This window comes from Vanellus vanellus (assembly GCF_965231255.1).
Source record: "Vanellus vanellus genome assembly, chromosome: 2".
NCBI classification, from domain to species: Eukaryota; Metazoa; Chordata; class Aves; order Charadriiformes; family Charadriidae; genus Vanellus; species Vanellus vanellus.
This window is the reverse complement of record NC_138906.1, coordinates 31,007,192-31,295,549: the sequence shown is the minus strand read 5'-3', so window position 1 is coordinate 31,295,549 and position 288,358 is coordinate 31,007,192. Positions and strand designations below refer to the sequence as shown.

Genomic DNA, 288,358 nt, shown 5'->3' with positions numbered 1-288,358 from the left:
ATGGGCATTTTTCTGTAAGAGGCAGTTGGTTTCCTGCATTGTATACTATATCCACTGAACTGGGCTTGCTTTGCTGGGTACTTCTGCTTGTTTTAGACTTCTAACAATGAACACGTTACTTGAAGATATAATGTGGCATATCCTTAAAGGTCCCATGTGGTCCTTTGTGGATAAGATTAACATTTGCCTTCACTTTAAGGCAACCAGAAGTTGTACAGAAAGTGCTGAGCACTTGTTGAACTCCAGGTGAGACCTGAACTATTTTCCATTAGTAGATTGTTCTTGCTACAGGATTCCCTCTGGCTTTAATACAAAATAGGATTAAAAACTGCTGAACTTTAATCCTGTTCTAGCATTTTGTTATCTCATGTGATTAGCTGACTTCAAGGTAAGTATTTTGTGGCAAGTTTGCCAAATTGGTCCATGCCTGGCATCTCACAGAGGCCAGCGTTGCACCGCTGGTCCCTCTTCAGCCCTTTGCTGTGAAAAACGCTTCACTTTCTTGGTTGCTCTTAATTGTAACCTCTTGATTTTAGTTTGTGGTTTTGGTTTTGTTTTGTTTTGTTCTGTTTTCTCCCCACCCCCGTTACTTGTGGCATTACTGGAAGTTTCTGGGGGCAGCATGTTACCCATGAGCTGTGTGTCGGAAAGCCCTGATCTGCTCCAGCATCGTTCCCCTGTTGCTGCAGGGCAGAGCCTGGAGCTGGGAGCTGGGCCAGAGACCCTCGCTGTGGCTTCAAGAGGTCGAGTGGTGACCAGAGCTGCAGCTCTATTAAAGCTGGGGGTCACCTGAGCAGTGCAGACACATCTCTGACAGCTTTCGCGCCAGCTGTCATTCACAGGCACTTGAGGAAACCCACGAGAAAAATCCACTCGTCGTGCACCCAAAGGTGCAAAGCAGTGGCCTGTGGTCTGGCCATGCTGTCCCCCCTGCAGCTGCCTGAGGTGGGGGCTGCCAGGACCCCTGGGGGCTGCCTGCACCCCTTGGGCTGGCAGAGATCTCGCTGCCATTTAATTGGCATCCCGTATCCGCCGGGGGCCGCGGCTGGCTCCCTCCTCGCTTCATCCCTCGGTGCCTGCAGTCCTCAGCACGTCCCTCTGCAGTACCGCACCGCCTGTGACTTGTCATTTTGGTCTAGTAGCATGGGCCCTGTCCCTCTGGGGGTCCTATCAGCAATGCTGTCCTCAGGATTGTTTTTCAAGATACGGTTATCAGTTTAATTTGCTTAAAATTTGCCATAAGGAGAAATAGGCCATGAGGTCTCTCTTCCTGGGAGGAATTTCCACCAGGCGAAAGCTGTCACAGAGCATTAGCTCCACACTGTCACGCTGTGCTCCTAAGAAAAAGAGCAAGTGAAACTAAAATAGTTTGGAAACGGTTTATCTCTCTGTTAAAATTTCACTCGGTTATTCTGGGTACTACGTGTGCTGTTGGGAAGACAAGATGTTTTAGGAACTAAGCTGCTCCGGTCAATGCTTTAAATCCTGAAATCTCAGGTCTCTGACACTTTTGCTGCCGCTGTAGATAGTTATGACGTTGCATGAAATTATGACTTTCAATGGGGAGTAAGGAGCAAATGAACTCTTTTAGCATTGGAGAGCCTCTCCCACAAAATGAGAAAGTACAGAGTAGAGGGATTTAATATATCAGGATGATCTCACTGACCCTGATAGAGATACAGACTGCTGCTGAGCCCTTGAAGTTGTCTTTAATGATACAATCAGTCTTAATACTTGGGGGTGGTTATGCAAATGTAGGAATAAAAAAAGCACGTTTGTGAGCTCTAGGTCCACTGTATCGAATGCTTTTGACTAGTTTTGGCATGAGATAAAGTTCGCATACTTGGACTCTCTAGAGGCGCTCTTTTTCTTCATGCTTTCAAAATATGCTAAGCATTGCCAACAGCCAAGCAGTCCTTAGTTTTCTCCTGGAATCTCTTAAGTTAGCTGGTTTTGAATCAGTTCTTTGTGCATCTGGGGGAAGAACACTACGTCATATTCACAACAAAGAGATTGTGTATTTGTTCTAAAGGCTAGATAACTGAACTTGTCTCTTTTTGAGGAGTTTTCCTCTAATATTTAATACCCAATGGAAATTTAATAACTTAAATCTCTTTTGTTTGAACAGGTGTTGACACCAAAAGATTAACATAAATAACCAGTTATTGGTGTTTGATAGGAGGAAGACAAGGAGAGAGTGGATCTATAATGCTTGGGATTTTTTTTACTCCTTAAATCCATGATAAAATTGATGCCATGCAGCTTAGGCAGAGCTGGTTAAGCTGCCACCTGATTTCCCTGTCACTGTTTACAATTAGGCTACTTCTTTGTCATTGGCAATTATTATAAATTATGAGGAACAATTACTTTATGTTTACTTCTGGATTGTGGAAGGTTGAGAATAGCAAAAAGCCAAAACGAAGAGTCTGTTGCTCCATCTTAAAACTAAAGCAAACCGTCACCACCAAAAAAAACAGTCCAGCAGTATTGTTTAGCCATTCCATGTTTGAGCTTCTGTTTATCATTTAATCGGTTCTTAATCTATTTTTAGTATGTTGTGCTTCACTGGCTTCAAAGAAAAACAAATACATTTGTTAATACATTTTTTTTTTCATTAAACAATCTCATAGCTTCTGAAAACAAGCATCAGTCTTAACAACATAATTATTGGCATTAAGGATATTGTCTTTCTTTTGTACAATTGTGTGTACTGTTGACCTTTCTACAGCATTTGAAGAATCGGTGTCACAATTAAGTATAAATCTGTGGGTCATCCTGTTTCTTTGTTTCTTTTAAATAACCTTTACCTTTCTATTTTTGCATTGTGTCACTTTGCAATCTTTTGGAACTTTCCTTTGTTAAGGCAAGATTCAAGTCTCAGGGAGCTCTGTGGGCATTTTATAATACTTTGGGATGCATGCTTTCTGCTCCTGAAAACTTAAAATATTACTTCAAATAGCTGCTATTTAATAACCTAGTTTTTGAATATATAGAATGTCATTATCATTTTAAAACACTGATACATCATTCTGCTTCCTTAATGTACAGCAGAAAAAGCTTTTGAACACTTCTGCCTTTTCTCTAGATTAGAACATCAAAAGGTACAAAGTTTTTAACTCTGCGCTTATTGCTCGGTAACTTAGGCATTTCTTTCCGTATAACTATAGGAGCATCAATGGAGCATGTGAATTTCTGAAAGGTGCTTTCATGACCAGACTAGCCGGGATGGTTTCAACCATAGCCTTAATAATTCTTGTTGGGTTTTGTGTTGGTGTTTTTTTTTTTTTTTTTTTTTTTTCCCATGTAATGAAGCTTGATCCTGTTAGGTTTTTTTTGTTTGTTCTATTAAATGTAAATTGATCTATGATTTAATTTATCTGTTTCTCTAGTCTGACTGCGTTAGTAAATTGGGTTCTGGTAGAAAGTGGAATATGGAGAGAGCGTAACATTGAAGTGTTATAGGATCTGCTCTGCCGATTCCCTTTGAGTTGATTAGAGAAGACAGCTCCTGGCCCTGAAATGAACACGATTACAGAAGTGATTTTGGTTGCTAAGAAATGTCACAGCAATACAAATGTTTCATTTAGAAAACGGATTAGCTCATCTTAGTTAAGAGGTGAATTTCTTTGAAACACATCTTTTATTTAAAAAGGGATAATCCGTTGTAGCTTTGATATGTTCTGGTCAAAATCGTGTGGATATTTTCATTATATTATTGAGACATATGGAATATTTTAGTTTATTGAGAACATTTAGGATTATTTTACTTTCTTTTTATTTCTCACTTTAATGCTTATAAGTAAGATTTACATTTTTTTTTGTTAATTAAATTGTATTCTATGATTCAAAGTATTCTATTGTGAACTTATAAGGAAATTGTTTTACTGCTGATGTTTCATTACTGTATTAGATATTCCTAATATATGTCTGTCTTTCCTCCTCTGGTAAGACGGTAGCATCTTTTTATTGGGAGAACTGAACTTGGATACTGCAATTGAACATTGATACCATTAGTGCAAGCCTAGTCTAAATTTGGAGAAAACATATTTTTTAGGGTTTTCTTTCCTCAGCCAAATCATAGTAAGAAAAACCAGCTATGAAATAAATCCAATCGGTCAGTAAAAACGACATAATCACATCAAGAGTAAATCTTATGAAATCTCTTATGTGAAGCAAGTAATATCAGCATCTTTCAAAACTTTAATGTGAGAAGTTGCTAAATATTTAAATATTTAGGCATCGCATCAATTGGAGAGGAGATGTGGTGGTGTGAAGACATTTATCACTGTAAGTAAAGCAGATTTGATTTGGTCATATTGGTCCATAATGTAGGTTTTAATTTACAAGCAAGCCAATGTGTAGTATTTTCTTTTGTCTCTGGACTCATCAGCAGAACCTGTCCCCTTCTGGATGACAGTCGCTTGCCCTCTGGTTTTTAGCATGCTTTTGTCACTCATCTGTTGTAAATAGTAGTCTACTCATAGTTCTCGTAGTACTTAATATTTCTATTAGTAAAGGAGCTGTTTGCACCTGGGTAGCTTTAACTATCTAGCCTAAATTGTTCAGCTCCTCATTAGTCTATGCTGCCGGGATCTCATTGAACCTATTTTCTCATCTGCATGTTGATGTCCCAGTGTCAAGATGCCAGTTGTCACATATGGAGCACCCCCCTGGTGGCTGGTGCAACTCCAGGAGCATCCAGCAGACAGCTAGCTGGCAGGGGTTCATTCATATCCCCCCACCGTGGGGATAATATATAACTGGATTGATATGAAACTGCCACATAACCTTTGCTATGAATCAGTAATAATCATCACTTTGTCCAACAGAGCTAGAGGAGCAGAGATTAAAATGTATCTGTGGACCATTTTTCACTGATGTGTGGACAGCATCTTAGTTGCATACTGGAAAATGTTTTGTATTTGCAATAGCTAATGTGTAGTTAACCTCAGCTCAGCAATAAATATATTGTTGCCTTACATCCCTGCTGTGACTAATTTCTGTGGCTTTATTTCTTCAAGGGTGCTATTAGGTGATTAGCAGAGAGAAAATGAGTTTACTCACAAAATCATGAGAACAGAGCGAGATGTTTGTGCAGCAGTACCTATCAACATTTTTCACCCCAAACTTGCCAAGACTGAGATGTGGCACTGCGGGTCTTGTAGTAAATTCTTGCAGAGCAGACGCTGGGAGGGCACAGCACGATGAGGTGTTGGGGTCAGCGTGGGCTGGGGTATGTGATCCTTGCTGACCGTGTGGTACCTCTGGTGGGAGCGGTGGGGAGGCAGTTGCTCCAGAAGCAAGGTCTGCTGCACAAGTTGGCTTGCAGGTTTCCCCATCCTGTTCAGATGACTCTGGATCCCTGGTGGAACCACTTTGGTCTTTGGGCTTTGTACTTTGGAAACAAAAGCCCCTTCTCTTCCAGGTATAAGAGACAAGCTTAGGCAGAGCCTTCAAAAGCATGTTTTGTTGATCAACTGTCAGAATGTGTGAGGCTTCTTCCCTTAACAAACGGCAACAAAACAGATAAAAGCTGATATGTGGTGTTTGATAAACACCTTTGAAAGTCTCAGGGAGCCCTGCTGACACTTGGCTGTATGTTGAATTGTCTTCAATATAGTCCTGCAAGTTACAAAAATAAATTCCATCAGTTTATCAGGAAAGAACCTGAAAATGAAGGTGCATCAGAACTTGTGAGCAGTCTATTATAGCAAATGAGTGCCAGGAACTGTGAGCTTGATTTGGAGTCTTTGCTAGCACAGAGAGTTTTAAGACAAGCATTATAATTTGCTCATAAAAGGAGTAAGTTGAAAGATGTATCAGAAGTCACAAACAGTTGTGGATATTATTTGTGCTTGACTGACAGTATGTGAAAGAGTATGTTATGATACATCCTTGTCATTCGAAGGTTTTATTTTTAGTCTTGATTTCACAGTTGTTTTCATGATCTCCACCACTAAGTTTCATGGATTATAAATCATTCATACGCCATAAACCATTTAGGCTGTGCATGTTTCTTCCTGAAATATAAACTGGAGTATAAAATTAATTTTACCATCTGACTGATATCACTTTTAAGACTATAGTACTCTGTCCTTAGACCCAAATTCTGCTTGCCTTGACTCTCAAGTTGTCTCCTAATTAACTAACAATATAAAATGATACCTTTTTAGTGACTGAAAGCATTTCAGTTTTAGTTAAGTTTAGATTTTAGTATTAAATCCTTTAATGTGTTAAATTTCTCCCCTTTTGTTCCTTTAATAAAAGGTGTAAAAATCTGGGTTGATATGAAATCTTTCAGGAATTTTCATAGTTAATATTGTTGAGTCTTATGGTTTCCCATGATTGCCAAAAAGCTGAATCATAGAATCATTTAGGTTGGAAAAGACCTTTAAGATCATTGAGCCCAACTGTTAAGCTAAAACTGCCAGGTCCACCACTACACCATGTCCCCAAGCGCCACATCTACACCTCTTTTAAATACCTCCGGGGATGGGGACTCAACCATTTCCCTGGGCAGCCTCTTCCAATGCTTCACAACCTTTTCAGTGCAGAAGTCTTTCCCAATATCCAATCTAGACCTCCCCTGGCGCAACTTGAGGCCATTTCCTCTTGTCCTGTCACTTGTTACCTGGGAGAAGAGACCGACCCCCACCTCACTACACCCTCCTTTCAGGTCATTGTAGAGAGCAATGAGGCCTCCCCTCAGCCTCCATTTCTCCAGACTAAAGAACCCCAGTTCCCTCAGCTGCTCCTCATAAGACTTGTGCTCCAGACCCCTCACCAGCTTTGCTGCCCTTCTCTGGACACGCTCCAGCACCTCAATGTCCTTCTTGTAGTGAGGGGCCCAAATCTGAACACAGTATTTGAGGTGGGGCTTCACCAGTGCCGAGTACAGGGCACTGCCGATCACTTCCCTAGTCCTGCTGGCCACGCTCTTCCGGATACAAAGAATGTTGTAACTGAAATCTTTTTGATAAAACCTAAATAAAAGCAAATGAGCTGATTTTGTAGTACTTAAATACTCAGCAGAATGGCTCCTAATCAATTTTGAATTCCCAGGTTGCGACCATAATATTGAGCCCATTTGTTGCAGACTCGCAGTGGTTAAATGCACATCATCAACAAGAACACTGCTGTTACTTCAGAAATGACACCATAGCTGGTTTTTAATATCTTAACTCTTTCCAGGTGGGACTTAGATTTTTTTTAAAAACTTTTTTCTTTTTTTATACCTAACCTCATCCAGGCTAAATTCTTTCAAAGGCTTTCAGGTAGTCATTTTGCTAAACCATCCTCCGTTACTGTCAACCAGTAAACCATATTATGGTGTCCTTGAAGGTCACAAAGAGGGTAAAAAAGAGTAAAAAAGGATAAAAAGAGGGTCTTTTAAGTTTTTCCAGGTTATGATATTCTACAACAGAATACTGTGTCTACTACAGTATATGCTCACTCCAGACTGTGGGTGGAATTCAGCTAGGAAAACTTTTCAAGGAAGGATCTTGTCCTGTGAAAATCTTTGAAATTGGGACGGTTTTCTCTCTTGTCACTCAGGAGAAACAGGATTTTGCAGACCTCATATATAGCTGAAATTGGGAAGTATAAGTTATAGTTTAGTGTTTGTCAATACAGTTTTGCAGGAACTCCGGTTACTGTCTATGGAGAATTATTCTTGCATAATAAATGAATTTAGAAACTGTCATTCAACTACCAAAAAAAATGTTTAATTTGAATCTTTCAAAATGGGCCACCACAAATGAATTTAATTAGGGCATGCTGTCCCAGAAAAGCTCCTGCTTGACTTTGAAGATCTGGAACAAAAGTTGTCTTTAGACAACAGTTGACTACAGGAGAGAAGAGGCAGCAGGTTTTTTGGTTGTGGGGTTTCTTTTATTTATATACAGTGCCATGCTGACATTTTTTTTACTTTATGTACATATCAGTTCAAAATATAGCGCAGTTTGGCATGAGTAAAACTTTGCCCAATTTTCAATATTTAACAAGTTTTGAATGTAGTGCTAGCAGCACTGAACTAATAAGTATTAGTAATACTCCATGTTAATTTTTTAATACTTTGTCCCCCTCCCCTTCCTGATCCCATTTTATTTTTTAATAATGTGTAATTGAGGGAAAGTTATCAGCACAAAAGCTCTCCTGAATTGTATTTAATCAGGAAAAGTACTGTGTCTTCTCGAGTGCCTTACATGTTAGCTTAGGCATAAACTTTTCAATACATATGTACTATTTAACTATAAATACTGCTTTTTATCAATTCTTGTTTCAGAAGATAATTAGATCGCACTGAGACTTCCATTGGGTGTAACTCATGAGAGTTTATTAAAATCCACTACTCTCCATGCTGTAGCTGTGGATTTTTTTTTTTTTACAAGACAAGAATAACAAATCAGGCATATCTAATTGAAGCGAAGTGCTCTTAGACCTTGTTAGAGATAATCTAATACACACTTTGTTTTGGTTTACCCTCTAAACCTAATTGTTTTTGAAAAATGCACATTTCACTGTGCAAATAACTAGATAGTTAGCTGACCAATTGCCCAGGCAAATATAAGACTTCAAGCCATATTATACAGATGATAGTAATGAAAGCATCTGGTTAGTTTGTAGTTTAAGACATTGGTTGATCAAATGTTTACTTGGTTTCTTGTGCTAATCTACATTAATCAAAGAGTGAGACAAAATCACATTTTTTTATTTTCATTATGTTTAAAATAGAAGCAGAAGCATGTTGTGGAACATTTCTACCAGAACATCGAAAATAGTGTAAATTTTATTCAGTTTTTATAAATTCTCAAAAAATATATGATGTAAAGTACGGCAAAAGAGTAGATGAGCCTATTTTTTTTACCCCTGCTAAGAAAGCATTCTTTCCTAATCTGTGTTTCTTATTTAAGAACATGTGTGAGCTGAAAATATTAGCCAAGTGTGCTTTAAGCTTGCGAATTGCATTTCTGTGTCTATCTCAGCAGTATTTTGGGTATGCCCTTTGCACCATGGGTCTCCGCCATGCCCCATGTGGACAGGACTGATTGCACGTGTGGTGCTCTGGTAGCTTTTGCATGTGAAACAGGTCTGAAGTAACACTGAGGAGTATTGAAATTTATGCAAATACACAGAACATCTGTTTGGTGGCTTTTATTTTTTTCATGGACCTTTCATGTTCTTGGATCTTCTCTGAGATGTTAAGTGGAGATAAGCTAGTAGCTGAATAATCTTGTTCTAACTCATCCCAGAGACCAAAGAGATAGCTTGTCTTTGTGCTCACATGCTCGGAAGAAGTAATTGGTTGGTATGAGACCTACGATGAAAGAAGATCAGGAGATGGGTCAATGAGGAAGTGAAGGGTGGACAGAAATAGCAGCAGACTGAGTGCATAGTTGCAGCCCATTCAGACTTCTCCTGAATGCTTACCAGGGAAAGCAGGACATCAGTTCTGACCTGAAAGTCCAGAGGAACAGGACCCATGCATGAGATCCATGGAGTGATCCCACTTCCAGCATCTGCAGAGGGAGTGAGAGGCAGCCTCTGGCGGTGGGGCACTCAAGGAGAAATGACACTGTGAAGTTGAAAGGTGTGGGAGACATGCTAGTAACCTCTGGGGTTGTGGAGGATGACTGTGCTATTTTTCCTATGGGTTTCTGACAGGGTAGCACAGCAAAGGGACGTAGGGATGTGTCACGTGTTGCGTGACACTCACACTGCTTTAGTCTGGGCCTGAGTTTACGTATTTGTTCTGTATGTCTTACAGCTTACCTGGCACGGTGAGTCTATAATAGATCGCGAGTAGGAAAACTGCGTCTTGCTTTTTTGCCCTGAATCTGATCACTGAGGTGTTTTCTAATGCCAGAGATCTTAGTGGGGAAGAGAGGGATTAGTTAGTAAGTGCTGAAATAGCCAAGTCAAGGTTTCACATTCTGCAATTCACATCCCAAACTCAAAAAGCAAAGCCTTCCTGTGGTGGGGTAAATCTCTGTTGGGCCCCTCAAGGAGTGAGACAGGGTCCTGCCTCTCATCCTGAGAGCTGAAGTGGGAGGAAGGATGGAGACGCTGAGTGGGGCAGAGAGACTGGTGGTATATCTGGAGAGCTGCTGCTTCTCCTGCCAGCACGGGGGCATTGTGAGCCTCTAGGCTCCCTCTCTTGCTCCTCTTCGTAATGTCTCTTTATTAGGTAAGGCAGCAAAGCTTTGGTGGTTGTGTCACTGGGGGTGGAAAAACCCCCCGCAACTTTTCCATGCCTTGATGATCTCCTTCCTCCTAAATAGTTTTCTGGCCTTCATGGGCTGTGCTCAGAGCAGTAGTCTAAAACTGAGCTAGTTTTCATCTCCTTCAGCACCCTGTCAAACGGGCTTCGAGAGATTGGGTATCATGGGCAGACGGCTTTCCTCAAAATTCATGATTCTTTTAAATGCTAATGATAAATTACACATTTCACGAACTGAGCTTCTGAAATGAATCACAAAAGATCAGAGTAAGCCTCAAAGGGTTCTTTTAAAGGAGCCACTCCAGACGTCCCTGTGGATAGAGTATTTTATCCTTTTAGTACCATAAAATGCTTATGTTCAGTTAAACCGTCTAATTAGATACCTGCTTAAAGACTATTTTTTTTTCCATAAAAAGTTAATAATATGTCTTGACTTTTATTTTATTGCAGTCTGGCCTATTTCGTAGGATTTATCTAAACTTCAGTGGAAATAGAGAGGGTTTAAATTGGGTAAAAGCAAAGCTGGGTTTCATACTTGTATTAATAAGGGAGTAATATTTCACTGAACAGGCCTAAGTCTGTGTGAGTGAGATCAAAGTACAAAATAAATTATCCTGCTGTAACCTGAGATTAAAGAGCTATAGCTTTTACACACAGACTGATGCAGTGGATATTTGCAATAGGAAGACTGTAAGAACAGAAATGTGAGGGGTAGACTTTTCGGAGATCTCTCCGCAGTGGTATACAGGGAGAAGGACAGCTCGTACGGATCAACCCATGCTGCCCTTGGTTTGAATTTTGACAGGTGTGTGTTTGTTGTAGCCTGAAAGTCAGTGTGAAGCGCAGAAGCTGCGTAAGACCCTGCCTGACCTGCGGCAGCCAGCGGTGCTCGGAGGGACCACAGCTCCGGAGCCGCTGGTACTGGGAGGCAGCTGCTTGCTCGGGTTTGCGTCGCGGAGCTGCGGTCACTGCTTCCCTGAAAACTGCTGGGGATGGCGCTCTGTACCGGACAGAAGATTTTCTCACGCTGAAGCTATGCTTTTTATTGTGGTATTATTTTATGCCCCCCGCCAATAACGTAGCTTTTATTTTGCTACTGTTTTAATGGACTGAGTAGGCATGGGTTAGTTACCCAGCAGTTTGCTTTCAGCCCGTTATGAACAAATTTTCTCTGGCTTGGAAAAAAAATGCAAATTTTAAAACTTCCTGTTATATGGAATTTGTTCTTTAATATTTGTATTTATTTTTTTGTTTAAATAGCACCTTTTGTATAATTCACATTGCTCGTGACTTCAAAATCACTAAGAGTGTATTCCAACAATTCACATGTAGTGGGTCGTTTGGTAGGATTTGGTCCTATTAGGGCTTCACATGTGATATAGCTCTCAGTGAAACCTTAGATACCAAAGCTTGGTTTTCCTTCATGTGGGATCCTAACTGTGACCTAAATCAGACTGTTGCATAAGATTTGTTCTGTCTTAATTGTTATAGATGCATAAAACATTTTTTTTTTTTTTTTTTCATCAGTCTGTCCAACTTCTTCATGGCAGGCAGGATTTCTGAGCTTTTGAAAATCCCAATATAATATCCTTTTTAAAAGGGTTGGAATGTCACATTGAAACTTTTGTATTGTTTCTTTCTTTAACAGGCTATGAAACACAAGACTGATGTGAAAACATTAATAGTAGTACAGTAGTTTGATTTAGAAAAATAATCTTCCAAACTGTATCATGCATGAAAGCAGAAGACATAATTATTTCTCTCACTGGACAGAGAAGTATTGGATAACGTGGCATGGATACTAAAAGTATTGAGATTTTTTTGGCTGTTGTGATCGAACTAAGACATAACAATATTTCTCCAAAGTTAGACTTTACAAATGCTATACTTTAGAGGCGATTTGTATTCTCAAGCCTTTTTGTTCAAGGGTTTTAAAAAAAACCACCACCACAACAATTTGATTGTAAAGTTCATGTATCTGTCTTTTATGTTAGTACCTAGTGGCATGATGGATCAATGTACTGCACAAAAGCCCCGCGCAAAGCTTGGTTATGTTTTCCACTCATAGGATGTGTCCAGCTCCTGCGTTCAAATTGCCATAGATCAAATTATCCTTTGAAGTTCACCTTGCTGCTGTCCTGAGTTTTGGCTATGGCGTCTTTTGTTCGTGTTTTGATCTTTCATCTTGCTGAATGCTGTTGTGGAGGGCTGTTTGCATTGATCTAGATTCTGATTACAGTAGTACTTCGCAGTGGCACGGATGCCCTGAAGTTAATCTGTGTTGTGATTATAGATCAGAGACGAGAACAATTTTTTTTTTTTTTTTTCCATTTTTTTTCATGTGTTCTTACATGCTTCAGAATAACAAGTATAGTTTAACATTTCTGTGGGTACCAGTTCTGGGTCGGGATTGAGCTATTTCTGGAAGACTCTGCCTGTTAAATACGGAGATAGAATGGTTACGGTTTCCAGAGCCCGAGGCAGAAATTTTTAACTAATTTTGGGATGCTGACTGATAGCTTGAACACTCTGTGCAGACACCTGGGTTGTATCTTAGCACAGCCTGTCCCATTTTACTGGCACCTGCATCTGTAATATCACCGAATAATAGTAATTATGTACATAATCAAGGCAATTTGAAATTAAACCTTCCAAAGGAAACATTAAACATGCGGTATTCTGAACGAGACAGTGAGACTGTTAGCTTGATTTTTGGTTAATTTAGAGTAATGTTATCCTTTTAAGTTTTTATTAAAGTTATTGGCCCTAGAACATCACACTCTGAGTTCATTCAGCACTGTTTTGTGTTCACTGGAACAACAACTGACTTGTTCAGTACATGGAATTGGGGGGTATTGAGCAAGTTATCTAACACCAGCTGACAAATACGGGATTTTCAACCTGACAAAGCTTCTTACCTTAATAAGGAGAATCGTGTGCTTATTAACCAAAGCCATTTTTTTAATTAAAATCTTTATTAAATCTTTTCTGAAGAACAGTAAAAGAAAAATGTTGTGATATGTTACAGAGCATTTCTTAATATATCAGTGCGATAGAATGTGTACAAAACAACATTTTTGTTTATTCCTTGAGATAAAGGTTTTTTCTCCTGGTAGCTATTATAGAGTGACTAAAACCAAAATACATAAGAAGAAACTGTTTTATGATTCTAATGCTTTTATAAAATCATTCTTATGAGGAGAAGGGGGGTGTGTATTTCCTAACAAACTACAGTACTAACCAGTTTATTCTCAAGTTTTAATTCCTTGTTCTATGTCTGGACTCACCTTTTATAAAACTCAAGTGGAGATTGAAAGCAAGGCTGTGTATGGCATCATGTTAATACTAATTTGTGAGTTATTACTTTAGTAGTGTGGAGTCTGTTAGTCCAATTCAGAGTTTGGTCATATGGTAAATACGCATCAGGGATGGTCTGTTTTGCTGCATGTCACTCGGGGATAACTTTATAAAGATTGCTTCTACTGGGTGCGTTTGTTCAGCAAGTTTCCAGTACTTTTAAATACAGCCCAGCCTTTTTAGCTCGAAAACTGTTTATTTGGTGGCCCTGCAGTTGTATATGTGCCCGTGACATGTGACTTTGGGCGTTGTAGCCGTGAGGCACTTGACCCCCAGGCTGGGGATTGGGACGACGTTGCAACGAGAGGCTCCAGCTTGCAGTGCTGAACCAGGGCCGAGGCACCGGTGGCTGTCAAAAGCCACGTCGTCACCTCTCAGCTGTTGCCAGCTGCGACTGCCCTGGCAACCTTCCAAAAATGTACAACAGTAGGGCCGTGGGTCCGAGCAGCTGTGGGCTTCCTGTGGTTTCACCGCGCCTGGCCCCAGCCATCTCTTCCGGGATCTGCTCCGTGCCCTGCTCCCTGGTGGCTTGTCGCTCCAGGGGTGTTCCCTGACCCCTCCATTAGACAGCCAGAGATCTAAACTGATAAAAACATTTCTAAATGGAAAATATTAGTTATCTGTATTGCATTGTGTTCCTTTCCTGAAGAGCGTCAGATAACATGGTTATGTGTATGATGTATTAAGCCCTAAATAATATGAAGGAACTGAATTATGTAGCTAACCTTGGTATTTATCCTTCCTTGATCGGGATAGTGGGAGGATGGTGAAATGGAGTTAAATACAATGTATGTACAGAACCGTGTGCCACTGGTACAGTAACTCAAAACATTTTGTTACTCAGTTGTCATTATTTGCCCATTGGATGGTAAGAAGGCTGACCCAGAATCCTATGTTTAGCAATCAACAAACCTGTCAACAGCTCCACTGAATAAGTTAAAATCACAGCATTTTGTGTAAATGGACTGTGTACATTTGTTATGGTAGGCAATCTGTAAAAAAAAAAATAAAAAAAACCAAGGCATTTGGAATTTTTAAATGAAAATGATGGCATTGTATACTTTTTTCTCATGATTTAAAAATTAGTTTTAAATGCATATGAAGACTTTGTCTTCGCTAATGATTCCACTTAATAGAGAAGTAATATAAAGATACAGTCATGCTGTAGGGTATTTGAAAACTGCCTTGAGTTTTCTGGGTAGCTCAAGGCATTTTGACAAGATAGGTGTAGGGCTGTTGCAGATCCCGTGACAAATTCATGTCACATTTTGCATTACATTTTGTAAGACAGAATTTACTGTTTCCTCTTTTTACATAATCTGTATGAATAGGAGATGCCTATCATTATAGAGATTAATTAATGGTTATCTGTGAGTAAAATTTGTTTTCTGTTACCTCTCAGTTGTTTGTGGTAACATGATGTATGTCATGTTATTTGGCTATAGATTACTAGGACGACAAAAAACAATAGAAATGCTGGTCGTTCGTGTGAAATAAAAGAAAAAGTAGGTAAAATCCAAGTGCTCTGTCCTGCCATTGAAACTGATGATTTCATTTGAGGTTTCATTTCACCACAAAACTGTTGAAGTCAACTTACAGGCATATCTAAGTGCAAGTTGGCTAATAACTTTTTGTTGTAGTCTTTGACTATAACCAACCTCAACTAATAGGTTTGGTTTTTTTCCCCAGTGTTTTTGGGAGCTATTAACGTCACCTGCATCTCGTATTTACTGTAGCTACTATGTTTGAAGTCAAGAACCTAATTTTTAATGGAGATACTCTTGGCTTGAACCCTAGAGGAGATTTATTTATGTTCTATATCTTAGGCAGACAGTGTGAATACCCTCCATGAGCCAAACTGTATGTCTGTGGTTGTTCAGTCAGCTTCAGTGCACTCAGCAGGATCGCATGGATACAGTAGAGATCAGAATTTGTTTAGTATGCTCTATTAGCATATATTCTTTCGTTGAGAATAATAGTCTAATATATTATTCACTCCTTTCATGAAATCACAAGGATGTGTGTAATGGAAATGAACATTATAGTTTATTTTTTTTCATGCGCGGTGAATTGTTTATAAAGTCTTTTGTATACCCAACAAAAAACCCTCTCACTGGGAGAATTGATTTGGGTGAGTATGTTAATTCTGTAGCCAGAGTAAGACTGTATGCTCATACTAATCAGTTAATTCTTGAAAGGAATTCCAGCAAAGTAAGTAATCTAGGCCGAATATGTGAGCAATACTAGGTATCCACCATAATAGAAGCAAATTGCTATGGGCTAAATTTCATAGAGTAAAATGGGACAATGAGTGTTTTTAAGCCTTCCCTAGGAAGAGGAAAAAAAAGACCTTTGGCCTAAATTTGCATTCTGACAAGGAGAAAATGCATTTTAATTCCTTGCATTTTAAGCTAATGTTACTCTTCGAACACTTGGTTGGAACCTCTGTTCTTGGAATTAGCAGTTTGTTAAGAAACTGTAAAAACTGCAGATGCACCGGATGTGGTAGCATTCTCTCACCCAAATTTCACAGTACTAATATGAGTCTTTCAGGCTTCTTTACTAATACTTGAACCACTCGATGTGGTTTTAGATGTAAACATCTGGTTTCATATGCTTTTCTTGTGCCTTAGTGTTCCATACACCCATTCCTTTATATAGTATTTGTTGTAGAAGATCTTAATCTATGAATGTTAAAAAAAATGACTGTTGTGTAAATAAGAGTATCGTGAAAGTGGAAGGTGGTTACTGAACATACACATACAGAAGCCTAATTTGAAGACATGTTGTGTGAGATATTTGTGCAGTGGTTTCCCTGCTTTCTGAGAGGTAATTTCCATGACAATTTGTTGTTAGGCCACTTACAATGCGTATATGAAGTCATCATTGGAAGACTTAAAAAAACCCCTATTAAAGCAAGTGAGCTTGTGTTGAAGGAGAGAATCTGCATATTTGGTATCAGGTTTATCTGTGTGCACACTGGCTGTGGAATGAAAGCCTCCATGGGTTTTGGGGGTCCTGGCCAACAATTCAATACAAGAGAACTGAACTGTGGTGCAATTAGTATGATAATAGCATCTTTATTGTAGGTAATAGTAAAACAAGACCATGTTTTGACTGAAATGAGTGGTAGAATTTCAAAACTTCTTGATACTCAGGTCTTAATTCAGAAGTGGTTTTGACAAAATGCAATTTGCGGTTCCTGTTTAAAGCTCATTAACTTCTTTTTATGACTAACAGTGTGTTTTATTCAAGGTGTTGGTATTTTGGGACAGCCAAAACCATTTTTAATTTCACATTTGCTTTGTCGCATTATCCAAAGTATAAATGACATCGTGTTTCAGCTTGGTGTGCTTGTTGTAGATGTCGGGAAACTGAAGAGCTAAGGCTAAAGGAGTGTCCACTCTTGCTTTCGTATTTACCAAGAATACCAGTGGCTCAGACATTTTCTTTAATGATAAGCCTAGTATTTGTCTTCTCCTTTTGTCCAGAAGACTTGGATCCATAGTTCTCTGCATAGGCTAGGGGGGATAATATATATTTTCTGTTAATAGCTTGTTGAAGTATTCTGCAGCACAAGATACAACAGTTTTAGAGGTTAGCTAATTGCAACTGGGGTAGTCATTCTTGCCTTTTTGTCTAGTGACTATTCAGTATTGTCTTACAAAACTGGCCAAATCTCCTTGAGCAAACTCTCACATGAATCACTCTGGACTTACATCTCCATTGTTCCAGGGGAATACAACTCTTATGGTAGCTCGTAAAATGCAGTCTGGCCTTTTGTACAGTTGATTCTGAATGTTAGTGCCAAGATCTTAATGGATTAGAAACTTCCAGGGAGACATCAATGTCTTGTGCAGGAATTTCTTTTGCAGAAGATGACCCCACTTTAGGAGATGTTAGGTAGCTACTTCAGCTCGTTTAGAGCCTCTGCTTGTTATTTGTTTTACTGTGCATCATCTACATGCATTTCTGTGAGATGGCTTTCCTGAGAAGGAAACAGCGGAGACTGAAAAAATATGTTGCCCTTAGGTGGCCCTAAGTGGTCTTTGCCTTTCAGGCTTACTGCTAGTCTTGGGTTTGAAGATGAATTGGAAATATTTGCCATGTTCTACATGGTACAGAAGGAAATGCCTGTGTAAATGCCATGAAGCGGTATCAAATATAAAAACTTGACAGTAACTAAGGTATATGATGAACTGGCCACGCGTAAGAACTACTTCAGTCTTTATTTATGTGAAGTAGCTAAATGTTTTCATTATTTCCGAGGGTATTGTATGTACCCAATTTATCACCACAAGCTTTCTACTTTGTTTTTTTCGACTCTCAATTAAATCAAACATTTCTTTACCAAGACGGTGGTCAAACACTGGAATAGGCTTCCTAGAGAGGTAGTCGATGCCCCGAGCCTGTCCGTGTTTAAGAGGCATTTGGAAAATGCCCTTAAGAACATACTTTAACTTGGTCAGCCCTGAACTGGCTAGGCAGTTGGACTAGATGACCATTGTAGGTCCCCTCCAACTGAAATAGTCTATTGTATTCTGTTCAAACATGAGCTGTGAGCTGGTTCTGCATTGAAAGTGTACAGGTGGATATCTGCTCCACCATTAAGCTCCATGGGCTTCAGGGGGACAGCCTGCCTCACCATGGTCTTCACCACAGGCTGCAGGGGAGTCTCTGCTCCAGTGCCTGGAGCACCTCCTCCCCCTCCTTCTTCACTGACCTCGGTGTCAGCAGAGTTGTTGCTCTAACATATTCTCATTCACCTTTTCTGGCTGTTGCTGCACAGTTCCCCCCTCCCTCCCGCCCTTCTTAAATATGTTATCACAGAAGCACTGTCACTGTCACTGATGGGCTCAGCCTTGGCCTTGGCCAACGGTGGGTCCACCTTAGAGCCGGCTGGCATTGGCTGTATTGGACACGGGGGAAGCTTCTAGCAGATTCTCACAGAAGCCACCCCCGTAGCCCCCTGCTACCAAAACCCTGCCATGCAAACCGGCTATGGTCTCTCATGCGTCTTAATCATGCTTTTCCTATGAAGCTCAGATAACACACAATACATTTCTGCTGAAGGGTTATTTTTTTTTTTTATTTTATTTTTCTCTGTAGTAGTCAATCACAGTGACACAAGGTAGGAATTTACACTTATTTACACCCTGTTGAGGCTCATTCAGCTCCAGGAATCAAAAGAGGCCATTTTAGACGTTAAAGAAATGTCCTTGCAATGTCTTTCTACGTCATTTTGCTTTTGCGAGTGAAAACATGCACCACTGTGTCACAGCTAGTATTTGGCCCGAGCGTTTGCATTGATTATAGGGTGCTGTCACAATTTCTAGTAACTTCAACAGTCATTTCTTTTAATAGAACAATAGAACCAAATGACCCTTGATCAACAATTTTTCAGAATTGTTTTATTTTGCATATCCCACACTAACCAGCGACCAGATGTACATCAAACTGTTGTAGTCTGTTGTTGAGCCACACACTCAAAAAGGGTTTCATATTTTATTTACTTCTTATATAAAATAGAATGTAACACTTTATGAAGTTTAATGACTTTTAAAAATAGAATTTCTACAAGCTCAGCTAGCATCTGGTCTAAATGTTCGCTTAGAGCAGTCAATTTATTCAGCAAGTTCATATTTGGGAGCTTCATTGAAGTGACCATATATCCTGAGAAGTGCTAGCTGATATTCCCGAAGAGGTGTGAAATAATTATTTTAAATACAGTGTTGGGGGCATTTTAGAAAATAAATGGCCGTTTGAGATTATACTATATGATTACGTTAAAAAAAATTACCTTTTTTTTCTTGATTAAAAAGTGAGGCTAAATATTGTCTTCATGAATGGAAAGGACTACAAAAACAAAAAGGTTACTCCCTCTTCAAACTGTGAAAACAGTGTGTTTATTCTTAACTTTCTCTGAGTTACTTACCAGGATTTTTGAATTAACCAAACCCGTTTATTTATAGATAAATTGAACTACGGCACTGTTGGTTTTGTTGTTTAGCCACTGTCTTTGGCACAACAGGGCTCTACACAGTAAATCTTAAGCTTCCCTGCCTTGAAGATAAAAATTCCTCACGGGTGAGTCTGAAATGGTTACACAGACAAGAACTAATGGCAATCACAGACCCACGCTTTTATTAAATAGGCAGAAATACTTTTTTTTTTTTCCTTTGTTTTCTATTACCCAAGGGCACAGACAAGTATATGATTATAAAAATCACATCATAAACAGAAATGCTTTCCTAGAACAACATACTGGTCATAATTAGCTCTGAAGTTTGCTAGATCTCTGTCTGATAAAAGACTGATTTTTATTATTTATTTTCTCCTCCCCAGCCAGTTTTGGGGAAAAAGGTACTACCTACTACCTGTACTACCAACCTTGTCTCACTTAGGTCTTCGGGCCATCATAAATCTAGAAGGATACGTTTAGCACTACTTAGAACAAGCCTCCACTTCCTACATTTCTTCTCCAATGGAAGAGGACAAGAGAACAAAGATGATAGGTAATTTTCATATGCTATGCGGAGATGCACAGAGACTACTCGTGAAAGGAATAAGGAAACCCGTGAATTCTGAAAGGAACAATGGTCAAAACGAATATAAAGATCTTGTTTTCAACCTATTTGTTCAGCAGCTGATACTTTAAAAGTATGGGTATATATATTCAGTGATCTGAGAAACTCCGTTTCATGCACTGCAGGAGACTTGCAGAATTGCATCTCAAGTCCTGCATCCTTGAGAGAAGTCACGCTAGCTCTGTGTTTGCCATTTAGCACTTTCTCCGTAAGGGACGAGTTGTGACACAAGAGTCGATGCTGTATTCCTGGATGTTTCTTGGACTGCACACATCAGGTTTGGAAGCAAGTGGTCACTGTTCTCCCTGAATTGTAGCCCATGCTGAAGGGTAGTAATTTTTTATTTCTTTTTATTTTCTTGTACAGGTATAGGTATCTCATATCCCTGAGTCCTTGTATTCAGAAACTGGTGTTACAATCTGATAAACTGTTTGTTTTTTTTTTTAACTGTGTTGGTTTTTTTTTTTGTTTTTTTTTTTTTTGTGAAGTGATGCAAGCAATATGGACTGAAATATAAAATTTAATTTTCTTTTAAAATCTATTTAAAAGCTTGCCCTTTTCAAGATGAATATTCTTTTCATTTTGTATCTGCAGATACTGGCCTGAGTGAATAGTTAGCGGTGGTTCCTGTTAAGCATTAAGTCAACATACTGGAAATAAGAATAGGTATTCTTAAATTTTATTTTTAGTGAATGTCATCAAAGGTAAAAATGTGAGGAAATTAGATACAAAGCTATACACCAAAAACTTGAATTCTATCAAATGATCACATTATTCTGCAATGTTGGAGAATTAAAAATCGTGAGATTAAAATTCTTGTCAATCAGTGGGTTTTTGTTTGTTTGTTTGTTTTTTTTACTGAGGAAGTAGTTCACATGTTTTGTATGCTGTTTCCCTGGAGTTTGGCTGAATGAGAGTGTGGAAACCAACTGTTTAAAATGTTTTCATTATAATGATCTCTGCTACTATCTCCTGTATATGTTGCGTGGGATTAAGTGCAGTTGTGCTTGAAAAAAAGGTAATAAGTTTCCAGCACAATGAAGCACAAAGAATGCTTAAGTGAAGATTAAATTCATATTCTTCAATACCAATGGATTCTATTTTTTTAGAGCAATGTCAATCCATAAACAAGGCCTTGCAATATGCAAACCTTCAAATGAAAAAATTCACAGCATGTGGAAGGACGGATGAAAGAATATGGGAAAAACGGTGCCAGTTTGTGGTAAAAGAAATGCATATGTTTTTTGACCACTTAGAAGTTTTTTTCTAGAACTGATCTATGCAGTAGCTAAGGCTTTGAGTTTTCTTTTTTTTGGGACGTGGGAAGGAGAAAAGTTGGGGTAAAGGAAGAGGGAATTGTTTTGGTTTTTAAAGTACGCATCCATTCAATTACGAAAAATGAAAAAGTCTACAGTGTCTGGAATTTCAAAGTAGTGTTTCTGCTTTTCCGTATTTAACTTTTTTTTTTCTTCAAGAAAACATAGGAGTTAGATGTATATGAAGATAATTTCTCTGTCCAGCACTGTTCTAGACCGGATTTCAGTACTTCATATTTCAAAGGCAAATGCATTTAATTGGAACTGCACATGAAATTATTTATAGATCATAAATTTGTCTGTCTTAGCATGGTTTGATCCTTTTTTGTCTTTTCAGGAGTACATCCCTTTTCTGCTTCTTCAGTCTTAAATGTTCCTCCAGCTTCTGCCAGATTCCTGGGCCCTCGGAGCTCTTGGCCATTCTTATGTTGCTCAAATGGCTTTATGTAACGTGTGTATTTCTACCATTTCCAGTCATAGCCCTTGGTCTTTCACAGATTATTTCTTTTTCTTCTAAGTGCTGGATTTACATGGGAAGCCTGCTATAGGATGTTTAAATGAACTTAGTTGACCTTGACATTTCCCTGCCTACTGAGATCTGCCCAGTTTTCTTTCTATCTGCATCTCTATTTATATCTCTTATCACATATTCTTTTCAGCCCTCTGTTATTCCCTTTACTGGCAAATTTACTTTGTTATTTCAATTTTATGTTTTAAAATGCATTTTTTTCTCTGGAGATAAGTGATTGTCTCCCATTTTTGTAGAAAAGAGTAAGCCATATAATGGTCTTGTACATCTGAAATCAGTTTTTCTCAGTAACTGCTGACAGCTTAAAAAACGTGATTTAGCCTTTTTTTTGCCATCACGGTTTTCAGGCTTAATGTTCCTTCGCATCTAAATGTTCAGATTCATTGGTATTCATTGTGATCAAATTTAGCTGGCTGGTTTGAGACTATTTTTGCCAGCTTATAAGGATGTATTTACCTTATCTTTACTAATCTCAAATCCCCATTTCTCTTCAAGTCTCTAGACATCATGATTTTTATCATATGTCCTCGCTTTCTTAAGTTAGCGGAGTTATCAGCATATCAAAAAAGGTGCTGCAGTCCCATCCTCAAAACATCGCAGCAACAACGCTGTTTCCCCAGAACCACTGTACAAAGCTGTAGGGATCTGGCCGTAGGGAACCGTGTATCTCCCTGCCTTCATCCTTTATTAAGATCAAACGGGGCAAGGACTTCACTCAGTATCAGTACTCTTACTTTTTGAACCAGACGCACTCCATTGTATCACCGTAATAATTTTATAAGGGGTTCCTGACTGATTGCAGCCCAGAGGCCATCTCATGCTATGCAATGATTATATGCTTTCTTGAAATCTGCTGCATACTCTGATCTTATTTCTTTTATCTCTCTTTCATTATCAGCTATGCGATTTGAAATATTTGAATGACTATGGACCCATCTTCACTTATTTCCTCACTTATTAAAAAATAATTAGATGGGAAAGTTATTAAAGTTGTTAATAGCCTAGGATTTTTAAAAGAATGGTGCGCTGCAATGGAAATTCTTCTTTCCCTTAGCTTTTTACTTCACAAATAGTATTTAGGTAAGCCAGAGGTTTCTAACATGGTTATGGTTAAACATCACAAAAAATTTTAAGTTTTCAACGACTTATTAGACTAAGTGTTGAGTTTGGAAAACAGCGAGAAATGTAACAGTTAAGGTTCCAGCAAAACGTACCAGCTTGCAGACAACAGAAAATAAACCTTAAGCAAGTGAGAAAGGGACTGATGTGGGCTTTCTTCCCTGTATGTTGCTTATTGCCAAAATGCTATAGGCTTACTCTTCTCGTTCACCTTTGCTGCAGTCAAGTGGATTGCCAGGCAGGCAACTCTAGGTGGGAACTCTACACCACCTCTCTGGTGGTGGGCACTGATGGCCCTTCCTTGAGTCTTGCTTTGTCTGATGGAATAATATATCGGGATCATCACTAGACAAGATGTTTGGGTAAAAGAACGTTTATTTAAAAATCTAGATTTGTAACAATAGAGCCAAGTTACAAAAATATAGAACTACAAGTTGTTTTAACTTAACATTGTCCTGAATAGTCATGAATCTCCTTATCAGCTCCGGTGTCTTATCTAGCTTTTGAGTTTTGTCAACGTGACCCCGAATCTTCTGAGACCTGTTTGCTCTGTTCCTATATTTAAAGGAAATCTCTAGAGCAGGCTGTTTGAGAACCTTCATTTTCTCTAACCAGGGAAAACGTGGCTTGATTGTAGCTTTCTTTTTGGGTGATCCTTATTCCCAGAGATTATGCCACTGGACATCATATGGTAATACTCTTCCTCATTGTCCCCAGGTTTCTTAAAAATATTTGTGATGCCTTTCTTAATTAGATTATATTATTGGCTTTAGGCTTTAAGGTGCTGTCCCCTAACCTGCAGCCTTCTTAAGGAAGAATGTCTTTGCAAAATGTGTATGTAAATATTGCAAATTCTTTCAAAATTTACAATGTTTGTTACTATCTTTCATAAAGAGAGATCTGTTTTCATTTTCTACAGCGTGGGTGTGTATAGCTGAGTTAGACAGCATAAGTCCACTTACAGGAGGAGGAGACAACGAAGCACTTTAGGATGTGTTTCATTTATTCTAGATGTCTGCTTGGAGACTGGCTTCAGCCTTAAGCTGCATTGCCTAGGAGGCTACCTTAGGGATCTACCTTATGTCTATTTTTAGATTGATTCTGTGTATGATAAAAGGTTAATCTGAAGATAGTAGTGTTCAGAGAGCGCAGCCTTCACTTGACGGTTTTAAAATTTACGGCAGCCGTGGCACGAGTGCTCGGTTTAGATTAGGTTCAGCATTATCCCAGGAAATAGGGAGATATGCAAGAAAAGAATACAAAGTACTTTCTAAGATGCTGGAATTTTCCTGAGAAGAATGTATGGGTGAGGGAGATTAATGTTGGGGGAGAATCTTTTCACAGAAGCTTGACATTTAAACCCGATCTGCCAAAGAAGCAGTCATGAATATGAAATCCAAGTGTCTTGTGTAGCTGTTTCTTTATATTGTGGATATCCACAGCTGTAAACTATGTATTCATATTCACTGTAGCAGTAAAGTTTGGTTTTTATTATTTTTTTTTTATTGTAAAGAATGCTGAACAAAGTAAGGAAATCATTGAAGTGAATACTGAATTGTAACTGTCAAAATCAGAAATCAAATAAACTCACCCAGGTGGGAAGCACTTTCTGAATTAATGCTGAACCTTTTCACTCATCTTAGTTGGATTTGCATGGTCAAGGCACAATAGATACTGGTCAGTCTGGTTCATAAACTTGTACAAGCCTAGGTATCTGATATATTTTTTTTTTTTAAGATGTTATAATCCAATATTTTCTTTACTATCAGTATCATTGTGGAAAACAGTGATTACTACTTGTTTCTCCTGGGTGATTTACAGAATTTATTTTGGCAAGAACGGCATAAATTGAAATTTTCCTTTAGGCATCTCAGTGAGCCGTTTCTTTAATTCTTCATCTCCCTGGAATTGCAGTGCAACTTCCTGAAGTCCAGGCGTCCCCAGCCACCACTGACACCAACTGTAATGCAAAAGCTAAAGCTGAGCCCAGCAAGTTGACCAAATTATAATGCTTTCCACAGTGTCTTGTTTGCTCGCTAGTAATTCCCGAATCTGAATATCTGTGAACAGTTTGTTTTAGGCAATAAGAAATATTAATCTGTAAATGAACCTCTGAGATGCAAATAGAATGTGCTGAATAAATATCAATTATTATTCATTAAAATGCAAATGCAGATAGGCACTTTAGAGACAGTTTAGGCAGTCAAAATAAATGAAATAAAAGAACATCAGTAATTAGACACTTATAAGATGCATATAATGTATTACCATGATTGCTGGACACAGGCATCATAAAGCGCTGTGTTTTTCCTTCAGCTTTATGCTGCAGCCTCACAACAGTTTTTGTCTCCAATGACTGTTTAAAATATTCAGGTACCACAGCTCATACTTAAATTTTATTAGATGTGTTCTAAAGATAGCTTTTTCTATGGCCGTAAGTTTTAGCTACATGACTTGCCCTCACTTTAATGAATTCTGTGGTTAAATCCCAGTCTGTTGTTTAAAAAAATCTACTCTCAATTTACAGAGCGCAGCGGGTTGGAATATTTTAGTTTAGCACTTAGTGAGCGTATGTTTTCCAGGTTTACGTAGGTTTTGTACTTTCAGTTCAGCGCACAGGAAAACCTTTCGGCCCTCTACGCACAGATGTCAGCCAAAAAACTAAGAAAAGTGGCAATGAAAATTTTGCGCATTTTTTCTTCTGAAGGATATGGGGGGCTCGCTGAAGTAAGTGCTCAGAAGGGTGATGCGCAACTTCAGGGTGATTTGTAGTGACTGGTTTGGTTTTAAAGTGCCGTCACGAAATGTGAATGGAACAACTAAGTGTACCGGAAGTTCTGTGACATGGACACAAATCTAATATGTAGTTATTAACTTTTCAACGTCCTTTGAGATTATAAATTTGCAGCAATCTGCTAATGGCTTGATGATAACAGAGGTTGCGCTTGGTTTACTGATAACAGTATTGTTAGGAGACCGCTTCATTAAGCCATATCTGTGTGTATACATACACATACCCAATTAATGGTAAGTATAGCCACATGTCAACATTTAACCCTTCGTTATCTCTTTAGTTAGATCTTAAAAAGAACAAATATAAATTGAGTAACGATACCCTGTCTTCTGATAACCATATCTTAAAGCAGGTTTGTTTTAGATATTATTGAGAACATGACTTTTTATATTTGAAAACTAACATATTTATCATTTTAGTGAGTTCAAGTGACTGATTTTCATGGTCTATAGAAGAGCTTGTTTGATTTTTTTTTTTTTCTTGTGGAATATTATTGTGGAATTTAATCATGTAAGATCATTTTATAAGCGCTATGTAATAAAATCTAGTAAGAATGAACTGCTTTTTATTCATTTCTGTTTGCCATATGATAGCACCAAAATGGGAGTTTAGTTTAATGTCATAAGAATTAATTAACATGTATTTGGCAAATATCAATTATGGTCCAAGTCCTTGGTGAGTTCGAAATTGCATTCAAATTGCAATGCAATGAGTGGTATTTTACGGAGGACAATCTTCAAGACTTTTTCCATTTGTGTCAGTCCCTGAAGTATAGTGTGGAAGAATCATTAGGTAAAGTCCCACAGGAATTCTTTTGCTCTTTCCTGAAGCCAGGCATTCAGTGGCATCAAAACTAGATACAAAGCAGACTAAGATAGCGATCTGGAATTGTAATAATGTGGGGAAATGAAAAGGTATGAGAATTAAATATTCCATATCTTCATTCTGGTTATGCAAAGCAAAGGCAGAGGAAAAGGAGAGTTGCAATAAAATGCTCTGTGTAAATGCTGAAACAGAAGTTGGATGATTGCCCTTTTTCTTTATGTATGTTGACCCTTAAAGTAATTGGGATGGTGATGTTTGTAAATTTTCACAGTGGTGTCACTCAGTGTTTGCCCCTCTGCCAGCTAGAAATGCCTCCAAATAATGAAAAAGATGGCAGATCTCATTTTTCATACAGGGCAGTATTTTAATTCGTTTTCTTTAAACAAGTAGGTAAAGGGCACAGTGTGTTGTCACTGATAGAAATGGAAATTCTCTGCAGAGTGGCAGGAATGAAACTATAGCACTATGAAGGCTAGAAATAAAAGTCGCCTCCCCCCCCTCCCCCCCTCCCCCTTGTGAAGAAGGCAGATCATGGACAAAACCTCATTTCTTCTCTTGAGTTTACTTCCAGTAGTTGCATCAGGACCTTGCAATACATGTAACATCGCATTCCCTTTATGCTACCTTTTTACTCATTCACCTAATGTCTTCATCCGTCTGCCTTCCTGTCTGTCATTATTTCTCTCTGTTAAGATGAACTGGTATCTCTACAAAGAGGAATATTTGATAATGGATTTTAAAAAGTGTATATAATTTTTCATTTCAATGTCATTTAAAGATGCTTAGGTATGGCAGGAGTTATGTCCATATAAAAGCCTGCTTGGGCTCAAGAAGCTGCAGACTGTGTAAATAAATCTAAAGAAAACTTTCTGGTGCCAATGTGTTTATAGCTCTGGTGGGAATTCTGTGAGTGAAATTTATTTAGTTAATGTAAGCCTCTTTGTAGAATTGGTACCTCTGAGATTATTATCCTGTTCTGATATATCTGTGGCTTACAAAATGTAAAAATACTCCTTCATTCTGTGTTACAATAAAAAGTGTATTTGCAGATGGGACTATTAGAGACATGTAAATGCCAGATAAGATACAACAAGAAGAAAAACAATCCAAAGTGGATTTGGACTTCTAACGTATCTGAGAGACATAATTTCAAGACAGGATTACATATGCATAATTAGGAGTTTAAGATCTGACTTTAAACTTCAGTTTGGGTTTAATTGCATACCAGAGTCTTCTTATGAGCTTTTAAGGTCTACTGTATATAGTTTTTTATGGTGTATTGATTATTATTTTTTTTTTCATTATGTGATGTGTGTTACAGATCGGGTTTCCAAAGGCTTGAAAACTTCTCATATAGTACTTCCAAGTGTGATGAAAAAATTTCTAGCTCTCTTACACCCAAAAGAGAAAAAAAAAGTGAGCTATCAAAAGTGCTCTGTGTGCGTGTCCGCGTGCTCTGGTGATATTTTACATTAAAAAATAATAATTTCTGTCAAGAGGGGGTAGTTATCTGAAAATAAGTTGCATGAACTGTATATATTCATACAGTTCAAATCCACAGAAGGTGAAAACACTAGATATTATAATGAAGGACTATTTAATGGATCTACATAGAAATTACAGAATGCAAAATATACTGTTCATAGTATTATTGGTATAATGGTTGTGATTGAATGAGGTATTCTGAAAATAAATCTTTTCAAAACTGAAATGTATATGAGGGGAAAAGTCTGTATGGAAAAGAACTACCTAGCAGGGACCATTTGTTTGGGCAATGAGCAGATATGAGTCAAACAAACATTGGAAGACTATATTCTTATTGAAAATTATGTTTATCAAATGATTATAAAAAAAAAAAAAAGCAAATCCAAACCAGTGAAAATAGTGGTAGTTTTACGGTCTGTCAACTGTCAGCAAAATAGCGTAATGAATTATTTTTATAGCTTACAGGGAATTTCATATAAAATGATCACAAAGCGAGCGAAACTAAAACAGAAAAGACGCTTCTAGTTTTGCTAAGCTGTACCTTTGCCAAGGAGTGAAAAAAAAAACATATTCTCTGGTGAACAGGAGGTCATCACATCAAGGCCACTTTCAAAATGTTTGAGGAAGATCCATTTCCTGGGTTTATGTTCTTTAGTAACTGACATTACTGCACTGGTCAGAAAATCATCTGTTGTTTGGGTCTGTCTTTAAAACGTGAATTTTAACTTATGATCTTCTGTGTATTAGAATAGTAAACTGAGATGCCTCCAGCATTCTAATTTTAATAGTAAGGTTTCTGTTTGCAAGTCTGACGTGGTTTAGCCCCAGCCGGCAACAAAGAACCATGCGGCCGCTCGCTTACTCCTCCTCCGCAGCGGGATGGGGAGGAGAATCAGAAGAAAAAGGCAAAATTTGTGGGTTGGGATAAAGCCAGTTTAACAGAACAGCAAAGGAAGAGAAAAACAACCACAGTATTACTGATAAAAGAATATACAAATCTGATTATTGCGCAACCGCTCACCAACTGGAACCCAAAATGCCCAGCCCACAGCGATTCCTGCCCCCTGGCCAGCTCCCCCAGCAATATACTGAGCATGACCTCGCATGGCACTGAAGACCCCTTTGGCTAGTTTGGGTCAGCCATCCCAGCTATGTCCTGTCCCAGCTTCTTGTGAAAATTAACCCTATTCCTGCTGGAACGGGGACAAAATCAAATAACAGGGTTCATATTCTTGGTTTTAAGTTTTGGGCACTGTTATATTTGTGTGTGCAATCTGTTGAGGATTCTTGTGGTAAAGGGCAGCAAATGACAGCCCTCAACTGCACATGTGTTTCTGCCGAACGCCATTTGGGGAACCACCATTTATGAATGGAAGGCTCAAAACTAACTTTTTCTTTTAAAAAACTTAAGGAAACCCAATTATGAGGCAGGAGGAGGAATGGAACATCTGCATCAACTGTCTGTTGTATTAAAACATTGGAGTTTCGTTTAAATCATAGGGGTTGGAATTGAGAATCACAGGAACGTGTATTTCTGCTTTTGCAAAGGATACTTCTCATTTTTAAATACTGCTGTCATGTGAGGCTTGATAGTCCTAATTGGCCTTAGGGCTGAAGTCTGAAACATTTCAGCTTTGAACTCAGGCAGGGACAAGAATCTGAACTTTGTCGTGTTGATATTTATTTCACATCTATCAAATAGAAAGAGCCATAAAGAGTTACAGTTACTGAATGTGAATTGTATCTCATTTGTTAAATGTAAATTCATTTATTTTGAAACGTCAAGAACAGCCAATCCAGCCTCTAGCAGAAACTATTTTATATGTCAGCATTTTATTATAATTCCATTCTTCAGGCTATAAAAATTTGCTTCAAGCTGAATGTGAAATATCAGCCTCGTGATAAACTTGTGTTATCTAATTTGGCTGAAATTGGCTTCATTTTAAACAGTTCAGAGGTTCAATCAAACAGAAATTTGTTGCTTTTGACCAGTCTGCTGTGTACATTACCCAAATTAACTTGTTTGTATATAATCAGCTATTTAGTGGCGCTCGTGTGAAACTCTTGGGGTGTTTACTTTAAATGGCTGTGATTTATGTGGCCAAAAAATAAACATTAACAACATAACATAAACTGTTGCCTCATCTGAATATCTGCATATTGGAGTTCCTGATTGCACGCATAGAACTTGGTCTAAAATTCTCTGAATTAGAGTAAATGTGTGTTGTGGTTTAACCCTGGCGGGGCAGCTCAGCCCCACGCAGCTGCTCGCTTACTCCCCCCACGGGGCAGAGAATCGGAAGGGCAAAAGTTAGAAAACTCTTGCATTGAGATAAAGGCAGTTTTAATGGGTAAAGCAAAAGCTGCGTGTTCGAGCAAAGAAAAAATAAGGAGTCCGCTACTCCCCATCAGCAGGCAAGTGTCCAGGAAAGCAGTCCTCCATCATGCCTAAGGGTTGTTTGGGAAGACGAACACCAGAACTCCAAACATCTCCCCTTCCTCCTTCTTACCCCAGCTTTTATTGCTGAGCGCGTTGATGTATGGTATGGGATGTCCCTTCGGTCAGCTGGGGTCAGCTGTCTTAGCTGTGTCCCCTCCCAGTCTCTTGTGCACTCCCAGTCTACTCATCGGCGGGGCAGTGTGAGAGGCAGAAAGGGCCTTGATGCTGTGTGAGCACTGATCAGTAATAGCTAAAACATCCCTGTCTCATCAACACTGTTTTCATCTCAGATGCAAAACATAGCACCGTATGAGCTACTGTGAAGAAAATGAACTCTGTCCCAGTCAAAACCAGTACGACGTATTAGTTCAAAGAAGTCGGTTGGACTTGATGATCTCAAAGGTCCCTTCCAACCTTAGTGGCATACTAATATACAGACCAGACAGCTCCTTATTTTAAACTTTCCTCATGAAGAAAAAAGTAAAACAGTTTTTGGATTGTGGGATTTCAAATAAAATAGTGTTATCCACTATCATGAAGGTGCAAAGGACATTTGTCTCTTGTTACTACAGTTCTTTTGCAGTAGTTAATATAAGACCCTAATGTTGCAGCTTAAATGTGGAAAGAAACACTTTGTATAATAAGATCTAGATAACGTTAAAACTTTTGGACCGAGTTTTGAGTACAAATACGTTTTTTTGACCCTGATTTATCTCTCTCTTGTTTTTTTAATGATGCAAACTAGGACAGGAAGGAAGATCTCAAATGAGATTAGGAATAAGCCTAGAATTTTCTCAGTGTAGGCAAACACGGATGCAATTAAGGAAAAAGTGGTCTTTATTGCAGTCCATTTTCTTATATTCAACTTGTTCTGCTCTTCTGTGTCCTTCATAATACAAAAGAGGCAGGTTATATTAGCAATAAAGCTGAGGGTTTTCCTGAACTCCAAAAAAAAAGGAATTGGGACATAGAGCAAATGGAGCAGAAGAGAATGGTTAACAGTTATGATTTTTTCTGTTTAGCTGTCATATTTCTCCTAGTTTAGGAAACTTGGAGGTGTGACTGTATAAATGCAGAATCTTGCTGCCTGACCTGTTCCTTACTTGGTGTTGTACTTCATATATTGGATTACATTTATATCAATTGCTTACCTGGGCTGATTAATTTGTCAAAAAGTTGGACTTTTTTGATTTTAATAAGCCTCTGTAAAGATTTAATCCTAATCATTTGGGGTAGTAGGGGCTGAAAGGTAACATTGTGGTTTCATTTTGTTTTTTTAAATGGCTTCCGACTGAAAATAAAAATCTTTCAATATATTTGGAAAAGTACAGGCAAGACTAAGCCGTGATTCAGAGGAAAGTCCTCTTAAATTAGAACTTTGAGATGGATGTAACTGATGTGATCAGATGGCATAAATGGAAAAAAGAATGGGAGGAGAAAAGGTTCAAAACAGATGCCTGGCAGCAATTTTTCACAGAAACAAAAAATGTGTGGAATGACCTTCCAGACGTGATTATACTACGGAGAGTTAAATATTGGGCTATTCATGGAAATTAGCAAGCATTTCGGGAGCATGTGGGGGACAGTAAGCTTTGAAATGGGGGGAGCTGTTAAAATACGCTTATTGTCATATGTTCTTGGATATACAGAGATATTAATGTTGAATTTCCTGATAGTTCTACATAGTTTAGATCATCAGGACGCACTGCCAATCAGTACCCTCCCCTCAGTGAATCATTAGGGGAAGTCATATGGGTATTTTGTTTAATTTTTGCCTTCTGACTTTTTATCTGCTTATTTATAGGTTTCTCCTGAATTCAGCGTACAGAAGTTGCCCTGTCCCCGTGGTATCACTTCAGCATGCTGTGGAATCGTGACGGTTGTGAAGTCCCTCACTAGCAGCAGAGAATGAAGGTTTACTGTGGCAGAAAGGTGTGTTTAGTTTCTACTACTGACGACTTTTCAGACATGGAGGAATTCTATGTGACATATTAGTTTTTCTCTTTCCTATCAACTCTTTGATACTTTTTACAGAAAATTTGAAACTTCTTTTAAATCAGTTACAATTATCTTTGCTTAACTGAGACACGATTTACAGATAGAGCTACAATCTGCATAAAGTAGTCCTACAAGTAGACCGAGAAAGCAGACGTGATTCTTATGTGGCTAACAGTAAACTCCAGTTTGTCTAAATTAAATGTAGAGAGTTTCAGGTTTATGGTTTTGTTCCAGTTATAAATATATCTGAGTAAGGAAAACTGTCTCTAGGCAATAATAGCTAACTTATTGTTGTGCACTTAGATTGTCTCAAGTCAAAAATTGATTCTGAAACTGTACAGTTCATCATAAGTGAATCTATCTTTGAGTAACTTAGCTTTGACTAAAAAAGTAATCATGGTAGCAGGAAAATGCTCTTTTCTTCTGCAACTTACGTGTATATATTGTTTGAACATAAATGCCACGGTGACCAAAGTTGGAAGGATTCATTTCTGAACAGGAGATGAAAGATTCTTTTCCTTAAAATAGCATAATTTTTAGTCAGTCTGTGATCTCTGGGGACAAAGCCACGAGTCTTTTGTGGATCCAGTATTTTAACAGTCAGTGATTTGACGAAGGTAACAGTTTTGTATTAATGATATTTCAGTGAGCAAAAATCTGTTCAAGTCACTTTTACATATTTGGTTCTAATTAGTTTTCCAAATTATTTGGTTTAGTGTAACAATTATTGGACAAAATGATATGAAAAATACAAGAATTATGGGACAAAAAGTCCCTTGGAAGGCAGTATAGCTGGATTGTCTACAAACTACTAAAAAAAAAATTAAATCCTCTCAAACATCGTTAACACTGGTTTTTATATAAACTATATAAAATTATACAGTTCATATGGTGATATAGCTGCTGCATTATTGACAGCTGGTTGTCCTAACAGGCAGATGTGCTGTCATTCAAAATTTGGACCGGTAATTCCTGTAAAATATTCCAAACATTAAAATATTTGTTTATTGTCCTACATAACTCATACATCTTGCATGTTGTTATGAATATTCTGAAATGTCACTGTTTTCCTTTTTTTTTTTTTTTAATTTTGGAAGTAAGAAATAAAAGAAAACGTAAAACGTTAATGATAACGATTGCATGCGAGCAATTGAAGATGGAATAAAACCAGAATGTTCAGGTATTATCATGAGAAAAGGGAGGGAGTGGTAGTCTTTTTGATTGCTATATTGTATAAAAATAATTGGTTCATTATCATAATTACGTTCTTGTTCATGATATCAAGGTCGAATGAAATAACAGCAGCAATGGAGGGATGTCATTTCACTGATTCTGGCTGATATTAATTGAGGAAGGAAGAGTTTGGTGGTACTGAAAAGAGACAGGTGAATAGCAGACCCAGAGGACCTTCCCTGTTCTTCATATTCCTTACCATCTGTGTTGGGAATTCCAAATCCAGCCATGCACTGGGAAAGGATGGAAGGTTGCATCTCCTTCTTTTCCATTTCACTTCTTAAAAACCACTGTTTTCAAGATAATGCTACAGTGGAATGTCGATATTTTTAACTGTAATGTAAAAGTTTAGCTTTTTTAACACAGAAACATTATGTTCTGAGTTCAAATTCACATAAATGTTCACAGTTTGAAATGCTGAGCTCTGCTTTATTTGTTCTAACAATTTTTCCTTGGTCATTAATGAAAGTCATTAATGGTTTCAGCAAATGAGTATTGGCTGTTTCTCTCCCGTGCCCCAGAAATCTTTAATAGTAAGAGGAACCATTTATTTTGACCTGCTCGGTGGTAAAAAAGAAATAGTCTAAAAGAATTATGCCAGTAGAATATGGAGAGTATAAAATGAGGTTAACATTGGTTCTAAACCAATAGATGATTAACTGGACAGTATTAATGGATGTTCAAAGGCATTTTGGTTAGTGCATCCTACCAGCTCAACTTCCTAATAGAGAAGACATGGTGATAAATGTGTTAAAAGAACTATGTTGAATAAACGGTGGTGTTCGTTTACACAGTCCCTGGCAATGCAACAGCCTATGAAGTATAAAGCTGTACTTTACCAGCTGGTAAACATGAGAAAGTTTTGTTTGGTTTTTATGCAAAACTGTTGTTGTGGTAGGTGGAAAATATTGCTTCCTAAATTCTCTGACAACTCATTGTGCTTTATCTAATTACATTTTCTGCATGTTAAGTAAACATTCTTCGATATAGGTTTGGAATGACAGTAAGGTTACAGAATTGAGCAGTCAATGTGTGTCTTACATTACAAAAGCAATGAATTTTTCCTGAGCCTATTTGGCTGATCGGATTTAACTAGAACTTTCTAAAAATGTGATCTTGATGGATGTACGGAACTTGAAAACATCATCTGAACATTTGGCAAATGTAAATGTGAGTTTTTAAAAAAAATCTCAGAACGGACACAGTTTTTAGTTAACGAGCGAACGTTCTGGATCGTTCACTGCTACATCTGCCCTCAGCTGATCTCTTACAATGAAGGGAGCGCAGCGAGAGAGGGCTGGGGGGCACCCAGCTGCCTCCGGTCTCTTCTACCGCTCCCAGCTCTGACCGCCACAGCGGCTGCGTGGTGGCTGGCTCTTAGACGTTTTTTGGCTGTTTGAACTAAGGCCATAACAATGTGACTAAACTCTGTAGTCTCAGCCCTTAAAAGGTGAAGCAGGGTTTGGTGAAGGTGACCTGCTTGCCAAAAAGGAATTGGACACGCTTTACAGTGGTTGTAGCACATATGGTTTTCCTATGTTATAAAAGATTTCAGTTTTCCGTTGTGGTGCGGAGTACCATGTCTTAAATAGAGTATCATCAGTACCAGATTTATGAAACTGAATGTGGTTATGCTAAATATTTGGTCCTTGGCACTGTGGGGATTTTTTTTGTTTGTTTCTATCCTGTGAGTGGGTGGTGGTGCGTAAATGAAAGGAAAAGAAATATTGTCTCAGACCACCTAAGGAAAAGTTTAAAAATGACTGAAATAGTGGGACATTTCTGTTACTACATGTGTGTCGGTGCCTGGTGAAAATTATGTCACTTGGACAGATTTACATTTTGAACTGTCAAAAAGAAAGCATTTGGGTTCCAGCTGGTAATTAACCCCTACCCCCTCCTCCTCCTCCTCCTCCTCCTCGACTCCTCTGACAGGGTATGTAGGGGGAGGATCTAATCCGTCTTTTATCCTCTCTAATTGCCCCTATAATTGAATGCATATATCTATACCCACCGCAGTGGTTGTGGCTCCATCTTCCGCTTCAGGAAGACAGCACTGCTGAATCCCATCTGCCACAGCTAGCATTAGAACTTCAAATTTAGGGTGAAAATGGGATTTTACTTGAAGTTTGTAGGATTTCTGGGAAAGGAGAAGAAAAGGCATCTTGGGAGTTTATTGTTGTATTGCTTTATTTTGCTTTTGCCTTTTTAATTTAATTTTTTTTCCCAGTTTCCCTTATTTATCCCCTGTGAACCTGTGGCAGTTGGTGTTGCCCTTGCGCAGATTTGAGTGGCATGACTTTTGACAACGGGCTGCATCAGTTCTCACTGCAGACATCTGTTTGCTACTTGCCCAGCAGCTAACCCTGCTCTCTAGCTGCTCGGTAGAGAAGAGTATCTGATATCCATCCATTAATCAGTGTAATCTGTTACTGGCCTTCTCCCGTCAGTCCTGTGCCTTCACCCTGCTGACTTTTATTCCTGGCTTTCTCCCTGCCTGTCAGGCACCACGGGACCTGGGAGCCCTCCCAGCTTTCGGCGCATCACATTATTTTTCAGTAGCTGGGAGGAAGAATTATATAGTGATCCATGGATATCTCTAGGAGATGCATTTAATGGATGGCCAGGCTGTCAAAGATTTGAAAGTGATGTAGGAGGAGTGTTTCTTGCCAGTTTGAGTAAGTATCAGAAAGCTGGGATTTGCAATAAGCATTGAGGTTCTCAACGTGCCTGAGAGCAAGAGCTCTGGAACCAGAAACGAAGCTGTGGTATGGCTGTGCTTGTAAAAATGTCAATATTTGCCTGCTGTGTTGATGACAATTTTTAGTTCTTCATGTAAAATGTTCCCTAATTAACCGCTGGCATGTGGCTCTTCGTGGGACTTAAATGTTTAATTTTTCAGAAAGAAAGGGAGAAATATTTCTCAGCCAACTGGGAGGAACTAGCAGTTGTGCCCAAACTCTTTGAAATTGCTAAATTGGTTATTGAACTGAAATGGAAAGTCAGATTAAGGCTTATAAAAGTTGCATGATAATTTCATTTCCTCCTTATTGGTGTGACGTGTATGTGATATGCAGCTTTGCTGAATCTTGACTCTGTATTTGATATGGGTGTCCGTAAATACGCTGCTCGAGCTGAGTCACGTTCCCTTTGTCCTCACAACCTTCACGAGCAATGCAATTAAACAGCTCAGGAAAAGCAGTATACTGGTAAAAGTTGTTTTAGGATAGTGTTTTAAACAGTTAAAAGTGTGTACCTTAGGCCTATACTGTGGCAACATAATAACGTATTATTAAAGGTATACAGCTACTGTATTATGTGTGCTAATTGTATGCTGTTCTTACACCCCTTAAGAACTTTATCCCTCTATACACACCTACTCTGGGTAAGAGGGGAACTTTTAGGATGTTAAGTACTGTCAAATACCTGAATTTTGGCACCAAAGCAGGTGTAGACCATTATTCTATGCTGCAATGTGCTTCTGATGCTTCTAAAATAGTGATTTTTCTGGTTTTTGATAGGTGCCTTATCTTTGCTCCAAAGTGAAAAATAGAGATGGTTGGAAAAGATCTCAGTTGGAATCATTTTCGCTAAAAGGAGGAAAGTCTTAATGGGGATGGCAGAAAGCCTGGTATAGAGTGTTTCCTGCCAGATACGAGGAAGTGTTATAGTGAGATTTTCATGGATAATGCATTCACGTAAACAGGACATTATTATAACAGCTGCAAAAATAGGACATTGGGAATCTAGGGAATGGGCAAAATCGAAACTGGTACTTTGCTTCCTTCATCTGTATACGTAAGACCTCAGTCTTCTAATGCACGATAGCCTGTCCCACAGGGGAAGGAGCTTCCATACCTGGCGCTGCTGACACAGCAACCAGCAATCTGGAATTGCCTTTTCAGTAATAATGGCTCTTAATGAATAAATTGGTACTTCTCATTGCTCTGTTTCTTGCTCTTTATTGCATGCATCCTATTTGGCCAACATGCTTATGTAATAAGTAACGGTTATTTTTGCAGTCGTTGATGGATGTATTGTAAACTATCTAGGCTGGCTGAAAAATAGTGTCTTGAAACTCGGAAGCTGTTTCTAAGAATGTGTGATGACTTGTAGGCTTTTTAATTAATGAATTGCAATCTTCATCTTTGTTTTCCCAGAAATGTGTCTGAATTACTTAATGGTGTGCAACACAGTAAAATAAATAGTAACTTATTTCCTATGTAAAAAGTTGAGACCAAGAATGATTTCTGATTGATTACATTTGCACCACTTTCTATGTTTTGAATAACATTTTTGGATACAAAGTGACTCCTCAGAAATACCAGAAAATGAGAAAAGCCTAAGGGGAAGTTGTGCCCTTAGTGAGTGATGATACTTCTATCTGGCAGTTCAGTCAGCTTGAATAATACAAGGTTTATGTGATTTATTACCTTACAATGCTGGAATAGTATCTGCTAATACAAATGTTTCAATTAAAAAAGAAAGGGAACTTATTAAATGAAAAAGATAATGTTTTATTAATTTTTCTTCTTGGTTTTATATTCTTGTGCCCTGCAGCTCTGGTGCAGCTGCTCTAAGTGCAAATGCAAATACCAGCTTGCTTAATGGGGTAATTAAACACAGTGGAGGAAAGTTATGTAACGGATACTTACTAAGTGTGAAATATTTGAGCCATACCAAATGATATATTAAACTGTGGAATTGTCTCCTGAGGATGGAAAGACATTGCATACCACTTCCTGAATTGTTCTTTTTCTAAAATCGTATGTGGAAAAAAAAAAAAAAAGGCCCTTCCTTAGTTCTGCAGATTCTGAATTCTTTTTGTTCGTTTTACTTGAGTAGGAAAACTTAACATTTTCCCCCATTATTAACCCAGCTTCCCTACATAGTTAAAAAACAATGTATTGAAACCCTGCCTAGCAGCTGCATTATCAAGAAGACCATTATGGAAAAACAGTTTTCAGGAAAATTGCTTTGTCTTCAGATTATGTCCAGCTCTGCACAGCTTTGTATAGAGCATCCTGAATGTAATTAAGGACAGATTCCAAGGACATGGTGCACTGTATAGTTTAGAGGGAGAAACAAAAACTACGTGTTTAACGTGTTTGGAAATCTATGATTAGGTAATTCAAGTTTTTCGTTTTCAAAACTAAAAGCTTTTGAAACTGGACTTTATTTGTGTTTTTAAAAATAATATGCAATATTCTAGGGCCTCTTCCAGTAGGCTAGGCTTCTCAAATCTTCCCAGTGGTGTAATATTTGGGCTACTCGCTAGAATTGTTTTCATTTAGCAACAAAGCGTAAAAGTCAAGTGTAATTAGCCGTATAACCATAGCGATAAGGTTATAAATGTATAGAATTCAATACATTTGGAAGTGTTTAAGGCCAGGCTGGATGTGGCCTTGGGCAACCTGGTCTAGTGGGAGGTGTCCCTGCCTATGGCAGGGGGGTTGGAACTAGATGATCTTCAAGGTCCCTTCCAACCTCAACCATTCTATGATTCTATGAATACGCATTTGAAAGGAGATTCCTTTACATTTAAGCTGGCATTGGTCTTTAGAGAAGCATATATGGGACAACCTCGTACATGTTTTAAATGAATTAAAAGTTTGGAGAAAGCGTACAGTAGTTTAAATGTTGTGTAAAATTTTCTTTTAGTGATGAAGTGGTAGACTGTGGGACTGGAAGTTTTGGAAGGTGTGCTCTGATGGCTTATGACACTGTCTTTTTGTAGCTTGTACCAGATCGTTATGGAGGATCCAGCTTGTTTCAGTCCTGAACTGCCAATGCTAGTGTCACTCACAGGCTTCTTCCTCCTTCCGATCCTCAAATCTACCTCTTTTCTAAGTTTTTATTTTCTGATTCCTTACATAACATTCTCAGCTATGAATTTATTTCCCTTGCCTGCCATGATGTGCCTTTAAGGAGACAGCACTGGGAACACAGGGCAGCCGCTGCAGGTCTGCCTCGCGGTGAGAAAAGTAATTGCCAGCAAAGTCCGTGCTTGGCTGTTGTAGCGATGCTTCTCGTGCTGGCAGGATCACACCTGTGTAATTAGTCTCACACACATGGCAGAGTGTAATTGGTGTAATGAAATCTTTGATCAGTGCTCTCCAATTACTGTCTCTGCTGGGAATTGCATGACTTGGGATTCTTAAACCTTTATTATAATTCTAAGTGTTCTTTTCTTGTTTTGAGTAGGTCAAGAGGTATACCGCTGGTGCCAGACAGTCTCTACTTGCTAAACTTCAAGCTCTTCTAGCTTGAAAGAATATCATGATAGTCCTTCTTAGGCAATTCATTGTCAGTTGTTTATTTTTGAAATTGTGGGTGTTCTGGGTTGTTTGTGGTTTTTTTTTTTTTTTTTTTTCTTTTGGCTTTTTTCTTTGTTTGTTTGTTTGTTTGAACTAACTTCTCGTTATTAACCACTCCATAAAATGAATCCAGGCAAAACAAACCTGAAATCATTACCTCAAGCATCACCCTGACCAATATGTTTGCTTATAGAATAGCTAGATTAAATTAGTAATAATCAACTAAAATATGGTCTTTCAATGGAAATTGTTAATATTAAGCACAGGCATTACTCCCATAAACTGTATGTTTAAAGCTAAAATTTTAATTGCAAAGCCTATATACATTATGGAGACATTCCAAAAGCCATCCTTTTTTTTATTATTATTTATATGGAATCTCTAATAATTTTATTTTGTTACTATAGAAAAAAAATAGAGTAGTGGTTTTCTCTTTCTTTTGGAGAGTGGGGTTGGTGGGAGGGTGCAAACAGGTTTCTTTTCAGTACTGACGCACTCCTCGCTCTGTAATGTTTCACATGGGAAATTTTGTGTTGGTTTTATCTGTTTGCCTTCAAGAACACAGAAGGCAAGTCTTCATTGTGTAAAAAAAAAAAAAAAAAAAAAAAAAAAAAAAAGTCTGTCACAGATCTTTTATTTTGGAAGTATTTATTGCTTACCTGAGCTTATTTATTGAACTGATTGCTCCGTTACAACATAATTACTAGTTGAGATGTGAAATGAATCTTAAATGATGTGGTTCGTTTCCCCCACTTGACAATTTTGCTAGGTTTACTAGTATACTTATTTCTTCTGCATTTCTCTTCTAGAGTTTGGCTCAGGGGTTCTTCATGAGTGGAACTAAACTTGTTTTGAAAATCTGTTGTAAAAATATTGTTTCTGATGTATAAAATCTCGTCTCGTAGAAGACTGCAAGATCCTTCCAGTCTAACAGTAGTGATTTATAAAGACACAAGTGCTGTTGTTAATCCAGAGTAATGACCTGCATGTACATCTCCTTTGGTATTATTTCAGCTGGGCACACTTCTTAAAACTATGTCACAGTGAGATTATATTGAAGTTACATCGTATTGCATGCATGTCCAAAATCTGGTTGGTGCATATACTCTTGTTTAATGTATAGATATTTAATGAGTACTTAATTGTGACCATTTTAATCACGTATAGTATTAGGTACTGTAGTTGAAATGTTCCAAGAGTTTTTTTTTTTTTTTTTTTTTTTTTTCTCCTGTCCTTTCTTATCACTAATTTTTTACCCTTAGGCCTTTGCAGAGCTGTGTTGCTCTTTGACAGCGTGGAGGCAGGGGTTACCGTGTACCTGGCGCTAGTGCTCGTCCCGCGCTGCAGCGAGGCGCGCGCTTCCCCTGCGGCCCCCGGGCACTGCTCACGCCACCGCCGTGTACTGAGCACTGGCGGGTCCTTGCAACGGCCACCTCTATGCTGGCTGGTTCTTTGTAATACACTCTTCCGAAGACCCTTATGAATCCTACCGTAAAAAAAAAATTACATGAGAATATTGTCAGTTTGAGTCTGCCATATTGCAGACTTAAAGGTTTGAGATTTTTATTTCTTTTTGTGTTTCTACCTCATCTCTGAAATCTACACGCTCCTCTGCAGGATTGACTACTAACACTCCAAAACTTAAAGCGATTTCAAGTCTTTCCCAGTCTTCAAATTAACCCAGAATATTATACATATATTTTTTTTTTCCCAACAAAGCTGAAGTATCTTCAATGTTTTTAATGTGTCCCCTCACCATCACAGCTGAACACGTATGAAAAAGCCAAAAGTAGTACAGGATAACAGTTAAATGCTTATAGTAATAATAATAATAATAATAATAATAATAATAATAATTAATAAGTTTTTTCTTGATAGGGCATATTTTTCAATTAAAGTGTCTTGACTGACACTTCCTGTGTACTTCATATTTAGTTCTTTATTTTAAATCTGTTGTGTGTACCCTCTAAAGTATTTTAAGGTTCGCTGATAAAGATGAGTATGGTAAACAGCTGGGCTTTGATAAGACACTCGATGAAGTGCCTGGTGAATTTCTAAACAGAAGTTTAGCATTCCACACAAGCAATAAAAATATGAAGACAAATCCATCAACTGGATTAAAAAACTGTTAATGGTCACACAGCCCAAAGAAATAACTGGGATCGTTACTGAATTGTGTTGTTTCTGTTAAAACACCCCTGCTTCAGGAAACTCCGATATTTTATATTTGACATAGAAGCCTGACTTTAAGTTTCAAAATCAGTGCCCATGAAACTTGCAGTTCATAACTTGTTTTTTAGAGTCGCAGAACAGAGTAGTCCTGGGAATAATCTGGATTGGTTGGTAATATGGATTTATGCAGGCGAGGTATGACTCGGTCGAACCACAGTGAAAATGATGCGTCTAGAAAAAAGAAGTGCAGTCCATGTTTTCAGAAAGATCCTGGATCCTTGACTGGGGAAAGCACCAACTCTAGAGAAGACTTAGGGAGTCAGAACAGACAAAAAGAAACTCCTCATTGTCTCCCAGTTTGACAGAGATTAGTTTGATGTTTGGCTGTGAAATAGTGCAGGCAAGACTAAAAGTCACCATTTAGTCGAAAGGCTAAAAGACTTGTTCTTTAATCTGTGAAATCGATACTGGGAAGAGTTCTTAGTGATTGATGCCGATAGTTTAAAAGGGTGCAGAAGAGCAGGAGAAGGTGTAGAAAAATGTCACATAAATATTGCTTGAGGAAACTTTGCAAAAACCCCTGTTTATTTCATCGACAACAATCTTAAGTATTACTAGGTGCAAGAGGCATAAATCCCTTCAGAGGGGGAATAAATATTGGGTGCTAAAAACATGCTGTTAAAGTAGCTTCTGAAAAATACGCATTCAAGAATGGATCACATTTAGCCATTTGGAAATATTTTGCAAAGTTTAAGGTTTGGTAATAACTCAGCAAAATCTTCTGGTCCTGTGAACCCTTGGAATCTTCTGGCCCCGTGAACCCTCGGAACCTGTGAAACTCCAAGGAAACTGGTATTTTGCGTATAGTCAGAGATGCTGTGTGAGGAGTACAAGTAGCCCATTGTAGTGCACCTCTGTTGTGGTAGACACAGATAAGCAGCGTCGAGATTCCATAATGCTGGCATCTCTTCAAGTTGAAGTGTTTGATTTTTTAGGTATTTAAATAATGATTATTTCAATATTATTATTGTCTTTTGAAATAGTTGTTGGTGGTTTGTGGTTTGTTTGGTTGTTTTTTTTTCCCTTTTTTTGGGAGGGGTAGTGTTGTATAAAAGTTACAGGCCAGGTTTTGGTGATTCAGACAGGTCCATTGCTGACAAATATCTTGTGGTATCCACTTAGGCTATGATCACCACAGAGAACCTAAGGTATGGTGATAGACACTTCAGTTAACATAGTAAAAATCACTGCCTTGCCAGATGCTAATATACACATACGTAGCCAAACCCCCAGTTTGCTACCCCATATGTAGCAAAACCCCGAGTTCCAGCCTGGCTTCAGAGCGGATTTGCTTGGTTGTTGCACCTATGTTTGTTGAGCTGCAGGGCTGCTGCATCAGAGCATCCTGGAATGGGGATAGTGGAGCCTGGACCTATTTTCAGTTTATTTGTTTCAGCCCATAGTCGATGATGGCTGTGCTCCCACCGGTAGAGGGCTAGATAGCAAACCAGCTGTTTCGGCAGCATTTTATTGCTATTAGCAGGTTGTAGAGGCTGTTCTGTTCTTTGCCTAGCCAAATGTCTACATTTGTGCGTCATACGGGAAGCATAGAAAAAGTTCAAGATGACCGTGTTGGAAACTATTACATGTTTATGGTCCAAGTTTTCTAAGTATTTCCCAGTCCAAAGAAATGATTGGCTGGAAGGGAAGCGTGTGAGAAGCATAAGAACAGGGAATAGGCTGGTTTATGAATGGAAGGGTTAAAGAACTTAATTGCCATATAAATAAATTTCAGTTTTATGTATTTATTTTTATTATTGTTGCAGAAGGAAGGAGCATACTCCAAATCTGGAAGCCAGAGAACATGGGCTTAATCTAATTTAGGTATCTGTAGTAGAGTAGGTAACACAACACCTCTTCTACATTCAAAAAGCCTTCTGATATTTTAGGGCAGAATTCATCTGACTGGTTTTAGATGTACACTTCCAGGCAAGAAAAATTATATCTTATTGACTAGATCTTTATTGACTATAATGAAGTATAGCTGAAATGTAGATAACAACAATGGACACTGATGAATCCTATTCAAGATATGTACTGGAGAACTCTCACAAGCAGTGTGGTATTGCACATTTCCATCAAAATACATGTACTTTCTGCAATAGTTGTGAGAAAATTATATCCATTCTTTCCAGCACAGCAATAGGAAAGTTCAAGCTCTTGATTAATGGAGAAAAAAAACAATCAAATGCATTGTATAGTTGACTGATTTATGCTGAAAAGTGCTGTTTATCTTTGAACTCTCGGATTGCAGGTCAGACTGGATTGTGTAACTTTTCCTTTGTTTCAGAACATTCTGTGCAGATGTGATTTAACAGATATATGCAAGAAAGATTTCTTTCAGACAAAAGCTGAACAGACTTCTCCAGCTGTTGCCTATCCTGGATACAATGAATACAAGCTTGGAAAGTGACCCCAGCCCTAATAAATCGTGCTAAGCTTTTAACTGATATTTTGGAGCAAGGGGAGAAAAGTTCCAATGAGCGGTTCTGACCCACTTTCCTCAACTTTCTCCCCTTAAGAATGCTAAAAACTTTATTCAAGTTTGCATTTTGGATTTGTTCATATACCTTTCCATCCAGATGTTGAGGCTTATTTATGTACTTCAGAGAAACAATTTTACAGGACATATGAAAATTTTTAAGTGATTGCCAACATACCCAGAGTAAAGGAGACGTTGTTCTTCTCACTTTTGTTGTTAAAGTTGCGCAATGAACTAGTTAACTTCTGAAATCACTTTCTTGTTTCCTTTTTCACTTTTAACATAACTCGGGTATTGACATTTGGTGAATTTTTATTTTTTTATGAAAATATTGAGGTTTTATCTATGGCTTAAGTGTTAATGCCATGTATATGCAATATGTTCAAACAGTAGAGCTTTGGTGATGTAGTGAAAATAAGCAATAGGATGCTGGTAACTGCCAGAAGCACTGTGTTTTTACATCAACTGGGAAGTAGGCTTCTGAATATTTTAAAAGTTGTAGTAGACAAACTTATTTTGAATTGAAGAGAAATTGTGAAAAATGCCTAGAGGAAAGTCTTACAGTGGCTTTCTCATTTAGTCTTGGAACAAGGAAAGGGATTTTTTCCTTCCTTATAGTCATACTGAAGCATTGAAATGTCTGTGTCCTTTCTAATTTTGTGGAGTGTGTACTTGTTGATAAAGTTCAAAATGTGGGACTGAAGCACTTGGGAGAATATTTATTCATTAAAAGGGCAAGACATAACATTGATGGACTGATTAGGGTTGCGAATGTTTGTCTTAATGCTTGATGATTCCACCCGTGGAGAGTCCTTTTTAATATTTTCTAGGCACCGGTAACTCTAAAATGTCCATGCTAGGCAGCGAAACAGAGAACTTTAAAATTCAAGGATGACAATTTCTGTTGTTTTCTACTCTTTTGCTGAACAGAATATAAGAATGTAAACCCCGAGTGATCAGGCATGAATTGAATCAGTTGGGTTACCTCTATGTCTTTGAAGTACTCAATTTAACACCCTGAGCTACTTTGTTGCTGTGTGAGGTATAATAATTGATTTAACATTTTAGACATGTTTTTAGTGTTATGTCAGAGAGTAAAGGAAACTTCTTCAGTGCTGTGTCATGGTATGTATTTTAAATAGTGCTGATCCATGGAAAAAACATTGAAATTCTGTTTTGAAAACTAACTAGCATTGACAGCACTTCTTGTTACTGAATCAGCTCACATTTGTAGTCAGAACAGTAATTGGGAAAAAAAACACACCCCTTTTTTTGGTAATTAAAGTGCTCAAAAGTTGTAGTGTAATGTGGTTTCCTAGTTATTCTGGTCCCAATTTTATACAGTTTCTATTGGAATTAGCAAAGCTGAACGCTTATTCCAGACTTTGCAGGAGTGCTGAGTTCCTGAAACTTTTCTTGCTGTACATACTGGAGAAGCATTTATATGCACAGAACATGATTTGGGACTAGATTTGCGTGCTGAAACGTTGCGCCATTGGATCTATTCGTTCTCCCGTTACAAATGAATTAAAAGGAACGTGTCCTGTCATGTACTTCGGCACAAATTTCCACCCTATCTGCAGCAGGATGTTTGAAGGGGGCGAAACATTTCATAGTGCAAGCAGAGCTGCCAAGTGCTTTGTGCTTCCTGGGACACAACTTCGCCTGGCGGCTCCGAGACACCCAGCTGAGACGGCCTATGTTCGGCCAGGCTGAGGGAATGGCCACCAGATGTCTTCTCTCACTGCTGGGAACGTCCTGTCTTGCTGTAGAGATCTGCTCCTGGTGCAGTACTGGCCTCAGGTGTTCGCCAAAGCGTGCTGTCTGGTGGTATCATATGCTCCGTCACCCTCAGACACTGACACGTGTCCCTAAAAGCTGTCACAAGTATCCCGCACTCTCCCCGATGCCTCCCTCAGTGGCCAGGCCACCGCAGCGCCCACTGTGCCACTGCCCTTCCCCTGCAAGTTGTGCTTTTAAGCACCCTATGTATAAACACGCATGTAAAGTCATTCAATATGCATAAGATAACTCTAAGTTTTTGGTAAATATCTGGATTTGGTAATGAATTGAGAAAAGTGGGAGTGAAGGGCCAATAGAGGTGGAGAATACGTTTTTGCAAGGATTTAACTGGGAACATTCAACTGAAAAACTCAAGGGAGCATAAACAGAGAAACGAAACGATTTCTGTAGAAATTTTATTGTATAATCTGGATCAGCATCTTCATGTTGTGTCTATAGCGTGCTCTAAATTATTTTTGCAAGCTTCATTTTTTTTTGTTTTGCTGGTTTTTGGAATACAGCAGCTGCATAATGGAGGGTAAGCGAGCAGTCGTCTGCAGCCTTTATCTATCTTCATACATCAGCAGTGGTTGAGAATGCCACTTCCCAGCCCACTTTTCAGAAGGATCCTTTCTCAGATAGTGTTTCTTTTTATTGGTTCTTCAGTGATTAGCCTTGGCTTGTATACCTCCCAACTAGCCTCTCTGAGAAGCGTACATATAGCAAACATGCATTTATATCTAATTTTCAGGGGAATAATCAGGACACTTAAATAAATAAATAAATCCCCTCGCAATGCAAGGTGGATTAAAAAAACCCCTCTAACTATAGGGAAAACTATTGTACAAAATCATTCTGTAATTAATCTCAGATGTCTCTTGTACAGCTAAATATTTTTTTTTTGTCTTGAAGTCCACTATATGCATATAAACATATATATATATTTAATTTAAACATTGAGTTCTCTTATTTTTGCTTCCTTTGATAATACTTAGTGGGTTCTTCTTATTGTAGTTCACATTAGCTTCGTCCTTTTTTTATTGTTTTCCTGCACGAAGCATGTTCACGCGCGCAGTATGATAACTGAAACTTGATGAGAAGTGTGTCCATGGGCGCTAATAATAAAATGAAATCTCTCTCATTTTCAGTATATAGTTTACTTGGATTATGAATTAATTAAAGTACTATGTACTTCTGTGGGACTTCTGCTTTTTAGATGACAAATCCATCTCAGGATCTTACTTATTTGTATTCTGTGTACAGTTATTGCACGACGTGGTGCTCATCTCTATTTTTTTTTCTGTGATAGAATCATAGAAGCCAGAACGATAAATACACGTTCCATCACTAGCAAGAAATATCTTTATGGAGTTTGATTTCTTTTTAGTGTTTTTTCCCCCAGTAACTCTTGTAATAAATTGTCTGATAATATGCTCTTTTTTTACTTTTTATCAGTAATTTGAAGTGTCAGTCTGTCTTTCAGGATTAGGACATGCATTGCATTAACTTTCATACCTCCCTAGCAGTCTTGATAATGGAATTATAGATATTGAAATAACAATGAGAGATAAGTGTGAGAACTCTCCAGTAATATTTTGTACTAACATAATGCCATACTTGAATAGTCTTATATTTTTCTGACACTGTAAACTAAAAAAAAAAAAAACATAATTCTTGGTTGAATGGTGGATTTACGTGATTCCATTCTAATTTACATGTGCTCTCGTGTATTAGTGGAACTGTTTATAGGTTGTAGAGGTAAGTCATAACTTAAATTTATAATATTACTACTTCTAATTCTAAAGAGTTAACAAGAGTTGTAAGCAGTCAATAGAGCCGTGTTTTTGCAGTCATTTATAGCTTAAAACTCTCATGTTTTGCATAACAAACACTTGACTAAAATACCTCTAGCTATCTTGATTGGGAGATTTCACAACAGTGAATTTGGATTTATTCCAAACACCTTATTATTACTCTGAAAACAGTAGAAGCTATTCGCATATGAATTTCTTAAACTGTAACCTATAGTTGCAAATTACTGAAGACTGAAAGATTGCTAATATTATTTCTCTTACGTGTGGTGAGCGTTCCTGAGATGTTTTGTTAGAATAATTACAAATCTTGGGTTTACAAACAAGGTGTCCGTAAATTATGTGGTGCAAGGCATCTGTACTTTCTGTAAAGTCCTATCTTTTAACAACTTCTTAGGCTCTATAACAAGATGTAGAAAAATAATAATTAAAAAAAAAAAAAAAAACGAAAAGAAAAGAAAAAGTTTAAGTCCTATTTGAGAATTCAGTTACTCCTGTAGAAACCTGAAGTGAAATTTGCTGTTGGTGCACAAGTCTGTGCAAGCTTGTCCCACAACTGTAACACTAGTAGTCTGCCCAGTGCAGCAATGGAGGCTTTCTGGTCTTCAGAATATTCACTGAAAATATATGAAAGTACTTTTCAAGCCTAAGAGTTGTCATTTACTCCGTAGTGAGAGAGCAGTTGGTGAATGAGTGCAGCCTTGTGAAAGAGATCGCAAAGGAAGGTTTCTGGTGTTGGAAATAGGAAATACTTATGAGAGTCATATATGAATTTTGTAAAGATGTACATCTCTCTTCAGCAAGAGTTCACTGAATAAGAACCTGAGCTAAATAATGGAACAATATCTGTGTTACGGGAGGAAAAGTCTGCAGACAGAAAACACAGCATGTGAACAAGCGGGACAGTGCTTTGTTCTATAATTAAATAAATGTGTAAAAAAAGTCAATCATTGCAGAGCCTGTATTTTTTTTTGCTACAAAAATGTTAAAAACCTGAACTTCCACAGGACAGTTTGGAAAAGCTGGCTGTTGATTTTTGCAAACATATTTTATAGCTGATGATCATCAATGAACTATAGGTTTAAAAGCTGGTCCAATGTAAATTTTCTGAGAACTGGATTTCAGAAAGAAAATATCTGATACGTATTCAGACTAATCTTGCTAATAATTGGACATTCTTTTGATCCTCAGAGCACATTGTAATAACTGAGTAAATTTTAAAGTCCTGTGATGACCAGTATCAAGTACTCAACTAAAAGTATCACCCTCTTTAGTCAAAATAACTAAGAATAATGAAAATTGTGAGGTACTTATGAGGTGTTCCACAAAAATGAGTTTGTTTCAACCATTGTTTTGGTTAGTATTTCCTCTTCATCTTTTTATTTTTAGAAGATCTATTATTCATGGTAAAAAACAGTTCTGGAGTGTTGACAAACTGATCAACATTGAGATATGATGGTAGATCAGTTCAGTTTAACACAACAGACCTTTTCTGTTGCGGATTGCATGAGTTCAGAGTTACTTGAGCTTGCTGGGTGCTAGAGCCAATATGTAAGCAGTCGACTTAAGCACACCGTGTTCACCTCAATTTGGAGAAAATAGGTCAAATTCTGATGTTTACTGTGACTTCTTTTGAATACGTGTTCTGTCTTCCTGCTGCAGACAAACTAATGCATCAGCCAAATTTGTCGTGAAAATATTTCAGGTTCATAATCTTTGCTAATAGCAGGAGAAGAGCTTCAGCTTCACGCTTATTATAAAAGGTGAAAAATGTGTTTTGTGCATCGCTCTAGTTGTGTTGCATTAAAGGAAAAAAAGTGTTTTGCTTTGCTTTACATTACAAAAAGGTAATGTGCATATTAAGTTCTGTTGTTTATTACTCTAGGAGTTCAGGTTTGCCCATTACGTGCAGGAATCACCGAACTTATTTGGATATGATAGGTGAATACCTATCAACTTAACTACAAGCATTTTTTTGTGCACTATTCTGTTTTTGTAGAGTTTTGAAAATTAGGGCCAGATGGGTCAGATTACTGCCAGGGTAACATAAGCCTTCAATGCCCCAATGGTATAGGTAAGGTAAAAAGTTGTCCTTAGCTGGAGAGTACTGTAACGGTATATATGTAAGTGTTGTGAAGTCCTGCTTCATACGTCTGGGTGCAATTACTCTATATTTTCAACCCTGTGTTAGTGTGATAGCAAATGGAGAGCAGAAGGTAGAAGCTAGAGCGGTCCTAGAGTAACCCAGCCTGCACATCGGTCTGAATGATCTCAGAGGTCTTATCTCGGTGTGTCCAGAACTGCTCTGTTTATTTGTAAAGGGGCATACTTTTTAGCAGGGCCTGTTGTGATAGGACAAGGCGTAATGGTTTTAAACTAAAAGGGGGTAGATTTGGACTAGATATAAGGAAGAAACTTTTTACACCGAAGGTGGTGGAACATTGGAACAGGTTGCCCAGAGAGGTGGTAGGTGCCCCTGGAAACATTCAAGGTCAGGTTGGATGGGTCTCTGAGCAACCTGGTCTAGTTGAAGGTGTCCCTGCTCGTTGCAGTGGGGTTGGACTAGGTGACCTTTAAAGGTCCCTTCCAACCAAAACTGCCCTATGATTCTCTGATTCTGTACCTTTGTGGGTCCACTATTGAAGTAATGTACAGTCAGCTCTAATGAAAACTATTGGTCTCAGAAGTTCCACGGAGTGACTGAATGCTATTCATAAAAACACTTCATGTCAGAATATGAAAATATTGTTTGTTTCTGCTGAAAATAATTGTATTCCAGATGTTTTACATACATTCCAAACGTTATACTTACTTCTGTGTACTGAAAATAGCTGTTTGACAACACATTTTGTAGACAAATGCATAGTAAAACTTGCTTCTCTTTCCCCCATAGTGTATCACAGATGGAGTAAATGGGGCTGTAACTCCCCTGGGTTTTTAAAAATGCACTGCCTTCGTTCAGATGCTGTGGCTGCATCATTGCCTCCCTGCTAAGACTGTCTGACTCCCCCTGACATACTGGATGCAAAGCCCTGCTAGATTAAACTGATAGCTTTGCTTAAAATCTCTTTATGGATTGTTAATCACCAAAACAGAGACTATAACGTACTGCAAATATTTACTGGGCTGCAAGTGCTTTCATGCCTGGATAATCTGCTAGACTTGAAAGGCAATGGTGAGCAGCTATGCTGAATTGGTGAGCAGCTATGCTGAATTAAGAACCAGGTAAAATGTAGAAGTGGTAACTTTAACAAGAGTTTTGACTTATCTAATTAAATTGTTTGTCTTTCGACCTGGCAGAAGTCTCTCTCCCTGGAGATCGAGGAAAGATTTTAGGGTTTACTCTTAAAATGATCATTTTTAAATGACAGGAAGGATGATGGAAGTGAATAAAAGCTTTGTCTAGAAATACTTTGTATGTGTTGAATTTTCTTTTTTATGTATGATGTAGGTTGGAACACAGAATACAGTTGGAATTCATAAAAATCTGTCTGCTTGTACATTCACCTCCCTTCCTTATGTTTTTCCGCTAACTAATAGATATGCGGATCAGTGAAATCCGTCTTGAAGATCGTCCCCCCCGCGCTTTTTTTTTTTATCAGAGTGCTTTTGTTGCCACCTTGAATGTGGTTTGGCGTTTTGTTACTTTCATAAATTGATGTAATAATATTTAAGTAACCTCTCTTTTAATTTAGTTGAGGAGTTTGTTTCCTGACAAAGGATTTGTTTTGAAAACTTGGGTCTTATTGTCTCCTCACCCAGTGACACATAAATAGAAGTTGTTAATGTGCTAGTCTTCTTGGAAAGCATATTTAACAGGAAAGGAAAGTGTTAATTGTAACAGGATGTTGATGAACATAATTAGCATGCAGAATTAACTTACTGTATAAACTAAATTATATCAAGGAGGTATCTAAATAGAAGAAATGCAAATTGTGACATATAATAAGATGCCTCATAGTAAGGTAACTCATAGGTTGTATGAACTAAGAGACGTTTAGATGTGGTGTTGGGGGATATGGTGTAGGGGAGAACTTTGTAGAGTAGGGTAGATGGTTGGACTCGATGATCCCAAGGGTCTCTTCAAACCTAGACAATTCTGTGATTCTATGAACGAATGTATTGTGTTATTTTGATAGCATCTGAATCCTAATGTTGACTGAAATGTCTTGAAACTTTTATCTTCTTTTATAAAGTTTAATATGCACAAAAAAGCCATTTCCGTTTTTATTTTTCAAATTATTTCATTTAGCTAAAGGATTTTCTATGTTCAAAATCCTGTAACACAGCCACAGAAGTCCAAGTGGATAGCAATCTAATGGACAGAGATGAGGAAGACAGCAGTTGAGGGATGCTAGCAAGATGAGGATAGTTCTCATTTCAACCATGTGGCTAAGTGCTCTTGACTCAATGGGATGTCAAGTGTAGTATTTAACATGACACGAATGGAGTGCTCTTGCAACTTAGCTTCTCTGTGCCCTTTCAAAATAGGAAAATTTCTGTCTGGCTTTATTAATTTTGAAATATATTTATTTCCTCATGTTTCCTCACTTCCATGGGAAGCAATTTGGAATCAAGCATAAAATAAAAAGATCTTTTATGAAGCTATCATTAATATAAAACTTTGCAGTAAAGCTGTATCTCCTCTAGAGTTAAAGATAAGGTCCAGCCTCTCCGACACGCTGCATGTTCAGTTCACATCTGAAGGAGAGTTGCGGGATTGCTGACGCACTGTCCCATTTCCAGGCATCCTTCCACTGTCCCTGGATGGCGGTCCTGTGCAGCACCCCACAGTCTCGCCTGGTGCTGAGCCCCTTCCGTTCATTCATCGTCTTACAAGCCAAGGTAGCTCAGCACCCTCAGACACTCAGAACAGGGCTGAGTGTCATTCTTTTGCACTGTTTAACAGAATGGTTAAGTCTTACTGTTGCAAACTTATTTTTGTGGCTCTTCTGTTTTGGATAGCAAAGCGTAGGCCTTGCACTTTTCCTGTGCTGATTTCCTGATCCAGAGTCTGTGCCAGCTCCCACAAACATCAGCACTGGGGCTATTCCAGTAATTGTTCTGGATGGAGAGTATAGGAGGAGTCCTCAGTTCAGTTCATTTTCAACAGATTAACCATTTATTTGCTGGTCCCTCTTCTAATTGCATTTTGTTTACATGACCTGTAGCTATGGTGTCATTACAATAAAGATTTGAAATCTAGATATTACAAAATTACTTTGAACTTTGCTAAATAAATAAGAGGCAGTGTAACGGGGGTAGGCATACTCCTAGAAATTGGAGCTTCCAGATTTCTGTGGCTACCCGTCTCTCATACTTTGTACTTGTAGTTGGAGACCTATGTTTGTCATAAACTGTCAGTCAAACCAACTGCATGTATTGCAGGTTTGGAAGCAATTTCCTTTTGAAGCCTTTGTTTTTATTTTTTTAACCTTTGTTAACAGACTATCAAGTATAGTTGGGTTAATAGCTAAAGGACTTGTAACTGTAATCTTCAGTAATATCTAGTGTTGGTTATTTTATTACTACTGTTGCCAGAGTGGATGAAAGCAAGAAACAGATAAGTCTTGTGTCTGTGGAACAAGTGAGATCATGAGTATTTATCCGAATAGAGCTCATTATTTGGTTATCTTCATGGGTGAAGATTCAGAGGCTGAGCTGAACATTACACCTAACCCTTGGAGAGCCTGTCTGAAGTGGGAAGGGTTCAATAAAGGGGTTGAATTCACCTCAAAATGTGCTGCGTAATGTAGTGAAACTGCCTTCTGCCACTTTTGAATTAAAGGCACATCTGGAATGTGAATTTTATGAAACAAGGGTTTTTTTCAATTACTTCCAAGTTTTAATTTACACTTTAATTTTTATGCATTGAGTGATTTAAATATTTTTCTTTATGGGTTTAAAATCACAGAATTGTATGATAATGTGAGGTTGATAAGTGTTCCTTAGGTACAAGTTATAATTCTGGTACTGTACTTCACATATTTTAGTTTGCTTCAGTATGAATTTATGGGTATATTAATCTCTGAGATATTTCTTTCAAAATTGATTTGTTTTCTGACTGTACCTGCCCTTACAACAACAGATATGTTATTTCTCATTCAACATCTGATAATATTCTACATGTTTGGGAGCTTTAATTTAGTGCTCTGCTTTTTTAAAAAGAAGAGCAATAGGATCACTGCTTTCCAACCCTGTAGAAAAAAGTGTGCTTTGTGAATCTCCTTTTAAACATGATCCCAGCCATATTTGCGCAAATCTGTTGTTGCTTATTCTTATAGTAACGTAAGTTTTATGCATGTTTAGAAGGAAGACAACAAGGGCCTCTTCTGCTGCATTAAGAAGAAAATTCACTCTGAAGCGTTGAGCCTACTATTTCTACTGTCTGTTCAGCTGGACAGTAATCAGCATTAATTCTAGTTCTGTTACACAAGTTCTTTTTAAGATAATGTATACGTTCATGAATTCTAAGGCATGTTGTCTTGTTCTCTGTCGAGAGTAGCACTGAATCAGAAGAAATAAGAAATAGATCATAGTTATTCTCAGTGTTGTTCCACTCACTTTGATGAAAAAAAGTGTCTAATTTTACAGAAGTTTATCACTAAGCAAATATCACTATTTGGAGCAATCGAGACAAATAAAAATATGCTAACAGTGTACTGTGTTAAACACGCGATGTAAAACTTCATTTAGCATTTCATCCCGAGAGTGGGGCTTATATTAGCCCCATTAGTATTACATGCTTTATCACACACCACTCAGCCACTTGTAACATTGTCTTTTTTAGGTAACTGAAAAAATAAATACCTTTCTATTTTCTTTTTACTTTTTTATAGTGTTAGTTAATTATTTCAAATATGGAAAAAACACAGTTTTAAATGGGTGGGAGAGCAGTAGATTGGACCAAACCTGGAGAGTGGGAAAGTGAACAATGGAGGCATGTTTTCATTAGATTAGAAATACTATTCTTTGGAACTCAAGGTGCAAATTATGCTGTGCCATAATGTTCTTTTCAAACACACAAGATAAAATTTGCATATCTAAATTGGATCAGCTTGAATGGGTTTCCCTGCTGTCTCATCCCCTCAGCTGCAATCTTTCTGAAATGGCCTGCAGGTGGATCCAAATAGTAATTTTTAAGCCTATTTTTAAGAGCATCTCTAAAATAAATATTTTTCTTTTAGTTTTATATTGATTTCTTGTAGTGAACATCAGCAAAAATTCTCCCATGACTCATCTGAGTATAATCTACATGATAATTGGAGGTTTAAATTTAATTCTGTTTGCGCTGACTTTAAGAATAACAATTTCAACTGGCTCAATAAAATCACAATTGTTTCAAAGTGTTAAAATAACACTTTTTTTGATGAAACATCTTAGAAGTATGTGTAATTTCTTTATGATAAATGTGAAAAATTTTGCCATCCAAAGAGGTTCAGGGGAAGACCCTGCAAACAATCCTGTTCTACACTTCTGGATTTTTCTTCTGTTTTTTAATGTTAAAATTATTGATACTGTTCTGATTCAGATTTCTCTCCTCCTTTTCCATGAACTTCTTTCTTATAACTTTGATAATATTTTATTACATTCATCTCGACGGAAATGTATAGATTTTTTTTTCCCCCATTAAAACCATTATATTCTTAATAATTTTTTTCTCAAGTATGATTTAGTTTATTTCATCCACCTGGTCAATTTAATTTTGTGTTCATTTGGTAATGTGACTTCTGACTTAACAAAGAGAAACAGCAAAAGAAATACTGCAACTTCTGAAGACAACAGGGCTACAGTTCAAGGATAATGTTTTATATTCCTGTAAAATAGAGTTAAAAAGTTCCAAGGGGAGTATTTTTACAGTGTCTCTGCGTAGATATACTTTGATGTACGTAAAAAAGTGTAGCACTGTCTTAGACCATGGTGGTTTATACGTGTGGCTCTAAAAAACAAGCTATGGGCGATCTCAAGTTTATGCCAGTTCATCTATGTTTCACTGCATGTATTTTAACGGTGCAAAATTGTCATGTAACAATAAGGAGAACAAAACAGAAGCAGGGAAGCGTTGACATCAACGGAGCGTCACAAGACCCTGTCCAAGGTGCTGAGGAGTCAAATGCGTCTCAGCGTTGTAAGACAGTGTGGCACCCGCCTGGCTGCAGTCCTGAGTAATGTGCTCTGGGCAATGCTGCTTTAGCAGGGGAGTTGGGCTAGATGATCTCTAGAGGTCCCTTCCAACTCTGATGATTCTGTGATTCTGTGATTCTGTGAAGGCTAACGCAGCGCGTTTGAGCTGTCGTCTTCTAAATGTAAATCATTGCGCTTATTACAAGATTATATTTTGGGTGGGTTTGGGGTTTTGGTGCTTTTTGGGTTGGATTGGGTTTTTATGTTGGGTTTTTTTTTGGGGGGGTGGTTTGGGTTTTTTGGTTGTTGGGGTTTTTTTGGTGGTTGGGGTTTGTTTGGTGTTTTCTTTTTTTTTTTATTTAATTTTATTTTTTATTATTTTTTTACTTTCCATCTCATATATGTAGAATGTTAGAGTGTTATAGAAAAATGAAAGTTGGCTTGGTAATTTTATGTCGGAATGCTTAAAACTCAGCATTAGCAACTATTTATCAGTTTACCGACCGCCCTTAACCCAGGCTGGTGTTTCTGCTCCTTTATCTAGGAGATTTGAAGGCTCTGTTAACTTCTAGATACAGTTCTGCATTACATATTGATTTTTTTTTCTCTTGTTTTTGCCAAAGTAATTTGAAATTTTATGACAATAAGCTAGGAATACTGCTGTATCCCATAATGATGTTACTCATATATCAATCAGAAAACTAAATTCTTCCTAATGACTACTTTTGGGTGCAATATTGACATTGCACATGTTTTTGAAGATCACAGTAATTGTCGTCTTCCGTCTGAGTGATATTCAAGGAAGTGTGATTCACCCAGAGTCCAATGACTACATCTAACTCATGGAGCCTACTCTTTTCTGTTACCACAAAAAGAGATTAATAATACTACTTCTGCAAGAACACCTTAAATATCGTTGGAGGTGGGGGGGGTAAGGAATAAGAGAAATATTCTGGTGGTTGCTCTTTGACTGTAAATTAGTTCTTTTGCTTTAGGCAATACACTAAGGTCGAAATGTTATTTTTATTATGGAGAACATAAAATGCCAGAATTTTGGGAGAAGATTCTGACTATGTTGTGATGGGGGAGAGGGATTTGAACACTAGGCAATGTGGTGCTGTTGTGCTCGATTTGTTAGTGGGCCAAGCATAGGCTATGTCAGGGAAAGCTTCTCACACATGCAAACACACACATACACATGTTGAAAGTTAACTGACACATGCCCCAATTAGCACTGCAGGGGTTTGGTGCAGCTGAGCCGAGGTTGGGGAAGAATGCAGCACTCACTCTGACTGGTCCTGATGTCAGGCTTTGGGCAATGGATGGGTGGCAGCCCACACCGCTCCATGGGCGCTCTGCTTCAGCAAGGTATTGGACCTCTGTGTAACCAATGTTTCCCAACCATCTCTAGTAGTGTGTGTGGGGGGGTTAGCCAGACAGCCACAGACTGCTCGTTGAATCAGCCCACAATGGTATCGGGGTGCACCTTTACAGATGTTTCAGGTGTTCTTCTCCTGCCACTTGTTGATCCATGGCCTGTACCGATGTTCATAACATTTTAACATAAGTGCACATTTCCAGAGGTCACATCGTGGATATTATGTTGTAATTCTGAAATTCTGTAATTCTGAAAATAGATGAGTAGAATAATTTTGTGTGAGAGTGTAACTGTTCAGCTTCGTTTACATTATGCCTACATATGTTAAGATAACATGTTTGCCAAAGCATAGGTGTGGCATTTGGCTTTTTATGTGAAGTCTGAGGCAAAAAATCATCATAGTTTAACAGTTTGTAATGACATTCTGTGCTATTGCCTTTCTGGTTAACTGCCTTTCTAGTCCTTTAAACTGCATTTACTGTTCATAAAAATACTGAAGTGTTTCAGTGTAGCAGATGTAACACTTTTGCTAAGTGTCCTTTCTCATCTTCTCTTAGGTCTGTTGAAAGTATTTACTGTCAGATAGAATGTGGATTATTAGTTCATTAGGGAAATCGGGGCACATAAATGTTAATTAAAAATGAAATAGTTGTTTTTCTGTAAGACACGAAATACCTTGAAAATTTACTAATAATCTTTGTTAAAAAGCAATGTGTGTGCTTTGCAAAGAAATCGTTTGTTCTGCCATAGTGAAGCTAATTATCCTCAACACACGCTAGCTATGTCAAATTGCAAAACGAACATCAGACTTTGTATGTTGTAGGAATTAAAACACCATCAGCTGAGTTAATGAAGAGCATACAATGAATATGATCTCATTTTTGCAATGCAGTTAAAGTGAAAGCCATTTAAAGAACTGTTGCAAAAATCATAATTTAGGGGGAAAAGCAAACAATAAAACAAATGTTTACTATCTATTTTAATTACTTTCTGCTTAGAGGTATACATTAGGTTTATTTATTGTTTGATTTCAGATTCTTTCTTTTAGTAGTTTAAGTGGCTAATGGTCCGTTTTGAAATCAAACGAATACAATCTTCTGTGTTCCATTATACAAAGCCAAAGCAACTAATTTGGGATTGTTTCATTGTGATATCATCTGAAGATCAGTAGTTGAAATCTCAGGTTAACATAGGGATGGGAATGTGGAAGAGAGTAGGAAAAAGAAGAGAAAATAATTCCTGCACTTTTTTTTCAAATGGGGAAAAAAATGAGACTGGGTTTCTGAATTGCTTTCTGAAGATGTGAATGCAATGAAAAATGCCATTCCTTATTCGAATTTTAATTATTCGTCTTTTGTAGAATTGCTTACAAAGAGACCACTACAAAAAATCTTTTGTGTAACAGATTATTTCCTTTAAACTTTCCTAATGCTTGGTGAAAATAGGAGGTTCTGTCCTGGCCAAAGACAATAAAAATTTTCTTTCTGCATACATACAAGACGGATAGGAAGATTGATTTTCCTCCTTTCCTCCAAAGATCCAAGACAAGCGGTTCTTCCCTTTGTCGAAACTATATATGCACGTAGCAAACTTAGGACATGAAGTCAGAAGTCTTGACTCTGACAGAGGCTGGGAAATCTCAGTGCACTTCACCAGCCCTTTCAGAACTGAAAATTAAACCTTGGGAGCTTAGAAGAAGCCCTGCCAAATTGCCAATACCCAAATCAAGAATAAGTTTTATTAGAGATCACTGCAGTCAAATAAGTCAATATAGTTGAATTTTACATTAAAAAAATTCTGATCCATAAGGTTGGCAATCAAGCAAGTATTTTGTTGGCTGCCACTCAACCAGTTATTGACAGAGAGAGGGGATTTGGTGTAGGCATATGCTTGTTTAAAGTGTTTGACATAATGAAGGGAGTTCTTTTCTGCATCCTGTCAGTGTAATACTTTGCTATGGCAACCCTGTAACTTTACAGGAGATTAATTTATTGAATTTTACCCTACTTAAGCCTAAGTGAGGTATGTGTCCTGCTATTCAGCAAGTGTCGGTATTTAGGATGTATTCAAAGAGCATAGAATATTTAGACTCCTCCTTTAGATAAGGACACGTCCTACAGTAAGATATGGGCAAACTTCTACATATGTTGTGGTTATGACTGTATATCTGTCGGAAGAAGGAAGAACTGAAATGATCTGGGGATTTAACATGCAATTATCCTCCAAGGTCTCCAAAGCAGGTTGCTTATAATGATTTTCTAGTAGCTTTGGCAGAAAGCAGAATGTATTTTTTTGTTTTCTCCTTCTTTCTTCATGTAAACTTCTGAATTATTTGTTTTTGTAGTTGATATAAACATTACTAAAAATAGCTTCTGTAAACATTGGAAATACCTTCTAGACTTAATATGTGTGATGGAGACATTAATGTTGGAGCATATGTAGAAGTGTCTAGAGGCAATGGATGGAGATTGGTGAGAGTATTTTAGACACATATTACAAAGATAGCCATTTTCCTTTCACTATGTGGGATATCTCAGAAGAGCAAGCTTCTGCTTAGGTGCCGATATGTCAGCCAAACAAGCAAAGTTAGGTGTGCTGTATCTATATTTATGTATGGGAGCTGAGAGAATTTAAGCTGACATAAATTGTGTTGATGTTTTATTTGTAAAAGTGATAAATTCATTATGTACATTAAAAAAAACCCATTAAGATGAAAGAATCGTAAATTATTTTTTATCCTATTGATAAATCTAGGAAACGTTCTTATAAAGTTTGACTTCTGCTTTATGCATGACGTACCTTTTTTGCACTGGTAAAACATGTTTGTCCCTTTACCTGAACTCGGGTTGTTATTTTACCTGAACTCAGTGTCATTCAAACATTGCTGTTGCAGTTCTGAAGTCATGCTTCGTTCTTTTGGTACTCCCCACCCCATTTCATTGGTGTAGATTAAATTTCCTTGTCCCTGGGAAATCAAGCTCCACTTGTCTAGCTGGATGGTAACAAATGAACTCAATGTTGATGTAGAGGCAACTGATTTGCAAGTTTCTATTCTATTTCAGTAATAGCACAATCACTGAGAAAACCCCTTCTTCTTTTAATCTCCTTCACAGAGTTTCCTCCTTCAGTGAGCAGTATATCAAAGTAAGTTGTCATATATTCTACAGAGACTATATAGATGCAACTGTCAGTTATTTAGACCAAGGTTAGTTTTGCATCTCGTGGGAAAAACTTGTGGAAGTACTAGAGCTGCCACTAACAGTTAATTGGAAAGCTTTTCTCTCGTTCTCAGATAAGCAATGTAATAGCGATTGGAGAAAACTGGCACTAATGTCTTTTGTCACCATAGGGAAGAACAATGGTGCCAATTTAATGAAATTTTTTCCTGTCCTGAAAGTGTCACATCACCTTAAGCTTGGTTTGATCCCCCTAGTGAAGCTCTAATTTTAATGCTAATGCTGATAATTCAGAGCAGATTTTTCAGCAGCACACAGAATGTGTTAGGTGCTTTGTGATCTGTATGCAGAAAATCCAGTTATAGGTGGTGGTGATGTCACCTATCTCAGTGCATAGATTTGGCTTCTTGCTTTCTTTTTGCCACAGAAATATTGGTGCAACAGAGTGAGGAGGGAATGGTGCTGCAACAGCAGAGGAGGAAGAAAAGTCAAGAGAATGGGAGGTTTTGTTAATACAACTCAGAGTTTTGGAACTGGTCATCCATGTGGTTTGAAATGATATCACACTTTCATTAATAAGGGCTTAGAATTCATTAATTTTGTTGCCTTCCTTATTTAGATTTAGTTTTTACATTGTAGTTTGCTACATGAGTGTGACCTATAATTTTCAATAGGGAGATTGATAAGTAGGAACAGATTTCCCTTCCAACCCCCGGTTAAAGCACCTACCATATAATGAAAGTATGACAGATGGAACACACTTTTGTATCTTTCATATAAAATTAGAGAGCAAAGGATTTATTTTCAGATATTATCTTCTGTGCTGTAACTTTAATTATAACCTAAGATTCTGCAAAATATGATTATTAATAATATAATGTAGTTCTATCTTAGGCCTTGTTCAGTTAGCAAATTACAGTTGAACCTTGATCATTAATTTAATACAGTTTAAATCTCACCTCGTCTCACCCTGTGTCAGAACGGTGTGAGAACCTTTAATCAGTTTCCTGAAGTTATACTCCTCTTGTTTATTGATCTGTTGAAGTCAGCACAAAACATACAGCTGTACTTTTGGCCAGCTAAGTTAGGACTCTTAAGAAGTGATCAAATCATTAAAAGCTATTTCCAACTGTATTGTGTTTGTCACTACTACTGAGCCTATCCATTTCTGGAAACTATTAAATGGATTAGTTAAAGTTAAAAAAAAAACAACAATGAAACAAGAACTCAGGAAAAAAAAAGCAGCCTTGTTTAATTTTCTTGTTAATTTGTATTACTTAACTAATTTGAGAATTGATAACAGAATGTTTAGAGTGATTTATGGCTTGAAGAAGACGACCAACATTTCCCTCCTTGAAAATGGAAATTGGTTTGTCAGACGTTTAGATGAAGAATGATCAATCAATAGGATTTTAATAAGGAGAAGGTTTAAAATTGACTGAAGGTGGCTTTTGTTTAAAGGTGATTTGGTATGTGCAAATTACTAAGCTCTCCCTGGAGAGGATTTTCAAAGGCAATAATGGGCACTGATTTTCTTTGTTTATTCCATTCTCTTGCTGTTCCCTTTGCCAGGGATTTCAGTACTTACCTCTTCATTGTGTCTTTGAAATCTCCCTGCCTGCTTTTCAGGTCCTGTGAATTATTCTACTTATTTGCATTTACAACTGTCAGTTTTAACTGTTATTTTTCCTCCAGTGAGCATATTTTCTGGGTAAACTTAATTCTTTTCAGCATAAGTTCACGTTAGGCATAGGGGCTAGCTGTTCCTATTGATGTTAGAAAGACGACTTTCAAAAGTATATGCACACATTGGAGGAACAGAATTAACTTGGAAAGTCCCATTAAAATCCTGCTTGTTGGTTTCCTGTGGGAAAATCTAGTATAATGGGTTTGGTGATAGAAAACTGGTTCTGCTGGCAATTATGGTCAACCTTTGTTGGTTTGTTTTCTCCATTAGTGAAGTCTGTATTCGACTTTCTGAAAGTGAAGTAACAAAAGTTAGATTTTTAAAGCTCCGTTCTTTGTGCAGTCTTCATCACATAGGTATAGAAGCTCTACATACACACCAAATGTGTTAAAAGAGTAAATGGAACACCGACACAAATTCTGGTTGTCACTAGTTCGTCACGGTATTTTTTTATCCACTTAGGTTTCTTAGCTTGATTTCAGTCTAAGCTTTTCCCATCATTTACTCTTTCCCATGCTTTCCATCCTAGTGACTTAGAGGTTGGCTTTATGTTCCAGCCTCACTTTTGTACCCAATCTTAGGTTTTTTCCCCCTCTAAGCAAGTGCATACTGGTACCACAATTTCAGAAGAGGTTCTAATTGTGTGTGGACTTCTTTTCGGGGGTTGTAATGAGAAAAGCACACTGATCGCTCCCAACAGAAGCAAAGTTTGTGTTTCTGCCCCAAAGTAGAGGTTACCAAAAGCTTTTAAGTGAAAAAGTCACCACTTTCCTCATGCATATATTTTTTTTTTTTATTAACACAAAAAAGTAATGATTGATTGTCTCTCTTCTTCACTGAAATGACTGGGACCAGGATGGAGATAATTTTAATGTGTTTTTCTCTTTCTTGTCTTTGGCTTTATCTATAAAGTTGTTACAAAATGGCAAATTTGTCAGTCTTAAGAAACCAAAAAGTGTAATTGAGAGAGTCAGAATACTAATGCAGCCCTCGCTACAAACCCTAACTGTAATTAGTGTTTCACTTGTGAATTTTGTGTGTGATTAGAATTATGTTGTGCGTATACTATCTGCAAGAGAAATTGCAGATACAAGGACTTACTCCATTCGCTTCTCAATATGTGAACATGCTCAAAAACTCTTTGATGTAAGCTGGTGTGTCAAAGCTGTTGGCTTTCCAATGAAAAATGCATACTGTATTTTCCTGCTATATAGCAAATTCCACCAGAAGCTACTAAACAGATCTCTGAATTGATGAGAAAAGGTTGAGAGCTTGAATTCTCAATAGAGATGACAAGTCCTGATAGGGAACTATCACAGACACTTTTGCAGCCCGTTCTGATCTTTGGAAAGGTTCTGCTTCATGCCGTCAGCTGTTTAGGGCAGAAAGGACCATGTTAATTCACAGAGTTGAAAGCCAGAAGGTAGAATTAGCTGATATCATCTGACCTTCTGCAGTACTTGGGCCACTACATTTCACAAATGTATCGATCTATTTAGCCCAGTAGCTTTTCCTTGGTTAAAATGTATCAAATCAAAACTAACATTTTTCTGGCAGGCACGCAAAGATAGCAAATACTGTTTCACCAGGTAGCTTGATCCAAAGCTAGGTAGCTTCCTTGATAAATTCGTTGATTTCTTCGTGAATTCCTCTAGTTCTATCTTCTGGCAAGCAATTCTTGATATACCTCCTGGTGGTACCTTGATGTGCCCTTCTTACAAAGAATACTTTCTTTCTGTGAATGTTCCATGCCGGGGATGGATGCCAAAGGGTCTACAAAAAATGCAACAGCCAGGTGGTAAACCAAACTGAGAGAACTACTGAAATAGAGCAGTACAGGGGAATAAAAAAAAAAAAAAAAAAAAAAAAAAAGGCTAAATTACCTTTTAAATTACCTTTTTGCAACTGAAAACCCCCACCCCTTACCAATGCAAGAATGGCTAGGAAAGCTTCTAGATTTAAACTAGATTGAAAAACAAACAAACAAACACCACACCCCCCCACCAATAGAATCCAACAGAAAAACTTTCAAAAAAGAAATATCTGTTCAAGAATTACTAATTTACCTTAATAGAAGCAAAGCATTTGTAAAGTCAGAACTAGATGACTAGACGTTTGCTGTTCATGCGTTCATGCAAACAGAATCTTTATTCATTTTCCAAAAATAACTTTTTTTTTTTAAATAATTGAGAAACACTGAAAAGTTTAAGCATACATTATTAACATAATCTAGTGATTTTTTTACATGTAATGCTTTCTTACTTCTGACAGCTCACATACATAACTCTTAAAGTTCCTGATTTTTCCTCCAAATCCATGATCCAAAAGAATGATATAAATTTAACAAACAGGCACCATAATACTTCTGCTAATGTTTGCAAAAACAGTTACTCTGGTAAAACCAAAAATAACTGTACTAGTTATATGAAAGAGGCAGAGATTTGCTGGGTTCTTGTTGTTGTTGTTTGTTTGTTTCTTAAATTACAAGTTTGAAAAGGTGGTGTGACATAATATCACTCATTGAAAGGATAAAATCAAGGTCTCTTACCTGCTATGAAAGAATAAGAGAAATCCATACATAGCGTATTGTGACATGGTCGAGTGTGACACCTAGAGGCCATCCATATGTTTAGGATCCCTAAACAGTAACTTTTTTCAGCTGCAAGTTTTGCACAACATATTTGATTTTAGACTTAAGGAATGGAACTGCGAGATTTTGAGAGGCGAAGTATATTGCAAATTTTTTATTCAGATTGTTCAGGTTTAGGATTTTGTGGTGGCTTCCCTGACTAGGCTCCCTAGCACTGATAGGAAGAAAAATAATAGACCATTACTGAGTGTGGTGAGAGGAGTGCTCAGTGCTCTGCAGCAAAGCCTAAGAGAGCCCTGTACAGCTTAGTGCAGCCTGAAGTTCTCAAAATCTAATAAAATTCTTGCAGGTCCCATCTGAAGAGAAACCTTATAATGTACTTGCATCCATAGTAAAACTTCTGGAGGAAGGTCAGGCTCTCACAAAATGCAGAGGTAGGAGTTTTGGCCCATGAGTTTTGGTCAGGGAATAAAGAGACCAAAAAGCTTTTTTGAGCTGTTTTGTGGATTATTTAGATCATGGATCTTGCAAAACCAATGTACATGTAAGGAAATGTAGCACACCTTCATAACTTCTCTAAAAGTTAGAGTGCAACCATACCACTGCATCCCATACAGGGGATATATCCAGGGGCATCCTAATATGGTGACTGAACCAGACCAGTATGTTACAAATTGATGAGCAGGACTAGGGAAATGATCATCCCTCTGTACTCGGCACTGGTGAGGCCCCACCTTGAGCACTGTGTTCAGTTTTGGGCCCCTCACTACAAGAAGGACATTGAGGTGTTGGAGTGTGTCCAGAGAAGGGCTACAAAGCTGGTGAGGGGCCTGGAGGACAAGTCTTATGAGTAACGGCTGAGGGAACTGGGGTTGTTTAGCCTGGAGAAGAGGAGGCTGAGGGGAGACCTTATCACCCTCTACAACTACCTGAAAGGAGGTTGTAGAGAGGTGGGGGCTGAGGTCTTCTCCCTGGTGACAAGTGATAGGACGAGAGGAAATGGGTTCAAGTTATGTCAGGGCAGGTTTAGATTGGATATTAGGAAACATTTTTTCACTGAAAGGGTTATTAAACATTGGAATAGGCTGCCCAGGGAGGTGGTGGATTTGCCATCCCTGGAGGTGTTTAAAAAAAGGGTAGATGGGGACATGGTTTAGAAGAGGTATTGTCAGGGTAGGTTAATGGTTGGACTTGGTGATCTTAAAGGTCCCTTCCAACCTCAGCAATTCTATGATTCTAAATTTTGAGTGCATTTCAGAAGTGTGGGGTTCTGTATTATCCCATGAGTATTGGCTGTAGTAAACTCCTAGAGCTCTTTTCGGGGAGATAGTTGACTTATTTGTCTTTGGTAGCACTTACCATTTTTATACCTAAGTGAAGGAAAAAAGTCTTGGAGATAAATCAAAATGACCAGAGTTCGGATGAGGAGGACTTGCAATTTTCTAGACGAGAAAGAAAACGTTTTTCATTCTTTAGAATTGGGGTGATTTTTGTGGTGTTCTTGTACTCACACATCACAGATGGTTTAGTGGGATACAGTCACAGAGTTTGTGAAACATCTTTTATAGATCTAGAAGAATGGACTGAAACTTCTCTAAAGATTTCTGTCTTAATCAGACTGTGAAACTGAAGGTGGATGAAAGTCATGCCGGACACACCTCGTCATTGAGTATTGTTGGCTCTACAAACAAACGTGCCGTATGTATGTTGTACTCCCTGCGCATTCTTTGACTTTACTACATGTAGAAATGCAACGTATTCAGGCTAGAAGATAATATGATCCTGAAGCTTTTATTCATGGCATTTCGGAAGAGGGAAGGGTGCTAGCGTGGGACTGCCTGCTGGCAGAGGAATACCAGCAGGGTGATTCTGTTTGGCAGGCAGCTTTTCATACCCAACAGCTAAGAAATTTATATCTTGTTCTTATTTCTCTTTCCACTAAATAAAAGCTATTGCGTGTTTGTTTTGTCATCCTCTAACTGTTTAATGCTTGTAAACATGAACAAAGTAATTCCAATATTTCCTGGCTAGCTCTACCTCATTTTCATAAAGGTCTTTGAGGTTAGTCATATTTTTTCGTAGGTGCTAAGTCGTCAGTCACTTGGGCGAGCAGTTTACAGACTCCACATAGCTGCTGTGCCTCAAATAAATAATTATATCTGAATAACAGTCTACTGAGACTCATACGTTGGTGCTCCAAGGTACAACACTGATACTGTTAATGCTGGTGATACAGATGCTAATGTTGATAGTAGTTTATTTCTATGCTTTGTCTAGAGGTTTCTTCTCAGAAGTACTTGACCATTTCTTTGGGAATGTCTGAGCCGTAAACAACTGATAAATGATGATCATTAGGTATATATCAGAAGATGGGTTGCCAGAGTGGGCAGGAAACAGTGGTTGCACAGTTAACTGGGAGGGAGGTCCCACATTCACTGTAGCGAATAGGAAGAGGGTGAGAGCATATGGGATACACTGGGGTGGAAGAGGCTAACAGCAGCTCTCCAGGTAAGGCGTGCTGATAGCAACTGAAACTTGCAGTCAGGATATATCGCCTCTTGTGTCTGAAATCTAACTCCTGCAGTTAGGTTGCTGTGGGTGGCTCTGTCTGCAGGCGTCAGCCTACTCTTTGGCCTGTGGTTGCGCTGGCCTTTCCCTGCCCTGATCAGTAGAAGACAAGTGCACGTACTGCAGAAGCGATCTAGTGTTTGCCAAAAAAAAAGCTATTCAGGAATCCTTTTTTTTTTTTTTTCTCTCCAGACACACAAATACATTTGCATAATAAATATTTCCTCCATTCTGTCTTTGTGACATATTTCTGAACAGTTTTAAATGCATCATAGCTTCTTACAAAAAAAAAAAAAAGTTGTCATTATTCTTTCGTTGATTTTTGACCGAAAAAATGGTACAACCGTAAAAAGTAGTGTGAAGTTATTTTATTTTAATACTCTCTATTTTAGTGAAGTTTTAAAGGTATGTGGTCCTATAGTTGCACAAATACAAGAAAACATTTGAGTGTTTGTGTATCTGTGCTCAACCTCTTTCATGATATTGCTTTGTTCTGCTGTCAAAACCCACTTTGATTCATTGTGCCAACTACATGGATGATCTGTTCCCTGGTGATGTTTCCGGATGATCTGAGTCACGCACAAAATATTTTCAGAAGCTTTCTTTATACATTCATAAAAATTCTAGGTAGAATCCATTGTATTTAATAACTCTGAAAAGGGTGCCTTTTCCCCCAGTCACTCTATAAACTTGATTTTTCCCCTGGTGCACAGCTCCAGCTAAAAAGCCAACATTTTTACTCTTAATTTTTCAAAGGAGTGTGTAAGTTATCTACGTTTTATTTTAACTGTGCTAGTTAAGAAGGCTATTGCCACAGGTTCCCTTATGATCCTAAAACTTTTTTAAGCCCTTAAATTCTCAGTCTTATTTTTCATAAATTATGCAGCTGGCGTTATTTTTATTAGGTCAAATATTCTCAAGTCCCTCTACATAGCATGCAAAATGATGTGCATGTGACTAACTTAACCCCAAATTTACCTCTGAAATAGCTATAATTCTGTAAACTCAGAGAACATTTTGATTTAAAGCAGTATTCTGTCCAGTTCAACAAAGCAGAGGCTGAAGGGCTTTCCGTGCTTCCTAAAGTGAATACAGCATGATGTAGCACGAGTGAATAAAATGTATTTCCAGAAGTGCTTTTAGCTGCGGGTGCAAGTTCTGCATCAGGATGCTATAAATTTGTTAAGATCATGGCTTTCTATGTATCCCTTATCAACCTATAATCTCCCGATTGTTGCCTGTTTTTCAACAGCTGAGGAACAGTAATCCACACTTGCTTATCTCTCTTAATCACAGCCTCACCGTGCTAGAGCTCCCTGAGCCTTTAATTCCCTCTTAGAGGCGTAACAGAGTGGAAAGTAAACAAAGACGAATTTGCAACCTTCAACATTGCTAATTTGCTCTGATGTCAGAATATTTAAACAGGCGAGGACTTGGGAATTATTTGATCAGGGCTGATTTTAATCTAATGCATGTGAAAAGGCTGAGACTGGGAAGGTTGTGCAGAATGACAGGCGTCCCAAGAGAGGTTGACTGAAGGTTTCTTCTTTAAACAACAATAGCTCCATCGTTTTCAAACTCTGGGTCCTGTGTTCCTACCGTGTGTTTTTGTAGCTGTTTTCATTTTTTAATGAAACTTTTTGAATATGATAGCGGTTTTCTTGAAAATTCCTCATTTGCCTCCCGGTTTATAGGTGTCCGAAACCCGATCTTAAGGCTTGTTATTGCATCTGTTCACCGGGGAGTGGGTGGGAGAAGTAAAGATCCCTATTTAAAAAGCTTTGTCTCTTTCCACATTTTTGTGTCATCATGACAGCCTAATGTATCCTGAATACTTGCATATGTAAAACTTGGTGTATGTTTTAAAAATGATTGATAACTTGATCCTCAAATTATTTTAAATTACACAGTTGACATTTATGCATGTATATATGTGTACATACTTCCTGGATAGGAAAGGATGTTATCTTGCGTTATATATTACATGCACACTTCATCTACCACGGAGGTGATGTGCTTACGCATACATACACATTATCATGTACGTATATTCATCTGTCCTCACAGCAGATAACTATATGTTATTACCTGAAACAGATTTGATAAATACGCAAGTTAGTGGTTAGTGGTTTTTTCTTTTTTTTTTTTTTTCTGCATTTTCTTCCTTTTTCCTTCATCAGGTTTTAATTGTCTCTTTAATGCATGTGTAATCACTTATTTTGTGTTGTTTACAAAATGGTTGCTGCAGCATACATATTGTTATCAGGACAAATGCCTGATGCTCTCTTAATTAATAGATGTCATTCTGGCTATATCTGTTCTGGTTGTACGACTTGTGTTTCTGAAGCATGTCTGATGATGATTTCTTCTTTTCTTCTTAGTGTGTATCATTTGGGATATTCCAGGGAGAGACGTGTCTGGGAAGCCAGCCTTTTGCAGTCACTCTCTGCGTCGAGATTACGGCGCTGGGCTATTTGTGTTTCTCCTCATCCCTGTTTCTCTCTTGTCTCTCACTCTCTCCAGCTGGTGTAAATGACTGCTGCTGCCTCCCAGAGCAAGATAACCTGCTCAGTCAGCTGGAGCCCCCTGCGGACAGCTGTCTCGCTTTTAGCTGATGGAAACCTGCTACTAACCGCTGAATGGAAGAGTGCGGAGCAGCAACCATACTAGCAGCAGCCGCCGCTGCGGCAGCAAGAGCGAGCGAGGACTCTATTGTTCCCTGGTGTTAAACAGTTTTTCCTTTCCGACTGCCATGCACAATAGGAGGAGAGAGGCTTCCAGCCCCCTCCTCCCCGTGAAGAAATTCTGAAGAGGGGGAATATTATTTTGAAGAAGGTTCGGTGGTCGGTGCCGCGGGTTTCGGAGGCGGCTGCGGGCTGCTGGAGGCATGGGGTTGAGCGAGGGGAGCGCTGCTTTCTGCCGTGGTCCAGGGGTTTCCGCTGTGCCAGCCCGCTGCGTGGGAGTTCTCGTGCTGCTGCTGCTGCTGGGAATCTGGGACGCTTGTGCGCAAAGTGAATTTCAAACTTCATCGGTGTATTTGTGGAAGACCGGTAAGTAAGGAAGCTATGTTAACACAACAGCGGCGTATTTAATTTTTCTTGTAAGTAATAACCTTCTTGTGTGCTTTGTGTATGTGGAGAGAGAAAGTTAAATCTAAATTACTAACGTTTACTTGAAGGATTATAGGGGAAAAAAAAAATTAGGTCATCTTCCGGGGTTCCACCAGCCAAGCAAATATGTCAATTAAAAACCCCACGTTTGTGACTCTGTGATACAGTTACTGGAATCTCTTATGTATTTGCTGTGTCGTCTGAGGTTTTTCATTTTGTTTAGTAGCTCTGTGTTGTATGTAAATAGCAAAGGTCGGGGCATTAGTGCCTGTCCACAATGGGAAGGAACATTTGTTACAATTGGAGTCAGCAACGTTAGCAGTGCTCTAAAAATATTGACTTTTCACAAAGAAAGATGTAATTCAGCATGTCTAATCTCTGTGCTCTGTGCTGACATGTAATATATTCAGCGTGGTAATTGATGGGGAGTTGGGTTTCTTAAATTTAGGTTTGTTGCACAGTATATAGGACACGTGAAAGCTAATGATGGATTAGGTGAAATAATCCAAGTGATGCCAGATCTCATAACCAAAGAGCCAAAGGCAAATAGGCTATGTGGATTCAGCACCACACTAGATAGATAATTTCCTCTACTTTGATACTAATGAGTTACGTGTCCGTTTTAAAGATTGCATAGTCATAATGGTGTTCCAACCTTAACTTTTCATTGAAAATCAGTGGGGAATTTTCCTGTGTCTATTAATATATTACATTAATTCAGAACTTTATCAGTGATGAATATATGCATCTTAGTTGCCTAATACAGTTTTAGTTCCTATGTAAGTAGCATCTCCTTTAGGAAATTTAAAAATTTCAAGCCAGTAAATATTTCACATTGGGTTTGGCAGTTGGCTTTCTTCCATGTATGTTGCCAGGAATAAAACAATCCAAAAAGTAGTAGATAGCTTTAAAAATTGCTTTTCCATTAAAGGATAATACAGTAGTAAGAGAAAGTGCAAATTAATCATTTGTCTGAAAAACAACTTTGAGAAGACAGTCTCTTTCCTGGGTGGAGGGCCCCAGCCTTCTGCCACAGAAGCAGATCAATTTACAATTACAGTGATATCCTGAATTTTTTAAGAGGCTCCATCTATCCAGCAGCTCAGGGAGGAGATTAAAAGGAAATTCATTTAAACAAGAAGACAAGCTTTCCAATAATGCTAGAAAGAGAAGTCTCAAGAAGGGAAAATCCTTTGCAACTTTCACTTCCGACTGAACGATGGGTCGCACAATGACAGTGACCCATTTTTTTTTTCTTTTGAACCACTGACAAATTCAAACCATGATTTTCAGTTCCATTACAGATTTGTAAATGTTCAGCACACGCTTAAAAAAAGATAAAATACGTGCAGAGGTTTATGCAAAAGCACAATAATAATAATATAGCATTTTCATAAAGCATTTTACATTTACCCTAAGTTGCTGGGCATCAGTAGAATAAACTCTCCCGCATTTTGTTATGTCTCCATTTAACAGTTTCATGGATTGCATTTACAAAAGTTACAATAGTGACAAAGGTTGAAAATAATAGCAACTGTAGTCAACTAATACTTATGAACATGCACTGTCAATTTGCTATGGACTTCACTTACTTTGCATATAGTACACGTGCTCTAAAGTCGTGCCAGTTAAACCAGCAAGAAGGAGTCTGGGGTTCCTCTTAAAGAACTTTTGTTTAGGACAGGTATGATCTAATTACATTGCCTGATGAAGAGGTAGCTCTTCCCTGCGGTTTCTGTTCTGTGACCTCTCTCATCTGTTTTGCCTGCAGTAAGGAATAGGATAAGCATGTTCGCTGTACAGTTTCTAATATAATAACGTCAGCGATTTGATGATCACATGGTGAAAAACAAGTCAGGGTGGCTCTTAGCAAACAATGAATGGCAAGGTTCAGTGAATAAGGTAGAGCATCTGTGTTTAACTTCTAATTAAATTTTCACCCTCTTTTTCTTAGCTGTTTATTGAGTTTTGCAGTTCTCCCCCTCCTCTTTGTGGGAGAAATGCTGCTCAGTGATCTGAAGGGATATCTAGTACAGGGTGTATAAAGTTCAGCTAAAGTATCAGAGGGAATAATAAAACTGAACAGGTAGTGAGCTCATCCCACTCAGATGGTATTTTGCTTTTCTTTCTGTGAAGGAAAGGGGTCAGGGGAACGTGTGGCTAAGAGCGTGTCTAGGAAATCAGCTTGATTATATGCCTTTTGGGGCCTGTTATATCCATTTTTTGAGAAACGTGCTATTTTTGTATTGAATTTAGTCTGGCGTCAGCTGTTGTAAGTTCTGTTCATGACTTGCATGTGTCTGGTTTTTATTTCTAAAGATTTTTGAAGTAATGTCTTGGTGTATGCTGCTCCATGTCTTCTATACTGGTTTACTGCATTGTGCTTTCTTAAGGATGCCCTTGATAATAATCTGCAGGGGTTATGAGGTTTGAGTTCAGGCATTATTTCTCTTATAAAATAACTGTTTTGGTATCTGGTACAGTTTCCTTATACTTTCTTTTTCTTTTGTTTTTCTTTTTTAAGGAGTTAGTGTTTTGTTTTATGGGGTTTGGGGCTTTTTTTTCTTGTTTGGGGAGGGGGAGTGGGAGCATTCATCTGGTTCAAATTTCAGCTGTTTACTTCCAACCTATGAAAACCTCTCAGGGGTCATGAATTTTTCCGTCTGCTACCATCCTCCTGTCTATTACCATAAAAATCTGAGCTGTTTCTAATGCTTAGGTTAACCATTTGGGGTTTTAATCATCTTTGATTTAGCATGAATAATGTTGTGAACAACCTGCTTTGGGCAGGTAGATTGGAGTAAATGATCTCCAGAGGTCCCTTCTAATCTCCATCCTCCTGCGATATGGATATCATCACTAAGTCATTTCTACTTTTCCAACTCAAGTCGCTTTGAAGTCTTGGGTTTCAGAACTTTTTTGATCTCTTGTGAGAATGGATGTTTGCTGTTGCATATTTATGTTGCAATTATGATGCCTTTAATGGACCTTCAGTGTTTTGAAAGGCATTTAGATGAACATAGTGGATCACAGTTACTAGTCTTTAAACTGGGTTTCTCACAAAACATTCTCTTTCTATGCCATGCAGACATGGTGTGTACATTTTTTTTTCAGATACAAATGCACAGCTCGTTCATTTTGTGTGTTCACAGGGAAAACCATGTGGTTTCTTTAATGTAAACTAAAGCAAAGTCTCCATCTGTGCAGAATACCTTGGCTATTCACAGCAGAGCGATGAAACAGCTAGATTCCCAGAGTTGAGTCATGGTGTCTGCTTGATGATTTGAGGTAGAAAACAGCAGTTTTCAGCAACTCACAGAACAGAAGTTGTGCTATTAAAGGGTGGTAATTCCACTGATGTGAGGTGGACACACACTGCCGAGCACTGGACTTCTGAAGTTGAAAGAATTTTTGAATGACTTGTTTTGTTCATCAGTAGTTGGCCTTCTCCAAGTCTACTGATTTCATTTGCAATGAGTAGTTGTTTGGTGCAGGTTCTACACTGCTACATTGAACTGTGAGTTCCTGACATGTGTTAAGTTTCGTTCGTATTCTACCTTAACTATTACGCAGCCTTATTGAATTGTTTCTATATATGCATAAAAAAAATAAAAATCTATGTGCTACAATTCAGTAAAATTTGCTTGTGTGTTAACTTTTGTTAAATATTATTGTCCAGTTTCTTTTATGTTTAAAGTGAAATTTTCATATTCAGGAACATCTTATGATCTTGTTTATACTGCCCACCATAGGCTAAGATTTTGATGTATCTGTAAGTTTTGTAGGGAACAATGTGAGGACTGCTGATTCCTAAATAAAGACTGCCGTACAGTTATCCCTCTTCCAAAACAAGAAGATGCATATTTTTCTTGGTCTGTCATTTCATGATGCAGGCCATATATATACCATTTCTATACACAACTGACTAAGCGTATGCATTTCTTGCCACATCAGAACTCTCCTTTACTTCTTTCTACCCTGTGCTTCATTTCTTTTTGTTAAATCAACCGACACGGTGATCTGTGATGTGCTGTCAGAGTTGGGTGCAGTGCCTGCCTACAGTTACTAATATAATTACTGAAGAGCTGCACAAAATCAGCAAGGTTCGATCACGCTGTGAAATTGCTTCTTCTGACAGTTTGAAGTAATGCACGTTACACTCTTGAAGCGGAAGACTCAATATTGGATTAATATCTCTGGAACAAAAAAAAAAAGTCCTAAGAAAAAATCAGGGAGGCAGTGCCTTTACCATCATTATCTGTTTTAAAGGTTATTGTTCAGATCTCAGATAGTATAGGTTGGTATAGCTCTGCTGAATTATTTGAGCTGTCTGCAATTGTGTGATACCAAGACTTGGTCTTCTGTATAACAATTGCAGTTGGATGTTTTCCCATTCCTTTTGACAAAGGTAGAACTTGAAATAGACTTCCTGTAGGTAACTGTGCCTTTTTAAAATTAAAGGGAAAATTTTTCGTTTTCTGAAGGGAATACTTAAGTATCTATATTTTTAAGCTTATGTTGTGTCTCGGTATGTGAGAATTGGTCCTTAGATAATAACTAGCTCAATGTTTGAGGCAGTGGAGAATCAGACAAAAGGCAATAATGTGAGTATAGGACACATACAGAAGATCACATGTGCTCCTGTAGTTGTGGCGGCCCAGCGTGAAATTAGTGTGCCAGGGGGTTTCTAGCGCCACCAGAGGGGTGTTGCAAACTCTGTAGCCTAAGAGCTCTCCTTAATCTCTTTCTGAGCTTTTTCAGGCAGCAGCATCTCTCCTTGATTCTTCCTTGTTCCATCCTCTTGGGAAGAGAACTGCAGAAGGGCCTACGACTTCACCTGAGGAGTATATGAACAAATCTTTCTGTTGCTTCAAGGCATTACTGTGGGATCTTTCAACCCCATCACGCTTCTTCACCACTTGATAAGAACTTGGGTCTCAAAAGCCCTCTGATTGTTAACCTCTTGGTTTCCCACTTACCCACAAAGTAGAAAAAACATGACCTCTGTACCATCGTGCATCCTTGTCAGGTTTTACAGTTTTACACATTCCAAGGTCCGACTCTGCTTAAAAAAAGGGTTTGGTGCCATGGGTGAAACTGGAGAGGGGAAGGTTTCCAACGCTTTGTCTGAAATTCTTCATCTGACACCTTTGGTGGCTACCAAACATAAAATCACTGAATCAAATGTCCTTATTTTATTTTCCCTATGTGTGTCCCTAGGACTGTCCTTATTTTCACAGGACTGAGTGTTCCTATCTCGTATTAATGCCTGAGGGGGGCAGAAGTCCTTCCTAGGACCAGCGGTCCAGTAGGCTTTTCAAAATGTGCTTAAATGCACACTGACAGGAAAGATCACAAGGGAAGAGGGAAAGAGAAAAATTACCCAACCAGTCCTCTGATTAAAGCACTTATCTTTCAAGGGTTGTGTCAGCTTGTTTGCGGAAGCTGTTCCATCATATAGCAGAAAATTCCTCATTTGTTTCAGTACTTGTTTTTTCTTTTTTCCAAAACCAGAGTAAAGAATTTTTGCAGTAATTGCAACTTGAGACTGAAGACAGATAAGCCTATGTCAGTAAATAGAAAACTCCCGATTTTAAAGAGATTATGAAGAAATGATCTGAAGAAGCGGATTACGTGTGAAGACCTAGGGAAAATGCTAAATGAGAAAAGATGTTTTAACGTGAGGCCTGACTGACAGGAAGGGAATTCACATGTGATGATGAAAGAGGGCAATGAGGACCTCTTCAAAGGAAAATCTACCTACGCATCCTTGAGGAGGGAGAGGTCAAAAGTTTTAAACTGTCAATGTGAAAGGTGCTTTTCAGGATTCATCTTTTTCATTCTCAGGTCTTTAGTTACAGAATAAGATAAAAGGAATATTAGTAAAAGCTGCATTTCATCAGCTTTTCAAAGAATAAAAACAATTCGAGCAAAATGTGATAAAGATACTTTACTGTTACCTCATTGATTTTTAAAATATAAATGAGCCTCCAGGACTGAATGTGGTTAAGTGTTGGTTACATACGCCCTGTATAAATTCATATTAATTAGAGTTAGAATGTATCACTTCTGTTGCATTCTGTAATGTGCATCTAAGCAACCACACTGTTGACTGTCTGTCCCCCAGTTAAATCTGACTTTTGTGTAGTCAAATGGGGCTTGTCTATCTATGACTTGAATACGGAAATATTCACGTTCATTAGGCACGTTCATCACTCTTGCTCTTTGCCCTCATTTGTAAAATATCCTTTCAGATTTTTTATTCAACAGAAATTGTGCTAGGCAAATATTAAGTCTGTGATGAATGCAAAAGGTTTTTAGTGCAGCCTGGCAACAAAACATTTGGCAGAGATGCAGAAAATGGTCGCTTTATGGAAATTGTTTATAATTTTTTTTTTTTTTTTAGTAATCTGTCCTTATTTAACAAAATCAGAGTAAATATTTAAATGTTTGGAGAAAAATGTGCTGCTGAAATTCTTTTTCTTCTGCAGTTACTTTGCCACATCTAAAGTAGGAAAATAGAAAAAAGTGTGGCTGATAAGCCTCTAGTTAAGAAAAAGAAGTAATATACTCCAGGCTAAAGGTTGACTTCACTTGTAGGATAGCATTTTGAAGCTGTCACAAAACTGGAAAATGTTAGTGGATCATGTACTGGTAGCTGAGAATGTCTGGATTGTTTTTAGCAAGTGCCCTGGAGTGCTTATGCTGACTGGATCAGCAGAATCCCTCGCTTTATAGGGAAGCTGGAATAAGAGAATACCTCAAAAGCTATGAGTTGTTTTGTTCTGTAGGCTGGCTGCTCGAGTGTTGGATTAATTCTGTTTATTAATATCTTTTAGACCAGGGTTTTACTTTACTGTTCCAAACTCCACTTGGTGTTGATGTCTTTTATCGTGTTCATCCGCTCAGTTGTTCAGATGTAAGAGGCGTATATCTTTTAACATAATAAGTCCAGAAAGCACAATTGCCATAATATAAAGGCAAGTATTCCCAAAGACAAGTAATAATCTATATTTTGAGGTAATGGTTGCCATGGTATAAATTAACTTGCACATTGAACTACTTATTGTAGCTGAGAAAGTAATTTCTGGGGTTTAGGACACTACATATATTTATTGTGTTTATTGAATGTCCTTTGCTGCATTCGCAACTTTGTATATATGTTCTTTTTTTCTTTTCTTGTTTTCCTCTATCATCTGTTTTCTGTTCCACCAATAAGGCCTCTCTGTGTAACAGGGCTGGGAGACCCTTTTCTGGATGTATGTCCAGTCAAAAATCTGTTTCTTGGACTAGTGAAGCTGAGAAAAGTGGTGGATTCCTTAGGTGGGTAAAGATCTTTTTAAATTCATACTGAAATAAGTTGAAAATCCAATTGTTTGGTGTGAAGCTTCAAAGGAGGCAATGGGCTGTCAGAACCTACAGTCGAAAACAACAGTAGCATTAACTTGGGATTTTATGGATTTCTTCTTTCCTTTTATGTTCATTTCTGTCTAGTGAGGCAGTAAAAATATATGGAATAACTAAAATAATGGAAGAATTAGATGAGAAACGTATCTAGAAACCCTAAAATATGACATTTTTTCATAGAATCATAGAATCTTAGAATGGTTTAGGTTGGAAAGGACTTTGAAGATCATTGAGTTCCAACCCTCCTGCCATGGGCAGGGACACCTCTCACTAGACCAGGTTGCCCAAGGCCATGTCCAGCCTGGCCTTGAACACCTCCAGGCATGGGGCCTCCACAACCTCTCTGGGCAACCTGTTCCAGTGCCTTACCACCCTCAAAGTGAAAAACTTCTTCCTAATGTTCAATCTGAACCTGCCCTCTTCTAGTTTAAAGCCATTCCCCCTTGTCCTATCACTACATGCCCTGGTAAAAAGTCCTTCCCCAGCTCTCCTGTAGGCCCCCTTTAGGTACTGGAAGGCCGCAATAAGATCTCTCCAGAGCCTTCTCTTCTCCAGGCTTAACAGCCCCAACTCTCTCAGCCTCTCCTCATAGGAAAGGTTCTCCAGCCCTCGGATCATCCTCGTGGCTCTCCTCTGGACACGCTCCAGCAGCTTCATGTCCTTCTTATGTTGGGGACTCCAGAGCTGGATGCAGTACTCCAGGTGGGGTCTCACAAGAGTGGAGCAGAGGGGTAGAATCACCTCCTTTGGCCTGCTGGCCACAATTCTTTTGATACAGCCCAGGATACGGTTGGCCTTCTGGGCTGCGATCGCACACTGCTGGCTCATGTTGAGCTTCTCATCAATCAGCACCCCCAGGTCCTTCTCCTCAGGGCTGCTCTCCAGCCATTACCCACCGAGCCTGTATTTGTGCTTGGGATTGCCCCAACCCAGATGTAGGACCTTGCACTTGGCCTTGTTGAACTGCATGAGGTTGGCTTGGGCCCACCTCTCCAGCCTGTCCAGGTCCCTCTGGATGGCACCCCTCTCCTCCAGCGTGTCTGCCTCGCCAAACAGCTTGGTATCATTGGCAAACTAGCTGAGGGTGCACTCGACCCCACTGTCCATGTCACCAACAAAGATGTTGAACAGTACAGGCCCCAGTACCGACTCCTGAGGAATGCCACTCATCACTGGCCTCCACTTGGACATCGAGCTGTTGAATGCAACTCTTTGAGTGCGACCGTCCAGCCAGTTCTGTATCCACCGACTGGTCCATTTGTCGAATCCATGTCTCTCTGATTTAGAGACCAGGATATCGTGTGGGACAGTGTCAAACACTTTGCACAAATCCAAATAGATGACATCAGTTGCTCTTCCCTTGTCCACTGCCACTGTAACCCCTTCGTAGAAGGCCACCAAATTTGTCAGGCATGACTTGCCCTTGGTGAAGCCATGCTTGCTGTCACCAATCACCTCCTTGTTTTCTATGTGCCTCAGCAGAGTTTCCAGGAGGATCTGCTCCATGATCTTGCCAGGCACAGAGGTGAGACTGACCAGCCTGTAGTTCCCTGAATCTTCCTTATTTCCCTTTTTGAAAACAGGGGTTATGTTTCCCCTTTTCCAGTTGGCAGGAACCTCGCCAGACAGCCACAGCTTCTCAGATATGATGGCTAGTGGCTTAGCGACCTCATCTGCTAGCTCCCTCAGGATCTGCGGATGTATCTCATCAGGTCCCATGGACTTGTGCACCTTCAGATTCCTCAGGTGGTCTCGCACTTGATCTTCACCTACAGTGGGCAGTTCTCCATTTTCCCAATCCTCGTCTTTGCATTCTGCATCATGGGCGGTGTGGCTGCAGTCCTTGCCAGTGAAGACTGAGGCAAAAAAGTCATCAAGTACCTCAGCTCTGTCTCTGTCCCGGGTAACCAGTTCTTGCATTTCCTTCTGGAGAGGGCCCACAGTTTCCCTAGTCTTTCTTTTCTCGCTGACATACTTAAAGAAGGACTTTTTGTTTGTCTTAATGTCCCTGGCCAGATTTAGTTCTATCTGGGCTTTAGTTTGTCTAACCCGATCCCTGGCTGCTTGAACTATTCCTCTGTATACCTTATTTGGTAAAAAGTTCTCCTAAATGATATCAACTAAAATAACTTTTGTATTGGATATTAAATCTCAGTGAAGCAAAAGTTAATGTAAGCACTTTTGCAAGCACTAACACAAATTAATCTCCCCTAGAAATCCCATTATTTACGACTTTCATATGAATGCTTTACATTGTTAAACATACAGTGTCTGGGATTTCACACAAAATCTAAGACATTTATTGTAGCAATCAGCATGTTCTCAGCATTAATTAGCACTGTGCGTTTTGGTGTGGCTGACATTTCTGGAAGTTGTCAGTAGACCAGAGTAGCTGTTCTTTTTGAAGTCACTTTCTGTATTTTGTAAGCATTGCCAAGATTGTTTTGGTGTTTTTATGTCTGTGGAATGGAGAAGGAAAATCTAGTGAATTTGTGTGGATTCAGGGAAGGAGTGGCATTAGATGCAGTCCTTATTGACTGACCCAAGTTGAAGTTTCTTGTGTGATCCCTAGCGAATAGTGTTGCTGGGAACACAGCAAGCTTTCAAATGTCCAAATACTGGTAAGAGTTTTCCATAGGTATTTTGATCGGGAGGGAGAGAGATAAGTAACTGTTTTGTGTAGACCGTTTGTATGGCGTAAAGTGAGTTTGAGGATATTAATTTGAAATGGTTTCTGATGTAATGAGACATACTTAAACATTTTGAAGATTGATGACATCTGCTAATCCAATGAGAAATTTCATAATGAGATACATTATTACTTTCTACCTCCTGTATTATGCAAAATGAAATGTTTATATTAGTGAACAATAATGTAACTCTCCTTATGTGTGCTGGGGAATAGCTATTTTACCACTAAGCCATTAGAGAAATAAAGACTAGAACAGAGAGAGATTGTTTTATAATGACTTGTGTTTGTACAGTGCCTAGCACAATTGAATTCTCTTCAATTGCTGGTGTTCCTATGTACCACAGCTTTATACAAAATGACATAATTAAGACTTGTTAAAGATGCTGTTTACAAAGATAGGAAGATAAATTATTAACAATCTAAAAGAACATTCAAATAATTGCAAGTGCCAAAGATAGTTCAAATAGCTGATATCAAGATGCCATACCAAAGTGTAAAATTATTTTCACAAGAAAACAGTGTTATGAAAAACCTTGGAAGCAGGATTGTCTGTGTAATAGATCTGAAATGCATTGTTAGGAGAAAAATCTCTTCAGTAATAAGAGGAATGTTTTTAAATGTTACTTAGTGTTTCCACATTTGCAGTTTTGGCAGCCATCCCTTCTATTTGCATGTAGCAAAGCTCTTGGTTTGAATTTCCTGGAATCATAGAATAGCTTGGGTTTGAAGGGACCTTAAAGACCATCTATTTCCAACCCTCCTGCCATGGGCAGGGACACCTTCCACTAGACCAGGTTGCTCAAAGCCCCATCCAACCTGGCCTTGAACACTTCCAGGGATGGGGCATCCACAGCTTCTCTGGGCAACCTGTGCCAGTGTCTCACCACCCTCAGAGTAAAGAAATTCTTCCTCATATCTCATCTAAATCTACCCTCTTTCAATTTAAAACCATTACCCCTTGTCCTGTCGCTACACTCCCTGATAGAGAGTCCCTCCCCATCTTTCCTGTGAGCCACCTTTAGGTACTGGAAGGCTGCTCTAAGATCTCCTTGGAGCCTTCTCTTCTCCAGGCTGAACAATCCCAACTCTCTCAGCCTGTCCTCACAGGAGAGGTGCTCCAGCCCTGTCGTCATCTTCATGGCCCTCCTCTGGACTAACTCTAACAGGTCCATGTCCTTCTTATGTTCGGGGCCCCAGAGCTGGATGCAGTACTCCAGGTGAGGTCTCACGAAAGCGGAGCAGAGGGGCAGATTCACCTCCTTTGAACTGCTGGCCACGCTTCTTTTGATGCGGCCCAGGATACAGTTGGCCTGGGCTACAAGTACACGTTGCTGTCTCATGTTGAGCTTCTTATCCACCGACAACCCCAAATCTTTCCCCTCATGGCTGCTCTCAATCTATTCTCTGCCCAGGCTGTATTTGTGCATGGGGTTGCCCCGTCCCAGATGTAGGACCTTGCACTTGGCCTTGTTGAACTGCATGAGGTTGGCTTGGGCCCACCTCTCCAGCCTGTCCAGGTCCCACTGGATGGCATCCCTCCCCTCCAGTGTGTCAATGGCACCACACAGCTTGGTGTTATCAGCAGACTTGCTGAGGATGCACTCTATCCCACTGTCCACATTGCTGACAAAACTCTTAAACAGCATCAGTCCCAACACTGACCCCTGAGGAATGCCACTCATCACTGGCCTCCAGTTGGGCATCGAGCTGTTGACCACAACTCTTTGAGTGTGGCCATCCAGCCAGTTCCTTATCCACTGAGTGGTCCATCTGTCAAATCCATGTCTTTCCAATTTAGACAGGGATGTTGTGTGGGACAGTGTCAAATGCTTTGCACAAGTCCAGGCAGATGTTGTCATTTGTTGTCCCCTCATCTACCAACTCTGTAACCCCGTCAAAGGTGTCCATCAAATTTGTCAGGCACTATTTGCCCTTAATGAAGCCGTGTTGGCTGTCACCGATCACCTTATTTTCCTCAAGCCTTAGCAGACTTTCCAGTAGGATCTGTTCCATGATCTTGCTTGGCACAGAGGTGGGACTAACTGGCCTGTAGTCTTCCTTTTTTCCCTTTTTGAAAATGGAGATTATGTTTCCCCTTTTCCAGTCAGTGGGAACTTTGCAGGACTGCCACTTCTCAAATATGACCGATAGTGGCTTGGCAACGTCATCTGCCAATTCCCTCAGAGCCCATGGGTGCATCTCATCAGGTCCCATGGATTTGTACACCTTCAGGTTCCTCACATGGCCTCAAACCTGATCATCTCATAGTGGGAGGTACCTCAGCCTTCTCTATATCCCAGGTAACCAGGTCACCTGTTTAGTTCCGGAGAGGGCTCACGTTTTCCCTAGTCTTCCTTTTATTCTATTTGTAGAAGGTATTCTTTGTGCCCTTGATGTCCCTGGCCAGATTTAATTCTATAAGGGCTTTAGCTTTCCTAACCTGATCCCTGGCTGCTCAGATAATTTCTCTGTATTCCCCCCAGGCTACCTGTCCTCGCTTCCACCCTCTGTTGCAGGCTTGCTTTTTGAGTTTGAATTTCTCCAGGAGCTCCTTGTTCATTCATGCAGGCTTCCTGGCATTTTTGCCTGACTTCCTCTTTATGGAGGAAGTTCTTGAGCTTCAAGGAGGTGATCCTTGAATATTAACCAGCTTTCTTGAGCTCTTCTTCCCTCCAGGGCTTTATCGCATGGTACTCTACAAGCAGATCCCTGAAGAGGCCAAAGTCTGCTCTCCTAAAGTCCAGGGTAGCGAGCTTGATGTGTCCCCTCCTTGCTCCCCTAAGGATCTTGAACTCCACCATTTCATGGTCACTGCAGCCAAGGCTGCCCTTGAGCTTCACATTCCCCACCAGCCCCTCCTTGTTGGTGAGAACAAGGTTCAGCATAGCACCTCTCCTTGTTGGCTTCTCTGTCACTTGGAGAAGGAAGTTATCATTGACGCATTCCGGGAACCTCCTGGGTTGCTTATGCCCTGCTGTATTGTCCATGCACCAAATATTAGGGTAGTTGAAGTCCCTCATGAGGACCAGGGCGTGCAAATGTGAGGCTGCTCCTATCTGTCTATAGAGGGCCTCGTCTGCTTGGTCTTCCTGGTCAGGTGGCCTGTAGCAGACCCCCACTGTAATGTCACCTGTCCCTGCCCTCCCTTTAATCCTGACCCATAAGCTCTCGGTCGGCTCCTCATCCATCCCCAGGCTGAGCTCCATGCACTCCAACTGGTTCTTGACAGAGAGGGCGACACCCTCTCCTCATCTTCCCTGGCTACTCTTCCTATAGAGCCTGTGTCCTTCCATTTCAACATTCCAGTCATAGGAGCCACCCCACCATGTCTCAGTGATGCCAATAAGATCATAGCCCTGCAGGCACATGCCCATCTAACTCCTCTTGTTTGTTCTCCACGCTACATGTATGCGTTTGCATAGAGGCATTTAAGTTGAGTCCCCGATGAAGCTGACTTATTGGCTGGAAAGGCTGGAATTCCTTTGTGGTGCACTCCTGGTACTCCCTTTCTGACCTGTGATTCTTCTCCAGGCTCTGGGCATCCATTGCTGGCACTGGTGTTTCATATGAATGTGCTTCATTATCCTAAAAGATGGCTTGCGTTATGTAAAGTTTTGCTTGTTTTGCAGTTTTCTGCTGACCGGTTGAATCAAGTGGACATTGTGATTAATTTTGTCCCTTTTTATTTTGCTTTACTTGATTTGTTTGTGATTTTTGGTCAAAATAATGCCTGGATTAAGGGAAGAGGTAAAGGAAGAGTGTAAAAGCCGTTATACTAACAGTAAGGCTGCTACATCTTGCAACAGGGAACAACAAACATTATTTAAATAAATTAAAAAAAAAGCTGTTACAAGCCAGTAAAGAGGCTGAGTCTTGAATCTAGTCTCAGGTCTGCAATGGTGACATTGGGAACCTGTTTCCTCTTCTATAAAGTGAGGTTTACGTGAATATAATTTTCTGTAGGTCTCTGCAAAAACAAACCAGAAGCTTTTTGAAGACACGTGATTTTTGATATAGTTATCATACAGTTCCCAAGAAACCAACATTTTAGTGCACTTGTAGTACTTGCCATATGCAAGCAAATGCGGATGTAATGGAAGAGATTAAGACATTTGGGAATTAACATGAGTGGAGAATACAGATATGAAAAGGATGGGGCAAGCAACCAGCGGCTATTTTCCATTGAATACAAATATTTAAAATAGATTGTGAGACTGAAAAACTCAGGGAGCTGAGAGAAGGCGGCAACTGCTGTATGGACAGATATGGAAATTTTTTAACTAATGTGAGTTTTGTACAGAATGTGTCTGGAAGCTTTTTTCATACGAAATTTCCAGCAATACCTACACCTGTGTGTGCATGCTTGCCTGTGTGATATAGATATGTGGTGGCTGAAAACGTTACTGAATGCTGTATGGATCCAATGGCACTACCTTGAAATACACGTAAGGGTAGGTTACCCCAGTCTTCAGTGTCTGACTAAAACAGTAGCACAGCTTGAATTTGTGGTCGCATCTAATAACAGAAGTGTATCTTTTTTTATATACCGCTGACTTATTTTAAGAAATTCCAGCTTTGCCGCTGCTGCTTAGCTTGCTGTTTTTAAGAGGCATACTTTGAAGGCTGTCATTGAAACCACCTTTTTTTTTTTTTTTTTTTTTTAGAAAACCCTAAATGAAATTTGCGGTCAACGCTGCTTTTTAGACAGCAGCATTGGAAAGACCAACTCGTTCCTTTAAGACGTGCTTGGTGCCATGCAAAAGATAGTGAAAGGAAGAAGGGGGAGAGTGATAAAGCGACTGAGCATGCAAGGAAGATTTGTAGTCTTTAACTTGACGTGGAGGAATGACTTGTGGCTCTCCATATTTCAACTTGGTATATGAATGTCAACACCTTGGGAATAGTTTGGGGACCTGAGCCATAAAGCTAGGAAATTCAGGTTATTTTCTATACTGTACTTCCATGGCTTTGTGGGGAGCTGCAAGAGCAGTCTATAGGCTGTACTGCACAAAAGCAAAACAGAAACTCTGCAAAGTGCATACAATGACAGACTTGTATAGGTGATTTACATGTTTACTAGTGATAAATATGTCATTTCTCCCCTCCGTGTTTAATATGTTTTTAAAAGCTTTAGGGAATAAATCAAGATGATGAGTATATATACTGATTATAATTGAGTCTTGGTTCTTTTGTCATAGCACAGATTTAAGCCATTTTATCAGACGTACTACCAATTACATGGGATGGAAGTAACTCTAAATTTACGATTCTGTTATAGGGATATGAGACAACTTGGTTTGTGAGACAGCATCATTTTTTTTTCTTATCCTAACTCTGCAAGTTCATTTTATTGCTCTGAGGATGTTATGTAGTAAATACCTTCCCTCGAAAATACTGAATTTGCTAGGTTACAGTCCTGCATAGTTTTTCCTGAACAGTGTACTGCTTAGTTTCTTTCTTAACACACAAGTAATAGTCTTTAAGGATCAGCATCCAAAACCAAAAGCTAAAATTGACTAGTAAAGATTTTACCTTTCAGATGCAGAAGTTTCCAAAATCGCTGTGGTTTTGGGTTTGTTTTTTTTTTTTGAAGCCTCACATATAAAGGGACATTGCTGATTAGAAATGAAGTCACAATTGAGTGACCTAAAAATTACTGCCATGCAAACAGAAAAAAAGTCTCTCAAAATGACAAAATCTGTTCCTGACATCATGTCTTCATCACTCTCATTTAAGAAGTAAAATATAGGTGTGTTCGTATCGATGAGAAATCGTTCATATGATTATTAGACTAGAAACAGATGAAACAGCAAATCTGTGCTTCAGAGTAAATTGCTGATTCTATTCTTGTATAAATGCTAGTTTGGGTGTAAGCCCTTGTAAGAAAGATGACAGTAGATAATTTGCTTCTGAAGTAGCTTATGTATCTTTTACAAAGGTTGCATATATGTATTCTGAACAAATAACCTTGCTGTTTTAGTAAATTAAAGGTAATCTGCAGTATATGCCCGTACCTTTCTAAAGATACTGTTTTCTCAAGAAGTAAAACACTGTTATCCAGAAAGTTTATTATTATTACACTATGAATGGAATCCCCTGAGAGCAACGAGTAGCACTCCTAGAGGCAGGAATTCATTAACAAAATATGGATTTAAGGAGAACTTGAGATGAAGAAAAGGTGCAACTTAATTAAAGGTAAAATATTAAAAGGAAGAGCAAAAAATGAGTTTCCAGTCTTGTGAAGCCTATATTAGTTGCTAATGCAATTCAGTGTTGCAATTTCTTTTCGGTTTAAGACAGACATTCATCACCTCTTATGTAAACGTTACCAGAAAGAGTTATTTTGGAAAGGAAAGACAAAATATATTAAGAATCCATAAAACAAAGATACTCTGCTTTCTGTATAATGAATCAGATGATATATTGCCTTTTCGTTAACATTTTTTTTTTCATTGAAAGTATTTAAAAAGAAACAAGTTATCATTGGCTAAGGCTGACTAAATCTTCAGAACATTATTGAAGTAGTTTAACCTACATAGGGAAAACAGTTTAATGAATATGACATCTGGAAAAAAAAATTAAATTGGCGTGTAGAAGATCAAAGATAGCATGGCAATTAAAAAAGATTTACTTTTGTGTTATATCACTTCACCTGTGTCTGGAGCTAACAGACAGAGTTCATCTAATTTGCTGCAGTTGGTTATAAACAAGGAGTCCATTTGAAGTAGCAGTGTTGCTTTTGGTTTTGAATTTTTAAAGTAAAGATGAAGAAGGCTCCCTGAAGATAGAAACTCATTAAGAAAGCTGAGGGCTTTCTGGAGAATGTGTTCTGTTCAGGGTGGGTTTTTGTTCCCCACTTTGTATGTCTCAGAGCACACTGCAGCTTCTAATGAAAAAATAATGCAGTTCATTAATCTGGAAAAACTTCTGAAAGTAGCTACATTCTCACAGTATTCTGGGAATTAGTTTGAACATAATTGGTTGGATGTCAATATTAAAAAGCACTCTAATGAAAAAGGAAATGCTCAAACTATCGTAGTTTGCTGCTTCTGATGAAAAATTTAATGAGGCTGAAAAATTACCCTTTCTCTCTTCTTTCCTCCCAATCTGCCACGTCTTTCCCAAGCTCTGCTTTACATTTATTGTAAATATTTTAAGCAGTAGGATTTCTATCACTGTAATTGAAAGACTACACTATTGTCTGCGTGTCGCACTATTTTATAGCTAGTTTGCCGTTTTCTGTAATCCTTTTTTCCCCCTCATGACTAGATTACGCAGGAAGAGTGTTTGTCAGTTGTCATGCCCCTCAGCTATCACTTAGCTGAACTGCGCTTAGTGAACTCTAATCTTTCTTGATAAATCAACTTATTAGTGTTGCGCCGAGCAGCACACTGTCTGCCATTTACGTAACAGTTACTCTGGTTGGTTTAATGTGACTTTTATCTTCTAACTTCAGGTTGAGAATGACTTCCTTCTGAGGTGTGGTCGTTTCCCAAATACATATACTTTCCAGCTACTGAGATGGCTGTTAATCACTTTATTAAATAAAGTTATGAAGCACATGGAAGTTGGGATTTTTCATGGGGAACTCATTCTAAGGGGGAAAAAAAACCCAAGCCAAAACAACATGCACACATGCATCTCCCCCCCCTCCTTCCCTAACCAAACAGAAAATCCACAAAACCCCGTTATTCAAGTGGAGGGCCTTTTCTTCTGATAACTGAGTTGCTGCAGAGTGATATAGTATCAGTTTGATATGATGTGCACTGTTTTTCTTGTTTTTTGAATTCTAGGTGCGGTACAGATAGCCAGATGAGAAATGAAGCATTCAGACTAGTTCTTTAAAACACATTAAGATTTTATACATACAGAGGTTTTCATGAGTTTTCAAATCTATCATCTTTTTTTTTTTTTTTTTCTTTCTTTTTGCTTTTTTTTGGTAGGCTTTAGGTCTCCGTCCCAGTTTCTCGTATAAGTTGTATTAGCTCGTCCATTTCCCACCTGTTTTCTGTCTCAGTGCGCTAATGAGATGTTTGTCCCCATGACCTGGGTCTGTATTAGATGCTCGTCCAATAACTGCTCATGGGCCCCTACCTGCAGCATGAAACAGTGGTTCAGCTTTTTGCGATGTTGTATTAATGGACTTGCAAAGAGAAAAATGAGAGAAGCACAGAGACAGCCTTATTTTATCTTAGGCCATCAACATTGAAGAATTTTCATCAAAGATGAATTGAAATTCAAAATTCAGACAAAGCCTGAACCACCTTGTTGTTTATGTTAATGATATTCTAGATGTGTAAATTACAAAACCTGAATATCAGTCACACCATGACAGCAATGCAAAACTGGATTTTGATATTCAGCTGCACTCCGTGGAGACATTTGGTGCTTCGGAAGACATTTGCTGCTGTTTCTTCAGAGCCTGCGGCCTCGAAGGTGACCTGGAATGCCAGATTAAGAAATTGATAAAGCCATCAGTGGTTTCCTGTGCTTTACTTCCCAGGCTATGAGCCACCTTGTCACATGTACTGCTCGTGATAACATCAAATATCTGACATTAAGATGTCACACCTTCTTCCTCACTTCCTAAGAAGGTGAGAACCTTTTAGTGTAAGCTTAATAAGCAAAATATGACACATACCTACACAGTCTCTTAACAGGAATTTTTGCTTTTTTTCCTAATGCCATTTCCTTTAATAATTCTCTAGGTTTTTATCATGGTCAAGAAAGAGGCAAATCCGAATCTTTCTAGCAAGATGGTTAGCGCAAATGTATTCTCTCACTATACAGATTGTAATAACAGTGTATTTCTGTGGGATTCTTCCATTGAGAAAATAAAATTTCTGTGTCCAACCTTATATGCATTTAGCTCCTGGGACTTTAATGTCATGACTCAAGGTAACACTTCAACAAGTGCTCAACATCCATTCTGGAACATAGGAATCAGGAGGTAGAAAAGTCAGCAGTATTATGCCCCAACATAATTTTTAGGTGTTTACAGAGATGATATGTAGGTAGTATTTTTATTTTAACTGGAAAATGAAGGCTTGAGATTAAAGATATATAAATGCCATTTCCTGTTAATACAGATCACAGTGCCGGGGCTTTTCCCATCATGGAAGCGTCCTTAAACTTTTCTTCCTTCCTGTGTCATTGGAATTATACCTAACTGCAAGAGCGGCCTGTAGAGCAGCTTTCCAGAAGCTCATGAACTTTCATTTTCTTATCGATTTTATTTAAAGGAATTTGTCCTAGTTGGCTTCATTGATACAGTATACACTTAAACAAAATGCCCAGCACGGATTGTCTTGTGTTTAACTAGCCATGTTAAAACCGACTTTAAAAAAGAAAAAAAAAAAGTATAAAATGTGTGTCTTGAACTTATTTTCTTTTCAGGAGATTCTTAGCTAGTAGGTAAATTAGCCTTTATGCTTTAGTTAAGTAATAACACCTAATCCCTTGAATTAAAAGGAATGGGAAGCAGAAGATGAAACTGAGCTAGGTGGCACTTTGTTTCCTTTTGTTTTAGAAGCATTTTTAGAAAAGGTTACTCCTTTATCCTTCAGAAATATGGGTTCCGGTGAGAATTGATTCTGAGCATAATGCCAATGTAGTTTTAACAAGCGGACTTGGTAAACATATGGGTACAGGACTTTGGGATTAGTACAGGTTGTTTTGGCATCCTTTGCTTTTTCAGTTGTAATGAAGGATGTACTCTTTGGGTGACAGTTAGAGAAGTCTTAATGTAGATTTTTGTTAGTTCCTATAGTTACTATACATTTGTAACTGATAGTTCAAGATCTTATTTTGAAATTCTTCCCCTTTAAGTGCCCAACCCATTTCTGTCTCCTTTTTGCATCTACCAAGACCATTGTCTTCTATGGAATTAAAGTAATGAGGAATGCTTACTCGTGGGGTTCTTGCCACCTCTGAGGTCCTTTGGTTATGTGGAAAAAAGAATTTTAAATTTCAATGAGGTACAGGCAAAAGGAATTTACTCCTTGTGATAGATAAGAAATCTTTAACAGTTAAACTTTTCAGGTATAATACATGTCACTTTGAAATCTGGTAGTTGAGTAACCTTGGCCTGGCTTTTGGCAATGATTTTGTATTTAAACAAGATTTTCATTGCCATTCCATTTTCAAGCAGAGGACGCCGTGTGTGTTTAAAAATAACTGATCTCAAGAAAAGTTTCAAAATGAGAATATATTGCTTTAAAACCTACTTAATGGAAAAGCTTTCAAACTGAAATTTACTTCATGGTAGCCGCTTGTGAGAGAGACAATTCAGCATGATTCCAAGCTTCTGCTTTTATCTGCCTTGATAGTTGTGCATCAGTCTTCAGTGCTGGTAAAGGTAAAGAAATCTTCCTAGCAGCGTAAAAGCAATGCCCATCTTAATTTTAAAGGCCATGCATGTGCAGTGCCTTTTGATGAATTAGTAATAAAGTGATTATTTTTTGATAATTTTGGTTACTCTTTGTTTTTGTTGAGTTGTAAGATTATTTTTCCGATTCAGTATCCTTCTGTAGCTTTTCAGTACAATATGTGAAGGTAAATGGTCTTTCTACTGCAGGGATAGGTCGAGCAAAATACGAAATGAATGTAAGACCGCTCTTCCAGCTTTATGACTGCCTGCAGTTGCAATGCCATCCATCTGTTCACAGTAGCTAACAAGATATTTTTGTAGTTTGCTCACAAACAAGAAATTGGGTAAGGCATTTTGGAAAGCAATTTTTCTTCTCAAGCCAGTGCAACTAAGAGTTCCTTAGTCTGCAAATTATTAGAGTCTATTTTATTATTATGGATGTGCTTGTAAGAACACATTTCACCAGCATGGCCTAGTGCTTCTGTGTTTTAGAATATTCTTCAATACTTTGTGGTGAGTAAGTATAAGTAGCCTCTTGGAAATACCTGTAGCATCATAGTGATGCTATAGAATTACTCAATGTAGTTTTCATTGCTGAAAGATCTTTGCTGTCTGTTTCTCAGCGGCAGGATTTCTGATATCCTGACAGATTATTGTAATTTAGCAGATGGCCTCAGACTCGATCTTTAATCAGTAAACTCAAACTGAAGGTTTGGAGTTTATCTGTTTCATTCTTAGCTATGGACTAATAGCGGGACAGATGGATTTACCCTGGTCAGCAAAGTCGCTATAAAGAGCGCTCCTTGAAGTGGTAAATGTTGCTGTGAAATACAGCTAGCACCTCCGTCATTTTGGATTGTTATGCCTCAGTTTTAATGCCACATAAAATCCTCATTTGTGAAAAAGACAATTTTATTCCACTTGTTACAAAAGCCCTTTACAGTTTTCAAGGGAAGCTCAACTAACTTCTAGTTAACCTTATGGAAGAAAAGGTGACCACCTGAAAACAAATAAGGAAATTTTATTTTGCTTTAAATGTATTAAATATGGAGATTCTTTCATATGGGTTTTCAATTCAGTTACCTACTGTGTATTATTTTCATTGCTTCTAGCTAAATATTTTTATGAACATTTGAAACAAACTGTCTAAAAGTACATTCTTGAAAGATGTTGACAACGTCACAAAATTATATTTTAAAAAATTTATTTATTTACATATGCTAAGTTCCTAACTGCAAAAGAGATTTGTTGGCTTTTTTTTTTTTTTAGAAGTATATCCGTTAAAGCTGTCAATACAATGGTTGGTCGTAAGTGAAACCCGCAGTACTATTAATACTGCTTTATCAGTATGTTGTTTTCATACAATGTGTTCTGTTCGTGTCAGAGTAAGAGTACTGTGCCATTAATTCAGTGGATTCAGTGACAGGTTGTTATAACTGCATCTCAGAATACAGAGATAAAATCACGATCTCTATAAATACATATCTCTCTCAACCAGAGCTAGCTGCTTCTCTTAAAGTGTAGAGTGACCTTCTTTCCTGCCTGTTTTTTGAAAGTTTGCATTTTGTGCTTTCTTAGAAAACAGAGTAACAGAGAAAAATGAACGTTTTGCTGATCAATCCTGTATTTTTCTCAGTGTTTCCTTTTTAATACCATGTATGAGCCTTAATTTCATCAGCGTAGATTCTGACTGTGAACTGGAAGGCAAAAGTGTTGGTTATGTTGTCAGTTTTCGTATGTGCTGAAGTAATCCATCTTCCTTCAAAGCTTCTGCCGCTGTTTGTTCTCCAGAGGAGTGTGGTTGGTGTCTGTCCCTGCTTGGAAGCATAACTTTAAATGATACTCTCTTAACTCATTCCTGGTGTTTAGAAATAATATTGTTTCATATAACGGGGTGGGGGTGGGGGGTGGGGGGAGTAATTAACTGACTCTAAAAATAATTTTAAATGTACAATACGGAGTTTGCATGAACCTTTCTTATTTTGGGCGACCTTCCCTAAGCAAGGATTTATGAATGGTAAATCATTTTGCTTTGCTTCAATGTGACTCTCAAATTGTACACTGAGACCTTAATATCATAGGTGAGAGGTCAGGCTAGGAATAAAGCTAAATAATTTAGAGCAAAGTAGACTAATTACTGGTGATGTAGTGGACTAATTATTGGTAATGGTTGGATTTCGAGTCCCTTTTTCTTTGAGTATGGTATTTTGGATATTCAGTGTTTTGAAGTGCATCAGAAAAATAGGCCATATGGTATTGCTTGTCTTTCCTGATTGGATGTAACACCAGCTGTTACTCTGCAGATTCCTGAGTAGACGGTATAGATTTCATCTGTAAACGCTCAGGCATTCACTTACATATTTGTTTTCAGAGTGGATTGTCTGAAAATTACATTATGATTTATTTGGAAATACGAAAGGGATCTAGGTATGGATATTGTTTAAAAGTAAGTGTCATTTCAGTTAGCCCTTTGAAATTTTATATGCAAAATAAAAGCACAGCATGGTGTAGCTTTTTTGTAGTGCGTAGACTGCTTTTATTTTGCAAAGTTGCACGTGTGGAAGTAATTAATTGTATTTCTTTAAAAAAGTATAAATAACTCTCTTCATGGAGTCAGTTTACATGTATTGTGTTTCCTTGTAATATAAATAACTAAATTGAATAAACATTTCATGCTTGAACTCTTCACATTTATGGAGATCCGTACAGTTACTGAACTATTGTAATTTCATTAAAATCATGAATAATGTTTTTTCAAAAATATAAACACTTGGCTATGATAAAAGCTAAAAGGCTTTTCTTAACCCTTGGGAATTTGGTAGTAATTGGATCAAAATAATTGTGAAATTGATTTCTGTATCAGAGGTTGAATAGTAGTCATATTTATTTAAAGTTTCCAGTAAATGCTTCTTCTATTGCACCTTGCTCTTTGTGAAATCAGAGTCAGCAGAACTAAGCAGTGACACTGGGAAGGGCAGCGTGTTCCCAGAGTGACAATAAGAGCACCCAAAGTCATGTAATGTGGCAAAATTTCAAGCTGAAGGCCTTAGGAGTCAGGGTAGTTAAATCCTCCACAGATGAGGAATGAACACCTTCCTGTTGATTTTGTTTTCTTGGGGTATCACTTCAGTTTTCTGTGAGTCGGTAAGATGTTACGTGCAAAGGTTCAAGTCCATAGGTCATAGAACGTTTGTACTCTATAAGTTGTAGCACACAGGGCGGTGTTTATAGTACTGTGGAAAAAAATACTATGTATAGCTTCAGGCTATTAGTGTCTTTCTGTTCCCTCTCCTTTTCCCCCAAACCGGTGCATGAGAATCTGCGTTCCTATCGGGTGTTAATGCAGTGGCCTTTGCTATCGCTGCCTTACAGGGACGCGTGAGTTCCCTGAATGCTCTGCGCCCACCATAGGGCGGATGGGTGGGTGGTTTCTAACATTCATAGTCATTCTAGTTGGGTGGGTTATTGATGAAATTGCTGTTCAGATCTGATGACAATTTAATACAGTACATGATAACCGAACGGAGTGACCTTTGCTGCAATTGATGTTGGCCTTTCTCCCTGTTAAGTCACCGCTCAATTTATCTAACTTATAGGAAATATTGTGATTGCTGAATAAACTGTCTTGGACAAAGATATCTACCATTCATCTTGAAAAGGTTGAGTGGGCACTAGTAATCAGAAAAGGTCAAAGAGCCCGATTTAAGATTGTTTAAATCTTGTGCTCTTTTTCAGAGGTAAAAGCACAGGATGTAACCAAGTGTCTAACTCGGGTATTGGTATCTAGTGTAGGCAAACCAGTGGTGTAGAAGACAGTTTGAAGTGTCGCCCAGACTGCCAGTTTGTAAGTGCTGGACAGAACAAAATAAAAGATTTGGGCTTGTCTTCATTTTTCACAGAAGATGTGCAATTATTTAGTTTTATCATAAAGTTATGTGAGACCTTTCGTTTACATGCAATTAATATTTCATAGAATGAGACACAAATGTTTCTCTTTAGGGAAAATTGGTAGATATTGATCAGCTAAAATGTGATATTTAGGTGAATTTATCCAGGCTATTTTCCTAAGTGCTTCTGCCGTTGCAGAACATGCCACATTCAAATGGCGTTAACTACCACTTCTATGGTGAATCACAAAACGATCAAAGAAAAATAAAGAACAATCGATCTGCGTGCTTTTCTTCAACACCTATTGATTTAATCCATGAAGATTATTTTCCATTTGATTATTCTGAATCTTGAGGTGTTGTAGCAGGAGTTGATTAACACAGTGATTTTTGTTCTCTAGTGCTTGCACTGTTGACCTAATCACATTGGTGTGTTACTTATGATGTGTCCGCACAGAGTGCACAGGAATTTACTATTTACTTAGAATATTGTATAGAATGTCTGTTTTCTTGCCACATATGGTAGTTTCTCCCTGCTTTTTTTTTTTTTTTTAATTTTGGTCTGACACAATTGGAGGTCTTTTTTTTTTTTTTTTAAGATTTAGATTTTAAGATTTAGCTCTGTTCCAAATCCTAACCATGGCTGTATGACTTTTGGTGGGTTAGCACAGTGACACTAACATTTAAACGGATGCAAACATCGTTTTAGAGCTGTATGAGAGACTCAGTCTGCCCTAACATAAGCATATTCACAAGTCTCCATCGTAGGCACTTAACTGGCTAGTTCCTTTAAAATTTAGTCTGTTTGAACAGTAACTAGGGATGTTGAATTACTTCAAATCATTGAAGTAATCCATGAAGCATCTATTTTATATATATATATATATTACTTAATTAAGTAAGGTTCAATGTGTATTTCTTGTAGCATTGATGTACTGTTGCAGACAAGGGCTATACTTACATAGTTGTGAGATTTGAGTCTCCTTCGGGTTGTCCTAAATTGACCTGTATGAAATACCCTGGGGGTAGAAATACAGCCACTTCAATTTCTCATCCTTATTTTGGTCAATGATGAGAGATACCTAAACACAGGACACTCTAGTCTCTGTGTTAGCAAGTTTTACCTTCACTCATTAAATATAACTACAGTCATCATTCCAGTGTGTATACACACACGTGTGTGTATGTGTTTATTTATCCAGCGCACAGTGTGACTTGATTGAAGTTTCATTAGGAGCTTGTTAACAGCTAGGTTAAAGAGACTGGTTGCTAATTAGTTCCCATCAGCAAAATTATTAGCGCAGTAGGTCAGAATTACTCCTGCCAAATGAAAGCTTCAATAATCAGTCCTATATCTGGGTCAGAGAGCAATCCAGTTGTAAATACTGTGATTGCCTGGGCCTAGAGGGCGCAGGGCCGGGGTCAGCGGCACCACAAAGCCGGTGATGTAGAATTGCTCCTCTGTCACTGATACAACTGTATGCTGAACATTAGCAGTAGCTTTTTTTCCTAAAGTTTTTGCTGACACTGTGGAATATTGCCCATCGCCAATAAAGCTGAAGCACGAGGCAGCAGCTTGCATAATGAAACGTCACCATAGGAGACGTGTGAATTGAGACGGCTTTTCCTTTCAAAATATTGCGCTAATAAGGATCCCATCACAGGAGACAGTAGTTAACAGTTAAAATGATAAAAATTGCTCTGGAGTTAACTAATCTGCCTGAATTTGCTCACAGGGTTTTGTTCATACTCAATTCAAATGGAAATAATTTCCTATATTGCACATGTACATATCTGTGTTCTGAACCCGCACAGGGCACCTTGAATGATGAAGTCCGGTTTGCAAAGAAAGTTAACAATACTGAGAAACAATCCTACCGATCTGTCTTTTAAATGTCTGTTTATGCAGTTCACCTGAAAGTAAAAAGACAGACGGATAATGAGACTGGGGACAGCTGATGTCTTAGAAAGTGGATCGAGAGCTTTCCCACTTTCTAAAGGACAGCTGTAGTATTGCTCCATCTGGGAAGAACTACTCCTGCCAACAGGTCCCTCAGAGCTGTGTGAGAAGAATACGTTAGTTCAGCTCCAAAGCAGAACCATTGTCATACATAATAGATCATTTTCGTCAAGGCTGTTTTCTTTCTGAACATTACATGTGTACTCACAGGAGACAGTCAGGTATCTTCTGTTATAACCTAAAGCGTAAAGATATGGTTCACTTTCCTATAGGGAAAGAGATTGTGAGCCAAGTTGCATCTTAAAAAATATTGTTGATAGTAGCGTTGTGGAAAGCAAAAGCATATGGTAGGTGCAATTAGGTAATTCAAGGAAATACTTCCCTGTTGAAAATACACTAATTTTTTTTTTTTTTTGCTTGTCCCTATTTATTTAAAAATAAAGGAAGATTTTCCCAATGTTTAAAATAATAATATGGAAATATTTATGAAAATATGCTTCCTGTGAACCTGTCTGCCTATTTTACTTGTGTTTGTTAGAGTAGACCAGAAATTTTAAAGATGATGTCATATCCAAATTTTTTCTCTTGCTGCTGCCAGCTGAGATACCCTGTCTATCAGTGCACAGACATATATCCTGCCTGTATAACACTGCAACGTCATGTTTTGGTTTGAAAACAGAGAACTTTTATTACATTTAATATTACTCACTTTAGAATAATAATATTTCTGTATATTTTGTTTTACACCTCTAGCACTTTGTACAGAATAATATACATTTCAGATTTTAGTTTGCTTTTATCATTCTCTTAAAAAATAGGTGAATGAGACAAATCAACCAGTGGTGTCTTCCAAGTGAGCGTCAATAACGGTTTCTTTTTGATCTATTAATAACAGAGCAATGTGGTAAATTCAAACTGTTTTTGGAATATTAATAGTTTGTAAGAAGGCACAGTAGAACATATTTTCAGAAATCATAAGCCCTATCTAAATTAACCATGGATCCACAAACATTTGAGGTTGTTATTATAATGAGTTAAACATCGTAGATGATGAACTGACATATGATGATGTTTAAACAGAAAACTATGCTGTTACCTGTTCAATTTTCTATACTTTTTTTCTTTGTTATGAATAGAAGTTCTTCCGACAGAACTTTTCTTTGTCCTTTCTTTTGCATCAGCCAGCGGTCTCTGATGTATTTTTGGGTTTCCAGTTTGCATTCATAGCCAGTATTTTTTATAAGGCTTAAAAAGTTATGTTAAAATAACAGATAAATAATGATTGCTTTGGTGCTCTTTGATTTGCTTTTGTGAGTTGAAGCCAAATGTTCCAATGACGGTGCTATAGTCTCAGGTTTTGCTCCAAAACCCTGTTAATGATTTTTAGAAAAAGGAGAAAGAAAGAAAGATATCTTCAGATATTCGTGCATTATTGTTCTACAAAATTTAAGAGATTTAGATAACTAAGTATTTTCTTACCGTTTTTTAGGTCCAATGTATAATCCTAACACTAGTCATTTTTTTCTTCCCCATTTATCACTAGTTTGCTGCAGTCTTGCAGTGGTATTAACGACATTTAGAGTAACATTAACAGCATCTAAATTAGAATGGTTTTATTTCATACTGTATTTCCTCTGTTGCTGTGCATACACTTTCATTAACTGGTCTGGAATATACAAATGTGTTGGTTAGGGGACTTCATCTTATAGTGCTAAGATCTTATGCTTATGAGGTCACATCCTTTTAGCGCTGGCTTGATCTGCCCTCTGATACAGGCTTGCACTGCCCTGCTTCTTGACCTTGCTTTTGTTATCTCGGGTTTTCCTTTGTCGCCCTTATCACAGGGCTGAAGATGCACTCTGCAGTTTTCACCCTCAAGGTCCTGTGGTGCTGGTGCTTCTTTCCACTCTGTAAAGGTTCATTATTCTGTTAGCCAGCAGCTTAGTGTTGAGTAGCAAATGTGTATCACTCCTTTGTTGTGTTGTTTTTTTGGTTTTTTGTTTTTTTTTTTTTAGGCTCCCCCCTCCCCTTTAGTGCTAGAAATGAAGCCAAGGTCTCTTAAAGGGCAGAGTTTTGTGCCCTGTTTCAAAGGGGTTTGTGGAATTATTTTTGTAAGTGTACCTTCTTGTCATCCTCACATTCATCTTATTGCTCGTTGTATGACTGAAATAACGTAGTAAATGAGAAATGTCTGGATATTAGTGATATGGGATAGAGCCATAAAATTCCTATCATATCAGTTTGCATCCGGATCTTGTAAAAACCCAAATCTCAGGAATATCTGGAATTCTTTTATTTTCTTCTGGCTTGGCCAAGAGTTTGGCAATGGATTACTTTCATAATGAGTGGAACCAGGGGAAACAGCATATGCTGTGTAATTAATGAGTGCATAGTATAGCAATAATACACAGATCTTCTTATCTCTAAATATCTTTTGCAAATGTTGCCATAATGTTGTTCTAAGCTTGTCTAGCCCTTATGCTGATGCTCAAGTAACAGTATTTAGTAAGTTTAAAATTTTTTGTCCTGTTGGAATTAAATATCTGACATCAAATAACTTTTATAATAAGTGAATTCTTAGCCCCCCAAAAAAAAGCACAACTCCATAGTGGGCTATGTATTTGTGTGTTGGATCCCAAACCAGCATTGGGGCCCATTTCAGTTTTCATGAGAATACATTAAGAAAGAGAAGCCCCTGAATGCAACATCAAATAGGTTTGCATGCCCTGTGTTTCTGCTCTTATTTCCTTGACATTTCTCTTTGCTTCCTCAAAGCCTGTGATCCTTGTAGCATGTGGTCATGGTTTAGCCCCAGCAGGCAAATAGGACCGTGCAGCCGCTCGCTTGCTCCCCCCTGGTGGGGTGGGGGAGACAATCAGAAGAGTGAAAATGTCTTTATCTCAACCCATGAGTTCCCTCAATTTAATGGAGTAGAGCAAAAGCCATGCACACAAGCGAAGCAAACCAAGGGTTTCATTCACTACTGCCCATCGGCAGGCAGGTGTTCAGCCATCTCCAGGAAAGGAGGACAGTGTCATGTGTAATGGTTACTTGGGAAGACAAAATGCCATAGCTCCGAATGTCCCCCACCTTTCCTTCTTCCTCCCAAGCTTTATATACTGAGCATGACACCATGTGCTATGGAATATCCCTTGGGTCGGTTGGGGTCAGCTGTCCTGGCTGTGTCTCCTCCCAATTCTTTGTGCAGTCCCAGCCTGCTCGCTGGTGGGGTGCTGTGAGGAGCAGAAAAGGCCTTGACTGCTTTGCAACAACCAAGAACATCAGACAACTGTCAATGCTGCTCTCATCCCGAATCCAAAACACAGCCCCATGTCAGCTGCTAGCAAGAAAGTCAACTTCATCCTAGCTGAAACCATGACACGTGTTTCTAGGAAACTGACCCCGTTGTCATCCTTTTCACTAATTTTGGATTTCATTACATTAAATAATCAAATGCACAGTTGAAATCTGAAAGAAAAGTGGGAGCTTCAGAGACTAAGATTTTCCTCAAAATAGTGTAAATGTGAGTATTCAGGGAGGAAACCCCAAATTACTGTCCCCACTGAGGGGAATCGGGTAAATGTCTCTTACATGTAGTGGCCACACTTCTACATTGCCTATCAGTTGTGTATCAGTTCTTCTACGTTGTCTATCAATTCCATCCTACAGCTGAAATAAAGGACTTATCCTAAAGTCACAGTTTGTATCTAATACTTTTTCATATTTCTTTTCACTGTGTGGCCTGGTTCAAAATTTTATCCAGGGTCCCTCCCTGACCCTCAAGCCGTGATGCTGCAAACCAGCACTTCCGAGAGGAGTCTCGCTGTCCTTGCCCCGTGCCCCCGCTGATGAATGGTGCTGGTTGTTAAGTGAGCATGTCACGGTGGACTCTGGTTCATCTGTGCCATTTTGGCTAAGAAATCACTCGAAAGACACTCTGCCGACAGCTGTGGTGCCTGTGCTGGCTGCGTAGGCCGGAGCATCCCTCTCCCTTCCTCCCTCCCTGAGCCATTATATAATTGTCTGTGTAACACTGCCAGATTTGCAGGCTGTGTTAAGAAGCTGCTGGTACGAGGCATTAGCCAAGTTTTTAAATAGTTACAGCGGGCACTCAGCAATGTGTGAACAGAGTGGGAGAGCCCTGTCAAGGGCATATTGCGCGCTTTGGCGTGACCAGTAAATTGCTGCTTCTCTGGGAGGAAAAAACTTCCTCCGTGCTGTAGTTGTTGCCCCCAGCTCTAGTAGAGAAATTGTAGGATTTATTGAGATGTGGCAAGTAACTGCTACAAGACTCCTGGCAGCAATGGCATGACATCTCCCTCTACCTCACCTTCCCAAAATCTAAACTTCACTTAGGGTGCCACTGGTGGTGAAGGTACCAGTGACTGGGGTGGTAAGTGATCTGCTTTGTTAGACACTTGGGATGTTTGTACAAGTTATATCTTCCTGATTTTAAGGTAGAACTCAGTCATATTGAGTGACTGTAAACAGTGGATTTTGGCATCCTTCATTTCTACAAAGTGATGTACAGAATGTGGGAAAAATGCTGTCAAAACCTGTTCATGCTAATGAAATATCTAAAGCTGAGAAAGATAGATGAGAAGACATTTGACTTTAAATTCTGAGCAACCTATAAAATACTTCTTAATATTGAATACGTTATGTAATGCTATGCTTTTAGCTTTGAAATTTTTTTATATCTAATTACAGATCTCTTTTGCTTCATCACAGGATGACCCAAACCAGAGATCCAAAAGTTTGAACATAATGTGAAGCCAGTAATATTTAACGTATGCAGAACTAGGAGACAGGGGAGCTATGGGTGTGCAATGAGAGAGGATCGGAAGTGGAACAAAACAGAACATTTGATTACTAAAAGATAAATGTTGGATACAAAGTAAAACAGGAATTTGGAGATACAATAAAAGAGCAGAGAGAGAATGAGGAGGGTTAAAAAATAGTCTAATGAAAAATTTAATATGCAGTCTATTGACCCCTCAGGCTGCTAAAGAGTTGCTTTGCTCTGACAGGTACAGAAAAGAGGGATGAATTCTCCATCCCAGTGTGTTTGGATTTTTGATGTGGGTACCATGGTGAGGCAAATTCTTTTAAGCTCTCTTCGTGAAGATACTGACTCTAGATTAGGTGGCTCTTGGATAGAAGTGATATCCATAAGATATGCCTTATTCTACTGCAGTATAGATAAATTCTTTTTCTTTGTGTTGTCATTTAATATAGAACTAACACTGTTGGCACAAAATGCCTTATATGGCATTCTGTGGTGCAACTGCACAGATAATGCAAAAAAGGATACTGAAATTACTATCCTGAATACAACTTGTGGCACATAATGGGAGGCCAATAACTAGCAGTGTACCCCAGGGGTCCATACTGGGTCCAGTCCTTTTTAATGTCTTCATTAATGAGCTGGGTGATGGGGCAGAGTGCACTCTCAGCAAGTTGGTTGATGTCACCAAACTGTGAGTGGCTGATATGCAAAAAGGTCATGCTGCCATTCAGAGGGACCTCAACAGGCTGGAGAAATGGGCTGGTAGGAACGTCTTGAAGTTCAACAAGGAGAACTGCAAAGTCCTGCATCTCCTGGATGCTGGAAAGCCGCTCAGCAGAAAAGGACCTGGGTGTCCTGGTGGACACCAAGCTGAACACGAGCCAGCAATGTGCCCTTGTGACAAAGAAGGCCAGCAGGTTGAGGGAGGTGATCCTTCCCCTCTACTCAGCACTGGTGAGGCCCCATCTGGAGTGCTGGGTCCAGTTCTGGTCACAAAGATGATGCCCAGGTCCTGGGCAGCTTCGATGCCTTAAGTTATACCCTCCTCTCCAACTGCACACTCACCTTCGCATACCTCTGCTTTCATTTCCAAGGCTGAATTTTGCCTTTCCAGCCGAGAAGCCATGAGCTGGTTATAAGGAAGGGGAAGCAGCGATTACTGCCACCGACTCCTTCAGAAATGCATACACATCTAACCTGGGCTGAAATACTTGAATAAATTGTGCTACTGAAATATTTTAGGTATATTTTATATAACTAATGTCTTTTACTCTCACCCACGGAAGAGACAAGGTTGTCTCTTCGGTTCTGTGCTGTTCTGGAGTCAGAAAATGGCATTAGCTTTGTGTGGTGCACAGTGCCACCCAGTTCTGCCAGGGAAGGAGCTCTGCTCTGACAATAGCAACAGGTTTTGGTACCATTGGGATAGTCTTAGTTATTTTTACACAGATGGTTTCGACCTGAAAAATTATTTATCCAGCCAGGTATTTATCTGAAAAATAATGTTTTAGCATTAGTTTGGGATTTTTTTTTTGTTTAGGGTTTGGTTTAGACTGTTTTGGTTTGTGTTTGACACCCCCCCCCCCCGCCCAGTCACTCCTCATACTGATTCTTGCGGAAGACCATTTTGCTTTTCTTGGAACTGTAATGTGTACGTTCTAAAACTAAAAAAAGGAATATGGAGTGCGTAATAAACTTGGATTTGTGGATCAGGATTTTTTGGACACTGATAATTGAAGAGACAGTGTTCAAAGACACTAGTGATTTTTACGTACCTACTGCAGTTCTTTGTCTAAAAAAACAACTAGAACTGTTGCAATGTGAGGGTGGTTTGGCTGTTGGATTTTTTGAATTCTTGAAGTATGCGGGACTTAAAATATCCAGCGATTCATGATGGAACTTCTGTGGTCACAAAAAACCTGTGGACAACTTGAAAACCTAGTAAGTAGGTTTTCAACATTGACTTTTATCAACTCTTGATAAAAGTTGGAATGTTATTTATTTTTTTGCCTACTTCAAAGATTTTAATTAAGTTAATACTTTGACAGTTACATTAATTTTTTTTTTTTTTTATTCTTAGAAGTCCTGCTGTGGACTGCAGTTGGTTACTATAACTTATTATTTATTTTATATTCGCTGCTAAGAAAGCAGTAGGTGGTGGCTTACTTAGCCTCGACTATGTGAGTGAACATAATGTTATTCAGTTGCCTTCTTATTACTTTGAAATGAATGTATTTGATAGGTGGTACTCTCCTACCATTGCCACTCCTGCAAATGCAGAAAGACTAGTGTTGGTATCATTGGCAAAGCATTAGTCTTGATTGATTGTTCTTTTGCTGGATAGTAGACTCTCATAATTTGAAGGTAAATCTTTCTTACTTGGGTAAAAATTAGAACTTAGAATCAAATATTTGTGGATGTAAATTTTTTAAATTGTAGCGGTTGCTGTAAAATGGTGCAGAATGAAGTTAGAAGTCCAGTGGACACTGGGATCACATCAGCAATAAGACTGGTTGGCAGTAAGCCCTTATTCCATTCTGACGTGGCAAAACCTGTATTGCCTGGCTTTTCATCTAGTATGACTTGTTTCCAGTCAGTGTCGATATATAGCAAATAAATTGAAATGTGATCAGAAGGATGGATTGTTTAACTCTCTTTTGTCTCTCTCTGCCTGTCTGTTTTTAGGCACATCTAACTCTACTAATTTATAAACTTGAATCAAACCCTGAAGTACCTTCCTTACTGCAGGCATTTCTTTTTGCACTACATACTGCATACCATTGTTTGCTGCAAAAAGTATGTCAGTAGGAAAATTCAAAAATGGCTATTTGCTATTTGGTAACTTGTGCTGTAGTTTCTGATGCTTTGCAATGCAAAACTGGAATGCTTGCTGAAAGGGATTTTGTGCAGCTTTAAAGGATTGCCTTGGAAAAAAATTAATATGCTTAGCTTAAATTTAACCCTTTTCAGGGAGTTGCTCTTATTTTTTTTTCAATGTCGAAATTAAAAGAATAACAAAGTAGTCTTATCTGCAGTAGCTGCTGTTTTGTGATTTCTAAACATGCTTTTTGAAAGTGGCACAAAAATGGACAAGAACTTGTTTTTAAGTGTTGTGAAAGCAAGGAATATCATTGGTATATTAATAACTGAGAGGAAGTGTGAATAGGAGAACATTGTTATTGTGAACCGCAAAGCCTTCCTTAAGTCTGTGGTCATTTTACTTATTGCTGATTTTAAACTGAGTTTAGAGAAGAAAAATACAGTTTATGTATACTCTGTAGATAGGTGCTGTGTAGCTTAATAGATAAGTGTGTGTGTGTATATATATAAAAAAAGTATAACTGCAAGTTGTATTTGTACTCCAGTGCAGAGGTTAAGGTTATGCCATTAAAATTCGTTTATATAACTCATCTAGAATTAACTTCCAATTCACTGTAACTAACTTGTTTCCAAATTCACTGGTCTCCCATTATCGTCAAGCAGCCCAAGTGCTATTTTAGCAGTTGCTTAAATTTTCATTCATGAAATGAGATGTCTCCCCAAAGGCAAACTAACAAAAGGTAAGTACATTCTCCATTTATAGATAGTGCAGCAGACCGACCGTTAGATCAGAGCCTTAGCAATATATTCATAAACTAAAAAAATGACCTCATCATAAAAAGCAGTCTGCCACCTGACAGAATGCAAAAAAAAAAAAAAAAAAGTTTAAAAGTACAAATATTTGAAGTACAGATGTGATCCTAAAGGCGTCGACAGTGGATGTGAGATATGGCAAGCCTAGGTTGAAGTCCCTGATTTCCCTGCTGTGGCCTTGGGAGTTGAGAACAAAGGATTCATTCTCGCTACCAACTGTGGCTGGGCACAGCAAGTTTCATGTATCTAGTCACATGTTTTCTTCTGCATCTGAGATCTTCCTGATGTGTTAAAAAATAAGTGTGTACATATGCATGTATGCATATAAATAATACATTACTAATAAGTTCTATTTTACGTAACATTATCAATATAATATGTGAAAATTATTATATATTATCAATACAATAAATATATATTTTATAGACAACAAAATATTATGATACTATAGAAAATGTATAATATGAAATATGTGTAATATGTTCTACATGTTATATATATTAAGTATGTACACACACAGTGCTTAATATATTTTGGTTTCCTGACCAGTGTGTTAGGTCTTGCTTGTAATTCATCAGCAGTCGGTGTTATAATTCTTCTGTGTGGTCATGCGTCTTTCTCATTTGTTTGTTTTAGATAGGACTAATTTAATTGCAAGCTTTGTGGTTTGAAAGATCTGTTACATTTAGACAAGTATTCAATCAAATTTTTCTTTTTAATGAGATGCATGTAGGTGTCAATTCTGTCTTCCTCTTTGTTGTTCCTTCAATATCCTTCCGTACTGTGACAACACATCATTTATCCTTGTAGTCTGAATTTTGGCTTCTGTCAGCCATCACTTGTGTGTGGAACAGATAGGAGTGCCTGTTACTGTCAAACCCTTCTCTGCAATCCTTAGGAATAGGGGCTGTTTTATCAGACTACAGTGGAAGCTCAGCTGATGTGACTTTTGTGTTTCACAAAGCTCCGTATTTTAATTTCTAGCTCATGAATAATAATATATTGTGATGGCCATCCTGACATTTGTAATGTATTCTTTGTTAATCTCTGAACTCGCAGTTCTAGGAAGCAAAATCATAGCACTGTAGAAAATTGAACTAGAAGGGACATTTAGTTCAGCCTTGGCAAGATTAACTTTGCTGAAGTCGTGTCTCATTTATTTTAAACCTATGTTAGTAGAGGGTTACCGTGCTATTCATAGGCGATCGCATAGCATGTTAACTATCTTGCTATTTACATGACTTTTTTGTTGTATAATGATTTCCCTTCCCAATATCTAAGCTAAGTTTCCAGGAAGCAAATTAAATCCATTATTTGTGTTATACCCCGTGGACATTGTTTTTCACTTTCTTCCAGGAAGCAAACTTTTTCCTCTGTGAAGTGTATTTTGCCATATTTATCTTTTTTCTTTTTTTTTTTTCAAATGAAAGATAACTTTTTTTCCCCAGTAGGTTTTGTTTTCTATAGCCCTCGTTATTCTTACTCTTTTGATTCTGTCCAATAACTCTGGTAAAAAAAAAAACAAAACACAAACGTCCTAGATCAGCTTTACTTGCACAAGGTAATTTGATTTATATTTTTAAAGGTAGCTGATGGAATAACTCTGTCCAGAAAGTCAAAGAATTAATTCTGAGACGTTTCAGAAAAAAGTAGTTAATGTGGTTTGAGATTTTGAGTGTATACCCAAGGAATACTCAGTCCCAACTCTAGAAAAATCTTTTCCAAGCAAAATTAAGTAATGTCTTAATTTTATTCCCTTTAATAAAAACAGTTCATCAGCTTCCTTGTAGGCTTGACAAACTTGTCACAATTAGACTATTTATGGCACTGATCTTTTTCTCTCTCTCTGGGTAAAAACTCACAGCAGTTGACAAAACTTGTGGTTTTGGCTTCTTAAGCTAAAATTTTATGTCTGTTTGCATTCTGACTGCATTCTTTAAAAAATAAATAAAATGTGATGTGGAGTAAAAATGATCCAAGACGATGGTAGTGAGAGAAGAAGACCAAGCATAGCACTCCTGGTTGCCTAAGACTAAATCAAAGCCCGGCCAAGTCATGGTGTAAAGAGCTGGCTTTAGTGGCAAACCATGGTGATAAACCCTGCTCCCTCCCATCCACCTCCAGCAGCCTGTTTTGAGTTTATATTTCCTCTAACCGCCTCTCAAAGCAAAAAATCCAGAAAAGATTGCAACGGACAACCCCAAACTCTTATTGTTTTTTGTCTTCTAGCTCATCCCTATCTCCTACTTTTCTGGTAAATGATGAAAAAGACCTAAGATAGATAACAGAATTTTAGGAAGCTATCAGTGTGCCTTTTTGTCTGAACTAACAGGCTTGTGTGTAATGCTGTGTAACAGCAAAAGATGATCTTTTGTTACTGCAGACAAATGACTCCAACAAAGCACAACCGAGTGGAAAACAAAGTGGGTGGGGAGGGAGACCAGTGCACGCTCTGGATAATGCTGCTGGTGAGGGGAGGAGGGTGGCACAAGCAGAGAAGAGAAACCACTCTCCTCGCTAACTTCTAGAATATATGCCTTTGCAGTACTTTGTCTTTCACTTTGCAATCCACCTTCTGTGGAAATGCCCAAAAAATCCAAACAGGAAAATAAAGTTTACGGGGGGGAAAAAAGTGGAGCAAATTACAGTTAGATGACTATGGAGAGCTTCATCTTTGTTGGTCACCATTTGCAGGCAAGAAAAGAACTTGTCTGGAGTTTTGCAAGTTTGATTGGTGTTGAGTGAAAAACTTAGAAGAACTATGAAAAAGTTTGAGGAGAAATATGATGTGACGTGCTATACTTTGAGGCATTAATTATTTCAACTTCATTAGGAAAATAGGCAATGCACTACTTCGCAATTTGGCATTGCGTTTTAAACCTCCAAAATTCCCTCTTTCAATTGCTTTATACAATTGGCATTATGATTGATTACTGACTATTGTGTCCATCAGTGCTATAAAAATATTGGTCAGCTCTCATAGTAATTTTCAGAGCAGAACTAGTAAATAAATCCAGCTACCCCCGTACTTTAAGTCACAGTACATGTGATAATTTCTGAGAGTAATGTGAATTATGAAATTCCATAATCCCGTAAAAATTATAAAATAAAAGACATGGAATATACTTATTAGAATGAGTTGGACACTTGACTGATCATTTCTCCTCAGTCATATTAGAAAGTTGCGTTCTCTGAAGACTACGATTTGAGCAGCATGTTTTACTGTGAACATGAATGAAGAGGATCCCGCTGCCATTATAGATAGCCATTAAGTAAGTAGAAATCACTAATTTTTTTCAGCAGCTGACTGCAGAAGAAGAAATGCCCCCTTGAATGGATTATTTCCTTTCTGCAGCCTGTCCTTCTCCTACTTAGATGTGAAGGTAATAAATCACTGACTGAAAAACAGCAGGGATCCTTATTATTAACAACCTTCAGCTCACTTTGCAGTCACTCCAAATGCAAATGACACACTAGAAGTGGTGTTTTTTTTTTTTGTTGTTTTTTTTTTTTAATCTGAAACATTAATTTTCTGCTAGCTAGGAAATTTGAGTAGATTGAAGGGAGCCTTCGGTTGCCACATTTAAGATTTTTGGTTTGGTTTTGGGAGGGGTGTGGGGTTTGGATACTGGCATGTCGTATGCAACTGTGGATGGACATAGGAGGAAATGGGAAGGTCAGACAATGATTCTGTGATGGGAATTAATTGCTGTTGAACTTTTAGTTAATGAAATTCATGAACTGGTCATTCATTAGAAAGAAAAAGAAAATGTGGGTTTTTTTTTGTTTGGGGTTGGATGGGTTAGGGTTTTTTTTGTTTTGTCTTTTTTTTTTTTTTCCCTGAAATCTCAGGATCTTTTTGAAGCCCTAATTTTTGTCCAAGCACTGTCCAGTTTGCTTTTTTTTTTTTTCCCAACTCTCCTTCTCCAGAAAGCAGCCCACATCTGCAATGAGTAGCCCAACCAAAGGCTGGGAAATGAGTAGAAGACAAATACCTAAAGAGAAATTTAACTTTTCTGAGATGTACATAAGTGTTTTTGATCTCACCTTAGTCTTCCGGTAAAGCTTTCCTGTAAGCCAGGCATGATACTAGAGGATGTCTGAGGTACATCTGCATTACTGTTTTAATTTGGAACAGGAATGGTTTTGTTTTCACTGAAATATGCGTTGATCTCTATTTACCATGCTTGCCTTCACACTGTAAATCCACAAATTGCTTTACTTTGGGTGAAACTAAACTGAATGGTGCTCTTTGGGAATGCACTTGGTTTGTCTCCTACTCCTAGCTGGAATTTGGTCCGTGGGCCCACACCAGAGCTAGTCCTTGAAAAAAGGGATTGCTGTTCCTGCTCTGACATTCCTTGTTTGGGAACCTCAGTTCCACCCTGACAAGGTGCAAGTAGCATGTATGGGACTGGAATGAGGAATTCTCTGATCACTATAGGCTTCTCCAGTTTCTGAGATGTTCCTTGCCACTTCTTGCAAAGGTTATATATATACTATATAGAATGCATAAAATGTAGAGTCATGCTTACTGGACAACACATTACTTCCTTCTTCAGTAGGTCTGAGTCTGTCTCTTGTCTTTGCTGTATGTCTATTCATCAATATCCCGTTTTGAGGTAAAACAGAACCAATTTTGTTCAGTAACTTCGCTTCTTAGCTGGGCCTCTTCTAACTACTGACATTAACTGCATATTGTGCAGACAGTGTTCACTCTCTCAGAGTGATAAGACCAATGTGTATAGCTGGTGCCCAGGCATGGGATGCAGAGAGGCTCTGCTTATACTTATTGCTATAACCCCCAAGGCCAACCAACTTGGTTATTTGCCCCGTTGGAGGGTCGGAAGCAGAAAAGCATAGTGGGGTCCCACCTGCAGGGAGGAGCGGACAGGACAGGTGACCCAAAACTGACCAACAGGGTATTCCATCCCATCTGCCTCATGCTCAGTATAAAAGCTGAGGGATCAAAGGGTCACGGGGCTCTTCCTTCAATGGCCGACGTCTGAGGAGGACTCTGTTTGTCTGCCTGTGATCCCGATCCTGAATCCAGATGCAGAATCCAGTTCCCGTCCGTCACTGAGTCCAGCCTGGGACTGCCCCAGTGCCAGCCGGTGTCGTGATTGTCATCTCGGGAGCTTGATACAGTTTTGTATATTTTTTCATTATTTCTTTTTATTTTATTATTAATATTTCATTAAAGTAGTTCAGTTCCTTCTAAACTCATAAGTCTCTTTTTCCTCCTCTGCCTCTCTCTTTGAAGAGGGGTAGAGGGGAGCATCTGTCAGTCCCATCTGGGGTCCCTCAGGTCCCCAGTAGTGGATTTTGGCCTAAACCACAACAATCTGTGATTGCAAAAGGACGCCGCCAAAGTTTGTAGACTTCTTCTGATCATTTTCCTCCTTTCCTGTGTGGAACTCAGGCGTGGTTTACTAACCACAAGTGAAGGCTATTTCTATTACAAGTTTGATTTTAGCTGCCTCTTTGGAATTCATTTGTTACAGACCAGTGTAAATAAAATGGGAAAAGAACCAGTCTTTCTAATAAAACTGATCACTCACTAGAAATGCATGTACTTTTAGTTGACCTGAAAGCATATGTAAATCAGGGGCAGCTCTGGAAAACAGGTTTTATTGGCTGAAAACTGTTAATAGAAATTAAAAAGTGGTTCTGCATTGTTGATTTTAGGTAGAGAATCTAATCTTGTAATTTCTGTGGAATAGAGTAATGAAGTAAACACTACCACGGTTATTCTCCATGCATGAATGCAAACAGTATTTGATTTGTATTAAATGCTTTTGAGTAAAAAAAACCCTGCAGGTACAGAATGTTGTTATTCACCTGAAGACGCTCAGGTGAACTAGAGAGGGTGGGACAACGCACTGAATAGTCCTCAAGTTTCTGAAGGTGCCCGTGGGTCAAAACTGCAATTCAGTGTGTCGAGCACCCTTCCTCATTTAGTATCACCTGCACACACAGTGCGGTATGAACAGTATGAGCCCCAGCGTCAGTCCCAGGACACCGTGCTTGATACTGAACACCAGTTACAACTCAGGCTACTGTTTGCCTGTCTTTGGTCCCAGCAATCCGGCCAGCTTTCAAACCATCTAGCAGTCCGTCCAGTCCTCATTTTACTAATGAGAATACTGTGGGAGTAAGCACCAAAAGCCTTCTTGAAGTCACGTTACATCGCACTACTTTCTCCTCATGTGCAGGAATGATCTTCCTTCGGTAAAACCATTTTGAAGGCTCATGGTACTGCCTTATTGCCCTTCATGTGTTTATGAGTAAATTCCTAGAAGACATGCTTCAGGCTGGCCTGGGCTGCGGGTCCCTGGGTCTGCCCAACTGTTAGCATTTCTACTATTGTCCTCCTCCAATTTTGTAGATCATAGACAGTGGCCTTGAAGGCACAGTGACCTGCTTTCAGCACCTGCAGGGAAATCCTCTTTACTTCTATGGGTTTTCGTATGCCAAATTTCTTTAGTTTCTAGCTTGTTACTCTCCACTGTTGGCTGTCACCCTTCTTCCCAAACCTTGCTGTTATGGTCTCTGAAGATTGAGGCAAAAAAGTTGTTGAACTGTATCAGTCTTTGCCATATCATCCTTCACTAACCTGACCACATCCAGCCCACATTTTCTTTGAACTTCCTTTTGCTGCTAACAATGTATTTAAATGAGTGTATTTAAAGATGTTGCATACAGAACCTATAGATTTGGAGATACATTCTGTATGTAACGCAAGTCTTGTTTTGGCAATTTCTGAACGTTTTTCAGTAGGTTCAGCCAATTCTACGATATTTAGCAGCTATGTCCAGCACTCAGCACTTTAACTGAACTTGAACATTATGGTAATATTTCACTTGTATACCTCCTTTGAAAAGTAGATTAATATTTTGATGATTTATTCCTTCTCTTATCAGTCTAATCTTCTTTTTGAATGTCATGCAGATCTCATTGTCTCTTTACAAAAGGAAATGCTTCCTAGATGAACATTCACTTTTCTTGTGGACAGTAGTATATTAATTTCATTTGAATTGAGTGACAGCTGCGTAATTCTGTTTTCTTGTAAAGTCCATGAAAATGGATGTGCAAGGTCCATATACAGGAAGAAAAACGACGTTCTTCCAATTCTGAGTAATGATAGTAACAATCCCTTATTGGTATAATCTTTGTAACAATAGATGCAAAGGTTTTCTTTGCATGTATGAGTCGGAATAATAAGCCCATTTTTAAAGTTTCATTTAATTTTATCATTGTACTTCTTAACATATGAAACTGGAGCAGTAAAAATCAAGCTTCCAGGGGGTTATAAGTAAATTAGCCGTGACTGCACCTGACGTACTGCTGCTACTCCAAAAAAGGTTGCACTAGAATCCAAACAGAATGATTGGTGTTAGCCTTTCTCCTAATAACTATGTAAATAAGCCTGGGCTGATTAAATCTGGAAATCAGAATGCCTAAATATGGTATGATCCATATAGGCGTACTGAAGATTGTGTCCTTCAATATAAAATGAGAAAAGATAGCTGATTAAGTCTGAAGGGGAAATCAAGATTTAAATAACAGCTATTGAAGTTTAGTGGTATTCTATTCTATTTGTTTGCTATTTCAGCTACAGTACAGAAGAATCATCTTCTGAAAAAAAAAGTAAATTGCAGGAGTTGACCATTTAAGAAGATTTTTTTCTAGGTTTAGATGGGTAATTTTCTATCAAATCTGCCTGCCTGTATTTCATAAATGCCCAGGCAGTACACCAGGTTGCTGTAATATGAAGGAATCTCCTGCTGGTGTAAGCGGAACTTTGCTTTGCTGCTTATTCTTCCAAACGCTCAGATATTCCAGTTTTTTATTTCCACTGCTGCAAAAGCAATATTGAAAAGGGGCCCAGCACTCTGCCCACCAACAGCCAAGCATCTGTCCTACTTGAGGTGAAGTGCAGCAGTACTTTGCTTGAGGGAAGGCTTCACACAGGGATTATAACTTCGTCCATGTAGATTTATGGTATCTGGGCATGGACCACATGCTTCCCTTGGTATTAGTCAGTGGTTCTGTAGAGTAAACTCTTAATGACTATTGGAAAGAGTAAACTTTATTCCAGCCATCTCTGCTTATGCACTCCCTTATAGACTTTCTATGGGGTTAATTGCTACAGAAGTGTAATTTTTGTATTGGTGATCTTTGAATTACCATCACAAGTGGAAAAACCGCTTTCAGAAGTTAAGCGATTGTTTAAGCATCTGTCATGCTGCATGAATAAATGTTCTGACCATGTGATATTGTCTGATGTGGTTACATCATCACAAAGAAAGGGCCCAGCCTTTTCAAGGCTCAAATTTCCTAGGCTGATGTCATTCAAAGTGAATTGTGATTGGATTTGAAAGGCAAATTGGATCCAGTGTTTATAGAAAAAAAATCTGGATTTGCTAAAATAGTGAGTGTTTCAGTGCTTACAAAAAGGAATGATGTGAATAAAGGTGATGAACCCAGTTAAACTATGCATATTTAAATAGTTTCAGGATCAATTTCAGTAATCCCTTGTGGTATTAAGAATTCTTTTCTCTTGAACGTGAAATTTTATTTATGACCAGCACTGAGACAATACTATGAAGTCTATTTTCTGAATATCATCATAGTCGATGCCAATTTAAGACTATTTGGAGCAAAAGGTTGGAAAGGGGAATCATTAACATACATACACAGAAATCAATCTGTGCTATCTGTTTGCCAGCTGACCTCAGGCCAAAATAGATTGAAGATCAAAAGTAGTCAAAAGGGAAATTCTGTGTCATTATGAAATGCTTCAACATGTCTTCTATTATGTGAGTAATGGACCTTTAATTTTGGATTAGCGTGTTTACAGTTGCAGCTTGGTGTTTGATTCGTCATTATGCATGATTTTGATAAGCAGAGATGGTTTAGACTGAGAAGCAACTGTGCAATGTTCATCGTGAGTGTAAATATTATTTCAGTTCCAGGTACAGCGAAACAGAAATAGGTTTTCCAAACTGGATGGTTAATCAAAAACCAGCAGTAAAATGTGAATGTTTCCATCATTAAAAAAGTTGTTTTCAACCATCTGGTGGAAATTATTCCCTGTAATATTTGGCCTGGTAACGGAAATTCTCATTGTGGCTGGTTCACCTACCGATCAAGAGATTTTGACAATACGTAGAAGAATTCTATGTTCTATAATTTATTAACAAATTATCAGTGAAGATGATGATGAATGATTTTTAATGAGACATTTATAGGAGCTGTATCTTAAGCTTTCTAGTTAACCATGGACTTCGGCATATTGAAAATTATGAAATTAGTGTTTGTTAAGTGCTAAGTTTTTCCGACAGTAACTTTCTGGTAATGACAATTGTTCACCTATTTTGCTTTGGTGGTCTTTTATTTTGCTGGATGTCTTAGCCTTTTAAAATATGGTAAACTGCTATTGACAGTGAGATGAAAAGCAAGTTCTTAGTTAGTCTTATGAGTTAATAGTGCCTCAATATTTGAATTTTATAGATTTCTGTAGTTATATTGGCCAGTTTTAATATTTGAATATGTTGATGAGAGGTTTTTTCAACTTTCTTCTGTAAGTAGAAAGCATGTCTTTTGATAATTTTAGTTACTACTTTAGAAGATGGATGTTTCTAAAGGGGGAGGCTGTCTGTGTTTTGGTGTAGTTACTAGAAGTCCTACCATGTTTTGGGCTGTACTTCTGCACCCTTCCTTCCCCTTCCAAAGTTAAAAAAAAAACCAACAAAACAACAGAAGGAGAAAACAAATAAAAAAAAACCCTTTAAGTTATTTCCAAGACATGACTAATTATTTGTTTTTCATATATGACACCTTCCGACCCTCAATTTCAAAACCCAAAATACCAGCCTACCACTGACTCTTTTTTTACTCCTGATCCAACTCGAAATGGACACACAAACAACAATCTGAGTTTTAAATTCAGCAAATATGCAGGTCAGATGCTGATGGTGTATATCCTCGTAACTTCATGAAAGTCAGTTCTAATGTGCCAAGTTTAAGTAGCAAAGTATGTGGCCCATTAACTTGCCCCAGAGAGAAGTGTCATGGGAGGGTCAGAATTAGATCTCATAATGTGGATTCGCACCACTGAAAAGCCCTTTTTTTAACATGTTAAGTGAGCATCTAATAGGAACTCCAGCTGCAGAGAATGTATTGTCCTCTTGTGACATACATCTTCTCAGAGAGGATTTGTGCTTTCTGGTTATGTGGACATAATGTAGAAGAGTTCTAATAGTGATATTTCCTTTTGAAAAGTCATTAATATAGAATAGTGAATTTTTACCTTCCTCATTTTTATTTTTACATACAGTTAATTCTATCTACATTGAGCACTGCTTGATCATTTTAGAATTTCCTTTAAAAAAAACAGACTTCACCTTTTGTTTTCTCCATTCTGTTAACAATTTTGTCTTCAAAAGCACCTGAGCTACTGTTCGTATGCCTAGCCTGACGGAAAACTGCAAATGAGATACCTGAAATGCAAAAGCAAAATGCTTTACCTTCAGATCTTGGACATTCTTTAACATTAATAACAATATGAACTTTCTTTGCTACTCTTTAAATAAGTGCATTGCAGTAAAAAAAAAAAAAAAAAAAAAGGGAAAAAACCTGTGCATTGCTATCTGTTGTTGTACACAAAAAAATAAAAGGAAAAGATGAAGACAAGCTCTTCTTTGCAAGGTGGCACTTTCACAAAGCAAATAGTCATATCTTGACTGGAATAATTCATTCCACCATGCATTACATTTCTTCAGAGCAGAAATGTAAAGTTGGTGTCTTTTGACAGAGATGCCCAGAAGCCTCTCCATAGGCTTCAAGTAAATTGTTGAAATAAGAAGCCAAATACTTTGCAAGAGAGAAAGCAAATAAAGCATTTTTGATCCAATTTCGAAAGTCGTCATGCTAGAATACCACCAACTTGTTTTCACATACAACTGCTTATACGTCCTGGTGATGTGTAATGCCAGTGTCATAAAGCAAATAACAAAACGTCAAGGTTTTACTGCAGTTCATACAGCTTTATGTCTATACCTACTCAGGATTCCTGCAGCATCGCTTTAGATTACCGTTGATGGAGTCTGTCTTTGCAGGTTATGACTTTTGTGTAACAGTATGATATATTCCATAGAGATATGTGTGTATATTAAGCTAAAATATAATCAAAGTAGTTTGGGCAATATTCTTATCTATGGTGGATTTTTTAAAACAATTGTCCAACCTCAGATTCAGCAGTCCTCATACTAAAAGTACGGTACTATAAGTCAACAGTAAAATATCATTAACAAAATACTTTGGTAACTTTTTCATGCCGGTAGGGTGACAGCTTTGTTTTGTTTGAGGTTTTCTAAGTTTAGTTGCACGAACATCTAGGTCCATTGATACTCAAAATGCCTGGGGGAGTTTTTGCAGTTTTGGGGGACTGTTGGTGAAGATTTATGCAGCGAGTTGGGTTTTGATTGGACCCATTTTTACTGAAATGGATTACGTTATTCTCAATAGCTTAGAGTTGGATGCTGGATTTACTGATACACAAAGTTCAGGCTACTATTTGCCCACTTCTTCATGGACACACCTCACTTGCATGTAGTTGCCTGCGCATGGCTGTTTGGCAAATGAAATCCGCGTCTGGATATTGTGTGAGTAGGGAGACCGATACGGGATGAGATTTGGGTCAGGCTGAAGGGGAAAACAGGTTGGGAGGAGTGAGGGAGTTTGCAGTTTAGACCCGGGTGCTCTACCGGGACTTTGGAAAACAGGGCTGGGAAAAGCTCTGCGAAAGAAGGGGCTGGCTCAGGTGGATCTGCGGGAGAGATGTGGATGGGGGAGGCTGTGTGATGTGCAGGGACAGGCTCTGGGCATGTGCCTAGCACGGATACAGGTAACCAAGATTCTGTGTAGGGCAGGAACGTGTGCACAGTTTTAATAAATGAATAAACGTGGGGTGTGGGTGTGTGTGTGTGTTTGTTTTATTCTTTACCCTTATAAGTACATGTTGACTTTAAGACCGAAGTGCACAGATTTAATTTTCTGTTATCTGCATTTAACAATTATTAGCTTATCTTTACTGAAAGGAAAAAAAATTAAAACCCTTCCCAGTGGTTATGTTATTGTAGTTACCACACTTATTTTGATTTTTTTAAAAGCCCTTCCTGTGAATAAAAATTTGTTTACAAGGATTTAAAGCCATTGGAACAGCATGGCTGCATGTCCTTTACCCCTGAAGAAAAAAGGACTTGCGAATTGTCTTATTAGTCCGTCATTGAATGATTGCAGTAGTTGCTCGACCTTCAGAGAAATGGGACACTGGCAGCGTTCTCCAGGGGCTGGTGTTATTAGTGCTGGCTGACCTCGGGGAACTGGGTGACCTCCATTTCACCTTCCAGTCTTCCAACACCAAAACAAAGCAGTATTTTGCAACATAATGTGAATAAAAGACAAAAGATGGCTGTTTTTATATATAGGGGAAGAGCGAAAGAGGCTGCTGTAGCTTTGATTAGAAAACACAACGCGATATAAATCCATCTTGTAACAAACAAAAGGACTAGGCTTCCATACATACTTTGACACTAAATTTCAAATTTAAGGTTTTCACCTAGAAGGTAATGGGCATAATCCTCACTGTACATGCTACACTTCTTGCTGGTTTATAGGAAGAGGATGGTCCATATTGGCTTGTATCAATTGCAGAATCATCTCTCCCATTCCGTTCATGACAGTATATTCTGTGCAACTACCACAAGCGTGCTGTTAAGTATTCACCTTTTAAAATTGGTAGGTAACTTGTGTTATGTTTTTGAAAAAAGGGCTGCAGTTGACTTGAAATGCCAGGTCGCTCTTATAAAATCCACTAAGGATTCCACCAATGTTTCAGGAAAAAAAAATAAAATTCTATTTGACATTTGCTATTTTCAGCTTACTGAGAAAAACAATCGATGTATTCTTTTCCTAGTCATTATTGATAACGTTTGGGGTGGAAGCTTGAAGTATTTCAAGTTAGAAAGAAAGTTCAAACGCAAGCACGTTCCATTTTAGATTTAAAATTTTCATTCACAGAAGCTTCTTGTGTACTTACCTATGTGTATACTTGTATGTATGTATGCATGCAGCGCAATCCTATGTACTCACAGTGTGATATCGTTGAACGATGTCAACAAAATTAGAGTAATTGTTCGGACCCACCTTGTCAGCAGCAAAGCTTGCTGTCTTTCAGGCTGCTTTTTTTTTTTTTCTTCTTTCACTATAGATTCTAACTGGCTCATTTTTGGAAAATTAGGATTTTGGTCAGTGACTTAAAGTTGTGCAGCTGTGCCAATTCTGCATCTATCTCTAGTAAAGAACATATAATAGGCATTATGATGTAATCGAACATACCGGTCTTAGCCTCCTTTAGCTGTACTTACCAGTCTGGCAGGGCTCCAGAAGTTGTTCAAGGATGGACAAAACAGACTCTTGATAAATGCTGTGAGCAGACACACACTTACCAAGTCTTCTAGTGTATAACTTGGAAGTGGTGTGAAATGCCACGTGTCTGAGAGAGTACCTCACCACTGTATTTTCTTCTCTAAGACTAAGAGGAAGAAAATCCAGCCTTTCCCCCTCGTTGTTCTGGCTGAAATCCAAAGTAATTGGAAACTGAACTCCGGTAATGGGTTAAAGCTGTACGTGAGATGCTTTGGAACAGATGCCCAAGTTTCAGGCAAACAGTGGTTTAACACAACATGCCAAATCTGCTGCTCTTTGATGTCAGGCTAATTAGCACTTGCTATATATCAGTGTATTAAAGACACTTGATTTGATCCTACAGGTGGAAAGCTGAGTTATGTGGTTTACTGTTTCGATGTAAGTGTCACTTTAGGTAAGTTGGCCTTCTTTCACAATCCCAGAGGAAGGAAGGCTGTAAAAGGTAGACAAATCAGTTTGGAAGACAAGTGTGTGTTGGTAGATAATCCATGTCTGAAGGTAGGTACCTTTGCGTCCCTCTGCTGTACCTTACAGTAAGATCTGAAGCCTGTACACCTCCTCTCCGATGTGCTCTGGGGGTGGTTCTAAAACTGAATTTCAACAGAACTTGAAACAGATTTCTCGTTGTGAAATAAATGGTGTGTTACAGCATCATGTATCCCAAATATATTGCTGCTTAGAGACTTACATGTTTGGTATCTGCAGTCTGAAATCTCTGATACTTGTTTGCACGCAAGCCAAGACAGTCTGGTAGCTTTAGTAGTATATATATGCTGCATGTATGGTTCTGTTTTCCCTTAAATCACACAAGCAAGTTAAAATACCTTTCCTTTTAGGGGTCAACGTGTGTATTGTGTAGAGTTCACTGAGACAACAGTCTTGTCAGAATATTGAAGCCAGAGGCATTTTCAGATTGGAATGGATTCAGCTAATCAAATAACAGTGCTGACTTTTCTGACACCGAAAAATTATGATATATTGTAGTATAAATTGGACCTTGGGTCAGTACTGAATAACACTCATAATTGACCTTGGATCATCTAATTTTTGTAGGAGTGTGTGAGGAGGAAGAACTCCATATTTGAGAGCAACTCTTTATCAGAGGTTTGGAAGGTTTCCTAGCAGGTGGGGTGTAGGAGGGCAACAATTAGATAATACTTGTTATCCATAAAGTGTATATGTTATATATTTTTCCAATAACAACCACTGTTTTCTGTCGTTTCTAATAATTTAACCATTAGCTTTTATAATTTTAACTTCTGTCATGCAACTTTAACTCAGAACACATCAAAGTTGCATCGTGGTTAAGTCACGGCTGAAGCTATGATAGCAAAGTAGTAATGAAAAAAATACTTATAGAAGTGCATATTGTATTCATACATCTCCAGTGGCAGAGCTTCATGTATGTGCAGATATATAAAATCCTTTGTCATCAAACAGATGGCAACTTTGTACGTGGAAATAGTGTCTGATCAGGCAGTCTAGATCTGCTAAATATATATGGGCTATAAGTAAAGATATAAGTGAACATACTTCTCCAATAAGCTGTAATGGCTCTGGCTGTCTTCTGTTCTTACTTAGCTACTTTTGTACTTTCTGTCTCCCCAATCCAAAAGTGATCATTTACGTGGGAAAACTTTATAGAGACAACTGAAGTCAGTTGATGACCTAGGAAGCACTGTGGTGATGTTTGGGCAAGAACTTTGTTTACTGTCAAGTTAGTTTATTTTAGACTAAGTACAATTCTTAACTCCCTATTTTACCAAATTGCAGAGGGTAACAATAGAACAGTTTAACCTTTTCCTTAAGAACTACGTGCATGCGTAGAGTGAGATCCCAAATTATAAGCCTTACTTACGCATCTTGTAACTAGCCAACATCAAGCCTGGAGGTTGCCTATTCAGAATGAGAACACTGATAAAGAGTATTGAACTAGCAGTGAAACACTGATGTATTGGTTTATGTGTGCATCCTCGTGGTTACCATGAACTTTCAGGGTGTTTTATTAATATTAGGAATAGGAACTCCGAGCAAGAGTGAACAATAATTTTGGCTCTACAGAAAGTAAATGAGAGTTTCTGTGCAGCAGAGGGCTGGAAGATGGGTATTTCATACATTCAGGGATGGAGGTACCCCAAGAATAGGAAGAGATAATGGGTTGCTGGGTAATCTTTGGGACCCAAGAGCCTTTAGGATGATCGTGCTGATGATGTCATGATCCCTTGTTGGCATGCTTTCTCCCACAGCCAAAGACTCGTGCTGTGTAGTATCCTTGTTTAGCATAGTCTCACTTGGTTTGTGACAGCTGCACCTGAAACGCCCATAAGTGATGTGAAACTCAGGAGTCAGATTCACTGCCCTGCAAACCTTTAGAAAACCACATATTTTAAAGCAATGAGAGAAAATATTAAAAGAGAAGCACCGATGTTAATTAATGTTATATAAAGTTTTGTTTTCCAAATGCCTATTTCTTTTTGGAGAAACAGCCTCAGTGCAAGCCAAATCTTTTCAAAGAGAGATCAAAGACGGTGAGTTGTGCTGAAGTAAAAGTGCTGATGCGCTGAAAGCTGCAGAAGGATCCTTGGGGTGTTTGGGCCTCTGGTACTGGTGTCTATATTTTAAGCGAACCAAAAATAATTATCTCATAGCTGAAGGACGTGCTTAGTTCTGCAAGCTAGTCAGACACTGTGAGGTGTACAGATACAAGAGTTTGAAAAGGACATCCAGCTGGGTTTGAAAAAAACTAAATTACATAACCCATTTGGGACTCTTAATAAATGACTCATTCTTTTCTGAAAGTCGTATTTGATGTGATTCTTGTTTTGCAACAGAATGGTGTGCTCTACAGAGAGAATAGTCTGTCTAGGAAGCTGAAGTAGAACTGGAGAAATAAATAATTCTTTGACCAAAGGCTGTGATACAGCTGTGAGGTGTAGAGCCTGCGCATCCGACTTCCCTTACAGTGCATGTGTGCACGAGCATGGAAAGAACTTGCACGTTGGCTTAAATTTGTAAAATTATGTGTCTCATTGTTGTGTTAAACCCGAAACTTCATTCTGCAGAATTACATGGTTCCATTGAACAAGGTGGTCCTCAGCCTCCCTTGCTACAGCCGGCTGCTTGTTATTGCCAGTGCCTCAAGACAGCTCTAGACCTTGTACATTTATGTGGTGGTCAACTCAGCTAATGGTTAGTTCTCAGTTACATCAACCCACTGTGTAAATTTGAGATGGTTTTTGGATGAGCTTGATCATTCAGCCTGAACCAGGTGTGTGGGGTTTGGTATTTTGTTTGTTTGTTTGGAGGTGGTGGTGGTGGTGTTTGTTTTTTTTTAATTTAATTTCTGTCCTACAACCAGGTTGCTTTTCTAAGGATTTGGAGTTGTCTGTCCTTGCATTGCATTTACTGATTGTTCTTTCTGTCAAAGATTAGAAGTAAATGATTGGTAACGTATGTATGTCAGATACTAGTAGTTTATCCATTCAGGTGTCATTTCTGCCACAGGACTCAGTTCCAAATCCTGTTTATCCTGACTCCTCTGCAGTGAAATGTAAGTGATTAATCTGACAAACGGGATGAGGGTGTTGAAGGTCTAAAATTGAGCAAAGGCTCAGGTCTGGGAGGAGTTCTGTAGGCTCTGAGAAGGATCAGACAGATGTTTGCATACACCAAGGGGGTAGTGCTTCACATTTTGACATGGTTGGCTCCAATAGCTAACCAGAGAGTGTTTGGGGATCCTGAGCTCAGTGTGGAGAGTGCTTTAGAGAAATAACGGATCAGAGACAACGACAAGTGTTAAGGATTGACACGTTTCTTTGGATTTCTGCATCTTCTGTGTTATGTATTAATTATAGCTGCACGTGGGCATGTGTGCGTGCTTCAGCTGTTACCTAAACTGGAGATCTGAATCATAAGACAAGAATACCCCCAGCAGAAATGTGCTGTGTCTGAAGTGGCAGGGTGAAGGGCTCAACACTGGTTATAGCTCCTGGATAAACTGGTTTGTATGGTTCTGTTTCTGTGATGGCTTCATGTCCTTTTTTCCCATGTGGTAAATGAATATCCAGAACACAGTATGACTTAGGTGTCTCAAATGTAATCGCAGTGCAAAGAAAATATATAGCTTATGCGGTAGACTTCACCAACCCTGCAAGTGTATGACTTGTACATTTAGAGACTAGGACACGGCCAAATCCTTCATGGAAGCTGCATATATGAATGGGTGGAAGGCATTTAAGTGTTCATAGCATTAGCACTGTACAAAATGGTGACCAAATCTGTAAAACAGACTTCAAAACTATGATGCATATCAATTAGACTCTGAAAAAGTCTAATTGATAGAGTCTAGAAAAAAATATGGAAATTAATACCATTCTGTGTAGTGACTGCTATTGTCCTGTGACAGCCAAAGTCGATGGGCACAGCATAAGCGAGGTCCTAAGACTCTAGTACTGAAAATGTTAGAGGATACATATTTTATGGGACTGGGGGAGGTGGAAGTCTGTAACAACATCAGCCCTAGAGAAAGCATGCAGGTGTTTTGGTTGCCTATGGAGCAGGCATACTGTCTGTGCAAAAAACGAAGCAAAGTCAAAACTAACTTTGTGCCAGATACATCCCCCCCTCCCCCCTTCCCCAGAAAAAAAAAGAAAAAAAAGGTGGCAGCATAAAAAAGAAAATGTTTCTGTGATCAACAATCTCAGTGGACAAAAATGGGGGGCTTGTGAAGAATTAAATAAATGAAAGTTTACAATACACACTAGAGAGTGAAAGAAGGCCTTCAAGGAATATAAAGCAACTGTAAAAACACAGAAGGAGAGAGAAGGATCTTCTCATACTGCATGGTTTCAGGTTGATTAATCAAGAACTGCCATCTTCCCAATTTCTCTTAGCGATGGCAGGAAGACGCTCTGGTAGCATCGTGTATATCAAAGGGCATGGTTAGGAATGGGTGTATACTGCACGTGGTAGAGACAAAGTCTCTGTGGCAGATAGCCTTATGTTTTCAAAGGGTTCGCAGGATCAAGAGGTTTAGGGACTGAATCACTGCCTACTTCGTTTGGAAAATCCTCGTTGCTTCTCTCAGACAAGATGACATTGTGGAAATATTCACGGCAACCTCCCAACGTTCTTCCTCTTGGTTTGCCCTGCAAGTTTTGCTCAATCCAGAATAGCAGAATTTGGTCCCAAGTCATTAGAAACAGATAGGAATTCTTTGTTCCTAATGCAGTCCTGAAATACATCTTTTCATAAAGCTGCAGCCTTTGAAGGTAAGCTAGCAATGTGTATTTGCATCCTTACTGTGCGTGTTCACTCACGCGATCCATTTTCCTTTTGACTGTTCAAGTTGGTACAGCAAAATGATTTCTGGAGCTTGGGTTACTTTTCTCATAGATACACTCAATTTGAATAAAGCAAAGCCAAGAGAGCTACCGTCAGTCACACCTAATATATCAGTAGACTTAAAAAGCCTGCAGCTGGAATCAGACTTGAACTGGTTGTTGATATATCTACTGTATTTGGGTCACAGTATGGCCATGATGAAGTCAAATAGTAAGATGATAGTGATAAGAGGAAGACTAATCACTTACCTAAATACAATTGAAAAGATGGCTTATGTACAAGCTATTGGTTTTCTGTCCTTTGATAAATGCATGTAACTTCTTTTTTTTTTTTTCTTTTTTATCCCAGGCTTAATCTGCTAATGGTCTTCACAGAAGGTGATTACTTTTTAGCTTGGTACAGATTTGATTGGACTTGTGTTGCAACTGCGGTGAGCGTAGCCGTTGGATGGAGTCAGGTTGTCAAATCAAAATGTAACAGTCATCTTCTGGAGTGTCTTTTTTATTAACAGAAGTCTCTCTAGATTTCATACATTCAATACAGTCTCTTGTGCAGATTCAGTACCGTCCTAGAGCTCTGAAGCATCTTTTAATATAAAAAGCATAAGTGTTGATGTTGACCTTAGATACTTTTTTTTTTGAGAAAATGCATATATGCTTTCTGATCGTAAGGATGACATGTGCATAGCTCCAGAGTGATCACACCAACCACTACTGTTTATGTGAAAGCTGCACAAACATTGTTACCCCATGTATGACTAATTCATCTTGTTTATCCTTCTTTCCCGCCAAATTCAGCATTTTTGACTATGTAACGAGCGGGTTTTCTTACCTTTCTGGTAGCGCTTGTAAACCATTGCAGCTTTGCCTTTTGATTGACACACGTTACAGAATATTTTTGTCAAAGATTAAAATTGGGATCTCAAAAAGCCAGCAGTACAGTAGATGCGAGCAACAATGTTTAGCAAGTACAGAAATACCAAAAGAGAATGTTATGTATAAAGGAGCATTTTTGCAGATGGCTCTTCCTTTTTTTAGCTTTCTGGGTATTATGTACTGATACTGTTTCTGGTTTTGAAATAAATGAGTAGGTCACTGTAAGATCTTAAAAATTATGGTATGACTGGTGATTTTAAATTTTTTGCCAGTACAAAACCAGTAACTCATAAAGCTCTTATAATAAAAACTTATATAGCACAGCTACAGCATTTCAAAATCTAATTGGATATAAAATCTGATCTTGATTTCACTGTCAATCTTCTAATGTTTGGGGAAAAAAAAAGAAAAAAAAGAAGAGTTAATAGAATTAGCTATGGCAACTGCAAAAGAATAATGCTCCATACTTTGTCCATTCAAGGAAGGAAAAATTAAAAATGTAGTCAAAAATTCATATGCATTGAATACTTTCCGAGTATGATAGGTGGGTGGAATTCTGTCTTGTTCCTGCCAAATTTAGGATCACTGCTGGAGGATCATAACATTTGGAATCTAGCTTGAAGGTTCCATGTAACCACTGAAAACATGACATGAAAATGGTGGCTAAAACGCTGCTATTTTGTGTGGCGATGTCATTATATTAATCAGGCCCTTTCTGCATAAAAGAAACCGAGAGGAACCACTCCATTTGTAAGGTTGGTGCATAAAACATGAACTTGTGAGCACCAAGGAGATGTTCAGCCTGCCTTGCAGGAAGGGCTTAAATGAGGTTGCTTTATTTACTCAGAAAGTGAAACCTGAAAGGGAATGCATTTCGCTAGATGTTCCAACACATTGAAGAAAAATCAAAACAGTAGGTGAAAAAATTAACAGCTAATAGAACACTAACAAGTAGATTGAAGATGACCCTACATATATAAAAAAAAATTGGCAACAAACAGGAGTAGAATCATAGATATAAATAGAGAGGGAGACGTGGAAACAGGTTTCCAGGTTTCATAGCAGTAGGAGCAGTTAGGGTAAAAGGCCTATCTTCTTCTAAGGAAAAATCAGAAACTTCAGTTTATTTTTTTTTTTAGAAAAATGGGACATTTGTGTAAGAGAAAACATGAGATATTTGCCTTAAGCAGCAAAGATTTGTATTTGCTGGCGCTCCTTCATCCTTATTTTAGAAGGATACTTCCAGAAAAACCCACAAAGGCAGACAGAAAATTCTATCTATATTGCAGTGCTGTCCAAACTGCTCTGTAAAATAAAAATAAATAAAATTCTACTTGTAGTACCTAGCTGGCTTGGATATACAGACCTGTAGAAGATATCACTGTAATTGCAAATCATACAAGAGGGACATGTTCTGTCCTTTCGACCAACCTTGTTCGGTTGGGTTTTTTTGGTGCACTTTATGCTGCATGTGCAGCCTGCTGATCCCGAATGGCATCTGAGCTGTGAGGCCGTTGCACCCTTGTGTGTGGAACATGTGCATTGTAGAAATAAATTTATTGATTGCAAAAAAAAAAAAATATAGTTATATATAGTTAAGACGATGGAACAAATAAGCTTGTTTTCAGCTCTCTTTTAGCCCCTTATCTTGTTAATGAATGAAAAAAGATTTATTTTGGGGGTCAAGCAAATTTGCCCGTCTTAACTCGAAGCAACAAATTTTCATTTAAATGTTATATAAATACATAAATTTTTATATTTTGTGGATTTTGAGGGGATTGGCAGCTGAGAGGCTCCCAGCTTCTAACAGTGCTTTGAAACAGAAATTATTTCCGCCACTACATCTTCTGTCACTGCCGTGGTGATTGCTACCATACCCACTCAGACATGACCAGAATCCCAGTACGTCTATCAGCAGCACTTTTTCCAAATAACTGCGTTTGCCTCTCCTTACATCTTCCGTATAGGCTAAGTCGTAGGACCAGGTAGAAATTGCTTGTCAAATATAGCAGCACTTAACTGTGCCCTGTTGTGTGCCTCTCCTTCCCTTCGAGCAAAGGCTGTGGCTGCTCGTTTGCAGCGCTGCTCCTTCAAGAAATTTTGACCCCCTGGAGAGGCTCTGCACATCAGAAAATCACCGTCCAGCTTATCATATGAGGCAACCCTTTCTGGAAGGAAGATTACATTAGGAATTGCCGAGAGCATTGAAGATGCTGATTCTGTGCAGTGGATTTGTCGCAAGGCAGTTCTCTGGCACGTTCCCTCTTCTCTGTTCTTCTCTGTAATCTCGTCTGCTCAACAATTTCAGCCGTCTTCCATCACAGCTGCACTGAATGCCACCTCTCACTTCTGACCCTTCTCACTCGGGCTTCGTCCCATCGCCTTTTGCATTTCCTCACTGATTTCTCAGAACAATTTAAGCTGATCCATTCCCTGGGATGCTAAGCCGTGCCCTGCTATCTCCACTACAGGTTTCTGCTCCCTTCCTTGATCCCGATCTTTGTATCAATATTGCCTTATGTACCCACTTTCCCAGTATTGCCCCCTTGCGGAGTTTTAAAATTCACTGAATTGCACAGTGACAAGAATTAAGTTTTACACAAAAATTTTATAGTCCATAAACAGAGTCATGAAGCTGTGCATGACGTGGTGCTCATGGGCATCCCAAAGGATGTTTGCCTTCACTTTTTTTTCTAAGGGATTCCAGATTTGGGGACCCTGTGACGTGATGGGGTGATGTATTCCAGGACTGCGTTACCCTTTACACAAGATGTTTTATTTTCTTAAAATCAAACCTGTATGATGCTGCAGTTTAACCAGTCTGCCTCTGATACGCCTCATATCGCGATGCGAAGAGGAGTAGCGCATCGTCCTTGCCTTCACAGCAGCCAGCAAAGGTTCTTTTTCCCTTCTGTGTGGTATGAATAGACCTTCTAAAAACTGCAGCAGTGTAAGCAATACACCACTATCGTAAGTCCCCAAATCATTCATTAATATCAAGAAATAGGCGGAATTCTGTAGAAAAGGATTATTTTTTAACAACAATATTTTCACCATAGGACATGTTTTCTGTCATGGTATTTCTTTATGTATCTCATGATAGGTTTTGCTATGGCTGAATTTTAAAAATACTGGGTTTCTATTTTATCTTCAGGTTTGTATAATGAGCATGAAACGTCAGATAAAAAATGATCGCACCTGTTTCTCTCTATTTTTATGGTTTCTGCACTACAGATTGTACAAAGTTCTTGTGTAAATATGCTTAAGTAATGCTGTAAGCAAATCAGTGGATTCACTTAGACTTATCCTTTGAATTCTTCTTGCGTAGATTAGATATCAACATTTCTTTATGGTTCATAGAAGCCACTAATTAAGTAATAAACTGATAACTTCAGAAATCTGTTCTGTTGCTCCAACAGTCTCTGACTGTTGCTAATTACAATCCAATTAGTTCCTGTTTTACTGTCAAAACAAGCTCATGAAGTGTTTCTTATTAATGCTGCTAATATTTTTTGATAGTAGAAATTTCCTTGGGGTTTGTTTGAGCTTTCTTTCTCTTTCAGAAACCAAATATATAATATCACAATAATTTCCCACATATACTTAAATGAAGCACAGAGGAACACTATTGTAAGTCTTTGACATTGCAAAATAATAACTGAAAATAATAAAAACTTAATGACAGGACTCCTGTACTCCAAAGACAAAACCCTTCTTCAGACTTAATAATCTACTAATTTATTAATTCTATTTATTCTTTCTATTTAGAGATCAATTTAGTAACTGTTTTCTTCTCACTATTTTAAATGTTCATGTTTCCAAGTTCACTCACTCAGAAAAAAAGAAGCATTCAATGAATGAAATAGCCTTCTTACATACAAAAAGAAAACGGCATAGAAAAATGGCTGATCTGGGATTTACAAATATCTTTATTCATGCTTTTAAATAGAAGCTATATGCAAAAATCAGTATAAATTTGATGAGATCATAAAATATCAAATGCTGTTACAGGCTTGCAAGCAACTCTAGCAAATAATCATTCTGAGAAGGGAAACGTGAATCAATCTAATCCTTTAAAATAATCTCCAAAATAACTCTAATCCTGAAAATAACTTTTCTGAATTTGTAGAAGGATAAAAAAAAAAAAAAAATGAGAAAGAGGTATTAGGTGAAATGCTTATAATACAAAATCAGAGTAGATAAAATACCTTAAAGCCATGGGAGTAATACAATTTTGATTCTTAAACAATTTCTGTTTAACTTATGCCCTGGATTCACATGCGTAGTTGCCTTTCATTTCATATGCTGAGAGTAGGGACTGTGGTTCTGAGTTCTTTTAGGGGTTTGGGGATGTGTGTGTAATTTAGTTCTTTCTGATTAAGCTATTACTGTGGATAATCTCCATCTTTGTTATCTTTCCCTGATGGTTCTACAGTATTTAGTAGGTGGACATCACAGTTGTGTCCTTCCTGATTTTCTTCAACCAGCTTCCTTTGCATCTTTCATGATGACAGCTTGTGGAGCATCTGTTAGCACATGAATACCTTTCAAATGCACACTTTTATCCATGTTATTCACTGTACCTAAATATGCAGGGATAAGCCTATATAAAAATGGTGATCTGTTGCAGGTTATTTTTGCTTTCCTAAATCCAATAATGAATATTCTAGTGCAAACAGATGATAACCTAAGCAACAGGCATTCATAAAATGACAGCACTATCCAAACTGAAAAGTTTTGATGATACTGTTTGAAGTAAGGTGGGCGAAGACACATTAGCGCATCACATTCGCTCAATAGCGTATGACAGGAACTTTGTGCTGATGCTGCAGTCAAAGTGAATCTCAGCCTTTTTTGCACTCGCACTGGAGTTTCACACACAGTTATTTCACAACAGGAACTGACTAATGTGATAACCTCACACTAAAGTGCGGTGCCAGCCTTGAAATAAAAGGTTGGAGTGCACTGAGCTCCCAAAGGGTGCAGCCAATTAGCGCATTCTCTAATGGGGTCTCGCTGTCATGGGATGAGAGGTTTATTTCCCTCAAACTGAAAAATATCCAGGCTCCTTAAAGGTTTGGTGCTTGGGAGCTGCTTTATATTACCTTAGTGAGGAACAATTAGGCACAGTGCCTGTCATGTTATGGAGTCTTAAGATACTGATTCTGGGTAGAGCTGTGTGTGTTTTACGTTCATATTTATTGATTACAATGGTAAAGAATAGTAAATTACTCCAGTGTGTAGATCTGAGGGAGTTTTGCCTTCTTCCTACACCATTTTTGTTCTTTAATCCCCTCCCCTTTTAATTAATAAAGGATAGAAATGCACTTTGTGTTTTGTGTATGTAATACTAAAATTAAACCGAATTTTATGATATAAATACTTGGTAGCATATCTGTGTTCTCCCAACCCATCATGCAATTCTTCATTTTTTGATAGGTGCAATACACACATATGTAAATATATTTAATAAAATAATCATCATCTCTGGAAATGTCACCTATTTCTACATCATTGAAATACGTTTAGTCTAATTCTACACAATAACCAAGGAAACTCCACTTCTGTAAGCACCACCTTGCTTATGGTCTACTGAAATATCCAGAACTAAAGGAGAAGGAAACCTGTAGCAGTTCTGGCTCGCGTGTTGTTTTCTGTTTTCTGTACAAATAACGCCTTTTAGGAAGTTTTCCTTTTTTAGGCTCTCTTTGGACTCTCTATAAGCAACCTCTTTCCCTCTAAAGTAACACCTTCTTGATATAAGACGTCCTTTCATGCTTTTTCACCTCACAGTTCTGTAAGAATCAATTTTATACAGAGTTCCCCCTGTTAAGTGTGGTGGCTTTTGGTACACACTGGGCAGTGTGGGTTTTGCTGGATCTTATGACATCATTCATACATGATAATTTGGGGATAGGAGGAAGAATTTTATCAGCATGGATTTTTATACATGCTGATTAAAAAAAGAGAGCAGTCATATCAAATCAAAACAAAGGTTGGTCTAACACAATATCCTTTCTGCGATCCTGTCTGTTTCGGGATGCCTGGGGAAGAGTATGAAATGAGGACAATCATGTAGTGATACCACCTCTGAATATTATCCCCACCTCCAGCAAATTGTGTCTTTTTAAGCCAATGGTAATCCCTTTCTGTGTAATAACTATTGTTAATTTTTTTCTCCGTAACCATATCCTGCTGCTTTTGGAGCATAGTCACCTACAACAAGAAGTTCCCAAACTGTTTTTACATGTTATGCGAGGAACCTCCTGTTTTGTTTTGGTTTTAATTGCAACTTAGTCCTACTTTTGCTTGAAGTCCCTCCTCCGTTTATTAGAAAAGATGGCAAATAGTCACTGTTTGTTAACAAGTTCATGAAAGACAAGGTTAGTCTAAATCTCAGCTTCATGGGATTCCCTCATCTTATTTGTATGTATATGTGTAAATGCTAACTATGAACCCCAGTGTAGCGACTCGGCACCTCAGAGCTATGTGGTTTTTCACGGAAAAAGGATGCAATTATGAGACCTGTAAAATAAATAGATGTTTTTAAAATCCCTTGCTTTAGGCAACGTTAGCTGTTTTGAAATAGCAGATGTTTAGAGAATGATGAAGTTGTGAAGGTCAAGAGCTTAGCAGATTTCACGGAAGTAGGTATTTATACAGTTAAGGCGACCAGTCACAGTTAGACTGTGATCTTACAGAAGGTAAGAGAATTATTCAGTTGGAAGGGACCTACAGCCATCATCTAGTCCAACTGCCTGGCCACGTCAGGGCTGACTGAATGTGAAAACGTATGTGGTGGTAACCCAGCTAGTAATCCAGCTTTTCACAGGGAATAGACCTCAGGAACATCATAGCACCCTGACAGTGACAGCTTAAGCATGTGGATTGTCTCTTGTCCCTAAGTTGCTTTTTTTTTTTTCTGGTTTTCCACACCTGTAATGTATTTATTTAGCCCGCAGTTTTCAGGACAATGATACAATTTTGTGGTTGTGGAGCAGTTTGATTTACTAGCTGTGCTCCTCCTGTGCTCTTGCAGTGGTGTTGGAGGTTTTCCCTGGGTCACATTCCTGTCCTTGGCATGATTATTGGAGCAGGTCTAAGATAACAAGGGTTGAGGAGCATGCAGTCCTCCTCATGTCTCTGAAGGAGGATGTCAGCAGAACAGGCAGGGAAGCTGTACCATCTCCTCACACTGTGGTTTGGTTGGGAATGCCTCTGAGAGATTGGCTCTCAGCCTCCCACGAATCCCTGCCTAGCAGGAGCAGTGTCTCTACCAGGAGTAGCTGCTTAGCCACGGGCTGTAACCTGCTGCCTTTGGGGGCTCAGCTTGTCTGGATCACAAGCTTGAACTTCATCTGCGATGTTTTGTGCAAGTGTTTCAAAAGCTGGTGTCAGCACTAACGTGATATGGCAAGTTTGGGTGATGAGCTCCCCAAGTGCTAACTTCCCTAGTGGATGGGGGTTGGAGGTCTGCCTCTTTTGAGCCAAATTTTTAACCTGTGATGTGAAAGTGAACCCTAAAGGAAAGAATGAAAGGGAAGACTGGGAAGCGCACATCCAGCCCAGCTGCCCGCTTTGCTTTGTACTGGGGCGCTGAAAGGAGCTTTTTCATTCAGTCCGAGAACTGTAATGAAAGGTTGACTGTTGAAAAGGGGGTTGTCAGAGATGTTAAAGGATGACAGGAAAAAAAAAAGTAGTGGTTCCGTATGCATGAGAACAGCACAGCCTGATGTCGTCTCTGAGATGGTATGTTTTGAAGTGTGTTTTCTGGGTAGTGGTTGGAGGGAGGATGTACATCTTTGAGATGCAGTGCGGTGCCCTTGACAGCCTGTTGTAACTCAAGGGCTCAAACCTTGTACAGGTCTGAGACTGTCAGTCACTGGAAAGTAGCTCACACTGACTTCTGTTTTCTGCCTCTAGCATAAAGTACATCTCTAAAGATAAGTCCTTTGGATGCCATCACCTCTCCCTCTGCAAAACCCTCAGCAAAACCTCCAGTTCCTCTTTTGCCATGCATTTTATGAATGTTAGCCTGTCATAATATGCCTCAGTAAGAAAATTAATGTGGACGCTGAAGCAGCTGGCCTTTTGATAGGGTTAGGTGGTATAGGACTGTGTGTAGAGACAGCAAAGCTTTTTGTATCATCATTTTTCACCATGGACAGTCTTGAGAGATGCCATTTTGGCCACAGCGTGAATGCAGTCAGTGTATTTAAGATAGAGGTACACTTATTGTCTTGGGATTGACCTACAAGAACAGGATTGACCTATCCGTTTTGTCCACCTCTTCAATAATCTGCTGGGGAATAAAACCCATTTTGTTAGTTGGTGCCTAGCGCTCTGCAAGCACGTAATTTCAGGTCAAGAAAACATTCCCTGTGTGAGTATTAGTCATCCAGCATCTTGGACCTTTCAAAATATAGAGACAAAAGCAAACTGGACTGCAAAATTGTTATTGGTCCTAGAAACCCTACTGGGGCAGGGGTGAGAGCCCTTAGCCTGATTCTTTTATGCATCCGTCTCGCAGAGAGGAATGGGAGTGAGAGGACTTGCTGGCGGCAATGCATGAGTGCTCCCCTGAGGCTTTGATGGTTGCAGCCAACGGTTTGCAAGAGTGATCTCGTGCTTCTTCTGAAGCGCGTTAATGGCATTCTCTTTGTTTGAACAAATAAACTTTTTAACCAATTAAAAATGCTGTTACAAAAAATGAAACATCTTTTGAAATGTTTATTCTCAATACGTATGTATCATAGAATCTTTTGCTGCATTATCTCCGCTTTGAAAGTAGTTGTGACACATATGTAGTGTCAAACAAAGGTATTATGTGTTTCCCATGAACCAAAAATGCCCTGTGCTGGAATGTGAGGACCCTTGGTTTTGTCAGTGGTTCTTTGAATTCTGTGTGTTGAAGGAAGTTTTCAGGGACACCGTTCTGTGCTGTTGAAATGGAAGTAATGAATTTTTATTTCACAGTGTCATTGCAGAATATGGATTTGTTTAGTGTAAAACTGTGCCTTCTTCCATTGCCTCTACTTGCTTTTTGTGGGAGAATGGAAAAAATAATCTCGTGTTTTGCAGGACCAAGAAGTTGTCTCTGTGCAAGTGCTCTGTTCCCCACCAATGCTGTCCCATGCTGATACCTCAGAGTTTTCAAACGCTGTACTCCCAGCCACTGTCATTCCCATTTTCTTAATAATAATAATTCCCTGTAATGTTAGCCATATTTTAAATTAATAAACTAGGAGGTCCATATGTACTAATAAACTCATCAAAGATTAGAGTAATACCAGGAATTACTAAGCATCACTAGATAGAAGGCGGCTGCATGTATTGAACGGGTGGGTATCACAAAGTAACAGAAATAACCTTCCTCTGTTATTACTGTTACATGTAGGACAGAAATAACCCCTTTAACTCTTCCAAAAAGGAGAATGTATATATTTGTCATTTATATCAAAATATTAATGCAAGACCCCAGTTAGGACTGAGTTGCTTTTAGTAGATTTCTTCTAAACCGTGCAGGACATTTATTTGGAATGCTTTTTGCTATCTGATAAAAGAACATATACCTGAAAAAATGGGGGAGGGAGGGGACGACGACATTTCTTACTTTTGATCTTGAAACCTCTAGGTTTTTATGAGATGATAATGGGTCAGTCTTTTCATGCTACCCAAGGGTTTATTGTAAACTAAAATCAGGACATCAGTCTGCTGGTTGTTGCAGCACAACTGAAATATGGTCATTCTTGGAGAAATTGCTTTTACTATTTTATTGTTTTCAAACCTTTATGTCTGGAAGGTTTCGGAGAAACAAAAAGAAGCTAAAGAATAATTAGAAGACACCATTTTAATACAAGTCATCTCAGATGATTTGTATTATCTAAAAAAATGTCAGGTTCTTTTATAGAAAATTTCTTACATTTCCATTTAGACTTTTTCTTATTTCTGCTCTGTAAGTTGTGTAATATGGTTGATGTATTTAGTTGCTGATAGTGAAAAGCCTATTGGCTGTAAAGAGTGTTTGAAGTGAAACAAGCAATTAATATTGAATTTGCTTGGGTAAGTGTTCCATTTCTTACAGAGAAATTATGAAAGCTTTTCATATCATTCCTAGTAATAGAGGAATGTCTCTTAGCATCTGGATTAGTGACTGAAACCAAGGTCTTACAGGCCACCGAGGGAGTAGTAGAATCACTGTCTGAGCTTCTTTTGTTGGATTTTAGCTATTAGTGTTTGAATTATTGAAAAAGGAGAGCACTAAAATATCTGGGTGTTTTTCAAATCTCTCGCTGTAATGTGTGCATTTTGTCTGCTTATTTAAAAATTGAAACATTCTTTCAATAAAAGTTATTGCTTTAAATACATTTAATTCTAATTTATTAATCAGTATAAATATATTCAGTTACTTCATAAAATGGTGCTCTCTGCAGCTTTAAATTAATAGTGATTTGTAGATAGCACATGTTGTATTCTACCTTCGCTTAGAAGGCGAGAAAACAAACATTCCCAATAGCATCTTTCAGTCAGTTTTTTCTGTCACATTTTACTCTGTTAACATATATCATAACAGTTTGATTGGGTAATAGTAATAGAGTGCTCCAAATGAAATTATGCTGGCAGAATGCTTCCCTGTCCATTCATGGTATTTTCAGTCTTACTTCGAGTTAAGATCCAACTTAAATTTAGTTCTGGATTTTTCAGCTGGTTTCTAATTTTAAGGTAGGGTCAGGTGCTGTGGTGCAAACGATAATGGGGTGTGACAACATGTTATAAAGCAAAGCTTTATTAAAGCAGTAGGAAAGATGAGCAGCGTCGTGCCCATCCAGCGACTCACCTAATCACCGGTAGCAAACACAGGGTCATAAGCGATGCTGTGGCCCTGGCGAAGTGCCAGGGAGGTTTGGTGTCGGGCTCATCTGGCAGCAACAGCCAGTTGTGCAAATGCCTTTTGCACGTGGGTAAGAGTCAGGCCACCCCTCGGCTCCGGCAATGGCGATGTGACGGGAAAGAAGCTTACCTTCCCCCAATAACGCGGGCAGCATCTTGCGATGTGGGCAGGGGGCAGGGTGCCGGCAGTCCGTCCACACTGCCGAAACTGGTCTCAAGGGTCAGGGTGCCAGGTGTAAGAAAACAGTTGCTTGTGTGAACGCCTTTAGGTGCTCTGCAACAAAACATTGCACCAATGTTGTGTGGATCGTGCAATTACTGTCTGTTTTGAAAATGATTTAAGGTTCTTGCTCGACCGAGGCAAGATAATTTAAGGTTTCGAGACAGTTGAGGACTCCCGCCTGTAGTAGCAGCTGCAGAAGCAGCTAAAGTAGTGGCTTTTTATATGTGAAATCCACTGTTTTGAGCTTTTGTCCTTTTCTGATTGAGTGTTTCAAACCTCTGTTCCCGCCTTCCTCACAATTGCTGTACCTCAGCTCCACTCGCACTTCTCATTGATTCTTGTATCTAAAGGGTGGGTTGGAAGGAGGATGGAGCCAGGCTCTTTTCAATGGTTCCCAGTGACAGGACGAGGGGCAATGGGCACAAGTTAGAACACAGGAAGTTCCGTTCAAATCCACGGAAACACTTCTTTACGGTGAGGGTGCCCGAGCACTGGCACAGGCTGCCCAGGGAGGTTGTGGAGTCCCCTTCTCTGGAGATTTTCAAGACCCGCCTGGATGCAGTCCTGAGTAATGAGTAATGTGCTTTAGCAGGGGAGTTGGGCTAGATGATCTCTAGAGGTCCCTTCCAACTCTGAAAATTCCGTGATTCTCTACAGTTTTCCTTTTTTCTTTCTATTTGACATAAACCTTCCCAGGAAAATCCAGCAAAGGAAATGATCATTCAAAAGATTAATCCAACTGACATGCTTGCAGTCATCACGTTGCTTATGTTGCACGTACATTATACGTATCTTCCCTGAGCCTGATCTAGTCTCCTTGGGGCAGCACCTGGACACCAGTTTGCTGAAGCTGCACAATGTCTAACGCATGAAGGTCAGATGTGGTTAGTCCACAGACCAATAAAATGAACGTAAGTAATAGACTACATCTTCCAGAAAAGCATCTTGTTTCAATCTCAAGATATCTGGGGAGAGAATGCTGTCGACTTGCTGATTTGTTTGAATGGTCAGAAGAGAAGAAAGTTGTCTCACTTCTGATTTTAGTTCCTTTCTCTATTTGATAATACCTATCTCTGATAAGATTTACGTGGTTCTGTGCTATTCTAGGGAAGTTCTAATCCCCTGGCATAAAGTCAGGTTTTGTACTGCTATAGCCTCCTACTCTGGAGTGGCTTTGTTTTTTAAAAATTGCCTTTAAAAATCAGAACTGGAAGGAAAACTGCAGAGCTTACTAATTAAGCAGAGTGTAATGATTTGCATATGATAAGCAGGTGCATGTGGTTGGGAGTATATTTTATCCTCTTTGCTACCCAGCTGACTTTTGTTTCTTTCAGCACTGCCATACTGGGTTGAGGTTTCCATTGCTTGTATTAACCCACTGTTGAAAAAACAACTGTGGTCTTAAAGCCTGCCCCTTCTCTAGATGACTGTGACTGTTTTTCGCTCCAAGTAAAAGAAGCGTCTTAAATAATATTATAATAATAAAAAAAAAAAAGAAAAAAAAAGGCAATGGTATCAAGGATTCAGTAATGAGATATAAGACAAATTTGGGCTCCTGCATTTGAATTATAATTAGGTTGCTACGCTTCTATATGAAGCACATTGTTGTTATCTGGCCATAAACTTTATATTTTAAGAGGAAGCAAGAGCTTCTCCAGTTCTCCAGTAAAATTGGAATTGAGTCAAACGTTAAATTATGATGGACAATTGGGCCAAATGCATGTGTGTGCCTGCTTGGACAAAATTTTTTATTCTGCAGTGCATCTGAAGACGGTAGAGAGATTTTATGGCTGCTAATGTATCTTGGATGGATAATTACCTCTTACATGTTCTCCAGAAAAAAAAACCCACAACCAAACAGTGGCCATAAGATCACTGTAAATGTCCTTTGAGACACTGAAATTCCCATAACAGTTTTTTTCTTTCTTTCTTTCTTACTGAGCCCACCGAACATTTTCATGTTGATGAGTTTTAAAAATGATTAGGAAGGACTTTTCCGTCACTCTTACCCCTTTGTAAAGAGGCTCCTTGAAACAAAATGACCTTTCTGTTTGTCAGAGCCCTTTGAAGATTTTTTTTTTTTTCAGTGTAATTCAGGCTGATAAGGATCTTTGCATCACCTATTTGGCAAGAGGGTGAGTGTTTCTTTGTCCAACACTAACCTTCCTTCTCTACTCATTATCTCTGGTGAGGGCTGTTCTAATTGAAGTCATCCCTTCTGAAAGGTATCTCCAACCCTGTTCATTATTGATTTTGAAAGATCTGACCCGTTAAAATTTCCTTGCCAATGAGTTAACCTTCTTACCTGAAGGTGAATTAAAATAGAGAATGACATTTCTAATTTCCTAAGTGATGAAGCCAAAGGAGCAGTGCTAAAGCGGTATAATGTTGGCTCAGTCTTTTAAAAGGATAAGATTTGTTATTTAGCTTGGTAAGCCTTCTTGGGCCATGCAACAACAGATCTTCACTCAGGTGCGGTTGCTTTCTGCAATGGCTTTTAATTGAATACTATCATATCACAAAAAGACGCTCTTGGATTTGTCTCTCGTTCTTGAAGTTCTGTTGTAAAGTTACACCCAGGAATTCAGGTCTAATCAATCATTAGCAAAATCGAAGAATGTGAAGTAAACTGTTTAGCTACCTAGACATTTGATTGACCAAGTTTTATCTCAGAGGTTAATAAAATGATCCCTAAGTTTCTGCTGACAATGAGAATTTGGCAACAGTCGAGACCAGATTTAAACCATTGATTGTAAAGTATAATGGATCCCTTTAAAGATCCTATAGTAATGTGAATTTTACTTACTTTAGCATTTTCATGCCTTTCGCAGAAGTATACTTGGTAGAGAAAGCGCTATCCGGTTTATTATCTTACTGGATGGGCTTTTAGAATTGTGGTTGGCTTTCTGAAAGAGCAGAAACCAAAGGTTTATTTCCTTCCTCCCTTTACTTATTTTAATAGAATTTACAAGTGATGCCTTGCTTTGTCTTACCATGTTTTACTTTATGCTGAGCTCTCTGGAAGAATTTCTCTTTCCTGTAGAGGGTTTTTTGTGTTTATTTTTTTGCTTGTTTGTTTTTCATCTACACAAGAATTCTGTCAGGCCTACATTTTGTTGGGATTTATTTTATGAAATTTCTGTTTCTTTTGTTCAGAAGTTTAAACTAAAAGAATTAGCTCGGTAAATTTTACTTTAATTAATTAATACCACATGATGCATATTCTGTCATGTTTTCCTTTCTAGAGGAAACAATGTCTGATGAAATCAAAGGCTTACAGTTTTCTTGAAGGCTAAATGAGGACCTGTTTAGAGGAGAACAGAAAGGAAATCGGTCATCTTTGAAGCCAGGAAAATAGTAGCAACATAAAATCATTCTGGAGGAGTACTCAATGACATTGCTCACTGCTGAACTTTGACACTTTAGCACAGTTTCCAAAGAAGCAGCAAATTAATAGAAAAGACAAAAATTCATTTCTTGTGTTTGCCTTTCTGGAGAGAAACATGCAGTTTGCCCCAATGCCACATTCCTTCCTCAGCCGTGTAGCTTTGCATGTTTGAAGTCCTCTAATGCCTTCTGCATCTCTCACCTTCTCTTAACTGGGAGGTTTGCCAACATAACAATTGAGTAAATCCTTCCAAATCTACAGAAGGTCTGAGGTGATAGCGAAGGAAAAAAACCAAACAACAAACCAAACGTGTTTTACCCACTATTTAGGGGTTCTTCTGTCAAGATTAAAGAATAAAAGAGGTGTTGTTTCCTACTAGCATCTACTAAAAGATTCTGCTGTTACTTCTTATGAAATGATCTCTGTGAAGTAACTTCAGAAATCAAAGGTGGCAGTTGCAATGGGAGGGTAAGTGGGTTTTGTGCTAGAACAGAAGACAGAGGCAGAGGTCGATCACTGTGTTCCTGTCTCTGATTCTTTGATGGGTGAGAAGAATTTTAAGAAATCTCCTGGAGATTTCTGATATGTGAGTACTCTTGTGATGCCTACCTTAAAATACTTGTATACTTTTAAATTTTTTGAAATAGTGACTCATTGCATTTTTAATAGGATCTTGGGTTCTTGTAATAGATCAGTGTGATAATACCAGATCAAGTTCATGTATTTTTAAGAAGTCCCTGCTGTGATTAATGGGGAGTTCTGTTTAAAAGCCAAAGTTATGAGATGGTCTGAGATACTGAAATGACTGCCTACATTAATATTTCATAGAAGTTATTACTTATTTCTAAAACAAAAATTGAAAAAACCCTATTTGCATAGGAGGGGTAGATAGATATATTTCCAACATCACTAAAATAGATAAAACCGCTTATTTTAATACAGTTGTGCAACACATTTGCTAAATGGAACTAAGTAATAGTCACTTTTTGGAATTAATTATTTATCTCAATTATGTCTAGAATTAAAATGATTGATTATAAAGCGCTCAAATGAAGACATTACTTATTTTGCTTACATTGCAGTGACAGGTTTCATATGGTCCTGACGAGATTCTTCAACAATAATACATATCTATCCTTGTCTAATACACAGCAGCACCTGTATTTTGAGTACATCCACGTGGCTTAGTAGGCTTTCCTTCCCATAGTTTTAAGTACTATGTCTGTATAATTAAGGCACCGCAATTTTAGGGGAAAGTTGCCGTTTAAAAATTGAAAATGGGTTTCACAGGAATTCAGCAAACTGTAGATGATAATGAATAATAAATGAACAGAGGATATGCTTGGGAGAATGTATCTCGGCAAGACATAAAGTCTTAGTGCACTTCAAAAGATTTATGACTGGATTGTTATTTCAGTCCAACACATAGGCAATTTAAATAATGAAATATTTAAATGTAAATAAAAATAAATATATGAAATTAACCCTTTCTGTCATGTTCTGTACTTAGAAGATGCAATTTTATGACACTTTATTTGCTCCAGTGAATTAGGAGAAAACCAAAAGGGTGACAGTTCCGGAATATTATCTAAGTGATATTCATTAAGTTCAGGTCTCCTATTTTATTTTAGTCCATTAGTCGCAAAGAAAATAACTATAAAGAATCCAGAGATATGAGAAGCCTTCCTACTTGATCCTTGAATAAGTATATTAGCTCTCTTGTGGCCAAAAAGGCAGAGGGAGGAGGCAGATGAGAAGCATGCACGCTGTGCTCTATGAATAAGATTTCTGTCAAGAGTAAGGAAAAGCAGCAGCTTATCGTCTCGGCTTCTTGCTTTTTTTATTAAAACACACCTTTCAACACAACTGGGATTTAGGGCAAAACTCAAGGGAAAGATATTGAGTAAACTGTGTGCTTCCAGAGAGAAAATGTCAGAACATGTATTCCTACTGCTATTTACTTCTTGCACACCGTTTTTCATTAATATATCTAAATGGGCTTTAAAAATTCATATTGTTGTCCCTGCCTTACACAGAAGAAGCTGAAGTGCGGGGAGACAGAAACGGCGCGTGTAGATCATCCTGCAGGCTAGCAGTAGGGCTGAGAGTACAACCTAAATCTCTTCCTGACTTTATGCAGCTGAATCGTAGTGTTTTTCTTATAACCAACTTCATTCTACCTTGTCTGACGTTCTATTTTGCAGGAAGTCTGACCCTTTAAAAAAGTCAGGGCGCAAAGATATTACATTTAATTTCTGGTCTCTGGTTCTAGTAGTCTACTTGAAAAGCTGTAGCCGGTGTCCGAAAAGCTGTAGCAGTAAATTTCTTCGTGTGTCGGTGAAGGAGGTTTTTGACTTGTTTGCCCTTGGCTAATGTAAGCGGAGACTGGGATTACAAACCGCTGGGCTGGCACAAGCGTGATGGCCTGCGCTGACAGATGTGCCCTGTGGTTGCGGCAGCCTCACAACAAGCACTTCTGGCCATCAGCACCACAGCAGGAGGCTACGATGAACAAGGGAAAGAAATAAAAGGGCAGAAAATGAGACAGAGCAGAGGCAGAAAAATAAAAGCGTTCACTTGGTCTTGATGCTAATTGAAACGGAAATATTTTGTCTTTTCTTTTTAATATAGCAGCCTGCGTGGACTGAAGAAAATCACATTGAACAAACTGAATTGCAAAATATTCATGTTAGAAGAGTAAATGATCTGATTTAAAGTCAGTAACCTGTTCAATATGGCTGATTACCACGAGACTGCACAACACAGTAGAGAAAGAAACTCTCCTAATAGTACCAAGCGATTGGTGCTGCAACACGCGCTGATGCCCAGGTGCTTTGACAAGGGGTAGTGGTGTTTTTTTCAATTGATCTAATTGGGGTTCACTGATGAAAAGTGAAGGGCAAGCCTCAGTTGGTTGAATTAGTGCAAAAATCTGCATTTCCGCGTATTGTCACTGAGAATAGTACTAGCAATGAGATTTTCAGGTTAAGTGAGATGTTCTCTTAGCAGTGTTTCAGTTAAAATACAGCAATTTCCACTGAAATTTGGTTTGAGATTTGTGAGTGAATTTAATGTAAGATGCCGATGGGGAGAAAACCGTGAGTCTTGGTTCAAAACCAAGGGGAAAACCTCATCTTAATCTATACAAATCAAATCCTCCAGTGGATCCTGAATTGTTTTTTTCAGTAATCTATCCCTTAAAATCAGATTCTGTCACAGACAGAGCTGTGAAAATCTACAGGGACACAGACAAGAATCGTTTGTTCAGATGTTATTATTGCTTATATAATTATAGAGATTTCATTGTAAAATGTTAATATTTACTCATGATTATAGTCTCTATAATAATTGGAAGTAACTATTGATTTCACAGATGGGCTCGTAATTGGCTCTGCTGTTCATGGGAATAGTTTTTCTTTTGTTTTGCCTTGCCCACTGCGTAAGAAAAAAATAGGTTCATGCCATGTGGTTTATATCATTACCTTTCCAGTAGCCTTACACAGAAAAAAGAACAGCAAATTTAGGAGTTTTTAATATGATTTCTAAAACTGATTTTCTTTAGAAGGCAGTTGAAGAACACCTGGATGTTCTTTATGTCATGTCCACGTATAAGTATTAATTATATTAGAAGGGTTGTGCCAGCATGTCTACCGTGGTGTGTGAGCTGGAAGTGGTGGGAAGCTGGGAAGGTACCAGGGAAGGCATCGTCTATGGTCACCATATTTCTGTACCTTCTTCAAGCTGTTGTCGTTCAACAGAAGACCTTGTTCAACAAGTTCTCTGTTGCTGTAGGAGATGTGTACTGGAGTAGGTACCCATGGAGTAGGTAGGTGGGTCTTTGGTCTGACTCAGGAGGGGCACAGCAGTTTTCAACTGTTAGTAAGCAGAAAAAAAAAAAACCAAACCAGGCATGTGTGGGAGAGATACAAGCAAAGGTTAATAAAGCCTTTCATCCAGCTTACAAAGCCTGCAAGAGTGTTTGCTGTGTATGGGAATCATCATTTTGTCAGAAGAGCGTTATCTGCCTTTTCAGCCAGCAGTGTGACTGGAGAGAGAACATAAGGAGAGGAGTGTGAGGAATACATTAGTACGGTTTAACACTACCTCTAATGAAACTAAGAAATGTTCATGAACCAGCTTTATATGTAAACAGACTATGGGCTAGAAGAAGCTGTATTAAGTATCTCACAACATCAGAAGTATTTATTACAACATGACTAGAGGCTCAAAGCAACGTAATGGCTTTGTAGAACATAGAAGCTCTATTTCTCTTTAAAGCACGCTGCTTCAATTAAGTATTCCTTTCGTGTATTCATTCAATATTCATTTTGGCTGCTACTGCTATACTATGTAAAGGAAAATGAATAGTTAGAGGAACTCACGCTAAAAAAATAAAAGTTTGGAGGAAGAACTGTTTTAAAAGCTGAATAATGTTTTGGGAATTAGCTTAAGTTTATAATAAGCCTAAAGGAAAGGATTTCATTACAGGTTATGACAACACAAAGCCAGATAGTTCTGCACTGTGAGCTGTCAGCCTTTCATGTTTGTGCATGTGCTAGCGTATACTTCAGATAATCGTGTTCCACCTCTGCTGCGAGCTGGAGACTCTCGATAGCTTCGGTGTAGATAGCGATTTTCAGGGTGTTATGCCAATGTACATTCAAAGTACTCTGGGAAGAAATGTGCTATGAAAAGTGTGAGCCCTTATGCAGATTATTTAAAAATTTGAATCCACACAGCCGGAGCAACAAAGTAAATACTAAACAGTGACAAGTATAAGGAGGTGGTTGGGTTTTCTCCTTCTTTTTAGACCTGATTATCTAGGAGATGAAGAACTAGCATTATATTAAAGGAGAAAATTTTTGAGACCATTTTGTTTCTTTATGTATTTTTGTATACTATAGAAATACGTACTTTTTACCCTCTCCATGTTTATAACAGATAAAAAATATATTTCAATATCTGTTATAATTGTCACAATGTTAAGGCAGAAAAAGCAGAGCAGACAAAAAAACCCTCTACCATGTGAAAGGTGCTGTTAAAGCTGCCATGAATTGTGGCATAGGAGGCCACTGCATCAACACTGGGAACGCATGTTAAATTCAAATTTTTTCTTGTGGAACGCACAGCCTTGTTTTAGAGACACCAGTTTTCTACTATACAAAAGGAGTACTTGCTCGAGTTAAGTAAGTAAAATTTGGTTCTAGAAATTTGTAAGGTTCTAACATGAAAATGCTCATTTAGGGAAATACTGAATAAGTGTTATGCTTTTTATGATGTTGATGTCAGCATTTAAGCTGGTACGATTACTCTTAGGTTTATTTCATGTGTGTTACACTCATGATTTTGAGATAAATTTGAAAACAGATGGATAACGTTAATTACCGTGCCATTAATAGTCTCAGGAACATGTGTGAGTATTTTCTCAATGGATATTAACAGGGAAAAAATAAAAGGGCCCACACTTATAAAGTGTCTTAACAATTATGTGCACAGCTAGAAAGATTTCTAAGTGGCTGATTTTTATGTACTTTCAAGTTTGCCTTTTATCTTTATCCCATTTGTTTGAAATTATGCCGTGGAAACAGGGAAACGATGTGAAATTTGTAGATTAGATTCATCTACACCACTGTTTTTAATGTTAATTTTTATATTTCCTTGTTAATTTCAGAAACGTGAACAACTTGTTCTTCAGATTCTGAAATGATTTGGACCGCAGGCTGGCTTACGCTCTTCCTTATACTATCAGGAAATAAAAAAAATTGACCTAGGAGTTAAATCATTTGTAGGCATATTTGATTCTCCATTATCTTCCTCTGAATCACAGATGTTATGTTTTATTACGTTGAGAATCCTTTCCTTTTTTGTCTCTCTTCCATATCCTGAATCCATTTTTTTTTGATGCAGACACTGCCTTGCGTGTTCTTTTCAACCTCTGAAAGAGGAGCTGAGAAAGACAAAAGCATTAAATAGAAACGACAGTCAAGGTGATCCATAGCACTCCTGGAGGGGAGAGTTTGCTGGCAAACAGGGCAGGCAGCAACTCACACGGCACCCAGGGAGTCCCGCCACGGGTGGGAAAGAGGCAAAAATAAAGGTTTTGTCTAACAATGATCTTCTACTGTTTTGGCACTCCCGAGAATATAAATTACAGAATCTGTCTTTCCAAATGCTGCCAGATTGTCATGTTGGCAGTGTCTCAGATTCTATATTAAAAAAAAGAAAAAAAAGTCCATCAATAATTTATCTAGAATTACGGCGTTTTGCTGTATTACTTCTTCCCAGTGTAATAGGTAATGTGTCTGTATCCGTGAGACTCAGTTTCCTGTTTAGACTTTAGCAATTAGCTACTGCCCGTGATGAAAGTACTCCCTTGCGGCAGCAGTTGTTTTTCCTTCACTGCCATAACTGAGTACAGCAAATATACATAATATGGGTACAGTGTACTAACTTACAGACATGCTTATTGTATTTTTAATTTAGCCAAGCGGATCTGCAAGTGATTTTGGCGACAGCTCTGAGGCTGTTATATTCTCGGTGTCCTGCTGCTCACCCTGCTCCTTGACCGGCTCTGCTATCAGGAGCTGCAGTTTGCATCCGCTGTCATCTCTGAGTCCTTCAAAGACTTCTTGATCTGTGTCTTTTTGACCTCTCTTGAGATTTACTGCTTAGGCTTGAACTGTATCTTGTAATACTGGTGTCCTTCTGACTCTCAGCCCTGTATCACCCAGTTAACTTTCTCAGCCCTCATCACAACCTTCTCATAATACAAAGAAATTTGAGGTCTCCATTACTGGGTAAGGTTAGCTTGTTTCTGAACTTAAGAAAAGTAGATTTCTGCTGATCAGTCTCTCAATAGTCTCTTTAAACACAATCCTCTCAAAATACTGAAAACTAAGCTGCTCATTGTCTTGTGCAGTCGGAGTCTCTCTCTCTGACATTAAACTGTTAATGCTACTTACAGGCACCAAACCAGTAACACAAAATGGGTCAAAACTCGTTCTCGCTGAAAGTACAGTAAAATTCAGATTAAATCAGTGATGCGACCCTCATTTGTTAAAAATGGGAGTAATGTCTTGCTCAATGTTTTAAGACATATTTTGAGTTTTATGTTTGGGAATAGTTGAGGTCTTGTTTTGCCTATTTTTTCTGTATTTGTATGTGGAGAAAAGCTCAAGGGATTTTCACATAGCCTTATTTGCCCTGCATTAAACTTCAAAATAAGTTTTTTCATATTCAAATAGTGATAATTTTAATACCCGAAACAGTATTAATATATTAGATATTAACTACTAGGATAGCTTACTTTGTTCTCAGTTAGCTGCAAAGCTATCAGTACTTTAGTGGGAGGGTTTGTCTTGATTATTTGACTCCATTGTCAAACTTGATGATTTGAGTCCATTGGCCAAAAAGACCAATGGTCTCCTGGGGTGCATTAAAAAGGGTGTGGCCGGCAGGTCGAGGAAGGTCATCCTCTCCCTCTGCTCTGTCCTGGTGCAGCCACATCTGGAGTACTGTGTCCAGTTCTGGGCTCCCCCGTTCAAGAAAGACAGGGAACTAATGCAGAGTCTGGCAGAGGGCTATGAAGATGATCAAGGGAATGGAGCACCTCTCTTGTGAGGAAAGGCTGAGAGACCTGGGTCTGTTTAACCTGGAGAAGGCTGAGAGGGCATCTCATCAGTGCTTAGAAATATCTAAAGGGCGGGTGTCAAGAGATGGGGCCAGACTCTTCAGTTGTGCCCAGCAACAGGACAAGGGGTGACGGGCACAAACTGGAACACAGGAAATTCCATCTGAACATAAGGAAAAACTTCTTTACTTTGAGGGTGGCAGAGCACTGGAACAGGCTTCCCAGAGAGGTTGTGGAGTCTCCTTCTCTGGAGATATTCAAAACCCACCTGGATGCACTCCTATCCAACCTGCTGTAGGTGACCCTGCTCTGGCAAGGTGGTTGGACTAGATGATCTCCAGAGGTCCCTTCCAACCCCTACCATTCTGTGATTGTGATCATTCCCTGAAATTTCAGAATAAACTGGCAGTAATGGTTAATTCACTTACTTTCCTGTTCCCTAACAGAAATAAATCTTAATCCTACGGAAGCTTAGAGGGACTCTTAATATTGTATTTTACAGTAATCTCTTTAGAAGACAAAGAATTACAAATGACATTTTAAACTCACTAAGACTTTGGTGGCAACTCCCAAGAACAAAGAAGAGGCAAGCTTCCTATTTATTTCTGTAATTGCCATTTGTAATACACTGATTAAACAAAAAGCAGATAAGCGGTGATATTTTCACGACACAAGCAAGACTCACTACAGGTGAACTGTGACTAATTCATCTAGATATGTTTAAAACGATATCCTAAGAAAAACTACTTTGCATGCGCAGCAGCAGCTTTTTTTCCCCAGTGTGAAATGGTTTGAGCTCACACACATCCCGTTCCCAGGTATAACTGGATCAGTGCACAGCAGGGAGGACAGAGCGTCTGCCTCAGTGGGAAAGAGTGAACCGAAAGGATATTCATAAAGAGCAAATTAAAACGTCATATGAGGCCTTGATTGGGCTTGACAGCTTTCCTAAAGACTTTCTGTTGTTGTTACTAGTGCTTAACATCAGCTGAGGATTTGTGAAAGAGCCGCCACCCCCCACCTCCTGCAGCCTTTCAGGGATGGTGGTGGGTGAGACCCTCTACGTTGTGTTCTGCTGATCTCTTTCGTTGCCAAGTTGCACATCTACGCTACACTAGTGTCTCTGAGATTATTTCTATCCCCAAATTTCACATTTATAAAGGTGGTAAATGAGCTGCCCGTAATGATATGATATATAAAGCATGTTGCGGGTGATCTGTACATGGGTTTCTCATATTTCTGAGAATCATTCAGAACGTCTGCCTTGGCTGTTTTTTTCATCATTTATCTTCAGTGATGTCTTGACCAGCAGGCAAAGAAATATTGTAAGCATATGCTGGGTGCTTTCTCTTCAATCTGTGGCAATGAGATAAAAATTGACGGTGGATTAGGACTACGTTGGGATGCATTTCTTGTTATTTGTGCAAAGTTACAAAGCCCATTTACTCAGTTCAGAGACATTTATTTTCCTGCTTTTCTGTGATTATTTTCAAATGAGAACCATGTTTGGCCTTGATGCTTGCAATGTGTTTGGGGCCACTTAAGTTAGAAGTGAATTATTGTAGGCTCTTTTTATAATTGGTAGAGTGAGATGGGTACTTGTAGAGGGAATTGCAGAGGAGCTTCTCTCTCTCTTCTTGTGAGGTCCACATAAAGAATGTGTGGCAGCCACGTTCTTCAGCAAGTGCTTGAGATAAAAAACAGTGACTTGTGATCCCACAAGAAAGTATGAATAATTTAACTGAAGATTTCAAAGCAGTGTGGCAGCTGAAAACTGACAGAAATGTTGGTTAATGTGGATGCCAGAAATTGTTTTCAAAAGAAAAAAAAGTTTTGGTATTTCTCAGAATAATTTTGGTTAAAACAAGTTTTTGTTCAAATTGCTAGAAATACATCTTTAAAAAAAAATTAAAAGCTAAAGAAAGTAACAAAATGGCAATTCTTCTTCCCCCCAAATAAGACAACTGAGTTAAAGTAAGCTGTTGAGATTGCTGAGATATTGGTAGGTATTTTGAAATTAATTAATGGGAAGTTAGTTTGAAACTCTTATTGTAAATGAGCACTGAGTATGGAAGTGTAAGGGGGGCATTTTTCCTTTCTCCCCCCCCTCATCTTCCATAACCCCAAAGAGAAATATCGCTAGCTGTGAAGAATGGAAGAATGGTACTGGTTACACTTTTTTGTTCCTGATTGGTGTTATGTTTGTTGAAGTAGTTAGTGAAGCCATGAATCACAGAATCGCAGAGTTTTTATAGTTGGAAGGGACCTCTAGAGATCATCTAGCCCAACTCCCCTGCTAGAGCAGGACTGCCCAGAGCACATTACTCAAGACTGCAGCCAGGCGGGTCTTGAAAATCTCCAGAGAAGGGGACTCCACAACCTCCCTGGGCAGCCTCTGCCAGTGCTCTGTCACCCTCACCGTAAAGAAGTGTTTCCGTGTATTTGAACGGAACTTCCTGTGTTCCAACTTGTGCCCATTACCCCTCGTCCTGTCACTTGGAACCATTGAAAAGAGCCTGGCTCCATCCTCCTTCAACCCACCCTTTAGATACTTGTACGCCATAATAAGGTCTCCCCTCAGCCTTCTCTTCTCCAGGCTAAAGAGTCCCAGCTCTCTCAGCCTTTCCTCATAAGGCAGATGCTCCAAGCCCTTAATCATCTTAGTTGCCCTTCGCTGGACTCGCTCCAGCAGTTCCCCGTCCCTCTTGAACTGGGGAGCCCAAAACTGGACACAGTATTCCAGTTGTGGCCTCACCAGTGCAGAGTAGAGGGGGAGAATGACCTCCCTCGACCTACTGGCCACACTCTTCCCTATGCAGCCCAGGATTCCATTGGCCTTTTTGGCAACAAGGGCACATTGCTGGGCCATGGATAATTTACTGTCTACCACGACCCCCAGATCCTTCTCCTCTGAGCTACTTCCCAGCAGGTCCGCCCCTAACCTATACTGGTGCCTAGCATTCTTCCTCCCCAGGTGCAGGACCTTGCACATCTACAAAGATGGGGGAGAGAGCCTAGAAAAGAGAGAAAGCTTGAGGGACTGGGGAGTATAGCAGGGAGTAGGTCACCAGACTGCAGTGGGAGAGGGATTTCTAGAGGCCAGAGAGCAAAGGACAGAATTCACTGCCACTCAGAAAGTCACTGTATGGGATGGAAGCACAGTGTCACCATGGAGTCTTAGTGGGCGGGGGAGGAATTGTGAATAGCTCTTTGTTTGTTTGTTTGTTTCTTGCTTTTGCTTTCAGCTTGCTTTATTTAACACCTGCCCCATCCCCACGTTTTAAGTGTTTGCACAAATGCAATTTGGTTTGGTTAAGGGTGGAAGCCCTTTAGTCTTTTGAGGAAGCTCACTAAGGAGAAAGCCTAAATAGGTCCATGCCCCAAAGCTGTGGCTCGCTTTAGCACACTGCCACAGTCGTATAAAGAAGTGTGCAGTAGGGTGAAAATCTAAGCTTTTTGGAGTACTTGTAGCCTCCTGTATTCTAAATGGATTATTTTGTATTTAAGTTTAAAGATCAATTTAGTATCTATAAGAGGGAGGGTCAGATACATCCCTAATAGCTCTGTGTCGACAACAGGATGTACCTAAAAGTGCTCAGTAGTAGTTTGCTCAAAGGTTCGTGTAAATGTGGTTTGTTGGTACTCACTGGCAATGCTTTTATAAAATTGCATACTACTTCACAGCAAAAGCAAAATAATGCAGTTTAATACATGAGCCTATTTGTGCACCTCATTGTTATTTTGGATCCAGTTCTAAAAATAACATTCTTGTTATCTAATGAAAGAGCTTATTTTTGCCCAACTGTCACACTCATGTACAGATTTCTTTTTTCATATTTACATTGCCAAAGGCTGTAGTTAGTGCATTGAGGCTGAGATTTTTATCATTTGCATTAGGATAAACATGTCAATGAATTGGATTGAAGATACTTAGATGTCAAGCACAAGTTTTAGGTACAATGTGATTTCTTGGGTAATTGACGATTGAAATTTGGTAGAATCCCAAATGGGAAACCTCTTCATCTGACTTTTTTCATAGAACAGAGTATACACAAGGTGCAATGATCTGATAAGACAGAAATTTGTAGTTTGCAAAATGATCAATTTAGTTTTGTTTCAGTCACAATTATGTTAGTATCTCTGCTTTAGTTGGAGATTATTTTTTTTTAAAGTTGGCAAGTGTTTAAATTGGTGTTCTGGGGAAATGATATCTCTTAACGGAGTATAAATACACCTAGATTAAATACAACAATGATTATGTCATTTGTGGAAGACTGGTTAGAGCTAAAGTAGGGTCATCTTGCTGAAATAGAAACTGAAATGTATTTTTATTTAATATACATTTATTTTACTGGATAGCTAGCTAAACCTTGGAAACCCTAATTCCAAGTTAATCTGCAAAAAATAGGGAGGAGTTTCCATGGGCTGAATTGGTCTCCGTCAGCTGGCATTGCTATGGAGTCTTAATGCTTAGGATTTTAGAACTACAAACAAACGGTTCAGCTGCAGTGTCCGCTTAAAAAAGAGGCCAAGAGGAGCAGAGGCTGAGTGTATAGCCTGTCATCAACCCATTCCCAAACTGCTACTGAAATTAATGTTGGGTGAACAGCTGAAAATTGTGTTGAAGTCAATGAGACTTTTAAAGCTCGGGGGAATCCGCAGTAAGATGTGGCTTCATATTCCTTCCAGTCATTCAATGAGAAAGTGTTGTAAATAATTTGTACCTGCCATACTTCGTTTAACTTACTCTTGCGCTGTACCAGAATTATTCTATTAACTTGCTTTGGAAATAACAAAAGCTCAGCCCAGCATCTCCCGCAACTTTACTCACACAAGTAGTCTTGTTACTGGGGTCATTCAGGTGAATGACCCCAGTGTGGCCTGGCCCCAATTTCTTCATGGAACGTGAGCACTCCTCAGTCAGAGAAAATGGCTTCTGTGTGACTGACTGCAGATAGACATCTTTTCTTCGGGAAATTGTTACAGGGTTTTTTTTCTGAACAGTTTATTCTTTTCCTCTTTCATAGTAAGTCAATGCATGGTGTGTATGAGGGGAGGTCTTACAAAAAAAAGAAAAATACAGGTTTTTTACCCTCTGATTGGTGGTTTTTGTGAGTTGAACCCAGTGAATATTACAGTTTTTAATAACAGAAAAAGCAACCATATCATCTTTCAAGGATGTAGGTTTTTATTGGGTTTGTTGACACTAATTATAACAACACGTCAAGTATTTACCACAGACCTTAGACATTTAAAAAAAGTAATAACTTCTGTTCTTTGGAGAGTTACCAGCTGGTATGTCTCTGTCTTCAAGAATTTATTCCATATAATCATTTCACAGATTGTGTGGAACAAACACTCCTTAACTGGCTTTTAATTTTTATTTTAGTTATAATAAAGGAAAGACTAGAAGTGGCCTACCTGAAATGACCTCTGCTTTTCAAAATGTATGATGTTGGTGTTCTCATTATTTAAGACAACATGGAAGGAAGAGAATGTGATAATAATTGGCATCAGGTTATAAAGAGTGGTGCAGTAGAAATGCAAAGCAAAACCAGAAGCAGTCCAGAAATGGGTATTCATGCAAGTGAGAGAGATTAGATTCATGCCTTGGAGGGGAGGACTTTGGCTCTTATCTTGCTGTTCAAAACTACGTGATGACTCTGTGATTGCTCGGTTCTTAATTCTCTAATTTGATTAATTCCTATGTACGTTCTTGAAATTAAGTATTCAATTTGTCTAGGATAGAAAGTGAAATGTATCCGTAATCATAAAAATAGATGAAGAATAATCCCATACTTGTTTCGTGTTTTCCAAGATCGAGTTTCTCCAAGAATGACATTCTTAGAGATACAGCAAATGCAAAACTGGTTCTGTGAGCTTGATTTTGCACCATGGCAGAAAAACAATTAAGTGTGCAATGTTAGCATCTTCTCTTGTCTTCCAGGTCCGTGGGGGAGATGCATGGGAGATGAATGCGGCCCAGGTGGCATCCAGACGCGAGCGGTGTGGTGTGCCCACGTGGAGGGCTGGACCACGCTGCCCACAAACTGCAAGCAGCCGGAGCGGCCGGACAACCAGCAGAGCTGTTTTCGGGTCTGCGACTGGCACAAGGAGCTGTACGACTGGCAGATCGGCAGCTGGAACCAGTGCCGGCCCGTCCTCTCCCGCAGCCACGAGAAGCCCCTGGAGTGCCTCAGAGGGGAGGAAGGGATCCAGACAAGGGACATCACCTGTATCCAGAAGTCCAACGGGGTGCCAGCTGAGGATGTCATCTGCGAGTACTTTGAGCCGAAGCCCCGCCAGGAGCAGGCGTGCCTCATCCCGTGCCGGCAGGACTGCATCGTGGCTGAATTCGCTCCCTGGTCAGAGTGCTCCAAGACCTGCGGCAATGGGCTTCAGCATCGAACTCGGCATGTTGTGGCTCCACCGCAGTTCGGTGGGTCTGCTTGTCCCAACCTCACCGAGTTCCAGATCTGCCAGTCTAGCCCGTGCGCTGCTGAAGAAAGCCTGTACAGCCTAAACGTGGGACCCTGGAGCGCGTGCTCGGTGCCCCATTCGAGACAAATAAGGCAAGCGAGGAAACGAGGGAAGAACAAAGACAAGGAAAAGGACAGAGAAAAGGCAGTTCGGGATCCCGAGGCTCGTGAGTTAATTAAGAAGAAGAGGAACCGAAACAGACAGAATAGACAGGAGAACAAATACTGGGACATACAAATTGGGTACCAAACCAGGCAGGTCACGTGTACTCACAGAAATGGGAAAACGGCTGCTCTGAGGTAATCACTATTTATTAATTTGCGCATCTTTATTTTTCTGTGTTTAAAGTAAGGCATGCATATGTGTACACCGGTATTATTCTACACAAGCCCGAATCTTGATATGGGCCACATGCTATTTCCATCCCTCGTCAAGCTCAAGATGCTTCTATGACGTGAAGCATGCAAACTGGGCTGGTGATCATACTAAGCATCACATAAATGTACACTGTTAAAACTATGCTAATGCCCGAGCCTCTGTCTAAATAGATTTCCTCCAAAGCTTGAAGACATTTGTCAAATGCTGCTCTGTTTCCGTGGGTTCAGGCAGGTTTTTGCTCTCTAACAAGTCACGCAAGTTTGGAAGAGGTGATGTTACTGCGTTTAAGGCTCTGGATGCAAGGACCAACAGAAAACTGGGATGGGTCAGACTCACAATAAAAGAGAGAGAAAGGTACTGCATGAGAAGGCAGTATCTGTTCTTTCCAGTACCTTTTGTTTTGAAATAGAAGAGCATGAAATTTTGTTTGTCCTTCTTGATTCCTACAGCAAAATTCCTGAAAGGAAGACTGTGAAACCTCTTTGCTTCTTTCATGTACTTCCTCTTTTTCCTTCTCATCTGCACCTTTATGCTGTTTGCCTATTTTTTTTTTTCTGATATTTTTATTTATTTATTTATATTTTACCTTTCAAGAGTTTTGGAAGTCACAGATGTCTTGATAACTATTTCCATAGGCTTCTGGGTACATTTCTGCAACCATATTGTCTTCTACTTGTTTGTTTTACCTGGCATGCTCTTGCTAGCTCATGTTTTTTCCTTCCTATCCCTCAGAATGTTTTTGTCCAATTCAAAAATCTTCTTTCCGTCTAGTCTACCTTTTTCTGTCTTTGATGCGATTCTTTTTATTTCCTTCCCTCTAGTTCAATGCATGATTAATCAATTTTACATCAACCGTGAAATAACTAAGGTATCTTGCTGAATGAGGCTGACACCCATTGCTGCTAGGTTAGTGTTTATGAACTTTTTTCAGGGTATTTTACGTATCCAGCTGTAAAGCAGGAAAACGATGAGAGGTCCCTGGCTTAAGGGAAAAACTGAAAGATTTGGTTCTTTAGTTGGAAGAAGGGACATGCGAGTGATGATGTGAAGTGTCTATGAGTATATAAAAACCTACCACAAGGAAGAATGGAAGAAGCTATTCTATGTGTTACGGATATATAGGAAAAGCAATAATGGGCTAATCACAGCAGTGCTGGATGAGGTTAGACTTCTCAAAACTGGGAATAGTGAAGCTCTGGAAAGGATTACCTGGGGAACATGTTGGACCTCCATATTCAAAGGTTTTTAAGAGTAGGCTAGACATGCATTTTGTCAGTAATGACACACCTCAAGTAACTCTTTGTTATGGAAGAGGGTCTGGCTGCATAGTTTTTTTGCAGTCTCTTCTAGCTCTGGTTTTCTACAGCTCTTTCAGATTTTGACCCAGACTTGGGTGAATGTCTGCACAAGGAGTCTCAAAATCTAGGTTTGCTCGGGCTGCCCCATCACGCAGTCCACACTGTGCCTAGCACAGGAACATCATTACCCTTTAAATATGGGGAATAATTTATTAAAATATCGGTTGCTAGCAGATAGCAGCCAACCACTCTGTTTGAAAATCCCCAAGCTTTTATAAGGTTAAACAAATAATTTAGATCGATCATATTAAAAAAAAAGAAGTGAAGGAGAGGGAAACGTTAATGTGCTGAGGCTCTGATAAATGGCAAAAGAAAGTAAAAGTATAATCAGAAGTCAATGGCATACTTTGCTTATCATCTTTACACTCACTGTTGAATTCACACAGATCAGTAACGCTGTCTTAATTTCAGATACCTCTGCGTATTATACCATATACACACATTTCAGGCTGCAGCAGGGAAATGGATGAAATTCTCTTGCCTGAGGCAGTGAAACAATAGATAATACAACACAGGAGTGATTCTTCACAGGGAAGAAAATGATACAAAGGATGCAGTAGACATTTTGATGTCTAATGGATATAATTTTATGTTGTAAATGCACAAAGGATTTCTAATAGTCTTCCCATCAAGTTTAGCGTAGAATCTTTTTTTTTCCAGTTGCATAGTGAAAACAAGATTTGGTTAAATGACTCATATGAGAAATTCCAGCACTGATAACTTAGCCTTTAAAGACCTATCTATGTATGTCACCTATATATCCATTTGTTTCATTTAGGCTACACTCTTCACTAAGTGGTCAAATGCCTTATTCTGTGATTGGCATTCCAGAATCTCAAGCAATGCAATTATTTTTCTGCCCAGGTTGCCAGTGCAGCCAGCTCAAATGATTTTATAATCTCCATCACATAGTAACTCTGTTACTAAATAATATAGACAAGTAAGGTGACTGGAAAACCTGCCGTGCTCATGTGAAATGCTCTTCAGCTTGAATAGTCCATTTTCAGGGAGTTTTGACTTCAGCAATCAGAAACAATCAGCCCCCTGGCAGCATGACTGAAAGACGAAGAAAAACCCTCAGGCGAGTAATATTTTTTTGCAGAGGTAGCAAAATTGGTATAGTACAAAAAGGGTTTCACAAAAACAAGTTTCAGAAGGGCGCTCCAGAGAAAACGGTTCTGTAACGCTGTCAGCAAAACTTCAAAAAGGCAAATTCTCTCGACACATCAGCAAACTAGGCATGGTAAAGAGAAGTGAAACAAGAAAATCAAAGTGTAATTTATACACTTTATTGCCGAGTGAACAATACATAGTCTCCCGTGAAGGATGAAATATTGGATTTTGTATTGCTCATTCTGCAGTAATGTACGTGTTACACGGCCTCTACTTGCTTTATGTTTCCCTTAGTCTGAAATTCTGGTGGACTGGAAATATTTTAAAAATAGAAATGTTGGAGAAGAAAGAATTCAGTAATTAAAGGTAACTTATAAAATGACTACTCGGTATAGCTAACAAAACCTGGACACTGTTGCCGTTAGTGTAGAAGACAATACTGATCCTCTGAAATGTTTCTTCTTTTTTTGTGTGTGTGAACGTGGAGTTTTCCAGGGGTTCCGCAGAGAGCCATTAGGCAACAAACTGTCAATGTAGAGAAACATAAAATGTATGTAAAAGTTCATTTTGAGTTGCAAATCTGTTTGCACTATTGCAAGTTATGATGATTGTGCCTCATGTTAAGCCTCTCATTTTCTATTGTAATATATACTCTGGTTTCGCTTTCTTCTACTCTGCCAAATTGTTACCATTGGGTCTCAAACATTTCCTCATAATTGTCTTTCTGAGCAGACTTTGGGGGAAAGTTTAGCCAAAATATTTTGGCTGGTTTTGTACAAGTCTAAGAAAAAATATCTTGTTTTAGCAGTGTTGAATTCATACAGCTGTTTACTGAGATGCTTTGTTGAGAACACACTGGACTGGGGAAAGAATTTGCTATTTGGAGGGACTGGAGCAAGTTGTGAGCACAGACATTTTTAACTGTAAGAACAGGGACCAGAACTAGAGTATATTCCTGGCCTGTATGTTTCTGCACTTCAGCAAAGATTTTGAAATTCACTGACAAAGCCCATCAAGTTCCCCTGTAGCAGTTGGTCCACAGGCGTGGGGACAGCCTGCAACTGCTCACAATCGCTTAGCTCAAATGGCTGCAAAGGGGGCGGCAGTTCTGCAGGGATCTAACTGCCTATTTAAAAAAAAAAAAAAAAAAAGTCCCAGAAATTTCTGCACTATTTTCTTTCCCTTTCGCCATCATACGGATATGCTGTGTTTATCTTGCTTAAACTGGGACCAAAACACCCCTGTCTGAATGGGGGGAGAAATGGAGGAGACCAAGTATGAAACCGACCCCACCAGCTCTTTGGCTGCAGTCCCCAGAACTGGTTAATATTCCCTTGGCAGCATCTCTGTGGCAGAGACCTCTTGTGAAGCTGAACATTACCGATGACTTGAACTGAGAATTCAAGAAACAACAGTAAATTTGTAGATATATCCAGGGCTTTTATTTCTATGTTGGGAAATAACCTTGTGCAATAACAGCAATGGAACATAATGGTGGGAAAGAAAAGCATCCAAATTTTAAAAAAATGCTGACCGGTTCCTGAGCAGATTGATTTAGCCCCTTTATGCATTTGATTGTGTGATCGTGTTTCATTTTTTTCACCTCTGTCCCCAGAAAGTAATTATTTGTTATTTCTTTTCATCCCGCTCACTGATTCTGTGCATTTGTGCAATATCTAGGAAACTATATCCACACCTTGTAACAAATTAAACTCTCTTGGATGTTTCCATAAGTCTCATTGCAGCGCTTTACTAACTTTCAATATGGGAGAGTTTGAGCTTTTATTTATTCCAATGTTATAGTTGAGACATGAGAGATGACAGTAGGGCCAAAAATACGGAATTGTCTTACTCATTTTGGGCATCCAGTTTGAGGGTATATAATGCCCGATTTTTCAGCTTACTTCACATCATAGACCTGTATCTGCTTTGAGCACAGTCATTGTATTCACTACTGGCCACAAGTCTTCAGCTGGATACCCAGGGACGGGGGAATTAGAGAACGGCCAACTGAGTCTGTAGGCTGATGAGCAAGTGATACTCAAGATGTATTGGCAGAATAAGAGAGAGAATCTGCTCCTCTAGGATGGCCTTTTAACTTCGTTGGTCTTTCCAGGTCCTGAAACTTCCTAATCCAAGTGCTCACTTTCCAAATCACGCAACAAATGCCTCCATCCACTTTATGGACTCTTACTCTTCTTTTAAATGATAGACTGTGTGAAGGAGGAAGATAAAATGAAAAAAATACAGCATAAGCCTGTTGCTTTCTTTATGCTGTAGATTCGGAGCTGCAAAGTCACCCTGAGGTATATGCTGTCAGACAGCAAACAGAAGAGGTTTAGACATGTAATACAGCAGCTCAGTTTGTTGGACCCTGTAATATATTCCTTGCTTAGAAGAATATTCTCTGTACTTCTCTGACCTAATCCATAAGGCAACAGGCAGAAAGGGTGATGTGTATGAAGGTGGCAGTGGCTAAGGAGGAGACAGCCTGCAGGAAGGTGAGGGAATAGCAATGCAGAGGGGACAGGTTGAAGGGGTGAAGGAGCACGAGCAACCTTTAGCTTGTTCATTGAGGACCAGGTGGAAGTGTGCATGTCTACAAGTGTTTTTTCTGTTACAGCGGCTCTGCAGCTGCTCTTGTACAGGAAGACTCCAAGTTTACCGCACTCTAAGGGTTTAGAAGACGTAACTGGTTCACTAACAGAACACCAATAAATATCACATATTTGGATAATGAGCTATGTACAGTCATGTTGATAAATTAACTTGGAATCACTTAGAGCACATGCTGTTGACAAATGGAGAACAGGAAAGAAGAAAGTCATCTTGAAGAAAAACCTCCTGATAACTAGAAACTGCAGGGTAATTGTCAGATGCATTGGGATAATAAAAATGTAAAATATTATTAGAGAAACAGGATGAAAACATATTGCTTTCCTACCATTTCCCACCGTGCTTTTAGAATTTCCATGAATTTGAAAGGCAGAAGCATTCTGTAGATTTTTAATGGGATTTTGGTGGAGACAGTAGTTTCTGTGGATATGCATAATATTATTCACTGGGTGTTCCTTTCTATTCTAAGTACCTGCTCCATCATCTTCCTGAGGCTGCTGTTTTGACAGTGGCTTGTCAGTATTGCCATACATTTGACATACCATGCCAAAATCTAGATTTCCGCTGGAAACGTACACATTGTGCTGAATAATTGAAACAACAGCAAGGAACCATTTCTTTCCCCACACCATATTTTAACTCTTTTCATATAGCGAACAGTTGTTCTGTCATTCAGATCTATGACATTCATATATTTCTGTGCAAAGCGTCAAGATTGGATGACTTTCTGGAATATATTTTTTATTCAAATGCACGTAATTGGTCTTCCTTGGCAAAGTATAATAGCTGGTAATGTAATGAGGGTCGGACTACATGTTCTGATAATCTCTTGTGGCCATATATCCTACGAATGAATGATTGAGTTCTATGAATGAATGCTATGTTGAATTTCTAGCCTTAATTTAGTAAGAGATTAAGATGCACAGTGGTAAATGGAATTAGGCACTGAGATCTTTAACAAAGATTATCCTACACTATACTTTTATGCATCTCTTCTGCCTCGTTGTCAGAGAATTTTTATGTTAATTGACTTCAATATACCTAAATAAATAAATACAAATTAAGCAATAATTTTCTACAATTTGGTTATCTTTATATTGGTATCATATCATAGTCTGTAAATAGTCCCATAAGGAACAAACTAAAATGTATTACTTGTTTAGAGTTGGGTTTGTTTTTTTTTTCTATTATGTGACTGTTAAGCATAGCCTGGGACATGGAGTATGCCCCTGTTTTCTCAATGAGCTTTCTGAAGTTATGGTAAAGTATGTGAGCTGAGCATCCTCCTGGGAGATACTGTCCCCCAGGGAGTGTGGGACTGCACAGGATGGGAAGTCACAGAGTTCTGCTTCGCTTCCAGATCCCCAGAACGGCAGAGGTGGGCACGTCAGTGCCTATCTTTCAGTGATCCCACTGAAAATAGAATGTCCAGCCTACCTCCTAATATTGACAACTTGTTTCTAAATGTTGGAGGCTGAAATGAAACCGGTGATATTGTCAAAGCTAAGCATCAATACAGGGAACAAATTAAAATAATACCTGAAACACAGCTGATATTAGTAACATAATTTTCAGTAATATATATATATTTATATTTTAACTTCAATATGGCATATTTTTATTCACAAAGTTTAGTATTGTGTTTAATTTTTTCTTTGCTGATAACTCCATGAATCTAATTGTTAGTTAGGGTCAAAGTAAGTGTGAATTAACACTATGTAACAAAAATTCCCCCTGACAAAGGGAAATCTCCCTCCAAAAGCTTTAGTAAGTCATCTATGTAGACTATTGCCAAATAACCTGCCCTACCAATTTTAAAATTATATGTATAGCATGGGATGTGCATACATGCCACTGTATCATGGGGCTGTGAAAGATATTACCTCTTCCTAAACACTTCTGCTTTCTTGTCTCCTCGGACACTCATGGTATCTGCAACAGCCCCACAGCAGCCGTTGTTGCCACTTGTTAGGTGTAGTAGAAGTTCTTGTTGCTTTGCTTGTATTAGCCAACATATTTTTGCTTCACGCGGTAGTTGTAATATCTGGGGTTTTTTTCACCTGTAATGTAGAAAGCCTGAGCGGTTTTGGTTTTTTCAAAACTTTTGGCTGTGGATCTTTGTTGGCAGAATTAATTAAAGTTGTGAAAGGATCACGGGAAAGTAGTCTTGTGAAAAGCACTTACGTGGACAGCACTTGAATTGTAAATGAATAAAAGTGGCCTTATTGTTTCTGTGATTATAACAGCCCCGTTATACTGTGAGGTACTAACAGTTTCTCAGAACAATGTACAATACGACCAATACTAAGCAGTGCAGCTGTAGGGAAAATGAATCAGGACTGTGTCATGAGGGATACTCATTATATTTGCCTCTAGGAAAAAAATACAGGCACTGTATTTTCACTAACTTCTTTAAAGAAACAAGTGTGTACCAGCAATAAACCTAAACTCTCCAGGATGACTAGACTTTACAAATTACATTTAGATTTTACAAATTACATTTTATATCTTCAGAGTAACTCATGAGGATTATCTAAACTCTGGATTTAAATCACCTGTGTACTGTTCCTGCTGTCTAGTACTCGTTCATTAAACAGATTTTTTTTTTCTCATTTTATTCATGAGAAAATAAACTATTTTTTTCTTTATACCAAAGAGTTTATCACAATCTCTTTCAAAATCCAGCTATACCTTTGATCCAAGAACAGTATAGAGCTCATTTGATTGTTTTGCTTTAGAGATGAATGCATCCAACAGGCTGTATGAACTCTGAGGAGAACACTGCATAGAAGATAAATAGCTTGTTGCAACGTATCGGGACACTGTGCTTGATTCTTGTCTCCGTACATTAACTCCAAAAACCCTTTTACTCATACAGAGCATCTTTTAAGGTTCCATGGTGGTCAGATAAATGGCAAGGATAAGACCCTACATGTACAATATTGAGATCTGGATTTAGTCCCAAATAATACAAAAGATTAATATTAAGCATGAATATTGCTGGATTTCCTCAGGCCTCCTGACTCACTCTACTGAGTGATCATTCAAGGTTGCTGTAGAAAATTACACACATGGGTACATATATTTCAAAGGTTGATTTGACCTTCTGACTCAACCAGATTATTTCTGCGAGGTAGTTCTGTCAGAGGGTGTGAGGATCTGGGCTGTGGGACTGCCCATGGATAGTCAGATTTCCCAGCGGTGTAAGCCTGAGCTTTTCTAGCATGCGATGGTAATGAGTGGTGTGGTACATGTTTTACCCCTTCATTATGAGGTTACAATGAGGTTACAATGACAAGAAGCAGATGCAGTCTTTGGAAAGTGTTCCTTTACAGTCTCTCGTTTCTTATAGCAATCTACTGAGATTAAGCAAACTTAAAGCAATCTACTGAGATTCTCTCTACTGAGAAAATATGCTTGTATTCAAATCGTGCTTTACTTTCTTTATTGTTTTATGGATTCTTTGGTAGTTGGATCAATGTTCATTCATGGCTGTAGGATGTCTTGCAAGGACAGTTTGTGCAGCTTAGTGGTTTGTTTTGGTTGGCTGCTTAATTGTTGGGTTTTTTTTTTTGAATCACAAATTTACTTTCTGATTCTTTTCCAAAAGCTTCGTGTAGCTTTAGTGTGCTCTTCAGTCAAAAATGCAGCCTCTACAAGCTTCTGTGTATTTGTGTTTGTGCGTGTGATTTTGGTTTTCAAGTGCTAAATTAACATCTAGTTTGGGTGTTCTGTAAGCTATTTGTCGCTGTTCCAAGTCTTTCTGCAGGCAAGTTTGTTTGGCCAAATGGGCTTGTATGTCAATAGTTTAATCTTGTGGCCAGTGGGAAAGATTGAAAACCATTTTGCTAATGATTTTCAATGATGTAATGTCTCATGAGATCAGCAAGAATTCAAGAGAGACTCTCATGTTTCCTGATGATACAGCTGGTTGTGGGAGATGCCTGATGGTGTGCAGGACATTCGAGGCCAGGAAATGCTTAGATTATTCTGCTCTGGCTGTGTTTTCTTTTATCTTCCAGATAGTCTTTTATTTTCTTCCTTAATATTTAGATGAAGCCACTTAAAAACCTGTTAAAGGATTCTGGATTTCTTTAGCATGTTGATTGTGCTTTGATCTGAAACCTTCGGAAGCAGCTCCCTTTTTCTGCTGAACTGCTGAACCTCCTCATATCATAATCAGTATGGGTTTCTTCCAGGCAGTTCGTTTAGTTTTTGGTTCTGTCTTCTTCACTCCTCTCAAGTTTTTAATTCAGCCAGTCAGTCAGTCAGTCAGTCTTGGGTGTTCAAAACATAATTATATTATGTTGTTGGGGTTTTGCTTTGGAATCCAAGCAGAGCTTGTATTTTTTGCTGAAAATGGAGTAGCCTTCTTCAAAGAGAATGATAAAGTTCCTTCCCCGAAGGTGCTGGGGTTGAACTCCTCAGCAGACAGAGTGGATTCTGACCCTACAGTCCTTCCTGATCACAAAGGGCATGTGATATCTAATCCCTGCGATACTATATAGTATGAGAGAGGCAAGGGGAGGAAGAACACCATTTCTTCTTAGGTCTTTTGTGTGGTGTCTGACAACGTAGATGTCTGTTGAGCGTCTCTTACTGATGCCTGCTGCGCCAAGCTCTTGTAAGGATGGTGAGACATGGGAGTGTCTGCTTTCCACACCAGGGTTGAGGGTAGGTCGGTCATGGCAGGGCTGGAGCAGCCTGGGCACACCTGTAGGTGCACCTACAGGGAACCTTAGAGCCACAGGAGCAAATCCAATACCACATCAAATACTGATCCAGGCTTGAAAGACTGCAGTTTTCAATTTACAGGTAAAATTCCACTTAAGTCCTTTTCAGTCCAGCTCTAAGCCACGGCTTTTGTTTCCCATGAGTGCCAAAAGCTTGTGTTGGCATCAGTCTCGCTCCTGAACTGCAGCCATGTTATTTGTTTCAGACCAATGGAAATCCCTGCATGTAATCAGATGGGAAATCAGCTAGAGAAAAAAAATAAATATATCAGAATTCCAGGAGAATGTATACAGTGAATGAAAATAAGGAATAATTGCTGTGAAAATTTCATTAAAGAAAACCAAAGCTGAACGTTAACGGTGAAGGAATAGAGAAAATATGGCAAAATAGTGCAGACAGAAATTATTGAAGAGACTATTTGGCTTGCATTAACCTTGTCAAATGGGCTCTATTATTTTACATTATAGGTAAAACCAGTAAATAGAGGTTCCTGTTAAATATCAGCACTGAGTGAATGAATTGAATTTATTTTAAAGGACATGCTCTCCGCAGTGCAATTTCAGATTTAAATTGCAAACCTCACACTGGAGCTCTGTTGCATTTGAACATGAAGAGCAACTGTATTGGGAAAAGCACCAAACTGATCTTCAGAGTGATGTCTCCTTAATACATTGGATATGCGGATTCATATTTACATTGACTTATAGATTGTCCAGATACAGTCATGTGCAGATATTTTGGGAGTTTCCTTAGAATGAATCTTGAACAGTCCTCATATCCAGGCCAATTTTACACCTCAGTGTTGTGCATGCAGTAGAAACGGTCTGCAATTGTAGGATATAATAACGTTCAAATAAAATGAGACTAAGTGAAAGATAACTCTTAGACCTAACAAAGAGACAGTCAAGGAGAGAGCTTATGGAAGTCTCTACGCTCATAAATGCTACAATGTGAAGAGAGTATGGTTATGCAAGGGCTGAAGCCAGAAGATGAAAATAACAGAGCCATTTTAAAGCAAAAATACCTATCTACAGTTATTGGTGGGTAAAAAAGGTGTGTAACTCATTGTTTCCAAGATGATGTAGATGCCAAAGTCTTATCTGGGTTCAGAAAGCATTTAGACTAATTCACGGAGGAAAACTCTATAAAGGGCTCTTCAGTGCAGAGATACAACTTGTGTTCAGGAAGTCTTTAAGCCACAGTTTGGTGGAAAACCAGAGGGTATGTTGGAAAAGTGTGACTGAGTACTTGCTGTCTTTCCATTTTTGCCCGCCATTTGCTACTGCGAAAGCAGGTATCAGACTGCATGGATTATTTGTTAGAACCACTCAGCCATTCTCGTGCTGCTGTTGGTCTTTTCTCGCTAACTCTTCTTTCTAGTTATTAGTCCAATATGGTATGGAGGAAACACCAGCAAAAGCAGAAAATCTCTTCGTTGTACAAGTGAGTTATGTATAGCTCATGGACTAAAATGAGTCCTACTGCCTCTTAAAACCTATTTATTTTTCCTATTCTTTCTGCATAAATTTAAAGATCAGTTGAGCCTATAGAGGAGGCAATTCCAATGGTCTCTTCCATGACTTTTCTGCACAACTTCAAAGATAAATTTTGAGACTAATGTTACAGACACTCAAACAGGTCATGGCCATATAAAATCAAGTTGTCTTGATTTTTCAAAATTGGAAAGGCATGATTCACTCTCTAATAGAAATTTAGGATACCTCGGAAAGAATTATTGTTTTACCTCTTGACTAATCTAATTTTATCACACATTTAAAAGCTTATCTGCCAATGAAGAGACTGCTTTCCACTGCACAGCTTGCTTATACACAGGTACTATGGTGCAATTTGCTCCAGGCTTATGCCTCAAGCTTCATTCTCTATGTGTCTATAGCCTTAATTATCCCATAAATTACTTTGAAATCTCCAGGGGAAACCTTCCCATCCAAAGCAATATTTAGTTTTTATTTATAGCTGTAAGAGCAAAAATGAGGCTATGGAACGTGAGTAGACACAAATTCCTGACCACGCATCTCCAAAAGAGGTTGAGCAGCAATTATGTTCTGTATTTTGCCCTTTGAACCATCACTGCCTTTTTCTTTAGTTCATTTATTTAATCTAAGTCTTTGAGGTCAGGAATAGGTTTGATGTTGGCTTAATAGCAATAGGGCTCATTCATCCTCTGTGATGTTTTACTTTGCTTGGGATTGCCTTTTCTTTCCACTATGTCATCTACGTGCTTATATACCTTAAGCTTCCGTTCCCTGCTATGTCTATCTATTGTGTGAAACGGTACTTTCTCAAACTTGCTTCAAACTATATAATACCCTGTCCCCTGCCAAAAGACAGCTACTTAGGACACTGTCCCTTGAATGTATTCAGTGGATTGAGAGCAAGTTCCTTTACGTTACTCCTATGCTACCTCTTCTTGTATCCAGTCTGCTCTGTTGACTTATAACGGCATTTTAATGCGACTCATGTACGTTTCTCTGAGCTTCTCAAGCAATTATCTGGACAGAACTGTATGGGTTGATAGTGAGGACTTATTTGTGCACTCCCTGCTCTTTGTGAATGGCTAACTTTGCACATAGCGTGTGCTTAGGTGTTACTGAAAGTACACAGATCATGGAGATGTTTGATGCAGAACTTCTAGTGGTTTGGGTGGTGTCATGAAATGAATGTTGTCTATTTTTATCTTCTGATCTGTTACCTGGCCATTTTGTTTTTCTCCTGTGAGAAGATTCATCCAACTTTGGATAACTAAATCAGGCATGTAAATCCCTCGGAAAGTGCAGAGAAATTTACATGGAATTAAGCTTTGCTTTAAGTTATCTCTGGAGATCAACATCATGAACATCTGGAGATGTAACATCATTAGGTACCAAACCCAGAAGGCACTATTTTGTGTAACAAAGACATTCCCAGGTTTTGATTAAGAATCAATCTGTGCAGTTTCTTGGATCATACATTTAAGGAAAATGTGACCAGTCTTCTCAGCTAACGTATTACATATGCTGAACTTTTTAAATGGCACATGTATCTTTCAGAGTTAGCATTTCTATACAGCACAGTATTAGTAAGTTTAATTATGAATGTCTATCTATATCTAGTAATCTGCACTGAAAGGTATGAGAAACATCTGTTTTGCTTGGCAATATAAAGTTTTAAAATATTTTGCAAATATTTTAAAGATGTCAAGAATAAAAAAAAAAAAAAGAAGAAAAAAGATTTTTGAAAAATGAGAGGGGACTTTGGAACATCAAGTTAATTGTTCCCAAATTTGCTGGGAAAGGGGGATATGTGGAGATGCAACATGAAATTAAATGTAGATTGCTTTAGTTGCAGGTAATAGGTATGCATGCACTTGGGGCAGGGAAAGGTGGTAGTGGGGGAAAAGATTTGTAATCTGCTCTGGCAGGTACTCTGTTACCTTGCAAGACGTTGAAGCACTTCCATAATCATATACTTAACTGAAGAGTTCTAACTGGGTCTTGTTTAGAGAGATTTGTGATACTGAGAATTTAAATGTGATATTTCCCTAGTCCCTACTTGATCTAGAATGCAACACATCCATCTCCTGCTGCCTTCAACATGAAGGCAAACTCTTGATAATGGCCAACTGCAATTAGGTCTCACAGTTTCTCGAACTTGTTCAAAGAAAACCAAGAGTTAAAAGAAGAAACTGCAGATAATTTGCTTGTCTGACACTTCTTTTGCTAATTGTAACTGTCTGCCCTCTCACAAAAATAGTATGACAGTATGTATAACAGTAAAGAGATTGTTTGCTGGTGACTTACGACAATATCAGTAACTTGTCAGTATTTACGTAATACTGCAAGTGGTGAATAGTTTTAATAAGCAAACAAGAAAGTCAATGGATAACTCACTTTGCCTCTTGTTTGTTTCCCTAATTATATTTATGTTCTGGTTACAAGAACTTAAGAACTTAATTGTTTTATATTTCTTTTAAAATTGATTGATTTTATAAGTAAATATTTGAAGTGAGGCATGCTCTGACTCTGTTTCTTTACTTCTATCAAGGATCATAAATAAACAGTGGGGTTAGTAACATGGTACAATTCTGTTTGGGTCCTTTTCATACCTGCATATGGAAATAATTAGTAACAAACAAGATAAAGTGACTGTTCTAATTACAAAAGCTTTGTCAACAACAGCTTTTAATAAAAAAAATAAAATGAACATGAAGTGGAAGGTACAAGCCTGCTGAATCTGTGGCACTGACCAAATAACTCCTCGGTTGAGTCCTGTGAACAAATCTAGGTCTAATTTTTTTAAAATATTTTGCATCATGATTCACAGAGGGACTTCAGCATCATGGCGTTCAAGATTACAAGGGTACTGAAAAGCAAGAAACTTCAGGAGGTCTTTTTGCATATATACCAATTACAGTTTTAAGGATCTGTGAAATTAATTTTTTTTTTTGTCTAAAGTTGCAGTAATGTCTATGTTAAATTCTTTGTGAATGATCTAGTAGCACTTAGAATCTGAAAAATGCCAGTGACCTATAGTAATCATTCAGGAAGTGACTATATCCTTTAAAAATAATAAATATCATTAGTTTGCAGGGCTGACCTTAATTTTTAACTGGAGTTCATTGACACCTTTCTGTTAAAGTGTTTTCTTCAATTATGGTTATGGGAAAACATTTTTGTTTCTCAGTGCACTGCCTCAAACTTTTTAATTTTTTCCACTGTGTTCATGAAATCTGTGATAAAAATTCCTTTTGAATTTAACTAGCTCAGAATATTATTTTTTAAAAACCAGTAGGTGCATTAGTTTTGAGCTCGATTGCAGCTAAAAGTCTCATTTCGTCTATACGTCGATCATCCTAAATAACTTGAACCCTTTGTGTTGCAGTGGAGGTTTCCCTTATCAAGGAAGGAAACAATGTCTGTGTGAAGCTGTGTAGGAATCACAGCCAGGGACACCTTTAGGGTTTGTGACAGTTAGGGGATACAGGCAGGCTGAAGGTAGCTTCAGTGAAGGAAGATTATTTATTTAGTAAAACAACTTCTGAGAATCAATATTAGTCTTTTTCATGTAACACTTCTCCCAAATAAGTTGGAAGCAGATGCAAAGCCCATGCAGTATTACACATCATTAAGTGATATCTTCACCCGGCACCAAAGCTACTTTGTGGTGGCAATTTTGTGCATGTTCCCTGGCAATATGTATCTCTAATTAAACTCAGCCCCAGTCACAATATGAGTGAAGAGGTTGGTTTTATCTGCTCTCAAAGGAGTCACACTGGAAAGAAGCTTGGGAGGTGACATGTCATCTGTTCTCCAGGATTTGCAAATATTGCCCATGTCAGAATCCATAAGGAACAGATCTTTTCTCCAGTCATTAAAATGTGTGCCTTTGTGGGATAAATGAGTCGTTATGTTTTGTCAAAGGTACAGAAACTGCTGTATTGAGTTTGGCAGTACTGTAGTCCTATGCCAGATGGGGCTACATAAAGGTGAAAAAAGTCTATTATTAAAGAACAATTTTCTCAAAAGCTTTGAGTGTCTTTCACCCTAAACAGGATGCAGTTTCTGCCCTTCAGCAGAAGAAATGTTGCTTATCATGTGTTAGGGATTCCTCCCTACCACCACTTTTCTCATGGTAACATAAGAAATCCCCTACTGACTAATCCCCTATGGTCTGTCAAGCCCATCAGTGTCTCCAGCAGTGATAAAGGGAGATGCTATTTAAAGACCAAGAATATAAGGCCTGGCTGCCTTTTGCAGTCCATTCCCTTTGTATTTCTCCAGTATCCAAAGTCAGTGTATTAGGGATGGATGGTGGCCATTATATCACTGCCTACTCATTTTAGTATCCATATATAGATCTATTGCCCACAAATTCATCCAACCTCTTTCTGAACCTGTTGACACTGTCTGTCTCCACAACCAGGATCTTCTGTTAGCAAGATGTAGAATTGCTCTGCCTCTTGTGTAGAGAAGAAATACTTTAATTTATCATGTTTTTAAATCTCTTATTAGTCTCATGAAGTATCCCTACTTCTAGTATTACAAAGTTTTGTTAATAGTAGTTGAACATGATGTTGGATATATGGGTAGGGCAAAATTTTGTATAGCAACAAAATTACTGTAAATATTCATAATTCTATATTATTTTGTATTCTCTTACAAGGAAAAAAATGAGCCTTTGTTGTGTTGTTTATAGGAGTGGTACTGAACATTGTGCCATCTGCAGTGCTAATAAATCTTTTTCATGGCTGTTTAACTACTTCAGAAGCAGGAATTTTATTCCAAAACAGACATGATAAATATATTTATGTTGTAATTATAATTAAGGAGTTAAAGTTATGTTCACTTTAATTGTAGTTTAGCTTCTCTATTGCTCATTTTCCTATTGTGTATCAAGCTTTAAAGAAGAAACGTTAGTTTCTAGTTAGAATATAACACTTAAACATGCAGAGGCATTTAGAGGGAGAAAATCTGCTTCATTCACATATGACATAGGTTGTCAGCAAATCAGATGGAGAATGGAAATTAAATTACGGCCTTCATGAGGAACAGGAAATCAAAGCTATGGATTCACTGTAGCAGGGAAGGCTCTATTTTAACGGAGAGATCATTCCCCTTTTAGACCATGAGGCATCGCTGTGACAATATACCAGCTGTTAACAAAGCAAATTATTAGTGACCAAGTATTCAATATATTTGTCATTGCGTTTTTAAACAATATGTAGTCTGGAAATGAGAAGATGACACTGAGCACTCGGTTCTCTTCAAAAACATTGTATAACCATCTCTGTTATCGATCCTTCGCTTCCCTTTTGTTCCAAGAAAAATAATTGAGTATACCTAAAAATAAAAGAGACGCAGTGAAAAACCGATTCATTTCCTCTTTTGTACTTCTCTATATGTATGAAGATTTATATTTTAATTTTAGTCACAGATATGGCAATACTGGTCACTTCTAACTATAGCAAATCTTATGTATCTGGTTTGAGTCACTTTAACCAAAAGACCTTTTGCCTGACTTTTTGGGATCAAATATATGTGGACTGGAACTTAACAGCTTTACAAATATTTACTGACTTTGCACGTTGCAATGGACATCTCTTTTCTGTAGGAGTTCATGTGTGCTAAAAATTGTAATGCTCTCTTATTACAGCTTCTGCAAACAGGACAAGTTGCCCATTACATTCCAGTCCTGTGTGATCACGAAGGAGTGCCAGGTGTCAGAGTGGTCAGAATGGACCCCCTGCTCCAAAACCTGCTTTGACATGACAACCCCTAAAGGGAATCGTACAAGATCACGGACCATTAAACAGCTCCCTATTGGCAGTGAAAGTGAATGCCCGCAATTAGAAGAAACAGAGCAGTGTGTTTCTCAAGGAGATGGCGTGGCACCGTGCATTACGTGAGTTGATTCATTTCAGTTCTCCCTCTACTAAAATGCAAAATTTCAATTAAGCTTACATAGCTGGTGATGGAATATCAACCAAATCATTATTAAAGAAATAACAGTTCGGGGTTTTTTTTAATGCTTTGCTTATTCGGTCCTCTTCTTAGAAGTCTTAAGTCTGCAAATAGCTGCTATTATAGTGAAATCAATTCCTCCTTTAAATACAGGAAAAACGAAAAATACATATTTTTTCATTAGTGTTAACTTTTAATTTTTCAGTGATCTTTTCCTTACCTAACATTTCTACCAGAATCATTGCTTTCTGAAGTACTTGTCTGTTTGCAGACAAAATGCTGAACATAGAAAAGGGTTGACAAACATCTGTTTAGCAACCAGACTTTTTAGTGAGACTCGTATTCAGCACAACAAAGGCAGGACTGCACCCCAAATGGAAAGTGGGAGAGGGTAACAGTGACACTGAATAAATTAACCCTGTTTAAAGTTTAGGAGAAATGAAAGCACGCACTTTACTATTCAAGAGATTCCTGTAATCCTTATCAACTAATCGAGATTAATATTAAAGTTCCAACTGTGCTCTTTCTTTATCAGACTGAGAAGAGGGTTTGGGGAAATGTCATTTGATGTTAAGCATCTTTGACTGTGGTACATATTTTTCATTTAAGAGTGGAAATGTCATCTTTCCCCATCTCCAGCCACATTGGGAAGCAGTTTACTTGATTTAGCCTTAAAGTACTTGTTGGGTAGAGAATTCCGTGGCATTTCTTGCAGTTCGTAATCCTGACTGGGGTTTTAACTGGGAGCCACAGATCTTCTTTGCTGTGCATTCACTGATTAGAAAGCTCACAGCTTCTCATCATTCATCAGTACCCAGCAGGGATGCTTCAGTCAGTACTGCAGAGCCATCTTCCTCTTGACAGTGAAAAAGGAACTTACTGAAAGATTTTTCTGAAGTAATAATAAAAAAATACAAATATAGCTTTACCTTGATATTCAGGAGGAACTTCTGTCTCTCTTATCAAAGATGAACAAGAGTCTTTTAGTCTTTTGGGTTTGGGTTTTTTGGGGAGTTGGGTTGTGGTTTTTTCCCTCTCCTTTTCTGGCTCTTATGTTTCTCAGCGTGCACATTTCTTTGATATTTTGGCTTTGGTTCATATGAATTTTCTAGCTATAAACAAATGCTGAGAGTCACAATCTTGAAAGTTAGCTTATCTGAACATAGGCTATATGTCTCTGTATACAAAGTTTTTCATCCCTCCAATAAATTATTTATATGTGCGCTATGTTTCAGGAATTGAACAGGAAAGATCTTCCTAAAAAGTAATGATTTCAGATGTGAAATAATAGAGCAAAAATTTTCACCCGCATAAAATATCAGACAACGCATGTCTGTGTACAAGAAATTGTGGGGCTCGGGCCTTTTAGAAAACGAATAAAGGTATTAAGGTGTTTCAGCTTGTGTAACTTAATGCAGTATAAAATGGCTTCATGATTTCTAAAGACCCAATAAACCAAATTTGATCCAGGTACGGTTGGCGGACCACAGAGTGGACAGAATGCCGTGTTGATCCTCTCCTTAGCCAACAGGACAAGAGGCGAGGAAATCAGACTGCACTGTGCGGCGGTGGCATTCAAACCCGGGAAATGTACTGCGTGCAAGCTAATGAAAATCTCCTCTCCTATTTAAATACCCTCAAGGAAAAAGAAGGTAAATTTGATTTACTTGCAATTGAATTAACGTGAGATCAGAGCACTTCAGCATTCCAGAGCTTCTTGACAGCCTTTGTCTCCTGTCATGACTGCCTTCTTGCTTTGCGGGTTACTGTTATTTTGTAGTTCAGATGACAATACTTAATTGCAGTAGCAGAGATTTCATTCTGCGAATATTGGATCCTAGCTACAAATTACTATTTCTTAATATCTACTGAAAAATACTGTGTTATGTGAAGGATGTCTCTCAATAAAAAAGAGTATGAAAAGGTGGGTCAGAAATCCTAAATTCGGTTCCTTCCTCTAAAGCAGATTTCCTGTGTGTCCTTCAGCTGGGTGATGAACCTGTGTGGTTTGATATGCAGATGGAATATGTCAATTCTGGCATGTAAGATCAATATAGGAATATGTAAAAATATGACTAGATTTCATTCTCAGGGAATTGATTTTTTTTTTCCTTCTTTTCTTGATTTGGTCAAGTTCTTAAGTTATTTTCAGGACTTCAAGCCAATATAATTTCACAGGTTTGTTTCCCTAAATGAAAGAGAAAAGAGACTATTCCTTGTACAGCTTCTTAAGAAAAAACAGAATAGCTTAGGAGACAAAATCTTTAATTCATTTGGTAATATATGTACTTACGAACAACAATTGGGTATTTTATGTTACGTTTATTTCTGCATACTAATGCAGCACTATAGATTTTGAAATTAGTGAATTAATCTAAATGCATCTAGCTTGCTAATTAATTTTTATCCTCTTCTGTAGCTGTTTCATACAAACACACATTATTATTAAGAAATAAATAAATAAATACAGCCACATACTTCAGGAAAAGGGACATCATTATACAAGTTGTGTGGAATACAACGTTTAGACCAGAGCTGACACAACTGAAGGCTAGTGAGGTTTCTACTGCGGGTTAAAGGTATGCTCAGACTTGCTGTAGAGGTAGAGTTAGTAGGGAATATTAATGCCGACGTCCATTTCACCATGACTGCTTGGATCAGTAGGGTGTGACTTGTGTGCTCGGTGGGCCCCACATCTGTATTTATTAAAGAAGCTTTCAAGCCTTTTTGTTTAATGCAAATCAGCTTCCGCCCAAGGGCTTTTAATAAATTGCCTCTGCCATACAAAGTTTAGATGCCCCTGCCTAAAAGTAAAGGAGTAAAACCTCCAAGCTAAGGAGAAGTAACAATAAAATCAGTGACAGCTTACTGTTCAGAATGATGATTAGGATTTTGGTAGGCTGTGAAGTCTCGCCGGCTTAGGCGGGTGTGAAATCTGCCCTTATCAGACTGTGACAGGAATACGCAGAGCCCATTAGGAGGTAATCTCTGCAGGCCCCGGAAAGCTGATTAAAATGTAACTAGTCTTCGGATGCATAAACATGAGAACAGTTTTTCAAAAGCTCAAACTAGGGGTGAAGTGGGTCTTAGTTTAAAAAGGAGCTCTGGGGTGTTTCCACGTTAGGGGACAGATTTTCAGAAGAGCTGCTTCTCCACTCATCTTCCTTCTTTCTCCCCTCCCGCTTTGGGTTCGGCGTGGGCAAGAGCTGCTTTCCAGGCCCTCAAAGGAAAAACCAAATCAGTGCCTCTAAAAAAAATACCATTCGAAAACTATGAGTAATTTGAGGACGGGGAAAAGCCGGGGGAGACACCTACCAGTTTTAGCTGTGGGGAAACGCCTTCATTTCAGTGTAGTTTGCTGTTGGTTGGAGTGAATGCTGTCTCGGTAAGGCTGGTGTGAAGAACTCCGTTCTCATATACTCACGGTGGCGTTTCCCTGTTATTTCAGAAAGTCAGTCACAGAGCAAGTCGAAGGCTAGTGCTGCACCTCTGCTATCGATCACTTTTGAAATAACAGGTAGGTAAATTAAGGCCTCCGGCCTGGCCTTTCAATCAAAAGCATGCAAAGGAGGCAACGTCCCTTTCGGGGGAACTACGTTGGCTGTATGTGTATAATTAACGTGTATATATAGCTCCAAAATAGTTTAACGGATTTGTGCGGTCTCATGAAAATTCTGATCAGTTTGAAAATGACAGGCCTGAACTCAAACTAATGAAGTTCCTGAGCCAGCTAGGATGCTAGGACTGTTCCCAGCTCCACGCCTGAGCAAGCGATCGATTTTCTTCTCGATTCTGAGTGTTGGGAATTGCTTCCTTGTGTTCATCACAGCAGCTATTTCCAGTCCCTTTTGTAGATTTAAGACACTGAGTTAGGGCTCCAGTAAGAATTTAAACTTTTAATACTTAGCTGTACCAGAATCCAGGTCTGTATTATCTCCTATCAAAATTCATAAATTTAGCCTTCAGGAAGAGGGAGTATTGAGTGTAGCAACTAGGCAGCTGACAATCAAGATTCCTGGAGGCCACTGTCATTCTGCCATTTACTTGGCACTGACTTACATTGTTTTATCTCTGTTCACCCATTTAAATGGTTTAGTCGTGAAGTTTCTCTCATGTTAAGCCTATGAGGTAGATCTTTTTCCAAGTACCTTTAAAGCCCTCCATGAAGAATGAGGATGGGAGGAAAGTTCCTGTATTGACATAAATTTATTCTATTTGTGCAAACGCACTTGTTGCCGTGTTAAACACAGAGCAACTGGAGTTGCATGGAGTTGTGCAGTTGCTTAGAGGATCAGGTTCTGATTTATCTGCTGTCTTTTGATGACAGCATTCAGCATTGTAGAAAATGGGGGAAGAATATGTGTTCTTTCATTGTTGGTCATAAAAGAGAAGGCTCTGGGGAGATCTCATTGCGGCCTTCCAGTACCTAAAGGGGGCCTACAGGAGAGCCGGGGAAGGACTTTTCACTAGGACATGTAGTGTTAGGATGAGGGGGAATGGCTTTAAACTGGAAGAGGGCAGGTTTAGATTAAACATTAGGAAGAAGTTTTTCACTTTGAGTGTGGTAAGGCACTGGAACAGGTTGTCCAGAGAGGTTGTTGAGGCCCCATCCCTGGAGGTGTTTGAGGCCAGGCTGGATGTGGCCTTGGGCAACCTTGTCTAGTGGGAGGTGTCCCTGCCCATGGCAGGGGGGTTGGAACTCGATGATCTTCAAAGTCCTTTCCAACCTAAACCATTCTATGATTCTAAGATAATGTGTTTTGGGCTTGGGTTTTTCTTGCTTTTTTCAAATAAGAGCACTTCAGTTGGAGAAATTTCCTTCTGTTTGCTGTGAAACCAGTGCGACAAATGACCAGAAGGAGAAATATGAAGTTGTGTCTGCTTATGCTGATGCAACCACATACAAATTCACTCTTTTTGCCAGCCTGGGCATTACTGGGCACTAGTCTGTCAAGGTTTCCTGGAGAAGAATGGGGAGGCTGAGACCTCAATAAATGTAGCAGAAGCTTAAGAACAGCATGTTTTGTTTTTTTCTTTTCAGTTCTTTTTAAAATGCAGTCATTCGAGGAGTTGTTTTACAAGGGTATAAAATATATTCAGCTAAAATTTTATAGTATATTAGATGATTTGAAGACAGGGTGATTGATTCTCATTTTAGTTTTTAGGTCACTACCTCAAACCTAAAATTCATTCAAAACTGAGTCTAGTTTTTTAGTTAGACTGAAGGAGAAAGAGAGATTATCAAAACGCATTCACTTTTATTTCCATTTCTGGGCCAAAATTTGGTCAAATTCCACACATAGCTTGTAGTTTTACACACAGTCTAATCAGCATTCAGCATCACTGCCAAGGAATAAAGAACAATCTTTATTGCTGCCACAAGAGAGTATGAAAGGATAGAGATAAGGCAAGGTTTTAAACTGTAAATTTCTGCATCCAGCATCATCTCTCAAAGCATCTTTACTAAACAATAAGCAGCAAAAGCTGAGATCACTTATACTTTTTTTATGCTGAAAGAAGTACATTTAAATTAACGGGAGCAACGTGTTCATAAGATACACAGGCAAGGCTAAGTTTTCTTATTTTACTGTCATCTCAAAGAAAGAATTCTGAGTAATCCTGGATGAAATATACCCTGAGTGTTCAGTGATGAAAACATTTTTTAATAATCTGGAATATAAATTGTCTGGTTTACTGTTGAATTCTTTTGTTATAAAAGCAATATCTAACAGATATGGTAGCAGACATTTGTACATCACTTATGTTCTAAGAACAGCATTTCAAAAACATTTTGGTATATAGAGAGATTTATTGATACCACTTACCTGTCCCCAAAGCTCTTCTTTCTTTCCCTACACTCCAATGAGTGATGGAAAAGGCAGATGTTTTCAGTAGTTGTTTTCATGAGAAGTTTATTTAACAATGTTTGCTGATAAGACCGAGAATTCTTACTGGACATATACCTCCGAAAAAATTGAAATAGCATTCCTATTACTTAAGTCAGCCTCTTTAAAGACAAACACAGTCACAATTCCTCATATTTTAGAATTTCAGGACCATCACAAATTTAACTTGAAGCCAAATGGATTGTGACAGTAGCACAGTAGTATCTTCTATTGGCAGACTCTTAAAAAAATCTGGTTGAGATATGACACATCTGTGACAGGAAAATCTGCTATTTAAAGCTACCTGATAAAAGGTCTCTGTTATTTTTCTGAGTAACACCCCATGAACCAGTGTGATGGTAAGTGCTTTATCGCGATGCAGGCTGGAGATGAAGCACGGCATTCCTCAGCACGCTTTCTCTGTTCCCTGAAGCAAGGCTGCGTCTCGGGGGTGTAATTGACCCTTAATTTCAACTGTCTCACTTGGGCAATTCCCCGATTAAATCAAGGTTAAAAAAGTACGGTTAGCAATTACTTACTCTTTTCTTTTTTTTCTTTTAGAACCTATTAGATGCAAATTCAATTACAGGCAAATTATGCTTATTTATATCCATGTTCTACACAAGATATGCATATTATGTCGATTATCAAGCATGTTAAGTGTGCATGTCAAACTTATTGTAAAATTCAATGTTCTGTCATAAAATTTAATTCCAACATAGCATTATGCAAATGTTGGACTATTTGTTCTTGTATTATTTTGTGTTAAGAGATTGGTGAGCTGGAGGCAATAATGTTGAATGACTATCTGCCATCTTCTGGACTTCATTATGTAGAGCAACACAGTGTAAAACTGTGCCAAAGGAGGCAACATGAAAAAGGGTGATGATTTTTTCATTCTCTTTTCCCCTTAAAAAGTGAGAATTGGTTGCTTTTTCTGTAACTTGAAAGATCGTTTACTTAGAAAGTCTGACTGAAAACACACACATATATGTATACAACTGAGACCATACTTTAACAACCTTATGTTTACTTTAACATTATATCTGTGGTTATTGATCCCAACTTTTGTCATGTTCTGAACTTATTTCAGAATATGTTTCAACAGAGAGCTCTTTCCATCAAAAGAGATTATTTCTCTTGGTGGCAGAAAATTAATCAGGTAACTTTCCTGTGAAAAAGTGCTGAGGGAGTGGGGTGAGAGTGTTTTAAGTTAAGGAATTGCATGTTTCTTCAATCAACCAAAGAGAATGGATATGGCAGACCACTTTGCCTTCTAGCAGATATTCTCTGCTTAGTTTAATATTTTCTAAGTCCTATATTATGGAAGAGAATTAAAATCTTGCTTGTAATTAAATAGTACATTTTGGTTTAGAGTTCTGTGCCTTACTCTGGCACCTTGTAGAGTTGTCCTATTATTTGTGTAACCTGGGAATTCAAAAGGGTAAACTGGATGAAGCAGGATGACTTTGGCCTGTTCCAGGGCTTATTGATCCTTAAAGATCAGAAGAATCTGCCTTCACGTGTGTCTTATAGATTAATAATACTTTAATGAAAAAAATGTCTTGTGCAGAGTTTTAAGTATTTAAAATGTATTATGTATATAGAATCACGGAATGGTTTGGGTTGGAAGGGACCTTAAAGATCACCTAGTTCAAACCCCCCTGCCATGGCCAGGGACACCTTCCGCTAGACCAGGTTGCTCAAAGCCCCATCCAACCTGGCCTTGAACGCTTCCAGGGATGGGGCATCCACAGCTTCTCTGGGCAACCTGTGCCAGTGTCTCACCACCCCCACAGTAAACCATTTTTCCTAATATCTAATCTAAATCTACTCTCTTTCAATTTAAAACTGTTACGCCTCATCTTATCACTTCAATCCCTGATAAAGAGTCCCTCCCCATCTTTCCTGTAGGCCCCCTTTAAGTACTGGAAGGCTGCTATAAGGTCTCCCTGAAGTCTTGTCTTCTCCAGTCTGAACAACCCCAACTCTCTCAGCCTGTCTTCATAAGAGATCTGCTCCATCCCTCTGATCATCTTCGTGGCCCTCCTCTGGACTAGCTCCAACAGGTCCATGTCCTTCTTATGTTGGGGGCTCCAGAGCTGGATGCAGTACTCCAGGTGGGGTCTCATGAGAGCAAAGCAGAGGAGAAGAATCACCTCACTTGACAGGCTGGCCATGATTCTTTTGATGCAGCCCAGGATATGGTTGGCTTTCTGGGCTGCAAGCGCTTCTTGTTGGCTCATGTTGAGCTTCTGATCTACCAACAGATCCAAGTCCTTCCCCTCAGGGCTGCTCTCAATCCACTCTCTGGATCTCTGGCTCTCACTCCAAATCCAGCCTGTATTTGTGCATGGGATTGCCCCGACCCGGTTGCAGGACCTTGCACTTGGCCTTGTTGAACTGCATGAGGTTGGCTTGGGCCCACCTCTCCAGTCTCTCCAGGTCCCTCTGGATGGCATCCCTTCCCTCCAGGGTGTTGACTGCACCACACAGCTCGGTGTCAATGCCAAACTCTCTGAGGGTGCACTCAATCCCACTGTCTTTGTCGCTGACAAAGATTTTTAACAGCACTGATCCCAGTACTGACCCCTGAGGAATGCCACTCATCACTGGTCTCCAGTTGGACATAGAGCCTTTGACCACAACTCTTTGAGTGCAACCATCCAGAAAATTTTACATTTATTTATATTATGTGCAAACCACATACGTAACTAAATAAAAGCCTTTCTTGAACTGAAGCTGCTACTGCACACATCTTATTGCTTAGTGTGCACTTGAAGTTCCTTATTGTAAAAGACCAACTAAAATTCTGTCATAACTTTAGCTGTGTTTCAGGTTATAGCTTAAAAATAATCTTCTAAATATTAATTAACCAGGCTTTGGAAATTATAGTATCATATAGGAGCAAAGGGATTTATGCAGCTTTTGTTCAATTACTTAAGTGAAGAAGTACTCAATAAGACAGCAGGATATCCATTTAGAGAGAGCGCAATGTGAAGAACTGTTGTAGTAACATAATCTATCCATTAAATGAAAGGACTAGGTCCAAGAAGGTGCTGCAATATCTACAGTCTTCCTGACTCCACATAATCGGATTTGGCTGTCTTCATGCAGAGGGTTAAATGACTTCTGTTTCATTTTTTCAAGACAGGCAGTTTTCCATCACTTCATCAGATTAAAATGATGAAATAGCAGCCTTTCTGAATGAAGGATGGTTCTGTGCACTTAGAGCTGAGGATCATGACCAGTGACACGTGATAAATGTGTTGACTTTATTTTGACAGCCTCGAGGCCGGTGGACCGTAGTCTGTGTACAGGACCTCTTCCCAGCACCTCCCAGCTGTGCCATATACCCTGTCCTACAGAATGTGAGACCTCGGCATGGTCAGCCTGGGGACCGTGCACCTATGAAAGCTGTGATGACCCTCAGGCCAAGAAGGGTATGTAAAAATTCAGCTAAGCATTTTAATGGTGATTATGTCATACTCCTAAGTCACTAGGCACCTCTGGCTATGCGGGCATACTAAATTTTGTACCAAAAATGGTATATCCAGTGCCTCTGAGCATCAAAAAAAGGTCATTGAATTAGGAATATATTTAACATTACTGCTCCACCAAAGCTGGTAAAAATATAGGCTGTTCACTCGGCTCTCAAGGTCAATTTGGGTTATTACAGATCAATTCCAGTTTCAAACCTTCCTCTCAAACTGAGAGGGATACAGTTTGTATGTGTGTTCAAATCACAATTCTGGCACTGTCTCGAAAGAACAGAAGCAGCCTTTGAGGTGCATAGTGTCCAAGTCACTCAAAGATTTACAGTTCAGTAATAGCTTGAGAATTCACCAGTAGACCGTAAAGCATTCTCTGGCAAAGAGCTGGGACCATTTGCTGTTGATAAGTGACACTGTTTTACTGAAGACATATGTGCTGGTTTCAATTTTCACAGGTTTTACAGTTTATTCCTATGCAGAACAGATTGTAGTAACCTGACATCAAAATGGGAAAGCAAGAAGACAGTGACAAAGACCTCATGTAAGAAGTCTGCAGGTTTCTGGCTGTGAATGAGAAAAACTGGCCTAGTCATTTCTGCGATGTGATTATCTGACAAAAGTTGAGAATACAGACTTGGTTCCATGATTGAAAACAGTCTTAAGAAAGGGCAGCCACGTATGTCCACTTGAAGGAGCAACTATAATTACCACGTTAGCTTAGCTGCCTCTTCCTGTTGCACCGCTAGCTACGCTTCAGGCTGGGCAGCAATAATGCAAGTTTTACAATGCTGTCTCACGGTAATGTGACCCAACCTTGATCAATTCAAGAAGGAAAAAGCAGTTCAGTGTGTAAGGCTATTGGATTAAGCTTCCTCCGAGTGGAGCTGTCAAGTAGTCTGTTATTTCTGTTGCTGTTTCACCGCTGAAATATTTGCTACATTTCCAGGGGTGATGCTTAGGTTTGTGAGAGTGATTTGGACACCTGCCTAATGGGAACGTATTAGGATGTACCTTATGGAAGTCTCTATTTCTGCACACGTGATCAGGGATCTTTTCTCAACTGCCAAAGTTTTCCTCTTGTCTGGAAATTCTTATATTTTATTTTGTAATTTCATTGACAGTTCTTCTGAGAGAACGATGTAAAAGTTGTACTGGCACTCCCAGTTTTAGCAGCGAGTCACTCTACGTGTTCCAGGAAAGGCTCTTTACTGTGAATCATTTGCCTCCTTTGTTGCAGTAGTCGCTGGAGGTCTTTTCCTGAAATTATATTAGCCTTTTGTGGCAGGCTCAGTAAACCATTTGGACATAATTTGGCTGACCTCTTCAATTTAGAAAAAAAACAATTAAAGATACATGGAAATGTATTTTTAATGTAATATTTATTATAATTGAATTAAGAGGCACATCTTCAAAAAAAGAATCCATTCTTGCACATATGTGTTTGAAAACCCTCTCCTGTTTAGTTTGTGTCCTGGTAGAAATTAAAGAGTTATATGTAGCATTTTATAAAAAACATCTGTGTATTACTAATCTGCCTGAATATCGAGATAAAACAAAAGAGACTGAAGATATGTGAGAAGAAACAAACCTTTGCCAAAGTTCAAATATTCTGATATATCAGAAGCTATAGAAAATTATTACATGAGAAACTATTTCCTGAATCCATTCAGTTTGGTTGGGTTGTTCTGACTACAGATTTAGTGTGGCTTTCTTAACATGCCACCCTGAAAGTGAGCGAGAGGGTTGCTGTTAGACTGACTGACACTGACCTGGCAGATGACACACTGTGTAAATCCCCATCAGTTTCTCCAATCCAAAATGAGCTTGGGTAGTCTTAAGGAAATTTGTAAATGCTTGCAAAGGAATATTGTGATGTTAATTACTGAAAATTTGTTCATAGGACTTCTTGGGTTTATTTGCATGCCTTGCCTTTTCTGGCAATATAGTCTAATTTTTAATTTTTTTTTCTGGGGGGGGGGGGAGTCTTTATAAGCTGATTTCACTTGATAATCCATCCCTGTTGGAAGATACCTGAGAAGAAAACAAACAATATATTTGAGAAATGGCAATCCAGCAATCTAGGCAAGATTTGTTAGATGAGATGGATCCAGCAAGAGTGATGCACAGGAAGTGACTCCTGTCTCCCTCCTGGAGTACGTACGACTAGGATAGACAGGCGTTTAAGGCAGAGCTTACTGAATAAGCTGAAAACTTCTGATTCTTTCCTTAAATTTTACCTCTATTCCTTCTTTAATGAGTTATTCTACCCAGTTATCTAAAATGCAGTGTTGCACTGAGTGTCTGTGGTATCTTTTACACAGAAGAGAAACAGAACTGTTCACTCAGGTGTAGATAGATAAAAATCTCTTCACTTTGCGTTTTAGAATTGAATTATTCTGCCCGTTGTATTTTCATGGACATTTCAGGCTTTAAACTAAGGAAACGGCGCATCACCAATGAGCCTACGGGAGGAACGGGAAACTGCCCTCACCTGCTGGAAGCCATCCCATGTGAAGAGCCCTCCTGCTACGACTGGAGAATCACGGGGCTGGAGGAATGCATTCCTGACAATGAGAAGCCATGTGGCCCTGGTACACAGGTTCCTGTTGTTGTCTGCGTCAACAGTGATGGTAAGATGCTTTTTTCCACAATCCACACCGAGTAGAGTGAAGATGCTAAAATTTAGTCCAAAAGGGTGGCAGGTTTTGTTGTTCTTAGTTTTCTCGGTCCTTAAGACCAAGCTGTCTGGAATAGTGAGAAATGTCCTTTAGTATTGGTTAATATGCATAGGCTCTAGTTGCTCTAGGATGAAGCTCCTTCACCTACACGCCTTAGGCTTTTAAAGGTTTCAGAAGAGAGTTTGAGAAAAGTAAATAGAAAACAGCTATTGTTTTTCAGTAGGTGACTCATGCCTACAATGACTTGACTGTACTGCCTGATGTAATCTCACTAACAAATCTGATCTGCTGAGTCCAAAACCAAATAAAGTGTGAGTAAAGTAAGATACATCGCAGTAAGTATAGCTGGAAGAAAAATAATAATGTGTTTATTAAAAAGCATGGTTTGATATGTGTTATGGAGTTCGTTTGACAGTCCAGGCTGTCTTGCTTCTTCAAAAGGTCAAAAAAACCTCCCACCATTATTCAATTATCCTCTGTGAGAGAAAACAGATTTTGCATGACACAGTGATAAAAGTTGGTTTTGAAAGCTGCCTACAAAGTACTTTAATTTACAGAAGACTCATGAATTACTGTTGCAAGAATATTCTTTATTCATTAGTAATATTATAGTATAGAGCAGAATATGAATTAAAATAATTGTACCGACTATAGCGTAGTTATGGTAAGAGACTTCTAACTCCCTATAAAGGATTAAGAGGACACCTCTGATGAGTGTTTAACAGCTGCACAAAATGTTTTGTAATTAAATTGGTCAGAAGTAATAATAGCTGATTATAGAGAGATTTAAATCTGGAGCTTTCATGCTCAAGAATTTGGGTCATAATTGAGTTTTGGGTCTTAAACTGAAAACCTTAGCGCGTGCTTAGTTAGCTTAGTTAGCTTAGTTAGCGCGCGCTTAGTTAGCTTAGTTAGCTTAGTTAGCGCGCGCTTTATTTTCTGCATACACGTAAGAGAACCAGAAACCATTTTTTACAGCTCAGAAAGAGATTAATTAGCCCAGAATTACAATATTGAATCTACTACATTTTTATGTCCCTTTCTCAAAAAAATTCCCTTCACAGTGTAATAATTTCTTGGCAACAATACTGAAACTATTTGAAATTTTGTTTGTATATATTTTCAGATGAAAAATGGCTTTATCCTCATAAAAGAAAGAAAGAAAAATTCTGAATTTTTCTCTTAATAACAACAACAACAAAAAGATCTGTAAAACAAAAAGAATGTGTATTTTTTCTATTTACTAGATTTTGGATACTTTGTCTTACCTTTAGTTTTGAGAAGTGGTATTTTCTCACATGTCTTACTTCTGATTAGACTAATTTCTGACTATAGATTTAGTCTGGCCTTCTTAACGTGCCATCCTGAAAGTGCAAGCGGGTTGCTCTCTGTACTATATGTACTATAGACATTTATATTGACTATAGAATCATAGAATCATAGGGTTGGAAGGGACCTCTGGAGATCATCTAGTCCAACCCCTCTGCCAGAGCAGGGACACCTTAGTTTTTTGTAGTTTATTGTAACCACAGTACATTTGGAGCATGCAGTCAAGCTCCTAAATCTCGAGATATGTTTTATGTATATGGTATTTTCTGTTGTTCTGTTTAAAACTCACAGGATTTTCTCTCTGCACTGCGTGAGCTTTGGTTTAGGCCAAATTTGACTTTGAAAACTCATGATTAACTTTTTCACACCCAGTACTACTCTTTGTCTTCCTGTCTTTCTGAATTATACGGTATATATATTGCTGTAATTATATGGCATTATACATTGCCTATATCAACAATCTGTCCCAGAAGGAGTGAGAAGTCAGGCTTTGGCCATGTGACCGTCAGTCTTTAAGATTAAAGAGTTGTGGGCACAGCTTCAAAGAAAGGAGAAAACAAATTGCAATTATGCTTTGGTTTTTTGCAAAGATCCAGTCAGCCACGAAGATATGTGTTCAGTATCTTTTGACAGAGAGCAAAAGCAATGGAGAGTGACGTAGTGGATTGGCTCAGCTCTCACTTGAAATCCCTTCCTTCTCTTAGTAAATGATCTTCTGTGATCTTCACCAGTAATACCAGGTGGCTTTTGCTTAGGTCTCTCCTGAGAAAGACTAGCATAACACAGTAGAGGCAAACAAAGTACCAAGTAAAGACCCACCAACCTTTTTAGTCGCTCCCTCCAAGCTAACTCTGCTCAAGCATCTCTTTACTTTGCCTCCCACAGCACCAACCCACTGAAAATCCTGTAGGCAACTCTTAAATGTTCCTCTAAACGCGCACCGTGACCTCTTTCCAGGTAGCTCCCATCTAGTTCTCTGGCCTCCTACCCTGGCACAGGATACCCCTGGTACCCTTCTCCACCAAGCACTTGTTGGATGCGTCCAGATTTTGCTTCTCAAAATCTAGGAGAGCAGCACCTTACAAGCACACAGGTTTTACACCAAGCCCCACGGCTGCAAGGTAGTTTGCAGTAAAATAAAGTTTGGAGAATGCTACTCTTCCATTGTCTAGCCATCATGGTTTAAATTAATCATCATGTGAAATTTGTAATATTCTGTGTTCTTTGAGCTCTTCTTGGAGACGACTACATTGACTGTCAGTGTAAGGCTGTGGTTCAATTAACAGGATACATAATTTGTGTAATAATCATGTGTTGCTATAATTTTGATCTAAATGGCACACAGGGAATTTTGTTCAGTTTTACAGGTAAAAATGACTGTGAAGGGAAAGAATGTCTGGAAAGCATTAATTATCACCTAAGTTTGCTGTGTTACTTAAACTGAAATAATCTTTACTTAACAATACTCTCTTCAGTCTCCTCAAGAGCTCTTTATTATTTTTTCTTCATTCATCTGAATTAATTAGCCAATCTTAAATCAGTGTCTGGATAGGAGAGGTTGGATCAAAGGGACTTGAGCATATTAAAACAAAAGTGTATTTTCCCCTTGGCTTCTGCTTTATAACATGAAAAAGGCTGGGGTTGTAATTTTCAGAATAAACATTGTACTGTAAATGTACTGTCTTAATGTACGATAAACCCCACACTGATGAGTATCTTCTCTTTCTGTGGACTGTTGCATCATTATATATGTTTAAAGCATAATTAGTTGGGATAACGTGTCTTGACTTGGGTGTTTTACTTTACAATTGGAATCAAGTAACAATGTTTGAGAGATTGCTTTATATAATTGGAATGAGCTGCTCTCTTCAATTTGGTGTAAAGATAAGAGTCATTACAGCCTTTGAGACAATAGCAAACAATAGATTATCCTCCTGTGTTGTTGCTGGAGGCCTATGATTGTCACTCTCTTTCCACAGCGGATTGCAGTAATCAGAATTTTCATTCAGGCTGAAAAAAATATGACAGTCAGTACCCCAGGTTGTCATTGCGGGAGGCTATAATGAACTTTGATGTGTTTTATTATATAAATGGAACTTCAGCCTTCTACTGTGGAAAGAACCTTTTCAGAATAAATATTCTTAGCCAGTCTTCCAGGGAATTTTACAAAGGAGCTCCTTTAGGTGAAAAAAAAATCCTTTCAGTTGTGGAAACTCCAAGACTGGATGGAAGCTCATCAGAATTACTCCACATATAAATTATTTTAATAATTAGAGATTTGTGGCTAATGTCCCGTGCTAAAGACTCTTTTGCTAATGATAGAATGGATTTTTTAAAAATAAACTGTAATTCAGCTATTTATATATATACATTTAATATATATAAGGCATACTCGCATGCACACACAGATCTATGCACATATTGTCTGTTATTAAGCTCTTCAATGCAGTTTAGAAGAGTGATTTTACAATAGTTGAATTTGCTCCATTTCTCTGTAACTATGGCAATCTATGAAAAATACTGTTTCAGAAATACTTCTGTATTATTTAAAGACTCAGTCTATAGTAGGAAAGCTGGCCATTTCTCCACTCCGTAACAGATACATTTGTGCTTCTCGTACGTAAATACAGAAAAATAATTTCTGACGTAAAAAGCTGCAAAATTAACTACTGCTGAAAATGCCTACAAAATGCTGGTTCGTTATTAACGTGGGGTTTTTTTTAAGGTTCAAACCTTTGTGCTGAACTCTGTAGCACAGGTACCAGCAGTGGCTGTGGTGCTAGTAGCGTGCTTCTGATCCTCAGACAATAGGCTGAAATGACTTGTTCATTTTGTAGGAACGTGTAAATAATACATTGATTTTAAGCCTTTATAATGTAATGGGCCTTGTTCCACTGCATGTGTTACTCTGGATAAAACAGATCTCACTTTTGAAGGGCAAATTTCTTCCGGACCTCGTTCAAGTTCACTGATTGTTGGGTTACAGTTAACCCCGCAGGAGAAAGGGATGGACTCATTGCCACCTCCTGCCTCACAGCTGTGAGAGATGACTGGCCTTAGAAGAGGGAGCCATGGCAACAGCGAGGCTCTTCGTGTATATGCAAATCCCTGCAACTCTTTGAAGTAGCAAAATTGTTCCTGAAGTTGTCTAGGCAGACATGTGTGTTCACATAGCTGAGTGCCGCGAGTTCTTTTCTGGCACCTGTTCGCACGCAGGTGACGCCAGTCTGGTCTTCCTGAGACTGGAGTACAAATTCAAACCACCAGCGACATCAGTATACCCTGATATAACGTGGGTGGGCTGTAGCCTGTTTGCAATATTGGGGGGCAAAACAATAGTGTTGGTAGTAGCATAAAAGATATAGAAGGTGAACTAGTCTGTTTTGTTAAGACACTCATATGTGAACATTTCAAACCGATTAGTTTAGCTGCTTCGTAAGGGGTGGCTCAAACGCTGTGCTCTCCACAGTGGAACAGTGTAAGTTTCCTTTACCTGTGGTTATTCTCAGCTAGTGTGACTGCCTGAAGGCACCATCCTTCAGCTATATGACAATCCTATAGGATTTAATTGCATTACTGTTTTTGTCTAGACTCAGAAATATTTATTTCTGAAATAGAATCATAGAATCATGGAATGGTTTCGGTTGGAAGGGACCTTAAAGACCATCTAGTTCCAACCCCCCTGCCATGGGCAGGGACACCTCCTGCTAGACCAGGTTGCTCAAAGCCCCATCCAGCCTGGCCTTGAACACTTCCAGGGATGGGGCATCCACAGCTTCTCTGGGCAACCTGTGCCAGTATCTCACCACCTTCAGAGTAAAGAAATTCTTCCTCGTATCTCATCTAAATCTACCCTCCTTAATTTTAAAACCATTACCCCTTGTCCTGTCGCTACACTCCCTGATAAAGAGTCCCTCCTCATCTTTCCTGCAGGCCCCCTTTAAGTACTGGAAGGCTGCTGTAAGGTCTCCCTGAAGCCTTCTCTTCTCCAGGCTGAACAACCCCAACTCTCTCAGCCTCTCCTCATAAGAGAGGAGCTCCAGCCATCTGGTCATCTTGTATTCCTTTTACAACAAGTACAAATACTTGTTGTATTCCTTTTACTGAATTTTACTGCGGAAAAGCTTATAAGATTCCTTCATGTAGTTTTAATTTTCTTCTGTAACTTCCTGATCAGCATCTATATTGCATTTCTTAATTTTTAGCTTGTGGCCGTATCTCTTCTTACAATAGACATCTAAATAAATATGTAGAATAAACTTCAGGAGAGAAACTGAAGATTGGCTGGTGCAACCATTTTTGCTTATAATATTTGGGCTTATAATATTGTAGCTGCTGGTCTTCATTCATTTTCATAATGGCAAACAGTAAGATAATCAATGGGAGCTTTATAGGTATACCCAAGTACACAGTCTCTACTTCTTTTGCCCTTTCTATTATGTGGCTATATGCATTGAATGAAAAAGCTGTCAGACTAGTTTGATTTTGATGATTATTTAAAAAGAAAATACCTAATTTGTGTCACATTATGACTTAGTTCTTTGAAAAGATTGAAGAGCCAGATTTGAATTCAAATTACATTGAATTATTGAGTTAATCCTGCAAGAGAACCCAGATCAAAATCTGGCCAAGGCTCAGGACTCAATTAGGAGAAAAATACAGTTGCTAATGACAATTTTTTTCAGCGCATGCTGCTTTATACTTACAGGAACTTGGTTGTATGGGCATTAGTCATCATTTCCCAATATTAATTTCCTAGCTAATGTCATTACAGAATTGATTGGGACTGTTCTTTTCTGCCTGACAGCTTTTTGGCTGACCATCTGAGGCACTTAAATCAAATGTAAGATGTATCCTTTGTTCTTTACTGTAAACACCTACGATATGAAATTTATAACCCCATCCACTCTTTCCTTTGATTTGTCTGATTACATAAAAACCATTGAATATGTTTCTTGGATGTTTGTTATATGTAAGAATTTGTCACTAAGGTAAAATACAGTCAGTTTAAAGGACCTTACAATTGATACTCTCAGGCCATTATATTTCAGAGAAGAGGATTTTTAAGGCATTTCTTTTTAACAAGATTTTCTTTATTTAGTATAAAGGAATACAAGGAAAAATTAGTGGACAGTACTGCTTAAACTATCCCATTTCAGTTCTCAGGAAGCTTGAAGATTGATAATTCTTCTATCAATAAAAGTCACATTTTAATATGTCATACCAATTCCTTCTTTTCTCTCATCTTGACACTGGGAAAGCGGACATATCCCCATTAAATTCTATATAAGAATGGATGCTTTTAGTGTTTGTATAGAAAGTAATTTCATTATATGGGATGACTTAAATGCACCATTTACTTTTTTAATGTCTTTTATAGTTGGTCTGGAATGTGATGCGATGATTTCAATTAAAGGGATAAGTTAAGCAAAACCAGAATTTCATCTGTGCAGTGCAATGAACAGTCATCACTTATGACAGTGCAATAGACCCTTGTTTCCAATTTATCATATATGTTTGAAGACAGAGTTGCACTTGGTATGGACATTGCCTGCAGAGATATTAATGTTCATAATGAATATAGTCAAGTTAAAAATGGGTGGGCCAACTTAATTACCAAAATCTTTTTCTTGTGTGATAGATCATGATTTGGCTGTCTAGTCAGATGAGTTTGCTGAATTTTGGCATGTTTACTTTTAAAATGTACTATAACGTCCTTTCAGAGAAGGTGTGCTCGTGTACTTAAAATTTATCAGATATCCAGGAGTAGAAGTTGCTGTAGTGGGAAGCAAAAATATTTTGGAAATATAATACAGTGAGTGTAATTACGTCTTTCATATGATGCATGCTCTTAGGAACCTGCTTTTGTTTTGGATAGCACAACCAGATGGAAAAGTAGGATATTGCAAGAACTGCTTGTAGTAGCAGGGGGTAAATTAGGAGGAGGAATTTTAATGTATGAGTCTTGATTTGCGTAGCAGCCTAAAAGGAGTTGTTCAGCCCTGATTAGACTTCACTTGGTTTTTTTTAGGATGGTCAGTTTAATGCTTTACAATCTTTCCATTTGTTCCTTCAAATATGCTGTTATGAAACGAGAAAAAAATGTGTTTATAGACTTGCAGATGGATTACAAAACTGCATTTATAGACTGTCGTGGTTTAACCCCAACCGGCAACTAGAACTGTGCAGCCATTCACTCTCCCTGCTCCCCCCGGCCCTTCCCCCCAGCAGGGTAGGGAGAACAGGGAGGAAAAGGAGATAAAAGCCCCTCGTGCGTTGAGATAAAGACAGTTTAATAGGGCAGTAATGGAAGAGAAAAATAATAATAATAATGGTCAAAGAATACACAAAATAAAGTGATGCAACACAAATTACTGTTGATGATTGATTACCCGGCCTGTCCTGAGCAGCGATCGTAGATTCCCGCCCCTCAGCCAACCCCCGTTTATATAGTGAGCATGACATCTATGGTACGGAATATTCCCTTGGTTGGCTTGTCCTGTTTATACTTCCTCTCAGCTTCTATGGGAAGCTGAAAAAGTCCTTGAAATAATATAAACATTACTTAGCAACAACGAACATCTATTATCAACGTTATTCTCATACTAAATCCAAAACACAGCGGCTGCTAGGAAGAAAATGAACTGCTGAAATCAGGACACAGACACAATGTTGAACTTGTTTGGGTTTGGATTTGTGTGTCATGTTAACTCCCTAGAACACACTCAGAAATACTTAAAATATTCTTACAAAAATACTCAGAATGTTACATTTAATGTTAGATTTAATAATGTTTTATATAATAATAATGTTATGTATTTATAAATTAAATACCACTTTCTTTGAAGATTATATTACACAGTACTAATCATTAATCTTTATGATAAAATATTCTAGGACAGTATCCTCTCAGATTTCCATCCGAGAGAAAAAGATTGCACGGGACTTGTTATATTTTCTGACAACTTGCATGCTAATGACAAATTTTCTTAATAAATGTTATCAAACTTCAAAGCTGTGAAACTAGAGTGTTGATGAATGGTGACAATTAAAACATCTTCGTTATCCAGTCGTGTTGAGCCAGAATAAATAGGATTTTTTTCTCAGTATTTCCAGCTTCAAGCAGCTCATTGTCTGACCTTTCTTTCAGATCATAATTTGTGTGGAGTACTGATTAATGTAAACCCACTCTTATCTGCCAAGAAATATTTGATCTCACAAGATGACCGTTCTAGTGGCAACTTAAAGAGCCTTAAGATGATCTGTGTCATTTTGTGATTCTTGTAACTCCTGCGCACTGCACAAGCACCGTCTCCACTGAACACTTAAGAAAACTTCAAACTGAGAGTAAAGCATACTCAGCCACAACGATTACTCCAAATCAGAGCAAACAAGTGCAGATCCCAGTCTCTCCGGTGTTCCCAGCGATCCGTTCAAGATTTTGGGGTGCAGGTAGCTTTTGGCGGGGTTTCAGCTACATAGAGTCACAGACCCGTTGCAGAGGGAAAGGAATAGATTTGTACCCAGGATTTGGTGAAAAGGGGGATGGCAGACAAGAGGAAGAAACTGGTACTGACCAAGCAATGAGGTTAACAGCTGGGGAAAAGTAGGATTTGACCCCAGTTTCCTCCAGGACAGTTTACCGAGAGCAAGTAAGGAACTTAAAGGAAGTTATAAAACGTCTCTATGTGGCAGGGATTAGGAACGAATTTGGGATGGGATTTCGTGTGGTGACGGTCAGTCCAAGGGAGGATTTGAGAAGCAGCTGGAGAGAACTTGGCAGGGCTGGGTGAAAGGGACAGCGAGGTGACAGACTGGGATTAGTGTCTGGAGAAAATAAGGCTGGATAAGAAGCCAGAGAAGGGGAAGAGAGAAGGAAATTCATCACTTCTAGAGCTGAAACGCATTGCATTATAGTCTGCTCCTTATTTCATCCCATGAGATGACCCGGCAGAGCAGTAAGAGTCCAGAGTCAGAAGGGCAGAAGTACTATTTTTCATTTGGCTTCTGTTTTAAACTAGAAAATTTGAAAGAAATATTATGTCATAATTATCTTAAGTTGCAAAGCCAAGCCCTCAAACATTAGGAAATTAAGGTTGTTTGTTTGGTCCTTATGTGACTGTATCAGATGGAAGTTTTTAATTATTTAATTGTGCTTTCATAACATTTCCCCCACGGAACCTGCTACTTATTCGTGAAATGGATATATCTCCTTTGGGGATTAACTGGGCATTTTGTAGTAATGAATGCTTTGTCTTTGAGACAACTACCCTTAGTTGTCCCATTCTTCAAGGTTTAATTTTGCTCTGCTTTTGTTCAGCATCAGCAAAATACAAATAATACTGACCTTTGATGTCTTGAGTGTTCTGAAAATAAATGTATTAGTGGGTGTTTGATAACCATGACAGAAAGATCTTAGAAAAATTACCAATTCTGTTTTAATAACACTTTTAATTAATGTGTGGTAAATAAAACATAGGCTCATGCCTTGAACAAAGAGAATAAAACTAAAAATACCAAATAGCTACTCATTAAGGAGTTTCCAATCTACGAACTGAAGGAGGAAGGGACCCAGTGGAAAAATAATAAGCATGTGATTATGCAGTTTATCAAACTGCATTATACAAAGGCAATTTTAATTCTGGCATTTACTGCTGTTTGGTTTCCTCACATAATTTTAGGGGCAATTTATGGATTAGCTCTGTAAATCTTGCCCTAGGAATTATCAGACGTTTGGTTTTAATTTTACTGATTTGAGACATCCTTTATTGGTAGTGATATTATTTTGTAAATAGCAAATTGCTGCATTAGTGTTTTCCAGAGAAAAGTTATTAAGTAGAAGCTACATCAAATCTCTTGTTCTGAATATCTTAGAATGGATATTTTACTTTTTTTTTTTTTAGAGAGGAAAGAGAAGAATAATGCTAGCTAGAATCTTCTTAAATCTTGTGGGAGGCTTCTAGAAAAACAGTGATGTCTTCCTAGTAGGGGAAGGGAGCCTTATTTCGAGGGTACAGCTGATTTCTCTGGCAAATCAGCAGTGAAGTCTTTCAGAATTCTGTGACTTTAGGACATTAGCTTGTATAACTTGTTAACAAAGTAGAAAAGTTATAATGTCCCTCTACTAACAGATGTGTTCCTGCTACTTTTGGTTTTGTTGTGTGACAATGTTATTGTATTTCCTTAATTTAGAATAGGTGTATAAAATTTAGTGGTATGTACCTCTGGGTGCTTTCCTGAATCCGTATACTGAGAGGCCGGGAAAAAAGAAAAGTCAAAAGGATGGGTTAGTTTTAGTCTTCTAGGGAGGAATCAGTTATGAAAATGTTTCCAAAAGACAAGATTAATTCACAGTCTGAGCTCCCTAAAGGCATGCTGTGCCTTCCACTTGTAATGTTGAGAAGATATTCATTGCAAGATGGATAAAAAGATGTTCTCCAAAGACTGCATTTTATCTGCCAGTAGTAGGACATGGACAGAAGCATCCATGAAATTAATTATAAAACTGTTTCTCAGAAATGTGTAAACATGACAGTAGCAGTGATCTCTCTTACACCTCTTGGGTCCTGTGTTTTAACTGTGATTGAATTCAGCTGTCAGATTACATATAGAGTGACAACTCTTTACTAGCTGCAGCTGGATGAATAATGCAAAGAAAATGTTTGCAATCATCTTTTACTATAAAAAATATTTTTTCTTATTCTCTTAAAACCCCTTTTGAGTTACACGTATATTTGTGTGGCAAGAGGTATCACAGGTATTTATGAATGTATAGTTGTAAACTTGCTGCAGATTCACTTTATAGTAGTGAAATATTAGATAATTGAGAAACTGAAAAATTCATTTAATATTCTGTCAGCTGTATGCCATTAGTCATTCTCTTCAGCTGTGGGTTATGCTCTTGCATTAGAGAGAGGAATAACATTAAAATGTTGGCCAAATTCTGGCAAAATACTTAGTGATGAAACTGCAGTGCTGGAGTATTTATGATGCAACTTTGTGAACTTCTGAGCTTAAATTTATAAAGTTATCCTCCAAAACTCATATTTATGCAGAAAATGAGAAGCTTGAAGTTCAAGAAAGTTATGGATATTTAGTGTTTCTTGAAAACCAGGCCATTTAAGGCAGCTGTTTAAAATATGCCGATAAGTACCTCAGTGTAGGGAATTGTTGAAAAAATTGACTGTGGCGAGCACTGCCAATCTACTGATGTTAGTGGAGCTGCCACATTGTTTTCATGCTACTGTTTTTGTAGTTTTGCCTATTATTTCCTTTTCATGCTTCTATTCCTAGCTCATATTCCTGAATGTTATTCTAGTTTAGATCAGCACATTGGAATTACCGTTTGTTTGAAATCGCTGACATTCCATTACCCTTCCTGGACTTGTTTTCCACTTAATTTTTTGCTTTTTGGAGGGGAGGGGAAGGTGTCTAAAATAATAATTACAATAAAATACCTGTGAAACCTTTTTAAAGGTTTACAATACTCTACTTGTCCATATCCGATGAGTTAAAAATTTGGTGAGAATACCCGGTAGTGAGAAAGCAGTAATATAATTCCCAGTGATTAATAAAACTTCATTTTCTAAATAAGCAAAAAGATATAGTTCAATGCTAAAATAGATGCATGGTGCATTTTCAAATCCATACTTTTTAAATCCTACTGTTACCAGTGTTCAAAATTACACTAGAAGTATTTCTAAATTCTGTCAAATGAAGCTTTTTTCACTGTTAAACAGAATAGCGTTTCTGTGACACTTTATCCAAAAAATGGAGAAATTTTTTTGTTTTATTTTTGAAGTCATGCTTTTATATCTTTTTATCACTGAATAAATCGTGGCTTGATTGGGAAAAGTTTATGAGAGTGTCCAGTTGATCTTGGGATCAGTAATATCTTTTTAAGGTGAGCTGGTGCTTTTGCCAAGTGTTCTTAGAAATAAACTGTGACTTTTCAAGTGATATCACCTTCCAGATTCGCACTGTGTCTTCTTGTTTCCGTATAGCTCTGTCAGCACTTTTCCCCTCCTTTCCCCATTTTGCTTGAACTGGCCTATTGGTCTGACGTATTGATCCTACTTGGTCTCATGACTAATATTGATTTTATTCTCAATAGGAACCATAGCCTGTCATCAAACTTACTTTTTCTTTCATATCAAGATGATGTTTGATTGGCTTATTTGACACTAGAAGGCAACTGCGCTTGGTTATGATCAATACACTGGTATTGTCTGTTCCTTATCATTCTCGGTACGACTACATTAGCAAATGAACTGTGAAAACGCTTCAACTACCTGTCAAGCAGTAGGGAAATCTTACTCCTATGGTTAGGTACTCTGCTGGGCTCCTTATTAGAAACACGGGACTGCCATTCCTGTGGTACAAGTCTACTATGGCATGAAGTTAAAGTATAACAGATTTTTGGCTAAAGGCATATCACGTTTCAGTTTTTGTTTAATTTGTCTTTTCTGCATGGAGGCACTTAGGAAAGCGGATCCAAATTGACTGCAAAAGTAATAGTAGTGAAACTGTATTAAACCTGTATGTGAATCTTCTTATTCTCTTAAGAATTTTCTCTTTCATTCTGAATAAGGAGAGCCATACAAAATATTAATACAGTTTAACTAATCTGCTTCAAAGTCCCATTTTAATTAATTTGGATTAATTCTTCAGTATTGCTATTTAGATCAGTCTTTTTCAGTGATACTCACATTATCACTAATAGTTCAGATACAGCCTCTTTCATGCTGGTGGATATTCAGTGGCATCAGAAGTCGTGAAAATTCAAAGATGGTATCATCTGCAAGAAGAATTTTCCGTTAGTCTGTGATGCATAAGACAAAATAAGTACTCAGTAACTTACAGTATTGAGTAAGTATTGCAAGGTCCTGCACTTGGGGAGGAAGAATGCTAGGCACCAGTATAGGTTAGGGGTGGACCTGCTGGGAATTAGCTTGGAGAAGAAGGATCTGGGGGTTGTGGTAGACAGTAAATTATCCATGAGCCAGCAATGTGCCCTTGTTGCCAAAAAGGCCAATGGAATCCTGGGCTGCATAGGGAAGAGTGGGGCCAGTAGGTCAAGGGAGGTCATTCTCCCCCTCTACTCTGCACTGGTGAGGCCACAACTGGAATACTGTGTCCAGTTTTGGGCTCCCCAGTTCAAGAGGGACAGGGAACTGCTGGAGCGAGTCCAGTGAAGGGCAACTAAGATGATTAAGGGCTTGGAGCATCTCCCTTATGAGGAAAGGCTGAGAGAGCTGGGACTCTTTAGCCTGGAGAAGAGAAGGCTGAGGGGAGACCTTATTATGGCATACAAGTATCTAAAGGGTGGGTTGAAGGAGGATGGAGCCAGGCTCTTTTCAATGGTTCCCAGTGACAGGACGAGGGGCAATGGGCACAAGTTAGAACACAGGAAGTTCCGTTCAAATACACGGAAAAACTTCTTTACGGTGAGGGTGCCAGAGCACTGGCACAGGCTGCCCAGGGAGGTTGTGGGGTCCCCTTCTCTGGAGGTTTTCAAGACCCGCCTGGATGCAGTCCTGAGTAATGTGCTCTGGGCAATCCTGCTTTAGCAGGGGAGTTGGACTAGATGATCTCTAGAGGTCCCTTCCAACTCTGAAAATTCTGTGATTCTGTGATTCTGTGATTCTGTATTTTGTTGGAGATAAAAAGACTGTGTTACTTTTTAAGCCACAGCTGGTGCTGTAAGAAGCCCTCTGGGTGCCTCTGTGTGTATAGTGAAGGAACTGACCTCATGTATATAATTTTTTTTTTTTTAGTTGGGAGCTTCTCATGTAGCCAGGTGATTGTTGTATGCTTGGGGGAATTTATACTGTGGCTGCCACTTACAAAATATGTAAATACATACAGGCAGAATTGGAAAACTTTTTTGCATATTTTCTGGGTGAAATGTATGTAATTTAATTTTTCAACCTGAGTAAATCTAGCAAAGAATAGTGAAAAATATGAGAGGGTATAAAGGAATAAGAGGTAAAGTTTGAAAGTGGATACCACAAAATATTCTTCTTGTTAAGATTACAAAAAGAGCAGAACAGTTTCTTCCACTTTTCTCTTTCTCGCAGAGTAAAGAATTCAAGCACAAAAAAGAAGTTTGCACTTTAATGGAAAAACAATGTCTGGTTTTTTTTTTCCCCAGCCAAATACCTCAGGCTACTGTATATTTCTGAGTTAACATAGTTATGGAATATTATTTTTTCATACTGTTGTTTCATTTGGCCTTTCCACATACGTGACAGATTACACTGCATTTTACATTGAAAAAATATTATTTAGATGAAGAAATACTATTCCTTTCCCTGTTTTTATTTTCCTCTGTCAAATTTAGATTGTATCTACATGACTGTAATCCTGATAGATGACTCTAATATAAATAGAGGTACATATGTTCTTCTATTACCAGACATGAAAATGAGATTACTGGATGCATTAATATCATATCTGAAGGTGTGAGTTCATTATTTTTAACCAGTTACGTCCAAAGAACATCCAAAGATGTTTCCCATCGGAAGCGGTTTTAGAAGTAAATATACGTCTTTAAAATATGTTCTTCATTTTTCTTTCAGAGTTGTTCCTTTATTGCTGTCATTATAGCGAAGTAAGGAGTGTTACTTTGGGTTTGATACCTTTACCTAATGCATTAAGGAATACTGAACTGGATTTCTTAGCAGTGACTCACTTTTCCTGAAATTTGCATGAATGAAACTTTGGATGAGCTTAAGAACAGGGAAGAAGTTTTGAACCCAGAACTGTCTTACCTCTGTAGGAAAATGCCTTTCCCATCTTTTAGCTTACCTGTAAAGCACTTGCAGGGGGTTACTTGCTTCCACGCTCTTTCTACATAGCTGCTAATATGCTGTGTTGTGGGGAAGGTTAGCAAACACATGCTACTCTTTAAGCTGTAGCTGAGGTGTAGTAGTTGCATTTGCTGGTTTGGTTACAGAGAAGGGGCAGAAGATCTGTGGTTGGAATTAGATTTCTGCGTGAATGTGGGAGTTCTTGAAGCCACTGTCTTCCCACTCATCAAAATTTCTTTTCCCATAAGGTGAACACATGAGGAAAATTGCACATAGTCATCAAGAAGAAGTTATTGCTTGTAAAATGTGGCACTTCATCTCCTAAAGGAATAAAAAATCTTAAAAAAGATCATGATTTTTGCTTAAGTATCTTGACATACTATTATCTTTGATTTGACAAACACTGCATATGGTGGGTTTCTAAGCTCCAACTATTTTCCTTTTGTGTAGTATTTGTTCCTGCCATCATCAGTCACTTTTCAAATTTTTGCTTGAAAAAAAAAAAAAAAGCCAAAATCACATTTTAAAATTTAGGATTATATTTTAAAAGGTATTCATGTCTTCCAGTATTTGTATGGCGAAAGGGGAATAATCAGTGGGCTTTTCTATATGTCACTGTTTTTTGTGCGCAGTCATGGTAAAAGTGTAAATAAGATGAAGGTATATGTGCTTGTGCTAGCAAGTTTCTCATTTAAAAAAAAAAAAAGATCCGTGTTTATGAGAATCATGATTTTTTTGGGGAGGTAAGTGGCCAAGGTATCATGTTTATCATTTTTCTTTTATTAAGGAATAGGCTGTATGATACCACTTGAAAGTCTACATTGAAACCAAAACCACAGTAAATTTTCACACACAAATCTCCAAATCAAACAGTTTACAGTCCTACAGTGTTTTCGTGTCATTAAACTATTAGACCATCTTTCTTTCATTTTTGCATAATGAACAGATGTGAGAAACTAGTGTATTTGTCTTCATTGAAATCAGTGCAATTTCTATTTAGGCTTCTTAGAAGAAAATGACTTCACGAATATTAACCATCAACTAATTAAGATGTACTTAATTAAATGCAGATGCTACTTAGCAAAAGCAATTGAGAAAAAGGCATGTGATTAGGGAATTAGCAACTGATTTAACACTTGGAGCTACCAGCTAGGCACCTAAGCAATAGAAATGAACGCAAAAACTTCACTTGATAAAAATAATACAAGGGAAAAATGCACCATCTTTTCACATGGTGTTTGTTGAAAAGCTTTGGAGCCACTGAAGTAGAATATATTGAGAATATAAATTGTAGGTTAATGTTACTTTACGTTCAATAATTAGAGAGGTTAAAAATTATTCAAAATGTTGAAAATTTATCAACCTACCTCATGCAGAGAGATTTTTTTGACGGCTGGTCATTCAGGAACTAGAACAGAAAATAATTACATACAAGGTAACATAGCGTTGCTACTGTTTTCAAGGACACTGCCATTTTCCTAACATTAAAGCCTACGCTGACAGCCTTTATCTTCAGAGCAGTTATGAATAAACACTGTCAAGATGTTATGAAGGCTGCTGAGATTAATAAAACATTTAAAGTTTCCTAATGTCTATCAAAGTATGTGTTATATACAAGTATTGAACTGATTCAAGAGCAAAAATTGGTCTGCCAATCAGATACTTTGTATGTGCTGTTTTTTATTATTCTAAATACTCTTAAGGTTGTTGGGCTAAACAAGATGGTAAATGATGAATTGCATGTAAATATTATTGTTTCCTATTTCTGTGGTTTATTTGATTAGGTTTTCAGAGATTAACTTCTAAATTCCCCCTACTGAAAAATCTGGGTCAGCCTTTTGCAGTTGTGTATGCATTTTAATTAGAGACGTGCTATGAGAAAGACAGCTTTCCTCAGAGAGTTCCTCTTGTATAAGAAAAGAAAAACAATGCACAACCAAATAACAAACCAAAAAGAATTGCCAAAAAACTCCCAAATTCAGTCACAGTGTGAGACTGAATTTTCAATCATGAGTTCTGATAAAGTTGAAGCAAGGTAAGGAGGTTTGAGGAAGACAGATCGCAAGTGCCTGATGACGCAGAAGGGCAGAAGTTGAATGAAAATATTATGGGTCTCCACTTTTTGCTATGCATAGTTCACAATGTACTTCTCTACCTCTTCTCATCATTATAAAAAGAAAAATCCACATTACTGCTGCAGCACCGTGGCTTGGAAGGAAAAGTTAATTTGCTCTGACAGTTCTTGCTGGGCAGGCAGGAATTTTCCTTTTGTGGTGAACTTTGGGGACTGACTGGTAATTGCTTAGTGATATGAAAGAAATGCAATAGTATTAGAAGTGAAAATGATAATGTTAGTTTATCCTGGTGATTGATTACTATCTGCTTATAAGCAGATAGAAGGTGTCCTAGCATCTGAAAAATGTATGTATTAGTTTTAATTTAATTTAATCTAGTCAAGCTATCTTTGTATATCTACAGGGATAACACAACAATTGTGAAATAGTAGCATGCACAGACTTCGGGGTGGAGAAGCATATGCTTTACTAACTTTGGGTACGGAGAGTGGTTAAAGTTACTTCCGTATGAAAAACAGGACTAAGCACATACCGCAGACCTGGTTTTGCTGAGTTTTGAATACAGATAGGCCTATTTTGCTCTTGATGGGCAGAATCCACGCAGCAGCGTTGGCTCCTCAGCCACTCTGAGGAGGTCATTCAACACACTCGAAGGCTGACAAGGGAGTCAGCGTAAGGGCAAGTAGAGGTCCTCATGTGGGAGGAATGCAGGTGGGAAACTGCATGGGAATGCAAGATACAGAACAGTCCCATTGGCCATTTCGGCCTTTATAACCCATACAGGAGGCAGTGCAATACTTTCCTGGTGATTATTTTTCCACACAGGGAAGGAAGGAAACAGTAAATGGCAACCAGCACAGCTCACAGATTTTAACATCGTGTGAACTTACTGCTGTTTTTTCCTGCAGCCTCTATGCTTAGAGACATTATTGAAGGTAATTGAATAAGGACGAGGCCTTCTTCTCCCACGAACACAGAGCACTTTAAAAAGTGGGCTCTGGGGTGTCTTACCAAGTATTTCTTGTGCCCAGTAGTTTTCCAACAGATTGTGTGCCTCCTTTTCTGCTTCGCTGTCAAGACGAGAAAGATGGTAAGAGAGGCATCAGCCCAGCAAGCAGGGCCTGTGACTCATATAGTCACATACATACAACACATACCTTAGTATGTATAATGGGTACATCCAGATCATGCAGTGCTTTGAACCGTCAGTCTTTTACATCCTTTTGTATTTTTATATCCTCATTTTAAATGTGCAGGCTTAAAAAACACTTGAATGATACTCCGTAGTTTCCTGTGGTCTGCTGTACTTACAAGTGGACTATCACATGTGGCTACCAGGAGCCACAAAAATAAGATACTGGCTTAACTCAGCCTTTTTTTTTTCTTAGTATTACAGATATACTGGTAAACTGGAACACATTCAACTAAGCAGTACAGAGTCTGAAGTCTGCAGTTTTAGCATTTAGGCTTAGTTGCTGTCATTACTTCTTTTATGAACTTTAAAATATAACTGCATGATTTGCTTTACCACTCTGTGATATTCCTGTCCTGGTCAATATTAATCTTCAAAGCACTCTCTTGATTTCATCCCACTTAATGTGATTTTATTGTCAATTTTTTACTTAGTTTATAACAGGTTATAGTTCAGCCTTTCAGACTCTATAGCTGGTTTCCAGGTACAGGATAGAGACCAAGTTCATTGCCTTATTTCATAGGACCCCAGCAGCATTTTTATTTTATGTTGATTTTTTTTTTAAGTTGTTCTCTATGCCTCATTGAATCTTGCGGTGATTTTACTGTTCATTTTAAGGCTTTAAAAAAAAATTGCCCTCAGTTAAGCATTTGCCTTTCCATTTACTACAGGTCAAAATTTGACAGCAATTTTTTACTGTGCACTGAAGCATGCATCATGTTAAAAGATGCACAATAAGCAAGAGGGTTTCCTTGCCGTGTCTCTCTAGTGATACCTGCTCTGAGAGCGCTTCGCATTGGAAAGCTATTAAAGCATTTTACAAGAAACTTAAGTATCAGACACATTTTACAGATGAGTAAACAAAAACACAAAGGAGTGACATGATTCAGCTACATTAAACACAGAACATAGGCCTTCTGCAGTTTATCCCAACCTTTAGCACGTAGACCAAATTTTCATAGACACCATATCTGCTTTGTGAATGTAATAAAACAAAAATGGTGATATGATTACACTCTACTTATGAACAGCTAGCCAGTTCCTTCTGCATGCTGTTTGCAAGCTGCCACTCTAATCTGTAAAAATTTGCCTGTTCAGTAAGGGGGGGGGTGGGTATTTTTGTTTGTTTATTTGTTTTAAAGTCATTAAATGGTTCAGTAGTTCACTAGTGACTCTGGTGTGTGCACACAGAAGTTTTTCACACCAAGAAGGTGACCACAAGGAGGTTTCAACGTAGTGACTCCCTTTGCTGATTGTCTAGCTGGATCCTGCATAACAGTTCAAGGAAGAGCTGTGGATTTGAAAGGCTGTCTCCTTGGAGGTTATTACTGATGATACAAGGCTGTAAAAATGCCAGCAAAAGTTTAAAGAGTTTTTGACATTTTAAGTCCTTGAAAAAGAAAACCTCTTTTGTGTCCTGTCATGTGGTCAACATGGCTTCACCAAGGGGAAATCATGCTTTACCAATCTGACAGCCTTCTATGATGGCATGACTGGCTGGGTAGATGAGGGGATAGCTGTGGATGTTGTCTACCCTGACTTCAGCAAGGTTTTTGACACTGTCTCCCATAACATCCTCATAGGTAAGCTTAGGAAGTGTGGGTTAGATGAGTGGACAGTGAGGTGGATTGAGATCAGGCTGAAGAGCAGAGCTCAGAGGGTTGTAATCAGTGGCACAGAGTCTAGTTGGAGACATGTAACTAGCAGTGTTCCTCGGGAGTCAGTACTGGGTCCAGTCTTGTTCAACATATCAGTAACCTGGATCAGGGGACAGAGTGTACCCGCAGCAACTTTGCTGATGACACCAAACTGGGAGGAGTGACTGACACACCAGAAAGCTGTGCCACCATACAGTAAGGCTTGGACAGGCTAGAGTGTTGGGCAGAGAAGAACCTAATGAAGTTCAACAAGGGCAAGTGTAGTGTCCTGTACCTAGGGAGAAATAACTCCATGCACCAGTACAGGTTAGGGGCTGACCTGTCAGAAAGCAGCTCTGCAGAGAGGGACCAGAGAGTCCTGGTGGACGTTAAGTTGACCATGAGGCAGCAATGTGCCCTGGTGGCCAATGGTCTCCTGGGGCGCATTAAAAAGATTGTGGCCAGCAGTCTGAGGAAGGCCATCCTCCACCTCTACTGTGCCCTGGTGAGGTCACATCTGAAGTACTGTGTCCAGTTCTGTGCTCCCCAGTTCAAGAAAGACAAGGAACTAATGCAGAGAGTCCAGCAGAGGGCTACGGAGATGATCAGGAGAATGGAGCACCTCTCTTATGAGGAAAGGCTGAGAGACCTGGGTCTGTTTAGCCTGGAAAAGGCTGAGAGGGCATCTCATCAATGCTTATAAATATCTAAAGGGCAGGTATCAAGAGGATGGGGCCAGACTCTTCAGTGGTGCTCAGCAACAGGATAAGGGGTGATGGGCACAAACTGGAACACAGGTAGTTCCATCTGACGATGAGGAAAAAAATTCTCTTCTTTGAAAGGGTGACAGAGCACTGGAACAGGCTGCCCAGAGAGGTTGTGGAGTCTCCTTCTCTGGAGATATTTAAAACCTGTCTGGATGCGTTCCTGTCCAACCTTCTCTAGGTGAACCTGCTTTGGCAGTGAGGGTTGAACTAGATGATCACCAGAGGTCCCTTCCAACCCCTAACATTCTGTGATTGTGTGATTTCTACTTGCAGTCACTCCCTTTAATGCAATTTGGATATTTTATCTCAAAACGTGTATCTGTTGCATAAGAGAGAACTATTCAACTACATAGACACTGTTTCTGAATATGGATTATTGCTAGATTCCAGATTTTAATGAACAAATAGAATCATAGAATGGTTTAGGTTGGAAGGGACCTTGAAGTTCATCGCGTTTCAACCCCCCTGCCATAGGCAGGGACACCTCCCACTAGACCAGGTTGCCCAAAGCCACATCCAGCCTGACCTTGAACACCTCCAGGGATGGGGCATCCATAACTTCTCTAGAGAACCTGTTCCAGTGCCTTACCACCCTCAAAGTGAAAAACTTCTTCCTAATGTTTAATCTAAACCTGCCCTCTTCCAGTTTAAAGCCATTCCCCCTCATCCTATCACTACATGTCCTAGTGAAAAGTCCTTCCCCAGCTCTCCTGTAGGCCCCCTTTAGGTACTGGAAAGCTGCGATAAGATCTCCCCGGAGCCTTCTCTTCTCCAGGCTGAACAATCCCAACTCTTTCAGCCTCTCCTCATAGGAGAGGTGCTCCAGCCCTTGGATCGTCCTTGTGACCCTCCTCTGGATGCACTCCAACAGGTCCACGTCCTTCTTATGTTGGGGACTCCAGAGCTGGATGCAGTACTCCAGGTGGGGTCTCACGAGAGCAGAGTAGAGGGGCAGAATCTCCTCCCTTGACCTGCTGGCCACAGTTCTGATGCGGCCCAGGATACAGTAGGCCCTCTGGGCTGCGATCGCACATTGCTGGCTCATGTTGAGCTTCTCGTCAATCAGCACCCCCAGGTCCTTCTCCTCAGGGCTGCTCTCCAGCCATTCCCCGCCGAGCCTGTATTTGTGCTTGGAATTGCCCTGACCCAGATGTAGGACCTTACACTTGGCCTTGTTGAACTGCATGAGGTTGGCTTGGGCCCACCTCTCCAGCCTGTCCAGGTCCCTCTGGATGGCATCCCTCCCTTCCAGCGTGTGTACCTCGCCAAACAGCTTGGTATCATCAGCAAACTTGCTGAGGGTGCACTCAACCCCACTGTCCATGTCACCAACAAAGATGTTGAACAGTGATAATCAACTGATAAATGGTGAAACAGTGGCAAATCAAATGATAAATGATGAAGAGTTTTCCTGATGGAAGTTTCATATTCTGTTTTAATCCTTCTGGTTTTTACTTTTTATCATTCTCTTGCTTAGAGTATAAATAATTCAGGGCAGGGACCTTTGACTCGTGGTTTTGGAGTACTGTCTTCGACTCTTGTGCAAGATAAATGTGTATTTATAAAATTCAAATAAAATATTAGACTACACATGCCAAACTTTATCAAATGGGACTTTTTCTAAGTAGCTTTAGTCTTTACATTGGCATTGTTCCCAGCATATGGTTGTGGTTCCTGGTAGTTGACTACACTACGCACTTTAAAAAGGAAGACAAAAAAGGTCAAGTTGTTCATAAAATCATTAGTGAAATGTCAGAAAGAATTTAGTCTAAATAAAGTATCTGTCCAAACATAAGAAGTACCCATTATAAAACATTCCTTCCAACCACATATCTATACTATTGAATTCATCAGATAAGAATTGGACAGTTGATAAAACCTAAATGCCTGAATGGAAGATACATATTTTGAGAATATTTTCTCTGTAAAAGCAAAGGATAAAAGAGGGCTTTGATTTTGGGAGAGAGTGAAGGCGCTTTTTTGGTCTGAAATATAAACTCAGACAGAAACTAATTTAACACAATTTCTCATTCTGACCTCAAATTTAGGTTGAGTTTCAGGTTAACACCACCTTAGTTGGCAGGTGATAAATAACCTGATATAGTATTGTATGTTTACACTATGCCATACTTTATTGTAATAATAGCACTTCTTGCAAAGTGTGAAAGTATCCCAGCAGTTTACCTGTTGACAGAACCATTTGAGAGTAAGGTTCACCCCTTTTCTAGCTTTTTTTTCCTATTCTTTGGAAAAGAAGTTTGCAGTCTGCTCCTTGGTCTTGTCCTTCAACCCAAACACATGCTGTTCTGAAGAAGCAGGCAGGAATCCCTCCTGCATTGGTGTCAGGATGTGATGACCTGTGGCACCAGAGAAGGAGCAATTGATGCAAAGATTGAGTCCAGTGAGGGAAGCAGAACTTGATGTGGGAGATCTATGAAGCCTTTGGCAGGGCTAAAATTTGTATTTTTAATATGGGAAAATACAGATATTGAGACTGACTTGATCTCAAAGGTCTTTATAATTCAGATGTTATGACTACTTTAGGTTATTTTAAAAGCATGAGCTGCAGGGCTTCCCTGGGTTTGCAGAGCCAAGGAAGATTGATGTTCGCAGTTCTGTTGTGCCTAAGATTCTGTATGAATAAAATATTTGATACTGGTTAAAGGGATATAATATTTTATGGATGGCCCTCATCTTTTCCTCCTTTTGTAAAGAATTTGGTCATTAATAATTCTGGGACTTGTGATTTGTCACTAGTACTGAAGAACGTCCTATTTTCAGGAACTCAGTGTGTCAGAGATTCTTATTTGAGAGGTTTTAAGACTCTGTAAACCTTGAATGACAAAAATGCAGTTTCTGGTTGGATTAGTGTTTGATTCATTTTATTATTATTCTATTAAGCAATAAAAGCCTAAATTGAGGCTTGGGTAAAGCAGTGTTTATAAATCTTTGGCTTCATTTACAGCATTCACAGTGCTCACTAAATTAGCTTTTCAGAATCCAGGTGGTGGTTATTAACACTGGCTGACGTCTTTATCATTAAATTATAGAGTACTTAATGATTATTTCTAACAAATGTTGTTGTATCGAAGACATTTTCATTGCAAATCTTGATGAGACACTACTTCGTTGACATTAGCTATTCAAACAAAAGCGTTGATGTGATGGGTCATAGCAAGTGCAACGCTCTAGTCACTCCCGTTCAGTCCTATCGAGGTCCCCTATGCTTCAATAACATCTCAGTGGATGAATCATAATTCAACAGAAGGTTTTACGAAGGTACGGCAAGGATCATATAACACAAAAGTCATTCAGATGCTTTTAAAATGTTACGCTTTTCAGAAAACTTAAAAAAAAATTAATTTCATGTTTATGAATGAGACTGACTCTTTCCATGCCTTGATTGTATGTGATTAACGTAGCCTCGGAAGTGCTCTTAGATGCGACTATTTCACAGTTTTTTGTTACTGGAATTACATATTGGGCTACTGCTCACTTCCTGGTGCTTTTTTGTTGCAGGCACTTTCTGTAATTGGTTTGTATGATAACAAGGCTGTAACTCCAAACGTCTCCCTCCTTTGTTCTTTTCCATCATCTGCTCCAAAGTGAAGGTTTATCCTAAGGCTTTTGTCACTGTCAGTGAGACTTATTGACCCCTGAATATGTGATCATTTGTTCGTTCCTCGTTCGTTCCTCACTTAATGGATATTAGCTGATTTGATCGGGAAATCATATGTCACCTTACAAATCTAACCACTTTGTGATTAGGGTGCTGTTCAGACAAATCTCAGGCACTGTTTACTGTTTTGTTTACTGAAAACAAAAGCAGCCCTGCTACTTTAACACTAGCAGTATTTCATTAAACTATTTATACCGGCCTGGATTTTTTTTATTATAATGAAATGTGTACATTGATGTGACAGAATGCAAGTGCATAGATCTTTTTATATTTCCCTGACACAAAGAGTGATGTGTTACTGGTTGGGCTAACAAATGAAGATCTTTCTAACCAAACAAGACACCCTGCAGCTGACTGCAACACTCTTCATGTTTTGACGCATAGCTGCAATTCAAAGGATGAATTGTAGGTTGTAAAACTGGCTGAGCTGGAAGTTAGAATACTTTCCCCCTTCTCCCATAAACATGGAAGAAGACTAGGTGATTAATGTACGTGCATTTCCATGTGTACAGTTTTCTGTAGGTGTATTATACATTCTGTTATTCACATTAGGATTTTCTGTGGAATCAAATGTGTATTAACAAAATGAAAGCCTAAAGACCACCCAGGCTGGCATTCACTTCAGCAGAATATCAAATTAAACTGGGTTTAAGCATGTTCTTCTAGAATCAAGGCAGAGGAGACAAGTCATTTTAATAAAAAATCTATTTACCTTGTTTATATAGTAGAACAGAATCTAATTTATTTGTGTGCCCATCTGGACTAGATTGCTCTTTTTAAGTTAATTTAACAAATGATAGACTGCTACTGGCCTTTTCTTTCCCAGGAGAAGAGGTTGACAGACAGCTGTGTAGAGATGCTATCTACCCAATCCCGGTTGTCTGCGAAGCTCCATGCCCAAAGGACTGTGTGCTCAGCACGTGGTCCGCATGGTCCTCCTGCTCACACACCTGCTCCGGCAAAACCACAGAAGGGAAGCAGATGCGTGCCCGCTCCATTCTGGCGTATGCAGGTGAAGGTAAGGTCGCATACTCTTGCAGACCCTCGTTTGATGGTGAATTCTCAACTGTCTTTGCAATGTCAACGTAATTTCTTGATCAACAGAAGCAAATTATTAGATGCAGTTGTGGTTTTTTAAAGACAGAAAAAATATTCAAATGCTTGTCCTACATTTACTCATGGTACGTAAAGCTGTTTTAAAAAGGCGATTTAATTTGCTTATTTCAGTTGATGTTGCTTTTTTTTATTATTCTGCATAATGTTACTGTTTTGATTTAGAATATATGGGTTTATTGTTTTCTATTAAAATTAAACAAGGCAAACGATTTAACCTATGCAGAGGTCTATGAAAGATATTTATGGAGAATTGTTAGTTACCCTAGCTATAATTTAGGTCCAGTTTGAAAGGCTGAAATGCTGAATGCTGAAAAGATGAGTTCAAATGCTAACAAATGGCTTTTGTACCTTCTTAGCTCACATTGGTAACTAATGTTACCCCATTAACATTTTTATTCATAGTAAGACTTTGGTTTTACCCTGCAAATCCTCACTCATAAATGGTTTCCAACCATGCAAATGGTCCGTGCAGTGTCTGCAGCAAATGCAAAGAGAAGACATAGCTGGAATATAAAGGAGAAAAAGAAAAAGGTTTTAGATATAGATTAATTTCTATTCTTTGATGATTTTCCATGCTTCCTATAAATGGTTTTGGTTTGTTTTGTTCTTAAGTATTTTGGGGGGTAATAGAGCAAGTGTATTCTATATGTAACATGGTTCTAAAATGGCTATGTCAGGTGTGCCAGGGTCCAACTGGTAAAATGCCTTGTACAACACTGGCAGCAAGGAGACATAGTCACCAAAGAGTTCTTGGAAAATGTTTATTCGTGTGTGTTACTGACAGTAAAGTTAAACACCTTCAATATAAAAGGATATGTGAATGTTTTAATTCTTCTTTAAAGCTGTTAAGCATTTTATTACTTCAGAGTTAAGATTAAATTTAGCTGAAAAGTGTAACTTGTAAAAGTATGGAAGTAGTGAAAGAGAATGCCCATTCTGAGAAACGGAGAAAGAACGGGACAGAACTCATTGTATCAGAGAATCATAGAATCATTTGGTAAGAATCCAACTTAAAGATCATCTAGTTCCAACCCCCCTGCCATGCACAGGGACACCTTCCACTAGGCCAGGTTACTCCAAGCCTTATTCAGCCTGGCTTTGAATACTTCCAGGGACGGGCCATCCACAGCTTCCCTGGGCAACCTGTTCCAGCGTCTCACCACCCTCACAGTACAGCATTCTTCCTAGTATCCAATCTAAATCTCCCCTCTTTCAATTTAAAACTGTTACACCTCGTCCTATCACTACACTCCCTGATAGAGTCCCTCCCCATCTTTCCTGTAGGCCCCCTTTAGATACTGGAAGGCCGCAATAAGGTCTCCCTGGAGCCCTCTCTTCTTCAAGCTGAACACCCCCAACTCTCTCATCCTGTCATGGGAGAGGTGCTCCAGCCCTCTGATCATCTTCGTGGCCCTCCTCTGGACCTGGTCCAACAGGTCCATGTCTTTCCTGTGCTGAGGGCTCCAGAGCTGGACGCAGTACTCCAGGTGGGGTCTCATGAGAGCAGGGCAGACATGGAGAATCACCACCTTTGACCTGCTGGCCATGGTTCTTTTGATGCAGCTCAGGATATGGTTGGCTTTCTGGGCTGCGAGTGTACATCACCGGCTCGTGTTGAGCTTCTCATCAACCAACAGACCCGAGTCCTTCTCCTCAGGGCTGCTCTCAATCCATTCTCTGCCCAGCCTGTATTTGTGCATGGGATTGCCCCGGCCCACGTGCAGGACCTTGCACTTGGCTTCGTTGAACTTCATGAGGTTCATACAGGCCCACCTCTCAAGCCTGTCCAGGCCCTCCTTTCCCTCCAGGGTGTCGACTGCACCACAGAGCTTGGTGCCAAAGCACTTCTGTGTTTGCAAACACAGTTAATTTCATTGCTAAGAGTATACTGTGTATTTGACATTATTTAGGTAATTGTAAAATAATATGTAGCAGAGCAGGCATTTTCAACCTTTTCCCTGAAAGGGACCTTTGCTACAAGTGTAAGAGGCAATCAGAACTATACTCATTTTAGTAGGTGATTCAAATAATAAATTGCCTAGATGGATCTGTGTAACAAAGTAGAAATGCACTTAAAATTAGAAACAAAATTGGTTTTTTGTTGTCCCCTTTTTTATAGTGTGTCAAATTGACTCATTTTGAGGGAAACACAGAGCCACGTTTTCAGATGATAATTCAAATATACATATATTCATGTGCTTCTTGCTTTTCTATGTAGGTCAAGATAATAGATTTTCCATATGCTTATGCAGTTTTACTAGAGACAGATATTTAACATCCTGACAAACATGCCACAGAAGTGGAAACCTAAATTACTCCAGAAAATGATTCCATTTTGTTATGCTTCTTTTTAAAAAGTACCAATTTTATTCTGACTTTGGTACTTAACACATCTTGGGATAATTTATTGGGCTGCAGACGAAGCAAAGCAGTTAAGCATAGGCTGGGATTTAGGTGTATGAATTTTATTTATGTCTGTTGCATAATGATCAGAAGCAGCACTGAGTGATCACAAAGACTGACAGGTCTCAAACCGTGCAGGTAATAGTGAAGAGATCCCTCAATTACTGCTGAGAAAGCCAACTCATTACCTAGATGTCGCAGTGCTTCAGCTTTGCCCGAACCCTGGCCTCTTTACAACTATTCTGAGATGAGGTTATTCTGTGCTTTTTTTTAAGGATACAAGCTGGTATGTCTACCTAGCTGAGAGCAATCCACTCACATCTTGGTCAGATACCTTCCACACCATGCTTCTTTGCACTCTGTACAAACTCTAGAGAATAAAAATATATAAATAAATAAAGGAACCTTCCAAGACTTACCATATCATTACAACTCTAGCTGGAAGGTACTTTTCACCTTTGCTTGTATTATATTCAAAAAGTATCAGTTTGGCTTTTATTTTTTATGCTTCACTGAAATTAGAGTTATTGTCATCTTACCCCTCGTGAGTCTCATATGCCTTTTAGTCATTTGCTGCCTGGCAAATAACTGAATGACTTTTCACCTCCAGAATTGCATGACAGGGATCAGCAGTGTTCCCAAAACATGAAACACTGATTGTGTAGTTGGTGCTGGGAGGTCATTTTATGTTCTGGGGGCACAGAATATATTCATGTGTCTGAAAGTCTGTATTCTGCTGATATAAAAAGGAAGCTCCACATGAAACTTTTTTGGGAAACATGCAGTTCTCAGTTCTCTTCAGAGCTTATAAAAATGCACATTACGTTGATGAAAACTCTGTAAATGTCACGTATAACTGAAGATCCCAAGTCTCATAAATGTAAGACCAATAATTCCATTTACACATTAAAACTGAGTTCTGAAAATAGCTATCAGTTCTGTTCAGATGAGCGGTCCCCCAAGTGTTCCCTTTTGCATTTTTGAACTTCTCCTGGAACAGTTCTTGTGAGAGACAGACCAGGTTAGGTAAGCCATTTCATAGTAATTCCTGTATAATTTAGCCATGATATTTGAGACTTTTTATTCAGAACACAATAGGTCAAATATATTGTACATAAATATATACAATTCTTATGATATCAGGATTGGACATTAATTAATGAAAGAATATGCAAGTCTGTTACCAATCTATGAATAAGACTGAACTTGGCTTCTAAGATGGCGTAAGGAGTCCATGTTTATCACTGTGAGTCTTTGATCACATGCATTCTCCTGCTAGCCATGGAGAATTCGGTTTACGAGCCTGGCAACATCAAAGCGTTGCAGGCATTGCATACACGAGGAATATTGCAATCCCTCCACGTATCTGAAATGCTTAATTCTTGTTCATTGGGGTACTTAAACATGAACACCCCATTGAAATTTTTGAGGGTCTGTAAATACATATGAAATAGGTTCTTTTATCTGGATCTCAGATGGCTTCTTATCAAAGTATTGTCTGTGATTGTTCAGTTTCTCTCCTCTTTGAAATAAAAAATACTATATTCTCTCATTTTGCTTGTTAATGTTGGCAGATGACTGTCTGTGATAGAGCTATTTCATTTCACACTTCAGACCTTATTTTCCTTCTTACTTCCCAGCTATCTATGCTGCTGAATTGGTTTGAAGAAACCATTAAGTTAGCATAACTGGCCACCAGGAAACAGCCACAGTATAATCGATTTTCTTGGATGACTTAGAATAGGAATAATTCAGTAGTATTATAATAATTCCTTGGTGACAAGAATAGCTTCACAGGAAAGATTGAAGCCATATGTAAATTGCAGTAGTGAGAAAGTTTTCTAATGAGCTCTGGGATATGACTGCCCCTCCAGCACCACACTGACTTCTGCTGGAGCCAGGAGCTGACCTCAGCCATACGCCCTCTCATTTCCTCATTCAGAACACCACCTCTTCCGCATGGTCAAACTCTACGCTGCAGAGCCTCCAGCACGGTGTGGTTACGCACATCTGGGATGGGCTTATTTATTTGTATTCCGTGGAGAGAGAAAGAGTGAGAGAAAGAGAGAGAGTCTCTTTCCTCAAGATAAGGACTTTCTGCGGTTTGTGAGGTGACTCCATGTGGAAACTGGTGTCACAATAACCATTTTTGATACCTTTTCTGAGATCATTGTCCTCAGCATGAAGATTTGAAAGGTGAAGTGATTTATAAACTTGCCTGTCTGTGAGCCTGCCTACAGTGGTAGCTCATTTGTGTCACTGTCAAGTACATCTTCATGGTACAGTGAGAAACTCGGGAAAGTCATTGTGTCAAAATTTAAAGTGACAGCAGAGGACATAATGATGTTACCTGATATATCATATAGTTGTTCTGCATAAATCTAGTAAAGGCATTGTATGCAGCTCAACCTACCTCTGTTGAATGTAGGGTTTGTCTATTTTCGTTTTATTTTCTGCTATTTTTTTTATTTCCTGTTTACAATAAACCATATATAATTAGCAATAAGCACTAATACTACTTTACATAAGCCATGACCTGAGACTGAAAAGTACTAAATAATTCTTAATTTTTTAATAAATAGTGAATATACAGATTGTTTCTGGATTGATTATATACTGCCATGGATTGACACTGCCAAATCAGTGTCATACAGCGTAGTACTAATATTGTGGATACATTCCAAGTTTTATCAGTAGTAAATGACTGATACTGATTTTGGAAAACCAAACATTAAAAAAAAAAAAAAAACAAAACAAAACAACAACCACAAGTCAAATGCAAAGAAGAAAATGATCTGCTTAAAAAGCTTAATTTAATAAAATGAGGGTGAGGATGATTTTCATTGAAATATTCTCTTAGGGCAGGGATGCATATGCATGGTAATGTCTTACTATGGCAACTGTATGTTCATAGATTAGCCAACTATAATGCCAGGACTATTTTGTGTGACCTCATATATCACAGACTATTAAACATTACTGAGTATTGAATATCAGTTGTCCATCTCATCAGGTATTCTGTTTGACAGAGGCCAATAGCTCATACTTCTCATATATCTGCAAGATTGATTTACTGAACGTGTAAGGAATAGCTGGATCAAAGGAATTTCTTCTCAACTCTAGGCAAATCATGGTTGATATGCTTTAAAATTTTATTCCCGTTAAAATTCCCGTGCACTTTGACTTCATAGATGCAAAAGAGGAGTTATACTTAGGGCCTTTTAATGTGTTTACTCTTCTTACACCTGCTCGGTTGGTTTGTTTTTAATTTTTGCATTTTCCTGACTTGAAATAATAGTGCTTGGTAATGAAATCTGATGAAGCGTAGAATTGAGTAATTGTTTTCCCAGCAAACTGTTTATTCACCAAAGGAGCAGTTTTGGAGAAGACAGGTATTTTCATGAGTTTTAAATGATTTCAGCTGAAACAGGAACAAAAAGCCACTTAGTTTTGGAACTGAGGAAGCTGAATTTGCAGGCCAGACTTGCAAAGTGACCTGCCACCTGCGCGGGAAGGCGCGCTGGGGGAGAGGACATCACTGTGCTTTTGCTACTTTTGCTCAGGAGCCCCTCGGCTGAGATTCCTGCCTGGAGCTTGGGGTCTGGGGTTCGAACCCTATTCAAGATAGGACTTGAGGACAGACCTCTCATCTCTCACGGGTGCACCCACGCTCCTGTCTTGTTGTGTACTATAGGACAGGTCTGCTTGGTTGGTATACCTGTCGCGCACCAGGTGAGGAAGCGTGAATATTTGCAGAACTGGAACAGGAGAACTGCACCAACAGGGCAGTCTTTGTTCTTTTGTTAGTGGTCTGCATGTACTGACCACGGCCGTCTTGGGGAAGTGCAGCTGCCTCGAGGAGTGCCTACAAAGTCTCCTACAAAGGAGAAATGAGTAACACCTCACTCTCTAGATTACAAGAGGCACTCCAGTCACAGCTGTTTTCTCTAACCTTAAGATTATCCCAGCTGTTTTGAAATGTGTATATAAGATTACATGCATTTGTAAAATGAGTGATATCAAAATGATTAATTAAAATTACCCTAAATGCTTTAAAAAATGTTAAGCATTTTAAAATTTGGAAGCTATCAAGACAGTATCGCAAAAAAGACTTATAATATCCTATCTTTGAATATCCTAAAGCAAGATGTCTTACCCATTACCAGCTCCTAACCAGGCAGAAAAGCAATCTAAGTATATGACAATTCTGTTACAGCATTCAAGGAACTTACCCTCATATTGCTGCTATTTTATGAGTAACATGCAATTCCCTCAGTAAAGCTAGCCTTTCATTTCCAAGTGTGCTTTGCTTAAGTATCCAAAACCAAAAAGAAACGCTTCAGCTCCAACTGGTTTTTGTACCTCAAAATGATTATTTTTAGTACTGCCAGGCAGTTATTTACAGTCATCTGATCATGCATTATATAAAATGGATTTAATATTGTACGTCTCTTTTTCATGTATTCTGATACAATTAAATGTCTATTTTATTTTTTTTCCTGTGATACTCATTAATTTATATACTCCTGTCAAACCTGTCCTCATTTGGTGCAATGCTCTTAAAGTTGAGCAGCACTGATCTTGTTACCCCTGTGCAGATGTTGTAAAGGGGCATCTCTAACTGCCAGTTTTCCAATCCCTTCTGCTTTTTCTGTAGCTATTTTAATTTGAGGGAGCACAAGGGAATAGAGAGAGTAGCACACTATACATAAATAGTATATTTTTTAATATTACAAACATTTGGTACTAGTGATAGGTGGTTTATATTTCAATAATATTATTTCCACATTTTGTTCATTCTTTACCCAGTTTTTTAGTTACTTAATCTGAACAGAACTGGGTTCCCACTGAGCTACAGACATTCATGCCCCAATGTTTTTCATTTACAAGTCAATGTCACTCTCATTTTTTCCCTGAACATACGTTCTTGCATAGCTGTCAAAACTGAATCTAAGTTGTCACTTGATTCTCAAATGCCTTAGGAACTGGTGGTTATGGCATCCATTCCTGGGGAAACATTTCTTTCCACACACCCCTTTAATTTATGAATTTGCTTAAATGTTGCTCTGGTGTTTCTTCTTGAGCTAACATCAGATGGGAATAATTAATTTAGTAACCTTCGTTATCTCTTCTAAATTCTCCTTTTTTTAGCCCTTGTACTGGGGGAAAATGTCTAGAGTCCTCATGTGAATCAGTTTTCTCTCCAATGCCAAATAATTTGTGACTTTACTATCTTTGCTTTTTGCTAATTTTCAAAATACACTTACTTTCCTAATTTCCTTGCTTATATTCATATCTGCTGGTCTTAGCTGGAAGATTTTTTTTTCCTGAAGGAAGCTGCTTGAATAACATTTTGAAACTGAATACATAACCATAAATTTGTTTTACCATTTGGGGTTTTTTATTTCCTTTTTTAGGAAAATGCATATGACATATTTTGTCTTGATGCTTTGCACATTGACATATATTTAAGCGAGTCTGATAGATTTGAGTTGCATCCATTCTGAGCCAAAAAACAATTTGATTCCAGTCATTTAATTACTTTCACATGGTTTTAGGTTTTTCTAATCCCCCTTTGCAAAATTTAAGATCAGCTAGTCTTTGGCATGACACCTCAGTTAATATGATGTTTACTGTTGCCTGGTTGCATCAATATTTTTATCCCAAAGTCAGAAGTTAAGAATATCTCTATGGAAATAATTTGAGGGTTTGGATTTTGTCCTGTGTTTTCATTAGAATGGCCCTTTCCTCATGTTTGCTGCAGATCTAGACATCCCATAAAAGCACCTTGAAATATAAAGTATTTCCACGCTTGTGATACTTGACTGAATTGTGTTGGGGTACTCGAAGCATCCATTGTTTCTTTGATTACATATAGTTGTTTGTTTAATTTCTCTCAACAATGAGTGCTTAAAACCCCTTCCCTCTTGCATGTCTGTAGAACAGGAAGGAGGTCATCATAAAGTTCAGCTGTGGGATATAAAGGCTAATACGCTGTCTGACATGTGCTTGGTGTGAACATACATTTTTCTTTTTAGAGAAAAGCATTGTATGGCTTAAGTGCAGTAACTACTAAAAAGCTCCTCTTTCAGTTATCTTTCTTGCTGTTGTTGTCTTTTAGGAAAGCCTAGAATGTTTAGATTTTCCTTGGCTTTCCATCACCTGGAGGTGGGAGTCCTGTTGTTCCTGTGTAGGCCATGGATGGTTAAATTGATTCTTAAACCTAGATTCTGTATGTCTAGTAACACCAGCGTTGGAGCAGCCATGCTGCCTACTCACAGGGCTAGACACCTAGTAGCCTATGATCAAGTCTGGTAGGAAAGACCTCCTCTTTACTCATGGAGGATTGGGAGGCCAGATTAGCTTTGAAGCGCTTGAATATAAGAAACGGAACGTACTGTCTGAAAACAGGCACAACAAAGATAGCATTGTCTGAGCTTTTCTTCACAATTATTGCCACATGAATGCATTTTAATCTTAACCTGCAACAGCCTTTGTTATCTCAATCTGGACCTGAAATTGCCAGCTGTGCCATCCTCTTTGGTAATTACGTAACATGGATAAATACCCGCGGGGAGCTTGGACAAGAGCGCCAAAAGTCTTTTTAATTGATCCGTGACTTAGACACAAACAGCGGTCTCTACACATGCATAACTAGAACATTTAACCATTTCTTCTGCCTGGAGCCTTCATACTTCCTTATGTGATCTCTTAGTCTCTTTTAGAGAATCCCAAACTAAAAGGCTGTAGATTTACTCCAAGCACATTAAAGTAGTGTGTTATCTAAGTTACGATTATTTTGGCATCTTTATTGTACACAGTTACATTTACTGTCCATGTACATTCTGTTCTCTGTAGTCTGTTGGCTGAAGTTTGTCAATGTCCATATTGGGCATATGAAAAGGAGGAAAAAGGAACATTTCTTTCATGTAAGCAAAGTGATTATATATAACTAATAACATTTCAAAGTGTTGTGTTTTGTTGTTTGTTTTTTGTTGTTTTTTTTTTTAATAAAACACTTTGTTTCCTTCCACTGCATGAACTTTTGCCCTGTTTTATTGTTCCAGGAGGAATACAGTGCCCAAATAGTAGTGCCCTACAGGAAACGCGCAGCTGTAACGAACACTCTTGCACTGTGTATCATTGGCAGACCGGCCCGTGGGGACAGTGCATAGAGGATACGTCTGTCTCTGCTTTCAACTCCTCTGCCAGCTGGAACGGGGAGGCCACCTGTTCCGTGGGGATGCAGACAAGAAAGGTCATCTGTGTGAGAGTCAACGTGGGACAAGTGGGGCCAAAAAAGTAAAGATCTTAAAAAGTATCTTCATGCTGTAAATATCTTTGGAATTTACTGCTCTGTATTTATATCAGCAACGACTACATGCAAAGACAAAAAGACCCCCATCTTTGTGTTCTCATAAGGGAACAATTCATCTTTTAAAAATATAAAACTCGAGCTACAGAAGGGTTATAAAATACCTTTCTCACTATTGATTTTTATGAGTGACATTTACAGTGGTGATATTGCTGACAGCTGACCAACTGCTAAATCCAGCTGGCCTCTTGCCATCTTCAGGTCAAGTCAAGATAAAAGTCTTTAGGCATGTGTGTGGTGTGCAGTGCAGCACCATTTCCAAGATCTTTGTGGTACCTCCAAGCAAGCAATGCATCGTGTGGATTAGTGCAGTTCCATGCAAAAATACTGGTTTGGGTCTAAATACGGTACAACCCATGTAAGAGCATCTTCTCAGAAGCAGACCAAGGAGGTCAAGAGTAGTGCAGCTCTGACAGGGCATTAGTTAGAACCCTAGTTTGACAACGCTTGTGAGGGTTTTTTTCCCATAAACGTGTTTTTTTTAAGAGATCTCTGTGGCCCAATGATTTAATTTTGCAATTTAATATATGACCAGGGTTAAATACAGATTACTGCTAGTAAAATGCATTTGATAATATCTTTGTACAGTTTGGCAGTCTGTAAATATATCCCACTCAGGACAGATTCACAGCTGGAAGAGCTGATAGCAGAGGTCGTTTAGAAAGTTCATGAGGCAGCTATTCTCACACTAAATATTTGCATGGTGCCTGCCATTTGTTGCTTTATTCAGCAGTAGACTTATTCCTAATTTGCTTTAAATGGAAATATGGGGAATAATGCCAGCACATTCAGCAATCTAAATTGTTGTGTATCTGCATTAAGTTGCTGTTCTATTCAGTCATGATACCGTTATCTCTTTTAGTTGGTATTCATTTTACATTTAAAAAAAAAACTCTAATTATTTATCTTCCTTTTAAAATTTGCTGTTAATGTGTCTGCCTTTGATTTGACCTTACATTTTTGGGAGGAAGGCTGTTTTATTGTGTCATAAATGAGTCCTGTGAAATGAGGAAAAAAAGCCTTGCTTGATCCTTCAAATTGTCACATTAAAATCACTGAATCGTTTTTAAAGAACCAGACATTTAACATAAAAATGTAAATAGGAACCTTGTTTTAAACTCCCCTTAATAAAAAGGATTACTGTGGTATGATACAATCAATATTATTGGCCTTATCTACCTCACAAGTTACAGACTTCAGCTTGTATCTCTTCTATTTAATTTGACCTTGAGTAAGGACTGCAAAAAAATCAATACTTCACTTTAAGCCAAGTATACTAAATACAAACAATATAAAAGATAGAAATGGTGTGCTAATTGAACTAATTGCCTGGCCCAAGGAGCTGAAGACAAATAGTAATGTTCAGTGCTTCTGAAAGATGGAGTTCTTAGTGAAACAGTGAATGAGTATAATTCAGACTTTTTTGTATGCTTAAAATTTCTGTTCTTTACAGAAAAAGACATTAGTAAGCCAATGTTCAATACTTTTCAGAAGCATTTTGAGTTTTAACTTTAGAGAAAGTTCCTGAAAACTTAGTCAATGTATGTGATTGGTGGCAGATGTGTTTTTAAAGTGTACCTGACCGTATACAATACACCCATGCATACATAATCTGATTTTATGAATCACATAAAAACAAGGCACAATTTGACTTAAAAATGTAGAGACAGCTTATGGAGAGACGATGGAGATTTATGTCACTATAGCTATAGTATTTTGTGGCCTTTCATGTTGGTATGTTAGGGGAGAGAAAAGAAAGGTTGGAGAGGGCACCAGGAAATTGGCGCTGGTTCGCAGTAATAGATTGTGCTCTGAGGAGTTTACGTGAATTGACAAGAAAACACAGAAAGAGCCAGTGGAAATCATGAACTAGCAAGTGTTATTGCTGAAGAACACGTTCCTGTAAAGCTGCAACTCAACTTTTCTCCTCCTTTCCCCCTGCTTCTCTTCTGAAAGTGACACAGGAGTAGTTCTCCACTGACCAGGGAGACCACATTTTCTCAGTAGTTCATCGTTAGACTCGCCTGTGCTCCCTTCAGCCTGGCAAGAAAGACGCCTCACACAAGCCAAGCTTCCCCAGCTGATCCAATCCAAATATAAAACCCGTGTCTCATCTCTCTGGTCCAAGATGCCCAGCAGCCACAAGAGCAAAAGCTAGTCATAGTGATATTTTTCCTGCTATAAGCCAAAAGCTCCAAAATGTAGAAGTGATGTTTTTCTTACCTCTTTACGTATTCCTCTGACAGTCTGCATAGGGCAACAGTAGTTCTGAAATTATTTTAAAGATTTGCACTGCTTCTGCAAGAGTTATTGCATCATTCTGAAAACAAGTACTGCAGCGTAGAGAGTTGCTTGTCCTTGGTGAAAAAATAGGAACACAGAATGGGGGAAAATGACCTGGGTTAATGAGTCCTATATGTGGCAGTCCGACAGTCCCTTTTATATGCTGATCAAGCCTCTTCCTAAAACTCGCAAGGTTTTTTGTCCTTTCTGACAGTCTTTCACAGCCTCATTGATCTGGCAGTTTCAACCCCTTTTCTGTCATAATCCATGGCCAGTTCCGTGGCCATGGAACCTATTTGTTCCTGGGGTAGCAATGTTATTTAGTTTAAATGTGCCTCCTTCCAGGGTTTATGTTTCTGGTAAATTTATGAAGAGCTAAAAATGTATTTTGCTAAGTTTAACTAGATGGTTTTTCTTTATAATCGTTTGGAAACTTGAAAATAACATTGGAAAGGCAGAGTCTGGAATGGTGAGTGAGGAATCATGATTTTTTTTTTTTTTTTTAGTTAAATCCCCAGGTGTAGAATGCACAGGTTATGGCTTGCTTCCACCAGCTATATTTAAATTCAAAGAGTTTTTATTTCTGAGCTCAATCCTGGTGAATTCTGGGCAACTAGCACCCCCCTCATGTGCCTGCAGGCATTCAGTACCTCTCCTGATTCACCAGTTCACTGCAGAATGATTGTTTATTTGATAATGCTTCTTTTTTGGGTTGTTTTTTTTTTAGATGCCCTGAGAGCCTTCGACCAGAAACAGTGAGGCCTTGTCTGCTTCCCTGTAGGAAGGACTGTATTGTGACTCCATTCAGCGACTGGACATTGTGTCCGTCTTCATGTCAAGAAGGTACTTTTATCCATTTTGTGCTAGTAGACAGATTTTTAAGGAAAAAAATAGAGGAGTCAGACTAGCAGTCACTTTTGGCAGAATACACATCACTTTCTGACGAAGGACATGAATAGCTGGTAGAGCAGCTGCAAGGAGGACATAGTGTTTTTGCTGAATAGAATCGTTATTTCTATACATTTTCTATAAGCATCGGTTTGGGGTTTTTATACCCATTTTGCCTACTTATATGTTACAAACTCCTATTTGCATCTTCCACTGATAAAGAGATAACTAGTCACAGGGCAGACACATACTTGTACAATTAGAGAAACTGTATTTGAAAAGCGAGCGAGAGAGAGAGGTATGCATAGGTATATAATTTTGGCAAAACTCTCTCACTTTTGCCTGTGCTGGTTTATTCTACCACAATGAAAACTGAAGAAAAGTTAATGAAAATCAGCAGTCTTTAAGTTGATATTAATGGTCTGACTTAAACATACATTGCAATACCATTTTAAAACACTTGGCAAAGCTCTTAAAAACACCGCGGGTCTCCCTTGAATTTTTATTACATTGAAATTATATGTAAAGTTAAAGTGATGGCTAGCTTAATATTGCCCACATTTTTCTGCATTATCTCTTTTTCTCTTCTAAGCTTAACAGGAGGTATTTTTATTATATGTACTGTTACAGACAGGCTCTGTAATACCCCGAGTTCCATGGGGTGCTAATCCCCATGTAGGACGTGGTGATTACTCACAGCTACCATATTATGAGAATGTAAGATATTGCTACATGAAATATACGCACTTCGAATGTCATGGCCAATTCTTCATGCTTTATAAAGGACACGAGCATAAAGTCGTTTTTGCAGTAAGTCCTATTAGTGCTTACTGCATTCTAACAAATAAAAAAGGAGTTAGGAAGATTAAATTTATAACCTTTGAAAAAGAGCAGTGAAGTAAGACCTTTGAATCTAAATCTATGAAATAGTTATTCATTAATGAATACTGTGTTATTTTACAGCAATATTAATGGTTTTCTCTGTAATATTTTTGTTGGGGCAGATCATCTTGGGCAAAAATGTCGTCCTCTTCTGCTGTTATTTCTGCGGGTTTTAAGAAAGGTCTTGATGCAATGAACATATCTCCACGAATATTGACTCCAAGCTAGCATGTATGCTGCTAAAACCCAGTATATTTGTGAACCAGTACAGGCCTTTTGTCTATTCAGTGAGTCAATGTCTTTTTGTACTACACAACCAATTTTTATTTCCTGGGTTTTGCCCATTTGTGTCAGCGAGCTGGTCAGCAGCTTCACTGGGCTGTTCGTCTGTCGTGCCCCTTGTGCCAGCTCCTGGCATCTCCTGGAGCTGATTGACTCAGGAGTGGAGGGTTTCCTCTGCGTTGAAAAGCGGCCAGGTGGTGGAGAGCCACCGCCGGGATTCTCCTACTGCTTGCTCCTAATTACAATTGTTTGGCCGTGGTCCAGCACGCTTCTGTGTTCAGACAAGCTGCAGCTGCTGTAATAACCCACCCAAAGCTGGATATCAAAAAACTCAGCCAAATGTCTGTGCTACAGCTCTCTGGAAAAAAAAAAAAAAAAATTAAAAAAAAATCCAAGATTTTTCCCTAACAATATTTGTGTATTAGGTATCACTATGGAACTAATACAGATGTGTGACTTTTCTCTTAATTTTCTGCCTGAACAACTGGTATCTGAAGATGACTGGGATCAAAATTCCTACAGGAACTATTTACTGTTTATCATTAAAAATGAATGACTATAATAATTAAAAATCGTAAACTGTGAATTAATTCCAGAGTGGGAAATGAAACTTCACATTTAAATGTAAGGCATGCTCTTTTGGAATATTTTTTGTGTATCTAGATAGAGTAATGCTAGTCCCAGCTGGGAAACGAGGGTATAGGGAGCAGAATTAAAGCTCGGCCTGGAGCGAACCAAGACTGTAAATTAAATTTATTAAATTCCTGGCTGTGGAGGTAAACAAAAGGCAAGCGGATTTTCCGATTGAGTCATTTACCGAATGGAAAAATTTTGAAATATAATAATTTCTTCCTATTAATTTCTGGTTCGGGTTCTGCCTGCAAAGGATTAGGGCAAATTTACAATTTGAAACTGTAAAGCGTAGCAGCAAACTGAGCTGGTCTAATTTTTGTTCACTTGAACTGTGTGTTCATTTCAGCTGTATATTCATTTGCACAGTATTGCTACTGTTTCTTTCTGTTTAGTTCTGCTTCCTGGCCTTTAGCTGAGATTAAAGTATTTTATCTATTAGGCTTAATTTTCTGCTTACGGACAAAATAGCATGTCACTATTATACCAATTGACTAAAATACCTGTTACGTTAAATCTTATTTTTGCCCTAACTACTGTCATCCCTATGCAGCAGCAGGAGAAACAAGCTCTTCTACTCTTTGCAGGAGGTGTCACAGTAAAGAAGCAGTCCCGTCATCGAGTCATCATCCAGCTCCCCGCCAACGGTGGTCGGGAGTGCCCGGACTCCTTGTTTGAGGAAAAAGAATGCGAAGCTTCTCCTGTCTGCTATAGCTACAGGTAGTCTAAATCAACCAGAGACGGCTCAGACATGATTTTTCAACCTGTACTACCTCAAAAGCCTGTTGAATTCCACTTATTAAGAAAAATAAGATACATAGCTAAATCAAGGTTTCAGAACAGATATGTAGACTCAGTTGGGCCCACAGCAAATCACTAGTTCATTTTGTTCCTTTGCAGGAACATTGCAACTACTAAGAATAGGATAAATCTTTCTTAACAGCTATTTTGAAATTCTATGCGATTATTCCTTTCTAAATTATCCAAAGCACTGAAATGCAGCCTCATCTGCTTAGGAGAGCTGAGTTCTGCTGCCGTGCTGTGCTATGCTCTGGATCCTCCATCTTTCCATTCCCCTCAGCCCTGAGATACTCCACAGCTAATACAAAATTCTCTGTGTTGACCTAATCTTCACCAGAGAATGCTGAGGACTGTTCCAACAGCAGGGGCTCTCCACCATAAATGCTTAAGAAAATTTTGGGGCAATTTTGTAGTATCTGTCTGAGTGGCACGGGAACGTCTAGGTGTACAGCAAGATCTGGCTGTTGATACAGACAAAGTTTAGGAAATTCTGGTGCAGTTGGTTGGATTTACTTGATGAAATGAAAAAAAAAAAGATTTTTTTTTGATGAATAATAAGTATGTTTGAATTGGAAGCTAGTGTTTTGTTTCGCCAGTGCCTAGAGAATACCTGCTAGTTCCCATGAAACCCTTCTTTGTTGCAGTGGTGCAAATAGAGTTTAAGCTTATTTTAGCCAAAATAAATCAAGATTAAAGAAATGTGTTGCTTTCATCATCTAGTAAGGATTGTCTTTGCAAATTCATCAGGAGATCACACTGTATATAACTGAAAGACAGGAAAGGTGTAAAACAGCATTGGGAAGCTACCAAATTCAGTACTCCAAACATCGGAGAAATATAGCTTGAGAACTTTTTCTGGTCAATACCAGAGTCAGAGTTTTATCTTTTAAAATGCTGTCTGTTCCTCATATCTTTAATATCTTCATTATCAAATTTTACCTGAGCTAGTGCATGGTGATGCGCTGAGCAGAACAGTTGCTAGAGAGTGGTAGATGAGGTCATTTAAATTTCATGATGCAAACTAATACTAAAACCATTTCCTTTATATTTCCTTTAGTATCTTTCTGACCTCTACACATGCTAAGACAGATGAACTCGCACAGTCAGCTTGTCTCATGCCTTAGTTGAGATACTGGCCTGCAGAGGCAAGTTAAAATGAAACAAGGTGCAAAACCATTGAGAATTTTAAACATGAGAGCAGCCAATGGTTTGAGCTGTGAACATAGCATTTTTTTGCCCCCGCTCTAAGTAATTCAGACAACTGTGGATTATTTAGAGATGTGACAATAACCAGACTTGCCTGGATTTGTTATATTTAAGGCCTAGGGTATTCTGCAGCACTCGAAGGGAACTTTTTAAGTTTCACAGAAGTTTATATTAATGCTAGAATAATTTAAGCAGCACGATATTGCCTTTCTTATCAAAATTTTTTGCAAATTCTTTTTGTCTGTGTTTTATTTGGATCTGGTCTGGGCCCGTATTCACGTTGTGCTGGATCTCTTGGTTGGCTCCACATTTGTAAGGTGCTGCCGTTCAATTACCCCAGACCCCAGGTGCTCTGGGGCTGCCTGAGGCACCCTCACAGTCATTTAACCCCACTGTCCCAATGCTTTGCTGTATGGGGTCTCTTTTTTTCTTCTGATTTCTCCTTTTGGGACAGTGTTTGGAAGATGAAACTTAGCAAAGGAATTTGTTTGTTGTGAAAACTTTACCCTTGTAATCCTATCATTTGAAATTTGAGAAAACAAAACAAAAATCCTAAGACTGCCCATCAGACCTCATCTTTGTCTGTAACTCCAAGACTTGTTTGTCCTTCACGCGAGGCAGAATTGCTCCATTTGTTCTTGTGTTGCAAGACATGCCTAAGGGAGGGGAAGAAAAGGCCTGGGGAAAATGAAAGAAGTAAAAGAGAAAGAAATGCACTAACACCTATATGTGACGGTAGTTACTGCCAAAAGACACTCCCAATAAACCAGAAATCAACCCTAGCGTCTATGTCTGGAGTGTGTTTGGCAAACTTCAACACATCATTGCTTCACTGAGATAGGTGGAAAAAAGAAAGAAAGGAAGGCAAAGTGAGAAAGAGAGGTTTATTAGGGCGTGCTAGTATTTAAAAACTCATTATTTAATGGGTCCATATTGTTTTTATGACATGTTATTGTTACTTCAGTAAATCCACTTTTCAAATTTTATTATGTCATTTTGTTGACTGGTAAAATACTCTGAGGATGTTCAGATATAAATCCACAGCAAAGGAGTTCTTCTGTTAAATGGGTATTCAAGTCACATCATTTCATTATTTTGCATAGTATTCTCTTTTTGAAATTTCTTTTTACCATCTTGTAGAAGTGTGTTAATGCTTTGTATTAATGTATAATCCTCATGTTGTGGTTTGTGTTTGTGTATTTGTTAGGTAGTGTTAATGTACCTTTGTACATTGAAATCCTTGAAAATATATATGGTTTTCTTTCTATTCCCTCCTCTGCCTCCTCCTTCCTTCCCTGTTTTCTTAATGGCCTAATCCTAAAAGGAGCAAAAAAGTTAACAAGAAAGAGGGAAGAGATTATGGCATTGTTACCATTTGTTGTGAATTGGCTGTGACCAGTTAGTAATCACAAGCAATAACTTACATTGGCTGCTAACACTATCTTGCATTTCAGCTGCCTCAGTTTTGATTGCTACAAGTTTAGATGGATTGTTTGAAGTTGATTGCTTCCCCCTTCATTTCAGGTGGAAGACCCACAAGTGGCGCAGGTGCCAGCTAGTACCATGGTATGTGCGCCAAGACAGTCCAGGAGCACATGAGACTTGCGGACCTGGGCTACAAGCAAGAGGTTAGACCCTTTGTGCCTGTCATTTATTTTTCAGAAATCTATAGCCGCACTGGTGTGGGAAATGTCTAAAATTTTAGTCGTTGTAACCTGACATTCATTTTATCTATCTTTATGTGGATCAGCAAAGGAAAATACTGAATGCTATTATGGTAGGGTGCATCCTAACTGGTATCTGGCAAATGTTTTATTAATAAAATATTGGTATTAATTTATTTTTAAGTATAGATACCACATTAGAGACTAATTTTATGGTATTGTTTGTTCAGTTTATTTCACCATCCTTACCTGAAGCAAGTTTGCAGAGGTGTTTGTGGAAAGTACGTTTTCAAAAAGAAAAACAAAAATAAAGGGATGGGTGACTTGACTTGCCTCGCCTCTTTTTGTGGGAAATGTTGTGGAAATTCACCTATGAAAATGGGACATTTTTCACGTGACGAGAATGTGAAGACTTGTTTATGGGTATATCCATTAGACCAAAAATAAGATGTTTGCTGTCTGTGTGTGTTTGAGAATTTAGGATCGGAGAACTCTACAATAATTTTGAGTTGGAAGAACTCACTGGAGGTCCCTCGGTCCAACCTTCCACCCTGAGCAGGGCCAGTTTCAAAGTTAGATCCCGCCCAGAGTAAAGCAGGCTGCTCAGGGGCATGTCTCAACATGTTTGGAGTATCTCCCAGGATGGAGACCCTACAGCCTCTCTGAGCGTTAGCTCCAGTGCTTTTCCAGCCTAGCACTGCATATTTTTTTTCCTAATTTCTTAGCTGAAATTTCCCTGGCTGCAATTTGTGTTGGTAGCCCCTTATCCTTTCACTGTATATCTCTGAGAACAGTCTGGCTCTCTCTTCTCTATACCCTCAAATTAGGCAGTTGTGGAGAGCAATGGGAGCATGAGAGGTGCAGGACTTTGCAATTACACTGTTAAAGTTCAGTGCTAGCCCATTTCTCCAGGCTGTCAAAGTCCTCTGAATGGCAGCCCTGCCCTCCAGGTAGGTATTGACTTCTCCTCTCAGACTAGCAGTGTCCCCAGACTTGCTGAAGATGCTTTCTGTACAGGTTGTTAAAGATGCTGAACAGAATTGGCCCTGGAATTAAACACTGAGGTGCAGCCCATTTAACAAGCTGCTGGTTGGACTTTAAAACCACTGACCCTTCAAAGCCAGTGATTCAGATATTTTTTCACCATTTCCATTTGATGACAAATAATTTTAGCATCCCTATCCAGCTTCACTGTTACCTGTCTTCCTAGAGAGTTTTGTGGATTTAACAGAACAGTGTGTGACTCTGTTAAGTATAGTCAGGAGACATTTTTTTAGGTGCATTAAATAAATTCAGTGTGAAAATTATTGCAGTTCCTACTTATTGTGTTACAGTAATTGAATTGCTTTGAACTACTAGTCAACCCTGAATTCCAAGAAGGTTTGGTTTTTTTTTTTTCTTTTCTGAGTGGAAGCTTCTATACATTAAAACAATATTGGCTCAGCAGATTGTGGAATTCCTGAGCAAGGACACTGCTAACTGCAGAATGGAAATGTTCCGGTCATTAACTTCCCCGCAGTATTAGAGGAGGTTATGGTATACTTTCAAAAGTCGTAGAGTAAATATTAAGCTAGTAACTCCCACCGCTTGCTCAGAAAGTGTTACAGGAGATCAATTTAGGGCTTACCACAGAATGAAACCTGAAGGTACTGCCGGCTAATACAAAAGGCTTCTGGCTGTGGTAATTCTTTCGAAGGTCTATCGCTAATGCAGCCTATTTGTAGCAGCTCTGGAGGATACATTCAGATTACACACTGAGAAAATAAGATTTCTGTCTTTGACGGTAGGAGTTCAGACAGTACAAAATGTTGTCTTCTGTACTTGCATGTTGGTACCTAAATCTCTTGACTTTGCCTCAAAGTCAGTTAATAAAGAAAGACAGCTAACTGTACCGCATGCAAATTGTTCTTTTACTGTTCTTGTGCGTCATGAGACATTCCTCTTTTTAAACTGTAATTTCAATCACGTGTGGTGTACATACTCTGCACGTGTGATGTTCCACACACATGCAGAGTATGTACATTATTTTGGAATTACTGGGCATACAGTTTTCAAATCTGGTAAAATAGGTTGGCAGAATTTCCCTCTGGTACTACACAGAGTTTGATCTTGCAAAGGATGATGTATTCAAGCAGTAGTCTCATTCCTACAGGCAGATGTAATGAAAGTACCTCTCTAGCGTAATGTGGTCAAGTGGTAGGATGAGCAATTGTTAATTAAGAACCCTGGGAGCAGCTAAGCCTGAAGAAGTGGGTGGTTTTGGAAGAATTCTGTAAATGTGTCTGAGATCAGCTTTTACAAAGGGGAGATTTTTGTTTGCTTTTGCTTTTTATTAAGTCTATCCAATGTATACATTTTATTGTAGAACTCACTGAGAAAGTTATTTAAGTTGGATAATTATCGTGGTTTAGGCACACGCCTCAGACCAAGTATCTAAATATGAATCTAAATATTGTCTAGCCTATTGCAGTGGTGAAAGTTACAGGCATTAAAGACAGAGCCTTTTTTGGCCCAATATTTTTCCTGTTGATGTAGATTATATAAATTAACATAAAATGTAAGTCTTGAATACAAGTATACTATGGATCATGTCTCATTGCCTTAATACCTGACAATGCGTTGAATATATCTTTTACTTTCGTGGTCAGTATTGTAAACTGATATTCTGTAGGAGCTAAATAAAGTAGTACAGCTTTTCTTTAGACTGAGAAAGGTAAAATATTTTCTGTTTTCTTGAGCAACTTTACAATGAATGTGACTTGGAAGTAAAAGTTGAATTTTTGCACAAAAGTAACTTTCACTTTGGAAAATATACTTCTGGAATTCTAGAGGCTATTGGTTGAAGTTTTATTTACTTCACACCTCAGAAAATTGCATTTTGAACTTGGATGGTGTGTTCTATTTGTTTTATATAGGTTATCTCCTACACAGGGAATTAACATATTCCCTCTCCCCTCTTACATTTCAAATTCTGCCATGAAAACAGCCATGTGTGAATTTTCAGTGGCGGAAGTCATTGTGTTTGGTGCCCTGCACAAGAGTTGATTTCATGCAAGGTGCTCACTGCAGGGAGGATGACCCGAAAGGAAGCATCTGGCTGACCGATCTCTGCCCTGGACAGTATTAGAAAAATTTCACCAGTTTCTGAAGGAAGAATCTGGAAGATTCTTCCCCTCTCCCTGCTAATTCTTGGCTCCTTCCTGCACACTTGGCTTGTCGTAAATAAATTTTCTACAGGCTATGGAAGACATTGCATGACAGTATATTGTTAAAAGTTCTGTACCATAAATCATTTATTTAAAGGTTATTTTGTGATGTAGATACAGAAAAGACTGAGCTACTACTGTGCAAGTCCTTTTAACCATTGCAAATTCAGGAAATGCTAAACACTGAAATATGAAATCCATTTGGTATAACACTCTGATACTGCATTTATAATGTGATACTGGACTAAAGATATTTGGAACAGATCATTTAATTGTTGGTGATTTCGGTAAAAACCTTTACCACACTGTGAAAATGTAGACATAACAGCATATCTTTTTCAATTGAAGAAGAGTTACCTCTCAAGTTTCTGATGCTCATGAATGCAGAAATCACACAGTCATTCATCTGTTTGTGGTAATTTACTTTTGATGACACAGTGCAACAATAATCTTGTAGAAGTAATCTCATCCCTTTGGTTTCCTGTGGTTTGTCCATTCGTTTTGTGTCGATACTCAGTAGAGCAAGTAATTGCATTCCATTCTTGTGTGTGAGAACAGTTCTTGGTTCCTCTTTTTCAGTGCAAGGGGATGTTGCCGATGCTATTAGTTTGTCCTATTTCTGATCTGTTTGCCTACGCACACTGTAACACGTAACGTATCAGCAGATGTGTTCAATAAGAAAAATAGGAATGTACACCAGGGAAAAGGCACATCTGACTGTGCATTCATTAGTGGTTTATTTTGAACAAAATAGTGTCTGCACTGTTCATATTTTAGTTAGAAAGATGATTAAATCTGAAGGAAAAGCTAGAAGTTAGAGTCTATAAGTAACTAGAGCATATGCACACCTTGCTTTATGTCACAGCTTTGCTATTTACATTTCCATTCTTTAGCTTTTTAATCACATTGGTCTTCCTTGGCAGAAGAGATACTTGGGTGAATCATAAAGTTTAGAATTGTGATTCATTGTCAAAGACAGCTCTGTTTCTAGCTGTCTTGTATAATGAAGGTTTTGTTACAAATTGTGTCAGTTTAAATGAACATGTCACAAAATTAGAACTTGGGTGAATGCAGAGGAAAGAGAAGAAAAGTTGTTTTTTTGCCTTTGAACAGATATTTTTAAGAATTTTTTGAAGAAAAATGTTTGCTAGTTATTCATGCAAATGATGTACAGGTATTTATATGTAAATCTAAGCATAGTGACATAGCATTTAGTATCTGAGCTGCAAATTCATTGTAGTCATGAATCTTATTTGAACTAGGCAGATAGTCATGACAATTGTGTTCAATTTCTGTGACAAATGAAAATTTGCAGTCTTATCACTGATAAAATGCCTTTTAACAGCGGATCAGCAGGGCAGGAATGTATCACAGGATTGCAGTAACAAGACTTCTGTCTCTTGTTCAAAACCCTCAAGAGAGAGTATTATGGGTGCATCAGCAAAGAGTTTGAAACTTCCTTTTGAGCCTATGCAATAGGAACAGGAAATGTAGAGAAAAGCCATATTTTACTGCAACAGCATTTATGTTGTGTGGAGGTGCTGGAGCACCTCTCCTATGAGGACAGGCTGAGATAGTTGGGGTTGTTCAGCCTGGAGAAGAGAAGGCTCCAGGGAGACCTTATTAGCAGCCTTCCACTATCTAAAGGGGACCCACAGGAGAGCTGAGGAAGGACTTTTTACAAGGGCATGTAGGGATAGAACAAGGGGGAATGGCTTCAAACTGGAAGAAGGTAGATTTAGATTAGATATTAGGAAGAAATTTTTCACTCTGAGGGTGGAGAGGCACTGGCACAGGCTGCCCAGAGAAGCTGTGGATGCCCCATCCCTGGAGGTGTCCAAGGCCAGGCTGAATGGGGCTTTGAGCAACCCGGTCTAGTGGGATGTCTCCCTGCCCATGGCAGGGGGGTTGGAACTAGATGATCTTCAAGGTCCCTTCCAACCTAAACCATTCTGTGATTCTATGATTTTCATAAACTGTTTCTCAATTAACAAGAGTAAATTGACCAGGTGTCTTGATGAGTCACCTGAAACCCAGGAAGGAGAGGCACAGCATGTTGGCAAATACAAAATAAATAAATAAAAAAAATACAAAAACTAGAACAAAAGAGTAAATGGTTGATAAAGACAGGCTACTAGTATTTGATGGAGATGTGGGCTATAAAACTCACTGTGAGAGGAACCTGGTCCAGCTAGGGTCTGCTGAGATACTACTTTTTATTCTTAAGGTTGACATTTATTAGCACATAGATAACTTCAAAGTTGTTGTCTGCTCAGTGAGATAGATTAATGTATGAAGTCTGAAAGTGTGATCAACTTAGGCGGGTATGTGTTATGTTATGCTCATACCTTAATAAAATCTGTTACGATAAACCTCAGCTCTAGTGACTTCCGAAGGAACTTAAAAACACAGTTCAAATTTCTTTAGAGCTGTATAGGAAAGCCTAGGAAACTTACTGAAAAGGCTTTTTTTGCCAGTAGCTTCTGCAGATTTAAGTAGGGCTTGTTGGACTGCATCCCAATACTAGTGAAGAGGACATGTAGCAGCTGAGAAGCTCGAGTGCCCAAACTGCAATAGCCTAGTCACATCATGATGTATATGGATGGATGCACATGGTGAGGGCTATCCCAGTGACCGAAAAGAGATTTGCAAAAGGATGCACAGCCTGCAGTCCTTGCCACCATAAATCTTCCTCAGAGTGTTGTAGGGAGGAACAGGATGAAAATTCTGAAATCTGTCAGCGTATTCTTTAATAGCAAGAGGAAGGTTATTTATAAAATTTAAGCAGAAGCTTAAGTAACCTGGCTGTCAGAGAAAATATCTGAATGGCTGTACTTGATGTCACTGGGAATTGGCCGTTATTAAAGAGCTGATCCTGAGCTCTCGCTATTCTTCATTTGCAGGGGGTATGTAGAGTTATTTGAAAGACAGTAGAGGGGGGAAGCTTCCCAGGATGGCCGTGAGCACACGAGGAGCCGCGGGGAGGCTCGGAGGCAGAACCGGTGTTCAAAAGCCCTTTCCTCTGGCTGTGGCTGAGCAGGGACAGCAGCCTCCCTCTCTGGGCATCGCATATGGGGGCGGGGGGATTTGCTCTTGTCGGGGTTTCGTGCCCTCATTTGAAAGCGGAAGAAAGGAGACAAAATCACGAAGGAGCGCTGCTCCTTCATGGAGCTATAAAGTACTATTTTAAAGTCATCGAGACTTAACAGATGAGAGTGCCCTGTTGCCTGGTTCATATTATAGTCGCTGCAAAGGTCAACGGGCAGCTTCAGGTTTTGTACTGAAATAAGAATTTGGACAACAGTGCTCAAGAGCAGTATTTACATGACAAATTAAATTTTTATTAACAAAAGCCAGAATCTCCAGATGACTTTATTCATCAGAAACACATTGTTATTCTCTTTGGCACATAAAGAGCACTCAGGCTTGTATTTCACAATATTATTGGTGTATACTCCTGCTTAAGATACTTCGTGGTAGAAACATTTCATCATGCAGTGTTTAGACTGCTGTGTCCCACAGAAAAAGAAATAAACATACATGAAACCGTAGTCTAGGCAGCATTGATAGAAGGAAAAAAAAAGTTAGCAGAAAAAAAAAAAGTTTGCAGAAAAAGTTAGCGTGCTGAAATAATTCTTGCCTTTCTAGAAATGAAATAGAATATTTTTGTTGTTAAAAATACTTAGCAATTGAAAAAATGGTATCACAAGTGTGTTGTAAAACAAAGGACGTAGAACACATTGATTTATAAAATAATTTTTAGGTATAGGGAACCCTGAATCTCACATCTCAGTGAAATCTTAGTGAAGTATACTAATGATGGTAACACTGGCAAGGTTTTTATATAAACCCATGCATAAAAAGTCCTGTTAAAATACAGTCTTAGTGTTTCATTATGCCAACAACAAATATATTAGCCTGTAGTCCTCTGTGGCTTGGTGGAAACATTGCTATCAGATAAAGTTTTAATTGCACAAGAGTCCCGTGTCTAGAAAATTTAGACTGCTGTTTATTTCACACCTTTCTTCTGGTTGATAATAATTGTTAAATACCAAAACAATTTTGTAAGTGAATGGTTTCCATGTTAAATTTGATTTTTCTCTTAGCTGTACTCCTGGTTTATGTTTTCACTTAACAATTGCTTGGGCTTAATTCAGTAATAGAAGAACCATGCGCTTTCCACTTACTGCTAATGTCTGTAATAAATATAACGTGGTTGTATAGGCAAAATAATTAGTCCGGCACTGCATGGCTTTATAGTAGTTGCAGACACTTCCCTGTATAGTGAGTTAATCATTGATCTCAGTGACTTTTACAGAATATAATTAAATTACCATGGGTTTGCTCAGAGAGGCAGGGGATGAGTTTGCCCAAATTAGGTTGTGAGTGGAAAAAGTAACTCCACTAACAGTAAGAGCACTTCAGATGTCAAGTCAGTCGTTTACTTGGCCAAAATAATGCATTAATGGAATTTATACAGTTGTCAAAATCCCTGCTTTATGTAGTGGAAAAATACCCACTCTTCAACAGTCACAAGGAGTTTAAACCTTTCAGATTGATACTTGAATCTGTAGAATAACATTCGGAAAGTGGAATACAGAGCGAATCATCCAGGCCTTGTCAACTATAAGTAACGTGAACAGTTATGGACAAGCACTGTGAAAATTAAGATTCAGGGATTGATTTAGTATACCAAGCTGTCCTCTAATTTGTGTTGTTATTAAGGTGAAATATTTAGGTCTCAAGAATGAAGAGTTTTCCTGCTTTGATCGCTACAGTACAGCTGACAGTTAATCTGGAAAAAAAAACAAAATGTTAATCCTCAGGGGAGCTTCTCACCTGGGTCTGCTTGATGTAAATTAGGTGCACTAATGGGAGTCTGAAAATATTTATGACAGAATGTATATCTGCCCACAGAGTAAAGTTTAATAACCAGGAAAGATGAGGGAGTAAATATTGGCTTTAGAAAAACTCAGTTTATCTAGAAAGAAAGAATGTTCTTCAATGGACAATGCTTATGGCCTATCAAAGAACTAGATGAAGAAGCAGTACCTAAAATGGGTATTAAACTTTTGAAGAAGATTATTAAAAGTTATTGGGTTGTTCAGCCCTTGGCTAGGTATAGTTTTAATTGCTAACAATGGTGGCCTATATCTTCTTGAGAATGCAGTGAAGGTAATACAATTAGTTTTGCTGATGCAAAAGGTCAAGCCAAGGTCAAACTCAAGACAGAGGATTTAGGTTTGACTTCTGTGAGTTTCTGTGTGGTAGGACTAGTCTGAACTGTGTTTTTACCTCAGGGAAACCGGTGTGTGTTATTCACAGAGGAAAGTACCTCACAAGAGTCCAAAACCATAACCTAGGCTTGGATTGGAAGATACTGGTTTGACTTGTGGTTTTCCAAAATATTTGTCTAATTTTAGAAATCCTGTAGTAGGTAGTTAACACATCCTTGAAATAGTTGTTGTATGGATTTTCAATTTTTAGGTATTTGAGTTTGCTCATTGAATCATTATAATTATACCTGAAGAAAAAAAGGGTTTCCTTGTGTAAACTACCCCAATAATAATAGGATCTGACAGAATAATTGTATTAGGCAATGTACAGCTGGTCGGTCCCCCAGTAAGCACAACTTAATGCAGTACTGAGCTTATTACAAGCAGTGCTGGCAGCCCTGCTCCAAAGGGCGGTCAAGGATCAGGGAAGTTGTTTGCTTAACATCTCTGGAAAAACACCCCACCCCACCCCACCCCTCCTTTTCACAGTGTTTTACCACAGACGTGTGGCAAAAACAATTCGCTTGGGACCTTTGGATATGTTTTAGTAGGCACACAGGCTTGAAACGGACCGTATGCATCCTCAAGTTCAGCTTCTTACAGTCATCATAAGGTCAAGTATTCTTCATTCTTCCTCCAGGAGGAAGTAGTCACTCATAGCCAGTTTTCTGTTTTATCTTGAAACTTTGCATTCAAACCCCATTTTTCTCCAACAGTTGAACTTGATTATGCCTTAATAGTCTGGTTAGTAAAATTTACATTTTTTTTCAATTCACATAACAATAAAACAATTATTGTCAGTACAATTGAAGTGCTATGCTTAAATTATGGAGTGGAGTGTAATATAAAACATTATATTCCCTCATATGTGTACAGAATGATATATTGTGTTTGGATGCAATGTCACTGTGACAATTGGTGTCCCAAATTACTTTCACAGTTATGGGAACGGTGTATACTGTGTGCTGTCAAGTGCCAAGAAGCATAAATATGATTCTATTGTGTAAACAAACAACTAGATGTTTCCAATCTTGTTACTGTGTAATAAGTTTTATGTTGTTTTGGGCAAGGAAATAAAACGAGATTTACTGAGGCTTAGGTTAGAATAATAGATAAGCAACCATGTTAAAAAAAATTAGCCGTGAGGAACAATAATAAAGCATTGTTAAGGACTATATTAATGAAACAGCCCTATTCTTTGTAAACTGTTATGTTCCAACTTCTTCCTTTTGTGCCACCTGAAGTTTTCTTACGAAAATATTTTTTTTTTCTTACAAGTAAGAAGCTTTTTTCAGGATGTGGCTACCTTGTTGTAAAAAATTGTACCCCTATGGTGTGATACTCCATCCCAAGCAAGCATACTTTGTCCTTCACGTCCTTTTTCAAGACTAAAAATTGCTGAAGAACATCTGGCAGCAATACCGTTGTGGGTAGTTAAGTGGTATCCAGAACTCAAATGTGTTTCTAAATTTTTCTAGAATACATGCCGCTCATACAACTTTATAGCTTATAGGATATTCAGCTACTTAAAACAGCGTTGTAAGTTTTTTAACGTCTGAGTTACAAGCTATATCCATAGAAAAAATGTTAATGTGAAAAGTGTTGATAAGAGGTGTTGATAACACGTTGCAACCTTTAAAATATTTGCAGTTGTCTATAAGTTTTGGTGTGTTTTTTTTTTTTTTTTTCCTGTTAAGTACTGTTAAATAGAAATTTAAACAGAATCTCAGAAAAGGCAGAAATGTCAAATGTGTTCATTGGAGATATAACTGATTGCAAATATTAGGTTGTTGAATAGCTATTCTGGGCTTTCAATGTGATTTTGTGGTAGAATATTGTAGACTTACTAAATTCAATAGAGACATTCGTGAAAAAACTGCTGAATTAAACTCCATCCCTTTTTGCTTCCAGCAATTACTTGTCGCAGACAAGACGGAGGACAGGCTGACATCAGCGAGTGCCTTAAATATTCTGGCCCATTACCATCCTTAACACAGACGTGCCAGATTCCCTGCCAAGATGACTGTCAATTTACGAACTGGTCAAAGTTTTCTTCCTGTAACGGGGACTGTGGAGGAGTCAGGACAAGAAAACGCACCCTTGTTGGTAAGAGCAACAAGAAAGAGTACATCTTTTATTAATTATTGCTACTGTTTTGATTAAAACCTGCATTGTTTTGAGGTTGCCCGACGACAAGCGAGCGATGTTTGTCATCTTGGCAGAAAGCAGACACAATGTCACTCTCACGCTCTGGATACTGTTGGTGGGGAAAAAAATACCAACCCCTCAGGAGAACAAACTCCTGCCATATGTGTCAGACTCTTGATCATGGGGAAGTGACCAGAGAGGAGAGCAGAGGAGGCCTGAGGTTCTTCTAAATGGAACGCACATAGTAAACTGCAAAGCAGACCATTTCTTTTTCTGACAGGCAAGTCAGCGTTGGCTGTAGTTCCAGGGAGGTGAAAAATGTAAAGCAGCATAACTAACCAACAATGTGATCCAGTCCAAGGAAATAAAATGAAAAAAATCTTTATCTGAATTTTTATTGAACCCTGTGTTATCTTTTCATCAAAAGGGGCACAATTCTGTGCTGTTTAAAAGGTTTACATACCATGTTTATTCCAAATCCTGATTGTGCAGCCTGCTTCTGTGCACAAGGTCAGGAAGGTTGCTGGTTTATCATTTGTACAGAATTATGTCCTTGGGATTATCTACTTGGGCTAAGCATTTAACAAATATAAGAGACAGAACTTTGTGGTTACAGTCTCTGAAGCAATTTCTCTGAGTTACAGCTTAAAATATGGAAATATTTTTTCAAGACATTTTTCTTTTTTTTTCCTTAAAATTTATTTGACTGATAGTTTTCAAGGCAGTTGTTGAACAATTTAGTGAATGTCAAAAAGGATATAACTCACAAACACTACGTGATTGGCTTAGTGGTGTAAAAAGCCACAGACCTTGGGCTCTTCTGCATGATGTAGGTAGTGTGAGGCAGTTGAAGAAGTCCTGAATGACTTTGATTTGTTCTGGGGAAGGAAAACTCTTCTCTTCATATCACTCTCAAATCACTTTCCATCACAAACAAGGCTAAACAACTTTAATTTTACTATGATGAGAAATTAGATTTGGAAAACTGATAATGAAAACCAGAGTGGCCATGGATCCTATTAATCATTTGCATTTTCTTGGTTTATGTGAATTTTCTCAGCTAAAAGTTTAGGGAACAGGTCTGCAATTCCTCGTCAAGCATGATTCCATGCTCAAGCTGTATCTTGCTGGCATTGCCTAACCAGATTGAATTCTCACCAGATTGAATCGGGTCTGTTTTCTTTGATTTTCTTTTTTTTTTTTTTACTCTGACCTGTAATTGAGAAAAAAAATCTTGTTGAAATTCCCCTGGAGCTTCCAATTAAAAACCTTTTAATACAAACTCTAGTGAAAGTGTTGTTTGTTTTTCTTAATTGGTGACAGACCAATCAACAATCACGTCACCTTAACAGGTTCAGGTGATAATCCGCTCACATTCCTTTTCCTACTTCTGATCTTGGCTACACCAGGACTTCCCTCTCGGACAGTGCTTTTGTCCATTAGAATTACTATGGCAGCTGGGTCCTTTCCAGCCTTAATCTTTGCTTTACCTCTTTTGAACTCCTTAGCTTCAGTCTTGAGTGTCAGATTTATGATTAAGCCAGTCCTTTCCCTGGCTGAATGTTTGTGCTTCGAGTTCTTTGTGCTCTCCATTCTTCCATTGCCTTCATTCAGCAGTTCAGATAACTGCGTGAGGCAATATGTTGCTTAATTTTCTGCCTTGTTTCTTGACACAACTAAGAATGCTCTTTTTTTAATGGGTTATTTTCTTCTTCATTAGGTAGAGTCTTTTGCTGTCTTGTGACACTCTGTTACTTTGTGTCCCTTGAAAAGGCTTGAGGTTTTGGTTAACAATAAAAAGGTTTTCCAGGGATGTCCAACCCTTTGCCGCAAAATTTTCCTTGTTAGACGTGATGGACACCCTTCCATTTTGAAACATGTTTTCTTCAACTTCTTTTTAAACTGCTTTTGTATTTCTTCTGCATGAAATGAAGAGAAATAAACATGCTTTGCTTCGAAATTATAACTGAAACCTCAAGAGCGAGACTTGGCCTCTGTCAAAGCGCTATTTGCCAATTAGTCTGTACTGTCTGTGGTGGAGGAAAGCTTAGCTAAGGGGAGTGCCCATTAGCAACCTCAGAAAGAATGTGATAGGATCCAAACCCTCTCCCCTGCTCCATCCCCCTGTAAATCAGAAGACTCATGGACAGTGAATAATTCGTGATATTCAAGAAGGCTCACTGTGACTGTCTTATAACTCCAGTGAACTTTATGCCAGGTTTGCTTCCACAAGGGGAAAAAAAACCCCGACTAATAATTTTTTTGTGTGTTTTGAAAACAAAGCAAGAAAGAACAATTTCTCTTACCACGCTATTAACACTTTGAGATACCCCCCAGTCCTGAGTTAAGTTACCTCTTCAAAATTTCAAAGACTGTGATACGTGGTGAGTTGTATTTTCTGTGGCAATGTGTTACCCAGGCTAACATGTAAAGCTGACCTGGAGTGAATTCATAATTATTTATGGTGAAAATGAGGAGAAGTGCATTTTTAGTATGAATTTGTGTTGTCAAAAGAAAGATAAACTTTTCTTCAGGTACCTTTTTTCTATTCTAAATGAAGGCAGTAATAAATACAAGCACTAAGGGTGCTGCAAAGTTGTGTCCGGTGCCTCAGTGACTTGTTTTGAATAGCAAGGAAAATACTACAGAATATTAATTTACAGTATTATCTAAGTAACAAGCATTTTTAAAACTAATTTTGCAAAGACTTCTACATCCATATATGTGGTCTGTCTAGTATGGAAAGGAAAACTAAGCAAACTTTTCCAAAGAGAATATTGAAAATAGATTTAATGGGCAAGTGGAAGGTGAGTGGATGGCTTCATTCCATTTGGGGAAAGACAATGAGAAAACATTTGAAAAGAAACAAATTCACAGAAGCAGCTCATCCTATTAGAGGGGAAGAATGGTCATTATTAACAAATGTAGGATAACCGGTGATGAAATTAAAGGATTTTGACATTTTGAAAGAAGATACTGCTGTAGCAAAGATGTATGTTACTTCCTTCTGCAGTTTCCTTCAATTTGAGAAACTTTTATCCAGACACAATTTTTTTTTATTGGGCTGCACACTGCTGATGTATTAGAAGAAAAGGTGTATATTTGTTTAATTGCTGACTTTTTCAAACTGGACTCCACAAGCACTTTTATCCAAAGTAAATATAAATATATGGCTTTATTTTAAAAGATGTTGCCTTTGTGCAAATTGTAAACATCCAGTACTTTAGAAATTCAAGTCATTAACATAAATGAATAAAAATTAATGTAACTAGTTTTAGGCATGTGTATTTGATTGCAAGCACTTGTTACAGAAGTCTAAATGAAATTTTGGGGGAGATGTAAACTGATACAAACTTTCTAAAATAATTATTTCTTCTTTCTAGGAAAAAGTAAGAAAAGAGACAAATGCAAAAATTCTCAGTTGTATCCTCTGATTGAGAATCAATTTTGTCCATGTGACAAGTACAGCGCTCAGCCTGTGGGAAACTGGTCAGACTGTATTTTACCAGAGGGTAAGCTGGAAGTATTGCTGGGAATGAAGGTACAAGGAGACGTTAAGGAATGTGGACAAGGCTATCGTTACCAGGCCATGGCATGCTATGACCAAAACAATCGACTTGTGGAAACGTCACGATGCAACAGTCACGGTATTTAGAAACCTCTTTTCTCTCATCTGTTTACTTAACTACTTTATTTCATTTAACATAACATCTGTACAGGTAGAATTAGCAGCTTAATATTTATTGTCCCGAGATACCTTCAAACCCAGCACACATTTTTGCTGACTTGAGAAATAGTAAACTTAATTTTTACTGATTACTATGGTGCAATATTTAGAAGTAAAATCATGGTAAATTGCTAACTAGGTATTTTGATAGATAAAAGTCAAATCTTGTTGTTTTTCCTGAAAATTGTGCCTGCAAATTTGAGAATAAAGCCATTTAGAAGGGTCAGATCCTCGAAAAATAAACAGGGACAGCATAGGACTGTTTTGGAAAGGCTGAAATTATTTCCACAGATTCTTTAGATAGCTTTAATCTTCTTAAATGGCCTTATCTCTACCATTTGCTCTTCAGTACCTTAATAGGCATGCATTGACCTTAGTTCTACAGCAAACAACACTTTCTCTGTGTAGTTCTGTCATGTGTAAAACTAGGATGTTTGAAGACTCTATATTCTTTGTATTCGCATAGCTTCTGGTGGGAAGTGCGTTTTTAAACCCTAGCCTTCCTAACGTGGATGCATCTATAGTGTTAGGATCAAAACTGGCACTTTCTGATTTTCAGTGAGCCAGAAATGTGCTCGTTTGCATCACTGGCGTTTTTGCGTTCATTTGTTTGCCTGCTTGCAGTGCAAAATTGGATCTGAGCTATTGGTATGAAAAGCTGGATGTTAGTCTCAGTGTCGTTAAAAGGTCAACGTAAGTTTAATTTGTATCTGTATTCTACTTTATAATGTTAAATGAAGATAACAGAAATTTCATTTATTACTTGGATAAAGTTAAAATAGCTAATTAAAGAAATTGAATGACTTAAGGGGATTTTAATTAACACTATTAATTCCTGTTTAGAGCTATGATAAATTAGAAACTGAATGTATCAAGCCAAGCTGTAGCATATCTCTATGATTCAATGGAAAAGTGAGCATTCAGCTTACAACCTCAAAGCAAAGCTGGAAGATAATTTTGTGAAGAATTTTCTCCCATATTTATTTTTGTTCAGAATCATCTTTTCCTGTAGTTAACTCATACTGAAAGATAAGTTTGTATAAATACATCAGAATTACAAAGTCTAAATCCTAAGTTCTCATGGGACAGGAAATCTCTCTTTCTACTCTGAGAATGTTCTTTAATTCTGTTCCCAGCTGTTTGCTCTGGGTTGAGGTCCACAAAGATTTTGTTTTGTTCTTTTGTGTAGTCTAAAGAGGACGTGCCACACTTGCTTAGCCTGACCTGGACCACTTGTCATCTTTGTGGTACCAAAAGATGCAGATAGCTCTAACGACCAGCGGTTCTGTGAGCACAGATCTGCCTGCGCTGGGTAGTTGTCCTGAGGGAATAAAAAGCTCCTCAGAAAGCTGGTAGAGTACGCTGAAAAAAGAGTCATGTAACAATCTGAATTATTCAGAAGACATCATTATAAAATATAGAACTGAGACGTTTTCCTGTTGCATTGCTGACTTTTTTAAACTTTAACCATATGTGACACTATATTAGAAATGAATATTCTTTCAGCATTAAGTCCAGAGTGACCTTTGAAAAGTGGAAAATTAGAAAAGAACTTAAGTGCATGGGAAACTAGAGGGACTGATGGCCCACTGCCAGTCAGTTTTCATTGACTTGAAGAATGGGGACTGTCAGGTTTTGTGTCAACAGCCAAGGGGGAGGGGAGAAAGCTGCCTGTCCGAGAGCAAATTATAGGTGTTGTATGTGGTAGGTAACGTGCTGTTTGTAGCAGCTTGCAAAAAGAGGTGGGGATTCTTTCTTGGTGTAGAACGAGCATGGACGTAGCTGCTTTCAAGCCCTGGCAGTACACCTTGAGGTGTAGTTCCATTGAGCACTAGAGAGATATAAAAAAGGAATTAAAAATGGGGGGAAAAAAAGGACATTCTCAACCATCTTTGTTTACCCTGTTATAACTCTTCATGATAGCAATTTCTAATCTGATGTATTTTGTCAGTGAATGTTGCCTACACTCAGAGTGACCACTATGAATAATAATCCGGCGTAAAAGCTACAAACAGCATATTGTTGTTATACTTACCATACCCAGGGCTACTGCTTACATGCTAGTAGCATTAGCAGGCTCCAGAGACAAACTTCCCAAAACACAATATACTTTTCCTTTGTTTTGGTTTGGTTTGGTTTTTTTTTTTCTTTTTACAGTTCTATCCCATTTTCCTCACTGGAGATTTGAAGTCTTTTTTAGCTCTTTTTATAAACTGGAAATGTTTGTGAGTCATTACTATGTTTATTGTAGGTTGGGAAACGTGAATCCTTTGGTTTTCTGGAGTCGTTTTGTTTCGAATTCTTTCTCTCTAGATCGATTTATTGAGGTGTCTGGTTCTTTGCTTCCCTGTGTGCATTCTCATCGGTTCCCTTTGAGGGAGAGAGTGCCTTATGTTGGTCCGTGGTGCAGTGCGTGGGCAGACGAAGCTTGGAATATCTGTTGAACTAATCCTGCATTCCTTGCACGTCCTAAAATTGTTTGACAGGAATTTCAGGTGTACAAGGAATGAGGTATCTAAACTGACTTCAATGGCAAGGAATTAAACTGATGCTAAGGAATATGTCACTAAAATTGTGGCTTCCTTTCCAGTGGCTCTTCTAGAACAAAAATCTACGATTGATGAGTGTTGTACACACGCATAGTAGAGATTATTTCTAAGGCTTAACTAATTTATTGCCTGCCTTCAGCATTTCTCCAGGTTTAACACAGTTTTGTGGATACAAGGGGGCTAGAACAGGTTATATAGATGTTTCAATTTGATTTCAGTATGTGTTTGCTGCCTTTTCTGAATATCTGCTCTGTATTCATGGATTACGTTCTGATGATTTGTTTTATTTTTCTCAACGTGTATAAGCTGCTGTTTTGCCAGTTAAATCTTATTTTATATCTTGCCAGTATTTATGATGTTTTTCTTGTTATTTTCATGCCCTTGGTGTATGACAGTTCTTCAGTTTGGCATCGTCTCTAGATTTCAGTGTGCTGTTTGTTTTTGTCTTTAAGAACAAGCATAAAAGCTATGTTATGCCAAATCAACAAGGGACTTCTGCGGTATCACAATAGTTACCCCACCTGCTAGCAAATAAAAGTGCCTTGTAGCTTTGCATCAATCTGCTTTTAGTTTTTCGAGCTAAACTTGACAGGACTCATAATTCAAGCCTGCTTGGGTTATTTTTTTTTAATTCTAACAGAGTTGCTTATTTCCCTATGGAAATTATAGCACTGAATTTTTCACTAATTTTGTAACTGATCCAAAGAAGAAGACTCATGTTTGTCTGCTACGTTATCTGCTTTATTCTGAAATCTGTTTTATTCTTGGTTCCTGTGAGTCTGTTATTTCTTTTCCGAGTAGTACAGTATGTAATCACAGTTTTTATGGGATATGATTTGGCGAAGTAGTTTGGACTAGGAGAGAAATCAAGACCATTATTTAAGGGAAGGTGTTTCCTCTATGGTGTCCAACTTTTACTTGGACTTTTATTATCTCCTGACACTATGAAATCATGAGGTGGGAAATGGGGATAATTGTATTTCTTCACCTGTGACAACATCCTCTCAATCTGACAAGCGGGACAAACTACACCCACATTGACGTTATGAATATATCATGGGATACGCTGTGTGATATACTAAAATGCCACATGAAACTCAAATTGCGAGACCGTCAAAAGTTTTATGAAAATAGTGCTGTGTAAATTTATGAGGCTATGAACAGGCCAGTGTTGCAAGACGTGCTGTTTTGAGTGGGAGGAATCAGAAGACAGACCTGCTCTGCGGTGCCAAAAAGTTCATAAGCTGTTTGTTTTGAGGAACGATGTGTGCTTATAATCAGAATTCTGTTGATTTACTCAGGAAGGAAAAGGTAAACAGGAGCAGAGGAATAAATACTTCAGAGCTCTTTTTACTACTTAACACATCTCATTTTCAAAAGATTTGAGAATAGTTAACGAATGGTTTCACAGACCCTGAGGAGCTAAAGGACTGATGCAACACAAGGAAGGCACCTAAATTAATAGACCCGTAAGGAGATGGGTCTATTAATCTGCAATAATATTTGAAATTTGGGGTGCAGGTATAAAGTCCCCAGTATGAACAAGTTGCTCTGAAAGACAAGAGTGACCATAGATCTGAAAAAAAGGAAAGGCAAAATAAGTTCAAATAAATCTGTTGTTACTGGTAGTTGAGAACATGGGAGAAGCAGAGGACAGAGTCCTTTTGAGAGGGTCCTTAGCTTTCTGTAGCTTAACAGGTACTTCAGAAGAAATCCCAAACTAACAGCTGAAAATAGACCTCAGTTTCAGCTGCTGAGGGACAAGGTGTGTTTTTTTTCTTAGTTTCTTTTTTTACCTGTGATTTTTTTTCAGTATTAGGTATGCCTAGTATTTTGATTTTTCTTTTCAAAATGTTTTGTTTCAAATCTGGGCTAAATTTATTGATGCAGGAGTTAGCACCCTTCAGCAGCCATTTGCAATGTTCTGCCGCTGGTATGTTTCAGCCATACCAGTTCTGCGGAGTGTGGGCGGGAGCTAACAGCAGACAGTTGTCAGCAGATGTGGTAATGTCGGCTAAAAGTGGTAGCTGAGCTGTTGTTTACCTGTGTTCCTTAATGGAAGACACACAAATTGCCCCCTTTTTTTTGGTTCCTGCTTTGTTTCAGGACTACGTAGGTAATTTTACAGGAAAAATACAAAAATGTATAGTTTGCTTGATAGTCAAGTGTGAGAGGTTTCTTTCCATTAGAAAAGCAGCAGTTGTTTTTTCATAGCTTTACCCCTGTCATCACTAGTATACTAGAGCTCTGTGGATAATGACATATGTCTGACACCAATCTGTTTCGGTGTATTTGTAAAAAAAAAAAAAAAAAATGTAAGAGAGTCTCTTCGTGGTCCTTTTAAATGGTACCTTGGAATTTTCATCACAAAAAAATCAAAAGCAGGCCACTGTCATCCTTACGCACTACACTATTTACTCTTCAATATTTAGTTTTCCTCTGTCACATATCAATTATGAATCATGACCCACATAAACTAAGCGGTGGTTGTGTTTGTGTGCGTGTAGTGAAGGCAAACATAGTAGCGTGGCAGACAGATGCAGCATTTTTATATAGGTCGTATTGCCCTTCTTAATTCATGTCAGTTTACTGTTAAGACCTTAGGCACAGTCAACCAGACCAGGATAGTTTGTCTGCTGCCTTATTAGTGTGAGATTATTTCCCCCTTTAGCATTAATTAAATGAGATGCATTGATTTGTGCTGACTCCACAAAGCCCTCCATGGCTACAAGGCTTATGCAGGGGATTAGAGAGGAATATCTGCGTATCAGTGAATACTTTTACAACAGCTGCTAGGAGTAGCAATGTGAATCGAGGAATTTTGTATTTAATTCCTTATGTATGCCATAGTGAAATCGCGTATGTTGTAACAGAGTCTACAGAGTACAAGATGTCAGTTAGAACTTGCTGTATCCACTTGTATTAGGATTTTTTAAAATCTTTTTTTTTCACTTTCAGTATTCTAACCTGAAGCAATGCAAATTTACCAGCAAAAAAATAGCAGTGTTAAAATTTAATCGACACTTTCTTCCATGTGTTTATTCTAAAATAAATGTATTTCCTATAGCAGATTCTAATTTAATATGGTAGTACGCTTAGGTTCTCAAATTGTTATTAGGCTACCTTTGCTGTTTCAAAGCTTGTATCTTTTCTAATAGTTTGCTTTTTTTTTTTTAATGTATACAGGATGCCACGTGTGTCCTATTGTGTGTTCTCAAGGAATATGCTACCTATTGCCCTGCACCAGAAATACTAGCTTAGGCCTGTGCGTTATGGTGCCACTGTGTCTGCCCTGTCAACAGGACATCAGTCATGAAGCAGTCATCCATCAACCCAAAGACCTGTAGTTAGTTCACCTGAGACAGAAGTGCTGATGCAGAAGGTAGTTAAGCATTAACAATTGGTCTCAGGTTTTGAGGCTTTGAAGGGTAATGCTGAAAAAACAGAAAAAAGTCTTATGGAATTCAATCTGTCTTTCCATGGCTAGGCAGAAATACAGATGGTCTTAAGATATATATATATATTCTGTTACAAGTGAAATGCAAATAAGTGTCTTTTTCTTTGTCCTGGAAGATGAGCTCCAAGAACTTTGTATTTCCTTGAGAAAAAACCAAACTGTGTTACAGGACATAAACCATTCTGACCTTGCAGTTTTTTTTCTTGGAAAGGTAGCATGACATTTTAGTCATGAAAGTAGAAGCATAAGGCTGTCAGTCCTAAGGACAAAAGAATTCCTGTAAACACTTTCTAAGACGTTCATTATGTGTGCGCCCTTCAACCCAAGCAGTCAGTCTGTTCTTACACATTGCAGGTGCAGTTTGTGGGGAAAAATCTTATATCCACCTACTTAACCTGCTTTGTCATTAGACAAAGTGTGAAGTCCATTAAAGTCCTCCATTTTAAATTATCCATCACATCTGTTAATGACTTTGTTCTAAGAGTCCAGATTTTATAGCCAATTAGCAATGGGACAGTAAACCTTTCCCTTTTAATAATGAGCTGAGTTCATACTCCTAGTGGTTCAAAGCCATTTTTTAAACTGTGGTTCGGTAATAAATCTTCAGTGATAGAACAGCCATGTTCTTGCTCACAGTAGACAATTGCCCATTTCACAGCCTTGTGATGTTCAGCTGATGGGAGCTGAAATAATTGAGAAACTACTGCGCTGGGAAAAGGAATAGGCCTTAAGAGATGGGTGTCTCTTTCCAATACCCTTCCGGACCATGCAGGGCCAATGCTTTGTACCACAGTATCCCAAGGTCTCATCTCTCCAACATCCCTCAGACGTTGTGGGGAGAAGGAAGAGCTGCAGGAAGCCTGCAGTGAAAGACTTCAGTCAGGAGGAGGAACAGCAGGCAAAACATGAACTGCTGATGTCCAGAGAACAGCATTTTCAGCCTTCACAGTGTTGATCTTCTATTTCACTGTCCCCCCCCGACCTTCACACTCTTTTTCTCAGCTCTTCTTCATAGCCACTTCTCTGCTCTCATTCTTTCCTTCTCTCTGAATCTATTGTATTCCTACATAGAATCATAGAATCATAGAATCAGTGAGGTTGGAAGGGACCTTTAAGATCATCAAGTCCAACCATTAACCTACCCTGATAAAAACACCACCACTTCTAAACCATGTCCCTAAGCACCTCATCTACCCTTTTCTTAAACACCTCCAGGGACGGTGAATCCACCACCTCTCTGGGCAGCTTATTCCAATGTTTAATAACCCTTTCAGTGAAAAAATGCTTCCTAATATCCAATCTAAACCTGCCCTGACATAACTTGAACCCGTTTCCTCTTGTCCTATCACTTGTCACCAGGGAGAAGAGGTCAGCTCCCAGAATCACAGAATCACAGAATCATCAGAGTTGGAAGGGACCTCCAGAGATCATCTAGCCCAACTCCCCTGCTAAAGCAGCATTGCCCAGAGCACATTACTCAGGACTGCATCCAGGCGGGTCTTGAAAATCTCCAGGGAAGGGGACTCCACAACCTCCCTGGGCAGCCTGTGCCAGTGCTCTGTCACCCTCACCGTAAAGAAGTTTTTCCGTGTATTTATATCTCTCTAAAACCTCCTTTCAGGTAGTTGTAGAGGGTGATAAGGTCTTCCCTCAGCCTCCTCTTCTCCAGGCTAAACAACCCCAGATCCCTCAGTCGTTCCTCATAAGGTTTGTCCTCCAGACCCTTCACCAGCTTTGTAGCCCTTCTCTGGACACGCTCCAACACCTCAATGTCCTTCTTGTAGTGAGGGGCCCAAAACTGAACACAGTACTCGAGGTGAGGCCTCACCAGTGCCGAGTACAGGGGGATGATTACTTCCCTAGTCCGGCTCACCACACTATTCCTGATGCAGGCCAGGATGGTGTTGGCCTTCTTGGCTGCCTGGGCACACTGCTGGCTCATGCTCAGCCGGTTGTCCACCAACACCCCCAGGTCCTTTTCTGCCAGGCAGCTTTCGAGCCACTCCGCCCCCAGTCTGTAGCACTGCATGGGGTTGTTGTGACCCAAGTGCAGGACCCGACACTTGAGACATTGCTAATGTCTTTCTTGTTCTTTAAACCTCGAGGCTCTAGCATGCCATTTGCTGCAATTATATTGCACAATTTGTCTGTGTGATATGATTGTGTGACATTCCACCATACAGACACCCACACATTACAGGGCTGCTTCTTGAACAAGATTTCCCACTGTCTAACACAAGGGGCACCCTTTCAAGTATGATTAGATCAGAGTGGAAATAAGACTGAAAAGTGAAAAATGGCTCATTCATGTCCTTTGCACGTCAGAAACTGTGTATCTGCACCACCAGTCCCATTTGCATGTAATATTTCTGGTTTCTGTGCATTTATGTTTTCTATGCATTTTTAATATATCACGATATGCTCTCTTCTCACTTGCTAAAATGTTTACAGCATGAACAAAGTTTACAAACACAAGCACGTGAAGTTTAACAGAAGCAACCAAAAAAAAAGAGTCTAAACTTTTCAAAGCTCCTTTTCTTGGATTTGAGGGATTGCTATGAACTTCTGGAAATTATCATCCTTAATCACCCTAAAAGATATGCTGACTTCATACACACAGAAAGGCATCTTAGGTGATGACATGCTTCAGAGAAGCATTTTCTGAAAAGTAGCAGTAGATGGGTAGTAAATGGAGTGGAACAACTAATTTGAACAAGTAATCTTTTGGTTTTTTTTTAAATTCAGTCTTCTTTCTTGGCTAGAGAAATATCTGCAAGCAATTTGAAGTCTGCTTCTGCCTGTGTTCTAAGGGATTCCAGTGGCACAGCTAAATGCTCAATAGTCTGTTGAGAGAAATAGCGAGGTGCCTTAGAGGAAAAGAAGATGCCAAGGGATGAACATGCCAAAAACTTTATAATGTCAGATATAGCAGGGCCATTCTCACTCTGCACACTAATTAACTATGGAATTAAAATCAGAGGCCAGAGTCTTTTTATTTCTTCCCTCTGTCCTCTGTTTTTATTTGTGGGAACATTCTTCACTATATTTCACTGTCTGGTCAGGAGATCCCAGAATAGGCTCTTTTAAGGGCATTGCATTCTGTTTGTGCTACGCCAAGATATTACTTTTGGCAGGCTGTTTATTTCTTTTCTCCTCTTTCTTTGTTTTCCATCCCTATGCAGTATGTCTTTACAATTCTCGACTCTATGTTCTGAGCGATTTATTTTCCTCTTCCATCCCCCTGTCTTTTCTTACCCTTCCCTCTATTCCCCCTCAGTCTCTCTTTTGTCTTGTGTCTCCTCTGTTGTTCTGACTTCTGACTCCTTGCCATGAAAAGCAACTTCTCTCATTTATTTTCTTTTCCTTCTGTTTGGAGAAGGCTTGGAAGCTGTGAAACTCCTTTCTGGATCCCTTTATTCTGTTCATGTCCTTGACTTATTTTTTTATCCAGAGTTCTTAGTGTACCAGTGGTTAGGAGATTTTTATGCTTCTTGTGTAATAATAAGTGTTTTTCTCTCATGTCTCCAAAAATGTTCCACATTTCCAGTAGCTCCAAGCCTTCCAACCTTGTAGAACTTCTTTTTATGCCTTCAGTGATTGACTCCATTCTTGTTCCCATCTTCATGTGTCTTTTCCATTCTTCTTGTTCAGCTCACTAATTTTTACATGTGGGGTTTGGGTCTCGATGCCAGCTTTTCCGAGGAAATGGGAAGGAGGGAGAAGAGAGCATCGTAGGCCAGATATCCTGGAGATGGCATAGGAAAGAGCTATATGATAAGCAGAAGCTCTTCCATGAAGTTTGTAGGATTAAGGACCCAGCATAAGATTGCAGCCCAGTATTTTTTCATTATAAAGCGGGTGGGAAATGTCAGCTGGCCCAATGTATCCTTTCCAAAATGTGTTAGCATATGAGCAAGCTTGTAATTTTCCATGTTGTAACTCTTACTAAGACACTATACCTGTAATATGCTGCTGTTCTGGCTTTATTACACTCTGTGCTAAAGGAGTTTTAGTGACTGACTTCAATGTAGATATTTCATAGATAGAGTGAAAAAAGGTTGCTGTAATGGTATGGTTTAATTTGATATTTTATGGAATCACTTGAACTGCAGTGTAATTAGACTGTTACCTGGGACTTGCATATCTAATAATGTATTTCATACCAGGTCTGTCTGCAAGATTCTAAAAATCTTGTTAAACTTTTTGGCTAACTTTCTTATTATCTCAAAAAGTCTCCATTGTCCTCTTTGGATGAGCTGAAGGGAAATAAAGCAAAATAGTTTCTGATTTGTCAGTCATTTTAGTTTAGTGTGTTCCACACAGGCTCCTTTTAGTAGGCTATTAAGTGTTCTCATACTACAGTTATCCAAGCTCCAAAATATCGTGATATCCCGGAGAAGATCTTTTTCTGTGACTGGGGCAGATTGGAAAGATCCCTTTGAGATTAATTAAGACAAATATAAAATAGCTCAGAGGCTTATGGAAGTCCTTAAAATAAAGTCTTCCTTCCAGTGAAAGTTACCGATTTAAGGATTATCGTGGTTTAGGCATAAATAATACATAATAAATACAATGTATTTAAAGCGACTTGATTTTTTTTTTTCTTCCAGAAACTAAGTAGAGAGGCAGAAATGTAACAAATGCTAAATGGTATAATTTTTTACAGTAGAAATGTTTCTCCAGAAAAAAATTACTTAGAAGTTACATTGACAGTAAAGCCAGCTTTTCAGAATCTCAACAAAAATTCATAAAGAGCAGTAAAATCTTCACTTAATTCTATCAGACAATAATTATCACTAATCAGTTAATGTTTTTCTAATTGCTTGGAGGGAATTGTTTCTTTTAACTTTTTTGTAACTGTCTGTTTTCATTCAGCGTTTCCTTCATTGTATGAGTACATGGTTTTGTAGAGCACCTAAGAGGGCTTGTTAAATGCTCATTTCTGGTGAAGATACAGAGTTTGATATTTATGCAATCAAAGTTCAATGTAGGGTGGGACTGTGAGATAGGGTGCATCTGATTTCCAAGACTCACTCAGAGATGTCAGGTAAGGTGAAGTGTAATCAATTTAGCATTTACTACTGCAGGGCAATCTATGTCACCACCTCTGATATGCCGTGATGTGATCTTCAAAAATATATTTTGTCTAACACAGTGTACCTTTCATACAATGTTACTGACCAGATCAATCAAATGGTGAGAGATATTTAATAAACATGCTTGTCATTCAAGATAATAACATTCTAGGCATTTTAAGGAAGATACATTTAGTGAACAGTAGTTCCACAGTGCTGAAATTCAGGATGTGCTCTGTATATTTGTTTAATTATTTAACACTTCCAAACAGAGGAAAGCTATATAGGATAAAATCATCACCTGAATTTGACCATAAAATATTCTGAATGTGACTGTACGTTTTAAAAAACCCCACCCTTCTATTCTTTATATCTAAAACAAATTAATGGAAGCGACTCGGAATAGGTATATAGAATTGAAATATTTTTAGTGGTTTTATTCTTTACACAACTTGTGGTTGTTTGGTATTGGTTGCTTTTAGAAGAGACAGAATAGCTTTACTTAGAAGTATAAGTTAAAAACATAAAGCTGCTAACATCAACTCTGATGAAAATGACAGTGATTGCTTTCAAACTAAAAAAAAATAAAATTAAGATATGTGAGAAACATTTGAAACCATGCCTAGCAAACTGTGCCAGTCATTTGAGAATGACTTACCCGAGTATGTGTTAATTTTGCAACTGTGTTCATCAAATATTTTAATTCACTTTTAAATGCACTGAGGCTTCTTTAATCTTTAAAGTGAACATTTGCCATCAGTAAATATGTTACAGATCTGACACAGGAAAGGGGAGAGGAGAGATCATATAGGTTTAGGGTGTAGCTGTAGTGAAAATGCAGTACAGGGCAGCTTTTTATTTAAGGTTTTATAGCTTCTGCTGTAAATATTGGCATAAATGACACAGATTGTCGAGCTATGGCATATGTTGCTTTTGAAAGAAAGACATTTTCACTTATTCAGTGAATTGAGGCCTCATGTTATTCCCTGCAGACCATGTCGTACCCCTTTCCAACCTATCAGGACTGATGACTTATCCAAACCAAACATCTGCTTTTCCATTCAGTGCAATTATTCAGTGTGCTACTGGGGGCAGATGGTTGTTAATCGACAGATCATTAATGTGGCAGGCCACTCTCTCTTTCTAACCTTAGAAAGGTCACAAGGTGTTAAGTTCCCTTGCTCCAGGCTGGTAAGATGCATATCTTTTGATTGAGTTGGATTTTTGATGTGTAACTGCAATTGAATTACTTGATACAATTACGGAGAAGCTTTTAATTAAACCTTTTTTCCTAAAAAAAAAAAATAAAAATAATATTGTTTTTACAGGGTAAGAATGATGCAACCAAGCGATGGGTTAGTGTCAATTACACTGTAGCTGTCAGAAAGTTCAAATGCTGAAATCTGGCGAGTGTGAATCCTAATCAGATAGCAGTGAGGATGCTCAGCTGCTACTCTAACACGGTCTCCAGCTATATGTGTCAATTTTCTGCAGAATTTAATTTAGCCCTAATGATGAAGAAATCTCTCTATTCGCACAGTCCTGTCAAGTCAAACTTTGGACAATCTAAATGAAGCAGACGAGGGCTTCAGGGAGAAGTGGCAGAGTGACATGCTGAAGAGATTTCACTTTCTTTTCCATTCCCACAGGTTATATCGAGGAAGCCTGTATTATTCCATGTCCCTCAGACTGCAAGCTCAGTGAGTGGTCCAACTGGTCTCGTTGTAGTAAATCCTGTGGGAGTGGGGTAAAAGTTCGGTCTAAATGGCTCCGCGAAAAACCCTACAATGGTGGAAGACCCTGTCCAAAGCTAGATCATGTCAATCAGGTAATTTGATTTACTTTTACATTATTGATATAGCTTTTTCCGTACCTCAGATAACCTTTTTAGCCGTATTGTTTCTTGATGTAGAAAAACTATACAACATAAGAGGCAGATGCAGGTAGAAGGAGGAATGTATGTTGGCTTAGATTTCCTCAGTCAGCATAGGATCTGCCTTTATTACTTCCTCGTCTGCAAGAACTTAGCACATCATCTGAACTGCAGATTGGAGACAATAAAACATTCTTACATGCAGATTGTGAAGACCACATTTCTGAAGATCTTCACTTACAATGAGTAAAATGTTTTAAACTAGTAAGATTCTTAGTGTCCTTCCCTGACCATCTTAGATTAGAAAGCAAATTAAAACTTCTGAAACACACAATATCATCTCAGCATCCCTTGGTGAGTTTTAGTCAAGCTGGAGCCCGACCTTCAAGGTACACTTGCTCTGGCACTGCTGTTCCAGTCAGGGATGCACCTCTGAAGTCAATCTCCCGGTTGTCCCACTAACTGCACTTGATTTTCCAGTACAGAGCAGTCTGGCTGCACAGTCTGGATCCTCTTCAAGTGAAACTAAGCCAGAACACGTGATCCAAAAGCACACCGGGAGTGCTTTGACGGCTAATGAGCATTTAGACTTTGGGACCAAGTTTAGCCCTAGTCCAAGTCAAACCCCAAAGCTTGTTTGCTCCTGTTTGCTTGGAGAGTTTTAGAAAGAAAAACCTTCCTTGTCAATGAACTTATGCTCTTCGGAGTTGATTTATATTCATATTACTGTTGAATTTAATTTAGTCTTCAGAGGCATGTTAAACAGCCACATGGTCTTCTCTGTAAATATTCAAAGGTTGAAAAAAAAGTGCTGTCAATTTACATTTGAATAAAAAGGCATGTATTTAATATTATCCTATTGACATTTTGCTAGCACAGAGTGAAATGGCTTGTTGATCCAATTTTCTACTTTAGGGAATGTAATTAGTTCTAATTTAGAAAATAATAAGTGTTAAACTGCAACTAATAAACTAAGTTTGTGATCTACTTTAACAAAATACAAAGTAGAATGAGGGTTGCTGGATTTGGGTCAGCATGTAAATATACTTTAAATTAGGAGCAATGTGTTTCAATTGGAGCAAATTATAGTCTATACAGAACTCTTTTTCCTTCTTTAATATTCATGTAGTACATAATAGTATTCTTCTGCATCAAAGCTGATTTTGCTAGAGTTCTGTTAGCCACTTACATGCAACACTATTGCCCTCTACTGGTACTTTGACTCGAATTTGATTTGTTGCAATGTTAGACGGTACTTGCCAAATAATAATAGATGATTCAAAATGTAAGTACTGTAAAAATAAAATTGAAATCTAGTACTTTAATGAGAAAGGAACTCTACAGATAAGATAGGAATGTCGAAGAGTACAGAGGCTGTGACTTTCAATTTTAAATACATTCACTGACAATCCAGAAACGTGCAGGGAATACACCTGCATTCTAATTTGAGTTAATTATTTAATCTAAATGTGATCCACCATTAATTCATCTGGCAAACTACTGAATCTTCAGAATATTTATTTCAATTATTAAATGTAATTTTTTTATTTATATATTTAATACTTATATATGTAACATGCTTATTTACATACATACAAAGCATAATGGTTAGACTGGGTCTTTGATGCCCACAAGTATGTGGAAGGTGATGTACAGAGGGGCTGTTCTGTAAGGTGAGATCTAGGAATTATGAACTCTGAGGAAGGACTGCAATGTGTTGTCTAGCTGTCCTGGTTTGAGCAAGCTGCAAATGGTATGGAATAAGGGGAGGAATGTTCTGGTTTGAAGTAAAACAGGACCAATTTTTGTTCAGTAACTTTACCTTTTAGCTGGGCTGCTTCTAACTACTGAAATTAACAGCATCTTATGCAGAAACTGTTTGCTTTCAGAGCGATAGGACATGTTTATAGCTGATGCCCAGGCATGGTATGTAGAGAGGCTCTTGCTTATACTTATTGCTATAACAGCCAAAGGCAGCTAACTTTCTTATTTGCCTCATTGGAGGGTCAGAAGTGGAAAAGCATAGTGGGGTCCCACCTGCAGGGAGGAGCGGACAGGACAGGTGACCCAAAACTGACCAACGGGGTTTTCCATCCCATCTGCCTCATGCTCAGTATAAATGCTGAGGGATCAAAGGGTCAGCTCTTTCTTCAATGGCTGGTATCTGAGGAGGACCCTGTCTGTTCATCTGCCTTTGATCCTGACCCTGAATCCAGATCCAGAATCTAGTTCCCATCCATCACTGTCCAGCTTGGGACTTCCCCAGTGCCAGCCAGTGATGTGATTGTCATCCTGGGAGCTTGATACACTTTTGTATATATTTCATTATTCCTTTTTATTTTATTATTAATATTTCATTAAAGTAGTTTACTTCCTTCTAAACACATAAGTCTCTCTCTCACTCTTCTTCCTCTCTGTTTGAAGAGTTAGGGAAGAGTATCTGTTGGTTGCCCAGTGGCTGGTTCGGCCCATGGAAGAGGAGATGGGAGGGAGGATGCTGGCAGTCTGCTAGCGTGTACATAAAAGGATGTTGCAAAGAAGGATGAAATAATTAATTTTCCATGGCCATCGTGGATAGGATAAAAAGTGGTAGGCTTGGACTGCTGCAAGCAGATTTGGGTTAAGCCTTGAGAAAACTTTCTAGTGGTAAAGCTAGTGAAACATTGAAATAAAGTGCTTAAGATATCTGTCAGGTTTTAAGACTAAGTTGCTCAGCGTTTCTCAGGGCTGACGTGTATGACTGTATTTTGGAGGAGGACTGAACACAGCGAAGGTTAGATGTCTCATTGAGCATCTTTCTTCCTGGGTCATACATGCCAGGGTGACTCCCAAACCGCACTCGAATGAAGCTTGTTCAGTACTCACTTCACTAGGCTAAAAGTCTTCATGATTACAATAATAATAGAGTCAGGTTTATTATAAAATCAAGTCAGCGGCCTTCAGAGGATTTCATATGAAGAGGCTAATCTAAGACAGTTAGAGAAAATAAAGGCATGCCTCTCTTCATTGGCTCCAGGCATTATATGCCCCCTTATCCAGCACCTGCTGGTATGCAATCCCCACTGCCATGGCCTGCAGTCATAGTTACAAAAATGCCGGTAGGGACAGGAGAACACCACTAAACACATGCAATACAATATAGAGTTCTTCTTTGGCTTTCTGGCAAGATATCCAATTTTTAGGTTACTGGAAAAACTGTTGAGTGTGCGGGGTTTATGCATTTCTTATGCTGACCAGGGTGAGACATATAGAGATATTTCCATAAATTAAGGCTTCCCTATTCTCATTTTATATTCCCATCATTCTCAGGGATGGGAATAAATAAAGTGCTACTTCCCATGTGACTGCAAGTTGTGCTCTGGGTCCAGTACCTTCCTTAACGTGCATTTACACCACCCATCTTTACGCCTGAGTTAATGCTTATATAGTTCAAAGAAGGACCAAATGTGCTGAATATGTTGGACTTCTTGTGCATGGGATGATCAGCTGCGTAGCGATATATCAGACTCTCTACACATTCATTGGTCAAATCGTCTTTTCTTTTTTTTGGTGACTGGTGGTAATTTGTTGTGGGTTAACTGATAAACTATCAAACCATCAAACCTCTTTTTCTACCCAAGCAGTGTTGGGAGAAAGATGGAAGAAAGAAAATGAAGGACTTGTTTAAGACAATATATTATGTTGTCTAGAAATATTAGTTGTGCTGACTTGATACCCAGAATGATATGTGAAGTTAACTGGTATAAGATAATTTTGAAGCAATGGGCTTTAAATAATCTATGCATAGTTCAGATACTCAATGAAGGATTTAGGAACTTTGGAAGGGTGAGAACTGAAAGTTCTTTTATTGTCCTGAATCTATTGCACTTAATGCTGCCAGAACAATTTCAATTAATAGAGAAGTCCCGTGTCCTCTCCAAAACCGTTAAGGATTTTCTCTTGTCTTAGGGAAACTGGATTCCCTACTATGTGAAGAGTTGATGCTTGTTATAGGCAAAAAGGAAAAACAGTTTTATCATGTGTTAAAGACTGAGAAAGAGATTAGCTAATTTACAGTCTCTTCCTACTGGTTGTGATTTATAAACTTTTATTTTCTCCAAAGGGCAAACTTCTTGAAAAAATGCCTTATGACAGGAAGGGAGATGCAAGAGGAAAAGTTGGATGTATTTTGTTTGGTAGAAGTCATAGAATATTGTTCATAATAAAAGCTAAATGAATGCCATTTATGTACCTATTCTTCACTCTAATCATTCTTTTTATCTTTGTTTTTTTCCTTTTGGTTCATGAAAATGCTTTCTTCAGGCTCAGGTAAGAGTTTCTAAAGTAAAGAAATAACCTTAACAAGTTTTCTGATTGTGCTCCAATGTTTATGTTGTCTGTCCTTTTTTTTGTAATGTATGTTTGAGAAAATATATGGAACGCTGTATAAGGTAGTATAGAAGATACTATTTCAAGTCTGAATTCAAATCTAAACATAATACCAATGCCAGTACACCAAAATAGTAGAGTGATTTTCGGTATCCACAATGAAAAATAAAACGAACCAGTATATATTGCTATAATTTACCTTAAGCTCACGTCTCCTTAGAAATACAAAAACCCCACAACTAGTAACAGTGGGATGAAATGTTTAAGGAGAGATGTGAGGGATAGAAGTACAGTTTTAGCAGAGTTTTGACAGCATTTTTCTAAAAAGTATACTCGTGAGTTAGCCCAGTTACAGATTTGATGTTAGCTGTGTTGATGTTATTGGTGGAAATGGCACAGCATGGCCTTAGTAGCAGAGAAACCAGGGAATCTGTCATTAGATGTCTTAGCCTCTGAATTTTCATTATTTCTATAGTTTTCTATCAAGTATTTTATCTGTATTATTACTACAGCCTCTAAATCAGCAAGTTTACATTTGTTATTCTTACCCAAAAGACCATTAATCTTTTTTTGCATGGTCACTGTTGCATGTTTATCTTACTCGTGTGCAACAAAACTGACCCTCGATGTGGATTCCAGGTATATGAGGTAGTCCCCTGCCACAGTGACTGCAGTCAGTATGTGTGGGTTACTGAGCCCTGGAGTGTCTGCAAGGTGACCAATGTGGACTTAAAAGAGAACTGTGGAGAAGGTGTTCAAACGAGGAAAGTCAGGTAAACCAGTATTGCTCCTCCTTCACTTTAGAGAACCTTCACTTTCAGTTGTGGTTGTATTTAATTTGAGGTAATTCTGTTGAATGTATAGTGTTAAGTCCAGCCATAGTATACTGGACCAGAACTCTGGCTGAGGTAAATCAGAATAGCTTCAGTGAGTGCAGTATGACTCTGTCTACTGATTACGGATAAAGACCTTGATTCCTACTTTATAAACTAATGTATATTGTACTTCCTATACTGCTTCAAGCACCTCAATGTATGATTTTGGCACTTTTCTGAAAGGTTAAATGGTCCTTTTTCTATATGAAACTCTGATTTTTAAAAAAACCCTTCTAAGTAGAATCATAGAATGGTTTAGGTTGGAAGGGACCTTAAAGATCATTTAGTTCCAACCGCCCTGCCATGGGCAGGGACACCTCCCTCTAGGCCAGGTTGCTCAAAGCCCCATCTAACCTGGCCTTGAACACCTCCAGGGATGGGGCATCCACAGCTTCCCTGGGCAGCCTGTGCCAGTGCCTCTCCACCCTCAGAGTGAAAAATTTCTTCCTGGTATGTAATCTAAATCTCCCCTCTTCTAGTTTGAAGCCATTCCCTCTCATCCTATCACTACATGCCCTTGCAAAAAGTCCCTCTCCAGCTTTCTTGTAGGCCCCGCTATAAGGTCTCCCTGTAGCCTTCTCTTCTCAAGGCTGAACAACCCCAAATAGTTACACTTATTACAGGCAAAAGTAGCAAAAGTGAATGACATGAAAAAGAAGAGTCCAGAAATCTGGTGTTTATTGAACCTGATCTAAGCATCTTGTAAGCTTGCTCATCATCCCTGATCTCTAATCAAAGGTTAATTAAAATTAGTCTCACATGGTGTGGTACACAGCAAAGGCTGGGGTTGGGGTTGGTTGGGTTTCTTTAATGGCTGACTGCAAAGCGACACACAATTTGAGATTATAAAGTTGAGTAAGAAAGCATAATATGAATTCAGTTTGAAGGACCAAAATGGGAGTTGTATGGAGTGAACTGCTGCAGATTCTCTTTTCCCTGCCACAAGTACTTAGAAATGGGCACATTTGCAAGTTTCTGTTCACAGCAGCACTGTTTCTTCAATGTAACAGTTTACTTCAAGAAGGTCACAGTATTACTGTTTGCTTCACCAAAGTCAGAAAGACTATGCACAGTTGTTCTCATACAATCACGTCTAAACAGATTCCCGTAAGAATTCTCTTAAAAAAGCTCCAATATGAAAAATAAGAAGTAATCAGTGTTTATGTTGAAAAATAGACTTTAACACTACCATCAAAGATAAAGAAAATTATTTCAGCCCTTTCAGACTAAAAACATCTTTAATTTATTATCACATAATGCCATTAAAATACTAATGCCGCAAAGCAAATACGTGCTTATGCTGTATCTCTTGTGTTTACCTTAGAAAAAAAAGAATGTTTCAAAATTAGTTTAGACTGATAATGTAAGCTATTTGTGAGAAAATAATGAAAGACACTCAGAATATTTCCATGAATGTGAAAGGCTTCATATTAATATAAGCTTTTCTTTTGTAATTCCGGAAAACAAACTTAAGCCTCTTAATTTGAATGATCCTAGTCATGTACTAGTTGGTCTTCTGCTGACAGGTGGAAGTGACAAGTTAGCAGCAGATTCCACAGCACTGGAAATACTATGGAATGAAGACTGTCGTCTTCAGCTCTGCAAAACTGAGCATAATAATTTCTCATCTTAACTGGGCCTCCAGCTGCTAATTTAATATAATGGTAATTTAAAAGCATCTGTGTAAATTAGGGTTTAATATAAAGAATATAAAATTTTAAAAGTTCTAATATATCTACATTTAAAATTAACAGTTGAAGAATGGACAAAATATCTTTAAATGATAGCTGATTCACATTATTCTGGCTTACTGGTAAGCTAACGTCAAATAAACCTGCCCAGAAACTCTCAGAAAATCACTGATAGGAAACGTCGAAATCTGTGCACTTCATTATATGGCTGTTGTCTGTAAACGTGAGGATTATTTTTGGGTCTTCAGCTTTTCTTGTGTATTCATAGGTCAGTACTTAGTTCTGTTACTTCAATTACTTCATGATTGTTATTTGCTGACAAAATGTTAAAGTGCTTCAAAATACTGAGGAACACAGTTACTGTACAAATAATCCACGGCAAATGCAGTTTATGTGCAGTTCTTTTTTCCAGGTGCATGTTAAACACTGTGGATGGTCCTTCTGACACTGTAGAGGACTATCTGTGTGACCCTGAAGAGATGCCACTTGGTGCTAGAAAATGCACGTTACCGTGTCCTGAGGACTGTGTCACGTCTGAATGGGGATCATGGTCTCGATGTTCTTTGGTAAGAAGTACATGGAAGTGTAATATTTGTCATTTTAGGAGGATACTTTAAAAATGTATGCATGACATTGTGCAAAGATGCTGGGTTAAGCAGTGATTACACACGGACATATCTATATTTCCTGTTATCTTTAGGGTCATTGATAGTTGGTCGCAAATGAAGTGTGCCAGTATTATCCATTCAGTGAAATTGTTCCAAACTACAAAATATAGTCACCAGTGGTCATTCTTCAGTGTGGGTGGCTTCTGCGTGGTGGACTAACTTTGGCAGTGGCTTGTGGGTCCATTTTTGAGCCTACCTGTGAGCCTCTCCATAGCAGTGCAGTCACTGCACTGAAAATGTCGCTATCTTGTAAAGAGCAAAGTCTGTAGATCAAGACTGAGCATAGAAAGATAATTTTGGGTCTCCTCTCCCCTTCCTGCCAGCAATTTCAAAAAGAAATGTTAAAAAAACCCAACCCAAAGATAAAAAAGTGTTTCAGGACCTCTGAGTATTTGGGGTCTGGTGCACTACAGTATGGCGTTTGGAAAGGGGGCATCTGAATATCCAGTTTATGGATGAAATGGTTTCACATTGCTAGTACTGAAATACAAACTAGTTAGGAAAGTACCAAGGTTTTACCGAGTTAGAGGTTATTTCATCTTGGGCAGTACCAAGGTGAAACAGGAGACTAAATTCTGAAATAATGAGGAAATGGTTTCTCTTAGGTAACAGTGTGAGCCTGTTATGTTCCATTTGCATTCTGTGAAGAGGTTACTTGAAAGGTTGTTATAATGTTGCATGAAAAGGCATCAGGATGCGCAAATATCAAAACTCTTTCCAATCTCCCTTTCAAGCCGTGCAATGGAAGTAGTGTCCGTGAAAGGTCAGCTGAATCCCTGAGACAACCAGATGATGGAAAGTCTTGTCCTGCCGCCACTGAGACAGAAGTCTGCACTTTGAACAAAAACTGCTACCACTATGACTACAATGTGACAGGTATTTGCCATGCTGCGATCCAGTGATGGCTTGGGACCAAGGCTTCGTTCCGTTCACCTTACAGGACAGATTTTTCAGCTTCCTGTTCTTATCTGGACGGAGCTGTAGAGCTTGTACTGAAAACTGCTTCAGGCTATTTGATCCAGATGAAGTATTGTTGGACACTTTGCAACTTGGGTGTAGTGCGCATGCGATAACTCCAGGAAATTTATTTCTGTCATCATTTTGTGATTTGCTCAAAATCCATGCAGGTGAAACCAAACATGAACCACCGACCATTTGCAGTAATAGTGGTTGTTTCCAAAAATGTGTGGCAGCTGGGCTTCATGAGCCTTTGCATATGTAAAAGTTGCTCGTGAAGATTATTTTAGGCCATCAGAATAAGAATTAGGTGGGAGATTGCATCATTATGAGTTTTATCTAGAACGTCTGCTACACTAATGAATTCCTTGTTTCCAGACTGGAGCACATGTCAGCTCAGCGAGAAGGCTGTCTGTGGTAATGGTATCAAAACACGGATGCTCGATTGTGTTCGCAGCGATGGCAAATCGGTTGACCTGAAGTACTGTGAAGAGGTGAGTGGGTACCTGTGAGTAAGCTCCCTTGTCATGGTGCTAATTAACGCTGAGCCAACTGAGCTGTACGGCATGTAACTCATCTTCACCAGATGTTTTGCAACACTATTCATGGATTGTTAAGTACCTCTGAAATGAACTGTGCCATCAACAGTGATTTTTATACAATTTCCTTTGGTTACTTTTAAGTGCCACCGTGAATGTATGCTAATTATTATGTCCTGAAGGAAATGACTTAGAAACAATAATTAATAAAGTAGAATAAAGGTAATAAATCTTAATCAGAACACTAATCGTCATTCTAATTTGATACAATTCCTGCATGGAGCCTTGGACAGCTGCCAGCATCAATCATTTACTCAATGTGTTGGAAAACGTTTCTCACGTGCCATTCTGCAGCTGGGCTGAATGCTAACTTCTTGTATCCAGCTGTGCAATGCAAAAGATACCCAAGCTAGTGGGAAAAAATGTGCAGCATGAATGAAATATTAAATAGAAGCGTATATGGAGAACTAACCAGCAGACAGGAGCCCTTAAATTTTGAAAAAGCCATTTTGCAAATGTTCAAACTAATTTCAAATGCGAAAGCACTGGTTTTCTGGCATTTTTGGTCTTAATGTTTCCAATTGCATGGAGTTAGGAATGTGAAGGAAAATGGAAAGACAACACAAGTGTTGCATTAAGGGCAATCCTACACACATTTCTGATGGAAAATAACTGAACTTGCTTCAGCTGCCATTCCCCCACCACCTTGACATCAGAAACAAAACCACTTGCAATGAGGGACTAAGGTGGAGTGGCCTCCACAGCACTTTGGTACCAACACCTTTGCTGTTGGACCTTCCTGGCTAGTAGCTGCTCTTCAGGATATGTCCGTAGAGAAGAGTCTTGTCAGAAGTAGGGGGAGTCAGGAAACCATCATGTACCCTAGACTGTGGTTTTGTAATGGTGTATCAGACCTACTTAGGCTTCTCCAACCCCTTCTGACATCCTGGATGCCTGGATCCGTAAGCTCTTAGCAAAGGCAGGAGGTTTCAGCTGAGGCTGACACCCGACTTTTGTCCCAGGTTCCTCCTTCACCCCTCTTGGGTTTATAATCAAATCTAATAATTTGATCATTTATGTTTCAGGTAAAAAGTCAGGATCTGGCTACCTACCGGCAAGTTTCTCTGAAGTTAATAGGGGAATGCCTTAATGCATTCTGTTAATGTTTTGATGCGTTAAGAGAAAAAAAGAGAAAAAAAGGCTCTTGTGGTATTTGTAAGAGATTGCGATATTGATTAACTCATACCAAGACATAGTATAAAATATCCATCCACATGAATATTTCAATAGAAAAAAAATATGCTTCATTAGATTTTAAGGGGAAATATATTTCTTTTACCATAAAGCCAATAAATTATTCCTGTTGTTAACCAAAGATTTTGAGCAATGTTTAGAACAAATGGTTACATTTTACACTGAAATCTCATGGCAGAAAACCTCTGGAGCTTTCCTGCATTTAAGAAATTAAAGTTTATTACTCAGAGAAATAATTAGGGCAACAAGATAATATCTCAAAAGCTACTTGCCATAAGTGACTGGCCAATGGACATCATTTCAGTGGGGTCTTGGCTTTATCAGCAGCCACTGTGATACAGTCTTATTTGCTCTTTTGATTTGCTAGACTGTACAGAGATACATCTCTCTGTTGAAAGCCCCGATCCACTCCCCAGTCATACTGTTAAGACTATTTGTTGAATTATGTATATGTGAGCAGTGGTACAACAAGGTCAAAGGCTGATCCAATAACTGTGAGGAGTAAAACCTGTTAACCTGATTAACAAGAAAGCCAAGCTCTTCAGATCTTACCAGACCCTTCACTTTAAAGATGTGAAAGCCAACTCTGTGATCTTCCAGGTCATGAGAGGAGAGTATTCAAGAAATTATCAAAATGTGAATATACACTATGCACTTCTTACTAATCTAATCACAGATGATCCTTCAGGGTGTTGGTTTGTTTTTTTGTTTTTTTTTGCATTATAAGCACAGTGCAGAAAGATTAAGTGAAGTTCAAAATAAGATGCATGTGCTTAGAAAAGTTGATGATAACAGAAAGATGAAATAATTTTGTAGTGCCTTAGCTAATGGAATTTCCTCTGGGTTATCATAAACTTTCTACTAGATATATGAATAAACCAAAAGTTGTGTTTAATTTATGTGTAGATACATTTACAGAATTATGATTCTCATTATTATACGCAAAGAAGAGAGATCAGAGTAGTTAAGCCTATCCTGATCCCTGAGAAAGGAAGGTGTCTGATTGCAATGTCTGATTTCCTATATATAATATGTGGTTCAAGAAAATAATAAAAGCCATATATAAAAATACCCTTCATGCTGTCTTTTGACTATCACCATCTCCATGTAAGAACATCAGTGTAGTTAAATACTAACATTTCTTCCGAGCCCCTGTGTTCTGGTTTCCTAATGCATCCATACGATCTTGTGTTTGTTTCAGTCAATCAGCTAAAGAAGCTAGCCAGTCATCCTGATTACTGCCAGGATAAATCAATTTCTAGAGCTTATTTCCAAGTCCTCGTTATGTTAGCATAGTTCCCTTCAAACTCTCAAGGCACAGTAATACTGGATTACTTGGTCTCTAACTCTACAAAATTAGCACATCACAAGAACTCGGCTTGTCTTTTCCTTGAGTATTTGAAAACCAAATCACCTAAAGCAAGCTGGTCCTGGTCATATTCATATTTATGGACTTATTCTCATTCATTTACCTTCCATTAAAGATCAGAAAAGCCCAGAAATGAGCAGTTTTGTCTGCATTGGAAAGCAAACTTGTCTGTTTTATTGGCAAATAGTCTGCTTGTCAGATTACATGATTAACCTCCAGCAGAGGTTAATCTGTGGTGCCAAAGGTTCCTATAAACAAATAGAGATACTTTTTGTGGATCACGGGGTTTATAGAGCATGCCGGTCTGGCCGCCTGTGTGACCAGGGGCAGTGCTCAGTGGTAGCTTGCAGTGCAACTCCTCCAGTACTTGCCATTCTCGAATCTGAAACCACAACTCATCCAGAACAGAGGCTCTTTCAGGTAAGGGAGCTACTGAATGCTTTTCCAAATGATTTCTGAGCTCTTCAAGGTGAATTGTGGTTCATCAATTGAAGGAAGGAGAAGGATGAGAAAAGCATATATATGATTGATATGAAATTGCAGCCTGCTGATTGTTCCCCAAATCTATTTCAGCAGCACTTCAGTATCTAAGACACGCAAATGGCAGATCACTGTGGGTAATCTGGCCTCCAGCTTTCTCCTCTTCACCTTTAATATCTCTCTTGGGCTTTTCCTTCTTTAGCTGCTGAAGTCCAGCTGAGAAGGCCAGTCTTGAAAGAGAGCAGTCGTGTTTCTGTGATTGGCAGGAATCAATACAGCAGACTTTAAAGCCTTTGCTCAGAAGATTTGACCCAAATATAGACTTCAAAGACGGTTCTCTAGTTTCCTAATTATCCAAATTCCAGATTATCCAAAGGTTTCGGGTGTTGCCTGTCTACGATAGCTGGATAATCAAGGTTGTACTGTACCACAGAGAAAAGCCAAGAACTCATTCTTTGTTGTATAAAACAGAACAGAGGTCTAAAACCTCATTTGTCTCAATAAATGGTACTGCAAATGCAAATTTAAGACTTGGTGAGTCTATCAGGATGAGACATTTCCAGTACTTGTGGTAGTTTATTTATGGAGGACATGTTAATGTTGTGCCTAATTATTGCTCTATGCTTGCATTTAGTAGGAAATAGTGGTTTTATTTCCTTTTTAAAGTCTTAACTGCTGGTTTTATGTCATTAACCTCTCCAGTCATTAAAATTAATAGGTTTTGAAATGTCTAGTTTGCTTTTTTTTTTTTTTTTTTTTTTTAAACTATGTGGGGATTTTATCTACTTAAAGATATCCACAACCTCCTGGGATTCTGAAAGGCCCCAATGATGATCAAGGTCCACTGGTGAGGGCCAATGAATAGGACAGTCTTTTGTGCTGGGAAGCTGCAGATCTGTTCATATGGGCAGGATTGATTTTCTTTCATGTTTTAAAATCATACACACTATAATCAACCTATCCTTTTAACTAATTCTGAAGCCATGCAGGCTGCAGGGATTATTATTGTCATGCTAATATTTATGCCATCAGTTGTATTCCATCTTGCATCATATATTCTCATGTGCGTTAGTGAGAATATCTCTTTTCTTCCTTGGATGGGGAAAATCAGGCGCATTGGAGTTTGTAAGAACATAGAAATGGCTTTACAGGATCGGAACAAAGGACCATGTAACCACTGTGCTGTCTCCAAACGTGGGCATAAAACTCTTCCTTCCCTGTGGGGGTTCCATCATTTGTTAGTGTTAGGCAGACTCCTGCCCAGAGAAGAGCTCAGTACAGAAGGTATTTTTGGGAAAGAGCCTGGCTATTTTCTGTGTTCTTGTCTCATACTCCTTCAGCATCTGCAGCTTTTGCTTTTTTATTTTTAAATATCCTAATTGCTTTACTTTTTATTTAGTAACGACTTCATGCTTGTTTAAAGCTTTAGTCATCCCAGATTCACCGTGTCCAAATGCACACCCTGCACTGATGGCACAGACTGGGTGTTGCCTGCTGACCATTGAGAATTTTCTTTTAGCTTGGTTTGGAGAAGACATGGCAAATGAATATGTCCTGTGTGGTGGAATGTCCTGTGAACTGTCAGCTCTCTGACTGGTCCCCTTGGTCCGAGTGCTCTCAAACATGTGGCCTTACAGGTCAGTATATACCTTTGGCATATTTTAAAGACTGAGCTTTTTCTTTTTTTTTTCTTTAAGAAAAGCAATAATATCTCATTTCACAGAACTAGTAAATGTAGTTAGCTAGGGAGAGTGGTGGGGATCTAAATTGGCTTTGTTCATGGAAATCATATGCTTCAGTGAGACTGTACTCACTGAAGATAATGAGAATTTGGCCCAGCATAGTTTCTGACTCTGGGCACAAAGTGAGATATGATGAATGATATATTGAGACAAATATAAACACTGATGTGAATATTTATTTTTCAGTGGGTGGGGGGAGGAAAAGGAGGGGGGGATTTCCCCTTCAGTTTCATTAGTGGTGAGTTTAGAACAACAACTAAACTTGAAGAAGAGCACAGCAATTAAAACCAACAAATTTACTCACCAAAGAATTCCGTATTTTTAAACACAGAACAAGGGTGGTGGGACAAGTTACTTTCACTGTGATCACATTAATGTGTTTTATCCAAAATGTTGCTAACCGCTACCTTTTAAAATCAAATCTATGTCAGAGAATGGGTATCAAAAGCACGTTCTAGTTACAGAGGAACTCTTGGTGTTTATTTGTACTGATATGTCTCAGAATAAGAGCCTAAAAGCACCATTATGCCAGGCAACTAAGGTGTACAGACTACAGAAAGAGAAGGGTAGAAACCCATCTATGAAACCTCTTCATTCTGTAATCATGTCTGGAATATGTCACTACCGATACTGGATGGTTGGCAGCGTATGGAATCCAGTTTCTCAACTGCTGGGCTCTGAGTAAAAGGATATTGCAGCTTTTTGTGAGCTTTGGGGAGTGCACCACAAGGAAAAGTCTAGGCAAAAACATTTGAAAGCTCTGGCCACCTCAGGACCCCAGCAGACAGACCTATGGATTTTTTAATGATAACAGTTAATAATTTGATACTTCAGTATCTAATAACGTAATAACGTTTCAGTTCTTTACATTACCTCTCAAAGCATGACTTCTGCATTCAAATAATCTGCACTTCTACATCCAAAATAACCCTTAGAGAGTAAGAATTGAACTAACAGCTCTATTGAAGGCTTAGGTATGTTGCCAGGTTTTTCTCTACATGCTTCTGTTTACATACAAGACCTGAACAATGGACCTGATATTTTTCTGAATGAGAATTATTGTTGCTACGTTTTTTCAAAATGTGAAGGTGGGTCACTATCCCAAATCCCTGTGCTTTCCAAGTATAGAATTTTTGCAGAAGTGAGAAAAAATATTTTAAATAGTAATGTAAAACAGTTTTCAAATTTTCAGTGTTTTTAACAGATGATGGCATCCTCACATGTAAGTCTCGAAGCTGTAATTTTCCTATTAGGCAGGCAGTTGGAAGTAACTGCTGTTTTTCAATAAGTAATAACCATATAATAAACCCAGTGACCACAAAGCTGAATTGCTCCTGTGCAGACATCCAAATACTCATTAAGTTGAGGAAGAATCCTGTATGTAAGAATTCTGCTTGTTGCGGTTCTTCGGGGTTTTTTTCCTCCAGTACTTTTCAATAAAATCTTTTTTTCTCCTGTGACATCTCAGTTGGAGCAGCTGTGAATCCAAGAATGATGAGGCTCCAGTTGCCAAACATCTTTCTAGCTAGCTGCAGTGAACACAGCTGTCTGGGAGACTGATACAGTTCTGCTGCTGCATGGTGGCTTGTGTAGCTTGCTCTCAGCAAAAGATTTGTGTCATGATCATTAGATTGTTCAATCCAAATGTATCAGATTGAAGTGTGCCATTTAAGACTAATTCTTTTGGCCAGCTGACACCAAGTGTTATGTACCTAAGTCTACGTAATGCCTTAGTTTATAAGCCTCAGTACACAAATTTAAATATATACATCTTATTTCAGACTTTGTTCATACATTTATCTATATATAGATTAAAATACCACAGCTGTGTTGGCTTTGTGGAAACTTTTGCAAGGTGCCAAGTCCAGAGCACCCACTTTACCACTACTTCTGGCACACAAACATTATTTTGGCTATATGACATGACCTCTCTGTAATGAAGCATAATGGTCTAATGTTCACTGCAAGATGAAAGAAGCAAGAGTTGCTGAAATGATAAAAGTCTTTCTGTTTATATAAGTCTTTGAAATAGAACTGTATCTCAATGTTGCTGGGTAGTGTGCTACTTATTGTTGAAGAGAAGATTAATGTTGGATAAGCCTATTGTATTTTCATTTTCTTTGTGCCTGAGTGAAGAATCCTGCATCCCCTGCAAAATCTGCATGTCACGTTATCCGGACAGACAGTGAGGGAAAGTTGCAAGCTGTTCCTGGCTGCAGGAATCAGACAATTACGGGACGTGTGATTCTGTATTAACTCGGGGGAGTTGGTTTCTTCGAGCAGCAAACTCGAGGAGCCACAATCTCCACTGAAGTGTCACAAACATATGGTCACATTCAGAAAGAGTATTTTTCCCCAGGCTTCTGAACTAGGAAATTACGGCTTTTGTTTGCTGTTACAGAAGCAATCAGAAATCCTAATCGGACATCCTCCTGCACTTCTTGCAGTACAAATGATAGAATATAAAGTGTCTGTTATATGGATTTACATTTTCCAAGAGCCAACAGATCTACTTTACAATCCAATTTGTCAAATGTGGAAAAAATTACTTTATTCAAACACAACGCTTTTCACCAAAATAGAACCATCTTGAGGAATAAATCTGTCTAACCACTTTGTTGTTAGTTATATTGCTGTTTCTCATTTACAGGGAAAATGATCAGAAGAAGAACCATAAATCAGCCATTTCAGGGTGACGGGAGGCCTTGTCCCTCTCAGATGGAGCAATTCAAACCCTGTCCAGTAAAACCTTGTTATCGGTGGCAATACGGTCAATGGTCTGCATGCAAAGTAGAGGTAAAAGCTGTATGGGATTTTGAAGTTATGGCGCTTGTATATTTGCGACATGCTCAGATACCTGTGTAAAAAACATGTAAAAGATTTGCTTCCACCTCTCTTACACAAAAACTAAAGATTTATTCTTAGAGTCCCTGTTTGTCAACAGATATAACAATGTCCTACAGATATTCAAAGGATAAATGTAAACTTTGGTACTTGGGTAGCACCTTTGCTAATAATTGAAATCCTTCTATTGTAAAAGAATATCTGTGGAAATGGATTGGCATCCTAGAAGAGGACTCCACTTGAGATACTGCTGTGTTTGCTATTCAAAGGCATAATTAGCTCCATACTTTAAGAAATAGTGGTAGCAGAGTTTTTGGTTTGGTTTTGTTTGTTTGTTTTGGAAGTAAAGAACAAAGTCCTTCTTTTTTGTTTCTCCCTACTGGAATGAATAAGTAGGTAAGCAAAAAATAATAGGAGACAGGGTGACATATAGCTCAGATCTAGTCTTTTGGCACTTCCTTCTGTCCAGCATCCATGTATGTCCTCCTTCCCCAGGATGCTCAATGTGGAGAGGGAACACGAGTGAGGAACATTTCCTGTGTGGTTTTTGATGGATCCATTGAAGATGTTGGCAAAGTAGTAGATGAGGAATTCTGTGGAGAAATAGAACCTATTATAGATGGTAATAAGAAGATGATACTTGAGGAAACCTGCACTGTCCCTTGTCCAGGTAACAAAGCTATTCAAATAAGTGTTGTGTTTCAAGATTGGTTGGGTATCATTACAGTTATCAGTGCCTAGCATTAGCCACAGGCAATTAAATCTTTTTCACATGCTTTACTGATTGGATTAATCCATCAAATGACCAACAGAGTTACTTTCCAGTAGTGGCTTCATGACAGTAAATCAATTAGAAAAAATAGCAGGTTTTAACTTTTATAAAACACGTCTCACTCACAGATTGTACCTAATAAGAATATAATTTTTTCACAAAATCTTTTGAGATAACTGTGTTTTGAAAAAACTGTGTTTAACTCTAGAAGAAAGAGTGTTGGTTTACAGCTAAATATTTTCTTTAAGTGCTTAGAGCACCTAACAGGTTTATTAATACTTTTAACAGTGGCTAAGAACTTGATGCCTTTTACGGGTGTCTAAGGAAGCTAAGCTAAGGAGTCTTTTTTATCGTTGTTTTTGTTTAAAGGGGCTATTCCAAATAAAACTAGTATTTTGGTCTCTGAGAAAATGTGTTTCTAGCTGTTTAACTCGCTGGATGTGACATGCACTATCATTGCCCTTGTAGACTTAATCCAAAGGAGCTGTTATAAACGATCAGGGCCATGACCGTCTTGCTGAGAAGGATTAAAAGCCTATAACAGCTGTTTAATTTCCAGTAAAACCCCTCCAGTTCATTTCAAACACTTATTTGTAGAATTTGAAGTATATTGCTGTTGTTCAGTAGAGTCATTAGTGATGTAGCTTCAGAAGTAGTGATTAACTCCTTCAGTTCTAATGCAGCTATCATTCCACACCACTACACTGGTTTTGTTCTCTTGCAACTCTCCTCTTTCTCAGAAATTTTTTTCCAATTCATTTCATATAGGACCAAAGGTAGTTGCCTCAATAAATAGAAAGTAATAAAAAACGGAGAGGCTTCCATCACTGCTTTGTGCACAATATTCCGATTGCATGATTTTCACATATTTTTACTTATGAAATTAAAATTGGAATAAAAAGCTTGTAGTTATGTTTTCTTGTTAGTCGAATATATATATATATATAACAATATAGCTGCTTACTGCTAGCTTTCAAAATTTTGCTGAGCAGGAACCTGTTCTTCAACAATCTCACATTTAGCCAGCAAGAATAACTGCCCTGTGGGGATGTGCTAATGATACGCTCCAACTAATGTTTCCAAAAATCACTACTTGTTTTCCTATTATGTATACATCAGTTCTTCAATTATTCATTTCTTCGCATGCTTTCCTAGCGTTGGCAAATAAAATTCCTTCATTAATCAGGCATCTGGTCAACACAGTACTGATTATATCTGTCATCAGTATAATGCAAGGTAGCATGAATTTTTAATAGCTCTTTCACTGAAATAATGAGAACTAAGAGGTTTATTTATGAGTCTGTGCACAGTCTAATCCCATTTTCTACTACGGTTTTAACAAAATGGTCTCTTTGTGTTGTGCCTCAGATCTTCCTTAAATGTTCTTTAGCCAATCATGCTAATTAGTGTCATTAGTATAATTTTATTTTTCAGTTTTACACTGTAAGATAACATTGTACAAATCTCTATTATCCTAACATGAAATAGCCAGAGCAGACATTTTAATCACCTTCCCATTTCCCTTTCTTGCAAAGAATGTTCCAGTAGTTGCTTCTACTGTCTGTTTAGAGAAATTCTGCATGAGGATAAGCAACAATTAATCTTTTTAAAACTAGACAATATTTTCTCTTTCTAAGAACAAAGAAGAATGGTGAACAAGAGAGATAAATTTAGCGTAAGGCTTACAGTGCACAATACCCCAAAATTTACAAAAATGCAAACATTGGGTGTTGTAATTCAGAAATTCAAAATTAGAGTGATCTTACGGGAGTGCTACAGGAAACTACCCTGCTTTGGAACAAATAGGCTTTTGTATAATCTTTTTATTACATTTTCTACTGCACAGACATTCAGAGAGTGTCAAAATATTATATTCTCTTAAGTATATTCTCTTATATTCTCTTATATTCTCTTAAGTATAAGTCACATTTAAAAAGACGAATGAAAGGAACAATAAAGAGGGAAAATTAAGAAACCGGATTTGGACATTCTTTTCTAAGACATATTCAGTGCAAAAAACTTCACATATGATGATCGTTCATCCTAAAAAATTGCTATTTAACAGGGGACTGTTACTTGAGAGAGTGGTCAGAATGGAGCCTTTGTCAGTTAACCTGCGTTAATGGTGAGGATCTTGGCTTTGGAGGGATACAAGTCCGATCTCGGGCAGTGATCATTCAGGAACTGGAGAATCAACACCTCTGTCCAGAACAGGCTTTGGAAACACGACCATGCAATGGTAAGCACCAAAATACACATAAGGCCATTTCCTGTAAGAAAGAAATACAGAACAACAATAGATTTGTTTTCTTTCTCTTCATGGTATCAGATTTAGACAAATACAGGTTGATAGACATAGAAATGCACTTAAATTTTGTTTTCCAGATATTAACTGTGAACAGCAAAACTTTCAGATGCTAACTATTGTATATTACCACTTTAAACAAAATCTTCGGAGAATTGATGATCCTTTTTAAAGAATGAAATTTCTTTTTATGATATGAAAAAAAAAGTAGTTGCCTTATCTGCTTGATAACATTAATAAAAAGAAATATTTAAATTTTGATACAGAACCAAATTTGGATTTCTGTCTTCCCTTTGAGTTGTTGTTAATCGCATGACAATGGCATTAAAAAAATCTCAGTTATCGCTGGTACTGGACAAAGTATCGAAGAAAAGTAATTTCCTGTACAGACATTTCTTGTCCATTCAGATGCCAGACAGATCAGGCAAAAAATAATTTTATATTTATAAGGCAGCTAAGGTGCAATAGGACTTCATGATGTATCCCAAGCCACATGAGAGGTGTACAGCAGAGCTGAGACATAAAGCCAGATGCAGCCCAGGCCACTTCACCAAGCACCAAGCGTTGACTGAAGCTCAGCGTTACCAGGAAAGGAACCTGACTCCTAAAAGAGTTTTGCACAGCAGATGGGCCACAACCATTATGAGGTTATTGGAAACATCTGTTTTGCCCATTAACTACATTAGCCTTACTCCACATGCAGTGTGTAAACCCACTCTAGTTTGTGTCCGGGACACATCTGGTGGATTCTGTATGTATCCAGTAAGTGCAGGAGACTTTGTGGCTTCCATGTGTGCAGTGCACCCTTCTAAGTTGCTGGGTGAAGATGGAAGGGGCCTACTTAATTGCAAAAGCCGTTAAACATAATGAGTATGGTCTACTGATGAGTGTGGCTGCTACCAGTGGTAGCCCAAGATCTTGTCATCAGATTTCTTGAAAAGTGAATGTTCTCTGTGTAGATGGGCAGTGCTATGAATACAAGTGGATGGCTAGCCCGTGGAAGGGATCTTCTCGAACCGTGTGGTGCCAAAGGTCAGATGGTTTAAACGTCACAGGTAACTACTCTTTTTATATACACACAAAAGCCTGGAAAATAGGTGGATAATGTCTTTTCCCAACAAGTGGAAATATATTTTTTTAAAAGAATCTTCTAAAAACACTTGTTCCTGATGTGTGAATCAATGTCCTGTCTTGAATCATCATGTTTTTGCATATTAAAGATGTCATTTCTTTTCCAGAATTATGCAGCGTGTAATGCTAAAAGTAAATATAAATATTATCTTCTGTACTGGACCTGGAATATTTTACATTGTGTATTTTTTTTTTACCGTGGACATCTTTACACTTCTAAATTTAGGGTTTCAGATTTCAAACCATACAACAAATAGAACTTGTATGTATTAAAGCGCATTTCAGTGCCTATACAGAGGCAGAGAGAGATGCAATGGTTGATATATGCATGATTGATGATATCATGTATATATCATGTATCTCCTTAAAATCACAAAATAGCAGATTTTAATAAATGTGCTAATGTAAGTTTATTTCTTTACTTCAAAGAAGTAAACCTATAGCAGGATACTTCTGTGGACAGCTATGGGATGTAGTTACTTTTTGTGTAAACCAAAGCATAAAACACCATTAATTAAGAATGGCTGGTCTCTGAATTAAAAAAAATCTTTATATATATATATTTCTATTTACATGAATTTATTTATCAGAATTAGGGATTAATTTAAGGTAAGTGTTATGCATTTGTTGCTTAAGTAATTTTTATATCAGTTCAGGTGATAGTAAAAGAATCCCAGAGATTGTAAGCAATGCCAGGCACTGTCAGGTCAGTCACAGGAGGATGGCTCCAACTCGTGGACTGCCAATACAGTACTTCTTGATGATGGAATCCACCTCTACTGTCTGTAGTAACAGCAGAACTAAAATATCTGTATTATTTTTACAAGGTTTTGAAATAATACTTAGTAGCCCAAAGTCTCTTTTGCAAGTGTGACCTTGTGCTGTAAGAATATTAAAATGCATCATCTTCACAATGAATGCAACGGGGTGTTATTTATGCAGCTTGATTGCTTTCTTGCCTAGCTGAGAGGCTTGTTTGGTAAGTAAAACTAAGTAAGAATTCTTATTGAAATTAATATATGATATTATCTATTAAAGGTCCTACAGGATTACAAAATAATTAGCGTCTTGGCGATTATGGCTCTGAGATGTTAAAACCAGAATATATTCATAAATCACAGTCGGTCACATAAAAATAATAGTTTGTTCTGATGTGACTGATTACAGCCATGTGATAAATTCTGGGAAAGACAAGTGTATGAATATGTGGTGTTGGCAGATTTTTCATGATGAGACCTCCTAGACAGACTAACCTTGGACCTATATTGTATCTCTTTTTTCAAAGTGTTTGTACGTGGTTTTAAAACTGTGGTAACTTTCTGATGTGAAGTAAAGACTAGCGGAAAATTCCAGAGAATGTAATCACCAGTTTCCAGGCAATGCAAGACTGTATTTTTTTATATTTTCCTGATAGTTTTCAAGCAAAGCACTTAAGCATAATATTCTGCGAGGACTTCTCTGCGTGAAGTATACAGTCGTGAACCAGATTGTAATTTACATTTGAACATTTTTTTGAAAGTGGTCTGTATAAACTACAGTATTTAAGAGTTCAAATTGATAGATGCACATACACAATTGATTTAAATGGAAATTGTGTATTTTGATCTAGAATCAACCCATCTCTCTGATTACTGTGTTTCTTTGCTGCCTTATTGCTGCACATTTGGCTTTAACGTAGTGTATTTTAATTCAGACATTATCAAATTTTTATTATGAGTCCTGTTGGTATTTTAAGGCCTTAATTTATTTCCTTACTTGCATAATATTATTGTGCTGAATAGTTCTTTTTTACTTGAAGGTCTTGTTTCCCATGGGCGATGAGGCAACTCTTTCCTTCTGCAGCTTCCTTGGATGACTGATATTTTATTACCTAGATTCCCACAGGCATGTGATTTGTATGCTAGGATGTACGATTTTCCTTTCTGGGGGTGGGGAAAACTTATGGCAACCAGCAGGGTTTTCTTTGTTTTTCATCGGCCATCCCGTTAACACTTGGATCTACGTAACCACATCTAACTGCATCTGCTATGGTCATGACCAACCTCAGCTATCAGGATTTCATCATCATATCACACCAGTATAAAAATGTTATTAATTTGGGGGGATGCAAGATAAGTCATCCTGTAGCAGTATAAATTTTAAACTACGTGATGTATATCCCTCTTCTGTAAGCTAGAAGGAAACCGAGATAAAGTCAAACTGATTCTAAATGAATTTTGAAGTCATTCTGGCTGAAATGATAGTGAAAGCCTGATTGCGCGTATTGGTCCATAACAATAACTGCACTGTACGTAAAGCTGTAGAAATGAGAACGAGGACTGCATAAAAAGGAAAAAGACTGAAACCCACTATGTCATCAGTATCATGGCATTCAGCTTTACTGATAATACTTCTTTCCTTTCGAAAAATCTGTCTTAGACTAGCATGAAGTGTGGCTTCATAAGAGGCAAAGCTATAGCATGTGTAAAAGTGACTACTGAGGAGCAGCAGAAAACAGGTATCCATTCATAAACTGGATGAGTAGTTTGTCTTCGGTTTAACAGGCGATATAAATCAAAAATATGCTTTTATTTTCTTTGTGGCCACAGTTTTAATATGTAAAGCATAAGGAGGGCCCTAGAAAAGCAAAATCTGTTCCCTCAAGCACAACAAAACATTTAGATTGTTTTTTGAGCAATCCACCAAAGGAACAAATGGAAAAACAAAAGATTCACTTGCCAAATATTAGTTCTCTAAAATGCACATGAATGCAAGTCCATGTGCTGTATCCTTACTCTCCCTGTAAGAAAATACTTGATACCAATTGTCCTTCACCTTGGAATAAGAGAAGTACTCTTAAATTCACATTAGCGATAAAATTATAATCTGTGACATACTGTAGCGAGTAATGACATCAGTAATTTCATCAGCGGTGAGGTATTACCATGTCAAAATATGATTTTCTGTCCTACAGGGGGCTGTTTAGTGATGCGCCAACCAGATGCTGACAGGTCATGTAACCCACCGTGCAGTCAACCCCACGCTTACTGCAGTGAGGTATGTGCTACTGCATTGGAGCATAAAACACCCCCGTAAGGGCTTCCCACACCTCTCTCTGCATTACAAAGATTATGCCCACAAAAAGTATTTTCAGAGATTTTGCTAATCATTACTTTGTTAAAATCAACTGCAGACCATTTTCTAGCTTTCAATTAAATGTTGCATAATATCTGTCGATTTGGTACAAACCTGCATAAAAATACATGAAGAGGTACTCTCCGGGCTAGCGCTCATCAAAACAGTCTTCTCTTCCAGTCATCCGTGTTGTTATGCTTTATGGCTCACAGAAAACCGTGTTTTTCTGCCACACAGTGTAAAACACTTGTTCCCTACAGACTAGAGCGTGCAGTTGTGAAGATGGATACACTGAAGTTATGTCCTCCGATGGCACACTCGAACAGTGCACTCTCATCCCGGTGGTGGTGATCCCCACCATGGAGGACAAAAAGGGAGATGTGAAAACCAGTCGAGCTGTGAACCCCACCCAGCCCTCCAGTAACCAGTCAGGACGAGGAAGGACCTGGTTTCTACAGCCTTTTGGGCCAGGTGAAGTCATGCAATGAGCAGTTCTTAGTGCTAAGTACTGCCGCAGGTTCTGGCATTTACATTTTTGTGATGCCGAGGAAGAAAAGAAAAACCCTTAAGTGTTCGTTTAAGAAGATGGGCATCTGCCCTGACTGAAAACAATGGAAGAGACATGAGCAAACCCTTAGCCTTCTCAGCTACTCCATCAGTATGTTTAATGAAATCTTGTACTGCAGATTTCTTTTTAATCCCTTCTACCTATTAAAATTCACAGAAGCTATTTGAAACGTGACATTAGAGGGGAGGTGGCTGCAAAGTTGCAAGCCAGGATATTAGATTATCCTCTCTCAACCAATAACGCTGTTGACAGAGGCGTGAAAAGGTAGCCCTGAATACTGCAGCACGTGAGGGCTGCTTAAAATTTGCAGCCGTAGCATAAATTGTAGGAAAATAACCCGTATAGATATGCTAATGCTTTCCTGCCATATCCATGTTTAAACTAATTCATGTTAGACAAGAGCTAACAGTATTATTGCTATTTAGCATAGACATGCTCTAAGTCTCTATAGGCAATATTTGCTTTTATGATGGACTATGCTCTTTAGAGATGAGCAAAGACTTAAATGCAGGAGTGGCAAGACATATATGACAGTTATCCCATCAAAAATACCTAATAATGTCCATCATGTAATCAGATTTCAGTAAATATTTCCCTGTACTACTAAGCATTGAGATAAATAAAACTTTAAGTAACATATTACATTCACATAAAGAGATATGATGCTTGTCCAAAATGTTAATTAAATTGAGAGCAATTGGTTATCTTCTTGAGTGTCTTTTAAATCAGAGCTAAATATTCTAGCACACTTGTATCTTAGTGTTCATTTCGTTTTAGAGCTTTTATGAATGTTTTTAATCTGAAAATTGAAAACAGTGTCTTTACATGCATAATCCATAAAATGCTGCAAATTGAGAACTACAGCAATACTTCTAATAAGCAGATTAAATCGTGTTTGGGTTAGAAATACTTATGTTAGATCCCATTAGTCCTATTTACTGTTATTTGTACTGTGATGCTCTTTTTGATACCTGCAATAAAATGGTCTTTTCTCCAATTAGTTAATACTTTAATCCACAATAAAAAAAGAAAATTAAGCTTTTCTGGTCCTCCTTTAAAAAATAGCATCTTACCAAATATGTTATCTTTTACTCATTCTAGCTCACTCCACCTGAAAATGTCAAAGGGTGGGTTGTAGCAGCCAGAGTGCCAACAATAAGCAAATATCAGGCAGTCGCCTTCAACTATTTAGGAAAGTGAATGCTCATGTGAGCTCAGACATGGGTTTTGGGGCAAGGAACAGATGAGAGATTTCATGAAAACTCATCAATATTCCAGTAATTCAAGTTAGGAAGGAAACATAGCTCAGCTCAGATAAAAACAACGGCATTCAATAGAACCAATAGTTCATTCAGTGTAGGTATGAGCAAATGTGGAAGAAAGCAAACATTTTGGACTTCAGATGAGATTTGTCCTTGATTATTTTAATTCCGGGACTGGGAAACTATCGGAAAGGTTTTGATTTAATCTAATGTGATTATTCCTTTCCTCACAGTTTCTAAGTCTACATTTAAAATAATTCTGTCACTGTCTTCAACAAATGTTATTGCAGTTCCAGAAAGGAAGGCATTTAAACTCTTCTCTTCAGGTGTCTGTGCTGCTGTATTACCCAAAACAGATGCATTTGAGATGCCAGTTCGCTTGTATATGTAGAAATAATCTGTCTGGGGGAATTCAGAAAGCCTGAGTTAGACGCTTGTAGTTGCAAAATATAAATGACCTCATTATAACAGAGTTCCCAGCTTTGACAAAAATAAATAAATACATACACAAGATAATGCCAGTCTTTTTTTTCAAGGAGATAATGCTATTTTAAAACAAGCAGGCCCAAAACAACCCAACTCCCCCTGCATTTACCAATGGAAATAATGCAAGAAGAGAAGAAACTAACCTATTTAGCAGTACTGAAGTCTGATTTCCTCTCATTCGTATTATCGTATAATAGGATATGTCAGGTCAAATCTACTGCTCAATCCATCTTGAATGGATCAGTTATTTCAGCTATATCAGTTATTATCAGTTATAATGTTTCATTAGGTTGATTAATGTAAAGAAGCTAAAATGTTTTTGTATTAATTAGTCTTGAACAAGTTGTCCACATGACTGCAAGACTTTGCATTGCAGGAGAACAGAAAGCCTGAACTTAACTGCACAGCAATACAGAGGGCTACTGTGAATCTGAGCAAAGTCAGTCTGACTAATTTTTGTTATTAGTACGTCGTAGAAATATCAACCTCATTGATAATAACTTTTTGTTCTACAGGGGCATCAGGAAGCAATAAGTCAGAAAAATTTTAGCTATGTTTGATTAAAGTGAAAACATGCGTGACTTCATGATATAAAATTTTTCCCCTTGTAAATGAAATAATTCAGCTTTTTTAATACAATTTCCACTGTCAAGGAGGTGCAACAAGGCTAGCTAAGCCCCTGTAGAAGAATGTTTTCAAAAAGCCATTTAGAAATTTGCAAAATTGATAAATTCAGTGAGTCAAACAGACTACACTGACCTTGGGTTGTGACATGCTCATTTGAGGTTCAGAGCAAAACCCCACAAAGTCACACAGTTTTTCTTGGGAGAAGTGGGTGCATCTGGGATCAAGGCGAGCAGGAGAGTGGGATGTCCCCTCAGCCTGCAGGGACATCATGTCCAAAATGCAAAATGCACACGCTGCATTATTCACAACAGACATTGTTCTATTTATAAGCATGGTTTATCTTTTTTTTTTTTATGTATTTTTGCTTTTTCTGTGAGAGGAAGTTGTTTTCTAACAACAAAATGTGCATTTGGTAGGGGAAGAAATTGAAAATTATTACTTTATGCAGTAGTGAAAGTTGCGTATGTGCAGTTAAGGTATGGATGAGGTAAAACATGTTAAAGGTATTTAAAAAACATAAATAGCAACAAGAATGAATATTTGAATGCAAACTTACTGGAGCTAGAATGGAGAAGGATGCTAACAGCATAAATGAGTCCCAGGCAGATAAGCTGCCCTCGGATCATGCTGAAGGATTGTCCACTCCCAGCGGGCCCAGGGGATAGGGGTTTGGGGGGTCCCACTTGCTGCCTCTGCCCCACATCTCGGCCCCATTCGGATTATCCAGACTTCAGCTGAAAAGCAGAACACAAGTGCACAGACAAGCTATTGCTCAGTTGTTTAATAGTATTTACTCGTATTAATCTGTAATTGTTAGTGAAGACATTTATTTTGGATTATAAAAGTATTTCTTTACTATATCAGAACTAATAATTCAACAAGACTAACTCAAACACTACTGACTAACATTCATTCCTTTTAGATGGGAGGCTGAAGACCTGGGTTTATGGTGTAGCTGCTGGTGCATTTGTTTTACTCATCTTTATTGTTTCTATGATCTATCTAGCCTGGTGAGTTCTTTAATTATTTACAAACAAGCAGTCCCGCCTAGACTCTAATGCAAGCGTTTACATATGCCACTGTAGAAACTGCGGGCACTTCTGTGATCCACAGTGTTTAATTTTCCATGTGTCCTTTTGTCCAAGCTCAGGTTAGTGGACTCTCGTTGTAGTCTAGATGATGGCTAAACACGTGCTCTCCTGAGGTTAGAACTTCTTACAAATATGGGGTGGCTTAGTGTATAGTTTATTTTTGTCCAGTTTATGTCTGTTAAGAGTTTACTGTGTCTGTGAAATTTCATTGTGTCTGTATCGCAAAATGCAGAGAGAAATAGCACGAAGGAAATTTAGTTGTCAGGCAAGTCAGATTTAATTTTGGCTGGATATAGAGTGACACAACCAAAAAGAGTCTGAAAACTTTCCATGTGTTTTTCATACGTTGAAGAGTATTTTATTGAAAAATCTTAGTGCGTGTGAAAGCAAAGATTTTTTTCAAGTCACCTTTCAGAATTCTCTCCCTGAAGTTTTTTAAGTCCTGTTTGGAATTTCTGATTCAAGTGACTGAGCAGGTGGAAGGTGAGGGAATCATGTCATATACATCAGTCTCTTGGCTGTAGTGCATTAGTAGACATTTGGGGGGCTTCTGGATTTCTTTGGTTTTTAGTAAACCTTCCCCAAAATCTCACTTCTCTCTAAGTAAGGAACAAAATCTTATATTTTTTGAGGAAAAGAAAATCCGTTAGCATACAACTCCACTGCAGATTCATCGGATTGGGATCTGTGGCCACTGCAAACCACTGTAACAACTGGTTTGGTAACAAAGAATTAGATTTGAGAAGCCTAAGTGACATAGCTAAGATTTTGGATGAGACTGAGGAAGGACAGCCCTGATTTAAAGAAATGCCTATATTACACTCTGAAAGAAGACAAGTACTAAAGCGTGCATAAACGTGCATTTTCCTATGGCTTGATAATTTTTTAAAGCTATATCAAATGGATTGGAAATACTGGTGGACTAAAATCCAGTTCAAGGCTAGACAGGGAATGGTTATGGCCAACAACCATATCCCTGCTATTTATGATTGGTTTGATTATAATATCTAGAATTAACGGTAGTCATTCCAGCAAGTATAATGAGATAAAAATAATCAAAAGATGGAACTTTCCTATGGAAACCCTTGATGTGTTGAGAGAGGTTAAGATTTGAGTCATATAATCTAAACGAGAACCTGATTGCGGTTTTGATACATGACCAAATATTGCACTGCAGGCTCTGGGTTCTTCTGAAAACTGACTGATCTCGCAGGATTACCTGCCAAGGATTTCAACAAGTCACATCAACGCCATAACAGCCTGTTTCTGAACAACTGAGCTTTGAATTAGATGTTGCTTTGTGTTGATAAAGAGATAATTACTGATCCAAGTGAAGGTTTTAGCCTTATGCCTTTTACAAATGAACAACCAAATGCATTATCTTAAAAAAACACACTCATCTTTCATTTAAGACTGAAATCCATCTTTACTATCTTATAAGTTTCTTGTTCTATTTACGAATTATCTTATTGTTTCAGCAAAAAGCCAAAGAAGCCCCAGAGAAGGCAGAACAACCGACTGAAACCTTTAACCTTGGCTTATGATGGAGATGCAGATATGTAAAATATAACTTCTCATGGTGACAAATGGAGTCTAAATTAATGGATTGAAATCAGAAGGTATCCAAAGCCACAGGGATTTTCTATGGAGTGGATTAAGTGTTTTGACTTTTTCTTTTTTTGTAACTGCACCATAGATAAAGAAGGATGGATTTCATAATGCCTACAGATGTTCAAGGTATTACTGCTTTACTTTAGACCATCAGCACTGAGAAATCTGGCAGAATCACCTTAATAGATGCTGCAGTTGGAGATTTGTGGTCTTTCCTCAGTCTTACAAACTATAAGCACCACTTTTGTCTTCAGAGTACTGTAGCTGACATAATATTAACAGTTGGAAGCCCCTGCAACATTAACCAAGTATAATCAGTACGCATGAAGAGTTTGTACCAAGCTGTCTATGACTCTTTACATTCAAGCATAACGTATATACTCAGTTGAACCATACGTATTACTCGATCAGATTATATACTTGTTAAAGAGCATTTTAGTGCTTAGTACAATGTTAACATTTAACCGGGATTAACCCACTGAGCAAATTCAAGTTTGCCAGTTGATGATAACTTGTGTTAACCTGCATTTCAGAGGGCAATGACTCACTTGCAAAATTCTGTCCTGTTATCTCTCCAAAGTATAAAGGCCTCATGTGTACATCCAGAAAGGAGGCATTCTCAGATTCAGTATTTTCTAGCGGTTGCTGTCTGGAAAAAGAATACCCACTGTAAATGTTACAATACGTTTCTACTTTCTCTGACTCAAACTGTTGCCTGCATCTTTTTTGCTACGTGTAAGGCAAATTTTTGCACTATATTAGTGCAGCATGATATGCACTTAACTAGTATTGCCATAGAAACTGCCTCTTTTCAGAAAGGATGATGACGTATCTTGTGCAAGGAGTGTCGAGTAGACAGGTCTTGAATCCTGAAGAGAGTAGCGTTCGGTTTGGACTGCGGCTGGATGGAATCGGCTAACGACGTGTACTGTACACACCGTTCCTTGTCACAGCGGCCATTTGTAGTCTATATCATGGCAGTAATCCAAGTGTCTAGTTTCTTGCCCCATCTACCTATACTGGTATAGATTGTCCTGCTGGTTTCTAATTGTACTTTGAAGGCTGTTTATGACTAGATTTTTTATATTTGTTAACTTTGTTAGAAAAAAAAAAAGAAAAGAAAAAGAAAAGTGCTTGCCCTGTAATCCTGAGTGACATACTTAATATCGAAAAAGGTATTCTGATTTTTCAACTAAAATAAAATGGTTTTGCCTTTTTTTTTTCCATCTGCTAGTGAGAGCGTTTTCACTGTTGCTGACAGTGCACTACTCAGAGCCCTTTTGTCTTTTCTAATTAGGATAATTGGATAGATTTTAATTTTTCAGTTGAACTCAGTGTACTGGCAAGTAAACAACACGATCAATAGCTCTGCCATTTTGATACTCGTGACTTTTTTAAAAACCCTGGCAGTATCAAAACTCACTGTTAACCTCTTCCATGCTTATGGCTTTTCAGTGTTACCCTTCTGACATGAAGCTCATTGACATGCCTGTTACAGATGTGACTCCTGACCTGAGAAGGGTTATTCTCATCAAACGGCTTCTGTGCGTAGCCTGAACATATAAGTGACTGTGCCGCTACTAAGCAATACAAAACTTTATCAGGCAACCTCTCAAAAATACTTGTTATATGAAGTTCAATATTAGGTTCTCAGGTCTTTTTTATAACCTAAACCATTTCTGCCTACTCATCGTGCTATTTACTCAAGAAGCACCAGTTTTTGCACACTGAATAAAACTGTAGCTTTGCAAACTTTGGCCCAGATCCTCTGAAATTGATGACAAGACTCTCGTGGACATCAATAGGTAACATCAGTTCTTAAAAATACCTACTTTTGTTCCAGGTAGAAAAATTCTTGGAACCAATGGCTGTTTTGTGAACGTTCACGAGAGATCATGGTCCTACTTTAACTTAGCTAACATATTACCAGTGTGGTGTTACTGCATCAAGAAAATGACCTTCCTCCCGCTGCATAAGTATTCCCCTAATGGGAATGATGAGCAGAGAGGAACCATATAGTAACAATCTTTTGTATAGGTTGGATTTCTCATTTTATTCCTTGATCCAGCCGCAGCTGGTGAAGTGCCATGGCCTCCTGCCACAGCAGTGGTTCATTCATATATGTGTTGCAGGACTGGGGGCTTCAGTCTCACATCGCTTTGTAGAAATCGGTAGGAAAAAAGCAAATCTTAACGATTTTAATTACTTCAGCATTCTTGAGTAGAAAACAAGGAAAACCTGGTTGATTCCTATTTTGTCAGACATGCAAAAAAATAATGGGGAAAAGTTAAAGAATGATAACTATCATGTGGAGACATAAAGCTGAATCACGATTTCTGTACTTTTAAAAGGCTGATTCTGTGTTGTCAAATAGTATTGGACCAAGAAGGAATTGAGGCAACAGGGTTTCTTTCATTGGCAATGAGTCATCTTTATTTATTATACTGGCTGGTATAATAACAGGAGGAGCTGTTGCCTAGTTCTTGCCTTGAAGACTTTTATGTCCTAAATCTAAAAATTTAATAAGTGGAAGTTAAAGGTATGCCATCTCCTTTTTCTCCCTGTATAAAACAGACAAACAGAGAAAGAGGTAGGAGGTGCTTTTAAGTATGTTTGGCCTTTGCAATCCATGCAAGTATTTTAGTATGCGTTACTTTTTATATCCAGTCAGTGAATTTTGCTGGTGCACATCTGCATCATACTAGTGCTGCATTTAAAATCTAGAGTGCATTTTCTTTTTTTTTTTTTTTTTTTTTTTTTAATGAACAAAGTGCACGGAAATTTGAAGCCAGAATGGCTTCCCTTGTTATCAAGAAAAAAAATATTAGGCTATATTAGGCTATAAGGAGGGCTGAAATTTTATGTAAAGCTAAAAGTTACAAAGGTGATTAAGCCCTTTAGCACTGAAACAGAAATAAGTAATAGGTGAATTACCAGTATAGAATGAAAAGCAATTTGCTTTAAAAATCAGAGTGCTTCTACAAATCCAGTGCCTAAAGCAGCCACTACCGTAGATTGTTAGTTTGTGAAAGTAACGTTTCCAGTGATCAAATAAACCATTCAGAAAATAGCAAAGTAGACATCTTCCTGTCAATGTGGTGGTTCGTATTTTCCTTTTTAAATCTGTAGTTTCTAGATTACTGTGTCTGCTTTGAGTCCTGGAGCAGTTCCTTTTTGAAGCTTTGATGCGACTGCACAAGCTTGTTTATATTTGGTATAAAGCATCAATTTTTGAACTCCCTCCTGCCAAAATGTAATAAAGTTTCTTCCAATATTACAATCTGAAGAGACCAATTTAAAAACTCTATGTATAGATCACTGTAAAATATACCTTGAGTGAA

At 38.5% G+C, this 288,358-nt stretch overlaps 1 protein-coding gene across 1 annotated transcript; it reads left to right on the top strand.

Annotated features, from left to right (window-relative positions):
- The first annotated feature begins 70,927 nt into the window (after positions 1 to 70,927).
- Positions 70,928 to 285,020, top strand: THSD7A (thrombospondin type 1 domain containing 7A). Its single transcript, XM_082479202.1, has 28 exons — positions 70,928 to 71,099; positions 153,687 to 154,518; positions 171,568 to 171,816; positions 173,346 to 173,527; positions 175,324 to 175,392; positions 181,048 to 181,203; positions 183,681 to 183,884; positions 209,249 to 209,440; positions 219,009 to 219,243; positions 222,327 to 222,442; positions 224,869 to 225,001; positions 227,813 to 227,916; positions 238,346 to 238,540; positions 241,966 to 242,229; positions 255,040 to 255,218; positions 260,271 to 260,404; positions 262,610 to 262,763; positions 263,600 to 263,741; positions 264,201 to 264,316; positions 268,984 to 269,101; positions 271,857 to 272,002; positions 272,546 to 272,720; positions 274,888 to 275,061; positions 276,087 to 276,182; positions 279,212 to 279,294; positions 279,633 to 279,843; positions 283,238 to 283,325; positions 284,885 to 285,020. The coding sequence occupies exons 1-28, from the start codon at positions 70,937 to 70,939 to the stop codon at positions 284,967 to 284,969; spliced, it is 4,995 nt and encodes a 1,664-aa protein (XP_082335328.1). The 5' UTR covers positions 70,928 to 70,936; the 3' UTR covers positions 284,970 to 285,020.
- Positions 285,021 to 288,358: the final 3,338 nt, after the last annotated feature.

Bases quoted from the DNA above. Each gene is read 5' to 3' on its own strand.
- THSD7A (XM_082479202.1), top strand. From the start codon at position 70,937: ATGGGGTTGAGCGAGGGGAGCGCTGCTTTCTGCCGTGGTCCAGGGGTT. The intron at 154,519-171,567 runs GTAATCACTATT...CTCTTATTACAG, and splicing joins GGGAAAACGGCTGCTCTGAG to CTTCTGCAAACAGGACAAGT. The intron at 262,764-263,599 runs GTAAGAAGTACA...CTCCCTTTCAAG, and splicing joins CATGGTCTCGATGTTCTTTG to CCGTGCAATGGAAGTAGTGT.